This window comes from Thamnophis sirtalis, unplaced genomic scaffold (genome assembly GCF_051295495.1).
Source record: "Thamnophis sirtalis isolate CommonGarterSnake01/CBP01778 unplaced genomic scaffold, rThaSir2_p1.2 scaffold_7, whole genome shotgun sequence".
In the NCBI taxonomy this organism is placed as follows: Eukaryota; Metazoa; Chordata; class Lepidosauria; order Squamata; family Natricidae; genus Thamnophis; species Thamnophis sirtalis.
The window spans coordinates 6,478,969-6,693,890 of record NW_028261387.1 but is presented as its reverse complement, the minus strand read 5'-3'; the positions used below and the strand labels follow the sequence as shown (position 1 = coordinate 6,693,890).

The window sequence follows — 214,922 nt, the reverse complement described above, 5'->3', positions numbered from 1 at the left end:
TTTCAAAGAAGGACTACTTTTTTTCAAAGGGGCGTTCCTCTCCTCATTTGCCTCAGGGCGCAAGCGGGGCGGGGGGACGGGCATAACGTTGAAAGCGAAAAGGGGAAATATTTGAAATTTAAAAACAAAACACACACACACACAGCTCGTTTTAGCGTCTCTCACAATTTTAAAGAGCGTAAAAGTCACTTGAACGAGCAAGGTTCCTTCTTTTTTTTTTGCACGCCCGCCTGGCTCTCGAATGTGTGGTAGCGGTTTTTTCTTTGTTGTGTGTTATTTTGTTCTTCAAACGATTGTACTACTCACATTTCTAGAGTTCCTGTAACTCCTGTGGGATCCAAAACAACAAGGACGGAAATCATATTTTTTTTGGGGGGGGGGGGAAGAAATATTTTACAGAAAAGCCCTCCTGGAAACATCTTAAAGTAACAAAGGGTTGGTTCCTGAAGAGAAAGAATTCACAAAATTCCTCACAGAAAGTTTTGAGGTGACTCTACCAAGAGAGACCATGCAAACAAACAAACAAACAAACAAAAAAACCCCCAGGCATCTGATAAGTTCTGGAGAACTGTACAGTTTGCTAACCTTTTTGTAAGGCTTCATAAATTATTACCCGGCTGCTGGTGTTTATATATAAAATTTCTGGGAATGTGTGCATACATTGCAGGGGTAACGTGTGGTAAACCGGACACTGGTAAACAAGATTGTCTTCATCACCCACAGGGATTCATGCCGTTTTTATGGATACTGTTTATCTATCTCAAATAAAGAAAAAAAAACGGAACGTAAGTCATTCTCCCCAAAAGAAGATGAAGTGGAAGATAGGTAAAAATATACACTGCCTTGGCTTTTTTCAATCCTTGTCAATCCAACCTGGAATTAATTCTAGGGGCTTGTCTTCTCGGCAAAACTGAGAGCACTTCTTTGTTCTTGTATGTGTATATACGTGCAAGAAACCACACTCCACGAAAGGTTAAGTCAGGATAAAACTGCATATATGATGAATTAATAATTTCTAATTTAAAATGGTCCCACATCTGTGCATACCAGTTATTCAAGAATCACTCTTGAAGTGCCTTGGGATAGAAATGGAATAAATAACTATGATGTGTTATGTGTAAAAACTCGCGTCCAAATACACATTTTTCATCGGAAAAAAGAAAACAAGATGGAGGTAGAGCAAGGAGAATAGGTGAGAAAGGAAAGTAGAAGGGGAAGAAGAGAGAAGAAAACAGAATAGAATATGTATAAAATTCAACAAGCCACTCCTTCTATGCTAATCTTCAAAGACATTAATGCTTTTCAGCAGCAGTATCTCCTTTTTCATCTTGGGCCCTTGTTTTATTTGTTTTCAATAGATTGTTTTTTGTCAATGGAAGAAAAATCCTCTCCCCACCTTTTGCAGGCATCTCTCTGGTGATAAATATTGGGCACTATTATAGAAAAAAAAAAGTCAAGTTAGTGGAGTGTGGTAATCAGAAAAATTCCAGAGCATCAAATTTACAATGGAAAAGCAATGCCAGTTCAATATCATTTTTTTGTCTGATCTGACTATTCGTGGGCTAGTTCTCTATAAAAAAAAATGCAAGAATGTTTTTCAGGCTTCAAGATAATATGTTAGTATTGGGAGGAGCCGAAGTCATGACGACACGGCGTGCGATCTCAATGCTCTGAGATCGCAGTCGACACTTTTGTCTCTGGGTGGTCTAAACAGACCTAAACCATCCCGTAGAGATGGTGAACAGGAGGAATACATCTTGCTGATCACAGAGACATCGCAAAGTCTCTGATTGATCCAAGAGAAGCTCTTCAAGCCGGTGACAAAAAATCTAGCCAAATGGCTGATGAGGTCGGGGTGGTTCCAAAATGGAAGGATACGGAAAGAGAAAGTATTTTCAGCTGGTGAGGAATTTTTACTGTTTTAAAAGTGACTGCCTACAAAAAACCTTAAAACTAATTTAAATTGGAGAACAAAAAAAATAAGCGGCGGAATTAAATTTGGACTGGTTTTGAACAGTGGGTTATCTTACTTTTTAAATGCTATCTTTACGGATGGAATTTATGCAAGCCTTTTAGAACGGATTAAGTTTCCTTCTATTATTTTTTTTTTACTATTCTCCGTAATATATGGACTAAAACTTTCCTCTTTCATTACTGTGGGTGTTTTTGCTAACTCATTTAAGATTCAGACCTTTTTTTTAACTTGAAATACAAATAGATACAAAAAAGAAACAAAGAAGTGGTAACATTCTAACATTATAACGCTGCTACTTGGAAGCTTGTGTATTGGAAACGAAACACTTTTTTCACTGATTATCCTGGCTGGGCACTTCAAGGACTCACAGCTTGTTTATATATAGAGTGATAAGAAGAAGACGAAAGGCACACAGACTGTTCCTTTGAAGTAGATTCTTGGCCAGAGAGGGGCGAAATGTTATTGTGATGCTTAATTCTGCTAAAACCTTCTAAGCTAGAGTAGCAATTTTTCAGTTGGAAATCATGGAGCATCAGAAAGAAGTTCTAAATCTGCCAAAGATATTCTCTGAAATACAGAAATTATCAAAAACAAATAAGAGGATAGAGAAGAAGTTGGATTGCTTAATGCATCTAACAGTAAAATATGACAGAGAAGTTGAAGATGTTCATTAAATGGAAAAAGTGGTGGTTAAAATCCAAAAAATCAAAGAGGAAAATGAATATAAAGAAATTAAAATTGCTGATACTTATGGTGGTTGGAATTTCTCCGGACCCAATTTTCAAGTAGAAGAAGCCCTAGAGCTCTATAGTACTTGAGACAAGCTACTTTTTCATTGGAAATAATTCTTTCTTCATCCCACTTTTCAGCTTCTACACTGTTCCCATTCCCAACAGTGGTATTCTCAGGCCACTATGAATGCCTCAAAACTGATTTTCAATTTGAAGAGATGAATAGCATCTTGGATGTTCGACATCTTCCCCCTCATTGCAAAAGTTCATTTTTGTTTTCCAACTTACAAATACTTCACACAAGAATGTGTTTAAAGAAGTGGGTACGAATATTGGCATTGTCCCTTCGATTAAGTGTAAACTGTAATGAATGGTTGATGGAGTAAAATTGGCAGCGGAAAATGTGGGTCAGTATGAAACAGTTTTAGAAAGTTTGGAGAGTATGCAAGGAATAAATTATATTCCTAAAGAGTTGAAGAGAAATCTCTGCTTAGCAGTTGAAGCAAATGTAAAGCTTTTAGCAAAAGCAACTAGAAAAAGAAGGAATATTTTCAGCGTACCTGCTCATACATTGGCCTATTGCTTTAGTTATGCATTTTCAATGTTTTTTTTTTTCAGAGATGGGAGCACAACCTCATCTCTTTCTTTGGGGGAGGTATATTTTTCAGTAGCTAGTAACAACCTAAACAGAGAAATTGATGTGTCCTGTCATTTTATGGTACCTGAGTCCCAGGCAAAAAAAAAGATTTCACACCCTCTTCACCACCAGATATCATTCCTACCTCCCAACTACCATTTGCCAAGAAAGGTGAAATCTCAAGTAAGCATAGCATGCACAATCATAATAAAAGATAAAAGATATGTTGTATGGACGTAAATAAAAAGATACTCTATATTGAATGGGTGCAATACAGTAATCCAAAATCAATATCAATCATTCGTCTGATGTATGATCTCAAGTGTTGTAATTAATGACCTCTCTTTTATCGTGACCCGTCAAATGTGCGCTCGACAACAGCGCGCCGACAAAACCGTGGCAAGAAAACCGCGAGTTCAAAATTGCGCCCACAAAAGGGCGCCGACAAATGCGCACCGACAAAAGCGCGATTAGGGTTAAGGTTAGGGTTAGGATTCTTATGTTTTTTTCACGTTGTTTGTTGATGGCACCCTTTTGTCAGCGTGCATTTGTCGGCGCCCTTCTGTGGGCACGATTTCGACCGCAGTTTTCTTGCTGCGGTTTTGTCAGGCACGCTTTTGTCGAGCGCTCATTTGTCGATGAACCCTCTTTTATTTGTTTCTGATTTTAAACTCAAGGTAAATTCCAAGAACCAAAATGCTTTCCGTATATAGTGACTTCTTCCCCTTCCAGTTGCAGCCCCCTCTCCTCATAGTACATCAAATACTTTTCTCTGGAAAACTCTTCGACTATCAAGATGGGCTTTGTTGAATGCAGGATTTGAATCAGCCCTGTGGGTAAGTAAAATGCATCGCTTGGTCCTTTGAATCTTGTCCAAGAACTGCCATGAATGTGTTAGCTCTTGTAATAAGATCACACATATGTGTAAGTATAAAGAAAAAAGGATTCTTTGTCCACGAGGGGGGTTTCCTATTTCATCTTCCTTACAGACTTCTATAAAGAGAGCTGAAATGTATGTAGTGTATTATACTTCCCTTGGAAGCAATGATTTAGCAAGCTAATTGGTGAAATCCAACCCAAAGGTATCTACAATTAACATGTACATTAACATGACAAAATCTCAGCCCAAGTATTTTAAAAACTCCACTGTGTTTAAGAGAAAAGTTAATAAATGTTCCTGAAGGGATATTTTAATTAATTTACGCAGTTTTACACGTCTCTAAGTACTGGTCATAATAATCATATTATTCATTTTAGAGTTTTTGGTGTTTCCCCTACAATCAAGGCCAGCTTTTGCACATCATTTATACTTGGCTATTTTTTATATTTTTCCTAGATTTTTTTTTTTTTTACTTCAGAGATTCCATATTTTTATGGCAGGACAGAACAATTGGAAAACTGCTATTCAAGTGCTGTTGAAAATCTTCAAAATTTAAATCCTTACAACAAAGCCTCAAGCAAAACAACATTTGTCTATAACTAATATAGCCTTTGCAATACGTTATGTTATTCTACTGATGAAAGAAAATGTCCTTCTGGGTTCGGCTCCAAGTGGGGGAAAAAGACACTGGAGACATGGAGGCTGCTTGGAAAGATGGTTTATTGGTGGACAGGACCACATGGCTTGAGCCCTGAACAGAAAAGGGGATCACATGCTTCAATGTTGGTGGAGAAGAAGAGAAGGGCTGAGGGAGGGGCTTGCTAGGCTTTTTATAACCTGTTCAGTCCCACCTCACTGTTTCCTGTTCCTGTGTAAGAAATGTATTCTGATTGGTTGTCAGACTCCCATGAGGCCATGCAGGGGCAACACTCTAGGCTGTGGTTTGAATCCAGGTTTGGTTGAGTTCTCAGGGGCCATGTGGTGAGTTGGGTAAAGTGCCAATATTATCATGCCTTAATCCCATCCCCCTGGAACTGAAGTGGAGAAGCCTTTATTATGTAAAGTGGACTAGCTTGGCTTTCTTAATGGCCCATTGACAAAGTGAGGATGGGCAGGAAGCTACAGGCAGCTATTCTGTCTTTTAAAACATGTTTCTTTCTTTTCATATCCAGAGAAATATTCTGCCTTTTCAATATTTCCTAGGATATTTCATTTTTTCTGGGAGAGGGCTGGGTGATAACTTCCTACACTACAATATATTATACAAAATGTAGTTAAAATTTCTGCATTAAGAATAAAAAGCACCTCTTTCAGTGTAGAATTTTGGATTCAAAAGTCAAAAGATCTAATCCAGGGCTTTATAAAACAAGAGATACATTTTTTTTTTGTCTAGAGAGAAAACTTGTCTTTTCACGCAGAGAGCCATTTATAATGCATCTTGGGAGCAGAAAATTGCTTTTTAAATTATCTGTGGTCTTAGTACCAGATCACATCACAGGGAATGGCTCTGAGTTTGAAGAAACGCTTACTTGCCCACAGCCCTCAGATTACAAAGAGTTGTGCACTGTTCATAAAAGCTGTCTGTCTATTTATCTCATATATCTATCTAAAATACACAGATGCCAAACACACACACACACACACACACACACACACATGACAAACAAATGGATTTTTAGAGGTTTATGATAGAAGAAAATTCTTGCTCTGATTTTATATTATAGAAAGTGCAGTGGTGTACAAAGTCACATTTTCACTGCTTTTCCAATTCTTGTTCAAAGCAGTTCGTTTGCAATATGTTGATTATGAACACACTTCTCAGCTTATTCAGCTACCAAAGGAAGCAATCTGAGGAAAAGGTGGGGCTTTCAATTGGATTGAAAGTTCGATGGAATATTCAAAGGAAATATTGCAATGCACTTCCTATTCCGCATTTGAAGATACAGCTGAAGATTATGCATTTGTAAAGGCAGAAACAACTTTTGGGATCTTCCCCACCAAACAACTGGTCACAATGATTCTATGTGATCAACAAGAAAATCCAACTATAACAGGTTACTTACCTTTCTCTTTGCCCTTAAAGATTCAATTGATGGCAATAAGGGAAGACGGAAATCTGAAATGGCAAAGTTTTATTTAAAGAGTAGTGTGATAATGAAGAAAAAGAAACAGGATTCCTATGCTTGTAATAGTTTTATTGAAGTTGTGCTTTCTTTCTTATACAGGTAATCCTCAACTTACAGTCATAATGGAGCCTGTGTCAATTTAGGCTGCAAAAGACCATGAATGCAGACCAGATGCCAAGGACTTAAAAAGTGGCACTGTGATGGGGGAGAACTTTGGAACTGGGTCATAAGTTCCTTTTGATGAGTCCATCATTAACTTTAAACAGTCGCTAAGCAACAAGTTGCAAATCAAGGATTACCCATGTGTGTTTGTCCATGATGATATTTAATTAGGGCATATAGCAGGGAAAAATTATAATACTCTTCATGTAAGTTGCTGGTTTATCTATAAATCTGAAGGAAAAATTCCTAAGCATCTCAGGAGGCCTTTTATTATTAATCAGAAGATGAATGTTCAAGCTTTGAGACACAAGGTGGCACCACTACTACACCTCTGATTGTTAGATTTCATGGTAAATTGTGTAAATCAATTCACACAAGTCTATTCTGTGTTTACTATATTCTTGGTTTCAGTTATTGAAATATAAGCCAGTAAATATCTACTAGGTAATTAAGATCATTTCATCATCTAAGAAATGAAATTTAAGCAGAATGTATCTTCTTAACTATGTCAATCTTTGCTGATTTCACTTGTTTTTAACTTATTGAGACAAATAAACTGGTGTGTGTGTGTGTGTGTGTGTGTGTGTAAAATATTATATATGAACTGAAATGCATCATTTATTCATTTTAAATAACTTCTTTTGAACTTTTTTGAATAACTTCTAACTGGCTTCAATTAAATTAACAAAAATCAGTATAAATACATTTCTATATTTTCCAGGATAAAGAATCTCCATTTTGGCAAGTATTATTATGGGTTTCTTCGATTCAACACATGAATCACTTTCCATTCAAAATACAGCAATTGGGTTATAAGCATACCCATAGATAGTGGTGTCAATTTTAAATTTAAAAATATAAATAAAATTTAAAAAATCTCGAATGATAGGTAAATTGTGAAAATTTCCCATTTTTTTTTAAAATGAAAAAGTTGTGAAAGCTTTCATTTGCTATCAAGCAAATTGCTTGGTTTCAATATTCTTTAAATCCAGTCAATGTGATGTGCAAATTTAGCCACTTGATTTATTCAATCAACAATGGTTAAACACACCATAGCCTACTATAGTGTGCAAGCCGAATCTTACTATGACCCAGGTTCAACAATTGACCTTTTTATATTTGACCACTGTATCCTTCCAAGTACAAGTGCAAACGCAGACAGTGCTGGAGATTCTTGAGTATGCAATTAGACATTTTAGGACATAAATTTTCAATACCTAAGTCTTGAAACTTCTGGATCTGTGCAGCAATCAGATCCTGAGTCTATATAGCAGTATTTGGTCTATTGTTTTTTTATAAAAAGCCTTGGCTCCCTGAATATTTTTTTATAGAGACCTGTTCTGACCCCCTCCTCCGTCCAGTAACGAAAGCCAAGACAAGCTTAAATGGAATGTCCTTTAATAACAAGACCAGAATCTCGGTGGCTGAAAGCCAAGCAAACAAACAGATAATGACTTTGGCAGCAAGTCCGACAAACCTTGGCAGCAATGCAAACAAACTCTGGCAGCAATCCAGCCTGCCAAGTTAGTTTCTCTTTAGTCCAAGTATTGACTTCTGCAAGAAGGGCGTGGCACAAGCAGTCTCTTTTATAGTCTGGAGAGGAGCTTAATGACCATCAGCTGAGCGTAATTACTTCCTGTAATTATGTAGTTGTTCTTGACGCCAAGTAGCTCTTCGACGGCGTGCATCCCGGAACAACTTATTGTTGGTTTCTGGATCACTCTCCCTTGTCTCCTCCCCACTGCTCCAATGCTCAAGCGTCTCCTGGTGGCCAACCAGCCTCTCTGAGCCCTGCTTGGAGTCGGAACCCTGTCCAGGGTCCTCCACATCCTCCAGGGCCGACTCATAGGGCCCCTCGCTGTCGGAGTCTGGTGGCAGCTCCAACGGCTCCTGCTGGGCCACAACAGAGACCTATGTGAAATGTGACTAAATGATTAAGGCTTAACTCTTAACATCTCTACAGATGTAGATTAAGAAAGATATAACATCAGGCATCATGTATATTTCCCCCCTTAAAACTGTTCCTGTTGCTCTATTTAGAAGACACTGGAAAGTCCAGCAAAACCAGGGCCACACCCTGTAGTGAAAGTTGTCACTGCTTCTCTGTCTATTTAGCCGAGGCTGCTATGTATGGTAAGTAAGTGGCCTTCTCCAACATACCAGTACTGTGACTTAATTACACACAAAAAGAGAGGATTTACAGACTACCCGCAGAAATATCAAGCATCACCCATTACTGTCCAGTTGTATTTAGGAAATCATACTTTTGTTCAGAGATTAAGGGTACTTCCACTTTAAGTTTCTATAACAGTTTGAAAACAGCTCCAGCTCTCTAATGTCAGTATTACTGAAGATACTAATCGACTTATTTCTGGTTCAGAAAAGTTAAGGCTGCTAGTAGAGCAGATTTTATTTCCTTCCCCAATGGTAGGAATGCTATCTCAGCTTTCTCCCTGGTTCCTGAGCTTGAGATTGGAAAAGGAAAATGCTAGTTTGGTGGTCCTGTAGGTCTTCCTTAATGGCTGAGAAAAGAAATTGACAAGATTATTATCCAGATCTTTCCATCAATGAGTTTCTTATTCGGTAATAATTCCAAAATATCTTGAAGTCAGCTCTGCAATTGTATTACCTCCCAGTAATCTGACAAGGTTGTGTAGGAAGTTATCACCCAGCCTTCTCCCAGAAAAATGAAATATCCTAGGAAATATTGAAAAGGCAGAATATTTCTCTGGATGTGAAAAGAAAGAAACATGTTTTAAAAGACAGAATAGCTGCCTGTAGCTTCCTGCCCATCCCCACTTTGATAATGGGCCATTAAGAAGGCCAAGCTAGTCCACTTTACATAATAAAGACTTCTCCACTTCAGCTACAGGAAAGCATGATAATATTGGCCCCAACTGACCACATGGCATCTGAGAACTCAATCAAACCTGGATTCAAAACACAGCCTAGAGAGTTGTCCCTGCATGGCCCCATGGGAGTCTTTCAACCAATCAGAATACATTTTTTACAAAGGAACAGGAAACAGAGAGGTGGGACTGAACAGGTTATAAAAAGCCTAGCAAGGATACTGCAAAACCTCCATTCCCTCTCCACTCCTGGGGGAAGGATATTGCAAAATCTCCATTCCCACCCCACTGTGGGACCAGCCAGAGGTGGTTCTCCAAACTACTCAAAAATTTCCGCTACCAGAATCTGCTGAATTTCACCCCTGTCCCTATCCTTCAAAATTGTGGCTTTCTGCCCCGCCTCTATTTGTTCTCCTCATTAACTAATTTTATCTCCTTTATCCATATACATGTTTTAAATAACATTGATCTGATGAAAGAAATGTCCTTCGGAGTTCGGCTCCAAGTGGGGGAAAAGACACTGGAGACATGGAGGCTGCTTGGAAAGATGGTTTTGATGGTGGACAGGGCCACATGGCTTGAGCCCTGAACAGAAAAGGTGATCACATGCTTCAATGTTGGTGGAGAAGAAGAGAAGGGCTGAGGGAGGGGCTTGCTAGGCTTTTTATAACCTGTTCAGTCCCACCTCTCTGTTTCCTGTTCCTGTGTAAGAAATGTATTCTGATTGGTTGTCAGACTCCCATGGGGCCATGCAGGGGCAACTCTCTGGGCTGTGTTTTGAATCCAGATTTGGTTGGGTTCTCAGATGCCATGTGGTCAGTTGGGGCCAATATTATCATGCTTTCCTGTAGCTGAAGTGGAGAAGTCTTTATTATGTAAAGTGGACTAGCTTGGCCTTCTTAACGGCCCATTGACAAAGTGGGGATGGGCAGGAAGCTACAGGCAGCTATTCTGACTTTTAAAACATGTTTCTTTCTTTTCACATCCAGAGAAATATTCTGCCTTTTCAATGTTTCCTAGGATATTTCATTTTTCTGGGAGAGGGCTGGGTGATAACTTCCCACAGATCTATGTAAACATTTTCACTCTTTCCATATGTTCCTTCAGCACCCAACATCCATGGCCTCTCATCTACAACAATACTCCTTTATTCTTCTCTTCTTTTGCCTCCTCCTTTGTCTTCCCATATTTCTTCAAGTTTCCTTCCTCTTTTTGGCACAGCTTTCATCCGCTCTTCTGCTCTCAACTATTGTTTATGAGCTGCCATGATGGGAAAAGAAACTTTTTTAAAAAAAAAACACTGACAGTTATTAAAAACAAATTTACCAGCTACTGAAATAAAACCCAACCCTCAAACGGAAGCTGGTGTGTCAAGGGAGAAAAGCTAAGAAAATCTTGCTGTGTGACTTGTAAGATTAACACTACACATTTACAAACCAGCTGTCGCTGGGGTGTACAATTCACACACAATGTTGGTCATTCACAATGCAGAGGAAGCTGTAATTGCTAGCACCGAAAACAGGACACTTAGCCACCATTTAGCTCATGTTAAGAAAATGGATTAAATCACAGCAGAGGTGGGTTCCTACCAGGTTCACACCAGTTCGGTAGAACCGGTTCGTCAAATCTACCGAACTGGTTAGAAGAGGTTCCACCAGAAAGCAGGCCACACCTACAGAAGAGGTTCTAAAATTTTTTGAAACCCACCATTCACACACACACACACACAGACAGACAGACAGACAGACAGACAGACAGACAGACAGACAGACAGACAGACTCACACAGAGAAAGAGAAAGAAAGGAAGAAAGCAATAGCAATAGCAATAGCAGTTAGACTTATATACCGCTTCATAGGGCTTTCAGCCCTCTCTAAGCGGTTTACAGAGCCAGCATATCGCCCCCACAGCCTGGGTCCTCATTTCACCCACCTCGGAAGGATGGAAGGCTGAGTCAACCTTTGAGCCGGTGAGATTTGAACCGCTGAACTGCAGATAACAGTCAGCTGAAGTGGCCTGCAGTACTGCACCCTAACCACTGTGCCACCTCGGAAAGAAAGAAAGGAAAAAGAAAAAAGAAAGAAAAAGTGAGAGAGATGAAAGAAAAAAAGGAAAAAGGGACAGAGAGACAAAAGGAAGGAAAGAGAGAGAGAAAGAAAGAGAGAAAGAAAGAAAACACATGGCTGGCAAGCCACTCCCACCAGGTCACATGTCCGGCAAGCCACTCCCACAAAGGAGGCCACACCCACAGAGTAGGTTCGAAATTTTTTTGAAACCCACCACTGAATCACAGATAAAAAGATGGGCAAAAGAATTAATGCTTAATTAAACTTTAAGATGTAATACTTTTTATCATGTATTTATGTAGATAAAAATGTACTGAAGTTGGTTTTGATCCGGAACAGAATTTATTGTGTTTCTGTTTTGGGCTGGGAAACAAGACAGAATTGGAAGTCATTGCTCTGTATTCCAACTCTGTTGAAATCTACAGTGTCCAAAGTAATAACTCTGTTTCATCCTCTCCACCCCCGCCCTTGTTTCAGCCAGATAAAGCAGCATAAAACACGGATATTATTCTTGTCTTCCTTGGCCAGTTAGCCAGTTAGAGTACAAGAAATAAAACCATGTATATAAAATAGTTGTGCATACTGTATTTGCTTATATTTTTTAAAAAAACAATACTTGTTTCTGTTGAGATCATTAAAAAAATAATAATCTCAACCTTTTGAAGAAACCTTTTAATAGTGCAGAAGCATTCCTAGTGTATCTATCATTTTTATTCCTCTACTAAGAGGATCCCCCTTATATTTTTTTTCTTTTATTCGTGGTGATTAAAGAGCCCAAACAATATTTATTACAGGTATTGGTCTAGGTTTCATACCTTTGCTCTTTACTCTGGATGCTTTTGCATAGCTCTGTTCCTTCATCATATCCTGTAAGGAGAGGAAATAGTAGCAATTTCTAGCATTCGTATGCTAACCCAGATAATTACAGTAATCTAATGAAGGGGAAACTATAGTCCTAAAGTTTAGTAGTTCTACGTTCTTCTATACTTCTGATCTTACCTATAATACAGCGAGTAGAGCAAAAATAATAATTGGTGTGTTACAGTGGTGGGTTTCAAAAATTGTTCGAACCTACTCTGTGGGTGTGGCCTCCTTTGTGGGGGTGGCTTGCCACCCATGTGACCGGATGGGAGTGGCTTGCCGCCCATGTGACCGGATATGAAGATGCCGACGACACTTGTCAGAACCACCTTAAATTACCTATAAGTGGAGGAGGTGCTTAAATGCCTGAATTAATTGGGGCAAGGCTGCTTAAACAATATAGCTATATTTAACAATATATAACTAAGGGTGACTTAAATCCCCGCTCACATGATGAAGGCAACATCATACGGATAGGCAAAAGTTGTCAGTGGGCCATATTTAAGCCATGTCCAGAGACAAGTTAAAAAAAATACTCTAAATGATTTATTCAGAATGCAGCAGTGGTGGGATTCAGCCAGTTCGCACCTATTTGGGAGAACCGGTTGGTAACTTTCTAAGTAGCTCAGAGAACTGATTGTTGGAAGAAATCTCCTTTTGTTTCTTTCCACTTCACAGGGCTAATCCTGTAAGGAAGGCAGGAAGGAAACACTCTGGTTTTGTTTCTAGCCTAATCTTTATTGACCTGCTTACAGAAACTGCCACTCCAGTTAACCCTTATGACATTGTAACAGCGAAGGCGAAGCGCCCATTGACGTGAGTGACGTTGAGTTGGCCATGCCCACCCAGTCACATGACCACCGAGCCACGCCTACCCAGATGGTCATTAGGGCAGAGAACCGGTTGTTAAATTATTTGAATCCCACCACTGGTATGCAGGTTGATAGGATTAAGAACCTTGTGTTTATTTGGCATCAAATCTTATAAACATCGCTTTAATGAGAGTAAATGAGGCAAACTGGATCAGCTGGTTTAAAGAGAATGTGAAGCATCAGTTGTGAAAGGGAAGAGGTTAGTGATGCTACTGAATACAGTACACCTTGTTGCAGACCACAGGATGGCTGGTAGGGGTGGGGTTTTTTTTTGTTTTGTTTTTGGAACTATTTCACCAATGCAGCTTCTCTAAATTTAGCTTCTACAGTTTATACAATAATGGAGGTTATCCTAGATTTGCTGTGTTCTTATTGTGTTAAACCTTGGGTATAAACTATCTTCACTATGGATATTTTCCCACTAATTTTCCTATGCCATATACTTCAACTGCTTTTGCTTTGCTTGTAGATTTAAAAAAAAATACTTTACCTTTGCTATTTTTATTTATTGTGATAATATTTGCAAGCTGCTTTGTGAGCCTGTTTTGCTTGGAAGCTGAAAGGAAGTTTTAAGTATCTTAAATCCATAAATAATTGAAATGCAGATGCAGAAATGCTTGGGACATTGGTAATTGCTTTCTGCTTGATCAGTAACTCAATCCAGATTCTTTCAATTACTGATATAAAATTAAAGACATTACATTTAAAAAATCTCTACTTTATTATGTACAGGTAGTCCTTGTTTAATGGACTACAGTTGGGACTAGCAACTTGGTCGTTAAGCAAAGCAGTCAATAAGTGACGCCAAACCTGTGTTTATGATCTTACTTCAACTTTTCTTGCCTTTATCGATCTGTATAAAGGTCATAGATGCGAGTGCTGGTTGCAAAATTATTATTTTTATCATCAGTCGCTAAATGAGGACTGCCTGTATTCATATGATTTAAAATAAAGAATGGGACGAATGTAACTCAACAGATGATAGAACACTTAATATCGAAGGGCATGATTTGGTATATGGTTGGCATGCTTATCTGTTATATGACAAGAAGGTGGATAAGAATTTTAAAAGTCATTTTTAAGGAATGCTCTATTGCGGGTCTGGAAAAAAATATCAACATAAACTAAACGATAAGATACCTATGTGGGCAATTCCCAGACATGCAATAGAGAACATAAATATAATACAAAAACAGGGTGTAACCACATACAGACAGCTTCTCACTGTAGAAAGAGGTGTACTACAGCTAAAACCTTTGAATGTACTAAAAGAGGAAAATGTAACTCAAACATTGTTTCAGTATGGGCAATTACAGGCCAGATGGGGAAAAAAAATAAAAAAATGGTTTTATGCAAAATGAGGATAATCTACTAAAACAAATTAGGGATCAAAGTCAAATGCATATAAAGAGGTTATACAATGTATTAATAGAAATGGAAACAGAATTAGTCAAAGATTGTATGATAAAGTGGGCACAAAATTTTGAAGAACCAATAATGTTGGATACGTGGGAAAAGATATGGGTAAGAAATGTAAAATTCACACAAGCCCAATAATTATTTTTATCATCAGTCGCTAAATGAGGACTGCCTGTATTCAAATAATTTTAAAAAAAAAGAACGGGACGAATGCAACTTATATTTGGAGCCTTTCTCAGGTTACTCAATCATACCTCAGAGATATTCCTTTTGTGCCTTGTCCCCATCAAGTTGCTTTGATTTTAAGCACATGATCAGCTCAGGTTTAAGTTCTTTTTAAAATGCCAGTTTTAGAGTAATGGTTACCGTTCAGGGACCACTGTTGACCTCCGAGAAATTTATTAAACTTTATCATCCATTGCTAAAGGAAAGTCAGCTGAATGCAAGGACTGGGCCCAAAACTAAGAGGCAGGATCAACAGTGGAGATTAACATCCCCCCACCCCCCCAATACTGTTTTCTGCCCACTTGGGATTGTGCATATGAGTGTTGCCCTGTGAACTGAGTTTCAACTCCACCCGAACCAGTGGTGGGATTCAGCCAGTTCGCACCTATTCGGGAGAACTGGTTGGTAACTTTCTAAGCAATTCAGAGAACCGGTTGTTGGAAGAAATCTCCTTTTGTTTCTTTCCACTTTACAGGGCTAATCCTGTAAGGAAGGCAGGAAGGAAACATTCTGGTGTTGTTTCTAGCCTAATCTTTATTGACCTGCTTACAGAAACTGCCTCTCCGGTTAACCCTTATTACCATTGTAAGAGCTAAGGCGAAGCGCCCATCGACAGGAATGACGTTGAGTTGGCCACACCCACCCAGTCACGTGACCACTGAGCCCCGCCTACCCAGCTGGCCATTAGGGCAGAGAACCGGTTGTTAAATTATTTGAATCCCACCACTGACCCGAACCATGAATAACTTAGAGCTAGTCACTCATTTTTATCTATCCTACCTTAGAGGATTGTTGTGAGAATCAAACAGTAATCCTCATATCATTTCTCAGATCTCCCGGAGTTAAGGCAAAATAGAAACTTAACAAATTCAGCAGTGAGGTCCTTTCCCCCCCCCCCCCCCAATACAGTAAAAATAAATGCACCCGAATAGCAACTTACAGGCTTTGTGCTCCATGCACACCTGTATGATGTAAAATGATTCATTTTGATTTATTTAAAAACCACCACCTCTGTACACTCATGTCTTAACGTGCCAGCAATTTAAGGGTGATGCCACTTGTTGGTCATGCCTCAGATATGTATATGAGCTGAGATGCTTGGAGGTAGATTGCCTTGCTCATAACAACTTAGGAAATCTACCTCCTCCTACAATTCTCCATTTCTTTAAGCATCTGTGGAATAATCTGAGGTAGTCATGTAATCACTCTTTCCTTCTCCCAGTTATTAGGCATGATGGAAGAACTCTGCCCTGGTGTATCCCTCCATTAGAGCTGCAGTTGACGGAGAAGAATGTCTCTATCAAGAAAGTTGGACACAAGCCTTTGATCCTGCTTTATAGGGATATACGATCATGTGCAATGCAGAAAAATTATGTTTTATCCTTTTTTTCAGGGGTGGGTTTCTCGCCCCGTTCCAACCGGTTCGGTTGGAACGGGGCCGGCGGCGTCCTCGTGCACGCGCGCAGTGCACGCATGCGTACTAGCGTCTGTGCGATGCTCCAGCTGCTCCTGGAGGATCGCGCAGGCGCTGTATGCGTCCTGCGCATGTGTGGAAGCGCAGAACTCGTCAAAACCGGGTAAGGAGCACGGGCGGGCGGGCCCTTCGCCGTTCCCGGAAGTTACTTACTTCCGGGTTCGCCGACTAACAGGTTCGCGGGGACCGCCGCAAACCGGTTGAAACCCACCCCTGCTTTTTTTTGTAAGAGTTTGTCCAATGAAGTCAAATGAGATGCATTCACAGCAGCTCCCTCCCTCTAAAGCAGTGGTTCTCCAACCTTGGCAACTTCAAGACTTGTGGACTTCAACTCCCAGAGTTCCTCAGCCAGCAGAGTAGCATAAAGAACCAATTTGATCTAGTAGTTAAAGCAGTGGTCTCCAACCTTGGCAACTTCAAGACTTGTGGACTTCAACTCCCAGAGTTCCTCAGCCAAGCTGGTTGAGGAACTCTGGGAGTTGAAGTCCACAAGTCTTAAAGTTGCCAAGGTTGGAAAAGGGCATATAATTAAATAGCAGCTTTTTTTTTTTTTAACCATGCGATGTAATGATGGTCCCTTGAAGGGTGTTAAAGACATTTAAAAGAGGTAATGGCTTTCAATAACTGCCAATCATGGTGGTTCTCCGCTGCCACCAGAAGATTTAGCTCCCTGATGATCACGAAAAATAAATTGCTATTGTGCTCATGTCAAACTTTATCCTGGACAAGTTTAGCCTCTGGCCTTCCCTAGCATGGTTCTTCTTTGGTCCCTATTTATAAAACAAATGCCCTTTCCCTTCCAAAAAGAGAAAAGTTGCGAAAAGCAGGTTCCAAATTAGTAATTAAAACCATCACCTTACAAAACTGTGTTTAAATCTATCACCCCGGAGACCACTGGTTTCAGGCGTCATTACTTATGAAGAAATTACTGGACAAATTTTCTCATGGCAGCAGCAGTATTTTGATTTGAGAAAAAGTGAGCGTGTGAGATAAAACATCTCTCTCTCTCTCTCTCTCTCTCTCTCTCTCTCTCTCTCTCTCTCTCTCTCTCTCTCCTCTCTCTCTCTCTCTCTCTCTCTCTCCTCTCTCTCTCTCTCTCTCTCTCTCTCTCTCTCACTCCCCCTCCCTCTCTCTCTTTCTCCCTCCCTCCCTCTCCCCACCCCAAAGCAGAGGTATTCAGCAGGTTCTGACCAGTTCTGGAGAACCAGTGGTGGAAACTTTGAGTAGTTCAGAGAACTGGTAAATACCACCTCTGACTGGCCCTGCCCTCATCTATTCTCTTCCTCGAGTCCCAGCTGATCGGGAGGGAATGGGGACTATGCAGTTACCTTCCCCTGGAGTGGGATGGGAATGGAGATTTTGCAGTATCCTTCCCCTGACACACCCACCAAGCCACGCCCACCAAGCCATGCCCACAGAACAGGTAGTAAAAAATTTTTTAACCCCACCACTGTCCCAAAGGCGTTGATGAAAGAAATGTCCCTCTGGGTTCGGCTCCAAGTGGGGAAAAAGACACTGGAGACATGGAGGCTGCTTGGAAAGATGATTTTAATGGTGGACAGGACCACATAGCTTGAGTCCTGAACAGAAAAGGTGACCACAGGATTCAATGTTGGCGGAGGAGAAGAGAAGGGCTGAGGGAGGGGCTTGCTAGGCTTTTTATAACCTGTTCAGTCCCATCTCTCTGTTTCCTGTTCCTGTGTAAGAAATGTATTCTGATTGGTTGTCAGGCTCCCATGAGGCCATGCAGGGGCAACTCTCTAGGCTGTGTTTTGAATCCAGGTTTGGTTGAGTTCTCAGATGCCATGTGGTCAGTTGGGGCCAATATTATCATGCTTTCCTGTAGATGAGGTGGAGAAGTCTTTATTATGTAAAGTGGACCGGCTTGGCCTTCCTAATGGCCCATTGACAAAGTGGGGATGGGCAGGAAGCTACAGGCAGCTATTCTGTCTTTTAAAACATGTTTCTTTCTTTTCACATCCAGAGAAATATTCTGCCTTTTCAATATTTCCTAGGATATTTTCTTTTTCTGGGAGAGGGCTGAGTGATAACTTCCTACAGTGCTTTTTCTAAAAAAACAACTGGACTTTTTTGGTTTTTTATTCCTTTGAAAACATTTCACTTGTTATCCAAGAAGCTTTTTTTAGTTCTTTTGTTGAGAACTGTATCACGTTTATGCATATAGCTGCATTTTTAAAATGTTGGGTAACTTGGTATTACATCATCAATTAATACCATAGGACAGGGTAATCTTTAACCAATTTTTAATTAGCCTTTAATGAATCCAGGCTGGTGCTTTTGAAGTGCCCCCACCCCAAAAGGATTGACCTATTTCTGTTGGTGTACCCAACCTCCATCGTCCACACCCTTTCTCGGGTACACAATCTCCACCTTCTTTTGTTTGTTGCATTTTTACAATGAAACAATGTGGAAACAGCAGAGCATGTAGAAAGAGAGAGGGGGGGGGGGAGAAGGAGAGGCAAAAGGAGGGCCCCAGTATCTTTGCCCTATGCCAGTTCCCCTGGAAACTGAGCTGGTATCATTTCAATGTTTGCGACAGAGGATGACAGCTGATGGGGAGATAATAGGTTTTGTATACAGCAGCCACACACCCAGCCAGCTCTTCTCATTTGGCAGGTTTAGTATATCAATCATCTCACCTCTGAGAGATTTCTCCTTGGGAAAAAAACCCAAGCAACTTGCTTCTCACCTGGATGGACACCTATTGTATTTAAAGGATGAGACATCGTTGTGGTCAATTAAGGCAACGTCAGGTGTAGTTCACGCCCCTGATTCTTTCTAAAAACAGGAAAAATGAGCATCTTATTGTGGCACGACATAACCACGAACGTCAACACCGCGGGTCTAAAACCGTGATGTCAAAAGCGCACCGACAACAGCGCGCCGACAGAAGCGCAATTTAACTTAAGGTAAGGTTTAGGTTTGGGTTAGGTTTAGGGTTAGGTTTAGGGTTAGGTTTAGGGTTAGGTTTAGGGTTAGGTTTAGTTAGGTTTAGGGTTAGGTTTAGGGTTATGTTACAGCGTGCTTCTGTCGGCGCGCTGTTGTCGCGCGGTTTTGACGGCACGGTTTTGTCACCGCGCTTTAGTCGACCGCGGTTTTGTGGTGGAACCGCATCTTATATTTCAACACAAATACTTTTGGGGATTGATTTTATTCATGAAAGATCACATGCCTTTGACCAGCAGTTTTAATATGTCCCCCCCAAACGCAGAAAAGAAGCTTTATTTTTTTATTACTTTTTTATTATAAATACATTTCATTTCTGGCCATGAATGCTTTTCCTTTTCACCAGAGTCATTGGATGGAAAGTTGGTCAAATGATTTGCAAGATTTATTTATTTATTTATTAGACTTATATACCGCTTCATAGGGCTTTCAGCCCTCTCTAAGTGATTTACAATTTTTTTAGCAAATTGAGTCAGCAACTTGCCCCCACAGTCTGGGTCCTCATTTCACCCACCTCGGAAGGATGGAAGGCTGAGTTGATCTTGAGCCGGTGAGATTTGAACTGTTGAACTGCAGATCACAGTCAGCTAAATAGCAATAGCAGTTAGACTTATATACCGCTTCATAGGGCTTTCAGCCCTCTCTAAGCGGTTTACAGAGTCAGCATATTGCCCCCAACAACAATCCGGGTCCTCATTTCACCCACCTCGGAAGGATGGAAGGCTGAGTCGAACTTGAGCCGGTGAGATTTGAACCGTTGAACTGCAGATCACAGTCAGCTAAAGTGGCCTGTAGTACTGCACCCTAACCACTGCGCCACCTCGGCTCTTCAAGATTTGATGTTACCATGTCAGAGATAAGGCAACCAGGCTTTGAGGTTCTCCATTTGTAATTTTTCTATATTTGCAGTGGCTTCCAGTAATGTTTTACTTAAAAATAAATAAATCCTTCAGGTTGGCGAAGATGGACTGATTGTGCTATGTTTTTGACGGGTATAGTACTAGAAATTCTCCCTCCAGAGTTCTTGTTTGTGCTGGCGTTCACTCCTAGCAACTGCCTGGACAAATTCCTGCAAAGTTTTGGAAGTAGTTTGCCCTTGTCTTCTTCCTTAGACTAAGATAAGGTTCCTAAGGCAGGACTGAAATTCATAGTCTCTTGGTTTCTAGCCTGGTGTTTAACACTGCCCAGACTGGCTCTCTTAGCAGGCCATTTCCCTCTCTGTCAATATATAATTCTTTTTACGCTAAGTAATAAGGATTAAATGTTGTGCATCACTAAAAATATGCTTGCTAATTCATACCCTCAGATGAGTTGGTTCAACTTCAAACATTCCCTGTTGGCATAAATACTTAATTGGAGAAGACTGGTTTACTTTACTGTCACCTGTCCAATCCAGCTTCTTCCAAATGTACGTTGTGGCTTGCCAGCGGCCAGTCAGAGCTGGAAGGAGAGTCAGGCATTGAGGAGGTTGGGGAGGAACATGGGCCAGTTCTGGAGGCTGGGGAAGGCTCAGATGAGGTTTCTGCGTTGGAGGCAGAGATGGGGCCAAGGCCATCTGGCAGTTCTCAGCAGTGAGGCAGAAGAACAGTTGGAGCCTGTTCCCAGTGTATAGCAATAGCAATAGCAGTTAGACTTATATACTGCTTCATAGGGCTTTCAGCCCTCTCTAAGCGGTTTACAGAGTCAACATATTGCCCCCAACAATCTGGGTCCTCATTTCACCCACCTCGGAAGGATGGAAGCCTGAGTCAACCTTGAGCCGGTGAGATTTGAACCGCTGAACTGCAGATAGCAGTCAGCTGAAGTGGCCTGCAGTACTGCACCCTAACCACTGCGCCACCTCGGCTCCTGCACGTCCAGAGCTGCCAGACGAAAAGAACAGCTAAGAAATCAGGATCGACTTGGGAGTAAAGCCACAGGTAGACCGTGAATGGCCCCCTCCCATAGGAAATAAAAGAGGAGTGAAAGGGGAGTGGGCTTTGGCAGGAAACAGTTTGTTCGTTTGTTCATTCGTTAGTTAGTTTCAGGAGTGTGAAAATCTGTCCGTGAATCTCGGAGACTCTGTGCCAAGTCTTTCCTTGCACAGCACTGCGTTTGGGAAATATTTACATGGCAGCTTTCCAAGCTAGATAAGGTCTGTGGTCATAAATTCACCTTTGAAAGACTGTTTGCCAGGCCTTTGCTGAGTGTGAATGAGAGGAATTCACATTCGTTTAATAAAAGCGGTTTTGTCAGGAATCTGCTTCGTACTTTTCGGGGGAGCCTGGGTCAGAAGAATGTGAGGTTTCAATTCCTAGAATTAACAACCACATCCAGGCTGGTAAGGGGATTCAAGAGATGAAGCCCATCCAGCTGAATGTCACCCAGTTTAAGAGTGGTTAGCCCTTGAGTTGATTGGTTTTGTATATGTTATTCACATTTATACAGCAGTTCCATGGAGTTCAGTCATACTTTAAGATAAATAGAATCGATTTCCAAAACAATGAATGCACTTGTATACTGTTGCTCTTTTTTCTTTTTTTTTCTCTTTTCCTTTTATTTTCCTTTCTTTTCTTTTCTTATAATTTTAGTGTAAATTACAAAATGAATAGATTAATGAATAGTAGAAATACACCGAAGTGAGGAGTAGAGGGAAAGAAGAGGGAGGAGTCGAGAGGGAGTGAGAGGGGAATGTAAGGAGGGTGAGATGGAGGGAAGGGGAGAAAGGAATGTCTGAGGGGGAGGGGAAGTAGAAGAGGGGAATGCTGGAGGGGAGAAATGAAAGTTGGAGGGGGAGAAGAAAGGGTGTGTGGAGGATAGAAGTGTTATGAGTTGTGTTTATTGCTTTCTTAATTGCACAGTATTTAAGTGATTGTATAAAAAGGAAAATGAAAATGAAATAAAACAGTTTTCAAGAAAAAAAAAGATAAATAGTTATACAGTAAGTAGGATTGTAAATATACTGCATAAAGAAATTAAGGTAGTCTACTAAGTAAGATATTATTGCCAAATGAGATTTAAAAGCCTATGCAGCAAATATTTCCACCACAATATTGCTAATAATCCTGGAGTCCTAAGGGATTGGGCAGCATATAAGTTTATTAAATTACGAATTAATTACGAATTAATAAGGGATGAAGAAACTGCATTTGAGCAAATAAAAAATAGAACCTATATTGGCAATACTCAGCATCTAGAAAGCCTTGGAAAGAGATCTTAACATTATTGCCAATGATTCTTCATTTGATATTATACTCAAGTATTTCTTATATTGTACGTTGCCATTTAACAAGCATGATACATGCCATTTAACAGCCAGCAGCAAAGTGGATCATCTGGTCATTATCATAACGTATTCATCACTGGAATAATGAAGTTTAATTTTTTTTTCCCAGTGAAGAAGCTAGAGAGAGATCTGTTTATGATGGGGATGTTGTAATACCTTGTCTGGAACAGTCACCGTATTTGCAATTTATCATTTTCATCTCCTTATTACAGGGACGGAGCGGTGATCTTGTGCATCCAGAATGGGTATCCTCCTCTAGAAGAACCAGTTTCACATTTTCAGATGCACCAGTATGTTTCTCGGAATGGTCTTGAAGTGTTGTTTTTTACAACGAGTTTACAAAGAGACCGCCTCCTGCCGATTACCTCCCATAGACCAATTAGATCTCACAGGTTAGGTCTCCTCCGGATTCCATCCGCCAGCCAATGTCGGCTGGCGACCCCCCCGGGGGAGAGCCTTCTCTGTTGCAGCTCCAGCCCTCTGGAATGATCTCCCCGTTGAGATCCGGACCTTTACGACCCTCCCGGCCTTCCGCAAAGCCACCAAGTCCTGGCTGCTCCAGCAGGCCGGGGGGCTTGTGAAACATCCAGCCCCACGGAAATTGTGAATGTTGCGGTTTTTCGTTTTAAAGTGTTTTCTTTGTCCAGTTTTCCCCTTCCCTTGTCTATTGTGAGCCGCCCGGAGTCCTTCGGGAGTGGGCGGCATACAAGACAAATAAAATGAAAATGAAATGAAATGATTATCATTCACATTGATGTAGATTAATATAAAGGGTACAAACTGAAAAACAATGAGGAATCAACACTTCGCTTGACGCCTTCCAAAGTGCCCAAAATAAATCACAAGTCTCTCATTTCAGAGTCATCCCGGGAGACCAGAGGATAAAATTAGGGGAAAGAACAAATGGATTCGATTGAAGCTCTAGTAAAATATATATATAAGTGGGGATAATGCCTAACAGGATGTGGTTACATAAACAGCCATCCTGCTGAAGCATGACCGATAGAATTGGTGCGGCCACAATGACATGACTCGGAGCCCAAAGCCATTGGCTCCCAAGATAGATGTGGGACCAGAAGTGGGTTTTTGCAAGTGGCACCTGCAGAGTTTCCAGAATAATATTTACCAGAAAAAAAATAACATTTCTGAACCAAACCGAAATAACAATTTATAAGACTCCCTGGGTATGCATCTTGGTGGCCCTTCAGCACGAGGATGGCTATTAATGCCAAAGAAAGGCTGTGGGTAGATTTGCCATGCTTTTTAATGCCTTGTGACAAAATATGTCCATTGGATTACTAAGCATGTGCACATTTCATTTCATCTTCTTAGAAGGGCAGAGGAGAAGAAGACAGATATTGCTAAAGAGTCTTCATAAGCTTCAGCAGACTTTCAATGGATAAAGGAAGAAATAGTTCAGCAACATCTGGAGCAGTGGTGGATTACGGCCGATATGTACTGGTGCCTGCTGAGAGTACCAGGTACCGTTCCGGTATGATGCTCCAAAGGGCCCACCCACCCGCCTGCAGTCCTTATCTCTATTTGACCCATTTGCACATGTGCGTGGAGCGTACAGCGCCTGCGCAGCGCTCTGCTGAGCAGCTGGAGCATCACGGGCGATAAGTATGCGCGCAGCGCGTGTGCACGTGGTGGACGCCCGACCTTGTCGCAGCGTACCAGTTGCGACGGGATCCAGAAACCACCACTGATTTGGAAGGGCACATAATTATGGTTTCAACCATAAGACAAGAGGATTGGTTGATTAGGAAAATAAAGGAGCAAATTTTATCTACCTCCCCTCAACGCTGCTTGCAGTTTAAACTTTACAGGTACTCCTTGCTTAATGATTATGCTGTTTAACAATGATTAAGGAGCCGAGGTGGCGCAGTGGTTAAATGCAGCACTGCAGGCTACTTCAGCTGACTGCAGTTCAGCAGTTCAGCTGTTCAAATCCCACCAGGCTCAAGGTTGACTCAGCCTTCCATCTTTCCGAGGTGGGTAAAATGAGGACCCGGATTGTTGTTGGGGGAAATATGCTGACTCTGTAAACCGCTTAGAGAGGACTGAAAGCCCTATGAAGCGGTATATAAGTCTAACTATTGCTATTGCTATTCAAAAGTACAACAGCACTGAAAAAAATAATCTTGTGATTAGTTCACACACCACCATTGCATTGTCCCTGCCGTCACATGATTCGAGTGCTTCACAACCAGAGCCGAAGTGGCACAGTGGGTAGAGTTCAAATCCCACCAGGCTCAAGGTTGACTCAGCCTTCCATCCTTCCGAGGTGGGTAAAATGAGGACCCGGATTGTTGTTGGGGGCGATATGCTGACTCTGTAAACTGCTTAGAGAGGACTGAAAGCCCTATGAAGCGGTATATAAGTCTAACTACTATTGCTATTGCTATTGCTATTGCTATATTCACAACTGTCACAGCATCCCATACTCCTGTGATTGCCAATAAGGCACTTCACATCTAGCTTTTGACAAAGCACAGTCATTGAGAAGCTGGCAATGAAAGCACATGTCATGGTCACCTGATGTCTCACTTTAACAACCACGGGGGAAGTGAAGTTGTAATCTCATTGTGGTCATGTGATATCTCACTTAACCATTGCATTACTTAGCAAAGAAATTGCCAGTCTCGAGAGCTACCTATAAGGATCTCAGCTAAGCACCATTTTATAAAAAAAATCTACCACCATCCCATCTGCCCAGAATAATGCAGTGGTTCACATCAGTCGTGTATTTGGGGAGATTCCTCTGGGTATCAGGTGCCATAATTTATGAGCACAAGGTAGCAACACTTGTCACTTGTGGGCATTACGGTAATAAGGTATTTCTGCTCTAATAAGATGCATCTTCAGAAGGCACATGAATATTTTGAAGCAGAAATACTGGTCTCTGGCCTTTAGTTGGATTAAGGTGCAAATAAATTGAACTATTAAAAATCTTCCTTGAGGAATGAAGCCGGGCACTCTCTCATTACAACACGTTTATTATTCCATGTCCTATATATGTTCTAAAAAGAACCAAATTCAAAATATACTGCAGTCCTAGAAACAAAGCTAGGTTAAAAATGGAAGTAGCTACATATTTAGGAGAAGAAGAGCTTGCAGAATTAAAATTACTTTAACCCTGGGCATTGAAAAGAAAAGAGAAATCTGAAGCAGAGCAGCATCTCCTTAAAAATCCTCCAGGCTTTTTACATTACAATCATTATCAAAGTGAACAATCTGCACAAGTCACGTAGGTTGCACAGGATCTCCAATAGTCAATTAGATTGTTTCTTTGAAATTTCAGGATCTTATTTATTTATTTATTTGTTTGTTTGTTTGTTTGTCTTGTATGCCGCCCACTCCCGGAGGACTCTGGGCGGCTCACAAAAGACAAGGGAAAGCGGGGAACGAGACAAAGACAACATATTAAAAACAAAACCAACATTCACAATTTCTGTGGAGGTAGATGCTTCTCAGCTCCCCCCAGCCTGCTGGAACAGCCAGGACTTGGTGGCTTTGTGGAAGGCCGGGAGGGTAGTAAGGATCCGGATCTCAACAGGGAGATCATTCCAGAGGGCTGGAGCTGCAACAGAGAAGGCTCTCCCCCGGGGAGTCACCAGCCCACATTGGCTGGCAGATGGAATCTGGAGGAGACCCAACCTGTGCGATCTAATTGATCTGAGAGAGGTAATCGGCAGGAGGCGGTCTCTCAGGTACCCAGGTCCGATGCCATGTAGGGCTTTATAGGTAGCGACCAGCACCTTGAAGCGGATTCAGAGACTAATAGGTAGCCAGTGCAGCTCGCGGAGGATAGGTGTAACGTGAGTGTACCTTGGTGCACCCACAATCGCTCGCGCGACTTGTAGTTATTCCCTACAATAACTTTAAACTACTTGTTTCCTCTGCGGAAAGTCACTGGAAATGAAGTTTAAGAAATTGCTGTCTGGATTGTAATCCATTGTTCAGCTTTGCAAACGATTCTAGCCAAGCGTTCTGTCCAGCCTGCAGTTACCATGGTTTCTCATTAATGAACTTCTTAGCTTCTTTGCTCATCTCACCTCCTCTGGGGAAAGAAGCAACAATTGCTTTCATTTCTGTGTTTGTGTCTTTGAAGTTATGGGGTTTCCACTGAAAGACCTTTCATATTGTAGGAAGTTATCATCCAGCCCTCTCCCAGAAAAATGAAATATCCTAGGAAATATTGAAAAGGCAGAATATTTCTCTGGGTGTGAAAAGAAAGAAACATGTTTTAAAAGACAGAATAGCTGCCTGTAGCTTCCTGCCCATCCCCACTTTGTCAATGGGCCATTAGGAAGGCCAAGCTAGTCCACTTTACATAATAAAGGCTTCTCCACTTCAGTTCCAGGGGGATGGGATTAAGGCATGATAATATTGGCCCCAACTGACCACATGGCATCTGAGAACTCAACCAAACCTGGATTCAAAACGCAGCCTAGAGAGTAGCCCCTGGATGGCCCCATGGGAGTCTGACAACCAATCAGAATACATTTCTTACACAGGAACAGGAAACAGAGAGGTGGGACTGAACAGGTTATAAAAAGCCTAGCAAGCCCTCTCAGCCCTTCCCTTCTTCTCCACCAACATTGAAGCACGTGATCACCTTTTCTGTTCAGGGCTCAAGCCATGTGGCCCTGTCCACCAATAAACCATCTTTCCAAGCAGCCTCCATGTCTCCAGTGTCTTTTCCCCCACTTGGAGCCGAACCCAGAAGGACATTTCTTTCATCAATATGGACTCCGCTTTGTACTTGATATCTTATTTGTTAACAAATGGCAGACAGTTTTAGCTTTCTTCCCGTCTCTTGGGCTAGAAGAGAAAACTGGCAGAGCTCTTAACAAATTTCTCGTTAAAAGAAAAGAAAAAAAAAACTCCATCCTTCCGCCAGTCCATTGATGAATGTGTAAAGGAAAAGAAAATAAAAAAAATATCCAGATTTTCACGGGGCCACCAATAACATAAAGAAACCAGAGCTTCACCATTTTACAGACCTGTCATTGAAAAAATAAAAAATAAACAAAGCTTCATAACAGATATTCAGAAATAGACAGGTGATCTAGGATGAAATTGTCATGGGGACTCCTCAGAAAGGGAGGAGACATTCTAACTACAGTGCACTGTAACTAATGGGAAGATGTGTATTTGTCTACCAGGACTTAAAATGCAGCAAGTGAGCTACACAATGCCGCTTCAGTTTGCCAAAGGCAGAAAACCTTACTCTGGACCAGTGGTGGGATTCAGCCGGTTCGCACCTATTCGTGAGAACCGGTTGGTAACTTTCTAAGTAGTTCGGAGAACTGATTGTTGGAAGAAATCTCCTTTTGTTTTTCCCCACTTTACAGGGCTAATCCTGTAGGGAAGGCAGGAAGGAGACATTCTAGTGTTGTTTCTAGCCTAATCTTTATTGACCTGCTTACAGAAACTGCCTCTCCAGTTAACCCTTATTACATTGGAACAGCTAAGGCGAAGCACCCATCGATGTGAGTGACCTTGAGTTGGCCATGCCCACCCAGTCACATGACCACCGAGCCCCACCTACCCAGATGGTCATTAGGGCAGAGAACCGGTTGTTAAATTATTTGAATCCCAGCACTGCTCTGGACATAAAACATGAAAGGATTGATAGAGGCAAGCTGGTGCCAGTTTGAATCCAAAGCTGTATGTCCTTGTCCTTCAGAAAGACCTATGGTAATAATCTGTCCTTGCTTCACTGCCCAGAGAAAGCAGAACATCCAGTGGAGCCTATTGTAACAAATTGCAAAAAAACAGTTTTATGGCATTTTTTCATTTTATATTTTTATCCCACTTTTATTATTTTTATAAATAATTCAAGGTGGCGAACATACCTAACACTCCTTCCTCCTATTTTTCCCCACAAAAGAAAAACCTGGTGGATGTGAGTTGGATTAAAAGTGAGTGACTTGCGAAAAGTCACCCAACTGGTTTACATGCCTAAGGCAGGACTAGAACTCACAGTCTCCTAGTTTCTAGCCTTAACTACTAGACCAGTGTTTCTCAACCTTGGCCACTTGAAGATGTCCGGACTTCAACTCCCAGAATTCCCCAGCCAGCGAATGCATTCGCTGGCTGGGGAATTCTGGGAGTTGAAGTCCGGACATCTTCAAGTGGCCAAGGTTGAGAAACAGTGCACTACACAAAACTGACTCTTTTTATTTTTGGTTTTGGTTTGGTTTGGTTTTATTGGGATTTATATGCCGCCCTTTTCCCTGAGGGGACTCAGGGCGGCTTACAACCACAGGGGAGGGGAAGTGCAAGGTCAAAACAAACACTTTGTGAACAAAAGAAAAATAATAAAACACAACTTTCATTCAGCAATCAAACACTCGGGCGGGTAATTGGAAGCCTATCCCCAGGCCTGCTGGGAGAGCCAGATCTTGAGGGCTGCGCGGAAGGTCTGGATCGTGGTGAGGGTGCGGATCTCCATGGGGAGCTCGTTCCATAGGGTCGGGGCAGCAACAGAAAAGGCTCTCCTCCGTGTGGTCGCCAGTCGACATTGACTGGCAGATGGAATTCGGAGGAGGCCCAGTCTGTGCGATCTGATTGGTCGATTTAGGGAGGTAATCGGCAGAAGGCGGTCTCTCAAGTACCCAGATCCACTACCATGGAGTGCTTTAAAGATGGTCATCATTATCCTGAAGCGCACCCGGAGACCAACAGGCAGCCAGTGCAGCTCGCGGAGGACAGGTGTAACGTGGGCGAACCGAGGTGCGCCCACTATCACTCGCGCGGCTGCATTTTGGACTAGCTGTAGTCGCCGGATGCACTTCAGGGGCAACCCCATGTAGAGCCCATTGCAGTATTCCAGTCTAGAGATCACAAGGGCTTTTGTTGGTTTGTCTGCAAACCAGCCAAGCAGAATGCTTTAAAGCTCTACTTTACTTTTACAAAAAAGAGGGACACTCCGTTGGAATTAAATATGTGCCCATCCCAGATGTTATTCATGGCATATTACCAGATTATAAAACAAGCAAAGTCACTTAAAAAACAGCAACAACAACGATCCAATGCAATACAAAAGTTTGAGACTGTGTGTGTAAAGTTTCCCTAATTACCACTCCAAGGATAGAGTGAAAAGTGAAGCTGCAAATGGGTGCAAGAAATTACAGGAGAACAGATAAAATACAAACTGAAATCTTTCTACTGGGAATAATCAAAGGGAAATATACAAAGAAAATCAAGTACATATTAACACATCTGCTAACTACAGCTAGAATAGCATTTGCCCAATGCTGGAAACAAAATAATACCCCCTCGGATGAATTAGTGATTAAAAAAACCCTTTGGATTGTGCAGAGATGGACAAATTAACACTGAAATTAAAAGATAAAGAAGAGTCGGAATGTTATGAAATTTGGAACAATTGGTACAAATGGCTGCAAAACAGGAACAAAATTAATTAAGCCAAAAAACAATATATAGAAATATATATAGAACTGTGTATAAAGGTGTGTAAATATAGAAGCGAAATATTATATACATGTACAGGTATGATGACATAACAATGTTGATGTAATGACTGTAAGGTGTTGTAGAAGGAAAAAATAATTTAAAAATCTGTCAAAAAAGAAAAAGAAAAGTGAAGCTGCAAAACAACATCCCAAGGTGACATCTTTTTAAAAATAAGCTTTATTTAAAAAAGAAATTATTACAAAAAATATAAAAAGAATAAAAGGCGAAAGAAAAGAGCACAAAAAGAAATAGAAGAACCTTCCATTTTCTTCTGCAAGAAATACAAGCATGATTGACAAAATTATTACTCTAGGATTATAAAGGGGGAAAAAAGCTCACTTTTTTATATTATTCAGGTTTTTTTCTAATCATCAAATCATAAATGCGCTTTTTCCATTTTCCATGGAAAAAGTCTATAAGGGATTTGTGGTCAGCAATAAATATGTCTTTAATCAAGAAAGTCATCTCTGCACTTCTACCGTCTTCACCAGCCATTCGTCCATTCTGGACAGTGTCAAACCTTCCCAGTTTTGAGCATATAATAGTTGCTGTAGTTATCATATATAAAAAACAAAGTTCCACAATTGTTTTCCAGTGGCCAGGCATTTGTCCCAAAATAAAAACTTCTGGTGTCAGTGGTAATTTAACTTTTAAACTCCTCTGAATTAACGTCTGCATTTGTATTCAAATTTTGTTTTTACAAATCACACCAGCACATCTCAGAAATTCGACAAACACGGTTCGAGAACTTTTCGATCTTAAACTGCACGTTTCCCAAAAGGAAGAAAGGTAGCTTAAAGGATGGAAAGAGAATGAGTCTAGCCATACCACAGATAATTTTATCTAGGCATTTGCTAATTTCTAAGGTGGAGATTCCAGTAATTGGCTGCTTTCTATTCAAGCCCATGTGACTGGCTGAGCCTGCTCGTTCCTCTTAACTATTCATTACATCTTCCTCTGAATCCTGTACAGGCTGCAAAGGTACCACAGCTGGTCAGAATTGGGGATCGTGAAGGTAGGTTGCTGGGATCTAAAAATAATCTAGGATTATTAAATCCCATGTATTTTGGTTTGGATTTAATCATCTGTGTCTTGACTAGGTTTTAAAACTTGGCAATGAGCTGTATGGTTATAATTACTGAATCTTAATATTTAGCAAGCCAGATTAATTTATTAGAAGGAAAGTGTTGACATGACAAAACTGATTTGTATATTAAAGAGTGTTTTTTAAAAAAAATTAAGACAAGATGCTGAGCATCACACTGATTTCTCTATGAGTACTGAACACTTAGCAGCTGCAGAAAATGAACCCCATCACAAAAATTGTAAATTGTGTTCTGAAATCAGGGTTGTGAAAAGTTTGCAGCGATTGTGTTATGTTAGCAGGAAACAAAAGAGTATGGAAGACAGGAAAGGAAGAGAAACATGAATGATTTCTTCATAATGGTCCTTCAAGTTAGGCAGAAATTTCTTTTATCTCCAAAGAGATGTTCTTTCCTAATAATTGCACAAGTTCCTACTTGGCAAATATTTATATCTGGCTTTATTTGGGAGGTTTATTACATAATATTGTAAACCTGGTAAAACCTGGTTTAGCCAAACAAAGGAACGGGTTGTGATTAAGAATGAGGGTTGGGTTCTATTCTATTTGTCCCAGGATAAGAGGAGATTGTCCCAAGAATGCATTTCAATCTAGGTTCTAAAATCCCAGCTGTTACCCTTCAAGGCTGTCTGGGTTAAAAACGCAGATGCGTTATTAGATGATTTGATTTAGGAAGAGTCACGCTGAGCATTTTCCTTCATTTGTACCCAATTGTGGCATAAAAATATCCTGCCAGCATCTGTTTTCTGCTACGTCCCCATGTCATTGCTAGTCAAAAAGAAAAACAGATAGATTTCAATCTTATCTATCCCATGTTTACAACTCTCCTCTTAAATGAATAGTATGCAATTGTTGAAAGAAATGTCCTTCTGGGTTCAGCTCCAAGTGGGGGAAAAGACACTGGAGACAGGGAGGCTGCTTGGAAAGATGGTTTATTGTTGGACAGGACCACATGGCTTGAGCCCTGAACAGAAAAGGTGATCACATGCTTCAATGTAGGTGGAGAAGAAGAGAAAGGCTGAGGAAGGAGCTTGCTAGGCTTTTTATACCCTGTTTAGTCCCACCTCTCTGTTTCCTGTTCCTGTGTAAGAAATGTATTCCGATTGGTTGTCAAACTCCCATGGTGCCATGCAGGGGGCTACTCTCTAGGCTGTGATGAGTTCTCAGATGCCTTGTGGTCAGTTGAGTATATTATTATGCCTTTCTGTAGCTGCTGGTGAAGTCTTTATTATGTAAAGTGAGCTAGCCTGGCCATCTCAATGGCCCATTAACTGGGGATGGGCAGGAAGCTACAGGCAGCTATTCTGTCTTTTAAAACATGTTTCTTTCTTTTCACATCCAGAGAAATATTCTGCCTTTTCAATATTTCCTAGGATATTTCATTTTTCTGGGAGAGGGCTGGGTGATAACTTCCCACACAATGACGACTGTTAGTTGTATGTGATCTCTTTTGCCACATATATCAAATGAGAAGTAACAAAGAATCAGTGAATCTCATTTCAGAATGTGCAATCTCTGGATCCCTCTAAACCAGTGTTTCTCAACCTTGGCAACTTGAAGATGTCTGGATTTCAAGTCCCAGAATTCCCCAGCCAGCTCCGCTGCCACCTGGTGGCCAACCAGTCTCTCCCTGCCCTGCTTGGAGTCGGCACCCTGTCCAGGGTCCTCCACCTCCTCCAGGGCAGACCCCTCGCTGTCGGAGTCTGGCGGCAGCTCCAACGGCTCCTGCCGGGCCACAACAAATATGTATGATAATGTATTTCAAAGGGATGACTATGGACGGCTATCAGTTCAAAACAAAATAAAAGGAGCAAACACAAACCACTATATCACATAAGAGAGCAGCCAGGCATCAGGACGCAACAAACATCTGCAGATAATACAACTAAGAAATGGAGCAGATACATGGTATAGTCATCTGCTTCCCTACCAACTAGCAGCCTTCCAATTCACAAGTGTCTTTTGTGTCATGGAAGACAGACGTCTGTTTTATTCAGAGCTGATGATCACCTTATCGGAGTTTGAAAAATCCAGGATACTAGATGATTTTTTGCTAACATTTACTACACTAGTTGTCTACCCAGATCAGAGGTGGGTTCCTGCCAGTTTGCACCAGTTCGGAAGAACCGGTTCGTCAAATCTACCGAACCGGTTAGAAGAGGTTCCACCAGTGGACCCGGAAAGCAGCAGGCCACACCTACAGAAGAGGTTCCAAAAATTTTTGAAACCCACCACTGCTACACACACACACACACACACACACACACAGACTCACACAGAGAGAGAAAGAGAAAGAAAGGAAGAAATAAATAAAGAAAGAAAGAAAGAAAAAGTGAGAGAGAGATGAAAGAAAAAAAGGAAAAAGGGACAGAGAGACAAAAGGAAGGAAAGAGAGAGGGAGAGAGGGAGGGAGGGAGAGAGAGAGAGAGAGAGAAAAAACACATGGCCGGCAAGCCACTCCCACAAAGGAGGCCACACCCACAGAGTAGGTTCGAAAATTTTTTGAAACCCACCACTGGCCAAGATACATCAGCCCTATTCGTCTCCCTGGGACAGGTTTAACAAATCCAGAAGTGAACAATTGGAGGAAAAGGACTGAACTGTGATATTTCCACTTTTATCACCTTGAAGGTTGATAAATTGAATAAAAGAAAGTTGCAGCTCTGCCCCAGATTTAACAGTATTTCCTATGCCTTCCATAAACCAGAGTTTACAGTTTTCAATGAGTAGATTCACATTTTATGATAAATATGAAACCAGGTTATTTTTAACCTGGTTAGCTCAGTCACTGACATGTGCTTCCGTTCCTGCTGCTTTTCTTCCAAATACTGTTCAGCTTCTTCCCTTAGGAAATTGGCAAACAAGATATATTTTAAAAATGCCTTGTTATAAGTGATCGTCCTCATGAAAAAGTTATGTATTTTTAGTAATAATTATTTTCTCCTCCCTGGCAAGACAAATTGCCCATTTTTCTGTAGATATTTCCTACTCACTCGTCTTTTTTCTCTGTCTCTCTCTCTCTTTTTTTTCCAGATGGAGACGTATTCCTTCTTCGGGATCATTTTATGTACATTATTTGTGTCCCAGATCTTTGGATATCCATACAATGATATTTCGATAGCTTGTGACTCCATGTTACCGGATCATGGAAGTGCCCCACAGACCTCAAGCCCACCTTATGTTATCTCTGTCTCTTTTGATAGATATGACCCTGGAAATGAAATACAAGGTAAAAAAAAGTGGGCAATTTCTAGCTCAGAAATTGTGTAAGTTGTGCTAAAAAATATCAAACCTTGAACATTGTTATCGGTCAATGGCGTTTTCAGTGGCAGTTTAAGTTTGCCATAGGGGCGGGAGGCCGGGGGTCTGTTTTCTTGCTTTAAAGTTTTAATATCTTCAATGAAAGTACTGAGACAGAGAGAGAGGCTAGACTTTTAGAAATCCGGTTAGGATTTCTTAAGAAAATCCACTGGGCTTTCAACATGAAGCCAGAAAATCGGGACTTTTTTAAAACGGCCCAGGACACGGGACAAATTGTTATAAAGCGTAACCGTCCCGCTGAAATCGGGACATCTGGTCACCTTAGCCATACCGTTTGTTCCTTTAAAAAATGTAAAAAATCAATGCCTTCAAGTTGTCAGATATTAGACTATTTAGCTGAAATTAGCTGGATATATGGTGCATTTTTTATGAGACCCCGTCCAGTCAAACTAGTTTCATACTCCTGTGTACAAAAGCATGAAATACAGACTGTAACACTGCACTTCAGGAGTGTGCAACCTTAATTGGTTTCCTCTTGTAGAAAGAAAAAAGGAAGAAGGCAAGAGAAAGAGAGAGAGAGAGAAAAAGAAAGAGAGAAAAAGAAAGAGAAATAGAGAAAAAGAAAAAGAGAAAAAGAGAAAGAGAGAGAGAGGGAAAAAAAGAAAAAAGAAATAGAGAAAAAGAAAGAGGAAGAAAGAAAGAGAAAAAAAGAAAGAGGAAGAAAGAAAGAAAGAAAGAAAGAAAGAAAGAAAGAAAGAAAGAAAGAAAAAGAAAAATTATGTCAGCAACGTTGCCTAACTAAATCTCACTGCTCATCATGCCTTCAAGGCTTTGCTTTCGGCACAGAATATTTCAGATTAGAGACTGGATTGCATGTGTCCTTATTTGTCCTCAGCAAATGCAAAATATTAATTAAATGTTATTTAGCGGACATAATTAAAAGGTGCTTTATTTCTATATTGGTGGAAGCTGCAAGTTATATGATTAGTTTTCTTGATTGTTATTTTTAAATATTTACGACACTCTTTTAGAACTATAGTAGGTAACTTGATGCTAAGGAAAATTAGGTGACACTTAGAGTTGAACTTAAGTAAGTAACAGCTGGTCTCATTTTAGCAATAACTGACTTGAAAGTGTTCAACCAACTCTTACATTTTTACATTTCAATACATGCATTTGAAACTAATCTTGATGCACTGTCAAGCACTAGGGATTATTTATCCCAGCAAAGATCATATTGTGTGAACACCACTGAACCTTCAAAATGAAAGTAAAAAAAATAATTAGAAAGAAAAGAAAAGCATTGGTGTATATTTTAAGTCTGATAAAACACCCGCTTCCCCCAAAATACTCACCCACCTGTCTAATGCTATGAATTGTTTATCCATTGGTTTTCCCTAGTGGTATTAGATGGAACGTCACCATCTGGATTTAAAGCATTTATGGTGCAGGCCCGAGAAATTGATGGAAATGTTCCCGTTGGCACATTTCATATTGTAGATCCAAACACACGAGGCCTCCCCTGTGCCAATATGACGGTATGTGTCTTTGTGTTCAGGTAATGTATTTATGCTATGTTGTTCTTGAAAAAATTGTTTTAATGAAGTTCTTCCATGTGATGGAATGTAGACATGAGGAAGAGGGTTCAAGAGTTTCAGAATACATATCGGTCCCCCCAAAAGAAGAAAGGTTGAGAAAGAAACTAAAAAAAAAAAATCACACCTTTATTTTGTTTGATATACAATGTAGCAGAGGAAAAACTGATGGATGTTCAAGATTTTGTGATAATACCCTACAGGAAAGAATATTCCAGAAATCCCTACTCCTCCTATTGCTTGTTTTAATCTTTACCTTAAATACTCATTTATTTTTGGTTTGCAGCAAGTTATTTATTTTTAAAAGATGGGCATATGTTGTGACACTGTATCAGTGGTGGGATTCAAATAATTTAACAACCGGTTCTCTGCCCCAATGACCAGCTGGGTAGGAGTGGCTCGGTGGTCATGTGACTGTGTGGGCGTGGCCAGCTCAAGATAAAAAGCGCTGGTGTGTGTGTGCTGCAAAAGAAAGAAAGAGAGGGGGGGGTGTAATGGATGAAAAAAGGAAAGGGAGGAAAGATCACAAACCTGGCACTAGACACAGCTTCAGAGGATACCTTGAAAGAGCACAGCAATCCAGGGCTGGGAGGGACCTGGAGGTCATCTAGTCCAACCCCCTGCTCCAGCAAGACATTGTTAAAGTGAATTTCTGTCTTTTGACACCACCACCCCAGTCACATGACTTCATAGCCATGCCCACCCAGTTACATGACCCCCACCAAGCCATACCCTACACAACCGGTAGGAAAAAATTTTTTTAGATTTCACCACTGGCTAAAACATACTGTATAAAAAACAGTTGCAGGAACTGGGTATGTCTAGTTTAATGAAAAGAATAGCAATAGCAATAGCAGTTACACTTATATGCCGCTTCATAGGGCTTTCAGCCCTCTCTAAGCGGTTTACAGAGTCAGCATATCTCCCCCACAGTCTGGGTCCTCATTTTACCCACCTTGGAAGGATGGAAGGCTGAGTCAACCTTGAGCCGGTGAGATTAGAACCTCTGAACTGCAGATAACAGTCAGCTGAAGTGGCCTGCAGTACTGCACCCTAACCACTGCGCCACCTCGGATCAGGACTAGGGGAGACATGATCGCAGTCTTCCAATATCCCAGGGGCTGCCATAAAGAAGAGGGAGTCAAGCTATTCTCCAAAGCACCTGAGGGTAGAACAAGAAGCAAATGGGTGGAAACTAATCAAGGAGAGAAGCAACTTAGAACTGAGGATAAATTTCCTGACAGTTAGAACAATTAATCAGTGGAATGACTTGCCTCCAAACGTTGTGCATGGAAGTTTTAAAGAAGAGATGGGACAAACATTTCTCTGAAATGGTACAGGGTTTCCTGCCTGAACAGGAGGTAGGACTAGAAGATCTCTCTGTGAATTGGGTGGGTGTGGCAGCTGTTACTTATTGGAGACAGCTGAACCTCCCCTGCTTTTACTAGGGTAGGTAGCCGACCATTGACTGCTCCCCTTCCCCCCTCAATGCCAAACAAACATGCAGCTGCATCTTCCTTAGCCTCCAGGGTTTCTGGATGCTCCTGGAGATTTATGGCACTGTAGTCTGATAAACTTGGTCCTGGCTCATCTTCTTGCTTCTGATGGGGTCGTCCCAACTTCTTACTTTCTTAACAAGCAGAATTTGAACCCAGAACTTGTTCTTGCCTTTTGATTCCTGCCTTGTTAAATAATAAGCCCAGAATCTTGGTTTGGACCTATAATTACATATGTAATTACATTATTTTGCTGCTCTTGGTTGAAGAACTAAGAAAAAAAGACTGGACACATATAATCACCAATCCTACAGCATCCAGTTTTTATCTATAGAGTGTTTCTTTTTGTTAATGAGCAATGCATACGTACTTGTTACCACAATTTTTTAATTTCTTCACTTTTCTATTTTCAGAATTCTGCAGTAAGTCACATCAACCCCATTATAAAGCACAGGATCACAACAATTTGGGTGGCTCCACAGGGCACTAGAAGAATAAGGATTATGTAAGTGGGGACTTTCCTGCTTATTAAGGGAGTTCTTTTTTAAAAAAAAATTCAAATAAAATCTTTGATTCTGTTCAGGACAAACGTATATAATTGAGTAATAACACACTGTAAGAAATATTTTTCACTTCATAGAGAATTTTGGTGGTGAGGACAGGGGCAAATCAGGGGCAAATCAAGAAATATTTTTCACTTCATAGGGAATTTTGGTGGTGAGGACAGGGGCAAATCAGCCATGGACTAAATATATTCAGAGAGATTAGATTAAAAAACAGAAAGCTGCACGCTTCTAGGTCTAAAAGAAAATTATGACTTGAGTGTAAATAGTTGTCTCCCAGCTAAAAAATAACTACTTTGGTTTTTCTTTGTTGAAGATCAAGTTAATCCAGATCACGAGCTGAAAAATGTTCATGCAAAAGATCATGTATTTATGACAGTGTTTCTCAACCTTGGCAACTTGAAGATGTCCGGACTTCAACTCCCAAAATTCCCCAGCCAGCATCCGCTGGCTGGGGAATTCTAGGAGTTGAAGTCCGGACATCTTCAAGTTGCCAAGGTTGAGAAACACTGGTTTATGACATGACATACCTTATTGGAGAAAATCTTCCTGTCTTGAATAATATCTCCATTTTCTTCTTCTTCAGGGGAACTTTTGTTCAGGATTACAATAACTACTGGGTTGGTGTTCATAGCAAAACTCTTTCGCCCAGAGATGTAGACACTAATGTGTTCATGGCAACCGATCGCTTGATGCTAGCCAATGATTCCATAGCATCTGTGGTTTCTGAGACCCCAGCTGATTCTGACACGTTCAGTGACAGTGATGAAGATATTGATCTCAACGTCCTTATTGCTGATTCTGAAGAAGAATATGTATCCAATACAACTGTTGGTTCCCAAAGTCTTGACAGAAGAAATACAACAAGAAAAAGTAGAAGAAAGGTATCTATTAAAGATGGGTGACTCTTTGCCGTTACCTAATTTAATAGAGGGGCATTAGTTGAATACCAGAAATACTTTTTAAAAACAATGAAGAATATTCTTATGTGTGTATTAAGTAACTCTAGCAATTTGTCCTTCTGTATTATTATTTCCATCCTCGTTCCAGAAACAATAGAAAGACTTATGGAATAAGTATCTCATGCTAGACTAAAACAAAACGAAATAATCTCCCTAAATAGTGTGACATAATCATTATAGTATAAAATGCTTTAGGTTGTTAGGGTTCATGAGGAAAATACAGGATGTAAAATCCTGTCCTTACAGAATATTTGGGCATCCGCTCCTAGATTGATAACATCTTGTTGTAGATTAGATGTTATCTACAATAATATGTAATATGAATTCTATTATGTAAAATAATAACAATTTTTACTTTTCATTTCATTCATTTCTGACTCTGGATATAAACTGTGGTGAGGTATGACACTTTTTTCTTTAAAAAATCTTGTAATATTAGACTATCAATAAACTCTTGTTTTTAGTTATACCAAGAAATGTAACCAACATCATGTTTAGGTAGAGGTCATATGTTCATCTCTGAATATTTTGGGTTTCCATATCCTTGACTACGTTGTTGGAGTTGAAGTCCACAAATGATAAAGATGTTAAGGTTGAGAAACACCTCTGTAAATGTTGAAATAAATGTAATAATCTGAGAAACAAGGACTGATTTGACTAATTCAATACTAAAAACGTCTGAAGGAAAGACAAAATCTTACTAATACTGAAGAACCTGTGGCTCTCTAGAAATTATAGGTTAGATACATCTGAAGTCTACAGATGTTTTGGTGTGTGTGTGTATGTTTTTTTTTAAACCAAATATTTGAGTGAAATAAAATAACAATGTGAGGGTATTTTCCCCCTTCCAGGTTCTAGTCGCTAAACAAGGAAGCAGCAAAGGCAGTGGGTGTATTGGGGTATGTTCATGCTGTCATCTTTATTTAGAATTTTATTTCAGAGTAAACATAACATTTTATTGAAACTTGGACAGGGGATATGCTGTGTCTTTATTAATGCAAAATAAGATAAAGAGATCTTATCAGTTTAATCCCCCTCCCCCCTCCCCCTTGGAAGTGACTTTTTAAAAATCAACACATGATAAGAATTCTATAAAAAATGAAGGCGGCTTTCTATCACACCAATTCCCTGCTCTAGATTTGTTTTTAAAATAGAAGGTGATACAGATAGTCCTCGACTTACAACAGTTCATTTAGCGCCTGTTTGAAGTTACAATGGCATTGATAAAAGTGATTTATGACTGTTTTTCACACAATCCCATGGTGCCTATTGCAGCATCCCATGGTCACATGTTCAAAATTCAGATGCTTGGCTACTGGTTCATATATTTGATTGTTGCTGGGTCCCAAGGTCAAGTGAACCCCCTTTGCAAACTTCTGACAGTGGTTTTAAGTCGAGGACTACCGGTATGCAAATACTTTAAATGGGTTCACCGACAAAAGGGCGACCGACAAAAGTGCGCCCGACTAAACCGCGGTGACAAAACCGTGAGTTCTGAACCGCACTGACGAATGAGTGCTGAATCGTGCCGACAACAGCGCACCGACAGAAGGGCACTGTAAATCTAACCCTAAACCTAACGCTAACCCTAAACCTAACGCTAACCCTAACCCTAAAAGTAACGCTAACCCTAAACCTAACCCTAAATCTAACCCTAACCCTAACCCTAAACCTAACCCTAAACCTAACCCTAACCCTAACCCTAACTCTAAACCTAACCCTAACTCTAAACCTAACCCTTACCTTAACTTAAATCGCCCTTCTGTTGATATGCTGTTGTAAATCACCCTTCTGTCGATGCGCGGTTGTCGATGCGCTGTTGTCGGCGCGTTGATGACATCACGGTTTTAGTGACGCTGTTTTGTCGGTGCGCTTTTGTCATGCACGCTTTTGTTGGGTCACGCTTTAAATGGATAAAGATGAACAGCAGCCTGAATTAGTATACTGCAATACAAAGAGCAAGGGTGTGGGGGGGAGATGTTGGAGTATCTTCAGCAGAGTACAAAAACATCAAGATGGAGGCATCAATTGTAAAACTGAACCGCTGATTATTTATATATTTGTTATTTATTAAACCAATTTATGTGGCCACCCCTCTCACAAACAGTGATTCCGAGCGAAGTACCAAAGCTAAGGAACAGTTAATAAATACATTTAAAAGTTTAAAAACCAAGCTGAAACAAAGAATAATAGGTGAAGGGATATGAAAAATAGAGGAGCCCTACCACATTAATTCAGCTGTCCCCCTGGGATCCCCAGACCTGCTGTCATAACCAGGTCTTGAGGGACCACCGGAAGCTCAACAGTGACAAGACCAGTGGTGGGATTCAGCCAGTTCGCACCTATTCGGGAGAACCGGTTGGTAACTTTCTAAGTAGTTCAGAGAACCGGTTGTTGGAAGAAATCTCCTTTTGTTTTTTTCCACTTTACAGGGCTAATCCTGTAAGGGAGGCAGGAAGGAAACATTCTGGTGTTGTTTCTAGCCTAATCTTTATTGCCCTGCTTACAGAAACTGCCTCTCCGGTTAACCCTTATTACATTGTCACAGCGCCCATCGACCTGAGTGACCTTGAGTTGGCCACGCCCACCCAGTCACATGACCACTGAGCCCCACCTACCCAGATGGTCATTAGGGCAGAGAACCGGTTGTTAAATTATTTGAATCCCACCACTGGACAAGACCAACCTCATTTCATGGGGAGAAGATTCCAGAGGGCTAACATTACAGCAGAAAAGACCTTTGGAAAGGCCCACTACATTTGAATTACATGTCAAATGTAGTTCCTTGGTGACAGCACCTGTAACATGTCCTCACTGGTAGGATGGACAGGTGAAATTGGGGAGAGGTGGTCCCTCAACCTGGCAAAGAAATGTGATTTCTCCCCACCCCCCATACATACACACACCAGCATACGTCCTAAATGGTGTGAACATGCTTCTTTTCTCTATGTTGAGTTCTACACACTGACAGAAATCTCAGTCAGGACTGTTTTGTCCTTTGAAAGATATGATCTGAGGTTGTTCCATACTTTAAAAAAAAAACCTCTAGCTTGGGAAATCTATTTTTACCATGCAGTATAAGATGCAGTGGGTATTGCAAAGGACATGGTCTCAAGACAGACCACTAATGAAATGGAAATTTACCCATGCAGTGATTAATACTGGACCCCAAAGAAGATTTGAGACTTCTCAGTTCCCAAATCTTTCCCCCAGATTTTTCTAAGATCTGTCAATTTTCTCCCCATTCTTAGGATGGAGTTGCAAGTGTATACAATAAATATGGTTCCAGAGATGTAAGTGCTATTATTTTATCCTTTTTTTTCCTGCTCAAAATTACATAGAAGCTTAATTTACAGCATGTTTCATACGGATTTCTTTAACTTTGACTTAGCATGCTTGGTAAATCTTCCAGTCACTATGGTTTTTGCTGCCATGTGAGAAATTTGAACTACATGATTTTTAAAACAATATTGATCATAAGCTTTTCCACTGATGACCAATCAGTGGAAAAGCTTATGATCAATATTGTTTTAAAAATCATATAGTCCAATCAGTACATTAAATAATACATTATTTTGTTTAAATAACCCTAGATGTGACCTGTTGGGTCATCATTTCAGAGATATTTCTCTAGTAGAGTCTTCAGTGCCTTCAACAATGAGAGAACTTGTAATGTTCTGCCTTCGCTAGAAAAGTTGGGATAAGTATCTACCTTGAACGTAGCCTATGTCAAACTGTATAGCATTTAGTTTTGCATGTAAGGCCAAAAATTGTGGGAGTAAGGCATGAAACACTTCAGTAGAGTTTCCCCTTGAGTACTCAGATCTGTAGCTTGGTGGTAAATTACTTTAGTTTGAATTTACCACTTCCCATCAATTTGGGATTTTTGCATAGCCAGGTTCCGATATTTTAAAATGTATCCTAAGAAATAAACTCACAAAGTAAGAATGTTAGGGACAGCGAGTATATATGTGGCCTAACTTTCACCACTCATTTGTTCGTAAGGAGTGTGTGTACAAACTAATGAAATACAATGGCCTATTGAGTTTAATAGAATTTTGTTGTTGTTTTTTTTATCCAGAGAGAAGCTGAGAGGAGTGATCAACCATCATACGGCCAGGTAAGAAATAATGTCCTTATCTCAGATCAACTTTTTACAATGATAATTGAATTAGAGTTCTAACAAATATCAGTAGTAACACAGAACTGCTATGTTTATACGTTCTATGTGCAAAATAGCTTATACTGACTTCAGTATAAGTTCAGTTTACAAGTGACTGTGTGATTTCGCCAGGGGTGGGTTTCTCGCCCCGTTCCAACCGGTTCAGTTGGAACGGGGCCGGCGGCGTCCTCGTGCACACGTGCGACGTGCATGCGCGTGGTGCACGCATGCGTACTAGCGTCTGTGCGATGTTCCAGCTGCTCCTGGAGGATCGCGCAGGCGCTGTATGCGTCCTGTGCATGCGTGGAAGTGCAGAACTCGTCAAAACTGGGTAAGGAGCGCGAGCGGGCGGGTGCGCCCTTCGCCGTTCCCGGAAGTTACTTACTTCCGGGTTCGCCGACCAACCGGTTCGCCGGGACCACCGCGAACCGGTTGAAACCCACCCCTGGATTTCGCTCTTAGAGCAATATACATGAAAGTTTGACTATTTTTATCAGGAAAGCATCACATTGAGGAAAATGACTTGGCTTGTTAGAATTATACATTCAACCTTGTGCAGGAGTAAAGCAAAATAGTATTTTTATAAGCAGAAGAATGTAGGAAGCAAAGTGATAAGAATTTGAAAATAATGTCCAGATCAAATTATTTGACCTGAATCATTAACAAGAAATGTTATTAAGAAAATAATTTCAGTTGCTGTTCAGAAGTATTTTGACAGTGAAGGTTAATAAACTGCTGGATGATATGGTTATATTTCTGTGTTATAGATGAAACTTTGAAACATATCTGAAGAAATTATCCAAGTCAAGCCATAAGAACAATTTCTGCGTAGCGGAAAGACTGGAAATATCTTGCCAAACAACTACTTTGAAAAATTATCTATGTTTTGCTATTGAATAAAAATGTTAATGTTGCTATTGGATAAAAATGTTAATGTTGTTATTGGATAAAAATGTTAATGTTGCTATTGGATAAAAATGTTAATGTTGCAATCCAAAAGAGTTAGGGAAAACAATTAAAATAATATTCATCTTACAATGTTTTGAACTTTCTCCCTCACAAAACCCACCAAGCTCTACTGTTTGACACCTGCTTTCTCAGTTTCTCTGACAGCATATTTACTACACTGAGTATAGCATACTTCCTCCTAATTTGAGAGCTAAACTAGTAATAGTAATAGTAATTTAATAAATTTATATGCCGCCCAATCCCGTAGGACTCCGGGCGGCTTACAAAAACAAGATAAAAGAATTAAAAATAGAAAAAAAGAAACAAATTTAAAAACAACACACTATACATTCCATCTAGGTGGGGCTGGACCTCATTCATGAAGTCAACAGCCCCAGGCCTGCCGGAATAGCCAGGTTTTAGTGGCTTTTCGGAAGGCCGAGAGAGGGGAAGGGTCCGGATCTCTACGGGTAGATCGTTCCACAGGGCTGGAGCAGCGACAGAGAAAGCCCTCCCCCGAGGGGCCGCCAGGGGGCATTGTCCGGTCGACAGCACCTGGAGAAGGCCCAACCTGTGAGATCTTATTGGCCGTTGGGAGGTATGTGGCAGGAGGCGGTCTCTCAGATATCCAATTACAACGGTGGCCATAATTTCAGTTGCACTTAAAAAATGAGGTGCAGATGCTTTATAACTTGTTTATAAATAATCTTGATACAGGGGAAGCAGTAGCTGATCACTTGTATAGAGGCAGTCCTCAATTTATAGCCACAATGGACCCGGAATTTTGATGGTAAGGTCTTACAATTGTAAATCAAGACACCACATCACCAAGTTTGATTTTATGATTTTTTTTTACAATAGCTGAAAATCAAATCATTGTGATCACTAAGTGAATTGCATGGTTCTTAAACAAATCATTATGGTTGTTAAGCGAATTCGGCATAACCAATGGGTGTTTTGGGCTGGAAACTGAAAAAAAAAACCCCATCACAAATTGCATTCACATAATTGCAGGAATGCTGCAACTAGTTGTAAACGAGAGGATGAGTCATAAGCAGCTTTCTAAAAGTCAATTGTAACTTCAAATGGTGGTTAAGCCACCAGTCATAATTCAAAGACTACTAAAGTCAGAGATGAGCTCTAACAGTAGAGGTTGGTGTAAACTAAAAATGATAAACATTCTCAATGTTTCAAATTTCTTATGTCATAAACCTGAGAATCTAGCTGATGTAAATATAGCAATAGCAATATAGCAATAGCAGTTAGACTTATATACCGCTTCATAGGGCTTTCAGCCCTCTCTCAGTGGTTTACAGAGTCAGCATATTGCCACCACAGTCTGTGGTCCTCATTTCACCCCCCTCGGAAGGATGGAAGTCTGAGTCAACCCTGAGCCAGTGAGATTAGAACCGCTGAACTGCAGATAACAGTCAGCTGAAGTGGCCTGCAATACTGCACCCTAACCACTGTGCCACCTCGGCTCTTAAACACATTTTTAGACAAAGTTGATCTTCCACAATTAGATTCCTTGAAAGAACAATTACCAGTCATTCCTTTGACTACAAAGAAGATTTAAAATACAGTTTTGAAGACAAGTAATGGTAATTAGATGGGTTTCCTATGGAATGGTATAAAAGTTGTTCCTCTGCTATGGCTATATAACAACATTTTTGAGAATAGTATCTTCATTTATGAAGCATATATCACAGTTTTTTTCTAGAATCTGGTAAAAATCATGTTCTGAGTTATTGTCCTATTTCCTTGATTATCGAAGATATATAAAAATTTTAACTGCTATTACAGCCAATAGCTTTCAAGAGTTTTCTTCTTCAGACAGGAAAGATCCAGCTGGTTTGTCAAAACTAAATATGGTTCAAATAATATTTGCCTGACAGTGGATTTAATTGAGTTGAACCAAGACAGAAAGCTGCAATTATAATTCTTTAATTTTCATCTTGAGCTTTTAGCTTTAAAAACATTACTTATTTCTATTCCATCTCCTTATGTTGATCTATAACCATAATAAAGATTTGGATGATTGATAAGTTGAAGTGGAAAAAGATTTTGATAAAATATATTGATGGTAAATGTATGTTATCTTAATTTGGATTTTATAAAATGGTTCCAGATTCTGTATGCAGTCCCAAATTTAAAGTGAAAGTTCCATATAACTTTTTATCATGTAATGTCAAGGATGTTTACTTTCTTCTTTGATTTTTGCTATTTGTTTAGAACTCTTAGCTTGTGCTATTAAACAAGATAAAAATATCTTTGAGTTGTATTGCATAATTGATTAGAATATACATCTGCTTTATATGTTGTTGTTTATTTGTGAATGTAGTAATTCATTGATTCTGGCTCTAATGCACTAGATTAGTGTGTTTGATTAATTGCAAGATATTTCGTTAATTGGTCTAAGTTGGAATTGATTTCAATGGGCAAAGATTTATTAGTTCAATAATCCTCATATACAGTATATACTGAATTTATGGACTTAAATATTCTTACCCCATGTGATGTTTCTCAAATAAATACATTAAATATGAACAATATAAATAAATTTCCTTACATGTTATAAATCTTTCAACATTTGGGGATGGGATAAACAGTCTCAGACTGAATCTAACTTCCAGGATACTTTCTATTTTGTGCAGAATTCCCATATGTTTATGTGGGAAACATTGAAAAATATTTGAAAAATGTAATTTTCAGATAAAGATGGGTATTTTTTCCCCCCAGATTTGGAATTATACCATGATGCATTCTTTCAGCGTTGTACCAAATTTTGGGTAGCTTCATTTAATCTAAATTATTCTTCTTGATTCCTTTTGGAATATTCATACGTCGCACCTTTAGTTAATTGGTCTGTTTGGGTTCAAAATATACATTCATCGTCTGTCAATATTATGTTAATTAAAAAATGCAGTACATTATTCTGGAAAATTGCATTTTGCTCTCCCCCCCCCCCCCCCATACATCAATTTTATGCTATAGATTTTAAGACTGATTAAAAACTATAAGCAAAACTGTTATATGGAATGTTTGCATGAATGCTGGGATTTTTTTAAAATTTTAGTTCAAATATTAGATGATAAGGATGAATTATCTTCATTTTCTGTGTTAAAGGATAAATATCATTTGTCTGTTGCCACCAACTGGCAGTATTTACAACTGCAACATTTACTGACAACTTGTTTTACATCAATGGCATTCTTAAATAATTATTAATATATCATAATTAAATCCTGCAAGATCTAAGCTCAAAATTAGTTTTTTTTATAGATAACTTGTGACCAATATTTCAATTTGATATGCAAAGATTAAAGATTGAATAGAAAAAAAACCCTTTCTCTAAATAAGAGTGAACTGTTTAAACTGTATTATAAAAAAAAGACCTCAGATCAGGGGTGGGTTTCAACCGGTTCGCGGTGGTCCCTGCGAACCGGTTGGTCAGCGAACCCGGAAGTAAGTAACTTCCGGGAACGGCGAAGGGCGCGCCCGCCCGCGGTCCTTACCCGGTTTTGACGAGTTCTGTGCTTCCACGCATGCGCAGGACGCATACAGCGCCTGCGCGATCCTCCAGGAGCAGCTGGAGCGTCACGCAGACGCTAGTACGCATGCGTGCACCACGCGCATGCACGAGGACGCCGCCGGCCCTGTTCCAACCGAACCGGTTGGAACGGGGCGAGAAACCCACCCCTGCCTTAGATTATTATCTTTTCCACAAATGTATTTTGGATTTATTGGACCCTATTGCACTACTAAAGAAGTAAATCATTGTGTTGCTGAATATGCAATAATGCTTCATTAAATCACATGTTTTAAGATTATTTTCTGGGAAGAAGTAATTTCACGTATTAAGTTGAATTTGAGAGAGGGTTTAATTTCAGTCAAACATTTGGAGCTGTAAATTTATACATTTATACATTTATAAATTTAAACTGACAGTGGCAATAGTTTCTCACACCATTTTTATTGCTAAGATATTCTTTCAACCCCCCCCCCCTTTAATTGCACATACGCAGAAGGCTGGTGATACCTGAATTATCCATGGTTTCTAGGAACAACATCTGTATAAATAGCAATACCAATACCAGCCGGCGATATTTGGAGAAGGAAGCAGACATATGAATCAAACATGGAATATGTGTTTTAGATTATTACATATATTAAATTAGCATTGACTTCCTGCAGTTTACAATAACAGAACAAAGTGAGATCAGAATAAAACAGAAAAGCCAGAGTGTCAGCCCTTCTTCATTCAAAAATCAGGAAAGAAGACCACAGGACTCCATTAGCAGAAATCAAGTGTACTTTTACTAATTAATAATGAATAGAAGCGAAGCGAAGCTAAGTCTGGTTATTTAGGCGCGAAAGCGAATAATATATTGTATAATTCATTCCCCTCCCCTTGGCATCCCGTGCACAGTCCAATCATAATTCTCCCAAATGTCAGGTGTGAGATAACTTTGAAAGGCATCACCAGGATGAAATGCTGGTCTGTTGGCCTTGGCGGGAAACACATGCTTCGATGTTGGTGGAGAAGAAGAGAAGGGCTGAGGGAGGGGCTTGCTAGGCTTTTTATAACCTGTTCAGTCCCACCTCTCTGTTTCCTGTTCCTGTGTAAGAAATGTATTCTGATTGGTTGTCAGACTCCCATGGGGCCATGCAGGGGCAACTCTCTAGGCTGTGTTTCGAATCCAGATTTGGTTGAGTTCTCAGATGCCATGTGGTCAATTGAGTAAAGTTCCTTAATCCCTTCCCCCTGGAGCTGCAGTGGAGAAGTCTTTATTATGTAAAGTGGACTAGCTTGGCCTTCTTAATGGCCCATTAACAGTGGGGACGGGCAGAAAGCTACAGGCAGCTATTCTGTCTTTTAAAACATGTTTCTTTCTTTTCATATCCAGAGAAATATTCTGCCTTTTCAATATTTCCTAGGATATTTCATTTTTCTGGGAGAGGGCTGGATGATAACTTCCCACAAAGGCAAGCTGATGCAGACCAAGCTAGCAAAGTGATGTTGTATAGGCGAGGAAGAAGAATAGCGTAATAAGTATATATAATAAATTAAATAAGTATAAAGAAAAGTATAACTAGAAGTCAAGAGTTGAAACTGCCAGATGCTAGAACAGATATTCCACGCTTTTAGGTATCACTGTACTGCTCACAGTACCTACCTAGATGACCTGATTTGATCACCTGTCCCTCCCTGCCTTCTGCGCTTCAGCCAGGTTTCTGTATCGAGAGCTATCAAAATATCTTCTCCACCCACATCTGTTTCCTCCGTGGTTGCTGTCACAATTCCAGCTGCGCAGGGAAAAGTTACAAGCAAAGGAAGGGTTTGTCATGTGCCTTCTGTCATCAATTCTCCATTAAAGTTAGACCTGGGATCTATCATTTCTCATTCACATACCAGCTCAGTCGTCTTTCTTTCGTACCCAAGTATCTGCTTTCTCTTGAAAGCTGAAATTATATTCCACAGTGCTTTACAGTTACATCAGTCAAACGCTGTAGAATATGTACCTTAGATTTGCAGATTCTTTTCCCTTCATTTATTAGTTTCTCCCAAAGGTGCTTTTATATAAAAAAAGGCAACTGGACTTTCTTTGTTTTTAATTCTTGGATGAGAAGCAAAACTTCAAGGAAATTTTAAAAAATAAAAATAAAGAAAACCCAGTTGCCTTTTGAAAAAGCACCTTTCGCATAACCTTGGCCTGGATAATTGAGAATCTCCTGAGACGAGGAAGAAGGGGAAGGAGAGGAGGAAGGAAGGAAGTAGAGAAGGAAGGGAGGGAGAAAAGAAAAGAAAGAGAAAATAAGGTGAGATGTGGAGGAGAGATAGGGGAAGAAGAAAGAGGTGAGAGGTGGGTGGAAGAGAGAGAAAGAGAAGGAGAGAGGGTAGGAAGGAGAAGAAAGAGGGTAGGAGTAGGGGAGAAGTAAGGGAAGGAAGAAGGGGAAGGAGAGGAGGAAGGAAGGAAGTAGAGAAGGAAGGGAGGGAGAGAAGAAAAGAAAGAGAAAACAAGGTGGTGTCATAGCAGGTGTGAAGGATGGTAAACAATACATTCCAAATTATACCTCATACCCTTTTAAATGGAATAATAATAATATAAGAACGGCAAAGAAAAAGAATAACTATGTGAACGTATACCTATAACTGCATGCAAGAGAATAGATGACAGTAAAAATATAAAGCACAATATAGGTAAATAATATTTGATCATAAGTAGCTAAGTATAAATAAATAAAGAAATGTATATAAAAACGGATAACGAGTAACGAGATTACGAACGCAAGATAGAAATGTAGAGAAGGGAAAACACTAACTGCAAAGAAACCGATTCGGAACTGTTGTATGATATACGATGGAACTTATTGTTCCTATGTTGTTTTTAAGTTATGTGGTTATTTTTGTTAATGTGTTTATGTGTTCTGTTGATGTGCTTATGTGTATAAAATAAATAAAAAAAATAAAAAAAGAGAATCTCCTGAGACATGTATTGGTTTTTCAATTATCCCAACCTCATGACAATTTAAAAAAATACATACAGAACAAATATACTGGCATGTATCATACTTTGCCGCAAAGTGTAAAGTAACTGCTAACTTACGGTATTTCGAAATTTAAATACTTGAGTAGCCAATAAGCTATCATTGCCAGCAGGCCAATATAATCAATGTTTATTTATTTCAATGAATATGGCTGCCTGTTGGTTTGCAAGGATTGAAAGCAACTGCAACTTGAGATCCAGTGTGTCCAAGGTTAAATTGATAACTCTTCTCTCTCTCTCTCTCTCTCTCTCTCTCTCTCACTCACTCACTCACTCTCACTCACTCACTCTCACTCACTCTCACTCTCTCTCTCTCACACACACACACATACACACTCATTCTCTCTCACTCACTCTCACACACACAAACACAAACGCTCACTCTCTCTCACACACACGCACACACAAACACTCACTCACACTCTCTCTCTCTCACTCTCAAACTCTCTCTCACTCACTCTCTCTCTCTCTCTCCCTCTCTCTCTCTCTCACACACACAAACCAAATCACATCATCAATAGCAAAAGAGCCTGGGGAAATATGAAATATTGTTGAACTAGTACCATGCCTAGGAAAATGAGCTACAAATCCTAATTTATCCAGTGAATATCTGCACTGGCTTCTAAGGCATTCCTTTCTCAAACCATATCTCCTTTTTTTTGGAAAATAGTGGGGTTAGAAATCTGGCTTCTGATCCACTTTCTGAGGAATCTGATTATGCTTGCTATTGAAGAGCGTGGCGCAGTGGTTAGGGTGCAGTACTGCAGGCCACTTCAGCTGACTGCTATCTGCAGTTCAGCGGTTCTAATCTCACCGGCTCAAGGTTGACTCAGCCTTCCATCCTTCCGAGGTGGGTGAAATGAGGACCCAGACTGTGGGGGCAATTTGCTGACTCTGTAAACTGCTTAGAGAGGGCTGAAAGCCCTATGAAGCGGTATATAAGTCTAACTGCTATTGCTATTGCTATTGTGGACATGAACGTGATCTGGATTTTGGTAGTCCTTTAGTTGTCTTTTTCATAGATGCCCTTGTTCTTTTGTTCTGAGTTATCTAGGAGTTTTGGCCCGTGAAAGGCTACAAATGTGAAAGGGTGAGGGTGTTGCTTGCGCATGCACAGGAATCGGGTGCATGGGGGCGTTGCAAGTGCATTGCATTATGAGTGCAGGCACACACACACTTTCAGCACATGCACGCTTTTGGCACACCACAACAAAAAGTTTACCCATCACTGGTCTAATCCATTTCTGTCATTACATCAATCCAACATTTCTTGCAAAAGAACATGAAAAGACAGCTACAAACTCCACCAATTATTGAAGGTAGACCAGATAAGGAGGACAAATAGATGCTGCAAGAAATACTGAAAGACTGTTTATGCTGGAATACCTGCCTTAATATACTTTGCAGAAATAACACTTGTTTTAAATGTTATGGTCTCATTAATTCCCTTGTCAGTTGCACAAGCATCAGTGGTGGGTTTCAAATAATTTAACAACCGGTTCTCTGCCCTAATGACCATCTGGGTAGGTGGGGCTCGGTGGTCATGTGACTGGGTGGGTGTGGCCAACTCAAGGTCACTCAGGTCGATGGGCACTTCGCCTTAACTGTGACAATGTAATAAGGATTAACCGGAGAGGCAGTTTCTGTAAGCAGGTCAATAAAGATTAGGCTAGAAACAACTCCAGAATGTTTCCTTCCTGCCTTCCTTACAGGATTAGCCCTGGAAAGTGGGGAAAAACAAAAGGAGATTTCTTCCAACAACCGGTTCTCTGAACTACTTAGAAAGTTACCAACTGGTTCTCCCGAATAGGTGCGAACTGGCTGAATCCCACCACTGACAAGCATACAGGTGGACAGCAATAGCAGTAGACTTATAGCAATAGCAGTAGACTTATATACCGCTTCATAGGCCTTTCAGGCCTCTCTAAGCGGTTTACAGAGAGTCAGCATATTGCCCCCAACAATCTGGGTCCTCATTTTACCCACCTCGGAAGGATGGAAGGCTGAGTCAACCCTGAGCCGGTGAGATTTGAACCGCTGACCTGCTGATCTAGCAGTAGCCTGCAGTGCTGCATTTAACCACTGCGCCACCTTGGCGCAGAATATGCAATATGGCTTTCTCCAGAAGGAGTAATTTTGATTGGAACTAGCTTGCCAGTCAGGACCTTGGAGACAGGGCTATGCATCAGAAAATATTCCATGATAATTGCACATCTGAAATGGTCACTCCATGAGATATTAAGCTGGCAATAGATCTTGAAGTATCATGAAGCATCATTTGTGGTCACTGTTGCAGTCCTCGACTTACAACAGTGCATTTAGCGACCATTCAACCTTACGACAGCGCTGAAAAGATATGATTTATGACCATTTTTCACAGTTATGACTTGATCCAGAGGTGGGCATCACATAATGTAACAACTGGTTCACCCAGAGCATGAAAATGCATACCCAGAGAATGGTTTAAATATATTAAGAAGCACTCCTCTTCTGAAAGAAAGAAGTATCAGCCAGAGATTTTATTATTTCACCCCCTCTTTTCTAATTTAGTCTCCTCCAAACAGAGGTGGGTTTCAAAATTTTTAGAACCTATTCTGTAGGTGTGGCCTGTTTTGTGGGAGTGGCTCGGTGGTCATGTGACTGGGTGGGTGTGGCTTTGTGGGCGTGTGACCAGGTGGGCATGGCCAACTTGGAAAATGTGGTGAAATTCACTTAACAATGCTCTTGCTTAGCAACCAAAATTTTGGGCTCAACTGTGGTCATAAGTTATCTTTCTTTTTCTTTCTCTCTCTCTCTCTCTCTCTCTCACTCTCTCACTCACTCTTTCTTTCTTTCTTTCTTTCCTTCCTTCCTTCCTTCCTTCCTTTTGTCTCTCTCCACCTCTTTCTTTCTTCTCTCTCTCCCACTTCCTTTTTCTTTCTTTTTTCTTTCTTTTTTCTTTCTCTTTCTATCTTTGTTTCTCTCTTTTTTTCTGTGACTCTCCTTCCATTCCTTCCTTCCTTCCTTCCTTCCTTCCTTCCTTCCTTCCTTCCTTCCCTTCTTGTGTGTATCTCTTCCTTTCCTGTGTGTATCTCTCCCCCTTCCTTCCTTCCTTTCTTCCTTCCCTCCTTTCACGAACCAGTTCTGGCATACCAGGGCGAACCGGGACAAACCCACCCCTGCCTCCAAATCTATCAAGAGGTCACAAGAATTAAAAGTTTGGCTAAATAAGAATATTGCACATGGATGCTACTGTGCATGTCTATTTGTTGGGTACATGCTTTTGTGTGAGTTTTTGTGCATGTGTGTGTATCGATATATAATTACCCAAGCATTGGTGGTGATTATCCTTTTTCGTTTATACATTCATTTTAAAAAGCAATTAAACCTGTTTTGTCTTGAATGTGTCAGCAACAGCAATTACTTATTCACACATTACTCATCCGAAAAGACTAAGCCAGTCGCATGGGGAAGACCTTCAAAGTTGTGTTGCTCTTTCTGTCATTGCTTGCTGCTGTTGTCATTTTGGTGCCACACCTGAAGCCTCCTATACCCTGGGAATTCCTCACTTTAATTGGACAATATAATCAGGCTCTAAATCACCTGGAAAATCTCCATGATTAAGAATTAAAGGGTTACTTGCTAAGATGACAAGATGAAAAAGGAATGGACAGCCCAACTCTGGGAATAGGGCTCATCTTTATAGCATTCCTCCAGCAGTTTTTAATCCAACACATCCAGAGTTTAAGGAAGAGACAATTTCCATTTGGTATCAATAGCATGAACGGATTTATTATGAGCTTTTAGGTTACCTAAAGAGCAGCTCTTAGAATGAGTAGCAATTGTGCTTCAATAGTACCGATAGTACTTCAATAGTTCAATAGTACTCTCATTGATTGCAATACCGTGCACGGGCTCTGGGAAGTCGGGGGGAGGGAAGGGAGGTGGGGTCTTAGGGGGGAGGGGGGGATACATAGTATGTGTTAGATTTTAAAGTAACACGATTGCACTTGTATACTGTTGCTCTTTAATTCTAGTGTAAAAATAGGACAAGCTGAATATATTGATAGATAGTAGAAATACACCGAAGGGAGGAGTAGAGGGAAAGAAGAAAGAGGGGTAGAGAGGGTGGGAGAGAGGATTGGAGGGAGGATGAGAAGGAAGGGAGGGAGTGTATCGGGAGAGAGGAGTGGTAGAGGGGGAGGGGAAGTAGGGTAGAGGGGAATGTTGGAGGGAAGAATGAAAGTTGGAGGGGGGGCGAAAGAAAGGGTGTATGGTGGGTCGAAGTGGTATATTGGGTTTGTATTTTGGGGGGTATTGTTGACAAGAGGGATGGCTGTGTTTATTGTTCAATGTTATATGCCCCGGTTATGCACAGTATATATGTGACTGTACGAAATGAAATGAAAATAAAACATATTTACACAGAAATAGTACCGAAGAAGGGTTCTTTGGGTTTATATTTTTCTGATAATGTATAATGAACTTTTTTTTTTGGGAAATTTCTGTTTTCTAAAAAAAGACAATGGCAGCATTATAAGTGCATGATGGAAGGCAATAGCAAACATCTCATATGTGGCTAAACCAGGTATGTGAAGATGGTGAGAGGTTTCGAACAGTTTGGGAACGTGACCGGGTACCAAATTGAACTGATAAATAGCCTGGGCAGTCACAGTTCCTACTATTGAAGGCATTCTGACACCATTCATTGATTGCAATCTGTAATTCTGAATCCTTGCCTCACCAACTTCAAAACAACCGATTGATGATTCAGCCCTCAGAGATATTTTAATATAATAAGCTCTGCATCAAAGCCAATCCACCTTTCCCTCACTTTGTCTTCATTGTTAGCAGATTGAAGCCTTGAGCTAGTAATCATTAAGCCTGTGCAGAATGACTCTGCTTCAGCTCGACAATAACACCTTGACAGAATTATTGCGATAATTCTGATTGGAGGAAGTGCCTCGTCTCAAAAAAAAAATTGCATCTCAAAAAATCAGGACACCTGTATATCTTAAACTAATAGATAGGAACTAAATCATGGAGTTGCAGCTCATCAAGATAATGGAGCAGCCTGATTTGATGTTGAGACTTCATTCTAAGAAAAAAATCGTTCATTCTTTCTGTCTTTCTCTCCCTCCCTCCCCCCTCCCTCTCTCTCTCTCGCTCTCTCTCTCTCTCTATCTCTCCCTCCCTCCCCCCTCCCTCTCTCTCTCTCTCTCTCTCTCTCTCTCACACACACACACACACACACACACACACACACACACACACACCAAATCACATCATCAATAGCAAAAGAGCCTGGTGAAATATGAAATATTGTTGAACTAGTACCATGCCTAGGAAAAATGAGCTACAAATCCTAATTTATCCAGTGAATATCTGCATTGGCTTGTAAGGCATTCCTTTCTCAAACCATATCTCCTTTTTTTGGAAAATAGTGGGGTTAGAAATCTGGCTTCTGATCCACTTTCTGAGGAATCTGATTATGGTTGTGAACATGAACGCGATCTGGATTTGGGTAGTTCTTTAGTTGTCTTTTTCATAGATGCCCTTTTTTTCTTTTGTTCTGAGATATCTAGGAGTTTTGCCCCGTGAAAGGCTACAAATGCGAAAGGGAGAATGAGGGTGTCACTTGCTCAGAGACCATCAAGGATCCCTCATTTCAACTCTGAGCTGCAAATATTCTCCTTTATTAATAATCTTGCAAGCAGATTAAGTTCCACTGTTTTTCCTAAAATGGGATGAGTGAATGATGTGTGAGCTGGGGGACAGGGGTCACGACACCTAATTTCTAATTTAAACAAAAGGTTCCACCACAAAATCGCGGACGACAAAATCGCACTCGACAAAAGAGCGTACGTGACGTCATCACAGCGCGACGAAAACATCGCGCTGTGATCGATAAATGTAAAAATAAAGCGAAAACCTTACCCTAAACCTTACCCTAACCCCCCCAAACCTAACCCTAAACCTAACCCTAAACCTAACCCTTAACCTAACCCTAAACCTAACCCTAAACCTAACCCTTAACCTAACGCTAAACCTAACGCTAACCCTTAACCTAACGCTAAACGTAACCCTAACGCTCTAAACCTAACCCTAACCCTAACCCTTAACCTAACCCTAACCCTAAACCTAACCCTTACCTTTATGTGAATCGGCTTGCTTTAATTTTATTTTTATTTCAATTTTTAATTTTTTTCGTCGCGCTGTGATGACGTCAAATGCGCGCTTTCGTCGAGCGCGCTTTTGTGTGGACCGCGGTTTTGACGGGTCACGAAACAAAAAGCATAGCAATAGAGACTATCAGTTCTGAAGCTAGGGAGGATGGAGAATGAAGAACTAGTTTTCCAAGGATAGTGAAGAACAGGAGGCTTTTATTTGTCCCGTTTGTGTTTCATATTTACAATGTTTTAACTGTGGCTTGTTATAGGACGGATGGACGTGTACATGGCAGGAAAGGCATGCTAAAAGCATTCCATAGTATGAGAAGCAAAGCAAATTGCAAGTGTGATTGATTTACGTTTCCTATGTTGGATAATTCTCCATAACATCTCAAAAGAAAAATCTACAGGCTCCTGGCATAGTTAGGGGGCAAAGTGGGGGGCAGGAGAGATGATTTTCTGTCTCTCAGTAATGTGAGATGAGGAAGTTCTTTATGGATCATGGACAAATGAAAAGAATAGGAAGCCTAGTTCATCTTTCAGGTTTTTGTCCGCTTATGATTATATCCAAAACGAGCTTCTAATCTTTTTGTAATTTATGTCAGAGCAAGGTTCCTATTAAGATACCGGACTAGGAAATGAATACTCGGATGTCTGAATCATGCTCCTTCAGATGTTTGTGTTCCTCTGTGCTACATTGATAACACGATAGTGATTTTCCAGCTTCAGAAAGGTGTTTTGAGAAATGTTTTCAGATTAATACACCAACATCTGAGAGTGGTTTGGAGATCTTAGTAAGCCAATGGCTAAGAAAAGGATCACCTCACTAGTCATGTCCCAAAGCTTTCCTAACATCACCTAGTGATGACCTAAATGCTGTTCAAAGCTTATAAAACCAGCCTATCCTTTCTGGCTCAATTATTACCTTTAAGGGTTTGGCTTATTAAATGGTGATTCTACATCAATGAACAATGCTTAGTTCTTCTGCCTTTGCAATGGGAATATAACTCCGTAAGTTTCAGATCAGTTCACAAAGCCAGACCACATCTGCTTAACAGTCCTTTTTCTGTGGTAGACGGTTGTACATAGTTATGTTATATGAGTTGGAAGCAGTGGTGCGTTTCAATTTTTTTTAGAACCTCTTCTGTAAGTGTGGCCTGCTTTGTGGGAGTGGCTTGCCGGCCATGTGACCAGGTGGGAGTGGCTTGCCGGCCATGTGACTGTGACTGGGTGGGCATGGCCAATTTGTAAAATGTGGTGAAACTCACTTAACAACACTCTTGCTTAGCAACCAAAATGTTGGCTCAGAAACTCTGGCATTTGAAGCACGCAAGTCTTAAAGCTGTCAAGTTACAAAACCCTTGCACCCCTAACCCTTTAAAAGAAGGCCACTTGAGAGACCGCCTGCTGCCAATTACCTCCCAAAGACCCATTAGATCACACAGGGCTGGCCTCCTCCGGGTTCCGTCTACCAGCCAATGCCATCTGGCTACCACCCGGGGGAGGGCCTTCTCTGTGGCAGCTCCGGCCCTTTGGAACGAACTCCCCGCAGAGATTCGGCCCCTCACCTCTCTCCAGGCCTTCCGAAAAGCCGTTAAAACCTGGCTGTGTCGGCAGGCCTGGGGTTGATGAGTTCCCTTCCCCTCTCGATTTGTGTGGCTGTTGGTTATTTTTAAATGCTTGTATTTGTAGTTTTTGTGTTTCCCTTTCCCCCCCCTTGGGTTTGTGCGCCGCCCTGAGTCCCGCTGGGAATAGGGCGGCATATAAATAAAACGAAACCTAAACCTAAAACCCCCCAGGGGTATTCAAACTTGACAGCTTTAAGACTTGTGGACTTCAACTCCCAGAATCCCTCCTCTCGCTCTTCATCTTGATGATATGCCGGCGGGCGGAGGGAGGGAGCTGGAACCAGTTCTAAACGGCACTGTAGATTTGTGGAACCTCTTCTACAGAAGAGGTTAGAACTGGCAGGAACCCACCCCTGGTTGGAAGGCAAACTAGAATTGACAGATTGGGCTGACAGACATATGAGACGGCATCTATTTGCAACCTAAAAATATATCTTACATCACGCAAAGAGAATTGTTGAGCTGAATTAACATGCAAACCGTAATTCAGGTGATGGCAGACATGCATATGTAATCCTTTGACTACTGTACTATCCTGTCTCCTGGGCAAAACAGGTCTGACTAAGGATAAAAATCTGGAACCAGATGTTTTTAAAATCTATTTACACAAACATACATAACTTGAATAAATTGCAAAGTATAAAGGCTATCATTTGTAGTCAAGGATGTCCCTTATCTCCTCCTACATTGAATATGATGTTGGAATCCTTAACTTATCAAATAATTATATGATGTTCAAGGTATACAAGTATCTATTAAAAGATCAAATGTAAGTTACTATATTTAGTCTTTTAATAGATATCAAAGTTTTAGCCCTAAAACTGTGGGGGCTGTACAGCAATTTGGTAAATATTCAGTGTGTTTAATAAATTGGGGGGAAAAAAATCTAATATTTGCCCACTGGCCACCAAACTTTTGTGGAATTATGTAAAATGGGATTTGGTCTTTTGTTCAAATTATATTAATTCATTGATTATAATTATTCTTAAGAAAATGTCTTTTCTGGTAGATCTAGCATAGCAATAGCAATAGCAGTTAGACTTATATACCGCTTCATAGGGCTTTCAGCCCTCTCTAAGTGGTTTACAGAGCCAGCATATCGCCCCCAACAACAATCCGGGTCCTCATTTTACCCACCTTGGAAGGCTGAGTCAATCTTGAGCCGGTGAGATTTGAACAGCCGAACTGCAGAACTGCAGTCAGCTGAAGTAGCCTGCAGTGCTGCATTTAACCACTGCGCCACCTCGTCACCTAGATCTGACTATTTCAAGTTGTATAACCCAGGTTAATAGTGTTACTATTATATGATTGAAAAAAAAACATATGACTATGAGAAAAAAATTAAACGTAGAATAATACATATCACCTTAAGAGCGATAAGGAAGTATTCTTATGCAAGTATCCTTAACATATGGCCACAACTGGTATCGGAACTTCCATCACAAAGAAATTTTATGACTTTTTTTTTTTTTGCTATAGTCGTTAAGCAAATCACAACCATTAAGTGAATCTGACTTCTCTGATTGATTGTGTTTATTGGAAGCTGGCTGGGAAGATTGCAAATGGTGATTGCCCAACCCCTGGATGCTGCAACCATTGTAAATACATACTGGTTGTTGCCAAGCACCCAAATTGTGATTAAATTACCATAGGGACACAGTAACAGTTATAAGTGCAAGGACCAATCATAAGTCACCTTTTTTCCGCACCAATATAAATTTGAATGGTCACTAAACAAATATTTGTAAGTTGAGGTGTACCTGTGTATCAAATTGATACAAACTAATAGCAATAGCAGTAGCAGTTAGACTTATATACCGCTTCATAGGGCTTTCAGCCCTCTCTAAGCGGTTTACAGAGTCAGCATATCGCCCCCACAGTCTGGGTCCTCATTTCACCCACCTCGGAAGGATGGAAGGCTGAGTCAACCCTGAGCCGGTGAGATTTGAACCGCTGAACTGCAGATAACGGTCAGCTGAAGTGGCCTGCAGTACTGCACCCTAACCACTGCGCCACCTCGGCTCTGTAATAGACAAGTTTTTATGAAAGAATTAAACTCCAACCCTCTCAGAGTTGCAACTTTCTTATGAAAATTAGGATTTCAATGTTTCTAATTTACAAGCATTTTTGTTATCTTGTGCAATGTAGTGGAAGAGAAACTATATTGATTATAAACCATTATAGGGCCAATGAATTACTCGGCCTAGTCTGCAACCACATGTTATCCAAGGCAGATATAAGTGTTCAAGGGAACATAACTTGAAGTCCATTTTAGAAGTGGAGCAGAAAAAATCACTAGTAAATGTTAGATTAATAGAGGAGAATATCATCCATTTCTGTCCTTCAAAAACAGTTGTCTGTCCATTCTGACAACAGGCAACTGGGTAGAAGAGATAAGCCATTAACAGGAACTTAGTGGATGTCTTTTATTGAAAGTGCTCAAACGTATTTGGATCGTGACCCGACAAATGCGCACACGACAAAAGCGAGCCGACAAAATCGCGTCGCTAAAACCGCAACGTCATCAACGCGCCGACAACAGCACGCCAACAACAGCGCGCCGACAGAAGCGCGATTTAAGTTAAGTTAAGGGTTAGGTTTAGGTTTAGGTTTAGAGTTAGGTTTAGGGTTAGGTTTAGGTCTAGGTTTAGGGTTAGATTTAGAGTTAGGTTTAGGGTTAGGGTTAGGGTTAGGTTTAGGGTTAGCATTAGGATTAGCGTTAGGGTTAGCGTTAGGTTTAGGTTTAGGGTTAGGTTTAGGTTTACAGCGCGCTTCTGTTGGCACGCTGTTGTCGGCGTGATTCAGCGCTTATTCGTCAGCGCGGTTTAGAACTCGCGGTTTTGTCACCGCGGTTTAGTTGGGTGCACTTTTGTCGGTCGCCCTTTTGTCGGTGAACCATTTGGATAATATTGGGTTCTCATGAGAGATGGACCCTTTAAAATAATCCTTGTTTTAAAATGGCAGGCACGTTTCTACATTACTATTATTATTATTAGATTTATTTGCTGCCTTTCACCCATGGGACTTTTCTAGGCAGCTGACATCCATAAAAAATTAAGAAATAAAAAGGAAGTTTAAACAAAGCGAAAGTAAAATAAAATAATAGAACAATAAAAATAAATAAGGAAAACAAAAATAAAGAAAACATCTAGATATGATTGGAAATTAATAGGTGTGTGGAAAGCAGAGAACCATGGGGGGGGAGGGGAGGTGGAGCCACCTGTCAATCTAGCAGCCACCTTCAGAGAAGAATTATCCCCGTTGGGTCCCTAGGCCAACTGACAAGAGCCAGATCTTTACATACTGAAAATGGTGTCTTTAAACACATTTATAAAGTCTCTATTGCCATAATGCTCATAAAAGCTTTTAGAGACCTGTCAGAAGAATGTAATTTGGGGTTCCAACTTGAGTCGGGGCTGCACAAGAATAAATAAAAATAAGGTCCACATAGCTGTGGGGAAAGAAGAAATATTTATTGCTAAAATCAAACAATTTGCCTTTAGGGGGTGTGAAAGTATCTAGGTACCGATTCTAGGGTGACATTTGAGGTGTGTGTAGATATGTATTCTTGTGAACATGCAGCTCCATTGGGAGACCTCAACTGAGGGAGATAAGGGGATAGGATAGGGGACCCTGAGGGAGAGAAGGGGAGAGGTTGATGGTAACTACTCATTAATTTTCAAGCGGTAAGTGCCGATTTATCAAGCCCGATCACAGTTTCGTAGCGGAGCACAGGGATCCAGCTAGTAAAATATATTTTGATATAAATTCCCACAGATCCAATCTGTGATGAAGGGACCTTCGGATACTTTTTCTCTCAACGCACTTGTCTGCTGTGGTACTTTAGATCTGCAGCCATGTTCTGCCTCCCATTTTCATATGCAGAGATGACCCAGGGTATGGCCTTCTCGGTTGCAGCTCCCTTCCAACGTGTTTTAAACCCTTTTGATCTTTGAAAATATGGAATGCAGGTTTCCCCCACCCACCCACCCCGGCCTGAATTCATTTAGGTTCTTTCCAAGAATGTTTACTATGTAATTATGGCTCTGCTTTGCGCATCTCTTAATTTCCTTTACAGTGTTTTTGTTTATTGCTATTGTTTTTGTTATTGCTATGGTTATAAATTGCCTGGAGGCCCTCTTCAGGATTGAAACTAGGCAGGTTGTAAATGGTTTTGTATGAACAAATCAGTAATTCCTAATAAATAATTAAAGGCGATGATATATCTTCAATTATGTATTCTCGTTACACCCATATCTGAGAGGTACGTAGAGGAAATAGCATGTAATGCTGCATCACGTCTTAAAATTCATGAAATACAGAGAAGCAGGAATCACAGTTGTGATCTCTAATATATTTATGCATCCCTTAAAAACGAGAGCAAATGTTTTATGAAAGCCACCGTTCAAATAACAAAGAATACTAGGCTGTTTCTTGACAACCATTTGCCTGAAAAGATATCGGGTGTCCCCGTTTGAGAAGCGGGTTGGACCGGAACTGAGAGTTCTCCAACTTTGAAGAATGATAGGGGAGGGGAGGAGAGGGGATGGTTCCATTTGAGTGGTGGGCAAGCACACATGTGCATGTGCAACAGTGGTGGGATTCAAATAATTTACCAACTGTCCTCTGTCCTAATGACCATCTGGGTAGGCAGGGCTTAGTGGTCATGTGACAGTGTGGGTGTGGCCAACTCAACATCACTCACGTTGATGGGCGCTTCACCTTAGCTGTTACAATGTAATAAGGGTTAAGCGGAGAGGCAGTTTCTGTAAGTAGGGCAATAAAGATTAAGCTAGAAACAACACCAGAATGTTTCCTTCCTGCCTTCCTTACAGGATTAGCCCTGTAAAACGGAAAAAAACCAAAAGAAGATTTCTTCCAACAACCGGTTCTCTGAACCACTTAGAAAGTTAAGAACTGTTTCTCCCGGATAGATGCGAACTGGCTGAATCCCACCACTTATGTGCAAGTGGGGATGTGTGCATGCATGCTCACCACCACTTCCATAACCCGGTTCCAAATGGCTCAAGGCCCGGGAGAGGGCCAAGGCCCAGGGGTTGAGAACCCCTGGACTAGTAGACCTCCAAGGTCCCTTCCAACTCTTGTTATTTTATTCCGTTATTCTGTTACTCTGATAACCTCTATGTCCCCTAATCATCTTTGTTGTTCTTCTCTGCACTCTTTCTAGAATACATGAGTATCAGTGGTGGGTTTCAAAAATTGTTGGAACCTACTCTGTGGGTGTGGCCTCCTTTGTGGGAGTGGCTTGCCACCCATGTGACCGGATAGGAAATTATGAATTAGTACTTAGGTCGGTCCAAGTAGCTATTCAGAAACTCTGGCATTGAAGCATGCAAGTCTTAAAGCTGTCAAGTTACAAGATCCTTGCCAGTGGTGGATTTCAAATTTTTTGGGAACCTCTTCTGTAGGTGTGGCCTGCTTTCTGGGTCCACTGGTGGAACCTCTTCTAACCGGTTCGGTAGATTTGACGAACTGGTTCTACCGAATAGGTGCGAACTGGTAGGAACCCATCTCTGATGAGCATACTAAATTGCTCATCACTGCCTGCACATGGCATTCTGGACCAGCGGAAGTTGGGTGGACTTCAAGGGCAGCCTCATGTTGAGTACCGTATGATGCCTCGGTCAAATCATAAGGGTGACCGGTGTATGAGTCGTGATCTGAAGGACAGGTTACTGCCTATGTCATTGTTTTTAAACAGGGCTGCCCACAAAAGTGAATATGATTTTTCTTAGTCCAATGCAAGACTTTCTGAGCTGCAATTTAACATTTCTGAGAGCCAATGAACTCAATGCCATACTGGGGGTAACTCTCTCCTGCAGGACATTATTGCTTATGTTAAGTAGAAGTGAAATATATCTATTTTAGGCTTACTTTGTACCTACTTACTTACTTACTTCAGAGGTGGGTTCCTACCAGTTCGCACCTATTCGGTAGAACCAGTTCATCAAATCTATCAAACCGGTTAGAAGAGGTTCCACCAGTGGACCCAGAAAGCAGGCCACACCTACAGAAGAGGTTCCGAAAATTTTTGAAACCCACCACTCACTCACACACACACACATACACACACTCACACAGAGAGAGAAAGAGAAAGAAAGAAAGAAAGAAAGAAAGAAAGAAAAAAAGAAAAAGTGAGAGAGAGATGAAAGAAAAAAAGGAAAAAGGGACAGAGAGACAAAAGGTAGGAGAGAGAGAGAGAGAGAGAGAGAGAGAGAGAGAGAGAGAGAGAACATATGGCCGGCAAGCCACTCCCACCAGGTCACATGGCTGGCAAGCCACTCCCACAAAGGAGGCTACACCCACAGAATAGGTTCGAAATTTTTTGAAACCCACCACTGACTTACTTACTTACAAGAGTTAGTTACTTACTTCTTTTCGTCTGGCAGCTCTGCACGTGCAGGAGCCGAGGTAGTGCAGTGGTTAGAGTGCAATACTGCAGGCCACTTCAGCTGACTGCTATCTGCAGTTCAGCGGTTCTAATCTCACCGGCTCAAGGTTGACTCAGCCTTCCATCCTTCCGAGGTGGGTGAAATGAGGACCCAGACTGTGGGGGCGATATGCTGACTCTATAAACTGCTTAGAGAGGGCTGAAAGCCCTATGAAGCGCTATATAAGTCTAACTGCTATTGCTATTGCTACTTACTTACTGACTTACTCAGTAGCTTTTAATCTATTTTCAGATCAGTGCAGTTTAAAGTCACTACTTCCAATTCAGACGGATTCAGCTGTACTATTATTGCCCCTGCAGACTGAAATGTACGAGGTCAGTTGTTCAAGAATGCAATCAAGCACCCAGCCCACCAGTCTGCAGCATCACCAAGCATTTCCCATAACATAAAGTCCCATTTGTTTTCCTGTTGTGATGGGCAGTCATTGCTCACCATCTGCATAAAATGCATCGGTTCCTTTAAGAATCTTTGGCCCGCCACTATGTCTAATAGAGCTCTAGGTGTCTATAGGTGAAGAGAAATAACAGAACTTCCATTGAAGTTAGAGTTGCCTCATTTTGAATGGGGGCTAAGAGATTTACATGGGTAAGCTAGTAGATGTGAGCTTCACAAGCTAACAGGATTTAAAGCAGGATGGCGTTTCTTGGATTATCTGATACACCATAATTTATTGTGCCTCTATGTTTGCAAATACACGTATACTACAAAATGCCATAATTCTCTAGTGATTTCAAAAGGAATAGATTTAGATAATTGTTGAGGCTCAGGAACATCTTGGATAAAGCTTATGATATTTTATTCAAACAAACTGCAAGGAAATAGAGTACCATTAAATATATTCCTTGAATTTAAAAAAAAATACATCTGGAAGAATAGGGAAAGGGGAAAAAAAACCAATAGAATTAGCCTATTTATATATTTAATCACAATTTATTGGCTAAATTTTTGCATGAATGTCTTCAAGTACTGTACAACCCCGAATGTAACAGTCCTATAAATGCTAAAAGGACTATCCATTGATATAATTGTTAACGTCCAGAGCTTGTCCAGATTACTGAGTAACCACTAGAAAACCTCCCAGTTCATTGATCCCAAATTAACCCATTCATAGAAGTCCCGGAGTTCCTTCTTCACATCAGTTCCCTTGAAATCTGCTCAAATTCGGAATGTATCTCTGCACAGGTAGCCAATTTTAAAGGAAAGGAAAGAGGGAAACATCTTTGATCCAGCAGAAGGATCCAGCAGAAGGATCATTTTAGGGAGGAACCCCCTTTTTTTTCCACACACACAGGAAGGAATATGATAGGCTTCTTAATCACGGGTTAGCCCTGGCTTCAGGGCTGAGTTGTGTGTTGAAATGTAAATTTGGGATTAACAAAGTATATTAATCCACTCATTCAGAAAGACTAAATCATCCTTATTGATGATAGTAAAAGCACTTCAAACTCTTAGACGCATGGAAGTCCTAGCAAGAAAGCCATAATCTCATTGTTCTCAATATACACAGTAGCTCTTTAAAAAAAGGATGCCCGTTGCCACAAACTGCATAATGAAAATTAACAATAAGCTCCTCTGAGATAGAGAAGAGTCTCAAACATTTAAAATGTGCTGATGCAGCCAGAAGAGTTATTTGCCCTAAGCCTCACCCAGCTTGTTCATAATGTCACAGCACAAAGGAATGCACAGCTCCAACACCTTTATAGATCACTTCATAACAGGATGATACTCTCAACGATACACACCATCTAGTGCAGGCAGTGATGATGTCAATCTTTTTAATTTCAGCAGGCCCGACCCACCTATGAGACAACTGCCTCAGTTGATGGATCTTGGGACAGCAGTGGCAGCTGTCCCAAGCTACTTCTAAATCCTTCTTTGATACCTAAATTGTTTTCTTAGAACCAAGATATGAGAGTCCAGTCAAATTCTTGTTTGTAAATGTGTTTTTTATTTTCCATTTTCATTTTCGTACAGTCACATATATACTGTGCAGAACCGGGGCCATGTAACATTAAACAATAAACACAGCCATTCCTCTTGTCAATGATACCCCCCAAAATAGAAACCCAATGTACCTCTTCGACCCTCCATACACCCTTTCTTTCGCCCCCCTCCAACTTTCCCTCTTCCCTCCATCATTCCCCTCTACCCTACTTCCCCTCCCCCTCTACCACACCTCTCTCCAGATACACTTCCTCCCTTCCTTCTCCCCCTCCCTCCAATCCTCTCTCCCACCCTCTCTACCCCTCTTTCTTCTATCCCTCTACTCCTCCCTTCGGTGTATTTCTACTATCTATTAATATATTCAGCTTGTCCTATTTTAACACTGGAATTAAAGAGCAACAGTATACAAGTGCAATCACGTTACTTTAAAATCTTACACATACTATATATCCCCCTCCCCCTCCCCCCTAAGACCCCCCCATCCCCCCCCGACTTCCCAGAGCCCGTACACGGTGTAGATTTCTAACAAACACAGTCTAAAATATATTAAGACAAAGGAAATAAAAAAAAAGAAAGTCAATAACATCTCTGCGTTGAACTCAGCTTCTTCCTGTTGCACAAACTTTGAACAGTTTAGATTATTCCTAATCTTAAGCATAGGCTAAGATTATCAAGATATGAGAGTCCAGTCAAATTCTTTTTGTGCTCAAATGGAAGGTACTTCACATTTTCTTGTGCCAGCCCTGAACACAATGTATTTTAGCTTTAATCCTAAAAAAAAGAAAGAAAGTGAAAAGTGAATTCAGCATTAGCAACAGGCTGCTTTTTTTTGTAAGAATTGCTTTAATAAATGCACTGATGTTCTTTTTTCACTCTTTGTTTGTGTTTGAAAATGGGTATTTCTGCAGCATCTACTGTATTTCCGATCTCTGTCCATTCAGAGTTCACAAGGTCTGGGACACAACTTGCAGAAGCATGTGAAAAGATGATATCTTGATATATAATCAAAGGATTATAGAAAGAGAAATTTCCTGACAGTAAGAACAATTAATCGGTGGAACGACTTGCCTCCAGAAGTTGTGATGCTCCAACACTGGAGGTTTTTAAAAAGAGATTGGACAACCATTTGTTTGAAATGGTGTTTCCTGCCTAAGCAAGGGTTTGGACCAGAAGATCTCCAAGGTCCCTTCCAACCTGTTATATATTTGAGAAATATTGAATATTACACAGAATACAACCAAACCTCTTGTGTTGATAGTGCAAAGTGGCCAAAATATAAAAAGAACAGTAGCCGGAATTGGGTATATATCTAATTTAATGAAAAGAAGGACTAGAGGAGACATGATAGCAGTGTTCTAATATCTCAAGGTGGCGCAGTGGTTAAATGCAGCACTGCAGGCTACTGCTAGATCAGCAGTTCAGCGGTTCAAATCTCACCGGCTCAGGGTTGACTCAGCCTTCCATCCTTCCGAGGTGGGTAAAATGAGGACCCAGATTGTTGGGGGCAATATGCTGACTCTCTGTAAACCGCTTAGAGAGGGCTGAAAGCCCTATGAAGCGGTATATAAGTCTACTGCTATTGCTATCTCAGGGGTTGCCACAAAGAAGAGGGAGTCAAGTTATTCTCCAAAGCACCTGAGGACAAGAAGCCATGGATGGAAACCAATCAAGGAGAGACGCAACCTAGAACTTAGGAGAAATTTCCTGACAGTTAGAACAATTAATCAGTGGAACGACTTGCCTTCAGAAGTTATGAATGCACTGGAAGTTTTTAAGAAGAGATTGGACAAGCATTTATCTGAAGTGGTGCAATGTAATGTAACACAAAGAAAACAATATAAAACCATGTAAAAAAATCTATAAGAACAAAAGTCACATGGCGGGTGGGAATGTCAAATATGGTTCTATGTCAAGCAAGCAGATGTCTTGAGTCTGCCCTGCATATCGTTAATACATAAAGGAATCAACTTTGCCCTATCAGCACAAGAGGATTGGTTGTATTCTGTGTAATATTCAACATTTTTCAAATATATAACAGGTTGGAAGGGACCTTGGAGATCTTCTGGTCCAAACCCTTGCTCAGGCAGGAAATACCGTTTCAGACAAATGGTGAATTTTGTTCTTATAGATTTTTTAAACATGGTTTTATATTGTTTTTCTTGTGTTACATTGCTGCATAGTTTTGCTAATTAAAAAAAAAAATTCTGTATGGGAGCTGCTCAGAGTCCTGTTCTGAGATGAGTATCTGTATAACTTTGATCAAAACTAAATAATAAGTCTGTGTCCATAGTACCTAAAATTAAACATGCACACAAAAATGCTTCTTCCCGTTTCTTTTTACAGTAAAACCCCACAAAACAATACATTAACGAGGAATCTGACTCTCATTCCTGATATACCAGCTCTGGTGCTGAAGAAGCCGTCACACTTGCTTGAGCTGTAACATCTCCCAAATAAGCTTATGGGTAGGCTAATGTATCATATCACACCATCTCTGCTAAGTTATGTGGAATAGATTGGCTTCCCCTCTTTTTATGAAAGCCTCCATAGCTCATTGAATCCGAGCACTACTGTTCCCAATGATTTTGGGGAAGACACTAGAGAATTATGTATGTAGCTTCTATTAGTCTATCTGATTCCCCATGGATTCCCTGTATTTAACTATCCCTGTATGGGTTGGAATTCAGCAATAGCAATAGCACTTAGACTTATATACCGCATCATAGGGCTTTCAGCCCTCTCTAAGCGGTTTACAGAGTCAGCATATTGCCCACAATCCGGGTCCTCATTTTACCCACCTCGGAAGGCTGAGTCAACCCTGAGCCAGTGAGATTTGAACAGCCGAACCGCAGAACTGCAGTCAGCTGAAGTAGCCTGCAGTGCTGCTTTTAACCACTGCGCCACCTCGGCTCTTCTGGGTGATCACTCAGAGTTGAGCACATACCTGATGGCATAAAATCAATGTGGATTACGAACTAACTTTTCTTTGGGATCAGTAACATGCAAATGTAACAGGATTATTCTAGCTTTGGCAACAGATTAAGGTCTTTCTTGGAGGGGAGAGCATTCTAAAGATAATTTTAGTATTTTAGAACTGAAACACTGTTTGGTGGTTACTTTATCATGTGATATTGCATTATACATAAAACTTCCTTTTTAACCTAACTTCGAAGGGGTACTCCAGTTTTGTTTTTATGTAAGTTTAAAATAAATTGTAAAAAGGTAAATAACAATTGCTAAAATAACAGTTATAAGCTACAGAATTTCGGGGTGATAGAAAACACAACACAGTATTTAAACATTCTTCTCTGGGGTATATTGTCTAAAAACCTTGCTAGCTCACTTCCAGATTTTTACGTTGCATTAAATACAATTTTTTTAGCTGTTCCGGATGTTCTGCTCTCTTCTTCACTCCTCTCTTTGCATTCTGAAATGGTTTACAAGTCATCTTCAAGTTAAGAGGTTTAAAAAAAAAGCGAGGAATAGAAATTAATCCAACTCTTTATTCTGGCAGCAAAAACGCCATCAGATCTGGCAGTAGGGTCATGCTATGAATCCCTTTTCTTAAAGTCTGGCAGGACCCAAGAAGAAAGTCTATCTGTTCTTTTGAATATCATCCCACTCTCCGTCAGAAATTAGGATAGTTCCACTCCTGTTGTCCTTTTGTGGAGGGTTCCCATGTCACCAAGTATGGGGATTAGAACATATGGGAAGTCCATGAGATTATTCTGATGGTTGCTTGTGGGTTTCATCTTGGCTGTCTACTGCAGGGGTCCCCAATCCCTGGTCCGTGGACTGGCACTCGTCCGTGGCATGCCAGCAGCTGCTCCACACAAACAAGAAAAGGCCATGTATGCAGACAGCACGCAAAACCATGCCCCCTCTGTTCTGTGGAAAAACCTTTCTCCGGTCCCTGGTGCTCAAAAGTTTGAGGGCCACTGGTCTACTGTACTCAGTGGTGGGATTCAGCCGGTTCGCACCTATTCGGGAGAACCAGTTGTTAACTTTCTAAGCCGTTCGGAGAACCTGTTGTTGGTAGAAATCTCCTTTTGTTTTTTCCACTTTACAGGGCTAATCCTGTAAGGAAGGCGGGAAGGAAACATTCTGGTGTTGTTTCTAGCTTCATCTTTATTGCCCTGCTTACAGAAACTGCCTCTCCGGTTAACCCTTGTTACGTTGTCACAGCTATGGCGAAGCGCCCATCGACCTGAGTGACGTTGAGTTGGCCACGCCCACCCAGTCACATGACCACTGAGACACACCTACCCAGCTGGTCATTAGGGCAGAGACCTGGTTGTTAAATTATTTGAATCCCACCGCTGATGCTACTGTTATGTTTTTAACTGGTGTTCACCGCTCAGAGTCATGAAGTTGAGATGGATAGCCATATAAATTGAAAATAATAAAATAAAATAAGATATTAAAGTAAAATGAAATACAATAAAAATAAAACATTGAAGTAAAGTAAAATAACAATAAAATAAATAATCCATGTGTAAAATGGATGTAGGTCTGAAAGAGTTTGTCCGTGTGATGTCCCAATGCAATACTTAACTATCTTAGATATTATGGTTTTTTATTGCTTTCCACAATATAAATCCCTTGGATAGGAGCCGAGGTGGTGCAGTGGTTAGGGTGCAGTACTGCAGGCCACTTCAGCTGACTGTTATCTGCAGTTCAGCGGTTCTAATCTCACCGGCTCAAGGTTGACTCAACCTTCCATCCTTCAGAGGTGGGTGAAATGAGGACCCAGACTGTGGGGGCAATATGCTGACTCTGTAAACCGCTTAGAGGGGGCTGAAAGCCCTATGAAGCGGTATATAAGTCCAACTGCTATTGCTATTGCTATTGTTTCATTCATTTTAATCTAATGAAACTCATTCAAGAGGTTTAACTTCAGAAGAAAAAAAAAGCATGACTCATAAACAATTGGAATGGCTCTTGCCACATCAGGGATGAAGGATGCTCCACCCTAATTTTCCACGAGTTGCTAACCCTGATTGGCTGCCTGCCTTTCTCCACCCTGGTTGTGATTGGTAGATCCAGTCACTTCTTTGAGCCTTTCTTTGCCATCCTCTCCTAAAGGACAGGCACTCCAGAGCTGAACACTGACCACAAGGATTGCTGCTTGCTGATCAGGATTCCAGGAACAAGGTGTGTTGGGTGGAATCATTGGGATGAGAGTGGCAAGGGACACAGTTTCATTGGTTATCTTTAGTTTCCCAAAACTGCATGTTGCTTGTTGCATATCTGGAATGATTTTATTCCAGAAGATTTGCAAAGGGATCAAAAAATTTTTGAACTGAGCAGAGAATTGGATAGTTTTTGGAAGCCTAAACAGTGCATTCGTATCAATGTAAAAATCTGAAGAAACTTTGGTTAAATCGTGGTGATATTTGAATGGACTCTTTTCTGAATTTTGGGGGGAGTTTGTTTGTAGAGGTGAAAATATTCATAGCTGAGCTTCCTGCACCCGAAGAACTAACATATTAATTACTTTGCATTGTTACAAGGTCAGGCTAAATTACAAGTGGGTGCATGTTTAGAATAGATGTTTGATAATAGAAAAGATAAGTGTAGGAATATATATATATTTGTGCTGATAAATAAATAAAGGGAGACTAGTATAGATCTATTTCAAGCTATTTAGCTCTCATCAGCTAGCCATACCCTTGCTGGGAATCGAACCTATATATATATGTAGTTCTAAAAGTTCTAAAATGAAAGGTAAATGCATTTCCTATTCATAATTGTGGTCTCTCTCAAGCGTTGAAAAATTAATGCCTGTATTCTGTTCCCAGCCTCATCCATTTAAAGAGTTTATGGGAAAAAAGTATTTCTGTATGAGCATCTCGTATTTTTTGATTTGTCAATTCTTCTTTTCGGGTCTAAATCAAGAATTCAAAAATACTGTAGCTTGCAAGCATTATGTATAGTTGTATGCAAAAATTCTACTTTGTGTAAATTCTTATTTTCGTAGGAATTGTAATGTCTTGAGATTCTTCACTTTGCAGTCTTTAGGTTTCATCTTTAAATTTCAAGTATGTGAAGCTTTTCATATAAGAGAGAACTTTTTCACAATCTCTTTTGTGTGAGGAAATAAGTAAGAATTCAGAGTTCCCACTTGGGGCAGCCGTTTCAGCTAACTTTGGCAAACTTGTCTGTTTCGCAGTCTTAGTACTATAGGCAGAGATTTTGAGGAATATAAGGTGAGATAATATTTATTTATTAAATTTATGTGCCACCAATCTCACTGCTGCATAATTCTGAGACGAGGATAGCTAGATGTTTCAATATTTTTTTTATTACAATGTTCCATTCAGGTCTCCTTCATGTGCAAAAGAGATTTTTTTAAAAAAAAATATCATTTAGTTGAATTTTCTTTGCTTGCAGTTATCTAAATAAGGTAAAGTTCTTTGATTTTAGCCATCCTCAAATCTAGTGGCTTCCAGATATGTGGGACACACACTTCTCCAAAAATTTTCCACCATCATATTTATAATAAGTTACAATATATTTACTGACACCAGTGAGGTGATTTGATCTAAGTGTATGGAGATGTCGGAAACAGAGCAAGAACAGCTACTGGAAAAATAGGTTTAAAAGAAGGCAAAAAGAGTATTTCTGAGTTTGTAATAATGTGTGCGTGTGCTTGTCTACAACTAAGCAAATGAAAAAAAACGGGGGGATCACCATGTAAATTAAATATAGAGCTACAGCTTGGGGCAACTACTACAGTAAATATGTGTGATGATATAAGCCTGCAGTAAAAAAAATTCAAATAACATGGCAAACTTCTAGGCATTTTTCTTTTTTTTACAGACTGGGTGTGAGGACAAAAGGATAAGAAGACGCCCTCCTCTGGAGTTCTCAGAAAATGTAAGTTTTTGAGGATTTATCAGTATAGCAATAGCAGTTAGACTTATATACCGCTTCATAGGGCTTTCAGCCGTCTCTAAGCGGTTTACAGAGTCAGCATATCGCCCCCAACAATCCGGGTCCTCATTTCACCCACCTCGGAAGGATGGAAGGCTGAGTCAACCCTGAGCTGGTGAGATTTGAACCGCTGAACTGCAGATAGCAGTCAGCTGAAGTGGCCTGCAGTACTGCACTCTACCCACTGCGCCACCTCGGCTCATCAGTATGAGTCTTGAAGGTGGCACAATAATCTTTTACTGTAAATATCTTCATTAGCTTTGTTCAGATGACCTTTTGATAAACGTACAGGTTTGTGCAATATTCAAATCGTGAATATCTACAACTACACCTTGTAGAAATAATTGTTCTGTTTGTGATTTAGACTACAACAATCTTATGTTGTTGCCATATGCGATTCCATACAGTTATGTCAATGGACATCCTCCTCAATTGACTTTTTCTTCCATTGTTCTGGGTCATCCGGTCAGATCAGAGAATTACTTCTTCCTTAAACCAGTCCGTCATGACATGTGCAAGAACAATTGCATTGAACCTCTTCCTGCTTAATGCCCTATCGTTCCTATGGTTGCTATCCCCACAGATCTATGCAGAAATTTGCAAATGCCACTATAAGAGCCAAGGTGGCGCAGTGGTTAGGGTGCAGTACTGCAGGCCACTTCAGCTGACTGTTATCTGCAGTTCAGCGGTTCTAATCTCACCGGCTCAGGGTTGACTCAGCCTTCCATCCTTCCGAGGTGGGTAAAATGAGGACCCAGACTGTGGAGGCGATATGCTGACTCTGTAAACCGCTTAGAGAGGGCTGAAAGCCCTATGAAGCGGTATATGTCTAACTGCTATTGCTATTGCCACTTCCTGCGTAGAATTCAACACCAAGAGCCTGAAGTTGTGGTACTCAGTTTATTGAGAAAATTGGGCATGCCATCTTGCTAGGTTTGATACATTTAAGCAGTATCTAGACATCTCACAGCCTTTAAAAAGAGAAGGTTAAGTAGAACAATACATTCTTGTTTTCTTCCATTCAATGTAGAAATGTAATTGATTGATTGATTGATTTAATAGATTTATAGGCCGCCCAATCCCGAAGGACTCCGGGCGGCTTACAGAAAGTAAATATAAAAATAAAGAATTAAAAAACATAGAAGACAGATTAAAACCTCATCATGCATCCAATCTAGTCGGGGCTGGACCTCAGTCATGAGGTCAACAGCCCCAGGCCTGCCGGAATAGCCAGGTTTTAATAGCCTTTCGGAAGGCCATGAGAGTGGGGAGGGTCCGGATCTCTGGGGGGTAGTTCATTCCATAGGGTCGGAGCGGCTACAGAGAAGGCCCTCCCCCGGGGAGCCGCCAGACGACATTGTCTGGCTGACGGCACCTGAAGAAGGCCCACCCTGTGTGATTTTATCGGCCGTTGGGAGGTGTGTGGCATTAGGCGGTCTCGCAGGTATCCAGGTCCTAAACCTAATCTGATGTACCATAGGCTCCTTTCACACATGTGCCTGGGCAGTCAGATGGGTTTCCACGTGAATATTCCACAGGGAGCTAATTATAATTTCCAAATAATTGATTCCACATACCACATTCCCTTCCTTTCACATTGTGTTAATAAAGTATACATATTTTATTTGCACATATAAAGCATCTTAGAGTGATTATGATGAAGATGAAGGTAATGGGGATTGTTTTGGGGATGGAGTCAGGATTGTTTTTGTTTTGTTCCCTTTCTGTCTAGAAAGCAACATTTTTAGGGTGGAATAATGGTTAAACTTCTTATTCCTCAAGTCACTTTGCTACTATGCTATATTTTGGAAAAGAAGAGAGGAATACATTACAGTACTTCTGTTATGAGTCAGAAAGAAAGATCTGAATAACAAGAGACAAGCTCATATTAAATCATTGTTTATCGCAGCTTGTAATAGATCAGCACCCACGTGCTATACTTAAGTTTTAATTAGAGGCAGGCCGGGTCAATATCTCTGCAGGAAAGTGAGCCACCACGCCTTCTGCAGTGATACTTGAATAAACACAAGCAAAAACTCCCACGTGAGTGCCATTTCTCCTGGCAACCCCAGGTGAAACAATCTCTGTCCTTCCCACTCCTGATAGGAACAATTGTTTCTACAATCATCTGACTGTTCATTCCCTTGCATTGACTGTACTACCTGCAAAGCGTAAGCAACTCTTGCTGGGCTCTACCATGGTGTAACTTAATCCCTTTCTCAAGAGTTTTCACAATCTCTGCATCTAATTACACCTGAAAGTAGTTATTGCGTCCTTGGTTTCTGTACACACACCTCAAATGCAATATTGGAATCTCTTCTGGAAATGTTTAGTAACCCATGGATTCTTGTCTGCTAAAGCAGTGTTTCTCAACCTTGGCAACTTGAAGATGTCCGGACTTCAACTCCCAGAATTCCCCAGCCAGCGAATGCTGGCTGGGGAATTCTGGGAGTTGAAGTCCGGACATCTTCAAGTTGCCAAGGTTGAGAAACACTGTGCTAAAGGGTTTTGCATCTGAAATCGAAAGTTGAGAATTTGAGCTGAAATGAAATAAATCCATTGATTTGTTTAGTTATTATTTTGGACCCTGATTGGCCACTTTCCCCAGATTATTTGGAGTAGTCAGAGATTGGCTCTGATAGCTTATACATGTAAGGCATGTGCTTCCACATAGCTGTGGTGATGCTGTGGGGGGAGTTGAAGAAAATGATTCTCATGGTCCCTCACAGATACACTAGGTAAAAATGGAGTCCGATCTCACATTGATTGGTTGGTTGGTTAACTCCTATGCAGATCTCTTTGGTTTCCATTGATTGGCTCACAAAAATCACAAGATCTCTTTTTTTCAATGTAAATTTACTCCAGAAAACAGTTTTTTTCCCCAATCACCCATGGAATGCACATCTCACGGAAAAGATTGTTGTGTATTCACGATGCAATCTGTTGGTTGATTTTCAAGATTTTAAGATGCAACTGTATTATCAGGCTCCGATTAGCAATATTTAGTAGGAAAAAAAAGTTAAGGTTATAGCCCAAGCATTCTAGTGGTTATTCCACTTTCAAACGAAAAAAACCCACTGTATAAGCAATCTAATTTGGCAAAACTCATGGACTATTCTTACACTTTTTTGATTCAGTGTTTTGCTTGTATTTTTTGTGAAGTTGGGGTAGTCTGCATCAACTGATTGTTTTGGTAATGGCTGTTAGACTTTATCAGGATACACTACTTTTGCATGTATCTTGTATGCTTTTGAAAAGTGTGTGACCATTATTGTTCCTTATTGGATGGCCTGTCTGTTAGAATTATAATAAATCTAACTAGAATAACCAAATAACTCCATTAGATAGGGAAGGGCCCATTTCAGAAATTTACAAGTGCCAATCCAGAAGTAAGTTATATTTGAACACTTCAGAAATTATCAGGGCTATGTGAAGCATTAGAAAAAGGAGATTTGCAACATAGGTGGACACATATGGAACACCTTTCTTCAAATTAATAAAGCACCGTGTCTTTTTTCCAACCCTGTACAAATGGCTCCTGACCTTATTCACACTTGAAGAGATAGCAGGAAAGCAGTTTCTGAAGCAGTTCTGTGAGTCTGAGAAAAATGTGGCCACATAAATGATTCAAAGAGAGGTGGCTAAGAAAGTCACAGTAAATTACCCATTAAATTTCACATGTGAAGAGAGTTTCCACAGGATTGCTAAAATCAAGGGAACCACAATTCGGCATTCTAATTTCATAGAAACCAACTGATTTGATTGATTTGATTTTATTGCACTTGTATGCCGCCCTATTCCCGGAGGGACTCCGGGCCGCTAACAAATCAAGGGGAGGGAATACAGACAAGGGGAAAAAAACAGACAAGCAACTACAAAAAGAATTTAAAAACATATATGCATTTCTCTCATTCCACTTCACAAAATGTCTCACTATGGAAAGTGTACTAGTAGAATAGAATCTGGGCTTTAGCAGACAATACAATACTTCAAGTTTAGGTCTGTGTCTTTTTTTTATGACTGTCCTCACTGTTAGGAAGTTTCTCCTTAATTTCAGGTTGCTTCTCTCCTTGATTAGTTTCCACCCATTGCTTCTTGTTCTACCCTCAGGTGCCTTGGAGAATAGTTTGACTCCCTCTTCTTTGGGGCAACCCCTGAGATATTGGAACGCTGCTATCATGTCTCCCCTAGTCCTTCTTTTCATTAGACATACCCAGTTCCTGCAACCGTTCTTCATATGTTTTAGCCTCTAGACCTTTAAACATCTTAGTTGCTCTTCTCTGTACTTTTTCCAAAGTCTCAACATCTTTTTTGTAATGTGGTGACCAAAACTGGATGCAGTATTCTAGGTGTCCTCTTACTAAGGCTTTGTACCACTCAACAACATTTTGAACAGAGGTTAGAAATCAGCTGTCAATCCCATTCGCTATCATTCATATTCTAGGCAGATTTTAAGAAAAACAAACCGCCTTCTTTAAATAAAGCCAGTTCAGATGGGCCAATGACAGATATTGCTACCTATTAATAAGCTAACTGAAAATGATGCAGAAGTAAGTGTTTTGTTGACACCATTATGTGGGTGCCAACCTGTAGCACAGATGCTACTGTATATTGGATGCATGCAGAGAAAGTTTGAGACACCCTTCAAAAGGACCGGAAGGGCTGGTGAATCAGGCAATGGTGAGAATTCTTATACTGTAATCTGAAGAACTGTTTGATATCAACACTTGGAATATCTTAAATATATATTGATTTAAACCTTATCTCTGTTAGCTAGTTTTTAAGTCTACTAAGAATATTTCACTTGACTCTTGAACATTTTATCACAGCCTCTGTGAATTTGCATGGGTGAAAATTTCCAAGTGAAGTTTGATTCCTGGTGACTGTTTGAACCCATCCATATAATTTTCTTGACAACAGTGCAGAAATGATTTGCCATTGACATTTCCCAAATATATATTTTTGCCTAATAGCCTGGCATAGCCCTGTAGTTTTGAGAGCCAGTTGAGAGACTAGTAGTTAAGGCGCCAGACTAGGAAGCAGAATGCTGTGAGTTCAAGTCCTTCTTTAGGCATGAAAGACAGCTGGGTGACTTTGGCCTAGTCATTCTCCCTCAGACCTCATAGGGCTGTTGTTGTGGAGAAAATAGGAGGAGGAAAGTATGTTGGGTATATTCGTAGCCTTGAGTTATTTGCAAAAATAATAAAGGAGGATACAAATAAAATAAACAAAAAACAAATTCTAAGAGTTATCTTGCATGGTTTTTCAACCAAATATGGACTGATGGGCTGTGACGGGTGAGAAGTATCCTCATCCACGCACCCACAATCGTATTAGCATAATCTCATTCTCTGGACCAGCTGTGACTGTTATTTGTTATGATATCGATGGTTTTTATCTCTCAGTATTGTTCACCTATTGTGATGTTCTCTCTCTCTCTCTCTTTTTTTAAGATGGGGAGATTCCATTTCTTTGCGCTTCTATTGAACGGAGTCTTAATCTCTGGAGTCCTCAGCCTTCAACCCACAAATTTTTCAATAGACTGTGAAACTATGTCAACAAACCTAACTAAAGCAGAGGAATCCGCGTCCCCCTATCACCTTTTGGTATCATCCGAGGAATATAACCCAGGAAGTGAAGTTGAAGGTACTTTCCATATATTTTGTATCTCGATTTCTGCATCTTTTCATCCCTTTCCGGCCCGCCAAAAAGCCTTTTTGGGTGGGAATAGAACATGTTAAAGTGACATTTGATTAGATCAATCTGATAAAAGAAATACAAAACACCCAGCATTTAACAATGCTTGAGTAGAGAAGAGCATTTACAAGCATTGTTCTACCCTGTAGCCTACTAGGCATTACAAAAAAAGGTCTAGAACAGTGTTTCTCAACCTTGGCGACTTTAAGTCCTGTGGACTTCAACTCCCAGAATCCCCCAGCCAGCTGTGCTAATCTGGTGCCTTAACCACCATATTAAATTGTTGTAATTGGAGAATATAAACTGGCTCCCCTAAGATTTAAATGGCTCTTCTTTACATCACAGTACTACTGTATAATCACAATTATGAACCAATTATGAAGGAAGGAAAGAAGGAGAGAAGAAAAGAGGGAAGGAAGGAGGGGAGGAAGGAGAGAAGGAGAGAAGGAGAGAAGGAGAGAAGAAAGGAGGGAAGGAAGGAAGGAAGGAAGGAGGGAAAGAAGGAGGGAAGGAGAGAAGGATAGAAGAAAAGAGGGAAGGAAGAGGGAAGGAGGGAGGGAAGGAAGGAGGATTGTTGTAAAATAAGATGGGTTTATGGGATGGTAAGAAAGCAATTTCAATTATATTGTCAACTGTAGGGGAGAAAAATTGTTACAAATACATATTAATAACAATTATGAGATCATATAATTGTGAATGTATATATGAGAAATAAATTTTTAAAAATAAAATAAAATAAATGACTTTTTTCTCCCTCTTAAAAAAAATATGGCTCCCCTAAGATTTAAATGGCTCTTCCTTACATCACAGTACTACTGTATAATCACAATTATGAACCTTCATTAATGAATGAAACTTAAATAGACAAATCAGGGTGTGGGTGGTCTCTCCCTAACTTCCAAGTCATAAAACAAACATCAGATTATCTCATATTCCTATATTTAATATTTAAAAGAAGTATCATTTAACAGTCACAACTAAATAATAAGCTCATCATTGAAAATACAGCAGCTACAGAGAAGGTTATCCAAATTTTCAGGGAATGTATTATCTTTTTAGCACTACTGGAAAAGAAGATATAATGTATAATATTTATGAATGTTTGGGGGTCTTTTTCTCATTTAGTGGATCTGCAAGGAGCGTCAGATGCTGGATTCAAATGGTTCATGCTACAAGCTCGAGACATTGAAAAAAATGTCCCCGTTGGCTCATTTGTAACCACAGACCCCAACACACAGAACCACGACTGTTACAATTTGCTGGTATGCCTTTATTCCTTCTGTTTGTCTGTGTGATATGATTAAAAGAACTGGTTCCTTCTGTAATAAATGTCTGCGATCTATTGGACTGAATGATGGGACACAGTCTCTGCACATTAGTATAGTTGTTTAAAGATTAGGTTCCACCACAAATGCGCGAATGACAAAAGCGCGCCTGACTAAACCGCGGTGACAAAACCGCGCCGACAAAATCGCGCCGAAGAATGAGCGCTGAAGCGCGCCGACAACAGCGCGCCGACAGAAGCGCGCTGTAACCCTAACCCTAAACCTAACCCTAAACCTAACCCTAAACCTAACCCTAAACCTAACCCTAAACCTAACCCTAAACCTAACCCTAAACCTAACCCTAAACCTAAACCTAAACCTAAACCTAAACCTAAACCTAACCCTAAACCTTACCTTAACTTAAATCGCGCTTCTGTCAGCGTGCTTTTGTCGGCGCACTGTTGTCAGCGCGCTTTTGACATCGCGGTTTTAGCACCACGGTTTTGTCGGCGCGCTTTTGTTGTTCGCGCATTTGTCGGGTCACGTAAAGATTAATGGTATCTTTTTGACTTGTGGAACTTCAGAAAGGACTTTCTTTTCATCTTCTTCATTTTTCTCTTACACTACATGCTAACTTCAGTCATGGGGAGAATTTTGTAGAATTCTAAGGAATTGTGTATGTGATAGACTCACTGTTGCTACATTAACAGCAAATTAGAATGTGTTTTGCTTGTGTGTGTTAAAAAAAATATAATGAGACAATTGATTGTCTATTTTACCATCTCAGACTCCATTAGTCTCCAAGCACAGAGTTTCTGTCAGAGTTAATGTGTGGAGAAGGCTTCCAGAATTCATTATGAGGTAGAAGTGTTGTTGAATTACACAAATGGAGCATTCAAAAGTTACCAGTTGCCATATCTCAAGAAGTCAAGCCATTGGCTCTTTAGGACAAGTGAAGGCCAACAACTCATATGAATCTAGAATGTGCCCTTGAATTATCTGCAATTAACGTATAGGTTTTGCATGAAGATTTTTATTTTAAGATTGCCTAGGCACTTCTGACTGAGGAAATAAGCCTATTTTGTTAAAAGACAGAAGAATAGACAGAAAACAGAGTACGATTTTCCCCCCCACAAAAGCTAATGAGGCAGAAAACTATGGTTCACTGACAAAAGGGCGAATGACAAAACTGCGCCCAACTAAACTGCGGTGACAAAACCGCGAGTTCTAAAGCGCTCCGACGAATGAACGCTGAATCGCGCCGACAACAGCGCGGCGACAGAAGCGCGCTGTAAAACTAAACCTAGCCCTAAACCTAAACCTAACCCTAAACGTAACACTAACCCTAAACCTAACCCTAAACCTAACCCTAACCCTAAACCTAACCCTAACCCTAACCCTAAACCTAACCCTAAACCTAACCCTAACCCTAACCCTTAACCTAACCCTAACCCTAACCCTAACCCTAACCCTAACCCTAACCCTAACCCTAACCCTAACCCTAACCCTAACCCTAAACCTAAACCTAAACCTAAACCTAACCCTAAACCTAACCGTTACCTTAACTTAAATCGGCTTTCTGTCGATACACTGTTGTAAAGCACCCTTCTGTCGCCGTGCTGTTGTCGGCGCGCTGTTATCGGCACGGTGATGACATCGCGGTTTTAGCGACGTGGTTTTGTCGGCACGCTTTTGTCATGCGCGCTTTTGTCAGGTCATGGAAAACTATGAGTCACAATGCTGGGATGTAAACACTTTGCAGTGGTCTTGAAGGCCACTTTTTCCTACATCATCTTCAGAGCATCTGTCTCTGGCCTATCTTGAATTTAGAAGAGCAAACCAAGTTACAATAACTCTATATGCATGTTGGATTAAAGGTCCCTTATCCCCAGCAAATGTAGCAGTTAGGATACTGAGTGCATATTGTATTAGTAATCCAATATTTCTGTGGCCTACCCATTTCTGAAACACTAATCTAAATAATACATCTGTATATCTATCAATATATTTCTCTATTTCTTTTTAGAATTCAACTTTAATCCACAAGAGCTCCGATGAGAAATATAATGTTACATCTGTCTGGATTTCACCAGAGGCTAAGAAGGTTCAGTTTGTGTAAGTACTTGCAGTACTAGGAAACTTTTGGTGATGTAGAATTTCTATTCTATAAGGAGTCTATGTCAGCATTTACACACTTTGAATGTGTGTTGGTGTGTAGAGACATATGCGCACATGCATACACGCACCTACACAGCCACAGACATAGACACAAACATAAACATTCTCTAATTATGTTTATAATTATAGCCAGACACTTACATTGTCTTAGTAGCATTTGTGTCTGAGACAGAGATGCAGGGGCATTTGTGTTATGTTTGTTTGTGTGCAATCAAGCAATAGTTAGACTTATATACCGCTTCATAGTGATTTAGTGATTTAGTGATTTATTGACATTTGTAGGCCGCCCTTTTCCCTGAGGGGACTCAGGGCGGCTCACATAAATCAGGGAAGGGGAAATGTAGACAATAACAAAGACACATATAATAATAGGACAGCCCTCTCTAAGCAGTTTACAGAGTCAGCATATTGCCCCCAACAACAATCCGGGTCCTCATTTTACCCACCTCGGAAGGATGGAAGGCTGAGTCAACCCTGAGCCGGTGAGATTTGAACAGCCGAACTGCTGAACTGCAGTCAGCTGAAGTAGCCTGCAGTGCTGCATTTAACCACTGCGCCACCTCGGCTCGTGTGTGCGTGTTCGGGTGTCTGTGTGTGTCAAATAACCACAATGGAGACCACACTCATGCAATTTTTTCCTTTGCAGATGTCCCTGGTGAGATTATTTATTACATATGTCAGAGGTAGTCAGTCATTTTTAACTGGAGCATATTTGGAGTTTGGAATTCGGTATAGTAAAATAAAAAAAGATCTGCCAACTTGTCTGTTCACAAATTGCTTGCCACCTATTTCCCTATTTAATGTGGTATTGTAAAAATCCATAGATGTCATCTTTCATTACAATTAACCTGCGCCAAACCCCTTGTGTTGCTACTTGATGAAACTAAGGAGATCCTCCTACTTTCCCTGTCCTAATGTTCCCTTTTATTCATATCCGTTTCATGTATTCGTAATCATGTTTATACTTATATTGTTATCTAATACATGCTTGATGAAATAAACAAAATAAAAGCTACAGGAAGAATGTATTTTGTGGAGAATATAAATATATAAATGATCTCCGGCCATTTAAAAGAAAACAATAGATTTAAAGTCTACCATCACAGACAACATATGAGGAAATCTTCATTATCAGAGATAACAGCCTGCAAAAATGACCAAACGAAAGAAGTGTTTTCTAAAATAAGTTGTTATAAAATAATTTTAGCATTCTGAAATAATTTTAAGGTAAGGAAATAAATAACCAAATAAAAGAAATAACTTTAAAATAATAGAAAGAGCAGAATTTAAAATGTTGTGGCATTTATACGTTTGTTTGTTTGTTTATATCCTGCTTTATTATTTTTATTAAAAACTCAAGGCAAGAAACATATCTAAACCCCTTCTTCCTCCCATTTTCTTCATAACACCCTGTGAGGTGAATTGTGCTGAGAGAGAGTAACTGGTCCAAAGCTACCCAGCCAGCTTTTTAAATTTATTTTATTGAAAAGTTTTAATACCTTTTACACATATTTCCCCTTCTCTCCCTCCACCCCAACCCTGCCCCCCCTCCAACCCTTCCTCCCCCCAACTTCCCAGAGCAAAATACAGGGTATAAACATTTAACAATCATACACTAACATAAGCTAACTAACTATAACATCCTCCCTCCCTCTTGTACTTTAACTCCCCTTTTATTAAGCTAAATTTAGATAAATTATAGCATTCCTTGTTCATTCATAAGCTAATTGAAGTTCCTTAGTCCAATGTTTATTTTGAATGTAGTCAATCCATCTTCTCCATTCCAACTTGTATTTCTCATCTGAATGGTCTTTCCAATATGCTGAAATTTTAGCTATCTCTGCTAGGTTTACTACTTTTAACGTCCATTCTTGAATAATAAGCAGATTAAGATTAAGATTTAATGAATTTGTATGCCGCCCAATCCTGAAGGACTCCGGGCGGCTTACATAAAAACAATTAAAAAAATATTAAAAGAATTTAAAATACAAAGACAACAAGTTAAAAGGACACAACATGCACTCAATCTTAGTGGGGCTGGAGCTGAATCAAGGATCAGCAACCCCAGGCCTGCCGGAATAGCCAGGTCTTAACAGACTTTCGGAAGGCCAAGAGAGTGGGGAGGGTCCGGATCTCAGGGGGTAGATTGTTCCATAGGGCCGGGGCAGCTACAGAGAAGGCCCTCCCCCGAGGAGCCGCCAGACGACATTGTGTAGTCGACGGCACCCGGAGAAGGCCCATCCTGTGAGATCTTATCGGACGCTGGGAGGTATGTGGCAGGAGGCGGTCACGGAGATATCCAGGTCCTAGGCCATGTAGGGGCTTAGGAAGCAATTCTTCCTTCTTCCAGCAATCTTGTTGCTGTTATTAAATTCAGAATCAAATTAGCTACCCAGCCAGCTTTCAAGCCTAAGTCAGGATTAGAACTCACAGTCTCCCAGTTTCTAGCAAGATGACTTAACCACTAGACCAGGACTGTCAAACCCCTACACACCCATATACTCAGTTTAGCGAAGGAGGGGAGAGTTCCGATACGTGATATGATGCAGCCGTGATGATGTGAGTTTGACACCCCTGCGCTAAACCAAGCTGGCTCTCAATTATTATATAGCATACTTAATATTGAATGGTGTGTTGATTCTAAAGAAAAATGTTGAACAAAACATAATTCAGATATTAGTCATCATTCAAATATGATCTAATGAAATTATATTGCCTTTGCAGAGCAACTGTTTTCCAAGATCCGGAAAGATACTGGGTTGTTATATCCGACAAAATCCTCTTCCCTAGAGGTTCCAATCCAACAGGAAATGATAACAAAGTGGCTGATGTGGCCAAAGAAACCAATGGATCACCAAGAAGTAGAAAGAAGGTTTGTAGAAATAACTCAGACTTAACATGCTACCTATAACTACTGTGGTTAAGCATTCTTAATTCCAATTACAACATAGAGCAGAGCTGTCAAACTCCCAGCCCATAGGTCAGAAGGGTCACGCGCTGGCCATGCCCACTCCCAGTTTAGCAAAGGAGGGAAAAAAATCCCGATACATCATGTGACGCCGTCATGACGATGTGATTTTGACACCCCTGATATAGAGACTTATCTATACTTAAATCTCTCATAATTTAACCACTTAGAGAGGGCTGAACCGCTTAGAGAGGGCTGAAAGCCCTATGAAGCGGTATATAAGTCTAATAAATAAATAAATAAATAAATAAATAAATAAATAAATAAATAAATAAATAAATAAATAATTTAAACATTATTTATTTAGCTGAAATTGAGCATATTCAGTATTGACTGAATTATTGCTGATGTGCATATACATCACTTGGATTCTATGCTTGGAGTTCCCTTGCATTGAGGTACAAAAATGAACTATACTGTATATATATATATATATATATATATATATATATATATATATATGTGTGTGTGTGTGTGTGTGTGTGTGTGTGTGTGTGTGTGTGTGTGTGTATGTATGTATGTATATATATATATATATATATATATATATATATATATATATATATATATATATATATATATATAGCTGATAAAGGAGGAGAGCCTGTGGCCTAGTGGCTAATACAACTGCCTAATATGTAATACAGCCCAGGTTCGAATCCCAGTAAGGGTATGGCTAGCTGATGAGAGCTAAATAGCTTGAAATAGATCTATACTAGTCTTCCTTTATTTATCAGCACAAATGCAGTATGTATGTATGTATGTATGTATGTATGTATGTATGTATGTATGTATGTATGTATGTATGTATGTATATATTTAGAGTCACAACCCATGGTATGCCCAAATATGGGAGGAAGTTTACTGCTTCCATTCTGTCTATCGGCTCATCACAAGAGGCTCATCACAACCATCCAGACAGAAACCCAATATTTTTACTGTTGCCTTTGTTACATTTGTGTTGTATTTGTGCTGATAAGTCTCCCTTTATTTATTTATCAGCACAAATACAACATATATGTGTGTGTGTGTGTGTGTGTGTGTGTGTGTGTGTGTGTGTGTGTATTTATTTATTTATTCCAAATCACGCATACAAAAAGATTTGGTGAAAGATGACTATGATTATAATATTATTTGCAGAATGATATGATTATAATATTTCCAGGCATATCCATTCTGGCCAATACTCTGTACATATTTTTTTTCCTCAGAGTTTTCAACTCAGATACATAGTCTAATACTAAAAATGAAGAAAGTACACTAAAAACCAAGAAGTGACCAGACTCCACATAAAATTTTTGCATATGTTTTTTAATTAAAAGGTTTTTTTTAAATTTTTGTCTTTACAGTCTTCTAAGATTATTGTAAGAGTAAACTGCGGCCAGGTAAGAATTCTTGAACAATTTTCAGATTAAATTCTCTTCATACAATTGCCCTTATTCATTGAATCCTTGATTTGTATGGTAAATACATTTAAATCTGAGCCCATAGGTGTCAGGCCCCAAGAACCGAGAACAACACGTAAAGTTACTTCTGAGTAATTTCCTGTATTGTTCTTCACATTCAGACAGAATCTTGCCTGACTAAAGCAATTATATGCATAGCTATAGTAGATACATTCTGGCAATTGCAAGAGGGGAACCATTTTTAACCCTCTTTCTGCCAACCAAACTTTCCAAACTTCGTAGCCTCTTTATTGTCCAGAATGCAGACCCTCCTTCCTGGGAAACCAGATTATATTGCACCACACCAGTCTCTTTAACATCATCGTTTTCAATCAGAAATAGTCTCAAGGAGATTTGTGTTTATCCTCTTCCCATCAGCATCAGCATACAGAACATATTATAAGAGATGAAGGGTGCATTCTCCAAATGACCAGTGGAACTTTGCACACAAAAAACCCCAGCATCCAATTAATGCTTTCTGTTGTCAGATTTCGTTCACTCTGTGTTTGCAAACATTGTGTACATTTGCAAAGAGATGGACTGCCACATTGCCAGCAGGCCATCCCTCTGCTTCATCTGGAAATTATTTTCTGCACCTAATCTCTACAGAAAGAGAGAGAATTGGGAACCCACTGAAGGCGAGTTGACATAAATTAGTGCCAGGGGAAATAGTCCATTTTAAATCTCGGTAGAGCTCCAATGTTTCCATTGGAAATTGTCCTCATTATGATTCCTAATGAATCTCAGTCCAGGCAAAAATGAATAGGTTTGGCTGGCAAACTGGCAGTGGCAATGGATAACACAGGTGCACGGTCCATTCCCAGAAGTAGTGCATATAATATTGCATGACAAGGTACTCCTGATCTATTTATGTAACAGCTTACCTCTCCTCTGCTAAATATATTACTATATATTGCATTTTTTCAGCATGGCACGAGAAGAGAAGCAAGATTCCTAAGGAGACATAAGGGGTGGGGCAAAATACAGATGAATCCCATTTCCTGTTTCTCTGCTTCTTGGCAATCTGTATTATAAAATACCTATAACACCCTTTGGTGAAGTGTGCAATCCTCTAATTCACAAAAGAACATCAGAAAAAAAGATGGACAATAGGGAAAAAATATTACTGTATTTAGACTTAATTTGCATTTTCAAATGCTTTGAGCTGCCTTAATGAGAGATCAGGCTCTGTTTTCAAAGCCATTGCTCCTTTATGCTTTCTTGATACTTCATTGAACCTGAAGTTGCATTGTGTTGATGAAATTCTCTAGAATTTTAATAGTATTTTATTATTTTAGGGTGGTTCTTATGGAAGTGGCAGTGAATGTGTCCAGGTAAGCATTATTATTCTTTCAATATATCTCACTCCAAGCCTTGGTATATTTTCATAGGGTAATTTATTCAATTTTTTAAGAACATAGGAAGAACCTTGGGGGAGAATCCAACTAGCCACCATGTTTTTTCCCAGTTGCCCACCAGACATATTTGGAAAACTTATGGTTCCCAGTTAGATTGGGGTTGCTTAGATTGGCAAGCAATTCCCAAAGCTGTAGTTCAGAATAATTAGTAGATTTCAAGTCAGAAAATCTAAGTTATATCATTTTCTGCATCATTTGACATAAAATAAAATTGTGAGGGGGGATTGTAAGCTACTAGATAACGTGAATAAATTAGTGAGGGCCCTTCTTTGGTTGCATTATACTGGCCTTTAAAAAAAAATCAAAATAGCTAGATCTAAATTGGCATTAAAAATAAATTTCTGATTTTCAAATGAAACAATATTCAAGTTGAGTAAGCTATAGGAAAATGAAAAAGAGCATATACGGGAGCTTACTCATCTTGAATATTGTTTGCCTTTCACAAGAAAGGATAGGACATATTGACTATGCTACTATCAGTATATAGGTTTTCTACAAATAAATTACTGATCTGATTCTTTGCAGGGTTCCATGACTTCATCACAGAGTAGTAGCAGTCAATCACAGGTAAGAATTTCCTCTCCCCCACTCCTCCCTAATGTTAGTTATGCTTAGGCAAAGGCATAGTAGAGACATTGTTGAGAAGAATGCAGTAATTGCCATAACTTGTATCATACTTCTCGATGACCCCTTAATTGTATAAATTGTACAAGTTTATGTGGAGCCATCTTCAGGATTGTTAAGGACAGATTATATATCTACATTGTTTTACATTATCTCTTATTTTTCTACATTGTTGTACTCTGAAAACAATATTAAGAGCTTGAAAAAGTGTTTCTTAAGCCACAATGTTTATTTCTTTCTGTTCTACAGTCCTGAATGGGACAGACTAAATCTAACATAGGTCAGCGTAGAATAGTTCCTCCCTCCCTCCCTCTCGCCCCCTCTCCCCTTCCTTCTCTCTCTCCCTCTCTTTCTCATGTTTCCTTCTGGAGTTGTCTGCAAAAGAACTATCTGTAAAATTACCAATGACCTCTTTTCAAAGATAAATAAGTTAAATTTAATTTAAGACAACAATGTATTTAAAAAAAAATATCTATAGATGGGCTGAGAGTATACAATTAATGCTCAATATAAAACATTAGCAAAACATACCAAGCAGAATTCTTTATAGAGATCTGGATTTTAACTGCTTGGATCCAAACCTGAAGAAAATTGGCTTGGATGACTAATGGAGAGAGAATTATAGGGACACAGTGCTAAATCGGCATAACTGTTTACAAGGAAGATTATTAAGCCATTGTGTTCAATAGACTCACCTGAAAAAGGTGGTTTTTGCATATGGTTAGGTTGACCCTGCACATGGTTCAATCAGTAAAATGCTTGTGCACCCAACGGATTGATAGATCCCGCCATGATCTATTTGTCAGTCCCTCACTGATATGGAAACCATATTTACCATGAATCTCTCTTCTACTATCATATTCCCAACATGCAATGCCATCCCTTTGGCATTCAAGCTACAAAGCTCCTATGGATGGTTCACCGACAAATGCGCGCTAGACAAATGCGTGCCGACAAAACCACGGCAACAAAACCGCAACGTCAAAACTGCGCCCCACAAAAGCGCGCCGACAAATGCGCGCCGACAAAAGCACGCCATCAACCAACAACGTGGTGGGCCGCGAAAACAACGTTATAACCCTAACCCTAATGGCGGTTTTGTCGGCGCGGTTTTGCCGGCACGCATTTGTCTAGTGCGTAATTGTTGGGTCACGCCTATGGATCACTAGAATTCCCCACTTGTGAATCCCTAATTTTAGATATTGGAAAATAGATTAAGGGAAACTGTATCTTCTTGGTTTTTCCTTACCTGCAAAGCAAATAAATTAACCCAAGCAGTAATTTAATTTCATTCCCTTTCTGCATCAAAACCAGTAACTTTGGTTTCTTTCCAAATTATATACCTTGTTGCCAAGGACGCCAACAATTATTCTCAATGAGACCTTTTTTCTTTAGAGTAGATGAACTGTAGTAAAACTGCTATTACCTTCCAGTTTCTTTTGACATAGTAAGTGAAACCACTGGCAAAGAAATAAACCTGTTTCCTGCTTTTTTCTAGGGAGGCTTAATCTATCAAGGGGGAAGCATCAAAAGGGTTGGATGCCTTGGTGTAAGTATATACTTTCCCCATTTCTATTTAGATCAGGGATGGGCCACCCATAACTCATAAGCTTCGTAAAACTGCTTGGCCACCTATTTTTAATGTTCCTGAATCCCACCAAGATTATATTGCCTAGTCATGCATTTTAAGGTGATTCCCCTCCCCACCTAAGTCCTAAAATAGTTGTTTTATTCAATCTCCCAATTCCCCAAAAAAGAAAGAAAACGATGAATATTTTCTAGCTTTACTTGTTTTGATGACGTCATTTCCATTGTGGAATAGTAGTTAAATTACTAGATTAGGAACAGGTAGAAAAAGATTTTAACTCACCTTCAGTCAAGAAAGCTCAACGGATGACTTTGGGCCAATCACTGATGCTCTTAGCGCAATATAGATTGTTGTTGTTTGGGGGAAGGGAAATAGGCAATGGGATTTCCCTTGAGATTCTGGGAAAGATGGTAGGATAGAAATCTAAGAAATACATGAACTAAGTATGGATACCGCATGACTTCAAAACAATAACAGGAACAACAAAATCTGCCTGTCCATGATTTAGATCTTTTCCTTCGAATAACTGTAATTAAAACTAGATAACAATAAGGAAGTTTTAGTACATTTAAGTTATGCTCTCTTATAAAACTGGCACGAGCCTTTGGAAAGCAGAGTAAGGAGCCCTAGTGATACAGGGGTTAGAATGTAGTACTTCAGGCTAACTCTGCCCAAAGTCTGGAGTTCGATCCTGACAGACTCAAGGTTGACTCAGGCTTCCATCCTTCTGGGGTCAGTAAAATGAGGACCCAGACTGTTGAGGGCAATAAGCTGCCATTGTAAAGCATCAAAAGAGTGATGCGAAGCACTATGGGGCAATATGTAAGTCTAAATACTATTGCTATTGTTAAAATTTTAGCACAATGCCGTTGTATTGCCTAGGCTTCCAGTTCTGTAACTTCTTAATGTAATAGAGGATGCTGTTTTTGACTTAAAGATGCAATAGAGTTTGGAATGTGCCTTGTCTAGTCTTCCAAGAATAGTAATGATTTTGGAAAGTGTGTTTCCAGAAATTCCCTCTTTCAAAAGATTTCCACAAATGGTGCTTTCAGAAGGGTGGCTTCCAGTCCCAGCAATCAAGAAATAGTGGCACTTTTTGTTTGTTTGCTCTTTAAACAAATAAACCCTTCAAAAAGGACCACAGAAATTGTGGCAAACAGAAGACAGTTAGAAAATGCAGGCGACATTCCTAGATGTTGCCTATATTTTGAGAATAAAGCAGGTATTTTCATAGCAAAAGCATTATATGAAAATAATGAAAGCCTTATCCTGGATGCAAAATATCCCTATTTTGTAAAGTGTCTTCATTTAATTCTCTGGTTTTCATACAGGGTGGAACTTCAAGCGTCTACAACAAATACGGTTGTGGTGATGTAAGTCTTCTTCTGTTGTTTGAATGGTGCTGTTGGTGGCATTTATGCTGTTTAACAGTCCTGTGTTTTCTAGTATATTCAAACTATAATTCTCTTATTTTTCTGAAAAGGAGTCCCACTAAATGGAATCCCCTTCCGAACATATAATGAGAAATTAATTTTTAAAGTTTCACATATGCTTAATGATTTGTGTTGCAATTGATAAATATGAAATCCATAAAAGTAAACATATACACATACAAACTATGAGTACATCCATATCAATATTTCCTTTCCCCAAATTTTCATAAAGAAAGCTGAAGTAAAATCTATAATAATCTTTATTTCTGCAAATCTTGAAATAAAGAGACTGCCAAGAGCCAATCAATGCTCACTCTCCTTTTCCAGTTGACCAATAGCATCCAATATCCTGCTTTCTCCCCTCCAACTGGAGGCTCGTCCTGGAGTAACAGAAATCACCTCATCTACATTCTCCAAAAGAAAACAAAAGAAGTTGCTAGTAGCCCTTTGCACCCACTTTCCCGTGCTTGTAATATCTGCAGACTTGAGAAAAGTACTGCAAAGCTGGGTCCAGAAGCCAGAAAGCAAAATAAGAGTTGGGAAATGGGCCAATGGGCCACCCAGAAGGGGTTCACTGACAAATGCGCGTTCGACAAAACGCGCAGCCGAAACTGCGGCGAGAAAACCACAAGGTCGAAATCACGCCGACGAATGCACGCAGAAGCGCGCTGACAACAGCGCGCCGACAAAAGCGCGCCTTCAACAAACAACTAATAACAACCTAATAACCCTAACCCTAATCCTAACCCTAATCCTAACCCTAATCCTAACCCTAATCCTAACCCCAATCCTAACCCCAATCCTAACCCTAACCCTAACCCTAACCCTAACCCTAACCCTAACCCTAACCCTAACCCTAACCCTAACCCTAACCCTAACCCTAACCCTAACCCTAACCCTAACCCTAACCCTAACCCTAACCCTAACCCTTACCTTAACTTAAATCGCGCTTTTGTGGGCGCGGTTTTGTCGGTGCATTGTTGGCGCATTTATGATGTCGTGGGTTTTTTTGCCACGTTTTTGACGGTGTGCTTTTGTCATGCGCGCATTTGTCGGGTCACGCCTAGAAGGTGTGCAGAACTGAAACAATTTTTAAAAAACGCCAAATGTGCTGCAATTTCTAATGAACAAGAGCACAGTCAAAAATGAATCAACTGTCCCTACCCAAAATGTCATCATAAGATCAGTCAGGGTCCAGATCCAGTCCTGGAGAGTGCAAAATATTGGATGGGAAGTATCCTGTTGTAACTTTTGAGGCTACCTTTTCAGCATCATTCCATTTAGTACGTTAACAAGTTCTCCCAAGGATTTTCCAAAGTCCTTTCTCAAAAGTTTAGAAATTGGAATGCTGTGGGCTCCTTGATTGTAGATAGACTCCCTCCCACTCTCTTTAGTCCACATCAGCAAGCATAGCCAAAGATCAGTGTCGTGGGAATTGTAGTCCAGAAACATCTAAGAACCGCTAGGATCCTAACTTAGGTGGAGATGAGAGCCGAGGTGGCGCAGTGGTTAAATGCAGCACTGCAGGCTACTTCAGCTGACTGCAGTTCTGCAGTTCGGCTGTTCAAACCTCACCGGCTCAGGGTTGACTCAGCCTTCCATCCTTCCGAGGTGGGTAAAATGAGGACCCGGATTGTTGTTGGGGGCAATATGCTGACTCTGTAAACCGCTTAGAGAGGGCTGAAAGCCCTATGAAGCGGTATATAAGTCTAACTGCTATTGCTACTGCTATTGCTATTTAAGTTAAACACTAATGAATAAGAACGCCCTGTTATAAATGCAAATCTCTTAAATTCTGTCACTTCTATTTACCGTTGGTTTTATTTTAACTTGCAGGGAGGCATAGACACTAGTGACGGCATCAAATATGGGCAGGTAAGAAATCAATTGCTATGTTAAAGGTTTCCAAAACATGGAGGCAGCCGAGGAAAGAAATTTCCTAAATCAGTATACTGTTAGCCTTTCGGGTAGACCATGTCAGGAAACAGATACCCCAAGAAATATAAGTCTACCTTATTGTTATTGCAATATATGGGCTATATTGCAATAACAGAATGTGGAAAGGCTGACAGTGTTTCTGTTTCCCTCCCTCCTGTTACAATAAAATAGGATCAAGGCTGGGCTGTATTGATATTCTTTCTCATCCTTTCCTGTATGAAACCAGGGATTTCCACCAGGAGGGAGTTATACAGAGGAGGGGCATTGACTAGGTGATTCCCCTTGCTCCCGGAAATCCCTGTATGGAACTGTTGTCCAAGGGTTAGAATCCTTAGGACCCATGGTGGCGAATAGTTAGAATCAGAGGTGTGTTCCTACCGGTTTGCACCGGTTCGGTAGAACCGGTTCGTCAAATCTACCGAAACGGTTAGAAGAGGTTCCACTAGTGGACTTGGAAAGCAGGCCACACCTACAAAAGAGGTTCCAAACTGCTTCATGATTCCCCTTGGTGATGTTACAATCGACAAAATATAACACTTGCCTTTTGTTTTTTTCTCGCAGTCTGTTTCAACTGTTTCAGATAAAGGGAAGGTAGGTTCTTTTTCTGAACTAAACCTCTGAAAAATCCTTATGTAGGGCCTTCTTTTAAAAGTGCAACCATTCCTTGCAACAAACTTGTCTTCTGGTTTTTAATCTAAGTCATTATCCTGCCTCTCTAGAAGTAAAGCTAGAAATAGATTGACTAACATTAGGTTCATGCAAAGATGGCCTAAGATATTTGGCTGACTATGATGGAACAGTAAATCCCAGCCACACCAAATTGCATGAAATCTAAGGCCAGACAAATTAAGCAGAACACACACACTCCGAAATAGTTACCACTGTCATTAATTTTCGGCCCTTTTCTGCCCCTCAAAGCATAGGTTGTCTGAGGTTGATCCCCACCTTCTCTTTCAGCGCATCCTTAGATTTAGGAGGATGGAGGCACAGTGGTTAGAATCTTTAGGAGCAATAGTTAGAACACAGTATTGCTCCTAACTCACTGTTCACTGCCAGGAATTCGATTCTAACCGGCCCAAGGTTGACTCAGCCTTCCATTACCCTGAGGTCATTAATATGAGGACCCAGATTGTTGGGGGCAATATGCTGACTTTGTAAACCACTCGGAGAGGGCTGTGAAGCACTATGAAGCAGTATATAACTCAAGTGTTATTGCTATTGCTATTTTGGGAGGCAATGTAACGCTCTCTACATGGGGCTGCCCTTGAAGAGCACCCGGAGGCTTCAACTGGTCCAGAATGCGGCTGCGCGGGTTATCATGGGGGCACGTAGGTGCTCCCATGTTGCGCCCCTTTTAGGCAGCCTGCACTGGTTGCCGGTTGTCTTCCGGGTGCGATTCAAGGTACTAATTATGACCTTTAAAGCGCTCCATGGCTTAGGCCCAGGACACCTGCGAGACCACCTACTGCCACCGGTAGCCTCCCACTGTCCAGTGCGATCCCACAGAGTTGGCCTCCTCAGGGTGCTGTCGGCCAGACAGTGTCGGCTAGCCACCCCCAGGGGGAGAGCCTTCTCTGTGGGAGCGCCTTCCCTCTGGAATGAGCTGCCCCCCGGAGCTTCATACAATCCCCGACCTCCGGTCCTTCCGACGCACCCTAAAAAGTTGGCTTTTCCAGCAAGCCAGCCTGGCCTGAACAAAATAAAATAAATTATTGATTATTGTTAATTTTAATCAATTTTTTAAAAACAATGTTATTGTTAATCTTAATTGGGTTTGTTTTTTGGATATTTTACTAATTTTTAAAAACTTTTTAAATATGTGGTGTTTTTTTTAAATGTTGTACGCCACCCTGAGTCCTTGGGAGAAGGGCGGCATATAAATCCAATAAACCAAACCAACCAACCAATTTCTACCCAGGTTTTCTTTCTCCACATTAAAACCAAGACAATTTGGTTTGCCTGCTGTGCTTTGTTCCATCTTATGCTGCTCCCCCTTGGCTGGAGTGTGTTTTTGGGGAGGCATCTCCTCCTGCCACCAGTTTTCAATTTGTCTTGGCCATGTTGTAAAGGCTGCACCTATATTGGAGGGATGGGGACAGAATCTGATTGGTCCTGACGCGGCTGCCGGCCGGCGGGAGAATTGCAGTCTCCCTATTGGCCGGCCGCCTGACAGCTATTCGTATAAATAGCTGTCAGGCGGCGCTGTCCAGCGCGCATGTTCTGAACTTACTGTTCGTGTTGCTTCTGTTAATAAAGAGTTCAGTTATTTACCTCAGCGCCTCCTCGTACTTAAAACAATCCAACAGCAGAACAGTGAAGTGCTAGCCATTCCTCTCACCCTTTCCTTCCTCTCACCCATAAAATGTTACAATATGTAGTAGAAGCTCCTCATTCCTCTACTTTTAGTTCAGATCTGGCATAGAAAGAACCTTAGCTCAGGTTATTGGTCTCATTTGGCTGACAAGATGGTCTTCAGAACCTCAGGGCATCGGTCCTAATCTGTCAAAAGGAGCGTCATCTGAGCTTCCACATCTATCCCAGGCTTAGGAAGTCGGTGCTCTCTCACAATCCTTGTTGGACACAATATCTGCCTTTAGTGGCAATGAAGACTCCAATCAATGCATAAACTCATTACAATCTTATTAATGAGTTTGCACGCATCAGGATGATGGGATATGGGGCAACACTACACAATTGCAATATCGTGAAGAACTCACAACCTGGGATATCAAGCAAAAGGCTGTGCTATGAGCCTGTTTTCCTATGCCGCTAAACTGAATATATTATACTTAATTCTGTGCATTTTTATCGTCATGGTCTGGGTGCAGATTAGCCTTCCCTGCCCTGTTCAGTTCCTGGACAGGTAGCTAACGCGGATACAGATGCACATTTGATGTTTGTTCGGGCAGTATTGACGTTACTATCTGATACGCATAGCTATAATTGTAGTTAAATTCTATTTTCTCATTTAAATCAATAACTAGGCACCCACTGATTTTCATGAGGCAGCCTGGCACCATTTCTATGTAAAACGACACTCACAATAGTCTGTCCAATTGGGCAGAAAAATGGAAATGATTATATGGTTTTCCTTCTTATTTTCCAGATATCAGTTATTTGGGAAGCATAGTTTTGAATCACTCTTCCATTTCATAGGTTTTTTTTTCCTGATTTAAAAAATTAAAAGCTCTTATAAGAGGGATTTTCCAATGTTCCATTCAATCAATTTTTACAACAAATTTATAATAGAGAGAAATAAATTCTAAAGGACTCTGGCCCTTTCTATGAAACAAAACCTAACTTTTTTCTGTGATGATTTTTGACAGGTCATCGTATATCCTCCTACGAAGCCTTTCCCACCCGAAGTAAGTCCTATTTATTTAATTCTTTAATTTTATTACTGTAAAAGAATGCAAAGTGAATGTCTAATTGTAACTCATTGATCATGCAAAGAACTTTTTTGCTGACTAGTCAAATAGAGAGGCTTTTCTTGTAGCCATTTTTTTTTACTGATTCTTTTTTTATCCTTTCTTTCTTTCACAGCGTGAAACATATCCATCGGTAAGAATGCTTGTTTTCGCAATTGGACCAGGGGTGGGTTCCTGCCAGTTCTAACCTCTTCTATAGAAGAGGTTCCACAAATCTACCATGCTGTTTAGAACTGTTTCCAGCTCCCTCCCCCTGCCCATCTGCACCACGCTTGCCCCGCCCACCACTCATTGATTGGCTGGCTCACGAATTGCCCCGCCCACCTCTAAAAGTCCTATCTAAACCTTAAAGCTGTCAAGTTTGAACATGAGGTCAACAGCCCCAGGCCTGCCGGAATAGCCAGGTTTTGGTAGCCTTTCGGAAGGCCGTGAGAGTGGGAAGGATCCGGATCTCTGGGGGTAGATCGTTCCATAGGGTCGGAGCGGCTACAGAGAAGGCCCTTCCCTGGGGAGTCACCAGACGGCGTTGTCTGGTCGATGGCACCTGGAGACGGCCCACCCTCTGTGATCTTATCGGCCGTTGGGAGGTATGCGGCAGAAGACGGTCTCACAGATATCCGGGTCCTAGGCCATGTAGGTAATAACCAGCACCTTGAAACGCATTCGGAGACCGATAGGAAGCCAGTGCAGCTCGCGGAGGATAGGTGTAACATGGGTGTATTGGGTGTATTGGTACACCCAATATCGCTCGCGCGGCTGCATTCTGGACCAATTGTAGTCTCCGAACACTTTTCAGGGGCAGCCCCATGTAGAGTCTATAGTAGACAGTGCCAGGGATTGCTCAGAGGGAAGGGGGTAGGAGAGGCAGGGAGGGCAGCCCGCCAGCATTCTTTCTCTGTGTTGGGGCAGCCCGCCAGCAGAGACGGGTCTTTTACCCACCTTTCCTGGCGGGCTGACACTTTCTTTCTTTTGCTGCAAAAGAAAGAAAGCGGCTTTTGCCCACCCCGCTGCTATGTCTGACATAGAGGCGGGACGTTTTCTTTTTTCTTTGTTGGACATAGTGGCAATACCTTTGGAAGTGTCCCCTTGGTTTTTTAAAACATTGCTTTTAGGCACCTGTTGTTCTCCCTCCCTTCCAAAGTGTTATATTAGTGGAAGGGTGAATCCTCTTCTTTATGGGGGAGGAGGAGCCGAGGTGGCGCAGTGGTTAAATGCAGCACTGCAGGCTACTGCTAGATCAGCAGTTCAGCGGTTCAAATCTCACCGGCTCAGGGTTGACTCAGCCTTCCATCCTTCCGAGGTGGGTAAATAGCAATAGCAATAGCAGTAGACTTATATACCGCTTCATAGGCCTTTCAGGCCTCTCTAAGCGGTTTACAGAGAGTCAGCATATTGCCCCCAACAATCTGGGTCCTCATTTTACCCACCTCGGAAGGATGGAAGGCTGAGTCAACCCTGAGCCGGTGAGATTTGAACCGCTGACCTGCTGATCTAGCAGTAGCCTGCAGTGCTGCATTTAACCACTGCGCCACCTTGGCTCTTAAAATGAGGACCCGGATTGTTGTTGGGGGCAATATGCTGACTCTCTGTAAACCGCTTAGAGAGGGCTGAAAGCCCTATGAAGCGGTATATAAGTCTAACTGCTATTGCTATTGCTATTTATCATAATGGTTACAAATACACTACAAATACGAAGCAAGATGAGAGTAATTAACAATAGCAACGATGCAATCCATTCCCAAGCAGTATCTTCTAAGCAAATGTGGGGACAAATTTGCAATATATAAATTGCTACAGCCAGCTAGGCCAGTGGTAGTCAACCTGGTCCCTACCGCCTACTAGTGGGTGTTCCAGCTTTCATGGTGGGCGGTAGGGGTTTGCTGTAACTCTGCTTTATAAATTTCATAAAGTTACTTCCCTACTTTATAAATCACCATTTACTGTGGAACTGGTGGGCGGTTAGAAAATTTTACTATTAACAGAGATACAAAAGTTTCAGATTCAGATTCAGATTCAGATTTAGTTTATTTGTATGCCACCCTTCTCCGGGAGGGACTCAGGGCAGCGAACAGCTCAAAGGGGGAAAGGGAACATAAAACACAATACACGTGATTAAAATAAACAAGAATCATACAGCCATACAAGTCAAGAGGGGAGGGGAACTCATCAACCCCAGGCCTGCTGGCACAGCCAGGTTTTGACGGCTTTCCGGAAGGCCTGGAGAGAGGTGAGGGTCCGAATCTCCGCGGGGAGTTCGTTCCAAAGGGCTGGAGCTGCCAAAAGTGGGCGGTAGGTATAAAAAGGTTGACTACCCCTGGGCTAAATAAAACTTTCTGCACAAGTATTTCTTGTATCTGGAAAGGGAAATAAAGGGATCCACGCTACTAACTCTTTGACAACCATCCATGCTGCCAACACGCATGGAAACATTATTAGAGTGATGTAGAGAATTCAAATGATTTTTTCTCAATTTTTTTATAGCAACTTGCCAACTCCCACTACAAGCATATTCAGGTAAACATTTTTTTTCCTTTTGCTTTATTTAAAACATAATATCAGTTGTTTATGCAGAATGCTCACTGGCAGATATGAAAAGGAGGACTAAATCAGGGTTTCATATTTTGAATGGTTATCTTGTAAACACTTGCTCAGGATACTGGCTTATTTTTGTTTTCCTAATGTTTTCTACAAGTGTAACAGGGGTGGGTTGCTGCCAGTTCTAACCTCTTCTATAGAAGAGGTTCCACAAATCTACAGTGAGGTTTAGAACCGGTTCCAGCTCCCTCCCCCCGCCCGTCCGGACATCATCCAGATGAAGAGCGAGAGGAGGAATTCTGGGAGTTGAAGTCCACAAGTCTTAAAGCTGTCAAGTTTGAACATCCCTGGGTTGTTTTTTTTTCCTAAAGGGTTAGGGGTGCAAGGGTCTTGTAACTTGACAGCTTTAAGACTTGCGTGCTTCAAATGCCAGAGTTTCTGAGCCAACATTTTGGTTGCTAAGCAAGAGCGTTGTTAAGCAAGTTTCACCACATTTTACAAGTTGCCCCCGCCCAGCCACTCACATGACTGCCAAGCCACTCCCACCCAGTCACATGGTCGGCTAGCCACTCCCACCAAGCAGGCCACACCTACAGAATAGGTTATAAAAAAATTTGAAACCCACCCCTGAAGTGCAAGAACGTTGATCCATTGGCTGGAACAGGAATTGACCGACAGTCTTGTTGCCTGAGTCAAACATTGTGGGCTGAGAGAGAATGACTGGCCCAAAGTCATCCAGCCAGCTTTCATGCCTAAGGCAGAATTAGAACTAGAACTCTTGGTCTCCTAGTTTCTAACATTAGGTCTTAACCACTAGACCAAAATGATTCTTGCAGTTTTCTCGGCAAGATTTCAGAAGTGGTTTGCCATTGGCTGCTTTCTAGGGCTGAAAAAAATTAATTGATCCAAGGTCATCCAATGCGCTTCATGTACAAGGTAGGACTAGAACTCCCAGTCTCCCACTTTCTAGCCTGGCGCCTTAACCAGTACACCAAATTGGCGTATTACACCAAATTCAGTGTACTAATGAAATATTCAGGAGGAAGGTGGAGATAATATCAGCAGGTGCTGGGGGGGGGGGGGGAAGCACCTTCATGGTATTAACTCCTATCCTTTAGAACATGTAACCCCTTGAGAACTGGGAAGCCCTCTCCTCTTAGTCTTTTGAAAAGCCTGGAAGATCTTGGATACTTTAAGACTGGAACCCAGTTAGGTTGTGAAGATGTTACCAGAACCTTTTGTACTGGTTGTTATTCTTTTAACTGTTTTTATTCTTGTTTGTAAACCATCTGTCATTATAGATGTATAAGATGCACAGCTATGGAAATATTTTGTATATGTATGTATATATGTATGTGTCTGTGTCTGTGTATGCATATGTACATGTACATGTACATATATATACACGTATACACCGACATAGAGACACATACAAATACACACACACATCTATCTATCAGCTATCTATCTATCTATCTATCTATCTATCTATCTATCTATCTATCTATCTATCTATCTATCTATCTATCTATCTGCCTATCTATCTATCTATCCTATCCTATCCTATCCTATCCTATCCTATCCTATCCTATCCTATCCTATCCTATCCTATCCTATCCTATCTATCTATCTATCTATCTATCTATCTATCTATCTATCTATCTATCTATCTATCTATCCTATCCTATCCTATCCTATCCTATCCTATCTATCTATCTATCTATCTATCTATCTATCTATCTATCTATCTATCTACCTACCTACCTACCTACCTACCTACCTACCTACCTACCTACCTATCATTTATTTATCTATCTATCTCCAAGGATGAAAAGAGTATTCATTTATAAATTATTGCAGACTCAAAATAATTGCGGTAAAATGCATACAGTATATATTTCCACAACACAGAGACTAATCTGCAAGAAAAATACCATAATTAAATGTCAATCTCTGTCCTTTTGCAGAGCACTAAATACGGTGAAAAGATCCATAGCCAGGTATAATTTCGTTTATCATTTATTCCTTTCAACTTTTTAAGTTATTCAGCCAACCATACATTAACCATGAACTACAGATAAAAATGGATAGCTAAATTCCGTTCTTTAATCTCATGGCAAATTACTACATTGAGTTGAGATGATGTTACTATAGGAGCATGGAGTAAGCTATCTGGACTACAACCTCACCTGCGGAGGCAGCTGGCTGATAATCTTGCAAGTTTCCATTGTGTGTGTTTTGTTTTTTCTGGTTTTGAAGGCAAGCAATGTACTGTACATTAAATTAGAAATTTCAGTATGGACCCAATGTACTAGAACATACTTTTGAATGAAATCTGAGAGGGGGGACTTCTCTTGTTCCCCCCTCACCCTTGTGACCTCCTGTTAACTTTTCAGAATCTGCAACAGAGCCTGGGGGATCTTATGGAAGAGATTTTGAAGGGGTGTGGGAGATGGCAGGAAAAAGAGGGAATTGTTTCATGCTCCTAGAAATAGTGCCATCTGCTGAGAAACCTAATTAGGCTTTGCCCCTCCCACTCATCTTGCTCACAAGACCTCAGATAAAAGGAAGGCTGTTTTCATTTTTGGTATCTGTAATTAATGATTTATGGTTTAAATAAATGAAAACAAAGCCCCTTTGATACATCATCCGATAATGGCAGGCAATGAATAACTCTTTTTTGCCTCGCAGATTATTTCAGCGTATGACAATATAAATGGTATTTTCAACCGATAAAGGAAATCGTTTCTTTCTTTTTGAGTGGAGAAATAGTTACTGCATGATTTGTTTTTTGCCATGTTAAGTTTTCTCTCCGCTTTATCCAGAACAATTTACTTTAAGGCTGCTGTTATACACATGCTCTGCATGACCTAGAAACTCCAGTTCTAAATCACTCTTGGAAGATTTTACGAAATTTAGGGCCACCTTTTGTTGATAGTTCTTTTCACAGGCAGATTGCCTGCTTTAATTCCCCACTTCCCTACCCCCTGCTTTTCTCTGTTTTATTCAGACAAATACTGGGTAAGCTGTATGGTATATGTCTGCTGCCTTGAGCTACTCTCAGATAATATATTATACAGGGGCCAGTGGTGGGATTCAGCCAGTTCGCACCTATTCGGGAGAACCAGTTATTAACTTTCTAAGCAGTTTGGAGAACCAATTGTTGGAAGAAATCTCCTTTTGTTTTTTCCCCACTTTTACCCTTAATCCTGTAAGGAAGGCAGGAAGGAAACATTCTAGTGTTGTTTCTAGCCTAATCTTTATTGCCCTGCTTACAGAAACTGCCTCTCCGGTTCACCCTTATTACATTGTCACAGCTAAGGTGAAGCGCCCATCGACCTGAGTGATGTTGAGTTGGCCATGCCCACATGGTCACATGACCACCGAGCCACACCTACCCAGCTGGTCATTAGGGCAGAGAACCTGTTGTTAAATTATTTGAATCCCACCACTCACAGGCCCAACAGCACCTGGTACAGCAAAGAACATTTTTGATTTTCTGTTTGTGAAGGAGGAGAGATGACTTACTTGTTATAACAAGTGACAGTGACTCTTAGAATAAACTGAGCCCCTTATAAGTTCCTATGTGTAAGTGGGGAGAGAAGTCCTGATCGGCTGGTGTTTTCACATCTCAGATATTGATTGCAACCAAACAATTGGGGGGGGGCTCTAAATTTAGAATAGTTTGCTTGTCCTGATCTTAATTTTGAGCATCTGTGAATGTAGGTCTTCACTATCTATGATTCCCCACACAAATAGATACTAACGGTTGTCTATCCAAGCTACTGGATTTTGCAACAAGACTGTAAAAATGGACTGCTGGAATAGGGATAAAATGCCACTTTTTCAGATCAGAACATTTGGAAAACCTTTTTTTTTTAGTGATATCTAACACTATTTGGTAGACGTATTTGTTTGCTTGTCATAAATCGGTCAGGTTAGAGTTAAAAATTACTACTCATCTTCTGGATGTGTGATAATGGAAACACTGTTCTAAAATTAATATCTGCCTTTAGGGAAAATATACTTATTTGTTTACATTTAGCAATGACAAATTTTGTGGATAAATAGTAAAGAATCCAGAGGTTTGTCAGTGCCGCAGAATCCTACGACCCTTAAGTATCCTAACTGATAGTTAGGGCTGGGAAGAATTGATTAAACTCTATAAAATAGTTGCAGTTGTACAACTGATGTTATGTAAAACTGTTGCTTTCTTCTACAGGATTCACATCCTCAAAGTGACATCCGTATTACAATTCAGGTAACTATTGTTTATTTTCATTCAATCCTTCAGTTGATAAAATAATAAAAATATATCATGGCCTTCTTTTCCCCTTCTTTTCCCCACAAATGTTATACATCAAGTACATTCACATTCTAAATCATAATGTCACCTGGCTTGGGCTTCCAGAATACGTGGTTCAGGCAAGCAGAACTTGTTTAATAAATCATTAAAACAAATCGTAGTTTAGAGCAATGCATCAATTCAATCACAGTGTTCAGAATCCTAAACGTGGACAAACGATAGGCAATCTTTGTGATTACTTTATGATCTATAGGCCATTCTAGCTTCATGGAAACCTTCACGAGCTTTAATCCAGATTTGGATCTGCCTAGTGTGTTGACTATTTTAAAGAAGAGCAGCTGTAGTTAATTGACCTGGAACATTTTAAATTAAAAATGTTGAGGGTAAGATGAGAAGCGATGCTAAAATAATTGCTGGGAAATCCTAAGAATTTAATCCTGATTTCCTCTCTATGCAGATTTGATTTATCTGCCAGTTCCCGGATATTAAACACAGATAAGAAATGAAAATTAGATCCTGTTAAGTGCTTAATTATCTTAATTGAACAGAAGAGAAATTACAATACCTAGAGTTATTGGCCAACCTGATCATAGGAAATGATATTTGGTTGCAATCCTAATACACCAGGCTCGTGCCAGGTTAGGAGAGCTGGCCTGGAACATCCGGAGTTCCTTTAGTATTGCATTTAAACCACATTTTAATATCTTTAAAAAAGCATTACTCTTCTTGATACCCATTCCTTTCCCTCAGAAAATATTTTTAATACCTTCTCTGTATTATCTGAGTTGGGTTTTTTTGAAAAAAATTCACTATAAAGACCTGATTATAGAGCCAGTTTGGTCCAGTGCAGTGGTTGAGGGCTACCTGTGTGTGAAATGCTTCTTGTTTTTAAAATGGCTTCTGTTATGTTTCTCTAGAGTGGACAACCTATCAAAGTTTGTGATAAGGTAAGCACTCTTTCACTGTCAACGTCATTGAATCAATGTAGTTTGATAAGGATCCCTCTAATTTTGAAGAATGAGTTGACAAATTAGAGAAGGATAAATCTGTCCGCTCTGCTAGGCTGGACAGCTAGGCCTAGAGTCAAAGGTCTAACTAGCTATTACTAGAGAACCAGTGCAATATAATAGTTAAAGTGTTGGTCTAAACCAGGTCAAAAGTCTACTCCCACCAAAACTTTGAGCCAGGCTTAATTTTCCAACCTTAGCTTAGCTAGATGGTTTATCTGGTTTTAGATGCAGCTAATGTGGCAACAAAACATGCAGCTAAGCTCAGCTTTGAAGAAGGAGAGAAGAATTCTTTCTCTAGAGACTGGGGTTAGAGCCACAAGTAGGAGGTATTCTTTCCTGGCTATCATTAATGTTGTGGCCCAGCAGGAGCCGTTGGAGCTGCCACCAGACTCCGACAGCGAGGGGTCCTATGAGTCGACTCTGAGCAGGGCACAGAGAGGCTGGTTGGCCACCAGGAGGCGCCTGAGCATTGGAGCAGTGGGGAGGAGACAAGGGAGTGTGATCCTGACATCATGCATTGGAGCAGTGGGGAGGAGCCAAGGGAGTTGTTCCTGGATGCCCGGCACCGAAGAGCTGATAGGCGTAAGGAACAGTTGCGCAGTTACAGGAGATAATTGCACTCAGTTGGTGGTAATTAGGCTCCTCTCAAGATATAAGAGGACTGCTTGTGCACACAACCCGTTGCAGGAGTCAACGCATTGAGTAAAAGTTGGAGAACTTTTGTAACTAGCTTGGCAGGCTGGATTGCTGCCAAGGCTTCTCTGTGCTGGATTGCTGCCAAGGCTTCTCTGTGCTGGATTGCTGCCAAGGACCTGTCTGTCTGCTAATACATTCCTTAAAGTATCTTTGGCTCGGCGTGCTTTGGTGTGGGACGAGGGAGGTCAGAACAATTAATATGCGAGTGAGGAAGACAAGCAGCTACTTTTCCTTGCTCTAGAAGACAACGAAAGAAGGATTCGAGGCAAAACTGTCAAATGACCTTGCCGAATCATAGCTTGCGTTGAAGGTGGTAACACCAGCAAGGCATATGGAGGTTATTGAACACTAGCATCCTGCAATCTGCCAAAAGGATAGTAACTCAAGGATGTCTGGTCTCCTCATTAAAAGCCAAGCTAGTAGGGAAGATGTGTTTAACAGCAACTATCGGATAGGGCATTCAAAAATTAACTTGTCACCAGAGCATCTGTGTAACAAACCAGAAATGTTGGACTTCTGCAGCTGTAAAATACTACCGAGATAATTCCACAAAAATATGAAATATTAAGACAAACATACACTTTGGGGGCACGATAGGTCAGGGGTTAAAGACACTGAGCTTGTTGGCTGGAAAGTGATCAGCCTAGGTTCAAGACAGGAAGGCTGCACAATAAGGTGAGTTCCCATTCCTGCCCCAGAACTAGCAATTCGAAAGCATTCAAATACGAGTAGATTAATAATATAACTTTGGTGCAAAGGTAATAGCATTCTGTGCACCTCTGGAATATAGCTATGCTGGCTGCGTGACTAAGGAACTGTCTTAAGAAAATGCTGGCTCCTTTAGCTGAGAAACATAGATGAGGACTACACCCTAGAATCAGATACGACTGGTTAAGGGTAACTTTACATATACTTTACGTATGCTTTAGAAGTACTATTTGAGATTAGATTAGATTAGATTTAATGGGTTTATATGGCGCCCAATCCCGGGGGACTCCGGGCGGCTTACAAATACGAATGAAATAAAGTAACATACAGGGGGAGAATACAAACAATACAAACAGTTTAAAAGCACAACATACATCCGGTTTAATTGGGGGTTGAACCTGATTTGAAATCAGCAACCCCAGGCCTGTCGGAAACAGCCAGGTTTTGGTGGCTTTTTCGAAGGCCGCGAGGATGGGAAGGGTCGGGATCTCTGCTGGTAGCTCGTTCCACAGAGCCGGAGCAGCTACAGAAAAGGCTCTCCTTTTGATTGACTTCTAATCATTCCATTACTTCGTTTCCAAATAACTGTTTCTTTCTTTCTTTCTTTCTTTCTTTTTATAAACAGACATCTTCTTCCTACAACAGCCAAGCCTGTAAATTGGTAAATATTATTCTCAAAAGGGAAATTGTATTTACTCCTCTGGAGTCATTTGGTGTTTGATACGCACTATAAAATGTGTACCTTTTGTGCACCATTTTTTAAAAAAGCGTTGTTTTAATGTACAAAAAAGGTATGGAAAGAGAAAAACGCAGAAGGAGAAACCGTAAATTCAGCCTTATTTTTAACCATGGAAAATCAGTCTTTCCATTACGCTGATTTGGAGCTGGCTTTAAATGGTCAACGTTTTGACCATGGAAAACAATGCAAATGCAACAATGCGAAACAATGCACACAAGACTGAAAATCTTTGTAGTAGTGAAGAATTGTCGTTTTTGTTCCTGTTAATATTCAGTACATCCATAATAATTCTCATATCAATGTTCCAAGCTTTGGATCTATGATTCCAAAATATATTTCCACTTTCTTAACAGACTATACAGTCTTCTTCATCTCACAGTGGTGGATCTTCTACCTCTCAGGTAAACTTTCTTTTGTCATACATGAGTCCTGTTGGCTTCACTTGGATTTTTTTTTGTGGGGTGGGGGAACGCTATTTCTGATGATAAATATCAATGTGAGAAATCTGGAGGATTTATTTATGTAGGTATGGCACAGTGGTGGGATTCAAATAATTTACTAACCGGTTCTCTGCCCTAATGACCAGCTGGGTAGGTGGGGCTCGGTGGTCATGTGATCATGTGGGCGTGGCCAAGTCAATGTCACTCAGTTCGATGGGCACTTCGCCTTAGTTGTTACAATGGTAATAAGGGTTAACCAGAGAGGCAGATTCTGTAAGCAGGGCAATAAAGATGAGGCTAGAAACTACACCAGAATGTTTCCTTCCTGCCTTCCTTACAGGATTAGCCCTGGAAAGTGGGGAAAAACAAAAGATTTCTTCCAAAAATCGGTTCTCCGAACTGCTTAGAAAGTTACCAACTTAGAAAGTTACCAACCGGTTCTCCCGAATAGGTGCAAATTGGCTGAATCTCACCACTGCCCCCAATCTTTTGGGCACTGGTTCTGTGGAGAAGTAGGGAGGCGGTGGCTCAGTGGATAAGACACTGAGCTTGTTGATCAGAAAGGTCGGCAGTTCAGCGGTTCGAATCCCTAGTGTCGCGTAATGGAGTGAGCTCCCGTTACATGTCCCCAGTTTCTGCCAACCTAGCAGTTCGAAAGCACGTAAAAATGCAAGTAGAAAAATCTTTGGTGGAAGGTCACAGCGTTCCGTGTGTCTTTGGCGTTTAGTCATGCTAACCACATGACCATGGAGACTTCTTCAGATAGTGCTGGCTCTTCAGCTTTGAAACGGAGATGAGCACCGCCCCCTAGAGCCAGGAACGACTAGCACATATGTGCGAGGGAAATCTTTACCTTTACCTCTGTGGAAAAATATTTTTCCATGGACCGCAGTGGCATCCCACAGATGGGACTTAGCCTGTTTGCACCAACTGGTTGCTGGCATGGCATGAACTGGTGCAGTCCGTGGACCAGGGATTAGGGACCCCTGGCGTATGGCATGTCATACACAGAGTATCAAAATATATATTTTGATCTTACTAATCTATTATCTAGATTAGTAAAACACAATAAAATGTAAATGTTAAAAAGATCTACATTCAAATACCAAGGTCTAGGCCATCTAAAAATTGAAGCACAGCATTGTTTATATTGATAAAATCAGATTCTGGACCAGTATATGCCCTCAGCTTACAGCCAGTCATGATGTGATTTACAGTTTGAGTATTATTCCTTACTATAAAAAGAGCCGAGGTGGGGCAGTGGTTAGGGTGCAGTACTGCAGGCCACTTCAGCTGACTGTTATCTGCAGTTCAGCGGTTCTAATCTCACCGGCTCAAGGTTGACTCAGCCTTCCATCCTTCCGAGGTGGGTGAAATGAGGACCCAGACTGTGGGGGCGATATGCTGACTCTGTAAACCGCTTAGAGAGGGCTGAAAGCCCTATGAAGCGGTATATAAGTCTAACTGCTATTGCTATTGCTATATACTTCTGAAAATCTCTGAAACTTTTGAAGTCTGGTGGGAAGAACCTGTGGTACAGTTACTTCCGATAAAAATTCACTCCCTTTTCTGGGAGGGCAAAGATAAATGTGGAAAGGAATTCTTTATGAAACCGCCCCATGCATTATTTCTTCAAAGAAGCAATCTTCTGCACCACAGATTTCTATCCATGCATGTAGGTAAGGTTGCTGGGATTCCACTCCCACATGTATTTAAAAATCTTGATTTATGCTATCAAATTCTCACTTGGAAGAATAAGTGCAGAGAAAGGCATTTTAAATCCTTTACTTGCTCCCAAAAACTGAGCAAAATTGTTTTCTTCAGAGAACTTGTCAAATGCAAACCAGCAGTAGGATCGATAAGAGGTTTCATGGATATGGCAGTAATTTTGTTTGTGATCTCTTATTTAGCCTGAAGTTATAGAAAACATTCACCCTGGGAATTTTTTCGACAGTAATTGTATTCTTTACCAGTACTGATTCCATTGCAGTACAGAAAATAATGATAACTGGAGTCTTGCAGTGTCCATCTCAACTTAGATTTTATTCAAAAGAGATTATATTTGTCTATGTCTGTCTGTCTGTCTGTCTGTCTGTCTGTCTGTCTGTCTGTCTGTCTATCTATCTATCTATCTATCTATCTATCTATCATCTATTATTCTATCATCTATCTACCCACCTACCCACCCTCCAACCCATCCATCCATCCATCTCCAAAACTTCTACATATAATGTGCTTCTTGAACAACAATTTTATGATATTTCCTATTTGCTTAAATTTTTTTTTTTTACTTTTAGCAATTGGAAAGCTAATTTTTCTCCTCCTTTGTCTTTGTATTGTCTGTGACCTTTTTCACACCAGGATTTGTAGACGTTAGGGTTATTTTAAGAAATATGTTCCATTTCATACGAAAATGATGTCTTTAGTAAAGAAAGTCTTTAGTAAAAATAGAGCCGAGGTGGCGCAGTGGTTAAATGCAGCACTGCAGGCTACTGCTAGATCAGCAGTTCAGCGGTTCAAATCTCACCGGCTCAGGGTTGACTCAGCCTTCCATCCTTCCGAGGTGGGTAAAATGAGGACCCGGATTGTTGGGGGCAATATGCTGACTCTCTGTAAACCACTTAGAGAGGGCTGAAAGCCCTATGAAGCGGTATATAAGTCTACTGCTATTTAGTAATGCTATTATTATTATTATTTCCATCAGGGTGAAACGATTATAGTTAGTGGCGGTAGACCTTCTTCGGGTAGTAGTAGTAGTGGAACCTCGATTATAGTTGATGACGGGAGACCCTCTACTGGATCATCATCGACATTTGGCAGCGGTGGATCTATTGTATCAACTGGCCGTAATCCTTGTGGTCAGGTTCGTATCTTTCCTCACAACTACAACCTGCTAAGGTGTTTCTTACGTTCTCCTTGTGAAGAGAGGACTTTCCACTCTACCCTACTTTACACAAAATACAATTTTAATGTAATAGCTGCAGTTCAGTTTCACATTGGGAAAGCTTGCGTATAATCTTAAGAGAGTAAATCTACTCTCTTGTCCTACTCATCCAACACGGCTGCAAGGAAGTCAGCAAAACGTATACATGTTTTCTTTGAATTTGAGCCGAGGTGGCGCAGTGGGCAGGGTGCAGTACTGCAGGCCACTTCAGCTGACTGCTATCTGCAGTTCGGCGGTTCAAATCTCACCGGCTCAGGGTTGACTCAGCCTTCTATCCTTCCGAGGTGGGTAAAATGAGGACCCAGATTGTGGGAGCGATATGCTGACTCTGTAAACTGCTTAGAGAGGGCTGAAAGCCCTATGAAGCGGTATATAAGTCTAACTGCTATTGCTATTGCTATTTGAATTATGTTTGGTTAATTAAAAATATTGCTTTAATGTATAACTAGCTTACAGTATTGTTAGGTTTGAATGATATCACAAGCAACAATTAATTTAAAAAAAAGAGAAGGAATTTTTTTCATCTGCCTTCCAACCCCCCCTCAGCCACATTACAAGAAGAAAAGAGAATATGAAAACTTGCTGTGGTTTGTTTTCATTATATTAAACTATTCTTTGGAGTTACATACGAGCCAGCTCTTTATTTCTATAATCTGATGAATGCCTGCTTTTATCCATTCTGATTATTGTAGTGTGTGGAAATTCATCATATTCAAACAGAAATTTGTATAATCAATTTTGAGTCATGAATCCGTCTGTTGGCTGACGAACTCCTATTTCTGTTTATGAAATGTCTTTTCTTCAGTTGAGGCATTTTTTCCCCTCAACCTAAGCTGTAATGTGCAAATACTAATATTTTAATTAATTGATAATCAATTAACAAACTTGCCTATTTATTTATTTGCCCCATAGGGAAATACCCCTGACAAGTATCCTTGTAAACCGGTAAGATTTATTTATCATTAAGGAGAAATTGTGGTCCTTCAAATACTTGTTGTTGCATACTTTGATGTCAGAAAGGTATCTAGTGCCCATTCCTACCCTAAACTCATTGAAGACGTGCTTCTAATTTCCTTAATTGCCAAATTCTTTTGCCTTGAGAAACCAGTGACAAGCTGAACATGGATTTAGCAGCTGTTGTTTTTTGAACTACTGGATTTCCTTCCCTATAATTATCACTGCGACATCTAGTGCTTAAACATCCAAAAAGCAACACCATTCTATTACGAAACAGGAGGTGGCACTGCTAATGTGTCAGTGGTGGGTTTCAAAAATTGTTCGAACCTACTCTGTGGGTGTGGCTTCCTTTGTGGGAATGGCTTGCCACCCATGTGACCGGATGGGAGTGGCTTGCTGCCCATGTGACCGGATATGAAGACGCCCGCAACACTTGTCAGAATGGTGTGTTTCAGCTTCTGAGCAAACTCCCTTTTGTGTTGATGGTATTTATAATTCCATTTCAATATACATAAAAAAAATAGTAGTAAACATGTACAATCATCCAACATCCCTCCTCCAACTTAGTAAACTCCATTCCCTCCCCCCTCCCTCCCACCCCCCCCAACCTTCCCCCACCCTGACTTCCCAAAACCAATACAAGGTATAAATCTTTAACAAAAACAGTTTAAGATATACTTAAAGAAAAAGTAGAAAGTTAATAACGTCTTTGAACTGAGCTTAGCTCCTCCTTGCTAGGCTAGCTATAAACAATTTGTATCATTTCTGATCTTAATCATAAGCTATCTGAAATTTCCTAGACCCATATTTATTTTGAATATAGTCAATCCATTTTTCCCAGTCTCGTTTTGGAAGAGACATTTATGTAATGCAGGTTGCTTATATGAGAAAGCATATTCTTACAATATGAAGAAATAAGTTCTTTAAAGTTAAGAGTGTAAAAATTATTTGATGGGATAACAACAAATTAGAAAACAATCATGCTCTGCTTGAATATTATGATATAACTGTCTTGTTTAAGTGGAAGAAAGTAAACTCATTTAGGGTTTGCTCTGCTATTTTGAATATTTTGGAGAAAGAATCCAAAATTACCCATCCTTTTCTTACGGTGTTAATAAAAAGGCAGCCCATCCAAAGTTGGCTGAATTTAATTCTGTTTTAAGACTTCCTGCCAAAACCATAGGCGCATCTTCATGAAAAAGACATATTGTATAATCATTGGTACTCATATAGGATCCATATTTATAATGTTTCCACTCATCGTTTCTCCCAAAGGCTGGGTCATCATCTCAACAAGGTTTTGGAAGTAGCCAGGTAAGGACCGAACATATTGTCTTGTTTTATTTGTACTAAGAATTTTGTGCATTTTTGAAGGGCCAATTTATATATATAAAAAATTCTTTCTTTGCAGAGTGGTTCATCCCATCAAGGTTATGGTTCCCAGGTAAAATCAATCTTTCGGTGAATCTGTTTCAGAAAATGCAAACGCTTCTGCTTGGTTTCTTGTACTTTTTGAACAATAACAATTAGAACAACTGTGGCAAACAAAAGCAAAGGTAACAATAATAGGCACCTTGGGTCAATCTCAAAACATCTGGAGCACCGTTTGAACACCATCATTACTACCATTCAATTGCAATAGGCAATCTTATTTGGAACAGCTTACAGTCCGCAATGATTTTAACATCACTACTACCTTTAAGACAAGTAAACATCCACATCTGCCACTTCCAAGTCCTTGGGAAGAACTCAATGGGGGGCTAAAAATCCCAAATCCAGTCTAAACATCTGGCTGACCGTGTGACCAACCGTAGTACACTATTAAAAACTATTCATCTTTCTGGATAGTTTAACACAGCAATCTTTGGAAATAATCAGGTTGACCTATTTTTTAATATTCCATCATTTTAACCTGTTGCTTAAAAAGGTGGCCCATTTTACAAAGATTCAGTTTGCACTGAATGAATGGATGAATGTTATTCCTTTATAGGAAGGGTGAGTTTATTTTCTATTGCTCTTGTCAACAGATAGAAAGTAAACAAATAAATAAGCAAATAAGTATTCTGTTTTCTTATTTCTTTTTCCCAACAACCTGACTTAAGTTAAGAGCTTTGGCGGCTCCAGAACTTCACAGCTGCCACTCTCGATCTATATGAGCATGGGAGTAAATTAGGGCATCCCACACTTTCTCCTTGGAAATGTAGCACATACTCTCATGACCAAATTGCCTTGTAACCAAAGCCTTTTTGTTAGTAACATCAGATGAAGTAAGCTTTCCTTCATAAACCATTATTTATTTTCAGACAATTAAATTTCATATATCTGTGCAGTTTCTGCCTATTTTGTACTCAGAATATAGAACATCTTTTCAGCAAGAAAAATAACCTCTTCTGTTATAGGTTGCATGTACATGTGCAAACACACACACACACACACACACACACTAACACACACATTATTATTCTTTGGTGTGACCCACTTACCACTGGTGATTATCAGCTAAGAAATGAATGCTGGTTGGGGTCTCATCACTGCCTGCTAGAGAATTTTTTCCTAACATCCACACAAATTTGAGAATTATTTTTCAATGCTTCCTATTACGCAGGGCTTGATCAACCACATGTTTATTCATAGGATTCTTCCACTGCTTAAAAAAACAGTGAAACTTCATCTCCTTGAAATGGTTTTGGGGTTTTTTTTGCAGTTAATTTTTGTTGCTGCCTCCATTGGGAGCAAGCTTTTATATACCATGGGTTCTCAGCCTGATTTCAAAATCCTTTGGCAAGAGATTGATTTACTGTTCTGCCAGAGATATGTGTGGGGGTTCCAAGATTTGTCATTAGGAACAGCTTAGCAGCATCCCTTAATGAGAGCAATTAATCCTACAGATAACTTCTACATATACTCTCCCACATTCCACAACCCAAACTATCCAGCTTAAATCAGGATAACTGGCTGAACAACAAAATGAACTTTGTCTTCAGTTGCATTTCTTTACTGTAAGAAGGGGGAAGACACCAAGAGGGGATGGGTGTCACTCAGTGGTGGGATTCAGCCAGTTCGCACCTATCCGGGAGAACCGGTTGGTAACTTTCTAAGCAGTTCGGAGAACCGGTTGTTGGGAAAAAAATCTCCTTTTGTTTCTTTCCACTTTACAGGGCTAATCCTGTAAGGAAGGCAGGAAGGAAACATTCTGGTTTTATTTCTAGCCTAATCTTTTTTGCCCTGCTTACAGAAACTGCCTCTCCCGTTAACCCTTATTACATTGTAACTGCTAAGGCGAAGCGCCCATTGACGTGAGTGACGTTGAGTTGGCCACGGCCACCCAGTCACATGACCACTGAGCCACGCCCACACAGCCGTTCATTAGGGCAGAGAACCGGTTGTTAAATTATTTGAATCTCACCACTGGTGTCACTTCATCTACAGACCACAGGGGGCCATTATTTTTCTAGCAATTTGTAGCCATCTCCAGCTTCTTCATGCCACATGGAGGCTGGGGTACTGGCTTCACAATAGAAGCATTGTGATCAATATACTGTACAGCAATGTTTGAGATACTATATTCTCTTTAAAAGAAATAGCCATATGACTTTGTTTCTTTTTGCTTTACTATAGGGTGGTTCTCACGGGATCAGAAATCCTTGTGATGGGGTAGGTCCCTTTTTCTAAACCACCTACTTTGATTTAAATGGCACTTAGATTAATCTGACAAGATTTCCCGATGGCTGTTTGAAATGGCAAATGCTATAACATTGCAGCTTATGTTGGAATGTTAAGCAAGAGCATGATAATTCACTTTTCATTTTAAATAAAATGCAATCGCTTCAGTCAAAGGAAACTTTCTGTTATTTTCTGTCTGTGTATTCTCAAATACGTTATGCTATTTTAAACTAATTCTCAGCCATCTTGGAATAACTGTGCATCTAATATTGGAAACTGTAAGTCACTAAGGAAATGTATTATTTGCAATCTGTTAAAATGTATTAATCACATTTGTATAGCTGCCCAACTTACCACAAGTGACTTTGAAACTATTATTTAAGAAATGAAGCTAAACTAGTTAACGTTGTTAACAAATAGGTTAACAAACATGCTAAAATTCAAGTAACGATGGAAATATTTTAGGAAGTCATGGAAAAATGTTACCTCCCTTCATGTAGCTAATAAAACACAATTAAAAGCTTTCGCTATATGTTGTAGGTGGAAGGGATGATCTAGAACAGTGGTTCCCAAACTTGGCAACTTTAAGACTTGTGGACTTCAACTCCCAGAATTCTCCAGCCAGCTCTGCTCTGGAGAATTCTGGGAGTTGAAGTTGAGAATTCTGGGAGTTGGAGTTGAGAATTCTGGGGGTTGAAGCTCTGCTGGCTGGAGAATTCTGGGAGTTGAAGTCCACAAGTCTTAAAGTTGCCAAGTTTGGGAACCACTGATCTAGAAAGTACACTGAATCAGATCACAAAGGTGTAGTTTACTTTGCAATGATTGAAAAGTCTCAATTTTAACAAGGAAGAAAGATAAAACTTAACTATGCAACCTAGGTAAGATGAAGCTGACTCATACATCAATGGGAAACTACCAGGGTCACTTTCATCACTAGTGAAAACTAAACTGAAAAGCATGATGGAAAAAATATGGCAAATTACTTCCATAATGTTGTTGAGGGAATAGTTGTGTCTATTAAGCTAGGTCAGGGGTCGGCAAACCGCAGCTCCGGAGCCGCATGTGGCTCTTTCACTTCTCTGTTGCGGCTCCCTGTCTCTCAAAATATGTGTCATAACCGCCCATGTACGACACTCGCCGGCACGCAACTGAATTGAGCTTTTCGACCCCTAGTCGATTTTGTGGCTCCTGGTTTTTTTTCCTTTTCTGTGGGAAAGGGATCTAAAAGGCTCTTTTGAGTGTTTAAGGTTGCCGACCGTTGATCTAGGTTGCCTGATCTTTGTCGGTCTTGAAAAAGGAAAGACTTGTAGTTCTTCATGAAAAATAACCAAAAACCCAAAAAGAGTGTGTTGTCATTACATTTGAACGTGTGTTTTCCCCTTACAGAGCACTATTGGTAAAATAATCAGCAGTAGCAACTGTCCAAAGGTAAATATGTTTTTTTCCTCCTGTAATCATACAATTTGATAGGAAAAAAGATACTAACGGGACTCAGACTCATTCTATCCATGGCTGGGATGTTCTAGACAGCTCATAGTTACATCATTTCTGTGTGAAATAGGTATTTAGGTGGGATAAGGACAATTGTGCTTTTAATCATTCTCCTTTGAGGAACCTCAAATCATAGCCAATATTGCCCTCTATTGTTGATTAGTTCTATACACAAATGATAGTGTTCTTTACGTAGAGAGCGCACGTGACATATGTGGGTGTTGTGGCCCAGAAGGAGCTATTGGAGCTGCCACCAGACTCCGACAGCGAGGGGCCCTCTGAGTTGGCTCTGGAGGATGTGGAGGACCCTGGATAGGGTTCTGACACTGAGCAGGGCGCAGAGAGGCTGGTTGGCCACCAGAGGCGCCTGAGCCTTGGACCAGTGGGGAGGAGACAAGGGAGAGTAATCCGGACTCCAGTAGTGAGTTGTTCCTGGATGTCCAGCACCGAAGAGCTGATAGGCGTCAGGAACAGTTGCGCTAGTACAGGAAGTAATTGCACTCAGCTGGTGGTCATTAGGCTCCTCTCCAGACTATAAAAAGACTGCTTGTGCACACGCCCCTCTTGCAGAAGTCAACGCATTGGCTAAAAGTTGGAGAACTTTTGTAACTAGCTTGGCAGGCTGGATGGCTGCCAAGGCTTGTCTGAGTTGCTGCCAAGGTCCTTATCTGTTTGTTCTGCTTGGCTTTCAGCCACCGAGGTTTTGGTTTCTTGCTAATAAAGTACATTCCAGTTAAGCTTGTCTTGGCATTCGTTACCGGACGGAGGAGGGGGGTCAGAACATGTGGGTATTGGAGTCATTGTTTATTCAAGAAAAACATTAACTGCACATATTAACTTCATACATTTTCTGTACAGTGGGTACCAAGTGGATCTCATTCCAGCAGCAGCAGCAGCAGCAGTAGCAGTGGCGGCCAATATGGAAAGGTAAAAATCTTGTTTGGTGTAGATATTATAAATAATTGTACATTTCTGAAGGGGAAAAAGTATGCACTATTTGATACTCTGAACAATGTTAGAATTTTGTATGGATCTTGCTAATATACATAGGGAGCAGTGGTGGGATTCAGCCAGTTCGCACCTATTCGGGAGAACCAGTTCTTAACTTTCTAAGCAGTTCGGAGAACTGGCTGTTGGAAGAAATCTCCTTTTGTCTCCCCCCTCCCACTTTATGGGGCTAATCCTGTAAGGAAGGCAGGAAGGAAACATTCTGGTGTTGCTTCTAGCCTAATCTTTATTGCCCTGCTTACAGAAACTGCCTCTTCTGTTAACCCTTATTACATTGTAACAGCTAAGGTGAAGCGTCCATCAATCTGAGTGACGTTGAGTTGGCCACGCCCACCCAGTCACATGACCACTGATCCCCGCCTTCCCAGCTGGTCATCAGGGCAGAGAACCGGTTGTTAAATTATTTGAATCCCACCACTGGTAGGGAGTGAATACTTTTTTTTACCAGTTGTATGACTTACTAAAGGAGAATGTCATAGAAATTAGGAAAGAGAAGTTGCTTTAAAATACTATAGAAGTAAGACAAAAGGAGGGTACAGCAGCTTTGTAAAATTATATTTAAGGTCATCCTTGGATAATTTTTGATTATTTTCTGCACAGTATGGTCAGAGTGGATCCTATGGCAGCGGCAGCCAATATGGACAGGTAAATATTATTTTGATTTAAAAATATATGTAACATGTTAGAACAATATATGTATGTATTAGAGCAATTAATCAGTGGAATGAGTTGCCTCCAGAAGTTGTGGATGGCTTAACGCTGGAGGTTTTAAAGAAGAGATGGACGGACATTTGTCTGAAACGGCGTAGAGTTTCCTGCTTGAGCAGGAGGTTGGACTAGAAGACCTCCGAGGTCCCTTCTGCCAGGGTAATGAAGATTTAAAACTGACCAGCCAATGTAAGGCTGTCACTTAAGATGATGAAATGAGGATGAGTCAGCAGAGGTATGGCTGCTTTAAGAAGCCGGGTTATTGCCACTTTAAGAAGCTGTCAACATAAAGGAGGCCATGAGAGGGCATCTCTCTCTCTCCTCCTGTATTATCTTCATAGTAGTTCTCAGTGTAGAGTTGGAGATTGATTGATTGCCTAGCTGTGCCTAGTGTGTGTGTGTGTGTGTGTGTGTGTGTGTGTGTCCGTCCTGTATGCGTTGCATATAAAAGTCTTGTATATAAACCACTGTTTGTAAGACAAACCTCTGTGCCCTATATTTTGCTCCTAGGTTGTGTCAAAATAGTAGTCACACTGCAAACTGCAAACAGTTGGAAGTAGACACCTTCCAACTCTGTTATTCTGTTATGTGCCTTAATAACACAAAAGAAAGCTAGAATTGTGGAGCTGGAATCTAGAGCCATCTAAATCCTATCCTTTGCAAGGTGGACGAAAACCGAAGAGCCTGTTTTAATGAATAGGAGAGAAGAACTGTTTGTTAGAGATCAGAAATGTCTCTTCCAAATCATATCAAAACAACCTTAGCCGTAATATATATCAGCTGTGTGCAAATTTTTCAAGTAATTTTGTTGCAAATTCTCTTTCCAACATTGACTATCGTAAAATAAAAGTTGTAACTGTAAAACATTTTCTGCACAGAGCAGATCATATGGGGGCGGCAGCCAGAATGGACAGGCAACACTACTGTTTAAATACAGTACATATCTAATTACGGCAACATGTGGCAATAGCCAGAGACGAGCAGAGAAATCCTACACGTAGATCAAGTCAAAGCAGGGAGGTTATGTAACTGTTGTGAATATTGAGGTCAGATATTGAATCCAACAGTCCAGGAGGGGAGAGGAGAAAATCCTCAAGTAGAAAATGCAAACCTGGTTTGGAAAGCTTAGTTTTAATCACAGGGTTTGTGAAAGCAATTAAGGCCTACTAATAAGGGGCAGGAGTTTCCACTAGAGCAATAGCAATAGCAGTTAGACTTATATACTGCTTCATAGGGCTTTCAGCCCTCTCTAAGTGGTTTACAGAGTCAGCAACTTGCCCCCACAGTCTGGGTCCTCATTTCACCCACCTCGGAAGGATGGAAGGCTGAGTCAACCTTGAGCCGGTGAGATTAGAACCGCTGAACTGCAGATAGCAGTCAGCTGAAGTGGCCTGCAGTACTACTGCGCCACCTCGGCTCTAGAGCAAGGATGTCAAGCTCAATTTCATTGAGGGTTGCATCAGGGTTGTGTTTGACTTCGGGATGTGTGTGTGTGTGGAGTAGATGTGGCTAGGGTGGGCATGGCCAGCTCGACGTCATTTGTGTCAGAGGTCCCATGTGGTGGCCCAAGAGCTCTGCCAGCGAAAATGGCCTCCAGAGCTCCGTTTTCAGCTGGGACGGCCTCCTGCAACCCTCTGCCAGTGAAAACTGAGCTCTGATTTCGCTGCAGTGCCACTGTGAGCCAGTCCTTTGTTGTTACCGAGGTGGCCCTGTGGGCCGGATCTAAGCACCCTGCAGGCTGGACCCGGCCCCTCGAGTTTGACACACCTGCTCTAGAGCAATGAAAAAAGATCAAGAAGAGAGTTTGAAGACAAGCTCCTTTTTATAATCAAAGGTAGGAAGCCTTCAACTGCACAGTGACAACCACCATTTGACTTTTTTGACATGCCCTCCCCTGCGCATGACAGATTCTAGGTCTTTGTAGTGCACATACAGGAAGACGGCCAATACACTCCCAACAGAGGTGGGTTCCTACTGGTTTGCACCGGTTCAGTAGAACCGGTTCGTCAAATCTACCAAACCGGTTAGAAGAGGTTCCAACAGTGGACCCGGAAAGCAGGCCACACCTACAGAAGAAGTTCCAAAAAAATTTTGAAACCCACCACTGACTCCCACAGACAAATAAGGACATGCTGAAGCTCACATTTCTGTACTGCCGCAGAAGACGACGCCATAAGTATCAGCCCCACAGATTCAATAGATCTCAATCTTGTCATTGCCAATCCTCACATAACTGTCCTAGGGAAGGTCTTGATTACTATGACCATCCTCTCAAAACTTGTTTCTGGAAAACCATCTACACAAGATGCAGCCCCAACATACCTGTCTGGGTAGAAATGCCAGCAATCCAGACTAGAGGAGGAAAGATTCCTTGGCAGGATTCCCAAGTGAGGGACCATCAGACCCTGCCAGAAGGAAAGCCAAAGCCATAATTTTAATGTTTTCATATTTGTGTGGTTATTGCACTGTAAGTTCCCCAAAGTCTCTCTGGACAGTGAGATGGGAGTCATATAAATTTAATTAATTAATTGGTTTATTGATTGATTGATTATTAATAAATAACTAAATGTTTTATAATGTATTTTCTGCACAGGCTGGACAGAGCGGATCCTATGGGAGCAGCGGCCAATATGGACAGGTAAAACTGTGCTACCATATAATGTCGGGCTCCCAAAACCAAAGAAAGATATGCAGAAAAATGTCTAAGCCGTTTCCTTCATTGTTCCTTCACCTACAGACAGAATCTTGCCAGACTAAAGCAGAGTACTAGCATCATTAAAAATAGGCACTGTCTGAGAACTTCTAGGGAGGACCTCTCTTAACCCTTTTCCTCCCAAGCAAACTATCTCAACTCTCTTGCTCTCCTGGAATACCACCCCTCCCTTCTAGGAATCCAAACTAATTCCACCATATAATGTGTGTAGAAAAAAAGCCTACAATAATAGATAAAAATGAGCATTTTGCAGCACTCCTCTGCAGTTATATTAATTGTTTTTGTAATCTATTTGCTATGCAGACTGGACAGAGCGGATCCTATGGGAGCAGCGGCTCTTATGGACAGGTAAAACTGTGTTACCATATCATGTGTGTAGAAAATACGCTACGATAATAGCTAATCGCAAAAAAAAAAAAAAGACATTTGTATTTCTATGTATTTCAGCTTCCGAGTATGAAAAAAGCTGCCTTGCTTAAATGTATTGTTTTATAATTTTTCCCCCCTGTACTTTTTTTTTTAACAGAGTGGATCCTATGGGAGCAGCAACCAATATGGACAGGTAAAACTGTTTTGTTATATGATACGGGTAGAAAATGTGCTATAATAATAGATCAAAACCAGCGTTTCGGTTTATTGCTGCTTTTAAACATGATAAAATAGGCTTTTCTGTTTCAGAATATAAAAATCAGGTTTGTGTAGTTATATTAAGGGGGGGTTACATTGGAGGTAGCTGGTAAAAGTAAGAGAGAAAATCCTGCCTCTATATGGCAAACGTACTGAGTTCCTAGCTTTATCTAAGTCTTGTTAATTTTAATGTTTTTATATTTGTACCGTATATACTCGAGTATAGGCCGACCCGAATATAAGCCGAGGCACCTAATTTTACCACAAAAAACTGGAAAAGTTATTGACTCGAGTATGAGCCTAGGGTAGGAAATGCAGCAGCTACCGGTAAATTTCAAAAATAAAAATAGATACCAGCAACCAAGCTAAAACACAAGAGTTAAAATCCTTCAAAACTGGATTCCTCCTCATCATCAGGACATCGCTATGTGGCTGCTTGCCATAACAAGGAGGAGGTGGGACATCGTTGCAGAGCGGCAGGAGGGGGAGGAAGGGGAATCCTAAGACAGCCCTGCATTACATTAGAACGTGAGGAGGGGGGATGGTGCGGTACGCGCTGCGCGGCAAACTGACACAGAGGGAGGGGAAACTCACAGGGGCGCCGGGCCATTCACGAGCGTCACCCAGCGGCATGGCCCCGCCCCTTTTCTCCTCCATTTCGGGCAAATTTTTCACTGACTCGAGTATAAGTCGAGGCGGCTTTTTTCAGCCCAAAAAGTGGGCTGAAAAACTCGGCTTATACTTGAGTATATACGGTATGTTTAATGCCATGGGTCGTCAACCTGCTCCCTACCGCCCACTAGTGGGCGTTTCGGGATTCCAGGTGGGCGGTAGGGACTTCGGAGATTAACCTCATTTTGAGCGAGTGGGCAGTTGCAAAATAGGAGAAGCAAACACGTGGCAAGGGGAGGAGGGGATAGCAGGGACAGGCAGAAGCTGAACAGAGCAGTTGCAAAATAGGAGAAAGAAGTTATAGGCAGGAGAGAATTGTTGTTGGCTAATAATAATAAGTGGGCTAACTATCTCAGCCTTACTTTTGTACGTTGCCCTAAGGAAGGTAAAAAAAAGGAGATAAAAAGGAAAAGATAAAAAAAATTAACAAAAAAATTGAGAAAAGGGGATAAAATAAAGGAGGAGAGTAAGCAGTGTTTAGTCTGGCTCATAAAGTTAAAAACATTATAAACCTGCATAAAGTAGAAATAAAAAGATAAATGTACGTACATTTCTTTTTTTAAAAAAACCACCCTCCTTTCTAAAAAATATTCCGCACTTGCGCAAAAACTGGTGGGCGGTAAGGAAATTTTTCCATCAAGAAAGATCCATTAGTGGGCGGTAGGTAGAAAAAGGTTGACTACCACTGGTTTAATGCATTGTAAGCAGCCCAAAGTCTCTTTGACCGTGTGATTGGAGTCGTATAAATGTAATGAATGAATGAATGAATGAATGAATGAATGAATGAATGAATGAATGAATGAATGAATGAATAAATGTTTTATAATGTATTTTTTTGTTCAGGCTGGGCAGAGCGGATCCTATGGGAGCAGCGGCCAATATGGACAGGTAAAACTGTGTTACTATATGATATGTGTAAAAGAAATGTGCTATATAGCAATAGATAACACAAAGAAATGTGAGCATTTCCATTTACTTTCAGTTGTTTTGTGCAAATGTATTAATATTTTTATACGCATTTTTTGTACTGGGTGGAGCAGCTCTCAGTATGGAAAGGTAAACTATTGAGCAATGTATAAATAATGTATTTCGTGGGCAGATGTAAACTATTTTTTTAAATTTTAGCATTAATGTTTATTTCTGCTCTGAATGTAAAAAAAGATTTATCTATCTATCTATCTATCTATCTATCTATCTATCTATCTATCATCTATCTATCATCTATCTATCTATCTATCTGTCTATCATCTATCTATCTATCTATCTATCATCTATCTATCTATCTATCATCTATCTATCATCTATCTATCTATCTATCTATCTATCTATCTATCTATCTATCTATCTACCTACCTACCTACCTACCTACATACATACATACATACATACATACATACCTTTCCATCTCTCATCTATCTCCAATTTATCTATCTATCATCTATCTATCATCTATCTATCATCTATCTATCTATCTATCTATCTATCTATCTATCTATCTATCTATCTATCATCTATCTATCTATCTATCTATCTATCTATCATCTATCTATCTATCATCTATCTATCTATCTATCTATCTATCTATCTATCTACCTACATACCTACCTACATACCTACCTACCTTTCCATCTCTCATCTATCTCCAATTTATCTATCTATCTATCTATCTATCTATCTATCTATCTATCTATCTATCTATCTATCTATCTATCTATCTACCTACCTACCTACCTACCTACCTACCTATCTAATCTATCTATCTATCTATCTATCTATCTATCTATCTATCTATCTATCTATCTATCTATCTATCTATCTATCTATCTATCTATCTATCTATTTATCTATCTATCACCCGCCTAAACAACCTAAAAACTTTTCTAAAACTCTCCCAGAGTAACTGTTTTCTTTTATTCTTGTCAACATGGGTGATCTTGAGTAAGGCACCCTTGAATATTAATTTTAATTCCGTGCTCCTCAGACTATGATATTTAAGTGGCTCTCTCACGATAAGAAATAATTGGATCCATTTCTTATATCCTTTGCAGGGCTCCCAAACTAGCGGAGGCTCCAACATTAAGGGTTGTGGTGAAGTAAGTACAGAACAGTTCGTATAAAATAAGTAGTGTTTTATTTTGAAATGGTAACCTTTCCCTTATTTCTCAAATAACATAAAGTTGCAACACCACTCAACCACATCACTTAGAAATCCTTATTATAGTTAAGTATCACAATGAGCGACGCAATGGCCTGGAGGTGAAGACACTCGCCTCCCACTCAGGAAACTGAGAGCTCAATCCTAGATTTTTCTCTTTTCGCCCCAAGAGAAAATGTCAGCTGCGAATGCCACATAGGAGTCAGGAAGGGCATCCGGCTAGTAAACACTGATCACTATTCAATCACCTAGATTCCATCCAGGGGTGGGTTTCAACCGGTTCGCGGCGGTCCCTGCGAACTGGTTGGTCGGCGAACCCGGAAGTAAGTAACTTCCGGGAACGGCGAAGGGTCCACCCACCCACCCGCGCTCCTTATCCGGTTTTGACGAGTTCTGCACTTCCATGCATGCGCAGGATGCATACAGCGCCTGCGCAATCCTCCAGGAGCAGCTGGAGCATCGCACAGGCGCTAGTACGCATGCGTGCACTGCACGCGTGCACGAGGACGCCACCGGCCGCGTTCCAACCGAACCGGTTGGAACGGGGTAAGAAACCCACCCCTGATTCCATCTCAATAAAAGGATTAAGGATCCTAAGAAGATCTCTTATGTTCTATATAAATTCAAGGATAATAATCTTAATGACAGAAGTTACGCCTAATATCAATCCACTTACTGTGGTTGAACTCTGTAGCTTTCATTTATTCCTCCAACAGTTCAAAGCTCAGCTAACATGAGGACCCGGATTGCTGTTGGGGGCAATATGCTGACTCTGTAAACCGCTTAGAGAGGGCTGAAAGCCCTACGAAGCGGTATATAAGTCTAACTGCTATTGCTATTGCTATAAGAAAGTGGGGTTAAAAAATATTTCTGTTTCATTATGAGTTGGTCTTCATTTCTACGCATTTGGGGGAAATCCTTTCTGAAGAAAAAGAAACAATTACAATGGAGCAAAATGTTTATCTTTCTTTGTGCTGTTGTTTTTAATTGGTGTCCTTCGGTGGGTTTTCAATTTTCTTTGAGGAATGATTTTTCTCAAACTTGAAAAGAAAATATTGGCTGTCTTGGATTTTTTCCTGCAACAGCTCTTACGCTTATTTTGAGCCCGTGCTTTTTTTTAAATCTATGAATGGCACTACTGTTCAGCCTTTTCTGAAGAATGAGTAGCAAGATTTTTAGATGGAATCAATTAGAAACCTTTTCAAATTAGGGCTGCAAAACTTTGTATACAGTGTAGTGTTTCCCGTGCCTCTTTGCTGCCATCTAGTGGCTGTGTGGATTTCCTAGCACAGTATTCTTATTTAGGTTGCAATACTCTGAGTAGATTATTGGTTTACTTTTTGAAATTCTAGGAACTGTAATACAAGATATTGTGAACTCACTATGCTGAGGTTGTGCCTATTCTGATAGAGTGAGCATTGTTTAAAAGTACCTTGTACCAAAAAATTTCCACAGCCTTTCATATAAAATTGGCCAGGTGGGAAAAGTTAGTTTGGATGTTTTGATGAGCAAGCTGCATATGCACAGGGCATAATTTAGAACACAAAAGGTTGTTGTTTTCATTTCATTTCATGTTTATAATATTTTTACTTTAACAGAACCCAAGAAACTGTAGACGCAAAAGAGCTGCATCAGCTCCAGTAAGTACACCGACAAACCAAATGGAGATTTTGCTTCAAATCAGATAAAAGTGGGAAGGATTCATTACATCAACCTAACCTGGTTTGTGAACTTGTGTTTTCTCTCCCACAGAATATACTTAAGACATGGATCAATAAGATTCGGGAGAAAAGGGTATGTGCTTTTTCTCATCACTATAAGTTCTGATTCAGTCTGCTTTGTGAAAGTGAGGGGTGTGTTGTTGTTTTTTTAACTTCAAGCTCCTTGAATTCAGTTATAAAGATCTCTTTGTCCGTGACCCGTCAAAAGCGTGGAGGACAAAATCGCGCTCGACGAAAGCACGCATGTGACGTCATCACAGCACGACGAAAAAAATTAAAAATTGAAATAAAATTAAAATTAAAGCAAGCCGATTCACATAAAGGTAAGGGTTAGGGTTAGGGTTAGGGTTAGGGTTAGGTTAAGGGTTAGGGTTAGGTTTAGAGCGTTAGCGTTAGGTTTAGCATTAGGTTAAGGGTTAGCGTTAGGTTTAGTGTTAGGTTAACGGTTAGGTTTAGGGTTAGATTTAGGGTTAGGTTAAGGGTTAGGTTTAGGGTTAGATTTAGGGTTAGGTTAAGGGTTAGGTTTAGGGTTAGATTTAGGGTTAGGTTAAGGGTTAGGTTTAGGGTTAGGTTTGGGGGGGTTAGGGTAAGGTTTTAGCTTTATTTTTACATTTTTCGATCACAGCGCGATGTTTTCGTCACGCTGTGATGACGTCAAATGCGCGCTTTCGTTGAGCGTGATTTTGTCCTCCGCGATTTTGTGGTGGAACCCTCTTTGTCAACCCTTAAGAGAAAAAGGCATTATTTCTGACAATAAGCAAACACGTTGATTTGCTTATCCAAGTCCTGGTTGCTTCTTATGCTTTTAATTAACATCTTCTATTCTAATTGATTCGTGAAACCAAGGAGCATCAGGTTTGGTATGTAACTGCAGTGGGAAACCACTGAGGGATGATGGAGTTACAGGCTAAACTGGAAAGTTTTAAAAAAAATCATTCAGAAAAGATAATCACTGGCTACATTTTTAACTTTAACTTTAATAAAATTTGTATGCCGCCCACTCCCATTGGGACTCTGGGCGGCTTAATACTACAAAGTATCTAGAGGAACTTTAACCTGCTGGCTGATTTCCACGCTGGGGTAAACGTTATATTGGCACATGTTTTATCTTCCAAAGAAGGCTGGAGCAATAATGTCACACCAGAGCAGTGTATTTTCACAATCTGTTGCTGTATTCAATAATGGGTGCATGAGCTCCCAATGATGATCTCTTGGTTTCATAGTCATTACTTACTGATTAGATTTTTGTAGTTTCTCAAGGCATTAAATGAAAGGAAGACTAAAAATGCACTTTTGCTTTTCAACACGTTCACACTCTTACTCCGGAGCAACCAGAAGTGAAAAAGCACCGATCAAATTATTTTCTTAGTTTTGATTTGAACTTCAAATTCCTTTCCACCATCACAGAATTGCCCAGAATTCAGTATACACTACAAATGTTTTCTATATGGGGAATCTATGCATGCCCCATGGTAATAACAGAATGAAAGAACTACTTTTTGACTTTTTGTCAAATTATGACTTTTCCAACAAAAACAACCACTCCTATATATTCAGGATTTTCAAAATGTTACAGTCTCAAAATGTTCCAACCTCAAAAGACTTGATTATGTTCATCACTTAAACTTGGGACTGCTTGAAATAGAAGTTTTCTCCTAGTGTATATTATTATATAAAAGTAAAAAGTTGAGCCTTAAGTTACTAGCGTATTCTACTGCACCAAAAGAATTCCGAAATGAATGCCTTTTTTTTTTCCTTTTTCCCTCTGCCGTGCACTTTTTCCTCTTCTCCTTTTCCCTCCTTATTTTTCCATTATCTTCATTTTTCTTTCTATGTTTTGTATGCCTTGTTTACAACACGAGCTTTCATGTTTAGGGAATATGATGTTAAAGATAAGAGTGGGAATTATAAATCTCACATAGTGTGTTTTTTAAGGGATGTATAAAATGACATGGAGCAATAAATAGATTATGAATACACTATAAAGGAGCTGTGGGTGGCGCAGTGGTTGGAATGCAGTACTTGCAGGCTAATCCTGCTAACTGCCAGGAGTTCAGTCCTCACTGGCTCAACGTTGACTCACCCTTCCATCCTTCTGAGGTTGGTAAAATGATCCAGATTATTATCCAATCTAAATTAATTATTAACCACTTAGAGAGGGTTGTAAAGCACTGTGAAGCGGTATATGCCTAAGTGCTAGTGTTATAAATGGTCCTGCTCACATTCATGCTGTCTACCAATTATTCAGCTGGCAAGAAAGTATGTGCCAACATAAAACGTATCACCCTTACTATTAATCCCTGTTCTGCTGCTGGGAAAGCCCAGCATTTCCCTCACAGCTATTTCTAAGCATGACCCTAATATGCTTCAGGAAAAAAAAAAGATAAACCTGATTAAAAAAAAAAAAATAGCCCAGCTACCAGATTGCAATAGCAATAGCAATAGCAGTTAGACTTATATACCGCTTCATAGGGCTTTCAGCCCTCTCTAAGCGGTTTACAGAGTCAGCATATCGCCCCCACAGTCTGGGTCCTCATTTTACCCACCTCGGAAGGAGGGAAGGCTGAGTCAACCTTGAGCCGGTGAGATTAGAACCGCTGAACTGCAGATAGCAGTCAGCTGAAGTGGCTGCAGTACAGCACTTTAACCACTGCGCCACCTCGGCTCTTTCATAATTGCAGTTATGGAAGTGGGATACAGAGCAAAGTGGGAGGGAACTTACCTAAAGCTTCTGAATCAATGCAATCCCTCCACTACATTATGACTTGTCCCTGAAAGAGCAGGAGGAAGCAGATAATTATTAGGATAAGCGAGTTCCATCTTATACAAGTCCTACAAAGTAGTGAATATCTAAGGAACCCGGGGTTCTGACCTAGGCTTCTTGATGAAGCATAAATCACACGCTTAGTCCCCAAAACCCTCTTTTATTGAAACGGCTGTGACTTATGGTTCATTCACAGCCCGTAATGATTCACAAACTGTCTGTGAAGAGTCCGACCGAAGTTTGCCACAGTCTTTCAGGGTAATGCTAATAAGCACCCAACTTTATCTCCCTTGAAACGCTGCCAGAGATCTCATTGCCAATTAGGTTTGCAAAGCCGAATGGAGCACAGAGTCTAACGGAGCTTCAGAGTTTAAAACCGACCAGAATGAACACAATTGCTTCCTGCAAAGGCTCACATCCGTTTGCTCCTTTTTTTATGCCTTATGGGAGGGGCCAATCATCTCCAAGCTTTACTCTCGAGTCGCTCCTTTTGTCTTAACTGTTCTTGCCTCCTGGCAGCTCTGCGCATGCGCACACTGGGAACAAGCTCACACTGTTCTTCTGCCTCACTGATGTCAGGCTCCGGAGGCAGCATATAACTACTAGACTGCCCTGGCCCCCTCTCTGCCTCCGACTCAGAGCCCTCATCCGAACCTTCCCCAGACTCCAGGACTGGCCCATATTCCTCCCCAACCTCCTCACTGTCCGACTCAGCTGCCAGCTCTGTAGGCCGCCGGCAGACCACAACACTGAGCAAGATCCCAAAAAGGCCAACAACTCTTGGATGGTGTTGGTGGGAAGTCAAAGAAGCCCTGAATATGGGTGGTGGCCCATATTTCTCACATAATTTGTAATAACGTAACAGAACATCTTTAACTGCTATCTTTATTTCAGAATGAACCCCTTAATTCAGAAGAAAGGTATACCTCTGACCAGGTAAGAATTTCAGCTTCATTCTGTTTAAAGTCCATGTTGGTAAATAGTTGCTAGAATTGGGATATTTAAGAGCCTAATCAGATTGCCATGTTAAAGTGCTATACATCAGTTCTTGAGCCAACAGAAAAATGTGACTTCGATTGCTTTAATAACAACACCAGCAATTGCTAAGGAAATGACGGATGGATTTTCCCAATTTCTTTCTGTATCCGCAAAGCCGAGTCTTCTGCTTGGGTAGGACAAGGATCAGAAACCCTTCCACTAATGTGGGCGAGGTTGAGTGAGGACAGGCAAGGGCTTGAAATGCCATGTTTAGGTGTTATGCTGCTCCCTGTCTGGGTGGGCCAAGCCTGGGAAAATTAGAAGAGAGGAACCTGAGACCAGATAGGTCCATTATCAAAACCATATTTAGGGAATGTTCCACACCAGGGGTGGTATTCAGCAGGTTCTGACCAGTTCTGCAGAACCGGTAGCAGAAATTTTGAGTAGTGCTACTTACCACCTATAAAGGTGCTACTTACCACCTATAAAGGTAAGGTGCTACTTACCACCTATAAAGCCCTCCATGGTAGTGGATCTGGGTACTTGAGAGACCGCCTCCTGCCAATTACCTCCTTGCGACCTATTAGATCACACAGATTAGGCCTCCTCCGAGTTCCATCTGCCAGTCAGTGTCGACTGGCAACTACGCGGAGGAGAGCCTTTTCAGTAGTAGCTCCGACCCTTTGGAACGATCTCCCCATGGAGATTCGTACCCTCACCACCCTCCAGACCTTCCGCACAGCCCTCAAGACCTGGCTATCCCGTCAGGCCTGGGGTTAAAGATTATAATCCGTCCCCTCCCGAATGATGAATGTTGCTTTCACTTTTAATTACGTACTGTTTCTATATGTCATTGTGTGTACTCCCTTCCCTATACGTTGTAAGCCGCCCTGAGTCCCCTCAGGGAAAAGGGCGGCCTATAAATAAATTTATCTAAATCTAAATCTAGTTTGGAGAATCAGTAAATGCCACTTCTGACTGGTCCTGCCCCCATCTATTCTCTGCCTCCCGAATCGCAGCTGATCGGGAGGAAATGAGGATTTTGCAGTATCCTTCCCCTGGAGTGAGGAGGGAATGGAGATTTTACAGTATCCTTCCCCTGCCATGCCCGCCAAGCCATGCCCACAGAACAGGTAGTAAAAAAATTTGAATCCCACCACTGCTCCATACCCAAGGCTGCGAAATGCAGAAGTCTGTTATCACATAAGGGTGGGAGAAAGCGGTAGTGTTTAAATATAATGGTTTGATATCAATATGGCTTGCTTCCTAGGTCCTGCAGTAGCCGAACCTCTTTGTTGTCTGACCGCCTTTGAATCTACAATTAAAGCAACTTATCTCTCTGACCTTGTCCTTGATTCCCTGCTGCTAGCTCCAGAGAGCAGATTTGAGTTCCTAGAAAGAGATTTATTTCTGTGCATGAGTTGAAGCTCTGACAGCAAAACAAGCTACTCCTATTCCCAGTCCCATGGAAGAAGATAATTCTTTTAAGACTAACACCATGGCTACCAACCTTCTTGCAAACCAACTGATGGTTAAATGGGTTGCCGACCCTTTATTCCAAAATCAGAATTATGGGTTGGCTCAGATTGAACAAGCAGAACTTTTGCTATTGGACTCTCGGGTGCCTCTCTACCCAAGATCCAGCCATTGTAGAAACAAGTAAAACAACAACAACAACAACAACCCCAGGAATCTTGGCAAATATTCTGCCTTTTTTATTCGGTATGATTTATACACCTCTCTAAGACCTAAGGATTTATTTACAAATGGCTCTCAGGATTTATAATTGGAAGGTGAATCAAAATGGGTGACCTCTCTTCTCCAACGAGGGAACCATTCCATGTGGAAGTGTGTTGCTGATCTCCAGTTAGCAGCTCAGGTTGCCAGTTGGAATAAAAGAGGCTTAAATGGCTAATTGGAAGCAGCACTATCAGGTAAAAGAGAGGATTAAAAAGACTTTGTCTGTATTAATTCAACTACACTTGGGGATTGAGGCGAGGACTGAGGAACCATGGCAGAGAATGGATGGGTCATCCCTATTATCTTCCGTTCTATCCTTCTCTGTCAACTAATTGGACACTTTGGATGTTGAACCCTTGGGAGTTGGGTTGTGCAGTGCTCACATTGCTTGAGAAAAGAAGCATTCATGCATATAAAGTCTATGTTTATACTGCGGGGAATCTGACCACTTTACATGGCAATATCCATCTCAGATCCTCCACCTTCCCTTCCGAAACATCAACAACATCCGGAGCTCTGTTAACTGTTACAGATCATAACCCAATTCCTCTCGTCTCTAAACTTTTACAACAGCTGAAGAACACTTTTTCTTTTTTGCCAAATTGGATTTCATATCTTCTTCCCTAGTTTCTGGTGGTCTCAATTTACAACAGATGTAAAAGTGACGTTTTTTTATCATGGTGCAAAGCTTCATACTACTTAGCCAATTACTGCACTCTCCGAATTACTGCAAGGATTAACAAACACAGTTTGCTTGGATTTTATTACTGACTACCCCATGTTGTTTGTTTGGATGCCATTCTGGTACTACTGGACCTTTTCTCTAAAATGGCCCTTTTCATCTCTTTTTGTGGCCTTCTATACATTCCAGAGAATGCCTATTTGTTTATTCACTGTGGTGTTTTTTTTCCAGAACTACAGACTGACTGATCATTTTATTTTGTACAGAGGCCGCTCAATTCACAGAACTTTTTTTTTCAGCACTATAACAGCAACTGAATTAATGTCCCGCCTGTCTTCTGCTCATCACCCATAATCTGACAGAGGAATGGAAAGAACAAACATCACGCAGAACAACACTTTCTTTGCTACATAAATGACCCGCTCAAAACCTGGCTTGAGGTTTAGCTGTGGTTCAATTAATTCATGCCTCTACTCAAATGTCTCTATTTCAGGCTGTTTATGATACTGCTTGCACCTTCTCTTGATACTTCTTGGTTTCCACTCATTCCATTTTTACCATAAACTGCAAGATATGCTGTGACACTTCAAGGATCAACTTCCTGTAAATGCCCTGCTACCCATCACCAAAAGGAAGACCATTCTGTTGCTGTTGGATACGACACCCGGCTTTCTACTAGGATTCTCGTCTTCAATCCAACTGTCTAATAAGCTGTATGCTAAGTTTATCAGGCTGTTTGCCGTACTTACATAGATCGGTCCCATTTTGTGTGCGGATTCCATCTACACTAAAAATACACCTGATCTTTTGACATTGTTTCCTGGGTCAAAAATGCCCCTTTTGCTCTTTGTGCACTTCAGCTTCATTTTTTCTCTGTAAAGGAAACTGACCTGGGAAAAGGTGGGAAGCAATTGTATCATTAACAAGAGGAACACAGAAATTGCCACCCCAACGATTTAGCGGAGAGGAGGGGGAGTTCTGGATGAGGGAGAACTGATGACAAAGATATTGAGAACTTCTCCAATGTTTGTCAGGAAGTACCCCAGGCAAGGAGATGGAAGAGCTTATAAATTTAACAAACAAACAAATAATAGATGCCCCTTAAGGTGGGGGAAATTTTGTCTGCTCGACATGATAGAAGGAAACAGAGAGAGGAAAAGTTAGCCCATCCAGCACAAGAGGAAGAGAGAAATAGCTAGCAATGTCCAGATCCCAGGGAGAAAAGAAAAGGGAAAACAGAGTAATAGTGTGAGGACTGAAGTCGACAGGGCCAGAAGCAATGTGCAGGTGTTTTACACATCTAAGACTGAGAAATGAATAGCAGGAAATCTATTGCCACATAAGTGTGTAAAATATGGGGACAATATATGGGACATAATATTTAAGCACTGGCTTTGTTACAACTATAATTTGATTTTTAGACCCGTTGTAATTGATCTTTGTTGTTAAAGCTATTCTGGTGTCTTCCAATAAAAGCAATTTATCTATTTACACTTGTCCTTGATTATTTGTTACTTAACTCCTGAGTACAGGTTCGAGTTCTCGGGGGATTTATTTCTGGATTGTGGTAAAGCTCTGGCAGAGCTTTGACCTTGCTTAGGGATGCAAGGAAATGGAAGCAGGCAGCAAGACAGCAACTCCTTGTAGAAAGGAGCATCCAGAAATAGCCTGTGAATGGCCATGAAAGAGGAATATAGCAGGGAAGGGGAAATTCCCTGCTATAGGGGAAGGGGAAGAGCCAAGGTAGCGCAGTGGTTAAACTGCTAGATCAGCAGTTCAGCGGTTCAAATCTCACTGGCTCAGGGTTGACTCAGCCTTCCATCCTTCCGAGGTGGGTAAAATGAGGACCCAGATTGTTGGGGGCAATATGCTGACTCTCTGTAAACCGCTTAGAGTGGGCTGAAAGCCCTATGAAGCGGTATATAAGTCTACTGCTATTGCTATTGCTATAAATGGTGCTGTGAAGACAGTGGAAAGTATGGTTATGTAAAAACCCTTGTTGGAAAATCTGTGGAAAACTATATTGTGCCCTGTGCTGGCAAACCAGCCAAAAAATAAAAAATAAAAAAACTGTTGGAAAAACCTAGTTCTGTTTCCTAGCTTAAATCTACCTTCTATGGAGCAGAAGGTGGAGTTAAGACCTTTAAACCAGTGTTTTTCAACCACTGTGCTGCGGCACACTAGTGTGCCGTGACATAGTGTAAGGTGTGCCGTGGGAGAATTACTTTATATATAGTCAATATAGGCACAGTTAAATTTTTTAACATTTTCTAATGGTGGTGTGCCTTGTGATTTTTTTCATGAAAAAAGTGTGCCTTTGCACAAAAAAGGTTGAAAAACACTGCTTTAAACAGAGGTCCTTCAAAAGAGCACTAAACCAATGATTAAAACCAAGTCTAGCATTACACTACAAAAAAGCATTAAACCCATGTTTATAATGAGCCCACATTAGATCTGAGAAGCCCTTCAGAAAACATGGTCAAGTTTTTGAGCCTTTGATTCTGCCAGAAGTTTGGGCTTTTCTACAATATGGCCAAAATGGCCATAAAGTGGTCCCCAACAGAATAGCCTAGCGTGGCCAACACCTGGGGTTGATGAGGTCCCCTCCCCTCTCGACAGGTGTGGTTGTTGGTCATTTTAATATGTGTATTTTGTACTTGTATGTTTCCCCTTCCCGTTTAAGTTGTTCGCCGCCCTGAGTCCCTTTTAGGGAATAGGGCGGCATATAAATAAAATAAAACTTAAACTTAAACTTAAACACAGTGGTCCCTCAACTGTATCAGCAACTTGCAACCTCGATGAATCATGCTAGATTGTGCCCGTGGCCAAAATTGTTTTGGGAGAAAAGGTAAATTTTATTTCAAAACTGGTACAACTAACGATGAGGTTTAGCTGCTCTGCTATATGCTGAGGTTCAGATGAAGATAAGGTTATAAGGATGTGGAATAATAGAAAAAAAATATGGGGCGTGTTTATACGGTGGTTAGAGAGGACGGAGGCCAAGCCCTCTGGGTCTCTAATCTGCTATTGTGGTGAAGATCTTCTGAACTGTAGGATGGGAAACTGGAACGCCTTTTATTCCATTTGGGAACCTTCTACTTTCTATCTTAAGATGGTATCTATTTGCCTGTGGCTAAAGCTGCTTAGCAGAATAGATTGTCAGGGAGTGTAAAAAGTCCTTGGAAAGGAAGAAAGCAAGGAAGGGAAGGGAAAGGAAGAAGGAAGGAATACAAATGAAGCAGAAGAAGCTCCAATAACTGTTGTTCGCCAGGTCCAACTGCTGAATATATTTTGCTGTTCCTTCTTTGCCCTTGGATGGAGAAATGTTGTGGGAGAGAAAGTAAAGATTTAATAAAAGGAGCAATAACCACACCTTCCGGTCCCACCCAAAAACTGAAATAGAACAGAACAAAAAGGAGTTTTGTATGAACCAACAGAGATTGGTTATTCCCTCTTCCCTACAATTCTGATATTATGGTATTATCTGAGCATCAACACACTTCCCATCAGGTCAAAGAAAGGGAAAGGATCAGACTCATATATAAATGTATATCATATACTCTTTTTTTAACTGGAAGGTATCCTCTTTCTGTGAGGTAGAGAGCATGATTATTTTCTTTCAGTTGTCCTGATTTGTCCTGAAGTAATTTATATTGACCTTTTACAGGATAGAACCCTTTCGGATGATAGAAACAATCATCCACAGGTAAGGATGTCCTTTTCATTACTTTTGACAGGATGATGACACCCTTACAAATTCTGTATTGGTAGTAATTCCCGACCATTTGATAAAAGTCTTTTGAAGTTAGATAAAACCAGGTGACAAAATTGGAAAATTTTCAAGTTGTAACTCAGGGCTTGTCCTTTTCAATTTGGTAACAATATATTTTAACAGATATATCCAGGATTCACACCTATATTGTTAGTTTAGGCATTAAAGATTAAATACAGATATTTTGAAAATGAGATTTTGGTAAAAAAAATACAATTTAGGCTTAAAATATTCTGGAATCCATGGATAAATATAGATGTAGCATCCAAAAAGCAGTAAAAAGTGATCTGGAAGTGCCCTTGTTGATAGGAAGAGCCGAGGTGGCGCAGTGGTTAAATGCAGCACTGCAGGCTACTTCAGCTGACTGCAGTTCGGCTGTTCAAATCTCACCGGCTCAGGGTTGACTCAGCCTTCCATCCTTCCGAGGTGGGTAAAATGAGGACCCGGATTGTTGTTGGGGGCAATATGCTGACTCTGTAAACCGCTTAGAGAGGGCTGAAAGCCCTATGAAGCGGTATATCAGTCTAACTGCTATTGCTATTGCTATTGTATTCAATGCACATAAATATATGCTTCCCCACGCCTGAATTCATAAAAGAAATATTTTAGATTTTAAAAGTTGCGGCTTTATTTTTAAGAAGCTCTTCACAATCATATATAATCCTACACTAAGAAGGTGATTTATTATCTCCTTGTAGGATGGATCATTTATGCCAAATGTATACGATCAGGTTAATATATTTCTGGATTTTAATCATTAACTTATACAGATAGTCCTTTCATTTAGCGATTGTTCAAAGTTAAAACAGCGCTGAAAAAAGTGACTTAAAACTGGTCCTCTCACTTATGACTGTGCTAGGCAGCATTCCTAACGTCATGTGATCAAAATTTGGGTGCTTGACAATCAGCCTGTATTTATGATAGTTGTCACGTCCAAAGGTCAGGTGATCACCATTTTCAGCCTGGCTTCCAACAAGCAAAGACAGTGGGAAACCTAGATTTTCTGAATGACTTCATGATTCACTTAAGAAATAATGCAGTGATTTGCTTAACAATAATAGCAAAAAAAAAAGTTTGTGAAATAGGACGTAACTTATTTAACAACCACCTTCCTTAGCAATGGAGATTCTGGTCCCGATTGGGTCTTAAATCAAGGACTATCTGTATAACTCACGAATGAACAGGAATTTTTACGCTTCAGTTTCTATTCCTTCTTTTAAAAGATCAGTCTATTTTTTTTCAATTGTCTTTGGGCTCACTCTGGATCCTTCAGGACAATCTTTTATTGCAGTTTTTCATATCCCATTCATAGAATTTTATTAGGATCCTGGACAGTTCTGTCTTTCCTGTGTAATTCTGCTATTTTTTCCAACGTTTCTTCGTGGTTTTTAAGTAGGAAAAAATCACCACACTGTTGCATAAAGAAATAAAGGCTATCTCCAGAATTTCTTTTATTTGCTATCACTAAGAGTGAACACCCTTCGGCGTTTTATGCAGAGAATTTCTGTCTCAAATAGTTGATAATGTATATTTGGCATCGGAAGGGGTTTAATCATGAGGCTACAGTTGATTTTGATGCTACCCTTCAATTTATCGGAACTGGGTGCAACAGATTTTGGCTGCCATTGTATTTACATTGTTTTATGTCATTTGTATAATGATGTCATTACACAAATGACAAGTTTGGTACAAGCAATATCATTTGGATTGGGTACGTAATAATGTTACTGCAAATGACATTCTTTCCAATTTAATAGACAATCAGAAATAATGGACACCCACTCCTCGCCATTAGTCCCTGAGAGAAGATTTCATTATATGTGGAAATTCAAGCGTTTTATTTGAATGTATTGACAAAAGAATCAAGCTTCAAGCTTTCTGTAAAAAAAAAAAACTTTTACAGCTGTGCAGTGCTAATTCCTCACTAGAATTCTGATTAGTCCCATCAATTTCTTCCTCTCTCTCTTTTTTTAAAATGAAATCTGAAGTGAAAATATTTGAAAATAGTGAAAAAGTGAAATATTTTGAAAACAGTTTTATCTGCAGTTGCCATTATTTGGTTCTCCTCGCCTTTGAGAGAAATAATATTTTTGCCAGCTCTTGAATTTTTTTCCTCAAGGGCCATCTTAACTTTATGAGGAAAATTTTATCAATAAACAATACTTTTATCAATAAATAAAGGTAGAAAAACATTTTTGTTTATGGGGGCTGCATTTTTTTTTCATATTAGCGTCTAGATTTTGTAAGGCTTGGAGTGACATTTTCAGATTTGCTCATTTCTAAGGGTGGCTCAGAGGATGTGGTGGCTCAGTAGCTAAGATGCTGAGCTTGTTGATCAGAAGGTTGGCAGTTCAGCAGTTCGAATCCCTAGCACTGTGTAACGGAGTCAGCTCCTGTTACTTGCCCCAACTTCTGCCAACCTAGCAGTTCGAAAGCACCTAAAAATGCAAGTAGAATAATAGGGACTAGCTTTGCTGGGAAGGTAACAGCGTTCCATGCGCCTTCGCCATTTAGTCATGCTAGCCACATAACCACGGAGACGTCTTTGGACAGCGCTGGCTCTTCGGCTTTGAAACAGAGATAAGCACTGCCCCCTAGAGTCGGGAACGACTAGCACATATGTGCAAGGGGAAACATTACTTTTCCCTTTACCTAAGGGTAGAATTGGATATTAAAAGCAAAAAAAGTACATTGAATAAATAAGAGGTGAAAAGCGTCTTTTTTAACTTTTATTTTAATAAAACCAGGAAAGTCTGCAATACTGAAAATGTATTACTGAATGTTGACAATAGGATCTTAGAAAAAGATTCTGAAGGCCATAAAAATTAGGTCCTTTGTATAAAACTTAATTGCTGAAACAGCCTGCCAATTGCAAACAATTTTAGGTCTGTTGTAGTTATAATTAGAGGTTTGCTCCTATAGAAGGAGTAATTTCTTGTGTTTTTCATAGTTTCTCGTTCAATAAAGCTAGCACTAGAGAAAAACAGCTAATGGATTATTGTTATGTAGTAACCAGGTCCTATTTCCCTGCCCCCCCCCTTCTATCTATCTATCATCTATCTATCTATCTATCTATCTACCTATCTATCTATCTATCTATCTATCTATCTATCCATCCATCATCTATCTGTTTTCCCTGTGTGTATACAAACACATTTTTTATCTATAGATATCTATCTACTGTATCTATCTATCTATCTATCTACAGTATCTATCTATCTATCCATCATCTATCTGTTTTCCCTGTGTGTATACAAACACATTTTCTATCTATATCTATCTATCTATCTATCTATCTATCTATCTATCTATCTATCTATCTATCTATCTATCTATCTACCTACCTACCTACCTACCTACCTACCTACCTACCTACCTACCTACCTACCTACCTATCTATCTACAGTATCTATCTATCTATCTATCTATCTATCTATCTATCTATCTATCTATCTATCTATCTATCTATCCATCGTCTATCTGTTTTCCCTGTGTGTATACAAACACATTTTTATCTATAGATATCTATCTACTGTATCTATCTACTGTATCTATCTATCTATCTATCTATCTATCTATCTATCTATCTATCTATCTATCTATCTATCTATCTATCTATCTATCTATCTACAGTATCTATCTATCTATCCATCATCTATCTGTTTTCCCTGTGTGTATGCAAACACATTTTCTATCTATAGATATCTATCTACTCTATCTATCTATCTATCTATCTATCTATCCATCCATCCATCCATCCATCCATCCATCCATCCATCCATCCATCCATCCATCATCTATCTGTTTTCCCTGTGTGTATACAAACACATTTTTATCCTTAGATATCTATCTACTGTATCTATCTATCTACTCACTCTATCTATCTATCTATCTATCTATCTATCTATCTATCTATCTATCTATCTATCTATCTATCTTTCTATCTATCTATCTATCTATCTATCTATCTATCTATCTATCTATCTATCTATCTATCTATCTATCTATCTACTGTATCTATCTACTGTATCTATCTATCTATCTATCTATCTATCTATCTATCTATCTATCTATCTATCTATCATCTCTATTTATCTATCTCTAATAGTAATCCTACTATTATCTTCTACTTCCTATTAAATCTCTTCAGGATGAAATAACTTGTTCAACCTGGTTTAATTCCAGTCCCTAAATTGGCACTGGGTTAGATTAACAGAAAATAACATTTAAGAACAGGCATTTTATAATAAAACATTACACAGTGTTTGATTTCTTATAGTAAAGGTGAAACTAATTGTTTGCATTTTTACAGAATCGATGTATATGTCCTAATACACAGGTAATTTATTTATTTTTCATTAAAATAAAATAAAAAATGATACCCAAATTCGGATTCTTTGTAGAATCTATCTATATATCCAATAACTAACTAAGAGGTCGGTTAAAAAAAATTATGCATGTTTGTAGTGATGTCAGGGTGACTTTCTATTGTGAATATATCTGAATTAGTCAAGTATATCTTCCAGATGTACAGAGGTTAATGTACCAGATAATTCCTATTCCTCCCCACTTTTTTTCTTTTACACCAAAGTAGCACTCTTGGCAATAAAAGAAAGGAAAGGAGACAGATGATGAATTAAGGAGCGATTAATCACAGAACTCTCTAGCTCTACTGAACAGGAAGTAATGAAACTAGACTTTTCTTTGCTAAATAGAAACTACCAGTATTAATGGCGTCCTATAGATAGAAGGCAGTAGTTATGCCTTTTATTCAGTGCTGTGGGAAGCCTTTGTTTGTTTGAAACTACTATTGCTTTAAAAATCTATGCAGCAGCAGAATTCAAGTTTGTGTGCAAACAGGGCTAGTATATATAAAATATATGTACATCGAATGTTACGAGACTTGGAGAAGCAAATAAACTCTACTAAGAGAGTAAGCATATATTATATGTTAATGTTCTATAGGTTGTATAGAAAAAACTCCATAATCACCTCTGTTCCTAGGTTTAAAAAAAAACCCATAGTGAAAATAGTTTAAAATAGGCATTCTTATGGAACAATTGTTAAAGATATCTAAGATGTTTTAAGGTGGCATATTATTTTGACAACTTTTTGAAGGAATCATTGTTTTCTTCAGAATGAACAAGTTGGATCAGATGGAGGAAGCAGCCAATCTGAACAGGTAAAATATTACACATAGGTAGTCCTCCACTTACGACCATAATTGATCTCAGAATTATGGTAGTAAGTCATTGCAATTGTTAAGTGGGTCACCAAGTGACTCAGTGGTGGGTTTCAAAAATTGTTCGGACCTACTCTGTGGGTGTGGCCTCCTTTGTGGGAGTGGCTTGCCGCCCATGTGACCGGATATGAAGATGCCGACGACACTTGTCAGAAGCACCTTGAATTACCTCACACACAGCACTGGCATGCATAAGAATAGGATGTAAACTTGTTTTTAAAAGGCATCTTTGGTTTGCGTTAAAACAACTTCAACACACGCAATGTTCTGATTGCACCACAAACGCAGTAGTCATCCTTACCTTTCACAGAGGCACTGAGTTTTATAAATAGGAGCATGATAGTGTAGAATAATCATATCCATGGACCAATGGTGGGTTTCAAAAAATTTTGGAAGCTCTTCTGTAGGTGTGGCCTGCTTTCCGGGTCCACTGGTGGAACCTCTTCTAACCGGTTCGGTAGATTTGACGAACCGGTTCTACCGAATAGGTGCGAACTGGTAGGAACCCACCTCTGAAGTGACTGGATCCGATAATTTCAAATGGCCGTTAAATGAGTCTGGTCCTAAGTTGAGGACTACATGTAGTGCATTCCCGATGTGTATCATAGCAATATATGTTTAATGCAAGTGACAATGGGGATGAATGCTATATGTTGAACCGTGCCCAATTCTTGACAATTCTATCAATCATCTCTCTCCACATTTTCTAATCTTGTACAGCTTCTTTTGCTTGATTTATGCTCTGGCTGGTATTGGCTTTGATGGTGTTTAGCAAGTGTGGGTTTTTTGGAGGCCTCATTTCCTTTTACTACTGACCCTTCCAAGCATAACTTCCACCATCTTTCCTTTTTTAAAGTCCCCGTGGATGCTCCTGGTTGTGCTTATTCTCTCTTTATTCAAAAGAGAAAGTAGAGTAGAATAGTTTGCTGTTGATACATTACAGCAAGTAAAGATCATTTTCTCTCCATGATTGTTTCTATGGCAGCAGCAATTAATATGGATAGCTATTGTTCTGACCCCCCCCCCCTCGCTCCACACCAAAGCACACTCCGAGCCAGAGATAAATTACAGCATTTAATTAACAGACAAACAGGTCCTTGGCATCAACCCAGCACAGACAAGCTTGGGCAGCAATAAACACAGATAAGGCTTGGCAGCAATCCAGCCTGCCAAGCTCACACAAAGTTCTCCGACATTCAATTCTGTGTTGACTTCTGCAAAGAGGGGCGTGTGCACAAGCAGCCTTTTTATAGTCTGGAGAGGAGCCTAATGACCACCAGCTGAGTGCATTTACCTCCTGTAATTGTGTAATTGTTCCTGACGCCTAGTAGTTCTTCGATGGCGTGCATCCAGGAACAACTCACTACTGGCTTCTGGCTCACTCTCCCTTGTCTCCTCCCCACTGGTCCCAAGGCTCAGGTGCCTCCTGGTGGCCAACCAGCCTCTCTACACCCTGCTCGGAGTCGGAACCCTGTCCGGGGTCCTCCACATCCTCCCGAGCCGACTCACAGGGCCCCTCGCCGTCGGAGTCTGGTGGCAGCTCCAACGGCTCCTGCTGGGCCACAACAGCTATGAACTATTTCATAATGCTGATTTCCCCAACTAACCCTGTCTGGATGTATTGGTAGTGGAGGAGAGAAGAGGGGGAAAAAAACTAATTAAAAAATTGTCAAATCCCAAGTTGGAAGAGGCTCAGGGTAGCCACCCCCGAGAATCCCTCCAGAAATAGGTATCTATTAGGGTGAAGAGTTATAGCTTTAATTTGCCAAGATTCTGTCCATTAGGTCTAAGCAGATAAAGAATTGGACTCAACTGGATTTTGATCTCTCGTCTTTGGGCCTGACCTGACAATATGTGATATATACCATGATAATATAGAGATGCAAAAACAATACTAAAAATAATATTACTTCTTTTGTAGCCTCCAAAATTTTCTTTCTGTAGTCTATTACAAAAGGGCTCAAGGTACTTGCCAGTTTTAAACTTGTATGCTTTGTTATACATCAGTTTCTGAGGTGTAATAATCTTGGCAACCTCTAGGAGGTAGCAAAAATATATAGAGACCGCCTCCTGCCGATTACCTCCCTTAGACCGATCAGATCTCACAGGTTAGGTCTCCTCCGGATTCCATCTGCCAGCCAATGTCGGCTGGCGACTCCCCGGGGGAGAGCCTTCTCTGTTGCAGCTCCAGCCCTCTGGAATGACCTCCCCGTGGAGATCCGCACCCTTACTACCTTCCCGGCCTTCCGCAAAGCCACCAAGTCCTGGCTGCTCCAGCAGGCCAGGGGGCTTGTGAAACATCTAGCCCCACGGAAACTGTGAATGTTGCGTTCTTTTTTAAAGTGTTGTCTTTGTCTATTTATCCCCTTTCCCTTGTCTATTGTGAGCCGCCCGGAGTCCTTCAGGAGTGGGCGGCATACAAGACAAATAAATAAATAAATAAATAAATAAAATATAGAAACTCTGCTTCCATCTAGTGGACCTATGAGTTTATTTAGCCACAGTAGAGTAGCCTAATAAAGCCAAAATTTATAAGCTGCGGACCTAATTTCCATCGCGTTCGATATAAATGATAAGGTGTTCTTAAAAACCAACGTTTTTCTATCTCTCAATACATCCTACAGATGTTATTTTTATTGATAGTTTAACTAAAAATACAAAACTCCATTCTAAGCTTCTTTCTGGTCTAAGAAAGCTGTGATGAGAAATCTATAAAAGTCTGTTAGGCGAATATACATATTTCAGCAATGATATATTTTAAAATATTAACTGGGTTTTCTTCCACAGGGTGGATATGGTGGCTCATATGATGGCAGCCAATACGGACAGGTAAAATATAAAATATTATAAAAGTAATAATATGTTTGTTCAATCGTGACCACAGGATTCTACTACTTTGCAGTGTTGTGCTGCAAGTTTTATCCCTTTTGGAATTCTGAAAGAATATTCTTTCAGAAACCAAAGAAGGCTTGAAACATCTGGTCAAAAGGATTAAAATAGACAGCGAGAAATTTGGCCTCTTCTGAACATCAAAAAGACTGAGGTCATAACCACTGAGAGGAATGGAAATGTCAAAATAACACTTGATGGTAAAAAGATCAAATGTGCATAAGAATTTACTTTCCTAGAATCACAGATTGATCGGTGCTGTCCAGAAATAAAGTGTTGAATTACATTGGGTCTCAAAACAATGACGAGCAGGAATAGGATATGGAAAAGAAAAGACACCAACCTGGCAAATCAATGCAAATAAGTTTACACTATTATGTTTCCCGTAGTCAGCTGCTTACAGTTGCAAAAGTTGGACTGTGAAAAAAAAATAGATTTGAGGAAAAATGATCTCTCTCTTTCTCTCAGTTCAACTCACCTCGTAGGACTGTTGTTGTGGTGAAAATAGGAGGTAGGAACATTAGGTATATTCACTACCTTAAGCTATTGATAAAAATACTTTTTAAAAAGGGTAGGATATATATATATATATATATATATATATATATATATATATATATATATATATATATATATATATATATATATATACATATATATATATATATATATATATATATATACATACATACATACATACATACATACATACATATATATATATATACACATTTATCAGCACAAATACAACATTATATCTATCTATCTATCTCTATCTCTATCTCTATCTCTATCTATCTCTATCTCTATCTCTATCTCTATCTCTATCTCTATCTCTATATATCTATCTCTATCTCTATCTCTATCTCTATCTCTATCTCTATCTCTATCTCTATCTCTATCTCTATCTCTATCTCTATCTCTATCTCTATCTCTATCTCTATCTCTATCTCATCTCTATCTCTATCTCTATCTCTATCTCTATATCTATCTATCTATCTATCTATCTATCTATCTATCTATCTATCTATCTATCTATCTATCTATCAATAAATGAGAGAATGGATACTGGAGTGTAGAAAATCAAACATATCACAAGAAGTCAAAATCATACAATTCCACCTTACTTATTTCAGCCACGTCATCAGTGGTGGGTTTCAAAAATTGTTCGAACCTACTCTGTGGGTGTGGCCTCCTTTGTGGGAGTGGCTTGCCGCCCACGTGACCGGATGGGAGTGTCTTGCCGCCCATGTGACCGGATATGAAGATGCCGATGACACTTGTCAGAAGCACCTTAAATTACCTCACAAACAGCACTGGCCTGCATAAGAATATGATGTAAACTTGTTTTTTAAAAGGCATCTTTGGTTTGCGTTAAAACAACTTCAACACACGCAATGTTCTGATTGCACCACAAATGCAGTAGTCATCCTTACCTTTCACAGAGGCACTGAGTTTTATAAATATGACCATGATAGTGTAGAATAATCATATCCAAGGACCAGTGGTGGGTTTCAAAAAAGTTTGGAACCTCTTCTGTAGGTGTGGCCTGCTTTTTGGGTCCACTGGTGGAGCCTCTTCTAACCGGTTCGGTAGATTTGACGAACCGGTTCTACCAAATAGGTGCGAACTGGTAGGAACCCACCTCTGCACGTCATGCAACAAAACCTACTGGAAAAGGCGGTTATGCCTAGAGTGGTAAATAATAAAAATAGATTAGGAGTAGATGATAAAAGGAAACGAGACTTCAAAAATGACTTTCAAAATGGACTGCATGTGGCCAGACGCCATCAAAGATGAGACCAACCAGCGCATAAAACCAGTGAAAGGAGATCTACAACAATGGAAAATGTGGAGAGATAGAATTGCCAAGAATCAAGTCCAACTGAACGGACATCATCATCATCATCATCATCATCATCATCATCATCATCATCATCATCATCACAAGTAGAGTAGATAGCATAGTTCATACCAGAGGTGGGTTCCTACCAGTTCGCACCTATTCGGTAGAACCGGTTCATCAAATCTACCGAACCGGTTAGAAGAGGTTCCACCAGTGGACCCGGAAAGCAGGCCACACCTACAGAAGAGGTTCCAGAAGTTTTTGAAACCCACCACTGGTCCTTGGATATGATTATTCTACACTATCACGCTCATATTTATAAAACTCAGGGCCTCTGTGAAAGGTAAGGATGACTACTGCGTTTGTGGTGCAATCAGAACATTGCGTGTGTTGAAGTTGTTTTAACGCAAACCAAAGATGCCTTTTAAAAAACAAGTTTACATCCTATTCCTATGCATGCCAGTGCTGTGTGTGAGGTAATTTAGGTGGTTCTGACAAGTGTCGTTGGCATCTTCATATCCGGTCACATGGGCAGCAAACCACTCCCATCCGGTCACATGGGCGGCAAGCCACTCCCAAAGGAGGCCACACCCACAGAGTAGGTTCAAACAATTTTTGAAACCCACCACTGGTTCATACATAGTTGAAAACTATATGGGCAGGTCAAAGGAACATTTAAAAACTTACGTTAAAAACTCTTTTAAAACTGCTTAAACATATCAAACATAATATATAATATATATAATAAAAAAAATAAGCTCAATCCTTACTTCTGAGCCTAAGCATAAAAAATGTCTTAATGCAGATATAATAAGGAAGTAATACATTTTAACCATAACGATTTATTATTGTTTTCTGTTCAGAGTGGCCAATATGGGGGCAGCAACCAGTCTGAGCAGGTAAAACTCATTCTGCTTATTTCTGCGCTGAAATATATTGTATCTGCTTCGAAAGATTTACGCACAAGTATATATCTATCTATCGCATAATTAAAATATATTAAGAAATCTTGACATACATATAAATAGCAATAGTACTTAGACTTACCATGTTTCCCCGAAAATAAGACCGCGTCTTATTTTCTTTTGACCCCCAAAATAAACGCTAGGCCTAATTTTTGGGGAGGTCTTACTATTTTTGAGGTGCAGGAGGAGGCAAGTGTGGTCACCTCATGGCTGCTGCTGTGTTGCAATGTTTTCAGGGAGGGCTTATTTTCAGGGGAGGGCTTATTTTGGGGAAAACAGGGTATATACCGCTTCATAGTGCTTTACAGCTCTCTCTAAGTGGGTTAAAGAATTGGCACATTTCCCCCAACAATCTGGGTCCTTATTTAACCAACCTCAGAAGGATAGAAGGCTGAATTAACCTTGAGCCAGTGAAGACCAAACTCCAGGATGTGGACAGAGTTAGCCTGAAATCCTGCATTCTAACCACTGTGCCACCAACAGTTAATATTGATTTTTAAAATAGATTTGATTTGATTTGATTTAATAAATTTATAGGCCGCCCAATCCCGAAGGACTCCGGGCAGCTTACAGAAAATAAATTTTTAAAAAGTGCAGAGTTAAAAAATGGAAGCAACAGATTGAAAAAATAAACCACATCATGCACTCCATCTAATCGGGGCTGGACCTCGGTCATGAGGTCAACAGCCCCAGGCCTGCCAGAATAGCCAGGTTTTGATAGCCTTTCGGAAGGCCATGAGAGTGGATAGGGTCTGGATCTCTGGGGGTAGTTCATTCCATAGGGTCGGAGCGGCTACAGAGAAGGCCTTCCCCCGGGGAGCCGCCAGCTGACATTGTCTGGCTGACGGCACCTGGAGAAGGCCGACCCTGTGTGATCTTATCGGCCGCTGGGAGGTATGCGGCAGAAGACGGTCTCGCAGATATCCGGGTCCTAGGCCATGTAGGGCTTTAAAGGTAATAACCAGCACCTTAAATCGCGCTCGGATATTGTGGTAATTATCCAAGTGGACAGGTGCATGATGTAGAAAATATACTATATATACTTCTGGATAAATACATGCACAGATAAATCCACCCAGGTACTTTTTAAAAAGTATTGCAGTATAGGCAGTTTTCGACTTACAAACTGTGGTGACTGTTACAACATCACTGAATAGGGACTTGTGACTGTTTTAAACGTACGACGGTCACAGCATCCCCATGGCCAAATGGTCAGAATTCGGACGTTTGGCAACTGTCATGTATTTATGATGATTGCAGTGTCCTGGGGTCATGTGATCAAAATTCAGATGCTTGGCAACTGACTCACATTTATGACCATTGCAGTGTCCCGGGGTCAAGTGATCTCCCTTTCTCCACCTTGCGACAAGCAAGCAATTCAGACAAACCTTGGAAGCAATCCAGCCTGCCAAGGTAGTTACGTTCTCTTTAGTCAAAGCGTTGACTTCTGCAAGAAGGGCGTGTCACAAGCAGTCTTTTTTATAGTCTGGAGAGGAGCCTAATGACCATCAGCTGAGCGCAATTACCTCCTATAATTGCGTAATTGCTCCTGACACCGAGTAGCTCTTCGATGGTGTGCATCCAGGAACAACTCACTGCTGGTTTCTGGATCACTCTCCCTTGTCTCCTCCCCACTGGTCCAAGGCTCAGGCACCACCTGGTGGCCAACCAGTCTCTCTGCGCCCTGCCAGGGTCCTCCACATCCCCCAGAGCCGACTCATAGGGCCCCTCGCTGTTGGAGTCAGGTGGCAGCTCCAACAGCTCCTGCTGGGCCACAACATCTGTCTATGACCCAATTTCCAACGGCTCCCCCACCCCACAGTTACCTGGCAACCAGCTTGCATTTATGACTGTTTGCAGCGTCCCGTGGTCACATGACCGTGATATCCTGTGGTTTTTTTTGCCAGTTTCTGCCATTTACTTCTGCAAAACGCATCCAATTCGCATAATAGATTCATTTAACAACCACCAGTCATTTAACAATGGGCTCAATTAAAGTCATAAGTCACAGACCATCTTTATTTGAGTTGTAGAAAATGAAAGGAAATATTATTTCTGCTTCCGAAGGCAGCAAATATTGTTTAAGTTATCAAGTTATTATTTCTAATTAATTCTCATTTTCTTACAGGGAGGATCACACGGTGGCAGTAACAGCCAGGTAAAAATGGCTATATAATGTAGTGCATGTTTATAATATTTGCTTATTTATCATATACTTCTAGAAAGGAAATAAAATGAATACTGGTAAGTTCTTAGCTTAGTTCTGCTGCTGAATATTCTACGTAATATTTTCTGTAGATAATTGTAGCAAATGTTGTATAGTAAATTCAGGAGCAGAACTAAGCTATTTGTACATTTTATTTCATTTTTACAAATGAACTTATAAATAACCATAGCAATTATATAATATTTAACTAATTAACTAATAGCTATCATATGGAAAAGAAAATAATCATTTTCAGCGTATTTCTACCACGGAATATAGGAATGAGCTATATGCTTAATTACGATAATTATTTTGTAATCAATAATATTTTTACAAAAAAAGATCAGAAGGCACTACTAGGAGCAACCAATATGACAGCTACAAACTATTGTATAATATAATATTTAGATGAGGCACCTCGTTCTCCTGCCTCCTCCTGTAGAGGGCGCTTTTTTTAGATGCTTTTTTAAACAGTTAAGCACTAAGCAGAGTCATCCATGGTGATTCTGGCAGCAACTAGCTTAGCCTGACCTCAGCTTTCGCCTTTTTCCTTTTACATTTTTTTTCTTTTCATGATGACAGTGGTGAGGCTCTGTCTCCCCTGACTGCATTCATATAGTACTCCCTGAAATATTCATATAGTACTTACAAACAAGCACGATAGTCTGCGAAGTACTTACAAACAAGTACAGTATTACAATGGAAAAGAAAATGGAAAAGTACTTACAAAGGCAACTGCAATACTCCAGGCCTCAAGACAACAGGAAGAAAAAACAACAGGAGCAGCGAGAGATTCACTCCTCATTTGACACCAATAGGGGGCGGGGGGGCGGGGAGAAGCACCAGATGCAAAGTCCTCAATTTGGCCAGAGGGAAAGAAATGCACCAACCATATGGGCTTTGGAAATGACCTGTGCTGGGGACAAAGGGCAGTCGTGGCCACTTAGTCGTGGCCACTGCTTCAGGGCAGTGGTGGGATTCAAATAATTTAACAACCGGTTCTCTGCCCTGATGACCAGCTGGGTAGGCGGGGATCAGTGGTCATGTGACTGGGTAGGCGTGGCCAACTCAACGTCACTCAGGTCGATGGGCGCTTCGCGTTAGCTGTTATAATGTAGCAATAGCAATAGCAGTTAGACTTATATACCGCTTCATAGGGCTTTCAGCCCTCTCTAAGCGGTTTACAGAGTCAGCATATTGCCCCCCACAGTCTGGGTCCTCATTTCACCCACCTCGGAAGGATGGAAGGCTGAGTCAACCTTGAGCCAGTGAGATTAGAACCGCTGAACTGCAGATAACAGTCAGCTGAAGTGGCCTGCAGTACTGCACCCTAACCACTGCGCCACCTCGGCTCTAACAAGGGTTAACAGTTTCTGTAAGCAGGGTAATAAAGATTAGGCTAGAAACAACACCAGAATGTTTCCTTCCTGCCTTCCTTACAGGATTAGTAAAGTGGAAAAAAACAAAAGGCGATTTCTTCCAAAAATCAGTCCTCTGAACTGCTTAGAAAGTTACCAACCGGTTCTCCCGAATAGGTGCGAACCGGCTGAATCCCACCACTGATTTACCATGTATAAAATAAAATGGGAGGCCATGGCTTATTTTTGCTCCTGAATATAGGCAGCAGTTTTGTGCTTTATTAAGGTGATGTTATAATTAATAAACATTTTCTTAAAGGGAGGGTCACATGGCGGAGGCAGCAGCAGCAGCAGCAGCAGCAGCAGTAGCAGTAGCGCTTATGGGAACCAGGTAAAAACAACTTTATAACTGTATACATTTATAGCAGTGGTAGGTTGTAGGCGGTACGTCCTGGTACGGGCGTACCGGTTCCTGCCCGGAGCACTGGGTACCGTTCCGGTATGGTTCTCCGGAGTGCTCACCTGCCTGCCCATGCTTCTTACCTGTGCTTTAAGCTTTAAGTTCCGCCGAGCAGCTGGAGCGTCGCGGAAGTATCGCAGGCAAATACGACGCATGCACGCACTGCGCGCGTCCACGCGGGTGATGCCGGGGCCATTCCAACCGTACTGGTTGGAACGCAATCCGGAACCCACCACTGATTTATAGCTATAGATACCTCCTACAATGTCTTTACACACACACCACGGGAAGTCCTCGCTTACCGATCACAATTGGTACCGGCAACCCTGTTGCAAAGCACCGCTGACGCTATCAGGTGGCGATATATCGCGAAATATCACGATAGACTAACGACCTGCTTCCATTATTACATGAATCACAAGGCGGCTAAGTGAAACATCACATGATTGTGAGTTGCAATGTCACGTCTACGTTCTCCATGGCTTCTCCTTGTTGGAACCTAGTTGTAAAGGTCAGAAGTGGGAGTCACATGACCACAGGACAGTGGTAAATGTGCATGGGTGCCTGAATGGCAATTCCATTGTAACAACATAAAATCAGATGCTTTTGTTCCCCCGATCTTTCCTCCTGAAGGTAGAAGGTAACTTTGCACTTCATTAAAGTAGCTATTTTGTAATTAATAAGGACAGTGTTTTCTTACAGGTCAGACCATGTGATGGCAATCAACATAGCAGCCAAGTAAAAATTATATTATAATTTGGGCATATTTTAATATTTGACATGGTGATTTTATATTGCACATCCTATATATTTTAGAATGTATTTGCATTCCAAATATAATATATATCCAAATACATTTTGGAATGCAAACGAAGATTTTTGACCTCTGAATATATATACAGTAGTTTTGGGCTTCAAAATAATTGAATTATTTTATAATAAGCATTTTCTTACAGGGAGGATCGTATAGCAACAGCAGCAGCAGCAGCAGCAGCAGCCATTTTGGCAGCCAGGTAATAAAATACTTTATACTGTAATATTTTAATAATAATAATACAGATATACAGGATATTTGTGATATTTTTATTGATCTATACATAGAGATAAGCATATAAAATATTTGTCAAGGATATACAATACAATACAATAGCAGAGTTGGAAGGGACCTTGGAGGTCTTCTAGTCCAACCCCCTGCCTAGGCAGGAAACCCTATACGGTTTCAGACAAATGGCTATCCAACATCTTCTTAAAGTCTTCAAGTGTTGGGGCATTCACAACCTCTGGAGGCAACTTCTGTTCCACTGATTAATTGTTCTCACTGTCAGGAAATTTCTCATCAGTTTTAAGTTGCTTCTCTCCTTGATTAGTTTCCACCCATTGCTTCTTGTTCTGCCCTCAGGTGCCTTGGAGAATAGTTTGACTCCCCCTTCTTTGTGGCAACCCCTGAGATACTGGAACACTAGTAGTTCCAGCGTCAGTAGTAGTTTCCTGCATCTATTTTTTCCCTTTTTTGAAGATGGGAACCACATCAGCTCTTTTCCAGTCGTCTGGTAGTTCCCAGTGCTCCAGGATCTCTGAAAGATATAGTTCAGTGGTTCTGAGATCACGTCTGCCAGTTCCTTCCGAACCCTGGGGTGTAATCCATCCGATCCTGGAGATTTGAAATTATCTAGGGTAGACAGGTGCTCACTTTCCATTTTCTTCCCTATTTCAACTTGGGTTCCTAATCTGATTTTTGTGGTGCTGTTTTTGATAGGTTGGACTGTTTTATCCCTTTGTGTAAAGACAGATGCAAAACATGAGTTAAATAGTTCTGCTTTCTCCCTATTGCTTGTGACCTTCTTGCCACTTTCTCCCAGCAATGGACCAATTGTTTCCTTAACTTTTTTCTTGTTTTTAACATGTTGGAAGAAGCATTTTTGTTATTTTTTACTTTTGTGGCAAGCCTTTCTTCACTGTGAGCCTTAGCTTTCCTCACTTCATCTTTACATGCTCTGGCTATTTGCTGATGTTCTGCCTTAGTTATGCCCCCCCCCTTTCCACTTTTTATACTTATCTTTTTTATCTTTCAATTTGTCAGAGAGTTCTTTATGCAGCCATGCTGGTTTCTTTTGGGAGCTGTTATTTTTCTTCTTCATTGGTATTGTGCTAGACTGGGCTTTTGTAATCTCATTTTTCAAAATTTCCCAAGTTTCTTGAGTTGTTTTCCCCTTGAGGATTCTCATCCATGGAATTTTTCCCAAGCTCTCTCTAAGTTTATTGAAATTAGCTCTTTTAAAGTCCAAGACTCTAGTTTCACTTTGTTCTACTACTTGTGTTTGCATAATGTTGAATTCCAATATTGCATGGTCACTTGCCCATCAGGGTTCATGTGGCTTCAACACTTTTTATCATTTCCTCTCTGTTAGTGAGAATTAAGTCTAATATGGCTGATCCCCTTGTTCCCTTCTCTCTCTCTCTCTCTCTCTCTCTCTCTCTCTCTCTCTCTCTATATATATATATATATATATATATATATATATATATATATATATATATATATATATATATATATATATCTGTGTGTGTGTGTGTGTGTACAATATACATACATGTACATATATACACATACACATATACACATATACACATATACACATATACACATATACACATATACACATATACACATATACACATATACACATATACACATACATACATACATACATACATACATACATACATACATACATACCAGGGGTGGGTTCCTGCCAGTTCTAAGCTCTTCTATAGAAGAGGTTCCACAAATCTACAGTGCCGTTTAGAACCGGTTCCAGCTCCCTCCCCCCGCCCATCCACACATCATCAAGATGAAGAGCGAGAGGAGGAATTCTGGGAGTTGAAGTCCACAAGTCTTAAAGCTGTCAAGTTTGAACACCCCTGGGGTTTTTTTCTAAAGGGTTAGGGGTGCAAGGGTAACTTGACAGCTTTAAGAGTTGCGTGCTTCAAATGCCAGAGTTTCTGAGCCAACATTTTGGTTGCTAAGCAAAAGCATTGTTAAGTGAGTTTCACCACATTTTACAAGTTGGCCACGCCCACCCAGTCACATGGCTGGCAAGCCACTCCCACCCGGACACATGGCTGGCACACCACTCCCACAAAGCAGGCCACACCTACAGAAGAGGTTCCAAAATTTTTTGAAACCCACCATTGATACATACATACTATAAAAACAAATTTGTCTTACTTCTGATTCTGAGGCCTACTAGGCCCAAAATGGGGCAGGGGGGAGTCCCCCCCCATGGCCTATTTTTGTTCCCGGGGGGGTGCAGGAGACCAAGTGTTGCCTGTCACACCCCCTGGCCAAGACCACCATGGCCAAGACATGACCCCCCCCTGGCCAAGACATGACCCCCCCCAGCTGGTCATTAGGACAGAGAACTGGTTGTTAAATTGTTTGAATCCCACCACTGACTTAGGGTAAATGAAATAAAATATATTTTGCTTACTTTACTTCTACAAGTAAAAAAGCAGTGTTGTGTTTTATTAAAGGGATATTTTTATCATTAGTAAGCATTTTCTTACAGGGAGGATCACATAGCAGCAGCAGCAGCAGCAGTAGCAGCAGCCATTATGAAAATCAGGTAAAAATTACTTTGTAACATTGTGTGTATGTATGTGTATGTGTGTGTATGTGTGTATATGTGTGTATGTATGTATTTTGTGTCACAACCCCTGGTATGCCCAAATATGGGAGGGAGCATACTGCTTCCTTTCTCTGTCTATCGGCTCATCTCAAGAGACCATCCAGACAGGAAGCCATTATTTTTACTGTTGCCTTTTTGTTACATTTGTGTTGCACTTTATTTATTTATCAGCACAAATGCAACAGATATATATATATATTCCCAGTAAGGGTATGGCTAGCTGATGAGAGCTAAATAGCTTGAAATAGATCTATACTAGTCTCCCTTTATTTATTTATCAGCACAAATATAACATATGTGTGTGCGTGTGTGTTTTCGTATTTTCACAGGCACATGTATGCAGTTTTTGGTGTATTCGGGTCTTTTCCCGTGGAGGATTGAGAGTATCTTGGCGACGTTTCGACGAGGTCCCACTCGTCATCCTCAGGCTGGTGTCCTCGGCCTCGTGCCTGAGGATGATGAGTGGGAACCTCGTCGAAACATTGCCAAGATACTCTCAATCCTCCACGGGGAAAAACCCGAATACACCAAAACCTTTTTTTGGGGGGGGGGGGGATTTTTTAATCTAAACGATACAGACAATACAAAGATACAGACAAGAGCCGAGGTGGCGCAGTGGTTAGGGTGCAGTACTGCAGGCCACTTCAGCTGACTGTTATCTGCAGTTCAGTGGTTCAAATCTCACCGGCTTAAGGTTGACTCAGCCTTCCATCCTTCCGAGGTGGGTAAAATGAGGACCCGGATTGTTGGGGGCAATATGCTGACTCTGTAAACCGCTTAGAGAGGGCTGAAAGCCCTATGAAGCGATATATAAGTCTAACTGCTATTGCTATCTAAAATGTTTGCCATGGACATTATTTCTGTTCCTGAATATAGTATAGTAAGCAGCTTTGCGCTTTATTCAGGCAATTATTTTATAATTAAGAAATAACGGCGGCAACAGCCAATACAGTTAGTCCTTGACTTACAAACAGTTCATTTACTGACTGTTCAAAGTTACAACGGCACTGAAAAAAGTAACTTGTGATTGTTTTTCACAGTTACAACCGTTACAGTATCCCCATGTTCATGTGTTCAAAATTCAGATGCTTGACAAGTAGTTCATATATATGGCTGTTGCTGTGTCTCAAGGTTGTGTAATTCCCTTTCGCAACCTTCTCACAAGCAAAGTCAATGGGAAAGCCAGATTCACTTAACAACCGGGTTACTACTTATCAACTGCAGTAATTCACTTAACAACTGTAGCAAGTAAGGTCAGAAAATGTTAAGTTTACTTAACAAATGCCTCACTTAACAACAGAAATTTTGGGCTCAATTATGGTGGTGGGTTGAGAACTCCCTGTACAACAGTTAGGTAAAAACTGGTTTTTGCAGTGTTTCTATCTGCACCCTTATCTACATGTGTATGTATAGAGGTGGGTTCCTACCAGTTCGCACCTATTCGGTAGAACCGGTTCATCAAATCTACCGAACCGGTTAGAAGAGGTTCCACCAGTGGACACCTACAGAAGAGGTTCCAAAATTTTTTGAAACCCACCACTGGTCCTTGGATATGATTATTCTACACTATCATGCTCATATTTATAAAACTCAGTGCCTCTGTGAAAGGTAAGGATGACTACTGCGTTTGTGGTGCAATCAGAACATTGCCTGTGTTGAAGTTGTTTTAACGCAAACCAAAGATGCCTTTTAAAAAAGAAGTTTACATCCTATTCTTCTGCATGCCAGTGCTGTGTGTGAGGTAATTTAAGGTGGTTCTGACAAGTGTCGTCGGCATCTTCATATCCGGTCACATGGGCGGCAAGCCACTCCCATCCGGTCACATGGGCGGCAAGCCACTCCCACAAAGGAGGCCACACCCACAGAGTAGGTTCGAACAATTTTTGAAACCCACCACTGTGTATGTAATATTTGCCAGTGGCTTTCTGGGATTACAATTTAGGACACTGAAAATAAAATAACATTACAAAGTTCATCTTATGTCTATTCCTGAGTAAAGAAAGTATATTTGTGCTTTATTAAGGTAAATATTTTATAATTAATCGGTATGTTCTATACAGGGAACATCATATGGTGGAAATAGCAACCAATATGGAGGCCAGGTAATTTATCGTTATTTATAGTAGATACATAATATTTAATAGAGATATTGCATGCATATGTACATAGGGAAGAAAATGTTAAAAAGTGTTCTACTTTGCTCCTAGAAACAATATACAGATTACACTGAAACCTTAATTGGGGAAAGATAAACAGTAAAAGTTCATTAATTAAAATAGATTCTAAATGTGTGATATCATAGTATATGAGAAACGGCTATCCCATTTGATATTTGGCCTTGTTTTATTGGCCTTGTTGATTCATGGTTGAAGTAGAACTGCTTTTTAAAGGCAGATTGGTATGTGCCAATTATTATCCACTTTGATATTTCTCTTTTTGAAAGATTAAACTTGATGAACTACTGATGGAGCAAATTGCTTTCTTGTTCACATCTCTGTGTTTTCCTTCCCTGGATGTATTCCTGCGGGAGCTAGTCAATCATTCCTCTGGGATACTTGGATGACAAAATGGCCCTTTTAATTCTATAATTATGTGAAAGAAAATGGAAGGGAGACTAACTATGGCAATTCACACTCGTAAAAGCCTCATCTAGCCTGATATCCAGAATTTTGCTTCTTTTGTTTGCCACTTTTAATAGACACAACAGGGGGAGTTATTTTCAACTCATATTCTTGTAGGTCTTTCTTTAGGGGGGGGGGCGAAGCACATGGTCACATGGTCTGACCTCTCTCCCAGCCAGAGATTGGTGTATACACACAGATGTGTTCTGAACCCCCTAGTCCCACACCAACGCACTCCAAGCCAAAGATAAGTTAATTAACAGACAGACAGGTCCTTGGCAGCAAACCAGCACAGACAAGCTTGGGCAGCAATCCAGCACAGATAAGGCTTGGCAGCAATCCAGCCTGCCAAGCTCACAATAATGTTCTCCGACATTAGTTCCTGCGTTGACTTCTGCAAGAGGGGCGTGTGCACAAGCAGTCCTTTTATAGTCTGGAGAGGAGCCTAATGACCACCAGCTGAGTGCAATTACCTCCTGTTCCTGACGCCTATTAGCTCTTCGGTGCCGGGCATCCAGGAACAACTCACTGCTGACGTCCGGATCACTCTCCCTTGTCTCCTCCCCACTGGTCCAAGGCTCAGGTGCCTCCTGGTGGCCAACCAGCCTCTCTGCGCCCTGCTCGGAGTCGGAACCCTGTCCAAGGTCCTCCACATCCTCCAGAGCCAACTCATAGGGCCCCTCGCTGTCTGGTGGCAGCTCCAATGGCTCCTGCTGGGCCACAACACACATGCATGCATTACCCTCCAATAGGGGTAAGTTGGCTGTGCTTGTGACTACTGTCATCACAATATGATCTTCCGCATTCAAAATATACTTATTAAAAATAAGAAGGAAGGGACAACTAGCTAAAAAGAACAGGGATTCATCCATGCTGTTGTGCCCATTATTTTTTACTATTTGATATCCCCTTAGGGCACCCCAGCTGTCAGCAAAACCTTTCTTAATAAAGAACGGTTACTCTGTTTGCCTTCCCCTCATCCTGGCCAACATAGCCCATTCACCAGTGGTGGGATTCAGCCAGTTCGCACCTATTCGGGAGAACTGGTTGGTAACTTTGTAAGCAGTTCAGAGAACTGATTGTTGGAAGAAATCTCCTTTTGTTTTTTCCCCACTTTACAGGGCTAATCCTGTAAGGAAGGCAGGAAGGAAACATTCTGGTGTTGTTTCTAGTCTAATCTTTATTGCCCTGCTTACAGAAACTGCCTCTCCGGTTAACCCTGATTACATTGTAAGAGCTAAGGCGAAGCGCCCATCAAGCTGAATGATGTTGAGTTGGCCATGCCCACACAGTCACATGACCACGAAGCCACGCTTAGCCAGCTGGTCATAGAGCAGAGAACCAGTTGTTAAATTAGTTGAAACCCACTACTGTCATTCACCCATCAGTTCAAGATGTCTGTTTCCACGCTAATGCATTAAACAACCAATATGAGATTTCCTCGGTGAACTATAATTTGTAATACTGTTGTTTTTTTTTAACAGGGTGAATCTGACAATAGCGGCAGCCAATATGGAACGGTAAAATTCCTACAATAGTTTTATCTTTAAAGGGAAGCATCATTTGGAGTACTGGACACTCTATCGACAGAATGTTTGCAGTCAAAACTCAGTTGTCCCCCCTTTCCTTTCGCTTTTCTTCCTTAAGTCCTTGAAATTTATTGCAACAATAAATATAAGTTCAAACTGGAGTGCGAAAGTCTGCTACTGATCTTGAAAATCTGTACTTCCTTTGATTATTCAGTTCCAATTACGTAACAGTCGGTCCGTCGTTTTATTCCCATCATGGACCAGCAAAATAATAAGACCTTTGGGGAAAAAAAGACTCACATTTTACTTGCTGAAAATCAATGCACGATATACAGCACATAAATTAACTACAATAAAACCAGCTACATAGCAAGAGAGCCAAAAATATTCATTTAAGAATTTGGGGGCACAAAAATTAATCTAATATGGCATTAAGCGTTTGAATAAGGCAATTATTTGTTATTATTTCAAGTAATAAAATAGCACCATTACTATTTTTACTACCATTACTACCATTTTTTAATGTAAACTAACAGTTGTTTACAGTAACATATAGAGAAGTCACGAAAAGGTTTTCACCGCTAACTCTTTGCATCATACATCCCTGGCCTATTGCTTCATAATTTACAGTAAAGGATACCTCAAACTTGATCTTCATACAAATGACAAAAATCTAAATAATCTGTTTTGAACTAACACGTGGACGTTAATGACATGTGAGCGAAACTTAACAACATGAAGACACAGTTCTTTTTGCCATTATATTAATTAAACAATTCCTTCCAGTAAATTCATACATGTTCCCATGGTTTTCAGTGCGCTGTTGCTTTAAAAGACGGCAGAAACAATCTTGGTCCAGGGAAGGGGGGGGGGGGCTACACTAGCATTAGAATATCAGTATAACCCGCATTCATTATACTGTGAGGTTTTCTTTTGCTTGTGTGGATGATAGCTCTGTATCATTGGACTCATTTTATATCAAAGTAGTTTTGCTTGCAGAAAGAAAAAATATACAAAATAAATCTTATCCACTTCTCTTTAAAAAAAAAAATAGCACCATTACTGATCTAAAGAATAAAAGCATTACATTCCAAAAATCCATGGAAAAATGTAATTAGGCTGGCGGTGGCGCAGTGGTTAGAGTGCAGTAGTGCTGGCTACTTCGGTTCCACCACAAATGCGCGAACAACAAAAGCGCGCCTGACTAAACCGCGGTGACAAAACTGCGCCGACAAAACCGCGCGACGAATGAGCGACGAATTAGCCCTGAAGCGCGCCGACAAAAGCGCGCCGACAGAAGCGCGCTGTAACCTAACCCTAAACCTAACCCTAAACCTAACCCTAAACCTAACCCTAAACCTAACCCTAAACCTAACCCTAAACCTAACCCTAAACCTAACCCTAAACCTAACCCTAAACCTAACCCTAAACCTAACCCTAAACCTAACCCTAAACCTAACCCTAAACCTAACCCTAAACCTAACCCTAAACCTAACCCTAAACCTAACCCTAAACCTAACCCTAAACCTAACCCTAAACCTAACCCTAAACCTAACCCTAAACCTAACCCTAAACCTAACCCTAAACCTAACCCTAAACCTAACCCTAAACCTAACCCTAAACCTAACCCTAAACCTAACCCTAAACCTAACCCTAAACCTAACCCTAAACCTAACCCTAAACCTAACCCTAAACCTAACCCTAAACCTAACCCTAAACCTAACCCTAAACCTAACCCTAAACCTAACCCTAAACCTAACCCTAAACCTAACCCTAAACCTAACCCTAAACCTAACCCTAAACCTAACCCTAAACCTAACCCTAAACCTAACCCTAAACCTAACCCTAAACCTAACCCTAAACCTAACCCTAAACCTAACCCTAAACCTAACCCTAAACCTAACCCTAACCCTAAACCTAACCCTAAACCTAACCCTAAACCTAACCCTAAACCTAACCCTAAACCTAACCCTAAACCTAACCCTAAACCTAACCCTAAACCTAACCCTAACCCTAAACCTAAACCTAACCCTAAACCTTACCTTAACTTAAATCGCGCTTCTGTCGGTGCGCTGTTGTCGGCGCGCTGTTGTCGGCGTGCTTTTGACATCGCGGTTTTAGCACCGCGGTTTTGTCGGCGCGCTTATGACGTTCGCGCTTTTGTTGGGTCACGGGCTACTTCTGCTGAGCACCAGCTGCCACCAATTTGGCAGATCGAATCTCTCTAGGCTCAAGGTGGGTAAAAGGAGGACCCAGATTGTTGGGGGCAATATGCTGACTCCGTAAACTGCTTAGAGAGGGCTGTAAAAGCACTCTGAAGCCTTATATAAGTTTAAGTGCTATTGCTAATGCGAATGTTAATATTAGATCTAGAGACAAATAAACATTTACTAAACATTGTTGATCACACAAATTAACAACAATTTGGATATGATTAAAATTAGATACCATTTCCTGGAATCTGGTCAGGGTAAACCTGCGTATTGAACAACACTAAAAATAAGAGACAATTTTGAAATACTGAGAAATATTTAGTTCTTGTGGATCTTCTTAGCATGTTTTCTGCTCAATACCTGCCATGCTTCATTTTACCACTTCCCAATTTCAGTTTACAGAGTAGGACACAGCCTGTTGCCAAGACTTTGAGGATATGAATTTATCCCGTTAGGACAGTGGTGGGATTCAAATAATTTAACAACCGGTTCTCTGCTCTAAATGACCATCTGGGTAGGTGGGGTTCGGTGGTCATGTGACTGGGTGGGCGTGGCCAACTCAAGGTCACTCAAGTCGATGGGCGCTTCGTCTTAGCTGTGACAATGTAATAAGGGTTAACCAGAGAGGCAGTTTCTGTAAGCAGGGCAACAAAGATTAGGCTAGAAACAACACCAGAATGTTTCCTTCCTGCCTTCCTTACAGGATTAGCCCTGTAAAGTGGAAAGAAACAAAAGGAGATTTCTTCCAAAAATCAGTTCTCTGAACTACTTAGAAAGTTACCAACCTGTTCTCCCGAATAGGTGCGAACTGGCTGAATCCCACCACTGCGTTAGGACTATTGAAAACGTCCCCTTCAATCTAAAACAATGTTTCTCAAACTTTGGAGTGTTATGATCTGTGGACTTCAACTCCCAAATGTCTGAAGAATAGTGGGAATTGAAGTCCACGCCTCTTAAAATTTCCAAGGTTGGGAAACACTGGTTCTAGAAAAACAACAGAAGTCATTCCTTCACATGTCTCATAGCCAGGTCAGGATGGAGGCATTTTCTTACCTCCAACTGAGAGTCATATAATAAAGTATCAGAAAGATATTGGATTCCTCATATTTTACAGAACTACTCCTCTTCTGGAGCCAATCAGCCAGGAGGTCAGGTAAGAGATTCTCTCTCGGTTAGATTGCAGTGTAACGTTCCTGTTATTTTGAAAACCAAAATCATAACATATAAAAAATATTGCTTGATTAAAAAAAAAAGGAGGGAAGGAAGGAGAGAAGGAGAGAAGAAAGGAGGGAAGGAAGGAGGGAAGGAAGGAGGGAAGAAGAGAAGGAAAGAAGAAAGGAGGGAAGGAAGGAGGGAATGTAGGAGAGAAGGAAGGAGGGAAGGAAGGAGGAAAGGAAGGAGGAAAGGAAGGAGAGAAGGAGAAAAGAAAGGAGGGAAGGAAGGAGGGAAGGAAGGAGGAAAGGAGAGAAGGAGGGAAGGGGAAGGAGGGAGGGAAGGAAGGGGAGTAGGAGAGAAGAAATGAGGGAAGGAAAGAGGGAGGGAGGGAGGGAAGAAGAAGTAGGACCGTTGTAAGATAAGATGGATCTATGGGATGTTAAAAAAGCAATCTTCAAGTATATTGTTAACAGTAGGGAAAAATTGTTATAAATACATATTATTAATAACAGTTATGAGATCATATAATTGTGAATGTATATATGAAATTGATAAAATAAATAAAAAATAAAAAAATAAAAAAAAGCATCTGCAGGAGAAATAATTTCTTTTCCTTTGTAGAACCCAACTTCTTCAGGAAGCACCCAAACTGGTGAACAAGTAAGAAAAACAATGTATTTCACTTTGTTCTACTACTTGTGTTTGCATAATGTTGAATTCCAACATTGCATGGTTACCCCAGAGTTCCTGTGGCTTCAACACTTCCTATCATTTCCTCTCTGTTAGTGAGAATTAAGTCTAATATGGCTGATCCCCTTGTTCCCTCCTCCCTCTCTCTCTCTCTCTCTCTCTCTGTGTGTGTGTGTGTGTGTGTGTGTGTTTGTGTGTTGACCCTTCATCCCCATCATTGTGTTTGCTTTCAGGGGAGGGGGGGAAACCCACCACTAACCATATGGACAGAGTGATGAATTTTTTGTCCAACACACAACTGTGAAAAATTGCTGCAAAGCTATTTGCAATGGTTTTTTTTTCCTGATCTGAAAACCTGTATATAAGGTCCAAAGCACAGAGGACACATACTGAGCTTTGCACATTTAAATCCCACACTTCTTGCCTGTGAAAGAGACCAAAGACTAGCCTACAGTAGTATCATATAATTATCACAGCTGTATTCTCTAACTCTCCCAATATTCTATAATCATCAAGGATAATGCCTAACTGTTCTGACCCACCTCGTTCCACACCAAAGCACACTCCGAGCCAAAGATAAGTTACGGCATTTAATTAACAGACAGACAGGTCCTTGGCAGCAAACCGGCACAGACAAGCTTGGGTAGCAATAAACACAGATAAGGCTGGGCAGCAATCCAGCCTGCCAAGCTCCTAACAATGTTCTCCGACATTCGATCCTGTGTTGACTTCTGCAAAGAGAGGCGTGTGCACAAGTAGTCTTTTTATAGTCTGGAGAGGAGCCTAATGACCACCAGCTGAGTGCAATTACCTCCTGTAACTACGCAACTGTTCCTGACGCCTATTAGCTCTTCGATGCCATGCATCCAGGAACAACTCACTGCTGGCGTCCAGCTCACTCTCCCTTGTCCCCTCCCCACTGGTCCAAGGCTCAGGTGCCTCCTGGTGGCCAACCAGCCTCTCTGCGCCCTGCTCGGAGTCGGAACCCTGTCCAGGGTCCTCCACATCCTCCAGAGCCGACTCATAGGGCCCCTCGCTGTCAGAATCTGGTGGCAGCTCCAACGGCTCCTGCTGGGCCACAACACCTAACTATGCATAATATTGTTAGGGAAAAATAAGGCAATGGAGTCAAGCAATCTTGTCAAATCGGGTGCCCTCCAGATGGGTTCAGACAATAATTCCCAGTGGAATCTGCAAGGGGAAGTCAAACAGATCAAAATGGTGGTTATAGGAACATGATCCACGCCCTGTCCTTTTTGCATTTGTGTCAGCATTGAACACAGATGCATATAGACGGGGCTTTGAATGGAGTCCCATGGCAACCTTCTTGCCTGTCTTAATATCTAAATTCCAAAGATGCAGCTAACAATTCCCCAAATTCCCAGCCTTTGGAATCTTGGAATTGAATTCATGACATACAGTATATCACGGGCAGTAACTCAATGACTGATGGGGCAGCCCGGTGATTTGGAAGAGAGATGAGCAGCTTAGAGTTAATTTTTGGTAAGTGCTACATTGTACTGCAGCAGACTCAATCAATAATTTTCTTCTCAATTTAATATATTGTGTAATAAGTGTGATAATGTAGGTTGTGTATATATATGCTAGTTTTTCTGAGATTTGCAAGTTAAGGCAGTATGTCTTTTGAAGCTGATTAAAAATGGAACCCTGTAACAGAAACCTATTAATCTATTTTTTCTTTAAGACAGAGCCAAGATGATGACAGACAGGGGTGGGTTTCTCGCCCCGTTCCAACCAGTTCGGTTGGAACGGGGCCGGTGGCATCCTCGTGCACGGGCGCAGTCCACGCATGCGTACTAGCGCCTGTGCGATGCTCCAGCTGCTCCTGGAGGATCGCGCAGGCGCTGTATGCGTTCTGCGCATGCGTGGAAGCACAGAACTCGTCAAAACCGGGTAAGAAACGCGGGCGGGGGGTGGATCCTTCGGCGTTCCCGGAAGTTACTTACTTCCAGGTTCGCCGACCAACCGGTTCGCGGGGACCGCCGCGAACTGCCTGAAACCCACCCCTGATGACAGAGTAGCAGTTTCCTGGAGCTTCTTATGATACTTTATTTGGTTTATCAATTTTTATAAACAGCGTAGCTATCCAGAACTTAATTCTATATATTCAGGCTCAAGCTATTTTTCTTCAGCATTGATAACACTAATTGATAGTAAATTGATAATTAGCAATAATAATTTGGTACTATACAGTGGATACTATAGTACCAGGTGAATACTACACACCTGGACCATATCCAGTTGAGCATGTTGTATTTGCATATAAATATAAAAAAGAATTAAACATTGAATTTTAAAAATTAAAACCTTAGCAAAGTTAACAAAATCATCTCTAGGAAAAATAAGAACTATGTTTTTAGGTATTGTGCCAAGGACTATATTCCATCATTCTTAATCCGTAAAGTAGCATTGATTCATTTTCAGCCAAACAAATTATTGACTAAAAGTGATATTTTACAAATGGTCAGAATATCTTTTATTCAAGAATTACTGAATTCCTGTTCTGTTTTCTTAACAGATTCGATGTTATTGCATAGATGGGCGTTTGGTAAGCACTTATTCTCCACTAATTTGTGTTTTGATTGCGCTGAAGCAGAAATGGGTTTCTTTGAGTTTAGTTTAGCGTCATAGTTTAGCATCCAGACGTTACCCGTCTTAAAGCAGGATTTTGTTTTAATGCAAGGTTGCCCCAAAGTGATCAATATCAGGAGTCGATTGGACAATTCAAGGGACCAATAAATATCTGGTGGTCCATAGATTGTTGATAAACGATAGAAGGTCAATTAGGATCAAATAATATTTTGGCGTCTGTGGAGCTCCATACAAATCTTTAATTCTGAAGAGGAAGTAGCTAGTAGTTACTTAGAGTTGGACAGAGCCATCAGCAAGAGAAGTCTAGAGTTGTTTCTATTATTATGTCTTGTTGCATTGGCATTTTTATCCACTTATCCACTTCTTCCCAAGGATCTGAGATAGGCACACATTGTTGTTGATGGTGTTAACAGTAACATTGCAGGATGCAAGCTGTTTTAAGTAAAATTCCTTTTGGCAATTGACTGATGATTTTGTCAGTTCTGGTAGTGTTCAAGTGGTGCTCCACATGTTTTGGGATTGCACACGAGATGCCTATTACTATTGGAACTATCCAGTGGTGGGTTTCAAAAATTGTTCGAACCTACTCTGTGGGTATGGCCTCCTTTGTGGGTGTGGCTTGCCGCCCATGTGACCGGATATGAAGATGCCGACGACACTTGTCAGAACTACCTTAAATTACCTCACACACAGCACTGGCATGCATAAGAATATGATGTAAACTTGCTTTTTAAAAGGCATCTTTGCGTTAAAACAACTTCAACACACGCAATGTTCTGATTGCACCACAAACGCAGTAGTCATCCTTACCTTTCACAGAGGAACTGAGTTTTATAAATATGAGCATGACAGTGTAGAATAATCTTATCCAAGGACCAGTGGTGGGTTTCAAAAAAGTTTGGAACCTCTTCTGCAGGTGTGGCCTGCTTTCCGGGTCCACTGGTGGAACCTCTTCTAACCGGTTCGGTAGATTTGACGAACCGGTTCTACCGAATAGGTGCGAACTGGTAGGAACCCACCTCTGGAACTATCTTTGCTTTCTTGCACAATAATTTATAAACTAGAGATGTTTCAAATATATAAGGTGTCCATCCAGATATATTAATAAATGCAACTTTCCTAGGGATTTTTCTTTTCGATCATATTTAAAAATAGAGATGATTTTTTCTTTAATAGGGTTCCTCTGATCGTGGACAAAGCAGCCAACATGGTGATGGGCAAGTAAGGAATATTTTTGTATAGAAATGATGAATTGACATGAATTGACTTGCCAATAAGAATGAGCATGGGAAAAAAATAACCTGACTTCTATTGTTACAGGGTTCCCAATCAGCTAGTGGCCAATATGGTCATGGTAAAGGGGACACCAGCCAAAATGTTGAACATGGTGGCAGTAGCCAATATGATGGACAAGGAAGCCAGCATGGTGGCCATAACCAATATAGTGATGGACAAGGAAGCTCATATAGCAGCAGCAGTCAATATGGTGGTGGACAAGGAAGCCAATATGGTGGTGGACAAGGAAACAAATATGGTGGTGGACAAGGAAGCTCATATGGTGGAAGTAGCCAGTATGGTGAACAAGGAATCCAGTACGGAGCTGGAGAAGGAGTCTCATATAGCAGCATCCGCCAACATGATGGACAAGGAAGCCAGCATGGTGGCCATAACCAATATGGTGGTGGACAAGGAAGCCAATATGGTGGCGGACAAGGAAGCTCACATGGTGGAAGTAGCCAGTATGGTGAACAAGGAATCCAGTATGGAGCTGGACAAGGAGTCTCATATAGCAGCATCCGCCAACATGATGGACAAGGAAGCCGGCATGATGGTGGGCAAGTAAGTCTATATGGTGGTGGAGAAGGAAGTCAATATGGTAGTGGACAAGAAAGCTCACATGGTGGCAAGGAAGCCAATATGGTGGCGGAGAAGGAATCTCATATAGCAGCATCAGCCAATATATGATGGACAAGGAAGCCAATACAGGAGTGGACAAGGAAGCCAGGATGATGGTGGACAAGGAATTCTATATGGTGGTGGAGAAGGAAGTCAATATGGTGCGAGCATCCAATATGGTAGTGGACAAGGAAGCCAATTGAGTGGACAAGAATATTTTTAGGGGGAGTTTATATTTCACGGCAATGTCAGCCTTTGACCACGGAATAAAATTAAGAAAGATAATAAATATAAGTAACTCCTGCAAAGAGAGACTGAATTGAGAATGCTTAGATTTGGAGAGAGAAAAAGGCTAGGAGAAGACACTTCAAATACTTGACAAAGCTGTGTGCCTGGTTTCATTGTTCTGAGTGCAGAATAATGGATTTCAGTTACAGAACCAAGATTTCATTTAAAAAAAGGTTCCTAACAGTCAGAGTATCACAGCAATAGAACGCATTAATTGAGAAAGGTTCCAGAAAGGTGTGGTGGTTTCTTCTTCACTGGATGGGTTTAGGCAACACAACATAAGAGATTCACTAAGAATGGGGCCAACGTCAGTGAAAGTCAGTATGGTATAATCACTAAGACAGTGTTTCTCAACCTTGGCAACTTGAAGATGTCCGGACTTCAACTCCCAGAATTCCCCAGCCAGCATTCGCTGGCTGGGGGATTCTGGGAGTTGAAGTCCGGACATCTTCAAGTTGCCAAGGTTGAGAAACACTGCACTAAGAACCAGAGCCAGGAAGACCCAAGTTCAAGTCTACCCTTAGCTATGGAAATATATTGGATGACTTTCGGTCCATGATACACTTTTAGGCAAACCTCTGAAATGCTGTGGGAAATAATGGAAGTGCGGTATTGACAGGTTTAAGGCGATTTAAAGGAGCGATAGGAATCTGCTCAATAAATAACGGCAGTGATTCTTTTTTGTGTGTGTGTGTGTAACAGCCATTGTCTTAATAATGCATTTCCTACTTAGAGGGTATCACTGCCAAAACAGTGAAGTCTTCCTTTAAATGGGGAGAAGCAGTATTCATTATATACAAATGTGCAGGAAATAAGAAAGGCTACCTTCTGGGAATTGCCCGGCATAATGTTTTATGATGAGCAGAAGTGCTTTATAGAGTGTACAAACCACCCTTTCTGAGCCGTCGTAATTTTAATATGACAGGTCATAAATTGAGGACTATCTATAGCAGGGGTGTTAAACTTGATTTCATTGAGGGCTGCATCAGACTTGTGTTTGATCTTGAGGGGACAGTGTTAGGGTGTAAATTCAGCCCTGTGCTTAGTGAAGGATGAACCGTGGTAATTGGCACACTGGGTGCTATTCCAAAAGCACTGGAATTACATTTAAAACAGTTAAAAATTGACAAAATCACCATCAGTCAAATGCAAAAAGCCGCACTGCTTGGATCTGCACGCATATTACGAAAATACGTTACGACGTCCTAGGCCCCTGGATGGGGCCCGACTAGTAACCAATGCCAAATCCGGCGAAACAACTGGCCATTGTGATACAATTGTAGTATAATAATAATAATAATGACTAGCTGGGCCTCAATTTCCCTTTACATAGAAGTAGATCACAATCTTTCCCAGTCAGGTAATAAATCATATAATAAGTACTCAACATAAAGATAGGCAGCTAATATTTCTCTCAAGCATTAGTACATATTTATAGAAATGTTGGAACTTACGTTGAAATTATTTTCTTTTTCTAATTGCCCTTTTTGGTTGCCTGCACAGGGTTCCCAGAATGGAAGTACTGAGTTTTCTGGTAATGGAAGAGGGAAGCAACTGAATGGACAAGTAAGGACTACTCAAATAAATATATTTGGGCCGCAGTAGTTAATTATCTTCTCTATTTACAAATCAGTATAGCCTGTCATATCCTTAGAGTTAAAAAAAAGAAAATAGATTGTTCTGATACTATTGCATTTGTTATACCTTAGGGAGAATTTGCACACTGATCTTGAGTATATTCAGGTTTACAATCCTGTTTTTGGTACTACGTTCAATTGAACTTTGAGAAATCCAATATAGTTTTGTACTGTAATAATGTGTGTTGATCACATACATTCAAAATGACTGTGCCGTATCTTTCCCACAAATGTTTTTGAATATAAAGATTGGGTTGCTTATTTCTGTAGGGTTTCTTTTATTCAGAAGGCAATGATAACTCAGCTTTCTCGACGATTAATTTTTGCATTGGCTTAGACATTAATAGTATAAAAAGAGCCTATGAAAATGTATATGAGCCAGCAGATCCAATTCAAACTCAAAGTATCATAACTTCCAAATATTGGTATGTATTATTACCAACCATAGAGCTCTTGAACTGAATTATTTGTTGTAAAGCCGATGTATAAACTTTGGCTAGGGTACATTGCCAATTACAAGTTCTACTGAATTTAGTAGGATTTCTTTCCCAGTTAAGTATACTTAGGATTGCTGATTAGAGGAGCTGGTTTTATTGGACCTAGGGTAGTACAAATCTTCAGTCCTGTGTCTTAATAAATGACATTGGCATAACCTAACTAGATGTCCTGTCATTAACATAGAAAGGTGTTCTGACCCCCTCCTCCATCCAGTAACAAAAGCCGAGACACGCTTAATGAGAATGTCCTTTAATAACAAGACCAGAATCTCGGTGGCTGAAAGCCAAGTAAACAAACAGATAAGGACCTTGGCAGCAAGTCTGACAAACCTTGGCAGCAATTCAGACAAACCTTGGCAGCAATCCAGCCTGCCAAGTTAGTTTCTCTTTAGTCAAAGCGTTGACGTCTGCAAGAAGGGCGTGGCACAAGCAGTCTCTTTTATAGTCTGGAGAGGAGCCTAATGACCATCAGCTGAGCGTAATTACCTCCTGTAATTAAGTAATTGTTCTTGAGTAGCTCTTCGACGGCGTGCATCCCGGAACAACTCACTGTTGGTTTCTGGATCACTCTCCCTTGTCTCCTCCCCACTGATCCAAGGCTCAGGCACCACCTGGTGGCCAACCAGTCTCTCTGCGCCCTGCTCGGAGTCGGAACCCTGTCCAGGGTCCTCCACATCCTCCAGGGCCGACTCATAGGGCCCCTCGCTATAGGAGTCTGGTGGCAGCTCCAACGGCTCCTGCTGGGCCACAACAAAAGGTTGGCACATTCTTTCTCCAAAGAAACTAAGTCGCATTTTAGAATTCCGAGAAAGAATATAGAAATACTGATGTCCAGGAGTTCTGGTCTTTGTTTACTAATGCAAGGTCTCCCTACAACAAGGTCTTCAAAGCTGTATAAGGCCTTGCCATGAGTGCACCAACAGTGAGCTGCTGACATAATCAATTAGTATCTGTTTTATCCACAGGACGTTCAGAGCCTTCAGTCTCATAACTCTGTAAGTATTGTACTCCCAAAGGGTTTCCTATTTACTAAGGCCCTATCTTCAGTGAAGGAATTATCTGTCACAGCTGCTGCTGCATTGAAGAACATCAGCAGTGCTTTTCAAAAGGAGGGAGGGAAGAAGAGAAGAAGGAACTGGGGGGAGGCACAGAGATCAGACATGGGAGTCCTGAAGAGTTCGTGCCAGAGGTGAAATCAACTTACCTTTGCTACCAGCTTGCAAATGTGAGTGCCCACACTCGCGTGCATGCTTTGCTCGCATGCGCCACCACCGCACATGCGCAGGACCTTCCACGCATGCGCAGAGCGTCCAAAACTGACGTTTTGATGTCCGGGCGGGTGGGCAGAGGCAGCTACCGAGCCGCCTGCAAAAGTAAGTAGAACAGTGGGAGGGGGAATCTGCTGTGTCACGCAATTTAGATTAGCTAGAAAGCAGGGAATCCTGCTTTCTAGTTAATATAAATTGTGTGTCACAGCTGATCGTCAGAAATAACGATTCACCCAAACCAGTAGCATTTTTTTTCCTACCGGTTGGGGTAAATCGGTCCAAACTGGTAGCATTTCACCCCTGGTTCCTACTCTTAAAACCTGATTCACTACTACTCAGTGGTGGGTTTCAAAAATTGTTCGAACCTACTCTGTGGGTGTGGCCTCCTTTGTGGGAGTGGCTTGCCACCCATGTGACCGGATGGGAGTGGCTTGCCGCCCATGTGACCGGATATGAAGATGCCGACGACACTTGTCAGAACCACCTTAAATTACCTCACACACAGCACTGGCATGCATAAGAATATGATGTAAACTTGTTTTTTTAAAGGCATCCTTGGTTTGCGTTAAAACAACTTCAACACCCGCAATGTTCTGATTGCACCACAAACGCAGTAGTCATCCTTCCCTTTCACAGAGGCACTGAGTTTTATAAATGTGAGCATGATAGTGTAGAATAATCATATCCAAGGACCAGTGGTGGGTTTCAAAAAACTTTGGAACCTCTTCTGTCGGTGTGGCCTGCTTTATTCCCAATTCTATATTTATGGATAGAACAAATCTTTTTGCGGGTGTTCTAATTAATGATGACTGGGTTTAAGCTGTGGACAAAGGTGTAAAAAAAATAAATAGAAAAGAAATAGAAAAAAGAAGCTCTCAATTTCCTTTGCAGCAAATACAAGTGTGATTACACAATTATGTCTTAGTCTACAGCAGTGATAGTCAACCTGGTCCTTACCGCCCACTAGTGGGCGTTCCAGCTTTCATGGTGGGCGGTAGGGGTTTGCTGTAACTCTGCTTTATAAATTTTATAAAGTAAAGTTACTTCCCTACTTTATAAATCACCGTTACTGTGGAACCCGTGGGCCGTTAGAAAATTTTACTACTAACAGAGATACAAAAGTGGGCGGTAGGTATAAAAGGGTTGACTATCCATGGTCTACAGTTACAAAAACGGCTATTGTGCAACATTTTCTAATCCTCAAAAGCACAATTCAAAAGTTCATTTTTCCCCCCGTTTTATGTAAAAAAAATCTATAAGCAATAAATGTAGGTGTTGTCTTTTCGTTAATCAAAGATGCCAATTTAACCATCTGTGCAAACTCCATCATCTTCACCAACATTTCCTCCATGGTGGGTAGCGCCAAATCATTCCAATTTTAAGCATAATCTTGCTGCAATTGTCATATTCAAAAAACAAAATTCCGTGCCTTTTTTCCCCATGCCTTTTTTTAAAAAATCTGTTAGTCCCAAAAGAAAAGTCTTTAGCCTAGAGATTTTTCTTTTGAGAGTTGGGTTCAAGCTGTGGAGAAGAATATAAGACATAACAAGTTTCATAAAAAGTAATAAAGTGTTGTTCTTTTGTTTCAGTCCTAAAATGTGATTTTCCCTTTTTCTATAGAGTGCCATTGGGAAACAGCCTGTCTCTGGTCTGGTGCTTTTCAGCATTCTGAGTACCTTTGCTGTCTCTTCTTCAACTGTATCTAAATGGATTATATGAACTTTTGAAATTTTGTCAAGGAGGTGACACATTGGGGATCAGAGATTTTTTTAGATTGACAAGTCATATATTGTTTCTGTTTCTGAAGTGTGGTTAGATCAGAAGGGGTCGGATGGGATCCAATCCCTCTTGTTTTTATATATATATATTCTCTTTCCATATATGTTTTATTTTCATTTTCATTTCATACAGTCACATATATACTGTGCATGACCGGGGCCATATAACATTGAGCAATAAACACAACATCCCTATCAAAAATACTCCCCAAAATACAAAACCAATATACCACTTCAACACTCCATACACCCTTTCTTTCACCCCCCTCCAACTTTCCTTTCTCCCCTCCAACATTCCCCTCTCCTACTTCCCCTCCCCCTCTATCACTCCTTTCTCCCAATACACTCCCTCCCTTCCATACCCTCCTTCCGATCCTCTCTCCCACCCTCTCTACCCCTCTTTCTTCTTTCCCTCTGCTCCTCCCTTCGGTGTATTTCTACTATCTATCAATATATTCAGTTTCTTATTTTTACACTAGAATTAAAAAGGCAACAGTATACAAGTGCAATCATGTTACTTTAAAACAATCCCTCTTGTTTTCAAGCAGATTTTTTATGCAATTTCTGTTTAGAGAGTCATAATTAAACTTCTGCTAACCATCTTAAAACTCACCCCCCCCCCCTTAAGCATTGACTGTTAGACTACAGAACCATAACAGAATATTTTATAGTGCCAATGTTACTCACATCACACAAACCCTGGGTCGAAACAGTAAATTTCTAAACGTATAAAAAAGAATTGTCAGGGCATTTAAAAAGTATAATTTCAAAGGTTCAATTCACAAAACAACATAAAAGCTCAGTGTATGTTTAGCATTCAAATCCGAAATGCATTTAGAAACAATTGGCATGCAGGAATGTTCTCCTTCTCCTCCTATTCTACATCCCACCTTTATAACATGCTAATGCTTTTGCCTCCTATTTATATATGTGCATCAAAGGCTCAAAGGTTGTGCAAAACCAGTTTGCGTATATAAAAATGGACATTGCACGATTGTGAATATATTCTGGGCATTTGAAATAATAAAGCATATTGTCAATAGTACTTGTGTGGATTATTATCTAATTTACTTAAAAAAAAGAAGATTGAAAAGAGGTTTGTTCAACATAGTCTCATATTGCCAAGCTAGTTTTTCTTGTTCACCACTTCCAATAATTGCATAAGACATACGGTAGGTCATTTTTCAAATTTTCCTGGATCGCAGTGTTTTTAAATGCAATCTATTTTCTCTTTCTGCAACGAAGGTGGCATATGAAATGATTTTCTGGTAGAAAACATTCAAACTGTCATGCTACCAAGGGAGACCCACAATAAACCACAGAATTTACACATCATACAGAATTTCATATCAATATCTATTCTGAAATTTCCCTTAGTCAATTAGATGTAAATGTTTCAAAATGTGTTTTGGGGTTCATAATTTAATGTACAGTATCGTGACCCGTCAAAACCGCGGGCGACTAAAGCGCGCCCGACGAAAGCGTGTACGTGACATCAGCAGCAGCGCGACAAATAAAATTAAAAATAAATTAAATTAAAATTAAAATTAAATTAAAGCAAGCCGATTCACATAAAGGTAAGGGTTAGGTTTAGGGTTAGGGTTAGGGTTAGGGTTACGTTAAGCGTTAGGGTTAGGTTAAGGGTTAGCGTTAGGTTTAGCGTTAGGTTAAGGGTTAGGTTTAGGGTTAGGTTTAGGGTTAGGTTAAGGGTTAGGCTTAGGGTTAGGTTTGGGGAGGTTAGGGTAAGGTTTTCGCTTTAATTTTAAATTTACCGCTCACAGCGCGATGTTTTCGTCACGCTGTGATGATGTCACGTACGCGCTTTCGTCTTGCACGCTTTAGTCTACCGCGGTTTTGTGGTGGAACCGTACAGTATAGCCCCATACCTTCACAAATCATCAGAGTAACATGAGGAACATGATACTTGTGTAAAATATAATGCCAAGGAAATCAGATGTCTTATATTTGGAAAGGACCAGACTACTGAATCCAGCTTCTCCACTATTGCAAATGAAAGCATCCCAGAGAAATGGCTATTTAGTCCAATCCAGTAGAGGGGAAATCATTGTGTGTCTGGGTAATTGATTTCCCTGGCAAACACTTGTCAGAAGGGCTTTTCCCCTAACTTTGAAACACCATTTGTCTTCCTGTAACTTGCATTAATATTTCTTCAGAATGAGAACAGGAGTTGATTTTCTTTACATTATATTCTTTCCGGTATTTGAAGAGGGCTGTCATATTCCCCACATCCATCTACCTCTCAAAGCTAAATATACCCAGCTCCTTCAATATATTCTATAGGTCTTAAATCTATGAAACTAAGAAATTGAGTTTCTTAGAGAAAGAAGAAACTATGGGACATATTGTTGCGCTTCCAATCTGCTTCAATTTCTTGAAATCCTTTTAAAGGTGCAGTACTCAGAAATTGATTCATTCCTTGGGGTTGGGAAAGTGATTGTTCTTCGATAGAAAGATCAATTCCCATGACTTGGAAATTACACTTTTATTGATGCAGTTTAAATTGCGTTCCATTTTCTACAGTCAGAGCACATGATGTTCACCTCTTATTCCAATATATTTTTCACATTACACGGGCACTCAAAGTATCCCACATTCCAAAAACTTTGGATCTGTTGTGTGTTTCCAAAGTGAAGAACTTTGTGTTTCTGTTAAATAAATCTCATTCCATTACTTTCAGCACCATATTCTAAAACCCATCAAGATTTGTTTTGAAATGCATTTGTTTTCTAGGACATTAGCTGTTTCCCAATTCTGTGTCATTCATAAACCAGATAACTATCCCCTCCCCTCTCTCTCTGGAAAGTGAAATGAGGGAATGAAGTCATCAACCGCTCTGTGATAAGAAATGGATCGCTTTGATGCCATAAGAACTGGCAAGGAAAAAACAACAACACCTTTTCTCTTCCTACTTCTCCTGCCATCCAGGGCTTGACAAGAGAACTGGCATTTGGCACAATGACTTGACACTTCTACTGTTAAAAAACAAATTGCCCTGATTATCAGAGGGGCTAAAGGAAGGCCATGCTTACAGCATCCTAAGCAACAGCAAAAGCTCCGCACCTCAATGTACCCCAGTATGATTTACAGCAGATATACTATTTGATGGAATTTTTCCTTACAGAAACTGAAAAACTGACCGTTTGAAGTAGAGTAAGAAAAGACAGGCAGAGCCTGTCCTTCCTTTCTAGGTCAAGGAAAGGTTGAATGACCTGAAAGATGAGACCAATGACTAATTCAGCAGTGGTGGGATTCAGCCAGTTCGCACCTATTCGGGAGAACCGGTTGTTAACTTTCCAAGCAGTTCAGAGAACCGATTGTTGGAAGAAATCTCCTTTTGTTTCCCCCCCACTTTACAGGGCTAATCCTGTAAGGAAGGCAGGAAGGAAACATTCTGGTGTTGCTTCTTGCCTAATCTTTATTGCCCTGCTTCCAGAAACTGCCTCTCCGGTTAACTTTCATTACATTATAACAGCTAAGACAAAGCGCCCATCGACCTGAGTGATGTTGAGATGGCCACGCCCACCCGGTCACATGACCACTGAGCCCCACCTACCCAGTTGGTCATTAGTGCAGAGAACCGGTTGTTAAATTATTTGAGTCCCACCACTGTAATTCAGGTTACAACAATTGCAGCTTTGGAAAATTATTTCTGGATAATCCCTATAGGATTGTGCCACTAACTACAATCCAACTGAACATGTACAGTTAAGAAAAAAAAAACATGTTAAGTTGACAACCCACTAATAATATTGTCTTAGGAGTTTAAAAACTACTAAGTGAGAACAGATAGTTTTATATAAAAGAGATTTGCCATTCACAAATTCTCACTCTAAATCTCTGTGTGTGTTTGGGGGGGGGGGGAAATGTCCTTCTGGGTTCGGCTCCAAGTGGGGAAAAAGACACTGGAGACATGGAGGCTGCTTGGAAAGAGGGTTTATTGGTGGACAGGGCCACATGGCTTGAGCCCTGGACAGAAAAAATGACCACATGCTTCAACGTTGGGGGAGAAGAAGAGAAGGGCTGAGGGAGGGGCTTGATAGGCTTTTTATAACCTGTTCAGTCCCACCTCTCTGTTTCCTGTTCCTGTGTAAGAAATGCATTCTGATTGGTTGTCAGACTCCCATGGGGCCATGCAGGGGCAACTCTCTAAGCTGTGTTTTGAATCTAGGTTTGGTTGAGTTCTCAGATGCCATGTGATGTGTCGGGTAAATTTCCTTAATCCCATCCCCCTGGAGCTGAAGTGGAGAAGTACTTGAGAGACCGCCTACTGCCAATTACCTCCACGCGACCGATTAGATCCCATAGACTAGGCCTCCTCCGAGTTCCATCTGCCGGTCAATGCCGACTGGCAACTACGCGGAGGAGAGCCTTCTCGGTGGCAGTTCCGACCCTGTGGAACGATCTCCCCGTGGAGATTCGTACCCTCACCACCTTCCAGACTTTCCGCACAGCCCTTAAACTCTGGCTATCCCGTCAGGCCTGGGGCTAAAGAATGTAACCCACCCGAATGGTATGAATGTTGTGCTTCTAATTATGTATTGTTCTTACGTGTCAAATGTTTGTTTCCCCCCCCCCTTGAGTTGTAAGCCGCCCTGAGTCCCCCCAGGGAAAAGGGCGGCATATAAATAAACTTTCATAACTCATAACTCATAAGTGTTTATTATGTAAAGTGGACTAGCTTGGCCTTCTTAATGGCCCATTGACAAAGTAGGGATGGGCAGGAAGCTACAGGCAGCTATTCTGTCTTTTAAAAACATATTTCTTTCTTTTCACATCCAGAGAAAATATTCTGCCAACAGACTAGTGAAATATTCTTTCAATATTTCCTAGGATATTTCATTTTTCTGGGAGAGGGCTGGGTGATAACTTCTTGCAATGAAGACTTCTTTGTTTATATGAATTCATTCGCCCTTCTGTGAAAAGCTGTAAAATGCACATGTAAGTTAACAATGGCCCTGCGGGAACAGGTTTAAGAAACAGTTAGTGGGCATCTTAAAGTGTGTATTTATGTATGTGAGTGAGTGAGTGAGTGAGTGGGAGGGAGGGAGGGAGGGAGGGAGGGAGAGGGAGAGGGAGAGGGAGAGGGAGGGAGGGAGGGAGGGAGGGAGAGAGAGAGAGAGAGAGAGAGAGAGAGAGAGAGAGAGAGAGAGAGAGAGAGAGAGAGAGAGAGAGAGAGAGAGAGAGAGAGAGAGAGAGAGAGAGAGAGAGAGAGAGAGAGAGAGAGAGATGGAATGGGCTCCCAGAAAGGAATATATTTTAACCATTGGCAAATGGACACAGAGAAAAAGAGAAGTGGGAGAGAGAGACACACAGAGAGACAGAGAGAGAGAGAGAGAGAGAGAGAGAGAGAAGAGAGAGAGAGAGAGAGAGAGAGAGAGAGAGAGAGAGATGGAATGGACTCCCAGAAAGGAATATATTTTAACAATTGCAAAATGGACACAGAGAAAAAGAGAAGTGGGAGAGAAAGAGAAGTGGGGAGAGAGAGAGAGAGGGAGGGAGGGATGGAGGGAGGGAGGGAGAGAGAGAGAGAGAGAGAGAGAGAGAGAGAGAGAGAGAGAGAGAGAGAGAGAGAGAGATGGAATGGGCTCCGAGAAAGGAATATATTTTAACCATTGGCAAATGGACACAGAGAAAAAGAGAAGTGGGAGAGAGAGAGAGAGAGAGAGAGAGAGAGAGAGAGAGAGAGAGAGCTCCCAGAAGGAATATATTTTAACCATTGGCAAATGGACACAGAGAGAAAGAGAAGTGGGAGAGAGAGATTGCATCAATCGTAGATTGCATCTTTTCGGATCCTGCCGTTCCCTTATTCTGCCGGCCCCGTCGGTCTCTAACCCTTCCAGGACTCTCCCTCTGCTGACCCCCACGGAGCGTCTTTCCCAGCGCCTCCTAAGAGAGACTGGCAACGCGAGTGGTGATGGTGGTGGCGTGTGTTTGGGGAGGGAAAGCCGCGGGCCTGGGACCGAGCGGGCGGAGCCGCGGCTGCAGCCGGAGTAGGTGACGGGGCGGCAACCGGGGAAAACGAAGCACCCGGAAGGGAAGCGTGCAGGCTCCCAGCGCGGCAGGTGAGAGCCGGGAGAAGAGACCCGGGAGGGCTAAAACGGAAACGGGGGGGGGGGGAAGATTGCTAAGCAAGGGAGTCGCTGGGAAACTACCCGGCGCGAGCGGGCAGGAAGGCGGTGCGGGGTGGGGGGGACACGGCTGGAAACATCTGGCTCGGATGGATGCAGCGTAGCTTGCAGCGAGGCAGAACCCGGAGGCGGGCAGCCAAGGGATGGGGGTGCAGGGTAACCCTCCATGCACGGCGGGCAAAATTGGAGAAGGTGGCAGGGTAAGGTTGCACCAGCGCTCGCCTTAATTGGGCTGCTGCTTCCTACCGAGGCTGGTAAAACATCTGCAGCTTGATAACATCTGCAGCTGAACGCGTCCCCGGGGATGCGCGGAGTGCCGTTCCTTCGAAGTTAAGGCAGCAGCTGGATCGCCTTTAGGACCGGGATGGGGGGTTCATTCATTCGAGCAGAGCGCTGCCCCCTTCCCCAACTCGTCCTTGCTGTCGATGGATTCCGGGGTGGAGGAATGAATGAAAGCCTCGGTTCCCGGAGCATGCACAGAGTTGCTTATTGCAGTGTTTCTCAACCTTGGCAACTTGAAGAGGTCCGGACTTCAACTCCCAGAATTCCCCAGCCAGCGAATGCTGGCTGGGGAATTCTGGGAGTTGAAGTCCGGACCTCTTCAAGTTGCCAAGGTTGAGAAACACTGGCTTATTGCTCCCTCTGTTTGATAAGAGGCGGTGCGTGATCCCTTGAGGGTGTAAAGCTTCGCAAAAGCTTGGAGATTAGTGGTTTTGCTCTTTCAAAAAAAAATCTCTATAGAAATGAAAGGCGAAAACTTGCAGAACTGGGGGAGCAACATATATTAATGGCAGGAAGAATCTCAGGCAGGAGCGAAGGGATTAAGTAACAATAGCTTTGGGGACAAGGAGCAGGATGCGCGACTATTCCGAAAGGTGAGTTACAGTGCAGCGGGCATGGTAAAAAAAATCATTATAGATAAATATATGAGTCAGTATAGATTAAATAATACCCGAAACAAGGACTATTTGACCAAATGTATCCATTCCTGCCATACAGATCCGGTCATTTGCTTACAAGCAAGCTAATGTGGCTTGAATGTAGGTACCCTCTTAATAGTATGGACTACTACTTTGGAATAAAATGAGGATATAATTAGGATTAGGATTTATTACATTTATATGCCGCCCTTTCCCCCCGAAGGGGACTCAGGGCGGTTCACAATTCAATCAGGGAAGGGGGTACAGACAGGGGATAACAAAGACGAACATAACAATACACAATTTAAAAGCACACAACAACCATACCATTCGAGGAGGGGGGCAAAAGCTCTTTAGCCCCAGGCCTGTCGGAACAGTCAGGTTTTAAGGGCTTTGCGGAAGGCCTGGAGGGTGGTGAGGGTTCGAATCTCCACGGGGAGCTCATTCCAGAGGGTCGGAGCAGCCACAGAGAAGGCTCTCCTCCGGGTAGTCGCCAGTCGGCATTGGCCGGCGGATGGTTTATTTTTTCAATGTATTGGCAAAAGAAGAGAAAAATGAAACGGTAGGTTAAGGGAGTTTATTAAATAAAAAAATATCCTGTAACTTTCCTGTATGAATGAATGTTGATCATTCATTATGGTACATTCAAAGCACAAAGTTAAAGAGGTTATTAATAATCAGTTTGAAGCAAGTGAGATAGAATAATGCAAAGAAAAAATTGTCCTACCAGTACAGAAAATTGCATCAAGCATATACACAAAGGCAAACATGCTTTAAAAGTTAACACTATTTTTATTCAAATATATTGTACAGACATATTTCTGTTTTAAAATATATGGTTGCTGACAGTTCCTGGGTGTACTTTGAATTAATTCCTATTTCCAACCGAGCTTATAGGTTTATTTTTATTTGATTATTTGTTTTTTTTAAATTCATATGCCGCCTATCTCAGTAACTTGCTAGGAAACTTTCTGCTGACCGGGAAGTAGCATGTACATGTATTAATAAGTGCTGCACACCCAGCTATGTTTGTTTAAACTTCACTAACATTTTTTATATTGTTGTAATAGAGAATAGAGTGGCTCAGTGTCTAAGATGCTGAGTTTGTCAATCAGAAAGGTTGGCAATTCAGCTGTTCGAATTCCCTAGCACCACATAACGGAGTGAGCTCCCGTTACTTGTCCCAGCTTCTGCCAACCTAGCAGTTCGAAAGCATGTAAAAATGCAAGTAGAAAAATAGGAACCACCTTTCGTGGGAAGGTAACAGCGTTCCGTGCGCCTTTGGCGTTTAATCATGCCAGCCACATGAGCACGGAGACGTCTTCGGACAGTGCTGGCTCTTCGGCTTTGAAACAGAGATGAGCACCGCCCCCTAGAGTCGGGAACAACTAGCACATATGTGTGAGGGGAACCTTTATCTTTAATATAGAACAGGAAAAGTCTAAATCAAATGCTATATCTTGTATATACTTATTAACTATTAATCATCTAAGAATTAGTAATACAAAACTCAGTGCATCCCAGAATTTCCATAATCCTGTATTCTCATCCCTTTATCCTCCCATTATATATCATCCTGTTATGGTAGTCATCTTATGATGAATGCTAATAGACATGTCATTCATTGTATAATTGTTCTTCTAAAAGCTTTGGAGTTTATACAACATAACGTTGCATTTGTAATTCTGTCACTTTTCTCTATCGTCTGCATTTTTCTCTTATTAGAAAAATAACCATTTCACTGAAAAAGATGGAATAGCTCCCTTCGATTAATAGCGCTAGTAAATAGACAACTATTTTAAAAAGTATTCTGATGTTACTTTTACTATACTTTTGACATACTCGCCTTACAACATCATTTTCTTCATTTAAAATATTTTTCGGTTCATTCACTGTTAAAAAAATTCAGGGAAAACTTCATTTTTAAATTGAAATTTTCCCTATCTCTCACTGAAAAAATATGAGAGAAAAGTGTGAACTTGTCAGGTAAGAAACTTGACGTGGCATAATTGCACAAATAAAACTGGAACTTACTTTTATAGGAAACCAATACTGAATACTTTATATACTGTATTTAAAGGATCTCAAGTCAGTTGAAAACATTAATATTGTCCTTTTCACTACCCTTCCAATCATAAAAGACTTATGAAAATAATTTCATCACAATTTACATGCCTCCGCTGGGAAATCTTTTAACAATATCAGCACTCACTACGGTGAGCCTGGATAACTGGCAAAGTAGCCCTCATTGGAATGCTTCAGTCTTTTCTACGATTATTTTAAAAGATAAAACACTCAGATATCACTGTTCTTTGTGGAACCATTTAAAGAAAGTCTTTCAGTAGTAGAATTTGTTCTTAGCTTATTTTTTTTTTAATACAAAGAATATTTGTACAAAGAAGTAAAAGAATAACAAAGGACGATGTTAGCAGATAGACAGAATAAACAGAAAGTGATTCAGTATGTTAATATCCTGGAATTTAGATGCTTTATCAAAAGTTGAACTAGGAACTGCATAGAAGTGACAATACATCTGCTGTTTTCGGTATTTGAAAACCATATCTACTTTTCCTGTATCTTTAAACTAACAACTATGAATCAAGTTGCACCACATCTGATTTAGATCAGTTCTAAATGCTGTCATTTTCCATGTGCAAATATCTAATATTTTGCCAATTTTCTATTTTTTCTTTGCCACAAAGAGTAGTTGAAGAATATAAGGGCAAAAGAACTGCCCAAGAGCTTCTGATTAAAATAATTTATTTCTCTGGAATTATGTTCTATCTCTGCATGATAGGTTTCTATATGTTCTTATTTAAATAGTTTCTTTAGACATTACTAATCTCAGATAATTAAGTGTGGCATCGTGGAAAAATCAAGTGGAAAAGGCAGGCTTAGATAATGTAAATGTAATGGAGCAAGCTAAAGTCCATTGGAAACAAGTAGTACAGGAATGGTGAGCTTGCTATCTTCATTCATCTGTGTTTGTAAATTGCCCAAGGCAGCTGACAATACAAGTAGTCCTCAGCTTATGATCATGACTGAGCCCAAAATTTATGTTGCTAAGGTAGACAGTTAAGTGTCTTCACTTCAACTGTCTACCATGGACCTCACACCATTCCTAAGAGGTCTGTAAAGGGCATAAGTGCACCAGCGTGCCTACCATCCAGTGGTGGGTTTCAAATTTTTTTGAAAGCTACTCTCTGGGTGTGGCCTCCTTTGTGGGAGTGGCTTGCCAGCCATGTGACCTGGTGGGAGTGGCTTGCCAACCATGAGTTAGTTTCTTTCTTTCTTTCTTTCTTTCTTTCTTTCTTTCTTTCTTTCTTTCTTTCTTTCTTTCTTTCTTTCTTTCTCTCTCTCTCTCTCTCTTTCCTTCCTTTTGTCTCTTTGTTCTTTTTTTCTTTCATCTCTCACTCTTTCTTTCTTTTTTATTTTTTTATTTCTTCCTTTCTCTCTCTCTCTCTCTCTCTCTCTCTCTCTCTCTCTCTCTCTCTCTCTCTGTGTGTGTGTGTGTGTGTGTGTGTGTCAGTCTGTCTGTATATATGTGTGTGGGGGGGCAGTGGTGGGTTTAAAAATTTTTTGGAAGCTCTTCTGTAGGTGTGGCCTGCTTTCCGGGTCCACTGGTGGAACCTCTTCTAACCGGTTCGGTAGATTTGACGAACCGGTTCTACCGAATAGGTGCGAACTGGTAGGAACCCACCTCTGTTACCATCCCATTGGGGAGCAAAGCCAATGGGGAAGCCAAATTCACTTAACAACCATCTGACTAACTTAAGAACCTTGGTGATTCATTTATCAAATGTGGCAAGAAAGTTCGTGAAATGGTGCAAAACTCCCTTAGCAAATTTCTCAACCATATACATTCTGGTTTCAATCGTGGTTGTAAATTGAGGACTACCTGTCCCAGAGCTGTGGTGTTACTATATTTTTCAGACTATAAGACACACCAAGATTTTGAAGAGGTAAATTTTTTTAAAATGAGTTTTTGCAATCTGCAGGCGTCCCAAACCCTCTGCACGCCTAATTTTTGTGAAAAACGGGGCATGCAGGGAGTTTGAGAGGCCCGCAAAGTGCTTCTGGGGACTGGGAGGAACAAAAACGAGCAAAAAATGGCCCGTTTTTCGTGAAAAACGTTTTCTGCAAAAAACGGGGCATGCATAGGCTTTGGGAGGCTTGTAGAGTGCTCCTGAAGGCTGGCTGGGGCAAAAACGGGCACAAAACAGCCCGTTTTTTGCTCATTTTTGCCCTTCCCAGCCCCCAGGAGCATTTTGCAGGCCTCCCAAATCATCTGCACACCCATTTTTGCGAAAAAAAACAGGATGTGCGGGGGCGGGGTTTCAGGAGGCCAAAAATGCTGTATTCAGTATATAAGACGCACTCAGATTTTCACCCTCTTTTTTGGTGGTGGTGGGGGGGGGAAAGGTGCGTCTTATACTCCGAAAAATAGAGTACTTACTGCCTCGCAAGAGATGGTGCAAGCCAACCAAAAAGGCAGAAATGGTGGGAAATAGGCAGTGAGGGTAGTTGGAGGCAATGGTTCACCGACAAATGCGCGATAGACATATGCACGTCGACAAAACCGCAACGGACAAATGAGCACCGTCAAAATCGCTAATTGATTTTCGACAATAGCGCGCCGACAAATGCGCGATGACATTTAAATAGTGTGCGGTCACATTGAACTAATTCGCTAATCAAACAGTAACAGTAATTTTTTCCGATTTTATTGTGCTTGTCATTGCGATTTTGACATCGCGAATTTGTCAGCCCGATTTTGACGTCGCGTTTTAATCGGTGCTATTTTGTCAGCGCGCATATGTCTATCGCGCAATTGTCGGGTCACGGGAGGCAATGCCTTGTCTTATATACTAGGATATAGAGTCTTAACATAGAGTCTTTTTTGTTCTTGCCAAATAGAAAGAAGCAAACCTCCACTGGCCTCAAAGGACAGTAGGATTATTCCTGTTTACCAAATTGTGATTTAATAAAATCTAAGTTGTGGCAAGCAGGTAGAATTAAACCTCTTATCGAATTATGGGAGGATTTTAAGAAGAACCCCAAATTTAATTTGTCAGTTACAATCTGTGAATCTGCAACAGAGCTAGAAAAATCCACTAATTATATTTATATTTCATCGCCTGCTTTCCTACACTTTTAGTAACGTTTGCAAGAGCCGAGGTGGCGCAGTGGTTAAATGGAGCACTGCAGGCTACTTCAGCTGACTGCAGTTCTGCAGTTCGGCTGTTCAAATCTCACCGGCTCAGGGTTGACTCAGCCTTCCATCCTTCCGAGGTGGGTAAAATGAGGTGCTATTTTGTCGGCGCGCATATGTCTATCGCGCAATTGTCGGGTCACGGGAGGCAATGCCTTGTCTTATATACTGGGACCAAACCTAGAATAGCTTGGATTGGGGTCTGTCCTCCGCTAACAACCAATGGAATTCAGTTAACAATGACAATAGGGGAAGCTGGGATGGCTGATGCTAAGCAGTGCAGTCACACGATGTCACATTTGTACAACCGCATTGTTTAGCAATGAAAAATTCTAGTCCTAGTTGTGTTAGTAGGTTGAGGACCTTGTCTTGTGTGTAGGTCTGGTAATAGCAGTAGACTTAGCAGTAGACTTAGCAATAGCAGTAGTAGACTGCTATTAAGAGCCAAGGTGGCGCAGTGGTTAAATGCAGCACTGCAGGCTACTGCTAGATCAGCAGGTCAGCGGTTCAAATCTCACCGGCTCAGGGTTGACTCAGCCTTCCATCCTTCCGAGGTGGGTAAAATGAGGACCCAGATTGTTGGGGGCAATATGCTGACTCTCTGTAAACCGCTTAGAGAGGCCTGAAAGGCCTATGAAGCGGTATATAAGTCTACTGCTATTGGTAATCCTGATAGTATTCACTAGATGCAATTCTGTTTTGCTTCTGAACTTAGATAAGACCAGGAAGGTGCTGACCAGGAAGTAGCAAAGAAATATATTCAAGGAGAATTCCCAGGGCAAGATTTATTTTTCATGGTTGTTATTAATATAGAGTCTTTTTTGTTCTTGCCAAAGAGAAAGAAGCAAACCTCCACTGGCCTCAAAGGACAGTAGGATTATTCCTGTTTACCAAATTCTGATTTAATAAAATCTAAATTGGGGCAAGCAGGTAGAATTGAACCTCTTATCGAATTATGGGAGTATTTTAAGAAGAACCTCAAATTTAATGTGTCAGTTACAATCTGTCAATCTGCAACAGAGCTAGAAGAATCCAGTAATTATATTTATATTTCATCGCCTGCTTTCCTACACTTTTAGTAACGTTTGCATTATATTTCTCTTGGAAATGCTGGAAGTAGAAAATACCATTCAAAATGTTGCAACAGAGGAATTTGAATAAATGGAACTAAAGGAACATTGACACACAATCCCAGTGTAACACTGTACATCATTTTGGGATGTGATTATCTCTATTAAATAAATTATGATTCTGGGCATGACAGGTAATCCTTGACCTATGACCATAATTAAGCCTAATTTTTTTGTTATTAATTGGGTTTTGCCCCAATTTACAATCTTTTTTTGCCACTCTTGTTAAGTGAATCACTGCAGTTAATAAATTAGTAACTCAGTTAAGTGAATCTGGCTTCCCCACTGACATTGCTTGCCAAAAGGTCGCAAAGGGAATCACATGGGACACAGCAACAGTCATAACTATGAACCAGTTGCCAAGCATCTGAATTATGGCCACATAATCATGGGGATGCTGCAAAGGTTGTAGCTGAAAAATGGTCATAAGTCATTTTTTTTCAGTGCCATCATAACTGAACGCTCACTAAATGAACTGTTATAAGTTAAGGACTACCTCAGGGGTGGTTTCAACTGGTTCGCGGCGGTCCCTGCGAACCGGTTGGTCGGCGAACCCGGAAGTAAGTAACTTCCGGGAACGGCGAAGGGCCCACCCGCCCGTCCGCGCTCCTTACCCGGTTTTGACGAGTTCTGCGCTTCCACGCATGCGCAGGACGCATACAGCACCTGCGCGATCCTCCAGGAGCAGCTAGAGCCTCGCACAGACGCTAGTACGCATGCGTGCACCGCGCGCGTGCACGAGGACGCCGCCGGCCCTGTTCCCACTGAACTGGTTGGAACGGGGCGAGAAACCCACCCCTGGACTACCTGTATGTGCTAAGACAATTTATCTTCTCATGCTCATGGAAGTACTATCTTATAACTCATGCATCATCTTTGGGACAAGCACAATAACCAAGGAAGCAGCAGCATGTAATCATCCCAACAAAGTGAAATTTTGGGGGATTATTTATAATTTATATTAACTCTGCTGATGAATCCTTCAAACTATTTATAGCACAATCACATACATTTGTAGTCAGGTTAACCTTCCTTTTTTCAGAAAGGATTATTTTTATTCCTATGCTGCTCTTCCTCCCAAAGTGAGGTGGAATGTAATTTAGATTCCCAGGAGGGAGGGGCTGCATTCTAAAGGAGCAAGAAAGAGCGTGGCCCGACAAAGACGCGCTAGACAAATGCGCGGCGACAAAACCGCGGCGACAAAACCGCGACGTCAAAAGCGCGCCCACAAAACCGCGGCGACAAAAGTGTGATTAGGGTTAGGGTTATAATGTTTTTGCGTCCCAATATGTTGTTTGTTGATGGCGCGCTTTTGTGGGAAAAGCGCGCCCACAAGACCGCGGCGACAAAAGTGCGATTAGGGTTAGGTTATAACGTTTTTGCGTCCCAATATGTTGTTTGTTGATGGCACGCATTTGTGGGCGTGCTTTTGTGGGTGCGCTTTTGTCGTCGTGGTTTTGTTGCCGTGCATTTGTCTAGCGTGCATTTGTCGGTGAACCAAGAAAGAGCACAGTTTAGATACTTTGATTGGGATGAAAATAGTCAAGAGAGCTTCTTCCTAGAAGTTCTCAATATATATCTTTAATGATGCAAGTAGTCTGCTTTAATCTGGCAAGATTCCGTCTGTAGGTGAGGAATAATAAAGACAACTGCTTAGAGGTTTCTCTACATGTTTTTTGGAGCCTGACACATAGGGAGTTCAGAGCAAAATACGTTTAATACGTTTGTGAAACAATGTCAAACATTATATTTGTTCCAAAGTATTTATATTTGAAAGACATTAAAGCCCAGGGAAGGAGAGGAGAGGGGTAGAGCAACATTCATTTATGCTAGAAAACCAAAACTCCAATAATACTGGAGGCTACCGAAATGACACTGGTTCTGTATTTAATATTTAATATTAAGTGCTTTGTGAAATGGGATCCCATGCTGTTATCAATCTTAGGTTGCTAAGCTAGAGGAAACATTCCAAGCCCTATTATCATTGTATGAAGTAACATAATGGGTTATTTATTGTTCCCATAGAAAATGTAGATTATTGTTGCGTAACTGCTGACACGCCACTTGGCTTTAGTACAATACTAGAGACTATATTGCACTGAAAGAATTTTTTCTTTGTACGTTACCTTCTGTCGATACCAGCTATGTAAAAACTGAATTTGGAGTTATTTAACTATGGAACTACTACTTCTACTGAAAAATGAACATTTCCCCTAAACTTCAAGTTGGATGTTTGAAGAATGAGCATTGAAAAAAAATGGATTTACCCAATTTTTGAGGTTTTTATTTTGCTTTGAACTTGTACAGCAACAGATACCGGTTGATATACTTGATGTACCTTAACCAGAAGACTGAATGGATACTCCTCTCATTTCTGTTTGAGAATCATGGAAATTCAGAAAGAGGAGTTTGTTCTGGAAGTTGGTATACCTGTATGCATTTTAATAACATTTTCTAGTAGTTTGTATTATTCACTAGGAAAACAATATTAAGAAAATTTTGATAGTTACACTGAATATTGGTAAAATGTAGAATGGTTAGGATCCAGAGATGTGCTGTTTAGTATGCCAAAAGAGTTTGAAATTTTCTTGCCTTTTTCATTGATTAGTAGATCTCAGTGCTGTGTTATGTGTTACTTTTAGAAATATCACTTTTAAAAACTCTGCGTTTGAAGAGGAAGTAGATGTGTTCAAAATCTCAGCACCGGTTATTCAATAAATTTTACAAATTACGTCTTATGTTCATTCGGATAAAGTTGATAGCCCACATGTGGTAAAGTCAGACAGGGAAAAACAGCATGAAAGGGTGAATATTTTGATCGTTGTAAATTACCATTATATTGAATTTGTTTATTGTATGGCTACTTTCAATTGTGTTGCTCTGAATATACAGTAATTACCAGTACAAAGATTCAGGTTCAGAAACGAAATCTATGTAAAAGTGTTTGGTTTTATAAATTGTGGATAGACTTCTTAAAGTTTATATTAATGAACAGAAAACAGTTATTTGATATCTCCAAAAATGGTAAAACTCCAGGGTAAGCAACCATTCATCTTGTTAAAATAGATAGGTTGACTATGTTAGAGTCAATACTTGAATAATTAACTTAAATATTTAATTCTTACTGGCTTATGTTTTAGTGTTTTTACTAATCTCCAAATTAAACTAAAATGTTCTGGACATAGGAACATTATACAGAAGGATTCTAACAATATAGATATACAGTGGTGTGTATGTATTTATACATTACCTGAATGCACATGGGGGGGGACCCCCAATGGAGATAACGACAAAAGTAGTTAAAACATGTTCTGCTTGCCTAATGCCCCAAATTTACGTCTTAGAAGATATATTTTTTTATAATTCCTGTATTTTACCATGTTTTTAATCCTAAAAATAAGCTTGGTATTCCTTTTAGTACTTTATTAATTTAAAATATACACATCCAAACAGATTTCCAGTAGAATGGTGCCTATTCCATTTTTTTTTTTTTAGTTTTATTCAGATGAACAGTTTACCTTATAATTCTACCAAGCCCATGCTTTTTCAGATGGCATTTAATCTAGACTGTGTCTATGCAAGTTTTTACACACTCTGAAATTGTCCATCTCTAAAAAAAGAGTAAAGAAAATAAAAAATGGTAATCCTCTCATCTCCAAAGTATGAGATAATAGTAGATTCTAATTATTCCTGGGTACAGAAACTATGACTTTAGTCGCAGATACAATGGAAAGCTATATAGTTGTATCCTTCCCTCAACTGATAACAATTTATAATATAGCTCTCCATCTGCTCAATCCAAATACCGATTTTCAAAATGTTACAACTACGACGAGACCTATTTTTTTTTAAATGACATTGAGATATCCATCTATTCAATCGCGAGCGATTGTGGGTGCACCTCGGTACACCCACGTTACACCTATCCTCCGCGAGCTGCACTGGTTACCGATTGGTCTCCGGATACGCTTCAAGGTGCTAGTCGTCACTTATAAAGCCCTTCATGGTATTGGACCTGGGTCTTGAGAGACCGCCTGCTGCCAATTACCTCCCAAAGACCCATTAGATCACACAGAGTAGGCCTCCTCCGGGTTCCGTCTACCAGCCAATGTCATCTGGCTACTACCCGGGGGAGGGCCTTCTCTGTGGCAGCTCCGGCCTTTTGGAACGAACTCCCCGCAGAGATTCAGACCCTCACCTCTCTCCAGGCCTTCCGAAAAGCCGTTAAAACCTGGCTGTGTCGGCAGGCCTGGGGTCGATGAGTTCCCTTCCCCTCTCGAATCGTGTGGCTGTTGGTTGTTTTTAAATGCTTGTATTTGTAGTTTTTGTGTTTCCCTTTCCCCCCTTGGGTTTGTGCGCCGCCCTGAGTCCCGCTGGGAATAGGGCGGCATATAAATAAAACGAAACTCAAACTCAATATTTCCTTTGCCAAACCCATTTAAAATTGAATTGTTTGACTCTTGATTCAAGACAAGTGAGAGTCTTTTATGGAGTCAAAGTATCCTTTGTGAATTGTTTTAAAAGAACTTGACCTTTGTTTAGGCTTATTTATTATCTTTCTGCCCCAGTAAAATTGTTTAAAGCTACAATAAAAATAGAACAAACAATTAACATCTGATAAAAACAGAGTCACTCTTAAGGTCTTTAGTCCCCCTGAGACTGAAACACCTTGGCTAAAGAAGAAAGTCTTGTTTTCGTTTTCTGAAAACAGAAAGAAAAAAAACCCTTATTAAAATTCCCAAGGAAATTATTGCATAGCTTGGGACAAGCAAAAGAAAGGACCTTTCTCGTACGTCTAATAAATGGTGTTTGGAAAGTGCTTATATCTTTTAAGAGAATGTCTTCTGTCGTTTTTCGATGGTTTTCTTTTAGGCCACAGCGATTCTGGATTTTAAAAATCAGAACATCTTAAATTGTGTTTCAGAAAAAAAACACTTGGCTGCCTTCAAGTCTATCAATATGGGCACAGTTTTGTTCCTAATAGCATGCATCCATTAGCAGCCTGAATACAGAATTTTAAAATCTGCCTTTCATGGAGCTCACTGTAGCTGTTGCCCTGTAAACCATACGACTCTCGCTGGTTCGAGAAGAGTTGCAATTGACGCATTTCACGTGATGGAGCAAGTATCCTCCTTGCCTCTTGTCACTAACCTGGAAATCAGGGGTGGGTTTCTCGCCCCGTTCCAACCGGTTCGGTTGGAACGGGGCCGGCGGCGTCCTCGTGCACGCGCGCAGTGCACGCATGCGTACTAGCGCCTGTGCGATGCTCCAGCTGCTCCTGGAGGATCGCGCAGGCGCTGTATGCGTTCTGCGCATGCGTGGAAGCGCAGAACTCGTCAAAACTGGGTAAGAAGGGCGGGCGGGCGGGTGGATCCTTCGGCGTTCCCGGAAGTTACTTACTTCCGGGTTCGCCGACCAACCGGTTCGCGGGGACTGCCGCGAACTGCCTGAAACCCACCCCTGCTGGAAATCCATAAAGAGATAGTGGTCAGGAAGCGCTGTGAGCTTTCTCTTTCAGGGGAAATGTAGTCCCCAAACCTTTCGACTGATCACCAAACTTTTGGCTTAGTTATTATTGAATATAGGCAGCAGTCCTGCTGAATCTGCTTACTTGGAGTTAAATGTAATAGACTCAAGATTTCTTCCAGTATTGTTCAGCAATTTGGTACAAGATGGAAGGGTGTGGGATGTCACTGGCTTAGACTTGAAAAGTAGTCTATCAGCATCTGAGATATGCAGTACAGTAGAACCTCTGATCACAACCATAATTCGTTCCATAACTTTGGTCGCAAACAGATTTGGTTGTGACCCGAACCTAACTTTGGAGAAATCGGCCATTGGGGGGGGGGGGAGTGAATTTTTTGGGTCGGAACCCGATTTGGTCGTGGTCAGAAGCATTCATGACCAGAGGTTCTACTTTATATAGAACTAACATGGGCATTGTGTTTTAAGATCTGCATTGGCATTCTCTGTTGGCTGCTGTTTAAAGAAGCCACAGCTTTTATAGAGACCACTTGAGAGACCGCCTGCTGCCAATTACCTCCCACAGACCCATTAGATCTCACAGGGTCGGCCTCCTCCGGGTTCCGTCTACCTGCCAATGCCATCTGGCTATTACCCGGAGGAGGGCCTTCTCTGTGGCAGCTCCGGCCCTCTGGAATGAACTCCCCGCAGGGATTCGGACCCTCACCTCTCTCCAGGCCTTCCGAAAAGCCGTCAAAACCTGGCTTTGCCGGCAGGCCTGGGGGTGATGAGTTCCCTCCCCTCTCGACATGTATGGTTGTGCAACTGTTGCCTATTTTTATTATTTGTATTTCGTTTTTATGTTTCCCTTTTCCCCTTTTTGAATTGTTCGCCACCCTGAGTCCTCCCGGAGAAGGGCGGCATACAAATAATAAAATTCTATTCTATTCTATTCTATTCTACCACACAGTGGCTCAGGAAAATGTCTGTTTGAATAAGGGAGGCATACAGGAAAGGATGGGACTCGTTTTACCATGTGGGTGCTCCTATTTATTCAAATGTATATTTTTTCTGAGCCTGTGTAACTTAACTGCCTTTGGCTTTGCATATGTGGAGTTTCCATTCAGATCTTAGTTATTGGCGCCTGATCTAAACTGGAAATCAAAATATTCATTCTGGTGGCAACAAAGGATGGGCGAAACGAACATATCTATCTTCTTGACAGATGGGTGGCTTTACAAATTTGTTTAATACATGCATAAATAAATAAAAAATCTTAACATTCAATAGTTTCCCTCAACACCAGAGAGCCACCTTCAAAAATGTCTTTCTCCCTTCCTGAAGTGAAACTGGTTAGTTCAGATTTTGTGCAATTTAGCAGACAACAGATACATTTAGCAAGAGTAAACAAATGTCCAGAGAGCGCAGATGATTTTGCTGATAAATTCTTCAAAGGGTGAATATTTTTCCTTTTTCCTGTTTTTTTTTTAAACCCACACTTCGTTACCAGACTTTTTTTTTTCTTGCTTGCTTTTCCACCTTAACAGGTCAGAGAGAGATAACTTACGTAAGCGTTATAGGTTTTGATTTCTTTTCCTGAGCAAATAGTACTGAGAGGACTAGTAAGTACCCTAACTTAGGAATGAAATTCAGCTGGTTTGTACTGGTTTGGATGAACCAGGTATTAATTTTGAATCCAGTTCACTGAACTGGTTGTTGCAAGGACTGGCTGGCCGCGCCCCATCCATCCCTCCCCATCCCTCCCAGGAGTCTCCACGTGGCCCATTTTGGATGTCAGGTGTCAGCCTGCGTGGAGGCTCTGGGAGGGTGAAAAACGGACCCATTTCCTCTTCCAGAGCCCGTGGGAGGCAATGTTCACCCTCCTGGAGGCACAGGGAAAACCTCTGGAGCCTGGTGACGGGGGGAAAGGGCTACTGGAAGTAGCGGAGGTCTAAAAACAGGCCCATTTCCGGCCTCCGGAGCCCATGAGAGGCCATTTTCACCCTCCCGGAGGCTCAAGGAAACCCGCTGGAGCCTGGGGAGGGAGAAAACACCCCCCCCCACCGGCCATGGTGCAGGAGGCCAAATAAGCCACGCCCACCCAGCAACCAGGCAGAGAACCGGTTGCTAACATTTTTCCAATCCCACCCCTGACCTAACTCCTTCAGAGCAAGCTGTTTTCATATTCCTTTAGGAGTGGCAGGACTTTGCTCTGGCAAAAATCAAATACTACCGTATCTGATACTACCGTATCAAATACGGTAATCTATTTGAGGCCTTGAAGTTTAGGAGCAAGCAATATGGGTAGAGTTGGCATTCTCTTCAAACAGTTGCTGCTATTTCTACCCCAGTGACATAAGCAACAGCTCTTTAATTATATTAGAAATGAAGCACATGTTGGAAAAAGCCCCAGTAGCTTTAAAACTGCAATTCTTAAAATGATATGCAAGAACTGCCTTCTATACTGTATAGAAGAATCTTTATGAATAGAGGAGATTAGTTTATGGATAATCTCCCCAAAAGTATGAATTATCCCCCTCACTTTTCTTAAAAGATCATAAATCAGCAATATGCATTTGTTCAAAAATTGCATAGATCTATTCGGAAAGATAACTAATAATTTAACACCCAGAAAGCAAATATTCAGCATATTTAGTGATAGGGTATTTATTTGGTTTAGGTTTCAATACAGTTCCATACACCATAGTTAAATCATTTAACATGGCACATGAATCGAATCCATATAGCTACTGCTATATGCTGGCCCTGCTCTCTACAGGGAACATATCACGTGATAAAGTGATTTCTACAATTCTCTCGCTCTTCTCTCTTTCTTTTTCAGGAAGGTGATTGCCAAGCTATGTCTACCAACTTAAAATACCTTTCTTTGAGCATATTAGTCTTTCAGACCACTAGTTTGGTGTTGACTATGCGATATTCCAGGACACTGAAAGAAGAAGGGCCTCGCTATTTGTCTTCAACTGCAGTGGTGATTGCTGAACTTTTGAAAATTACGGCTTGCATTTTGTTGGTTTACAAAGACAGCAGTAAGTATCTCAGCATTATCTTCAGATATTACAAGGAGTTAATAAGGCGCCTTCCCAGGAGTAAATCAAATGCACTGGCCAAATAAGTATATTGATTAAAGAAGTATACAAAGAGGACTTGGAAATTGTAAGAGGTTTAGATGGCGAACATTTAAGTTACCTAAACTTGAAAATATTTACAGAAGGGATGCATGGGGTTATGGAGAGTAATTGCCAGGAAGGGAATTCAAATTTGATTCATCAGTTCCTTGAATGACATAGTAATGTTTTCTGGGAATTCATACTACAGATAGTCCCTGATTTACATCCACTTGCTTAATGACAGTTTGAATTAATAAGAGCTTTGAAAAGTGTGCATTAACAATAGAGAGCTTTATGGCCTGTGAAGCACTTCTGACTGCTGCAACATCACACACACAGACACACACACCCTGCAATGATATGATTGCCGCTCAGGAACCTGGCAACTAACTTGTATTTATAACTTGTTGAGTGTCCCGCAGTCACATGATCACAATTTCTGACGGATTCTGGTTAAAAAAAACCCCTCCATTGTGGAAATTGGATTTGCACTTAAAATGCATCACTCAACTCGCAATTACAGTGACTCAACATATGACTGCAGTAAAAACGGTTGTAAAATCAGATTTGGTGATGTGGTGACTCAACTTACGACCGTAATGACCAAAATTCCGGTTCCAGTTGTAGTTGTAAGTTGAGCATTACCTGTATACTCTGTAGGTTATACTGTGACAGAGGTGGGTTCCTACCAGTTCGCACCTATACGGTAGAACCGGTTCGTCAAATCTACCGAACCGGTTAGAAGAGATTCCACCAGTGAACCCAGAAAGCAGGCCACACCTACAGAAGAGGTTCCAAAAATTTTTGAAACCCACCACTGCTACACACACACTCACACACAGAGAGAGAGAGAGAGAGAGAGAGAGAGAGAGAGAGAGAGAGAGAGAGAGAGAGACTGACACAGAGAGAGAGAGAAAGAGAAAGAAAGGAAGAAAGAAAGAAAGAAAGAAAGAAAGAAAGAAAGAAAGAAAGAAAGAAAGAAGAAAGAAAAAGAGTGAGAGAGAGATAAAAAAAGAAAAAAGGGACAGAGAGACAAAAGGAAAGAGAGAGAGAGAAAGAAAACACATGGCTGGCAAGCCACTCCCACTAGGTCACATGGCCGGCAAGCCACTCCCACAAAGGAGGCCACACCCATAGAGTAGGTTCCAAAATTTTTTGAAACCCACCACTGTACGGTGAAGATACAACTTAGCCATAGGAACACAAGTCCATTTACTAGATTTTGGTCTACCTGTGTCTGCTCATGTTCATTATTTAAGGAAATAAAGATAGTGACAAGATGGGGCGGAATCTAGGTCCTTCCCAAGTTTAAAATATGCCAGCCCTTTAGAAATCGCATGTTCCACACAAAAGCATTAAAATGTTTAGCTACAAAAGTGATTAAAATGGATAGGCTTCCTTCTAACCAACAATATGTATTGCATTTTCTCTTTGCACAGAGTGCAGCTTGCGAACCCTGAACAGGGTGTTACATGATGAAATTCTTAATAAACCAATGGAGACTCTTAAACTTGCTATTCCTTCCGGGATTTACACTCTACAGAATAACTTGCTCTATGTTGCTTTATCAAATCTAGATGCGGCCACTTACCAGGTACTTCATTGTGATAGTGTCTTATTGTTAAAACTCAGAAATCAAATCAGGGACTATTTTATTATTATTTTTCTTTTATCTTTTCAGGTCACGTATCAGCTGAAAATCCTCACAACTGCATTATTTTCCGTGTCAATGCTCAATAAGAAATTAGGTGTATATCAATGGCTTTCATTAGTGATTCTGATGGCTGGTGTTGCATTTGTACAGGTAAAATCCTGTTATGAATATACGTCTTAATGCTGGCAGAGAAAATCTTAATTCGTTTTGGTGATAGAAACTTGGTTGATGCCTCATAACTCTTATACTGCATTTAAATAGGATTTGGCCCCCCTCTAGCATACCAGCTATAATGAAACAGAGGTATTTTCACATAGTTAGTTTATCTCAGTGGTAGTCAACCTTTTTATACCTACTGCCCACTTTTGTATCTCTGTTAGTAGTAAAATTTTCTAACCGCCCACTGGTTCCACAGTAATGGTGATTTATAAAGTAGGGAAGTGTTGTGACTCAGCAGAAGTTTGCTGTGAGTTGAGTCGGGATGCAAGATTACCAATGCAGCTGGGGCTCGTTAGTGGCGTCTTCTGGTGATAAAAGGATGGATGGTGCCACGCCCTGGTTGCAGGAGTCAACGTTCATTCAACGTTCATTGATCATCGGTCGTGGTTTGTTTGTGAGAGACACTTGGAGAAGTGATTTGCTTTCTGTAACCCTGATTCAAGGAGACACTTGGAGAAGTGAATTGCTTTGTAAGAGTTTTGTTTTGCATTCTGTTATCTTGTCAGAGACTTTATTTATGTTTATTTTTGGGCTCGCAGCCAGTCAGAGCCGAGGACTGATAAAGTTCTTTCCTTTTAAGTTTGTCTGCCTGTCGTCTGTTAACGAGCGAAGAAGGGGGGACAGAACAGGGAAGTAACTCTACTTTACAAAATTTATAAAGCAGAGTTACAGCAAACTCCTACCGCCCACCATGAAAGCTGGAACGCCCACTAGTGGGCGGTAGGGACCAGGTTGACTACCACTGGTTTATCTGAAGACTGATATCCCATCTTCCTTGTGATGTATTTCTTGTGCAGGCTTAACTTATAGCTAGTAGGTTTCTGATCTCTCCATTACAGATAGTCCTCAACTTACAACAGTTTGCTTAGTGACTGTTTGAAGTTACAATGACACTGACAAAAGTAACCCATGACCACTTTTCATACTTACAACCATTGTAGCATCCCCGTGATCACATGATCAAAATTCTGACACTTGGCAACTGACTCATATTTATTTATTTTATTTTATTTTATTTATAAGATTTATATGCCGCCCAATCCCGAAGGACTCCGGGCGGCTTACAAAAAAAAGAGGGGGGAAAAAAGGCAGTTTAAAATCACAAAACCACATGCATTCATTCTAATCAGGGCTGGACCTCAACAATGAGGTCAACAGCCCCAGGCCTACCGGAACAGCCAGGTTTTTACAGCTTTCCTGAAGGCCATGAGAGTGGGTATGGTCCGGATCTCCTGGGGTAGCTGATTCCAAAGAGTCGGAGCAGCCACAGAGAAGGCTCTCCTCCGGGGGCCCACCAGCCGACACTGTCTGGCTGACGGCATCTGAAGGAGGCCCAATCTGTGGGATCTTACTGGCCGCTGGGAGGTATATTTATGATGGTTGTGGCGTCTCGTGGGTCATGGGACCCCCTTTTGCGACTTTCTGATGCGCAAGGTCAATGGGGAAGACAGATTCACTTAATAGCTATGTTACAAACTTAACAACTACAGTGATTCACTTAACAAATATGGCAAGAAAGGTTGTAAAATAGAGCAAAATTCACGTAACAAATGTCTCACTTAGTAACATATTGGGGGCTCAATTGTGGTCATAAGTCAGCTACCTGTATATGGTAGGCTTCTTCTGAAGTCACTCTAGTTTGTCATTGTTCTTTGTGATTGCGATGTTTAGAGTTTTGAGTTTAGAGTTTAATAACATTTATATGCCGCCCAATCCCGTAGGACTCCGGGCGGCTTACAATACAGAAATAAAATCAAAAATAAAATATAGGGAAAAAGAAAAGATAGATTTAAAAAACAACACACCATACACTCCGTTCTAAATGGGGCTGGACCGTATTTTAGGGTCAACAGCCCCAGCCCTGCCGGAACAGACAAGTTTTAATGGCTTTCCGGAAGGCCGAGAGAGTGGGAAGGGTCCGGATCTCTGCGGGTAGATTGTTCCACAGGGTCGGAGCAGCTACAGAGAAAGCCCTCCCCCGAGTAGTCGCCAACTGGCATTGCCCGGTCGACGGTACCCGAAGGAGGCCCAGCCCGTGAGATCTTATGGGTGCAGAACTGAAGGTAGTATTGTAAATGTAGAATGAGATAGTTATTTTCCATGATCTTATGTTAGTAAACCGCTAAATAGCATTTGCTTTTTAGCAGTTGGGTCATGCTATTGGCTCATGTTCAACTCGAACACCCGGATCTTGTTCACATATACTACTGCCAAACCAGTTTTTCCAATCCTGTTCTTACGCCTTTAAGTTTTTTCTCCCCGAGCTGTAGGACTTCACATATTAAGTTTGTTTGTTAATGTTTTACCACCTAAAGTGTGAAGAGAATTACTTCCTCTATACCTAGTATTATCTTAGATCTAGTAATAAAATATTTATTTAGTAAGGCTGTGAATGACCTAAAAAAAATATTGTAACCGCTAGCTAAGGTTAGTAAGCAGTTCTAACTGGCAGTTCTTAAAATTCTATTGCATATTATTTAGAATTGGCCTAAGAAGAGTAATGGCTTCAGCTTGGTTTTATATTCAAAACTCAACGGATTTGTTTTGTCAGTAGTTTCTTTCAGTATGTGGCCAAGAGGTGGGTTCCTACCAGTTCGCACCTATTCGGTAGAACCGGTTCGTCAAATCTACCGAACCGGTTAGAAGAGGTTCCACCAGTGGACCCGGAAAGCAGGCCACACCTACAGAAGAGGTTCCAAACATTTTTGAAACCCACCACTGCCACCCACCCACCCACCCACCCACCCACCCACACACACACACACAGCAATAGTAATAGCAATAGCAGTAGACTTATATACCGCTTCATAGGCCTTTCAGGCCTCTCTAAGCAGTTTACAGAGTCAGCATATTGCCCCCAACAATCTGGGTCCTCATTTTACCCACCTCGGAAGGATGGAAGGCTGAGTCAACCCTGAGCCGGTGAGATTTGAACCGCTGAACTGCTGATCTAGCAGTAGCCTGCAGTGCTGCATTTAACCACTGCGCCACCTTGGCTCTTAGCTCTTGGCTCACAGACACAGACAGACAGACAGACTGACACAGAGAGAGAGAGAAAGAGAAAGAAAGGAAGAAATAAATAAATAAAGAAAAAAGAAAGAAAAAGAGTGAGAGAGTTGAAAGAAAAAAAGAAAAAGGGGACAGAGACAAAAGGAAGGAGAGAGAGAGAGAAAGAGAAAGAAAGGAAGAAAGAAAGAAAGAAAGAAAGAAAGAAAGAAAGAAAATGTGAGAGAGAGATGAAAGAAAAAAAGGAAAAAGGGACAGAGAGACAAAAGGAAGGAGAGAGAGAGAGAGAGAGAACACACGGCCGGCAAGCCACTCCCAGCAGGTCACATGGTCGGCAAGCCACTCCCACAAAGGAGGCCACACCCACAGAGTAGGTTCCAAAAAATTTTGAAACCCACCACTGGTATGTGGTGACTAGTCGGTTGCATAAATTAATCACATGCTTGAATGAATAGCCATCAACTGGTGAATCTGACTGGACTGAATTTGTGAAATTTGCATGTGAACTGGTTGTAAAGGAGACCATTATATGAAATGTTACCGGTGTGTTACTGCATTTCCCCCCCCCCCCCACACTTCTTTCTTGTTAATTTTATTCAGCGATTTAAATATATTTTAATATATTACCTTATTTCTTTTAGTGGCCATCAGATTTGCAGACAGCAACAGCTAAAGAACTTTCAGCAGGATCACAGCTTGTGGGCTTGGTAGCAGTACTTATAGCCTGCTTTTCTAGTGGATTTGCCGGAGTATATTTTGAAAAGATTTTGAAAGAAACAAAGCAATCAGTATGGATTAGAAACATTCAGCTTGGTAAGTCTTAAATAAAATCTGAAAGAGAGATTCAGACATGCATCTGACTGTAATTAAGAGTACTTCATTCTGTTAAGTTTAGAGAAATGGTTATAAGGTTAAGGCTCTGTTTGCTATTAACTTTTGTAAAAGGAACTCTATTACTTATATCCTGTTACCAATATGTATTACAGGAGTCAGTTTCTGTTTGATTTCTGCTAATATTTAATGGATGATAAAGGCAATGGCTAGCATCCAAATCATAGTCCAATTATTACCCTGATGCAAATAATGCAATTTGCTTTTTTAAAAAAAAGTTGTCTCATGCTGTATGACAACTCCCTTTCGAAACGTCGATTATATTTTTATGAATTTGCGATGGTGGGGTTTTTGCTATCAGAGAAAAAGTATTGTATGTCTCACTTCAAACCGTTGTAGCTTATGTGTTATATGAGAAACCAATTAAATTAAACTAAATGTTGCCATCTTTCTATAGCCATTATCACAGGCATCTGAACGAGCCAAGATCACATCAAAATTACATGATGCATAATCCACGCTTACGTACTTGTGTCCTGTCATCTGATGCAAGTATGTAAGTCAGTTTTTGTGTCATGATCCGTGTTTTGTCATCTGCCCACCTTAGCGCGCACCCTAAACTGCAGGGGTCCTGGGACAGCTGATTTTCAAGGACTGGTTGTAACTTCAATGGCCGCAGGACAAGTGGTCATTAACTGAGGACTACCTGTAATAATAAGATGGGCTGATAGAACTTCCAGAAAGAAACCCTAACACCATTGGGATGGGTTAACTTGGTTTCTATAAAATTTCATTTCATGTAGATGCAAAAATCGGAGTTCTCCAGTAAACCTTAAAAATGACCAGGTTAATATTACTACTCTACGGGAGTATTTAAAAATTATAAGCAGCCCTTTTCTGCACCACAGTGGTTAACAGATGCAATTGCAATTAATAGTGGCTTGTGTACATTTTTGCTGTGGTACAGAAAACTGCTTCCGAAGTAATTAAGATAACCGTTTAAAATATAAACTATTGCATTAAGATGGAGAACCTAGTTTTAAAACTGTAATACTTAAAAATAAACAGATTATAAATCCAGCAGATAATCATTGGCATGTCTGAATAAGTATTCAAAACCTACGGTAAGCATATTTCTTTCTCACATATGCTTGATAGAAACTGTTTAGATCCTTTACATGTGTTACAACGGACTCATTGTAGAAAGCAAATAGTATTTATGAGGTTCTGTGTTGAAACAGCTTTTAGGATCAAAAATTAGGATGTCATCACCATTCTTTGATATTTTCTTATGTACAGCACAAAATAAATAACTAATATTTAGAGATAATAGGAGAGGTTTCCATTTGTATCTGGCTTATTAAAGGACATAATCCAAATTGTAGCATAAAAGAGCATTTGGAATTTCTTTTCTGTCCAACTTAACCATGGCTCAATATTTGTCTTGACTTCCAGGATTTTTTGGTAGTATATTTGGATTGATGGGCGTATACATTTATGATGGAGAACTTGTATCAAAGAATGGATTTTTTCAAGGTTATAACAAGCTTACTTGGATAGTTGTAGTTTTGCAGGTAATACATCCAATATTACATTTTATCAGTTGGGCTTGTGTTGTGCCAATATTGAAATTACCATTGTGAGTTACACAAATTTGTTGAACTAATACTTAAAAAAAAAAAACGTTTTATTTAACAAGGCAAGGGAAAGCATGCTGACATGGCTTTGGGATTTTTTTCAATCCCTTAACCACAATTCCTAGGTCACATGATGAGGTACAGGAACAGAGGTGGGTTCCTACCAGTTCGCACCTATTCTGTAGAACCGGTTCGTCAAATCTACCGAACCGGTTAGAAGAGGTTCCACCGGTGGACCCGGAAAGCAGGCCATACCTACAGAAGAAGTTCCAAAAATTTTTGAAACCCACCACACACACACACACACACACACACACACACACCGGCAGACAGACTGACACAGAGAGACAGAGAGAAAGAGAAAGAAAGGAAGAAATAAATAAATAAATAAATAAATAAAAGAAAAAAGTGAGAGATAAAAGAAAAAAGGGACAGAGAGACAAAAGGAAAGAGAGAGAGAGAGAGAGAGAGAGAGAACACATGGCCGGCAAGCCACTCCCACCAGGTCACATGGCCGGCAAGCCACTCCCACAAAGGAGGCCACACCCACAGAGTAGGTTCCAAAAGTTTTTGAAACCCACCACTGTACAGGAAGTCTTAATTAAGGGTCCATGCAGGGTCTGACTTCTGAAATACTCTACAGCCCCTTCGCCAGCACTGGCCATAGGACCTGTCTGTTTATTTAGTATAATGAAGTAATCTGTTGTGTGACTCTGTATTGTCTTACCTTTGTGATTGTCTCCATGTGTTAATATGTATGAATATATGCATTGGGTAGTATGAAGCAGGCTGCACATGTTCCATTCTAAGTCATATGACCAGAGTCACGGTTTAGAATGGAGCTGAGCATTCTGAGTAATTGTCCAACTGCCTCTCCTAAAATACCTGAGATATATTTTTTTTCTGAAATGTTTTCCTCCATTTTCAAACCTAGTCTTTTCGTGTGTTTGTGTGGCTAGTTTCTCCCACCACACCAAAATTGAACATGTTCTGTTCAGTTTTTGGAAGCTTATCTTAAAAGGCAGAGTTCTAATATTCCACTGGCGTGGAAAGAATTAAAAAAAAATATGTCCCAATTAATCAGGCACATTAATTTTTATTGAATTGTTTTATTACAAATTCTTTCAAGGTAAGTCTCCTGTCCCTCACCACTAATTATGAATACCAGTTATTTGAAAAATGAACTTCTGTTTCTCGATAAACAGAAATAGAATTGATAGGAAATGGTTAACTTTGCCTCATTTAGTTAGAGGGTAAGACTTAATAATAAGAACAGTTTAACACTTTTGATGTTAAATGCACAATATGGAAATAACTTTGAACCAAAAGCAGAAAAGGGTATAAGAACTAGATCTGATGGAGACTTTAAAACTTGGAAAATTGGATTTTATTTTATGATACAATACTATGCATTATATTATTATATATTAGTTTAGTAAAATGTTCTTAGCATAAATCATCCAGAATCAATTATATATTTAAATTAATTAAAAATACTGAAATTAGGTTTATGTTTATTCGATTTATATGCCGCCCTTCTCCCAAGGACTCAGGGCGACGTACAACATTAAAAGAAACACATAATACAAAAGTTAAAAAAAAAATTAAATAGAATATTCCAAACCCAATTAAAATTGACAATGACATTTTTTTAAAAAAAAAAATTTGAATTAAAATTAACAGTAATCAAAAATTAGGAAATTCTTTTTCAGATTAAACATTTTAGGTAGTCCGCACTTACTATTTGTATTTTTTTTTTTTAGTATTTTATTAAGATTTAATGGTGTTCAGCCACCATTCAAAGTTATGACAGTGCTAAAATAAAAAGCTTGTGGCCCATTTACGATTGTATTTAAGAATCTTTTTTGCATTGCTTCTGATGTGTAAAAGAGAAAACAGCTTACTCTTTTGAAATCTCTCTTCAATCTCTCTGCTTGGGGCAGTGGTGGGTTTCAAAAGTGTTTCGAACCTACTCTGTGGGTGTGGCCTCCTTTGTGGGAGTGGCTTGCCGGCCATGTGACCTGGTGGGAGTGGCTTGCCAGCCATGTGTTCTATCTATCTATCTATCTATCTATCTATCTATCTATCTATCTATCTATCTATCTATCTATCTATCTATCTATATTTCCTTCCTTCTATCTCTCTGTCCCTTTTTCCTTTTTTTCTTTCATCTCTCACTTTTTCTTTCTTTTTTCTTTCTTCCTTTCTTCCTTTCTTTCTCTTTCTCTCTCTGTACGAGTGTGTGTGTGTGTGTGAGTGGTGGGTTTCAAAAATGTTTGGAACCTCTTCTGTAGGTGTGGCCTGCTTTCCAAGTCCACTTGTGGAACCTCTTCTAACCGGTTCGGTAGATTTGACGAACCGGTTCTACCGAACTGGTGCGAACTGGTAGGAACCCACCTCTGGCTTGGGGGTATGGAAGGCAACTCCCCCCTCCCCCTGCAGAGCAGAGAGATTGGAGATAAAAGGATTTCAAGAGAGTAAGTTGTTTGCATAGCCCACTCTCAGCTCCCACCCTCAAGTTATGGCATTATTGTTTTGCTGTAAGTGTGTACAAGACAGTAATCACACTCTAGCATTACAAAGGATGAGACAGTGTTAGGAAGCAAACAAAAGGTAATTTTGTCCCAACTGGAGAAGACAGTTGCAGTGATTTCCCCAATTAGTAACTGCTTTACTGAGTGATGGAGGTCCCAATCTCCGTTAGCATCATTAAGTGAGGACTAGCTGCAATAAAATACTTATAAAAATCATGGCTTTCAGGATTAAGGCAGACAGACAAATAATGTATGGCATTATTCGTAGAATAATGTAACAAAAATAAAGTAATAACTTTTCCTTCAGGATTTCTTTGCTAAATATGCACAACAATATCTGATTAACCATTAAGATTAATAAAAACATTTTCGATGTTTTGTCAGGCACTTGGCGGCCTCGTTATAGCAGCTGTTATAAAATATGCAGACAATATTTTAAAAGGATTTGCAACATCATTATCTATTATATTGTCAACGTTAATTTCATATTTCTGGCTTCAAGATTTTGTCCCTACAAGGTAAGTTGTATTTTTTAATTTTGTCTTTAAAACACAAATGCCTTGAACAAGTATAAATAAAGTATAATTTGAACTGAATTTAAATGTTTTGGTGAGCTTCTAAACTAAATATTTTGCACTATAATAGAAGAAATATATTTTGTGGGTGCAGTATTGCACACATCAACTCAAACATAAAATCGGTTGATCTCCATGGGGTGGAATTACACAAATAACGGTATATAAAGAAGGAGGTTTAATATGCATGCTTTTATTTCTACTTTCATCCACAAATTTTAGTAGCTGCATTTTGAGCCAGATTTTGATGGTATAACAGGTTCACCGACAAAAGGGCGACCGACAAAAGCGCGCCCGACTAAACCGCGGTGACAAAACCGCGAGTTCTGAACCGCGCCAACGAATGAGCGCTGAATCGCACCGAAAACAGCGCGCCGACAGAAGCGTGCTGTAAACCTAACCCTAAACCTAAATCTTACCTTAAATCGCGCTTCCGTCGGCGCGCTGTTTTCGGCGCACTGATGACATCACGGTTTTAGCACCGTGGTTTTGTCAGCACGCTGAAAGCCCTATGAAGCGGTATAGAAGTCTAACTGCTATTGCTATTCTCGCCTGTTGTTTTTTTTTAAAAAAAAAACTTGAATTGTACACTCCCTCCCTAGCCTCTGCGATCGGTCCATCGCCAGTTGTATGCTGCCCCTCAGTGCCATTGCTTCTGTCTGCCCCCCAATTGGCTGGAGGCTATTTGTCCTGGCAACCAGAGGCCTGGGTCAAATGGTGTCTGGGCAAATGGGCAGGGACAAAGGGCCAGGGCGGAGGACCAAGAACCCATTGGCCGTGGAGAATGGCTGGGGGGGAACGCCAGCGGAGGAGGAAAGTTGGCTGTAAATGGGCTGAAGCAGGTGGCTGGGGGCAAAGGAGGCGTGGCCAAAGGGCCCTGCCTTAATGTCCCATTCCAAGCTGAGTATGCTAGATGGTTACATGATGATAGAGAATTGTGATCTTTTTAATTCATTTCAGTTGTATTTTTAATTGATTCTATCTGTTTTTACATTTTTATTGTGTATGTCATCCAGAGTCGTCATGTAAGTCATTATATAAAATACCCATTTTATGAATGTACAAAATATATATTCTAAACATTTATTCTCTCTCTCTTTTTTTATCTTTAGTGTGTTTTTTCTTGGAGCTGTTCTGGTAATAGTTGCTACTTTCTTATATAGTTATGATCCAAAGCCAACAGGAAATCCTATTAAAGCATAACGGACTTTTCCATGTCACAATATTTTGTCAATATTGTGGAAAAAGAACTTCTAAAGACTGTTGGAGGATTATCAGGCACTGGAAGAGTTTATACTGTGTCAGAAGAATGATGTGTAATAATAAAATTTGCAAAACAACTTCTGTAAAAGAAGGGAAACCCAGAGCAAAACTTGAATGGATTGCTTCTAGAACCTGGAACTAGAAATGCTTCCAACTTGAACTCTGAGGTTAAATCAGAATGATTTACTATTTTCGACAGCTGCAGAAATGTCCTTTGCATTCTTCTTGCGACAGCACATGACAGCATCTGTTAAATCGTACCTGTTTTTGAAAGTTATTTCATCTTTTCTAATTTTATATGAATGCAGATCTGTACACATACACACACACGTTTCAAATCAGAGAGATGAAACTTTGTCCTATGTCCTCTGGGTGTGTTGGGAGTTTGGATTCTATAATCTGCCAAATAATAAATTCACCAGGCTGGCTGGAAAGTTATGGAATCAAATGTAATATCTGGTGGGAAGATATGTTTTGTTTTGGGAAGAAGGTTTGATGATGATGAGGCTTCTGATAAGTATTCCTGTTCAAAACCAATGAAGTATCACTGAATCATTGTTTGTAGATTTATAATATTTTATATGAAAATAATTCACTGAAATTGATGTTGTAAAATGTGCTGATGTAAATGTCTTATAATTCATGGTGAATTCTCCAAGAGGAAGAATTTAATATTTTCATTTGGAAGCTTTGTGTGAATGAATGCCACAAGCTATATTGCTGCACCATTCTCAAGTTTTTAAAATGAGAGCCTCCCCAATTAGAAGCAGCATAACTACAGTATCTGATACTTGTTCTACATTAGATGGATGCCATTGTAAATTGCCATAACCAATAATGCATATGTGTCTATTTGTTCAGAGAACAATTTCTTTACTTGATAAGATCATTCTTACAATTTATGGACAGTACATTTCATTGCTTACTATCTTAATTTGAAAATATTTTTAAAGTGTATTTTTAAAAGTAGCCATATAACTCTATAAAAGTATTATAGTTCCTTTTGGAGCCACAGTAGTATATTCATGTGTATATAATGTACTATAATATAGAGCTTTAAAAAAAAATCTGGAAAACTTATTTAACTAAAGTGGCTCTGTCCAGTCTTGAAATTCCATTGTTAGAATACACGCTAATTGTATTAACCAAGAAATGAAGAATGTTACTGTGCAATAAATATTAGGCATGAATTGTTCAGGTGTGTCAGCGGAAATGGCCATAAAGCCCAATGGAACCCTCGCTGCTCTTCATTGAATATAAAACTTGAAATTTCTTCTAAGGTTGGGTCCAGGTAATTGCTTTTCATGCAGAAGAGCCTTGTTGGCAGTGTGGCAAATCTTTATGAACTCAAAGGGCTGTAGTCACACCAGTAGAGATGATACCCAGACTATTTTGAAATATTTAAATATGTTCAGAGAACATAAGACAGCAATAGGCTCCGTGAAAGCAGTTTGTGTACATTTGCTTGAATAATGATAGTACGTCATTGAAATCCTCATGGAAATTGCTGCTGAGAAATTATGATTGTAATTGTGGAAGTCATACTGGCACTTTGTGATCCTCCATGCAGACGTCTGGAACAGCTGTAGGCCAGTCTGTCCTAACTGCTTATAAAATATATCACAATAAAATAACGTCTATCCTGCATCTCCCTCTGACCCATATGCATCTTTTGACAACTATGATTCTTCTGAAATTGATTCCAGTATTTTAAATCTAAAAAAAAAAATGAGGCAAGGATCCTGGTATGTAAGATAAATGTTTGTACATGTATACTCAAAAGAACCACATGCAGTCCCGTAGTTTAATTGATAATTTTGTGTGTGTGTGTGTGTGTGTGTATGTGTGTGTGTAGACAACAAGCCTACACTATACTTCTGTCAGTAGAAGCAATTTCTGCTAATGGAAGTGAAGGAGTGGATTCTCTTTCCTTATCCATAGGCCCAGCTGCATTTTTAAAAGCCTTTGGAACTCAAAATGTTCTAAGTTCCAAAGTGGATGTTGAGGTCAGACAAAGGTCAGAGATCAACTAAAAGAATAAGAAGTGCCTTCGCTAGCATATTTAAGATTTTTAAAATCCAATTTAGAAAAGGTAAAGTGCAGCACGATTGCTATCTAAAGCAAATGAACAAATTTACAAATGAGATACTGTTATAATAGCTCCACTAGTAATGGTTAGTGGTAGAAGTAATTTATTATTCGAACAGTGCTGTTAAAAAAGAAGCAAAATATTTACATAGGCAAAGAATTGTAAAATGTATTCCAATGACAGATTAAACTCCAATTATGTATAATAGACTAGAAAAATGCTATGCAATTTTGAGGAATATGTAAGTCAATTTTTCTTAGGATTAACCAAATCTATGATTAGTGGTTTTTAAAAAATATTATCTGAAAACTGAAAAAAAAAAGTTTCTAAAACTGCAAGAAAAAATATCTTAGTTAAGTACGAATTCCAAATATTAATGCCTAATGAGCTGTGGGAAGACAATGGCCTTAAAGAATAATTCAGACTTTGTATAAGTAAGCTGTTTAAATTGTTTGTGTTCTGTCCACAATAATTATAACTGGTTAAGACACCAGACTGGAAATCTGGAGATTGTTGAGTTCTGCTCTCACCATAGGCATGAAAGCCTGAGTGACTTTGGACCAGTCACTTTCAGTCCAACTCTTCTCAGGGAGTGGTGGTTGTGGGGAAAATGGGAGGAAGAGGAAGGCATATTAGATATGATCATCACCTTGTTTGTGTATAGATACCTGGTACCAACAAATATCAGACTTACCATATTGGTAGTATGGAGTATAACCGATAATTAGGTACAAGCCCTTCATATGTAAAAGTCTGATGTTGTCTCATAGCAGCCTCAGTATACAATCACAGTCTTGTTAGACTAATCTCAATCCATTCTATATATTATATATAGGATGGATATATATATACATACATACAATAAATCTACAACACAGTCAAGCCATTATTTAAAAACTGATCAAAAGAAGCTGCTAGTAACAAATAACATTGCCTTGCTTGGGTTCACATAATTATGTGCTAATTCATATATTTATAAAACTATTATTGTATCTGATATCAGTCTTGGAAATGAACATGCAAACTATAGTGTACAACTGATTAATCAAAAGTGCATTCAGTTTTATAACAATATGAATATAGGTATGGTTTCTAATTAATATGAGGCCATTATGTCCTTTTTGATTGTAAGCCGCCCTGAGTCCCCTCAGGGAAAAGGGCGGCCTATAAATGTCCAATAAATACCAAAAAAATACCAAAAAAATGAGAAGAACAAGACTAAGTAATAGCCAATTATTTCTGTCATGTATATCAATATCCAATCTTGAGATGTATAGTTTTAGGTTAATTAAATAAATTTAATTAAATAATTAAACTATTGTTACTGAACAAGTTGTTGGGATTCATTTTTGAAGATATCAATCATTATAATGCCTTGTCACTTATTATAATGGGGGTATTGCCTACTATAAATTCAAAGTTCCACCAGTTACAAGCAAGGGTAGCATCCGCTAGGCTAACGATAGTCATAACCAACCTGATCTTATCTTTTTTGCAGCTGTCATTAAGAAAATGTTGCAGTAGTTAAGTCAATCAATGGTTCCCTATGGGCTGGTTTTGCTGAAAACTGGAAGTAAATGTCCATTTTTAGCAAAACTGTTGTAAAACACAATCATGTGAACACAAGATTCTGCAAAGTGCCATAAACATAGTTTGATTCCCATAAACCAAAATATGCTCATGGACTTCACTCAACAAGTTATGAGCAGGTTCTCCAACTACACTTATGAAGAAAATAGTTCGTGGGGAACTTTTCAAATGTTTCCCTCAGCATACCTTTATACTGTCAGTCGTATGAAAATATTGTAACCATCTTTTTTGAATTGAATTTTATTATTTGTATGCCGCCCTTCTCCGGGAGGGACTCAGGGCGGCGAACAACTCAAAAGGGGAAAAGGGGAACATAGAACAGAATCTTCCTTACTCATTTATATTGAAAAGGCCAAAGATTTGAATAACAATCAATAGAGACAGCCAGTTGTCCCAATTTCTCTCAAGATTAAATAAAACGCTACCCATTCAAGTCTCAACATCCTTGGCCAAACACATTAAAGCTGCACCCATGTAAGTCAATTTGTGAAAAATGCTTTACTTTGATTTTCTACCTGCAATAGTGGCCGGACCAATATCTTCTGGCTTAAAATAGTAAGCTATTTGCTCTAGGGTGCATACATCAGCAATTATCTCAGCCAACTTTCCATGCACTATACTTTGTGTGCCCACAGCTTTGTGAAGAGTTGAATTAAGCCAAACCTTATTAGAGTGCAGTTATAATTATGCCATTTGAAATAATGGTTCAAATTCATTTTCAATGAATGTCTCACTGGTGCTATGAATGTCTTGCTGCTGCTATGATCCAGCAAAGTAACTTGGTTTCCTCTTGGCTAAGTTTAATTTAAAACTGCAGACTTTTCATTAAATATCTGAATTCAGTTGGCTATGAAAAAAAAATTCAGATTAAAAAAAAGTTTTTGAGCCAGACTTACAAAAGGATGTAGGCTTTATTACAAAAAATTCTGTAATTCAGACATACTAGGGAGACTGTTTTTTTTTTGTGATTAAATGCCTTTCTGTTTTACAACCAGTACACAAAAGAATCTTTACATTAGTGAGATTCAGGGTCTTACTTTCAACTCTTTCAAAAGGGAGATTCAACGGCAGGTCAGCTAACTTCATATCCTTTGCAGGAAAGTAATACACAACTTTCTTAATTGCTCCTTTTATTCAAATTTGCATAAAAACTTAATAACCAATCATAGCAAAGCAGCTGCCAATCTTATCTTGTGACACTTCAGTAATGACTTTGAGGAAGTGGCCAAATTCTGTTCAATCACCATTGCTATTTGTCAAGAGTAGTTTTGTTTTATCTATAGAATTTCAAGAGAGAATTTGAAAACAGCTGTCATCTTACAAGATTAAGTTATAATAGTTGATATTTATATTTATTCATTTATGTAATATATGTATTACATTTCAGTGACTTAAAATGTTAATCTCCATTGAATTAAAAATTAAATATTCCAGTATTTGCAAATTTAATAGTTCCAGTAATGTGGAAAGTAGCTGTATATTTTTAGATATTTTGAAAAAATAATGTATTTTTATTTGATAATAGGTCATGCTGTACTTCATTATCCAAATTATTAATTTATCTTGAATTAATTTTGGTCATCTTTTCTTTGTCAAAAAAGGGGGGATTGGTGGTGCATGTGAACATGTGGAATCATAGTTCAATCTACATTTTTGTGATGCATTGGTATGTCATTAATCAGAGAAATGACTCGTTGCAGGAAATGGAAACTGAACTCTAAGCACCTGGAAGGCAGGCATCATGTTGCCTATTGCTGTATTAGATTTTATCTTAAGAGGTGCACTGTAAAAATCTTAGAAGATTGATGCCATGCTATGGATGTGGTAACAAGAAAGGAATGAACAACATACACATGATCCTCATGTGATCCATTTTTAAAATACATGCTTTCTCTGATCTGTGACTTGTCCACTTCCATCAGACAAATTATTGGGATAGCACACTTCACGGCTCTCTTTTCTCCCCTATACCACTCTGTAAATTTAGCAGGATTATATAAATTAAAATATATATATTTCATACATTTCCTAATATTGCTTCTTGAAAATTGTCCACACACATAGCAAAATACACCTGCTGGATGCAAGCAACTTCTTGATGCCTTCTCAATCAAATCCTGCTATTCATTATTGTCTTACTCAGCAATTAGACAAACAAAAATGTTGGTTTAAGGCAGTGGCCTCCATCATTTTGGGCACCAGGGACCTGTCCCACGAAAAGAGGTTTTCCGTGGACCAGGGTGTATGTGGTTTCATCTGCTACCAGATGGGGCTCTGCTTGTTTGCCCAGCCGTTTCTGGCATTCTGCAGCCGGGACTGGTCCACGGTTTAAGGCACTTGTACTTTTATACTTCTATGGATATTTTTGGAGAGTCCCAGAAAGTACTAGAAAGTTCTAAAAGATTCCAGAAAGTTCTAGAAACTTCTGGCCAATTCTAGAAACTTCTGGAGAGTTCTGAGTTCCAGAATATTCTGGAAGCCTGCTCTGCATTGAATGTTAATAAAGAATGTCCCTGAAAAAAAGATAAATTTCAAAATATCATCCTGACCATAGAATCAAAGTTTTTGTGAAACAATAGCTATTTTTTATTTATTTTAGGATAAGGAATTAGGAAAACACACTTTATACCCAGGAACAGAAACTAAACTGAAATTTGTTACATATTGTTATAGGTCAGTGATAGCTAACCTTTTTGCCACCAAGCGCCAAAAGTGGGGGGAGCACAGGGGGATTGTGTGCGGCTGTGCCCACACCCATAATTCTATCTGCGCTCTCTGTGCATGCGATCCCCCCAAGCATGCATGCGCAACCCCCGTCCCCCCACTTTTTGCATGCGATAGATCCGTTTTTCGCCCTCCCCAGGCCCCAAAGGCTTCCTTGAAGCCTATGGAGGGAAAGAAATAGCCCAATGGACAAACCGGAAGTCCATTCCATGAACTTCCGTTTTGCGTGGAGGGCAAAAACCGGCCAAAAATGAAAGCCGAAATCAGCTGTCTAGCACACGCATGCAATGCCTTGCATGCCCTAACAAATGGCTCTGCGTGCCACCTGTGGCACACATGCCATAGGTCACCTTAGGTTTCTCCATTTAAAAAACATAAGTGCCTATGAGTGGCTCATTACTTGACAATTGTAGTGCCACAAAAAATGTGACTCTGTATTCTGTTTTATGACATAGTCCACGGGCAGTTAACTTCACAGGTTTAGCTTAATTACCGAACATATTTATACAAGCAGTCCTCAACTTACAATTAAGCTCCAAAATTTCTGTTGCTAAGCAAGAGAGTTTTTAAATGAGTTTTGCCCCATTTTACAACCTTTCTTGCCCTTTCTGCATCAGTTGTTAAGTGAACCACTGAGGCTCTTAAGTTAGCAACCTGCTTCTTAAGCCAATCTTCCAGCCATTGCTTGTCCCAAAGGTGGCAAAAGGGGCTCAGATGATCCCGGAACACAGCAATGGTCATAAATAGGAGTCAGTTGCTAAGCCTCTGGATTTGATCACGTGACCATGGGGAAACGCCGCAACGGTCGTTAAGCGTGGGAAAAAAACGGTCGTTAAGTCATTTATTCTCAGTGCCGCTGTTACATATGAACGGTCACGAAGCGAACTGTTGTTAAGTCGAAAACTACCTGTCACACCACCCTCGGCGGGTTTAAAAACGAAGCGAGTGGACGTCAGAAAGACCTCCCCACAGAAGGAACCGGGGGGGGGGGGAAACCTACACTAGATCGCCTCATCCTCTCTTCTAAAAGAAACCTATCACAGTACACAGGTTTTCGCCGCGCAGTCCGTTCGTCGCTCCTTTTAAGAACCGCACGGAGGTTTAAGAAAATACCCGCGGCGCCTCACAAGCGTTCTCCCGCCTTTCCTTGTCGAGGCCTACTCCTCGAGAGTCAGCCGCCGGAG

General features: G+C 40.5%; 2 protein-coding genes across 6 annotated transcripts; both read left to right on the top strand.

Moving 5' to 3' along the window:
- The first annotated feature begins 73,671 nt into the window (after positions 1-73,671).
- On the top strand, positions 73,672-173,586 carry LOC148044526 (uncharacterized). The gene is made up of 58 exons (XM_087720749.1): positions 73,672-73,706; positions 79,217-79,409; positions 80,586-80,722; positions 82,752-82,840; positions 85,628-85,775; positions 87,221-87,256; positions 88,615-88,650; positions 89,260-89,301; positions 90,857-90,907; positions 92,278-92,319; positions 94,216-94,254; positions 94,879-94,908; positions 97,644-97,682; positions 97,861-97,878; positions 100,227-100,259; positions 102,248-102,280; positions 104,503-104,541; positions 105,504-105,533; positions 107,626-107,661; positions 108,093-108,140; positions 110,884-111,042; positions 112,036-112,068; positions 113,356-113,394; positions 113,492-113,524; positions 115,699-115,734; positions 117,130-117,171; positions 118,093-118,161; positions 118,843-118,887; positions 119,829-119,893; positions 121,537-121,588; positions 121,967-122,011; positions 122,190-122,225; positions 123,806-123,850; positions 125,011-125,055; positions 126,716-126,757; positions 126,870-126,911; positions 130,497-130,538; positions 136,670-136,708; positions 141,087-141,113; positions 141,912-141,956; positions 144,804-144,845; positions 147,615-147,650; positions 149,845-149,874; positions 151,600-151,671; positions 152,443-152,478; positions 152,697-152,753; positions 155,310-155,366; positions 157,490-157,531; positions 159,535-159,570; positions 162,907-162,945; positions 163,569-163,607; positions 166,177-166,206; positions 167,427-167,471; positions 167,571-167,781; positions 167,974-168,089; positions 169,938-170,000; positions 171,534-171,563; positions 173,457-173,586. The coding sequence occupies exons 2-58, from the start codon at positions 79,217-79,219 to the stop codon at positions 173,553-173,555; spliced, it is 3,180 nt and encodes a 1,059-aa protein (XP_087576875.1). The 5' UTR covers positions 73,672-73,706; the 3' UTR covers positions 173,556-173,586.
- Positions 173,587-179,650: 6,064 nt separating this feature from the next.
- SLC35A3 (solute carrier family 35 member A3) lies at positions 179,651-208,982 on the top strand. 5 transcript variants are annotated; one of them, XM_087719247.1, is made up of 8 exons: positions 179,651-179,697; positions 195,331-195,535; positions 197,056-197,210; positions 197,298-197,420; positions 201,137-201,308; positions 202,782-202,900; positions 205,882-206,015; positions 207,185-208,982. In XM_087719247.1, the coding sequence occupies exons 2-8, from the start codon at positions 195,349-195,351 to the stop codon at positions 207,273-207,275; spliced, it is 981 nt and encodes a 326-aa protein (XP_087575373.1). In that variant the 5' UTR covers positions 179,651-179,697; positions 195,331-195,348; the 3' UTR covers positions 207,276-208,982. The 5 variants fall into 5 exon arrangements, with proteins under 5 accessions (XP_087575373.1, XP_087575372.1, XP_013926065.2 ...); XM_087719246.1 differs by lacking the exon at positions 179,651-179,697 and adding an exon at positions 180,503-180,638; XM_014070588.2 differs by lacking the exon at positions 179,651-179,697 and adding an exon at positions 189,136-189,445.
- Positions 208,983-214,922: the final 5,940 nt, after the last annotated feature.

Coding starts and splice junctions, on each gene's coding strand:
- LOC148044526 (XM_087720749.1), top strand. CDS start 79,217: ATGGGGAGATTCCATTTCTTTGCGCTTCTATTGAACGGAGTCTTAATC. Junction 136,709..141,086: donor ATAGAAACAATCATCCACAG/GTAAGGATGTCC, acceptor GCATTTTTACAG/AATCGATGTATATGTCCTAA. Junction 171,564..173,456: donor GCCTTCAGTCTCATAACTCT/GTAAGTATTGTA, acceptor CTTTTTCTATAG/AGTGCCATTGGGAAACAGCC.
- SLC35A3 (XM_014070587.2), top strand. CDS start 189,413: ATGGAAATTCAGAAAGAGGAGTTTGTTCTGGAAGTTGGTATACCT. Junction 189,458..195,330: donor TTCTGGAAGTTGGTATACCT/GTATGCATTTTA, acceptor TTTCTTTTTCAG/GAAGGTGATTGCCAAGCTAT. Junction 202,901..205,881: donor GGATAGTTGTAGTTTTGCAG/GTAATACATCCA, acceptor ATGTTTTGTCAG/GCACTTGGCGGCCTCGTTAT.